The sequence below is a fragment of the Pleurodeles waltl genome, chromosome 1_1, assembly GCF_031143425.1.
Source record: "Pleurodeles waltl isolate 20211129_DDA chromosome 1_1, aPleWal1.hap1.20221129, whole genome shotgun sequence".
Classification (NCBI taxonomy): Eukaryota; Metazoa; Chordata; class Amphibia; order Caudata; family Salamandridae; genus Pleurodeles; species Pleurodeles waltl.
This window is the reverse complement of record NC_090436.1, coordinates 426,273,048-426,561,405: the sequence shown is the minus strand read 5'-3', so window position 1 is coordinate 426,561,405 and position 288,358 is coordinate 426,273,048.

Here is a 288,358-nt window from a genome sequence, read left to right as displayed (position 1 = left end):
ATGAACCAATTGGAGAACAAAGACATATGAACAATTGTCTAGAAAGGGCCAATGCCCAGTCCAAAGTAGATAAGGCACACATGGGCACAGGGCACAGTCCAAGCCCCAACTTGATCCTGACTAACTCTGCACAAAACTGTGCAGGGGTAACATCTCAGACGTGGACAGGCACCTCAGGGGGAAGGGGTGTGGGTAGCACCTCAACTGAAGTCGGGAACTTGCCCACTGGGTCTGGAGGGGGCTCGATGCCTGATGTGGGGAACTTGTCCACTGCTTCTGGAGGGGGATCCTAGTACAACAGTCCCTGGAGGGTGGCCTACATGCCCTCTGCTGGAGGTGAGGTCTGCATTGTCTCAGCTGGATGTGAGGGCTTCTTGCCTTTCATTGGTGGTTGAGTGGGAACCATTACTGTCATTGGTGGTTGAGTGGGAACCTCTTCTGTCATTGTTGGTTGAGTGGGAACCTCTTCTGTCATTGGTGGTTGAGTGGGAACCTCTTCTGTCATTGGTGGTTGAGTGGGAACCTTACCCCACCTGGTGGGATCCTTCCCTTTCCTGGATGGTGAAGGAGGTGTCTCCTGGGCAGCCTCTGCTGGAGGTGAGGGCTACTGTGTCTCAGCTGGATGTGAGGGCTTCTTGCCTTTCATAGGTGGTTGAGTGGGAACCATTACTGTCATTGGTGGTTGAGTGGGAACCTCTTCTGTCATTGTTGGTTGAGTGGGAACCTCTTCTGTCATTAGTGGTTGAGTGTGAACCTCTTCTGTCATTGGTGGTTGAGTGGGAACCTTACCCCTCCTGGCTGGTGGGGTGGGATCGTTCCCTTTCCTGGATGGTGGAGTGGGATCCTTCCCTTTCCTGGCTGGTGGAGTGGGATCCTTCTCTTTCCTGGATGGTAGAGTGGGATCCTTCACTGTCTTGCCTCCACGACTAGGAGGTGCCTCCACTGTCCCCATGGATTGTTTGGCTGAGGTGCTGGGCTGGGTCATTGTGAGCCTGCTTTTCAGGGCAGGACGGGGGGTGGAGGGAGAAGGAAGAGGTCAAGTTGGGCAAGGAAAAAAGCTTCTTAGGTACAGTGGGGTAGGATGAGGTAGGAGGGATGGGAGTGGAGGTTGAGGAAGTGGTTGTTGGTGGAGTAAGTCTGCTGGACTTGGGTGCAAGTGCATGGGCAGTGTGCTGATGTGAGGTGGATGGCTGTTGGGTGTCTAAGCGCCTGCGTTTGTGTCCTCTGGGGGGACATACAGGGTGGGAGAGGACACGGGGGACGCGTGGATGAATGTTGTGGAGATGTCTGCTAGTAAGGTGTGTGTGCTGCTTGGTGTGGTGATGGTGGTGGTGGCTGTTGAAGCAGTGCATGCTGGTGTAAGTGTGGACGTGACTGTGAGGGAGCTGGAGGAGGAGGAGGAGGGGAGACAGTGGAGGCAGTGGATGTGGATGTTTGTGCAACTGTCTGTTGTTTTTGTGAGTGCTTGTGGACTGAAGTGTGGTGCCTGTGTTTGACTGTGCCACTCTTGCATGATGTCTTGTGTGCATGCTTGTTTGTATGTGTGCATGGGATGGGTTGGGGTTGAGGAGACTGGGACTGGGAAGTGGTAGTTGGAGGCGGGACGGTAGGAACAGGGACAATGGCTGCCTTTAGAGAGGAGGCCAGAGCCTGAATCGATCTTTGTTGGGCCACCAATCCACCGTGGATGCCCTCCAGGAATGCATTGCATTGCTGCATCTGGGATGCCAGCCCCTGGATGGCAATCACAATGGTTGACTGCCCTACAGAGATGATCTCAGGAGGTCAATAGCCTCCTTCCTCAGGGCAGCAGGGCTCACTGGGGCAGGGCCTGAAGTGCCCGGGGCGAAGGAGATGCCCACCCTCCATGGTGAGCGGGCACGGGCAACTCACTGAGGGGCTACTGGGAGGGCGGTGCTGTTACGGGGGTGGTGGCTGTACCTGCAGCTGGGGTGGTCCCAGAGGTGTCCGCCACCACCAGGAAGCTTCCATCGGAGAAGGAATCAGAGTCTGTGTTGTCACCTCCAGTCTCCACCGTGGTGCTCCCTTCGCCCTCCGTCCCACTGGTTCCCTCGGCATCAGTGGACTCTGCCTCCTGGGTCCTGTGGGATGCAGCTCCCTCTGTCGCCGGTGCCCCTGCTCCTCCACCAGATGATGCTAATGCTCACATGAACAGGATGACAGAAGGAGAAAGGGGGGGAGGGAGAGAAAGGGAGCACAGGGTCAATTACAGCACCAAGACAGTTGGCATTTACAGCACCGTCACACACAGGGATCAGGCTTGAGCACTATGCATTGTGCTGGCATTCAATTGGCTATATGCCACAGCAAATGAGGGCCAAACACCGCCAACTGCACCCCTCCTGGGACTCAAAAAGCCCTGACTGACATGGAATGCAACCGAGCTACGTTACCTGCATTTTCCATACACCCATTACCCTTGAGCTGGATCACGCTGCAATGCCTGTCCTGGCATTAAGGGGCACCCACTAATTCACACCCACCACACGGATCCCATGCCACCTTCCAATTATTGTAGTAATGCTCACTGTACTCACCCCCTTGTGACTGCTGTGATGTCCTCAAGCGCCCATCCAGCTCTGGGTAGGCCACTGCCAGTATGCGGGTCATCAGGGGGGTCAGTTTCCGATGAGCACTCCTTCCTCGTTGGGAGGCCATCCCCAGCTGGGCCTCCGCGGTCTTCTGTGCCCAGTGTCTCAGGTCCTCCCACCGTTTCCTGCAGTAGGTGCTCCTACTGCGGTAGACCCCCAAGGTCTGCACGTCCTTGGCGATGGCACGCCACAATCCCTTCTTTTGATGGGCGCCGACCTGCAGAGGTAATACAGACAGGAGGACAGCATTACATATACAATCCAGCCTGTCCCACATATGGCCACAAATCCCGTTTCCAACTCCATTGGCACACAAATCGCCCGGTGCACACCATGTACACTACCAACAGGCACCCCCCCACAAATGAAATGATGCCTGCACACACATCTCCATGCAACCTTCCCACATGCATCAAGGCCCATACAGCTGCCCATACTGGGGTAGGATCCCATCCACCAAGCGCTCCAACTCCATCGAAGTGAAGGCAGGGGCCCTTACCCGGGCACACAGGCCATGGTAGGTTCCAGACACAGGTCACAGCAGCAGACACAGTGTAGGTGTTGTCCTGTAAAAAGTCAGGAATCAAGTGAGGTTATAGACAGAAAATGACGGTCACGTCTGCGGCGGTGTACACCGTCACCACCGCCGCTGATCCCCGTTGGCCACTGTACTCCATAGAACCCCATATTAGCCAATGAGGAATTGCACGGCGGTGCAAGACCGCCTTCCGCCATGACACCCAATGTCAGCGGAGTTACCTCACTTCCATCTGTCCCTTGATACAGGACAGGCGGTCGCCCTTTCATGATGGTGGACTACATTCAGATCTTCCATAACTGCGTCATTACAGAAAATTGCACATACATTGCCATTCCTACTGTCCTATCACATTAATGCTGTATGCACACTGAGATGGTGGTTCCATTGTTCAAATTGTGACAGCTTACTCACTCTTGTGTCCCTTAGATACCTACCACTGCGGATGACTGTGAGGAGAAGACAAATCTCCGTGTACAGACCCCTTGTGAACTTGGCTACACTGGAGGACAGGTACATAATACTCATCTATAGACTGGACAGGGCCACAATCACAGAGCTGTGTGCCCAATTGGAGCCTGACCTGATATCAGCTATCTGTCATCCCACTGAGATCCCCCTTCTTGTGCATGTTCTATCAGTGCTCCATTTCCTGGCAACTGGTTCTTTCCAAGTGACAGTGGGCTTGGAGGCAGGAATGTCACAGCCAATGTTCTCAATCGTGCTGGCAAGGGTATTGTCTGCCTTGGTGAAACACATGTGCAGCTACATTGCTTTCCCCCAGGAGGAAGATTTGGCCACTGTGAAGGCAGGATTCTATGCAATGGGACATATATCCCAATATCAATAGGGCAATTGACGGTACCGAAGGAACAGGTGTTCAGGAATCGGAAGACTTTTCACTCACTGAATGTGCAAATGGTGTGCCTGGCAGACCAGTGCATCTCCCACGTCACTGCCAAGTATCTTGGGTCAGTGCATGACGCCTTCGTTCTGAGGAATAGCACCATCCCAAATGTGATGGCCCAACTACAGAGGCACAGGGTGCGGCTAATAGGTGAGCCTAAGTCCCCACCCACTGTATGTCAGTGTATGCCTTCAGGTGTTATCCCCATAGCATTGTGTAAGGCTAATGTTTGTCCCTCAATACTTGCAGGTGACTCTGGCTACCCAAACCTATTGTGGCTCCTGACCCCTGTGAGGAATGCCAGGACAGGGGTTGAGAACTGTTATTATGATGCACATGGAGAATAATCGAAAGGACTTTCGGCCTCATGAAGACCAAGTTCAGATGCCTGCATCTGACAGGTGGATCCCTGTGCTACTCACCTGAGAAGGTCTGCCAGATAGTAGTGGCATGCTGCATGTTGCACAACCTGGCCCTCAGATGACATGTACCTTTTCTGTAGGAGGAGGAGACTGGAGATGACCTGGTGGCAGCAGTGGACCCTGAGGATAGTGGGGATGAGGAGGCAGAGGGTGAGGATGTGGACAACAGAACATCAGTTATAAGTCAATACTTCCAATGACACACAGGTGAGACAGTGGAACTGACCATTACTCTGACTATTGATTTATCTGTGTGGCTGTAGCATAAAGGCATTCACTTCCTTTGCACATCAACTTACTGTCACCTATGGCTTGTCATTTGACAGATGTTGGTGATATGACAACAGTGTCCTGATGTGTTTACTAAAACAGCCACAGGTCAAAATTTGTATGCTATCACACTGTACAGATCATGTGCACTAGACTGTTCCCATAAATGCACATTTTCAACACATAAAACAGTGTCACTCAAGTTGTGTTCAAAGGTGTGTATTGTAGTGCAAATAATTGACAGAAAAGTGCAGTGGAATGGGGTGATGGTAGAGGAAACTCCAGGGCATTGTTCCAGTCTGTTTGTAGCACAGGTCCAGTGTCCAAGGGGCCATAGGAAGGGAAGCAAAGGCAGTTCAAAGTGGACAAGGTGACAGGGTGGGACACAAGGGGTACAGTCAGGAGAGTCTAATTTCCTGGCAGTGGTCTTGGTTTCGGCAAGTGTCTCTGGCTTCTGTCTGGGTGGCAGGGAACGTTTGCAGGGTGGTTCACCTTCTGCAGGGGGGTGGGTGATGGTGGCCTGTGGGTCCTGTGGCAGGGCCTCCTGCCCACTAGCTGCAACGGAAGTAGAAGGCTGGTCAATAGACTGGCTAGCGGTAGGGGCCGGCTGGTGTGTTGTCCATTCCCTCATGATGTTGGCCATGTCTGCCAGCACTCCTGCTATGGAGATCATGGTGGTTTTGAAAGCCTGCAAGTCCTCCCTGATCTCCTGATGGTTTTCCTCCTGCAGCCGCTTGTTCTCCTGCATGTTGATAAGGATCAGGCCCATCATATCCTGGGATTGTTGGTAGGCCCCCAGGATCTTGGTGAGTGCCTCCTGGAGAGTCGGTTCCCAGGGCCTGTCCTCCCCCTGGTACACAGCGGTCCTCCCAGTGTCCCTGTGCCTGTGTCCCCTGTACGGTGTGCCCACTGACCTCAGGTCCCTGATTGTCTTGGGGACGAGGTGTGGACTGGGGTCCCTGTACAGGTGGGCACACTGCTGATTGACGTGTCCTAGGGACAGAGGTGTGGGGACGCTGGGTGGGTGCTGTGCTGTTGGATACTAATGGAGGAGGCTCTGTGGTTGACTGGGAGTGGGCTGGGGTGACCGACTGACCAGTGGTCCCTGATGGGCCAGGTAGTTCATCCAGATCCAGAAGTCCAGAGTTACTGTCATCACTGAGGGCATCTTCTGTTGGGGGACTGGTTTATTGTGGCACCTCCTGTCCGCTGACATTGGCTGGGGCACCTGTGGGGATGTAAGTGATGTGTTATGCTTCATGTCTGTGAAATATTGTACATACCTAGCTTCCCCTCTATCATTGCTGTTGCCCTGCAACCTTTGTTTGTGTATGGTGATGTATTGTGGAATTGTTAGTTCCCCTATGCTTTGCATGCTTTTGTGATGGGTGTCCATGCATTGGTATAGCATGCAGGGCTTTGCATTGGAGTTAGTTATATGTGTAGGTGCAGTGTGTGGGATGGAGTGGAGTGATGGGAGTGAGGGTAAGGGGGTGAGATGGGATGCAGCTCTGGGTTGTGATAAGAAGTAAATGTTGAGTCACCAGTGTCCAGTCCTCCGGCTACTACAGTGAGTCCCTCAGGATGCAGTATCGCCAAGACTTGCTCCTCCCATGCTGTGCGCTGTGGGGGAGGAGGCGGTGGTCCACGCCAGTCCTCTGGATGGCAAGCTGGTGCCTTGCTGCCACGGAACGTACCTTCCCCTGTCGGTTGATCCACCTCTTCCTGATGTCGTCCCTTGTTCTTGGATGCTGTCCCACGGCGCTCACCCTGTCCATGATTCTCCGCCATAGCTCCATCTTCCTTTCAATGGATATTTGCTGTACCTGTGCTCCAAACAGCTGTGGCTCTACACTGACTATTCCCTCCACCATGATCCGCAACTTCTCATCTGTGAAACAGGGATGTCTTTGTGGGGACATGGATGTCTTTGTGGGGACATGGATGTTGTGTGGTTTGTGTAGGTGTGTGGGTGCTGGGCACTGTGGTTGGGTGTGTGAAGTGGGGTGTGTGAGGGATGTATGGTTGCATGTGGTGTGTGTGTCTAGTTGTTGGAGCGGTCTTGGTGTCAGTTTTGTGGCAATCATTTGTATTCGTAAAGGGTTGTGGGTACTATGGGTGTGTGCCTTATGGTGCTGTGGGTGTGGTGTGTGTACTAGTGTCAGGTGTATTTTTGGTATTGGCCAATGTTGTGTAGTTTAATATTTGGATGTCCATTCTTAGCGCGACAGTGTGTACCGCCAATGGTTTACCCCCATTGAATGTCCGCCATGGTGATTCTTGGGTCATGATGTGATGGGCGCTGTTTTGTTGGTGTAATGGTATGGGTGTTCGTACCGTCACTTTAGCACTGACCGTTGGGATGGCAGATTGGTGTATGTGGCAGTATTCTGTCGGATTGGTGTGTCTGTCATAATTTTGTGAACGCATGTTCGCCTCCGCAGTGGTATGTTGGCGCCCGTCAGCGTAGCGGTAAGCGAGATTTACCACCAGTGTCATGATGAGGGCCTAAATCTTTCCATCAGTACACTGGTCTGTTCTGAAAATTTATTAGTTAATCCAGCCACCACCTCAGTGTAGTCATTTCGTGACCCTTCAAAATCTGTTGGAGCACTTGCTTCAGGTAAGTTGTCGAATGTCTATTGCCCTTCATGACCAAGGTGACTTAATAAAATTGCCATTTTTCTTTGGGGCTCAAATTTGGTTGCATCAATTGCTATCAAATAATTGTCAAAACTGCATAACCAATGTTTCCAAATAATTAGGGGTTTTCCATTTTGTTAACTGAACAAACTGAAGACAATGCCTGTCTTGAGAATTTGAGACACCTTTTATAAAAGCTAACACAAAGTAGAATATGTATTTAAATGCAGGTAAAGGGAACGATAATCTTATGGATATCTCTAAAACCCTAATGCAAAGTTGATGAAATAAGCAGGTACCTACTGCTTGTTCAAGGAAACAATAAAAAAAAATACTTTGATATTTAAAAAGGTGTGCCCGTCATTGCCAAGAACATTCAGATGAAAAGACACCGGTATCGAAACAGGCTTTAAGGTGTGCTTGTTACCGATAAAACAACACAGTGCAGGCAAAAAAACAGTGCGTCTGTCACCTTAACAAAACTTACTCACTTTGATTCTCCAACGGTGAAATAGGGCTTCGACACCATGGCGCCTCTGAGGGTCTACTCCTTATTAAATGTGCTGTACCTAGTGCGTTGATTGACCGACATACAAGAAGAGATCCTGATTGATGTGAACACATCAATCCGAAATAGCGTGCTCATGTGTGAGTGACTTGTAGCAATGTGACGTGACAACGTTACCTAGGTGGTGATAGAGATGACTTGCGGTGATTCACTCGAGTAGGGTACGTCGCTGAAAGGGTTATATCAAACCTGACACAGAAATCCAAAGTTGCATACGAAATCCACCAATGTCATCCACCGCTTTTAAAAGAATAGCGTGTCAGCAACGGTGCAGCACCTCCGCAAATCCCGAGCTCGGAAGCAGTGGTTTTCTTCAACAAGGTAGAGAGAGGTAGTCGGTGAGCTCAAACCATTAAATCCATACCTAGCTCGTTGAAAAGGACCTCATTACGAGGCTGGTGGTCAGGATCGTCACTGCTGTTCACAATGGGTCGTCAGTGGGTGGAGGTCACAATCAGCCAGGATGGCACCACCAGCCTTTTCATAGCAGTTTTACCACCTTAAGAAGTCAAACGGAGAACAGGTGCAGGGGTTCCCCTACCCTGTACCATCTCAAATGTCACTGTCTGCTCTGCAGACAGTGAACATTGCCAGGGTGATGGTGCACCCTGCAGGCGACTGCATTACCACGGGCTCGATATCAAGCCGGAGACAATGCTGCCGTCAGCCTAGTGGGAAACATGTAATAGGTCCGGTGGGGTGGTTGCACCTTCGGCAGCAGTCACTCTTTTGGGAACACCCATCCACCAAACTCATAATTAGGCCATAAATGTTGGATGGGCCTTTCACATGAATAATGAATGCAGAGACAAGCAGCAAAACGTTAACAAAGCTTTTATTTCTTCTTGTAGATCAGAGAGCCCATGACCGACCTCCCATGTTGCTTGGCTCATCAAAGGAATCTAACCAGATACCGTTGAGTGCCAAGCAGCGTCAGGAACTCCGAACTTGGAACAATAATTAAAAATATCCATTCTACAAAACACATGCTAAGCACATCTCGTGACACACAATGCAAAGGGAAGAATATTGGAGAAATATACCACATAGGACTATTACTATATTAGGCCAGTGTAAAAGAAAATGGGCTCCAGAGATGTTATTGTTCTCTTGTTTCAGTTGGATTTCCAAGCGGCTAATCTCATTGTCTTTATTTTGCATCATTTTGCATCATTTCACTCTTCTCAGAAGTGCGTGTATTTCCTCCCCGGTAGCAGAGCCCAGAATGTTTATTTTATGACTGCTAACTGATTGTAAGTATAGAGTAGCAGTTAAGGGTAGATGGTCATTCGTCTGCTGGTGCATGATTGAAAAGTCCAACAGTTGGTCTGTAAGGACTTTAATCAAGAACACATAGTCCAGCATTGATATGTTATTGAAGGTCAGAGGCATTTTTACCATGCAATGTCCATCTTGGATTGTCTCCTAGGTAGAATTCAGTATATGGGTATTGAGGAACATGTTTAATTTGCTTCCCGTGGGGTCAGAGCTTACTCCTGTCTTGCTGGAGTTGTAATCCCCTGTGGATGGTTGTCTCACTTGTAAAGAGGGTACAAGTTACCTGTTCCAAGGCATCCCATAGTTCTCCATCTTCTCTAACCTTGGTTCATCTTTGGAGTTGAAATACACAGTTATTAGTAGTATTGCTAGATTATGCCCATTCAGCCTTAAGCTACTCTCTAATGCAGCCTGAGACATCTCTGTAGTGAGCTTGATCTTTATGAATATGGCCACTAGTGCCAAGTTAGCATAATTAGATAAACCTCTGGAGTGTCTGCCAAAGAGGTTAGTCTTCTTGGCTGGTTGATGGACTTAAGCAAAATCAGGTATTAGGAGCGGGGTTGTAGATCAGGTCTCCTGCAGGATACCAGGTCGCCTCTCTGAAGGAATGCTAGTGCCTCACTTCTATTTATGGTGTTCTTGAGTCCAAATACATTACATGATGTACCCGATATGACCCTTACAGTGGGCAGATTAGTGTGCAGTTCCACCCTCTTTACAACCAAAGGCTTGTAGAAATTGATTTCCTGACTGTCAGGCTAGAGGCGAACCAGACCCAGCCGTCTGCTTGATGTGAGTCTGGTGTGTCTGTGGTGATTCTTTGCTCTGTTGTTGACCTGTTTGGGTCTAAAAACACCAACTTGTAAGATTGATCAGTTTGTTAATAGCAGGTACTCTGATTCATATGCATCTTCTCCTTGTTGAGCAGGCTGTGTGTTGTTTTTTTCTCACCAGGTTTTGCTGGTACCAATCTTGTTAATGTGTCTGGACCAAGATCCCCCAGTTAGTGCCTTGAGCCTTCTGGGCTTGTTCAGAGAATTTCCAAGTGACTGTTATGGACTCTTTTAATGCAATACAAGTTATTGTCCTAAATTGGATTTCTATTATGTCGTCAGATGTATGCTGTGACAGTTCTGGGATGTGTTTCAGGATTTGCAGAATGTTTGACCTGTTTAGTCTATCCATGTTCCCATTAGATGTATATTCGCACGTAAATGCTGTTACATTATTTTTAGGGTAATTGAGTTTGATACCAGTGTTTCGCGCCTGTGGGGTGTTGGCTGGGTACAGCAGTTTGGGCGACAGAGAAGCTGTCAAATCTTTCAGGGTTATTAGGTGTTAGCTGTGTCTTGTCCTCTTTGATTTCTGTTGTTATTGATGTTATGTGTTGCCTGTTCATGCTTGGTGAGGGGGCAGCTACCCATCTCTGTACCTCTTGAATGAGAATGGGGTCCTCACAATGGGTAGCCTCCTTCCACTGGAGCTCATTTGCTGATAATTTGTGTAGCAAATTGGAAACACCCTTCTTGATTGATCTGTAATTGAGGCACTTTGTACCTTGCAATCACTGTCCTCCTTTATAATTGTCTGAAATGGGGTCTCTAGTTGGCAGTCAGTTTATACCCTGTCCAAGTAGGGCCCCTCATTGTAGTAAGGGTCAGGGAGATACATAGCTGTGATGACCTCTTCTCACCCCATTGTTAGCTTGGCGCAAGCAGTTAGGCTTATATCAGAGGCAATGTGTGAAGTATGTGTGCATTCACCCACAGTAGCAAGAGAAAACACCACAAAGGACTCCACAAAAGTTTAGAAAAATAGCCAATATTTATTCAAATCAAACAAGACCAAAATGACAAAAATCCAACATACACAAGAAAATATACCACTTTTTAAAGATTTAAAAGATTCTTAATACTGAAAAATTAGTGGTTGTATTCTTATAACTCACAGTACCTTGGAAGCGCCAAAAACAAAGATAAAGTGGGCTGCAAAGGAAGTGATGCATTGGAAAAGCAAGCAATGGGTCGATTATTTTCACGCTGGACAGGCGATGTGTGGATTCTTTTCCCACCCAGCTGGCAGTGCGTCGATTCTTTTCCCACCCGGCTGGCGATGTGTGGATTATTTTCCCATTGGACTAGTGATGCGTCGATTCCTGGTTGTGGAGAAACATCAATGAAGAAAAATGATGTCCAGGAATGATGCGTGGAAAATCCAGACATACGGCAATGATGGTTCTGCGCTGAAGCAGGCAATGCATCAATTTTGCAGCCGCAAAGCAGGAGCTGTATCGATTTTTCAGCCGCGGTGCAGGTGCTGCATCAATTTTTCTACTGCAATGATGTCGGGAGTGGATTTTAAGTCAGGTTACTAGCTTCCACTTCCAAGTCAGGACTCTCAATAGAAGAGCCCAGGCACTAGCAGATGAAGCCTTTCATGTTCCTGAAACTTCACAACAAGAGGTAAGCTCAGTTCAAGCCCTTGGAGAACCTTAGAAAGCAGGATGTAGAAAGCAAAGTCCTTCCAGGACAGAAGAAGCAAGCTGCAAGCCAGCACAGCAAATCTACTGACAGAGTGGCACTTCCTCCTACAGCATCCAGCTCTTCTTCCTGGCAGAATGTCCCCAGAAGTGTTCTGAAGTTGTGAGGTCAGCAGTCCAATACTTATACTCTTTTCTGCCTTTGAAGTAGGCAAAGGAAAGTCTTTGTAGTGCACAAGACTCTGTCTCTCCCTGCGTTGGCCCCGGACACATTCTAGGAGTTTGGAGACTGCCTTGTTTAAGGATTCAGGTGCAAGTGTAAGCTCCTCCCTCCACTCTAGCCCAGGAATACTCATCAGGATATGCAAGACACACCTCAGTCCCCTTTGTGTGACTGTCTAGAGTGAATTCAAAACAGTCTAACTGTTAGTCTGACCCTAACTTGTATTTCACAACCAAGCTAAGGCACAGAATGGTTAAGCAAGAAAATGCCCACTTTTTAAAAGTGGCATTTCAAACTTACAATCTAAAAACAACTTTACCAAAAGATGTATTTTTAAATTGTGAGTTCAGAGACCCCAAACTCCAAATGTCTATCTGCTCCCAATGGTAAACTGCACTTAAAAGATACTTCAAGGCAATTCCCATGTTACCCTATGCGAGAGATAGGCCTTGCAATAGTGAAAACTGATTTTAGCAGTATTTCAGTATCAGGACATGTAAACACACTAGCACATGTCCTACCTTTAAAATACGCTGCACCCTGTCCATGGTCTGCATTGGGCCTACCTTAGGGGTGACTTACATGTAGCAAAAGAGAAGGTTTAGGGCTGGCAAGTGAGTACACTTGTCACGTCTAACTGGCAGTTGAAAAACTGCCCACATAGACACTGCAATAGCAGGTCTGGGATGTTTACAGCAATACTCATGTGGGTGGCACAATCAGTATTGCAAGCCCACTAGTAGCATTTGATGTATAGGCCCTGGGCACACATAGTGCACTTTACTAGGGACTTACTAGTAAATCACATGTGCCAATCATGGAGAAGCCAATCTTCACAATCTATACAATATATACAGGGAGCACTTGCATTTTAGCACTGGTCAGCAGTGGTAAAGTGCCCAGAGACCTAAAGCCAGCAAAAGCGAAGTTCAGTACAGGATCAAAAACAGAAGGTCAGAAGAAAAAAGTACAGGGGAAACCACGCCAAGGGCTGACATGTCTAACAATTATCACTTGATCTCATAGGAGGGATTCCAGTTCTCTATGCAATCCTCTTGAAATCGTAGTTGCTGGTTCTTCAGAATTTTTTAGTGCTTTTTCAAGTGCTTCTTTGCCCTTCGAGGTATTGATTTGTAGACAGCTTGGCCCTCAGTGAATATGCTTTTGTTCTTTGCACCAGGGTGATTGGAGCCTGAAAAATGTATTCCTGTTACTGATGGATCAGAGTTCTTTGTTCTGGTGGGGGATGTAGTATCTTGTCAGTTAGCAATGACGGGACCCTGTAGAACTGTGACATGAGTGTTTGGGGGTGGTGAATAGATTTCATGCTTAGAATGTTGAGCTGGGGGTTACATGCAGAGAAATAAAAATGTGCAAGACTAAGCTGTGTGTGTAGTGTAATCATTTAGGAGTACCCTGGCTGAGATGGGGACGCTACAACTGGTGATGAAGTGGGGGATACGCCACCCGAAGATTGTCACTCCTCTCCCAGAGAGTTTGCCATAGTCCAGAAAACGGCTCATGCCACACATGTGTCTTAGTTGAAGTGAAGATCGACATTTGGTGTATGTGGAGTCAAAGCGCCACTCCAGTCAGTGTGAAGCTTTTGAAGATAATGAAAGCCTCATTGAGAAGTTTCACATTGTTGCCCAGAAATTTCTACTAAGGTCATTCTAGAGGTACTGCGCCACTACGTGACACTGAGCTATAAACCAAAAAACACTAAAGGTAGAAGAAAACACCTACCTTGGGTGTGTAGGGTGAAGAACAAGTGCAAGAAGCAAAGCTGCTACTCACCGCTAAAGAAGAAGACAGCACCTCACAGACAGAGAGCAGGTGTGATGATCCAGGTGGTAGCATGGGGCTAGTGCTTGACAAAGGTGCCAGTACAAGTAGGCAGCAGACGCTGCTGTAGCGAGCTCCACTTTCAAAAGCAGAAAGTTCCACAGGTTATAATGCTGCCTCATTCCTGAAACCACCACTTCTCTTTGATGCGGCCAAAAAGCAAGAGATCAGTGATAGGTGGACTGCCTTGATAGAAATGTTTGATGATTTCATCAATGTCCTGGAAGAAACAGACAACAAAAAAATTGACAAATGCCTCAAAAATCTTGCTGGTGAAGGAATAAAAGAGGTAATAAAGAAACTGCTGCAAACTGAAGAAGTCACATACTGTCAGATCAAAGAAGCGTTAAATTCCAAGTTCAATCCAATGCCGAATGTCAGGAATGACAGAAAGTTGGTGAGACAATCGCCATATTTGTTTAGTGACTTGATATACTCGTCAAACACTGTAAGTTCAATTAATTCAATGATGAAAAAGCCATATATATCTGAATTATTGATGGATTTGTGTCAGATTAATTCTAATGAAAAATGCTGAGAGAACCCTTTAGTCTGCAGCAAGTTCTCATGACTACCAGCGCTGAAAAACGTGCTGATCAATAAGCTGCTGACATGGAAGCCAGAGGTGCCCAGAATGAGGCAGTCATGAACATGGAAAGTAAGTAGAAACAGAAAGCTGAAGGACACAAAGTGATGTCTCTGAATAAAAAGAAACTTCTTTAGATGTGGGCTTTTGTTTCCACATGAAGGTAAATGTCCCGCCAGTGGACAATTAGAAAAAATCTGTGGAAAGGAGAGCCATTTTTTTAATGTTTGCCAAGGAGAAAGAAAAGTTAAGTGCGTAACGATGAGAAAACAAAGTGGACGCCCGAACGTTCAAGAAGCGATGTTCTATTAACGCCCTCAAGGTCAAGCGCAACATCTGCTGAGGCAAATCACCACTAAACAAAGCCGATCGTCATCTAAATATTCATCCAAGTGAGGAAGACGGATGTGCCATGTCGATGTTTACCTCAGAAAAATGTGCACATGTCGTAGTGGCAAGTATGTTGGTAACTTGCTGATGGCGGTTTAACTCTGAATGCTGAGAAATATTGGGTTTCACAAAACAAAACTCAAATTATTTGGCTAAATATTTTCTAATGGGGGTATGATCCAGCTAAAGTATAAGCGCTGTCAACCACCAATCGCCCACAAGATGTTACCATGTTATGTTCATTCCTTAGCATGGCCAACTTTGCCACAGTAAGTGCTCCCTCAAGAGACTTAGAAATAAATGCTTGGCTTTACTGATCACACAAATGTGAAAAATGTTTTATGAAAATCAAACATGCAATTGAGAACGCCACTGAAATGGCCTACTTTGATCCAAGGCTTCATGCAGAGGTTATTGTTGACACAAGTCGGACTGGGTGTGAGCCTTGCTCAACACAATGGTACCCAAATGCGCGAAGGCATATTGTGAGATAAGCAAGCAGAAGTTTGTAACAAACTGAAAGTGCCTATTCATAACCCGAGAAAGAAAGTTTAGCAGTGGTGTGGGCTTGTGAACATTTCCACATATCTTATATGAAAAATATTTCAATCTTGTAACTGATCATCAAGCATTGATTACCATTTTTGGTAATCCCAAAGCCACAATGCCTTCTGAATGTTGGGATTTGCGACTACCGGAATATAACTGCACTACCATGCACCAACCAGAGAAAAATCAACATCCTGCTGACTACTTTTCACAAGTGCCAGTACAGTGTCATGATAACCCATCTAAAGCTGCTAAAGTCTACATTAACTTAATTTTAAAGTCCAGTATTTCTGCCACTGTTTCTTTGGAACAAATTATTACTGCAAAAAGTAAAGATAGTGACATACTAAAAGGCATTTTTCACATCAATCCTAGAAACAGCATATTTGACCTCTCACATGTGACAGTGAATGTAAGAAGTTCAAAAATGTGAAAGATGAACTGTCATTAACTCAAGAAGGTATTGTCTTACAAGGTTCAGGAATTGTCATACCAGAGAGTCTGTGACAATAAGTAATTAAGGTGGCCCATGAAGGACGTTGTGGAATTGTTGCCACTATACGAGCTCTATGAGACTGAGTTTTTTCCTCATCTTGATGACAGAGTTGAAAGAGAGTAGAAGGCCTGTTATTTGTGCAACTGCTTAGCTCTCAACATACTTTGAAGATGTCGGATTTATCAACACAAGTATAGGAGAGAATCGCTGTTGATTTCATTTGTCCTTTTGACATTGTAGATAACTTGATGGTGGTTATTGATGAATACTCATGTTTTCCACTAGCACTAGATCCCTAATTCATTACTCAAGAAAGAGTCTTTGAGAGATTAGATGACATTTTTGCAATATGGGGTTCAATTCTGAAGTCTAACAATGGCCCACCTTTCAACAGTCAAGAATTCAGAGATATTCTTGATCATTTCAATGTGAAGTATCAGAAAACCACACCTCTTTGGCCACCCGCAAATGGCATTGACGATTGCCTTATGAGCTTACTCGAAAAGACTGTCCAGCATGCTAAATTGGAGAAGCTTGATCTGAAATCAGCTGTCTGTGTTACTCATCAAGCTTGTAGGTTGACTTCTCATTCAATGACAGGTAAAGGTCCTGCCACCCTGATGATCAGGAGAGCCATGATGGCACAGTTACCACAATGGACCAATACAAGATCTACAACAGATGGTGAATTTTGTTGAACAGGCTTGTGTCATAAATAACAGATGAAAGTATATGCCAACAAGCACCGATGTGCCAAGAACATTGTTTTCAATGAAAGAGATGAGTATTGGTGCGACAACAGAGAAAATGCAAATCTAATGCTCCCTTTGCTGTTGAACCTTTTGAAGTTGTAACTATCAAAGGACAGATGGTGACTGCTGAAAAGTGCATTACCTGAGATTCTTCGCACTTCAGGTATCTACCTTATCATTCGCTAGTTCCTTATGTCAGAGATGAGACTGGTTCGATAGAGACTGTAGAGAGCCTCGTTACTGCATTTGTCCCCATATCACCGGTACCAGCCATGGATGTTTCTCTTCTCTCTTCACAGCCTCAGAGGACATGATCTGGGCATTTGGTCAGAGCTCCATGATGACTTATAGAGAAGTTGTAATATACATATCTGTGAAAAACTGTATTTTTAATTTAATGTAGTGTCTTGTGAAATAGCGTTGACAGGACCCTTTTGGTTCTAGATAGACTCCGTAAAACTGTTAAATAATCGTTTGGTGTGATGAATAGATTTCATGTTTAGAATGCTAAGTTTGTGGTTGCACACAGAGAAATAAAGATGTGTAAGACCAAGCTCCATATGCAGCGCAGTCATTTATGAGTACCACGGATTTGGAGGACGCTACACGGATGATGGTGTTTTTTTCCCTTTACTACATTAGGTGTCACAAGCTGTAGCTTGTGGTTTATTGCTGCTCCCTCGCTGTCTGACCAGTTGGTCTGAAGTGATGGTATTAGGTGGTGACTGGATGATTTACAGGTCAATAACTAGTGAGGTAAGCACTTCAGGTAGAGAGCTAAGTTTTTGGATGATTGGCAGGCCCTGACAAGTGTCACCTTGTGACCCTATGTTTACTTCTAGCCTGATTATTTCTGTTGTAATGTCCGTGATTGCTGTGGCAACAGTCTCATGGTATCCATTTGTAGCTCCAGTTTGAGTGATTGCCATGTAAGCGGCATATTTATTGCAGCGGCCCAGGTCAAGTTTATTGATGTAAGTATTGCGTTGTGGAGCAATGGGCTGGTTTGGTGGTGATGCTTGGTGTTGCTGCATGATTGTTCTGTGATCCTTTCATTACTTTTGTCCCTTTATTCTTAGTTATAGCTAAATTGTTCAGTGAGGTCAAACTGGGTTGTCATGCGCTCCATAAATGGGTCATTCCATTCGCCCGGGTTTTAAAGTCCTGGGCTGTTCCAGGGGCGGCAAGAACTCCCCTACAGCCTCATCCTCTGCAGCCTTCCGGTGGACTTGCACCCTCACTGTACCTGCCTCCCTGATGTTAACTGTATTAAGTGTGGAGTTGACAACATGGGTTAGTGAGGCCATGGACGTTTTAGGTGAGTTTCCTATATATATATCGACCACAAGCATGTTGGTCGTTCTCATTGGAGATAGATGTGGAAGATAGTTGAGGTAGTTCAATTATTGAGAGTTGCTTCCCTAGTTTTGGACAGGAACTGGCACGTCTTCTCCTCGGATCAGATTGACTGGTTGATGTTCCGGTCATCCATGTATTTCAGTACTGCACGCATGATGTGCTGGCGTCATTTCGGCCACATTGTCCAAGGAGCTGTATGTTTATTTCTCATACCTTTCCCTTTGGGAAGTTGCTGCTCTACGGAAATATTTACTTATTGATGTTGACACTGGACCGAGTCCTGGAGGTTTTAAGTTACAGTAGTCGAGATGATTCTTGCTTGCTGCTGGTTTCATATTAGACCTCCTGTTGTACTTTATTGTCCTTTTGGTCAATGGTAGAAGGTCTGCCGTAAATTATACACCCTATGCAAGAGCTTCCAGTTCTCTTGGAAAATGCTGCTTCTCTAAGGTTGGTGAGGAAGCACTTCTGGAGCCCACGTGCTTTATCACTTTTCATGTTGTTTTTAGCTGAAAGTAGGTTAAGTACCAGTGATACTGAGGCCGTGCAACTTTGCTTTACTACTGAGGAAAAGCTTCGGGACAACCGAGGTGTCTCCAAAAGTGCGGTAGTTGGGTTTTTTGGATGGAGATATTACCATTGTGTGACTGCTGACGTGGATGCTGGAGAGCTTGGTGGCTTACCTGGGGAGTTGGCAGCTTTTATTGTTTAGCATCTGTTGGACATAGCCCTTCTTAGGGAATTTCCCAGAAACTTTTTGCTTTTTCCTCTCAACTTTTTGCTGACTCTCGTTGCGTGGCCTTAGGACTCTGAGCACTTTCCAACTGTACACCATTGGGAAAGAGTGAGTGTCCTTCCTACACATGCAAGGAAGGGGTGCTTACGTGATTGGTTCAGATGCCGTAAAAAGGAGTGCCCTGTAAAAATGTACACCAAATACCTGGGCAGGTGCAGCCCTGGCTGCTAATGGGATGTTGCACTGAGTGTGCCACCCACCAGAATAGCCTGTCAAGCATGTATCCAGCCTGACAATGCAGGCCTGTGAAGTGGCAGTTGCACTTGTGCTCAGGTTGGCACTTCTAACTCCGTAGCCAATTCTGAGTGGGACCGTCACTAGAGCACCCCCTGAAGGGCGGAGCAGGTGGTAGATGAAAGGCTGGGCAAGTACACATGGGTGTCCCATACCCCAGTTGTGAAGAACCCTCACATGGATTTTCCTTACCTAGGGGATTGGCTCTTCCCATAGGTTTTGCTGATCTAGTGGCCTTAGGGCCCTGGGCACTTACCCACTGTAAGTACAGTGGGAAATTGTGTGCACCTTTCCTACCTATGTACCATGCCCACTGGCGGTTTAAATATGTGCTGAGCCTGTCATAACAGGCTTGTGTATGCACACTTGTACCTATAGTGTTCTTAAACGTGAGTCCAGACTATCATAGCAGGCCTGTGTGCGCATCTGCACCTATGGTGTTCTTAAACATTAGTCCAGGATACCATAGTAGGCCATAATAGGCCTGTGTGTGTGTGTGCACTGCCACCTATGGTGCTCTTACACATGAGTCCAGCCTGTCACAGCAGGAATGTGTCCAGCCTGCAATTGCAGGCTTGTGAGTGTGCAAGGACATGTATGCCCAGGGAGTAAAGAATATCCATGTGTGTTATCACTACCTATGAGAGCTGCTCTGCCCATGGGTTAACATAGGGGAAGTTACCACTACTGCTAGCTGCAATGGTGGACTGTAGTGGAGCAGCCTCATTATGTTTCCTATTATTGGATTTGTCCTGACAGACCCCTTCCTGTGGTAAAAATGATTTCGTCAATATTAACTTAGAAATGCAACTTCTAGAAAGTGGACATATCTGTGCTCCAAAATGCTTTGTGTGCCTTTTAATTTGACTCCAGTCCACAATGGAGGCTCGAAGAACACACCTGTGCATTCCCCTGTGACATCTATAAACCTTGGGCATGCAACTGGAATGGCCATTTCAGGGCCTGGCTGGATAGATTGGAGGGAGAGATTTTCACACTTGGCCTCTCAGAGCCAGATCATGGCCCCACTAAAGATTAAGATCTGCATTTCATGGCCCCATGGCAGACAGGACTGAAATTTAGGGGAGACATCTGTGGTTCAAAGGGCATCCCTCTGAACCACCCCCAACTTCAGAAAAACACTACAGTATAACTACTGGTGCCACAATGCAGAAAAGTAGTGATACGCTTGTGGGGATGCAGTACCAGAGATACTGACTGTATGGTGCACACCACCAGAGGAATCTGTTGTGCATGAGGAGGAATTACTGCCATTGGAAGGAACTGCATACTCTTGCTAAATAGTAGTTGACCCGAGCTGACTGGCTGCTGCTGTGTGGTACCCCAAAGTGTGCTCAGCAGGGGCTTGTTGGCTTGCTCTCTGTTCTCTGGTGGAGGTCTCAGGGACATCAGAGACCTCCCACGAGGGACCTACACCTTCTACGTGTGACACCTGGTGAACGGTGCCCTCTTAAGTGCACAGATCATCTGCTTGATCCCACCTGGTAGCGGCGATGTGAGCATGGAACCAAGTATTGTGCCTGGAGACCGGATTGCCAGGTGCTGAGCCCAAAAGAACTTCCTGCATTGAAGGAGTGTGGCCCTGCATCGTTGGACCTCAATCCGCATAGGGCGTCTTGTTCTTGGTGAGCGGATTCACCAGTTGCAGAATTCCACATGGCCTTCTTTGTCGATCACACCGCATTTCTTTTGTGTGACACGCCGACTGCTTGCTCATTGAGTGTGGTGTCCGATTAACAGGTTAAGACCCTAGGAGGGGGGCCATACCTCTAGCAGTGCTGCATTCTACCTCATGTGACACCACTGAACTTGCACCTATGTGTGTGACGAGAATTGTCTGGTGTGATTCAAGTCATTGTGCACCAAAGTTTGTGCCTTATTTCAGGGAGGTACAGAATTGGTAACTTGTCATGTGTGACCGGAGATGTCTGGTGTGACTCAAGTCATCACACGCCAGATGCTGTGCCTCATTTCAAGGGAGGTACAGAATTGGTAACTCTTCATTTGTGTGACTAGAATTGTCTGGTTTGACTCAAGTCATCGTGCACCAGATGTTGTACCTCATATCCAAGAAAGTGCTGAATTGCTGCTCTGAACCATGTGATCAGACCTGCTTGGTGTGACTCCTACCATTGCACACCCGATGTTGTGCCTTATTTCCAGGGAGGCACAGGGAGTGCATTTGTTTTCTGGAGTGCCCGGATTACCTGGGTGCCACTTTGTACAACGTGTGTGCCATCTCCTCACCTAATCCTGACAACTACTTGTTACCAGGATGTATTGATGGAATGGGCCTGGGTGGTGAGAGTAAGTGGGTGGGCTGCAGAATGCTTCTGAGAGCAATCAAAAGTAGGTTCCGAAACGTGATGACTCTTCCGTTGTGCTTCACAGAACTAGGCAAGTGCCTTGTGGCAAGATGGGGCAACCGTTAATTGAACTTCCCGAGGGGTGACCAAACCTGGGACCCTGAATATGTGTGACTCGAGCAGAGATTGGCCTAGTTTCCAAGGGGGAAAGGTTTCCGTCAACTCTAGTCCGTGAGATAGTCAGGGTTGGCTGAAGGGTGGAGGAGAGTTTGGGCCATGTGGTCTGTGAGTATGAAATCTACTGACCTGCTGGATATCAGTGCAACACATTAGGGTGCTGTGTGTGCATGTGTGAGTGAGTGCTTGCCATACAAACCTGCCTTACACCCATAGCACTGGGTATTAGTGCTGAGTGAGTGCGTGGGAGTAACTGCCTGTGAATAATAACACTGCACAGCAGTGATGCCCTACACGTTGATTCTTGCCAAGAGGGTATCATGTTTGAGATTGGTTTTACCCATGCAGCCCCCAGTCCACGTGGCCATTTAAAGTATTATAATTACCTATGTGTACACATTAACGCTATCATTGTGAACCGGGGTGCACCCTCTAACTGTGTGGGATTGAATTAGGGGTGAGTCTTGTGTTGCCAACATTTTGCACTGCATGAGGGTGCTGGGGGTAAAGTAGGCTCTTTCCCAAGAGTGCATATTACTGATGTCATTGTAACTCGGTTGGGCCTACTACTGCTAGTGATATTTCCAAATGTGATATATGCCCAGAGACACATAAAGTTCATGTTGTGGTAATTAATGTGTGTAGAATGCAAACTTTATTTACATACACCTTGTGTGAAGTCTCTTTTGTGATGCTCAGCATATTTTTTGTGTGTGAGTGCTGTGCCAATGCTTTACATATTGCCTCAGTGATAAGCCTGACTGCACACAGCCAAGCTACCCAAGGGTGAGCGCAGGTTTTACCATGAGTGTAATCTCCCACCCCTAATGGGAGTGAAAGGCCTCACCTCAGCCAACCAGAGTGTGCTGCCTCCAACAGCATTCTACCTGCTTTCTTACTGCATTGTAATCTAGTTGGAATGTTCCGTTGGTTTATTTTAAAAAGGCTGCTGGAGGCTCGCACTATGAAGGGTAACAGAAGGGTAGTAAAAATGATGTCAATGTCGAGTGAGTAGCCAAGGTTGAGTCAGTATACCACAACCTTCACTAGAGTAAGACCAGCTTCATCCATGGCAACTTCTTGGCCCCCCCTCCCCTCACGTGCCAAAGCGTAGCACCCTGTGAATGTGATCTCTCTCTGTTTCATTGCCAACTCCCCACCTCCTCCCTTCAGTGCTCAGTTTTGGAAGCCTCTATGCCTTGTTCTAGGTAAAAACCACTGGGGGCATGCCTGTCATCTCTGTGCAAGAAGCCTTTCTGCAACCTCTCTGTGAGTCTGCCACTACTGCTGCTAATGCTGCAAGGACACAATACTTCCTTGTTGCTGCCTTCTCCCTCCTACTGAGGTCTTACTGATTGGCTGCCAAGTCTCAGGGGACTCCAGCTCTGGCTCCTGAATGCCAAAACAGCAGTATTGGTAGAGCAGGGTGGCACAGTGCAGTACGGACCTGTCCAGTGGGTGATCACAGAGGAGCCACAACAGAGGAGTGGCCAGCAGCTACCTCAGCTTTTGCTCCCGATCAGATTAACTGAGAAGAATTGTGGTTGCTGAGACTCTAGGAAAGCAGTGCAAAAGAAAATTAGTGGAGATGAAAAAAAAACTGCAACATTGAGAGAATGTCATGAATTTTTGTATTGGAGTAACTCTGTGTGAAGGTAACAATTGACAACCTGCCTTCACCATTTTCCACACACATGTACGTGCTACATAACAAGTACTGTGAGCAGCCTTGAGTCATTAGAGAGAATCATTACAGTATGACAATTTCTACATAACATTGAAGACTGTGTGCATCAGGTACTAACCTATGTACATGTGCTTCTTTTGCTGCAGAAGAAGTATCTGGAAGGTTTTCACCAGGGAAGAAAGGCTGCAGGTAGTATAATCTTTGACATCTTTAGACCTCGGTTATTGTAAACAAGCAGTGTTTTTTTTTTTACAAGTGTTGTGAAGAGTGTACACTGATACATTTGAATACTCTGTGGTGTATTTCTCATGAGAGTTTCACAGTCTGCAAAAAGTGTGGTACAGAGTGAACTCTAGAGAGTAAACACTGTTTACGGTACCCACTTTTCTACTCATATAAACTTAGTTCCTCATTGTAGGTTCAGTGACTGTGATGGGTTTGATACAGAAAAGAGCTGTCCATAGTAGGGCATTAATTTTGGAACATACGTTGAGTTGGCTTTCTCTGAGCAATGGTATACATATTGAAGACAATGTGCAAGGAGATTTTCCCATATATCTGTGGTGATTGTTAATGTGAACTCGGTTACCCGTGAAGTGTATGGTACAGGATCAATGTTGCACACAACGCATCTTTGCTACACCTAAGGGAGTTGTATATGTGATGGCATTAATGATGCTTCATAATATTCTGAGCTATCTTGCATTTACTTTCAGGCTTCTAATGCCACATTAGCATATAGAGTAATATATACATAAGAATCTTGAATGATGTCACCAGTCATAAATGATGGCATAGTACATGTCATGAGTGATGTCATATGTGAGGTCATAAGCAATACATGACGGGGCACAAGTTATAGTTAGAGCTTCAAATATAACTGGAGTATTTCTGTGTCTTCAGTTCCAAATATAAATGTTGTCACTGACTAACTCACCTAACTATAAGGTTTCTTTATCTGTTGTTTTTTCAGTGAATTTCTAGGGTTCTTTTAGTGTAAAGTAATAGTTAATTACCATAGCTGTGCGCGACAGGTGGATGGTTGTAAACCAACACCCCTCAGCACAAGGCCTTTGGCCATAGTCTGGCCCTAGAGTCCCCATTCCCCACCCTGAGGGACGTTTAAAAAAAATTAAAGGTGAGACGAGGCCACACTGCCTCCCTCCCTGAGCTGCTGTTGGCCGCAGGAATTCCACCCCTTATGCCACTTAATTTAATAAAGGGAAGGAGCTGTGTGGCTCCCCAGGCCTTGGTAGGCCATGAGGACCCCATTCTCCAGGGCCACTCTTTTTTCTCTGTTTTCTGTGGCCTGGCATGCTTGTTTGATGGAGGGGACACATGAACCCCCTCCCAGGGACAAATTCCACCCCAGGGACCCAATCTCCTGGGGCCTGGTGTGCTTGTTTGGGGAGTGGACCCCCTCCCTGGGCCAATTTCTGCCCTTGTGCTCCATTTCCTGAGGGGGCTTCATTTTTATGGGAGGGGGCATGCAGTTGCACTTTCTGGGCTGATTTTGGCCCCAGGACCCCATCCCCCAGGACCTGGCAACATATGAAAAGGGGAGGGATCATATGACCCCCACCCTGGTCAGATTTTAGCCCAGGGACCTCATCCCCTGGGGTCTGGCAACATATTGAAAGGGGAGGGGTGATGCGGACCTCACCATGGGCTGATTTCAGCCCCTGGGGCCCTGAAGGCCCAACGCAAGAAAAAGTAGATGCTCTAGTGCCTACCAGGGCACTCATCTCACTGTTCGCCCATGGGGGGAGCCCCAAGGAACCCAGAGCCCCAGCTAGCTTCCTGCATCCAGCAGGAGCTAGCCCTTATCCCACCCATGGGGAGCAGCTAATAATGCTGCTGCTGCAGGCAGGAGCAATATTTAGATTTGTTTCCCTGCCCGCATCAGTGCATGTTTTTGAATATTATTACATTGAATTTACAACAATAATTTTTTATCAAATGTTATTGCTAGTTTGCAGTATACCATGTTGTTCTTATCTATACCTATAGTGTCTTTTACCTGAAGGGTATCATCCCCTCAGGTCTTATTGCTTGTAGCTCATTTAGTAGTTTTTTCCTACATTAGTTCTCATGTTCAGATGGAGAGCAGCTCCAATGAGCAGAACCCTTCAACATCAGCGACACTCTAGATTTTCTCACCTCAAATGTCTGTTCATCTAGCAAGGTTTTTAAGCATAAGAATAGCACAGTGCAATCCACGCTGAGTTAGGTAGGCAAAACATATTTTGCCATTTTATACAGCAAAATCTTTAAGCATAGAATTAACACAGTGCCATCCTCGCCGAGCTATAAATTGACAACAGCCATTCACCACTCCAGGCCAGTAATACAGCATTGGACTGGTAAAGGGTAAAATACCAGCAAAGCTAACCTGGCATGAGTACAAGCAATCTCTGACATGTATTTTGCTATAATTATAGCTCTTCAGAGGGGTTTAGTTTGTTCATTCACATGGGAGCACCCAGTATAAGTCAAACCAAAGCCCTTTCAGGGTTCGAGTGATGCATATATGATGCAAAAAAGCAGAGAGAACTCTGGGTAGTTCCCAAGTTTAGGTAGAGTGCAGCTCCAGTAAGGAGCACCCTGCACACCAGCAACATTCTAGATTTGCTCACCTCAAATGTCTGATTATCTAGCAAAGGTTTTAAGCATAGGATCAGCACAGTGCTATCCATGCTGAGCTAGATAGGGTCATAGGCCCTCATTACGGGTCTGGCGGTCACTAGATCACCGGTCCTGCAGATGGTGGTCGGACCGCCATGAAAAGACTGGCAGAGAACAAGTGAAGGGGCTCCAGGGAGGGCCCTGCACTGCCCATGCACTTGACATGGGCAGTGGAGGGGCTCCCCGGCCAACACCCTCGCAATCCTACAGCATTGCCGCCAGGTTGATTTCAAGTCGGAGAAAATGCTGTAGGCTTTTTTCTGCTAGGCCAGAGGGCGGAAACTCAGGTTTCTGCCCGCTGACCTAGTGGGAAACTCTTAATGGGCCCGGCAGGGAGATAGCCAGTATGTCGCCAACCTCCCTGTCGAAAGTTCGGCTGACGGTGTAAACCGTCTGCCAAACTCATAATCAGGCCCATAGTCTTTAGCCGTTTGTACAGCAAAAACTTTAAGCATAGGATTGACATAGTGCCATCCTCGCTGGACTGTAAAAAGATAAAAGCCATTCATATATATATAATATATATGTATCTTATGGATATATATAGATATATATTTTAAAATAGCAAAAATTATGAACATGTTACAAATCGATTGCAAGCTACAGTAGTTTAATAAAAGTACAATCCTAAAAACTATGGGCCTCATGATGACATTGAGAGAAAATGCTGCCCACCGCCACGCCGACGGCCGCCAACATACCGTCGCTGTGGCTACCGACTGGGCATCGAATTATGACCATAATCGGAATTCTGCCAGAAGGCTGGCGGAATTCAGGCTACGGTCATGGTGGCGGATGGCGGTAAGGTGGTGCTGCTGTCCCATGATACGGCCTGGTGGTGTTTTGCTGGCGGACGCTGCTACTGGCAGCAGCGCCACGTCCCATCTCCTGCCGGAGGACCCCCTGCAAGCAGGTAAGTCGGGTTCTCCAACAGGAGAGGGGGGTGGTGTGTGCGTGTGTGGGGGTGTGTGTGACTGTGTTTGAATGTGTGCATGCGTGTGTGCATGAGTGGGTGTGTGTGTACATGCATGTTGTGTCCTGTGATTGCGTGTGTGCCTGGATGTATGTTTGTGAGTGTTGCTAGGCGCGTGTATGAAAGTATGCATGCGTGGGTGAATGTGTGTATGCGTGTGTGTATGGGTGTATATGTATGTGTGTGTATGTGTGTATATGTGGGGGGGTCGCAAGGGGGTGGGGGAGGGAGGACTCTGGAGATGGGGAGGGTGCAGGGGAGACCCCTATCAGTACCAGGGAAGGAATTCCCTGGCACTGATAGTTGCTACTGCCATGGTTTCCGTGGCGGTACAGAAGCCCCGGAAACGATGGCGGTGGGCGGGGTCAAAATGCCATGGGCGGCCTAGAGACAACCACTGGGCTATAGACTGTAGTCTCCAGCACGTCGGTCATTACCGCAGTGGCGGTCGGTGTGTTAACTTGGCAAAAGCCAAATCGCAAATGTCATAATAGTGGAGGTATGTACCGTCAGCCTGTTGGCTGTAATACCTCCACTATTGCACCGACCGCCGGGGTCATAATGACCCCCGTGTGATACTTTTAAAAAATAATTGCTAATCCAATATTCCAAAGTATTTGAGAAAATATTACAAATTGAAAAAACTTAAATACTTAATGACATTTTAGCAAATAGTATCCATTATTCAACAACAAGTAATTTACATGCAGTCACATTTATATAATAAAACATAGATTAATAATTCACACATTAAAATTAAAATGTCCAATTATTACAGATATAACAAACAATAAATACATCTAAAATTGTAAAAAGAATTACAAATATTTTTAAAAAGTATATAATAACACATAAAAGAAATTAACTAATTAACATCAATATACACTAAAAAAAAACCACTCAAACCCGGAGCAAAAAAAACAATAATAACTAAAACAAAATATATAATTGTAAAACATTTTAAAAAATAATAACATTTTAAATATCTAAAGTTACATTTTATATCTTAATAAACTGAATCCTCTACACACTCACAATCCCAACAAACAAAATGTAATCCAAATGAAGCAATAACATGAATAACTAAATGTAAAACAATGTTGTAAAGTTTTTTAATTAAAAAACATAATTACAATTTCTAATTCTAAATATTAACAAAAATGTAAAAAAATGTAAAACCCTACCCACAAAAAACAATAAACCCAAACAACCCAATTAACAAAAATATACCTATAAACATGGCACAGAATTCTAATTAAAACAATAGAAATTCTACATAACTTTTATATAACCAAAACATTAAAAATATAAGTTAAAAAATAAAAAACATATTAAAACAGGAAAATACTCACCCAATGCCCTGAAAAACGGAACCCTCAAAATTAGAATAGTACTGAAAAATAAATAAAAGTAAAATAAAGTACACAAACAACATAACAAAACAACTAAAAAAAACAACATTCAACACAATATCAAGGAAGAGAATAGTCACAACTTCAATATTTGTTAAAATAATTATCCTTACGTTAGATATCACAATCATCGGTATTTTTGTGCCCAAGATATAGTATATTTGATATTAGGCACCATTGATATGTTCACATTGATAGTAAAGATTTGTACCTTTAGCAGCATACGCAGAATATAATTAACTTGAGGTATCGCTACCATCTTAATCACCTCCACCCTGACCCCAAAAAATAGCCATAGCACCAACCATCTTGCAAAATCACTGCTACCTTTCACAATAAGTGGATAAAGATCATCTAAACCTATCTTTGAAGGCCCAGGTATTTCAGACCGTCCACAAGCCATCTGAATTTCTAGCCCTCCACAGTAGCCCTTGTTGTGCATCTTGATAGTAGAACACCTCACACCCTTAGCCCAATTAATCCTATATCCTGAAAAGCAGAAAAGTTATCTATCATGTGCAGTAGTTGTGGGTGTGGAGACTAGGGTGCGACATGGTGGGCAAGCACTCATCTGCTTACAGCATTATCTTGGAGTTTCCAACAAGGATAGCTGTTTCTGATAAGTTGGGGCTGTTGACAGGGGTTCAAAGCTCATTAGGAACAGATCTGGGAAAAATAGGACAATCCTGTCTGATGCCAATTTGACTTTCAAAATGTTTGGAGAAAAAAGCCCACTCAACCTATCTGGGAGAAGAGACATGTGTATCACCAATTTACACTTGTAATAACAATCCTAGTCAAATTCAGCCCTTACAAGAGCCATAAAGAGTTTAATGGCTTCTTGTCATTTTATGAGAGTGCCCCCCCATTCCTCAGGATTCCCATGTGCCATATGAGGTTGAAAAGTGTATGCAGATGATTCCTCGTAGTCCTGTTTGGCAGAAATGATGCTTGGGGTCAGGAAATAGGCTTGAAAGCACTCTCCTTAATCTGTTCACCTGGGCTTTGGCCAGCACTTTTACATCATCGTTAAAATGAGATTTTGGAAAAAATAACTGGCTTAGATTGCAGAGGGCCTCATTATGAGTTTGGTAGTCTTTTAGCAAGACTGCTGCGGTGGCGGCTGCCAAAAGACCGCCATGTTGGTGGTGATCTGACCGCTGTATTAAGAGTCACACAGCTCAGTCTGCCAAAAAAACCGCCAAATTTCTGAAACTGCCAGGACACTGGAGGATGGAAAAAAGCCAGTTCAACCATCAGCACCGCCAGCCCGCCAAAAAGCCTCCAATCATATTACGATTCACAAATCCTGAGAGCGGTTCTTCCATGGCGGAAAACCATTGGAGGTGGGAACCATGGCAGTCTGAAGTCACATCAGTCAGAGCACCACACCACATTGGATAGCTTGAATACCCAACATCTGACACACATCCCCACACCCGACACACCTACACACTGCACTATATAAGACATCCCTACAGAACCCACAATCCTTTGCAACCAGAAAGCCACACACAGCCAGAGACAAGCCAAAAATGAAAGATATAGAAAAACAAATGGGCACCCCTACACATTTCACTCAGCACTCATCCCACACCTGCACAACATACACCACACACAATTTAGTATCACACATAATACACAACAACTGTCACCCACTCACATCACAGCACCCACACACCTCATCACTTAATTATTTCTCCCCATGTTTCACTACCTCACCGTCTCTTCCATCACTACTATGTCTCCACAAAAACATCCATGTTTCACTGGTGATGAGTTGAGGGTCATGGTGGACGAAATTATCAGAGTAGAGGCATACATTTTTTAGCACAATTCCAGCAAACATCAATAGCCAGGAAAATGGAGTTGTGGCAAAGGATAGTCGACAGGGTGAATTCTGTAGGCAATTACTCATGCATGACATCAGGAAGAGGTGGAACAAGCTCAGGGGAAAGGCCCATTCCATGTCCACCAGGCATCAGCTGGCAGTCCTCAAGACTGGCAGCGGACCCCCACCTCCTTCCCCTACTTTCACATCATAGGAGAAGAAGGTCTCGGACATCCTGCATCCTGAGGTCCTGACAGGAATACCTGTGGGAGTGGAGTCTGGTAAGTCACTATACCGTTCATGTTATCAAAACGTTTTGTCTTGCATGCTCACTGATCACATTTTCCCACCTCAATGACTAAACCACCCACCACCCCTGTGTTCAAATGTCTAAATACCCCTCTCTGGTATACCACATGTCAACTAAACTCACCTGGGGTCTCAGTGTTTGTATATAGCATGGCAGGGACTGACAGCACTACAACTCCCAGCAGGCACTGTTCCACCTGTAAGAAACCCAGAACAGTGCACTGTATTTTAAAATGTCTTGCATGTGAAACTACCAATCAATGTAACCCCTCCTGAATGCACCAATGTTTAACAGTTCATGACAATGGCAGTAATTCTATGGCCCACTACCAGTACTATTACAAGCAAAACACAGCTACAGCTGTGTCCCCTATCAAACTGGCATTTGGTAAAAAAACCTTCCTAACAATGTTGCATACTCACCTGGGAGGAAAACTATATGGGTAACTGGATGTACATGCAGTACATCCAAACAGACGCCCAGGTCAAATGATAACTCCCATACTGTTTGCCAGCTCTGTCGCCATTGTGCATTGTCCAGCTGTTAGTTGAATCAATGATGCCATACACCTTACTAGGAGATAAATGTACATTGTCATGTCTTTACTCAGACAAGATACAAGGGTATCAGTAGTCATCTAAACACCAACATTCTCCAAGAGCTTGGGGCATGGTGCCTGCAATTGCAAATCTCTGTGTCCCACATTGCTCTAACCCACATTTGGAAGCAGCTGTCATTGTCAGATCAGGGGATCATGTAATTGAAGTGTGTGCATGTCACATAGCGGGTCTAGTTAAGTAAAACCTTGCCATTCTCAACATGGAGAGGACACCAGAGACTGCCACTACCCCTCTGGATGAAGGCCCCAGTGAGGAAAACACCCCTGGATGCTTGGATACTGAGTTTAAAGCTGGGCCATCAGGGACACCTGGTCAGTCAACAACTGGAAGCCTTGCCCTGCCTACATTGACTCCTCCCAGTGCTGTTGCATCCACATCACATGCAATCATTCACCCCCAAACCTGTATCCCAAGGACAGTGTCTTCCATCGTGTGCCCCCAGTAAAGGTATCAGAGTCTCCTGTTGTCACCCCTGACCTCACCAATACCCCACTGAATCACTTTTATTACATCACATCATATACCTTGAGCCAGTTGAAGTACTGATTGATGAGATCCCCCCTGATGTCTCCAGCTGCATTCTCATTATGCTCATCCTTACTTGGCAAATCTGCATTTCCACCCACAGGATCTGCTGGCATCATCTGGTATGAATGGTATCTGAAGTCTCAGGGCGAGGTTGGGGACCATGAAGCAGGCAACAATAATTTGACAAACCTTGTTGGGTGAAGAGAGGAGGGCTCCTCCAGACTTATCAGTGCTGCGAAATATTGCCTTCAGGAGGCCAAAAGTCTGTGCCACAACATGCCTTGTCCTTCTGTGGGCCTCAATCAAGCGGACTTCACCTGGCGTGGTTGGGTACCTCACTGGTGTCAACAAACAAGGATGGCTTGGGTTGCCAGAGTCCCCTGAAAAGTATGGCTACAACAATCCAAACATTAATCTTGGACATCCACATATATGGTAGCAGATAAAAGGTACAGACACACATGACATATTCGACTTACCAGCCAGCCAGGCCCTCTCTGTGTATAGTTGTGTCATTAACATTGGGATATTGCTGTTCCACATGAGAAGGAATCATGGACTGACCCAGGATACTTTGCACAAACTTGTGAAATGTAGAGGTCAGCCAAATCGACCACTTGGACGTTGATGGAGTGGAAGTTTTTCCTGTTCCTATATACCTGTCCATTGGCACTCGTGTGAACCAAGGCTATATGGGTGCCATCTATGGCTCCAACCACATGTGGAATGTGTCCCAACGCATAAAATTCAGCCTTTACATGGACCATATCCTCACGTTGGGGAAATCTGATGTAGCTGCCCAGGTGTTTCAATAATACAGAGAGTACAGCCTTCAAAATCAGACTGAACATGGGCTGAGACATCCCTGCAGCTAAGGCCACTGTACTTTGAAAGGACCCAGTCGCCAGGAAGTGTAGCACTGACATGACTTGGACAATGGGAGGTATGCTATTGGGATTACAAATGGCAGACATCAAATCTGGCTCCAACTGACAACAGAGTTCCATGATTGTCTGACGAACCAGGTGGTATATTTGGATGACATGACGCTCCTCCATTGTATACAGGTCAGCTAGTGGACATTACACTGGAGGTTGTCGTGCTCTTCTCATGGCAGCGTAACTATGTGGGACAACACCAGAATGTATGTGTGTGACTCTATAAATCATAAGTATGATCACACCAACATTACAGATAAAGCTACATTATGTCACATGAAACAGTGAAAAAGTTGTACTCTGCACATACATGGGCAACATTTGCCTAAATACTGTAATCAAATCCCCTAACCTCTAGCACGTTTTTTAAATGGAGAAACATGTCACTGACAGTAAAAGTGACATCAACTTACTTAACATGTAAAACATATTTGGAACACCTATACACCTATACTATGTTCAGATCGTCATTGCTCTGCTGACAATACTGTTTCATGTACATGACTAAGGATACATCATTTTCACATCCTCTACATATTACATGCACATTGCTACACGTTTGCATAAAGCCAGCAGTTAACACATGATCATAACTACGATGTTTAGTCAGTGTGCACGTTTCCTAACCTTAACATACATATATGAGCCTTAAAATGGCAGCTGCCTGACCTACTGTACTGGACATCAGGAAGTGACCTAACTCCACCAGCGGATGTCGTCATGGCGGTGGGCAGTCACAGCTGTAGTGGACATTGCCATTGGAGCACATTGCTGGATTTAGCGGACTTGGGCCAGTGGCGATGTCCACCGACGATGACAGTCCTGTGGCTGAAGTGACCGCCATCTCATACTTCATCTCTCACTTGACTCCTGGCACTGCTGCTAGCAAGATCTCCACGACCTGAGCTGCTGTGTACTGCCTCTGGGAGCAATCATGCCATGTCCTACATGTGATAGGGCCCCTGCCTTCTCACCTGATGAGCTGGACAAGCTTGTGGAGGAGGTCCTACCCCTGTATGAACAGCTCTATGGTGCACCAGAGGAGAAGGTAAGTGAAATGCAATACCAATGTCTGAAATGTTGAGTGTATGATGATGTTGAAGAAATGTGGTGGAATGAAAGATTGGGATAATATGTGTGGGTAGATGGACATGTGCACATGTGCTTAGATAGTTTTGAGCCCTGATACATAGTAGGGAGTGTGTAATGTATGTACCCTGACCCACCTAAGAACTGTATAACATTATAATTGAAGGTGGTGATAGAAATAGTTGTATACTTATACCATGTTTAAAGACATGCTTGTGGTCTGGTCATATGTTGTTAGCCAACACCTCTTCCTAGATATGCATGTTGTATGGCTGACTCCACTTCACACATGGCCTGACTGCAGATGGTCATTCCACATAGAAGGGGATGTTGGAGGAAGTGTATGTATGGCTACTTGCACTAACTTTTGTTTCACCCTTTTTGTTTTGGGATGGTGCACATGAACATGACTTTCTCCTCTTGTCTGTGTCATCCATGGCAACCAACACACATTTCCTGGCCGAGGCGCTGGACTATTTTGCCTTTAATAAACTCCCACCATTATCCTCTTATTGTATGTGGAAAAAGCTTTTGAGTTAGTGATATGGGACAAGCTGTTTGAGATATTATCCAAATTTGGGGTTCCACCCCAGGTCTCATGGCTGAAACAAAGGATGTATCAAATACCAAAGCCAATATCATACTTGATTCTGCAAATGCAGGTAATTTACAAGTTTGGTGTGGCACCCGTCAGGGCTGCCCCCTTTCACCCATTCTGTTTGCCTTATTTATTGAACCTTTAGCCATCACAATTAGACAAAATAAGTGGACCCACTCTCCATTCAAGTCGATGGGGAAGATTAAACTATGCAGATGATATTATCATGTTTCTTGATGATGATTGAAGCTCCCAGGAGGAGGTTTTTGACGTCCTTGCCCAGTTTGAGAACATAAGGGGGGGGGAATAAGGTAAATAAGAACAAAACTGAAATTATACTTTGTGGCAGAACTTCAGATAGATTACTTCCTGAATTGGTGCCTTGTGTGAATTTGAGGCCTAAGAGATATCTTGGGATTAGATTCTCGTCTGATATAGGAGATCTATATGATCTTAGCTATGCCCCTTGCTCCTTAAAACCCAGGTGCTGTTAGCACGGTGGGGTTCACTTCCCCTATCTATCATAGGAAGAGTTGTGCTGATTAAAATGTACATTTTGCTGTTGTTCAACTTCTTGTTTTCAGCCATTCCCCGTGCATTAACGTCCACATCCTTTAAGAAACTAGGCTCAATTTTTATTTCATTTATTGGCACAGTAAAAATGCACGTATTGCATTAAGCACTTTATTTGCAGATCAAGAAAAGGGAGGTCTGGCACTACCTAACCTGAAAGATTTCTATTTTGCAGTCTTTGCACAATATATGACAAATTTCAAAACTACATTGTCTCTATATAGTCTATTCCTTCAGGATTCCTGTGAATTAATCTGTAGGGAACATGACATAAGGGATCCTGCATTAATGGTGAAGTCCCCCAAAAAGGTTCGCTATAAGATCTTTAAGTGGTTCTTCAAAAAAAGGTCAGGTACACAATCCCATATCTGAAATTCTTTACCCCTCTTTCTCAGTTTGTGATGAGGTCCGGTTCTAGGCTTAATCCAGAGACAATCAGGAAATGGGAACACGCTGGTTTTAGGAGAACTGGAGATTTCTTAGTTGGTGACAGATGGGAAACGCTCTTGAATATAGGGGTAGCTATGCAAAATTATTTTTTGCTTCTGATCTGATATGTAACACTCAGAAGATAGTGAAAGAGCTGATAGACCCCCTGGGGGATATACGAGCGGGTAAATGGAGAAGGCTACTCATGTAGTGGAAAAACCCCGACCTCTGGGCTAGAGCCGCTTGGAAATGGGATCAGGACGAGGGACTGAAACAGTCTAAGGACAGTTGGGAGAAAGTGAATTGATTAAACTTCACGGCACTCACAGGAGCAAATTGGCATTGAATGTTATTTTTCAATAAATGGCTGCTTTATCGTACCCAGCAAGCCTTGTCCCAGATTAACCCCAGCTGCCCGACCTTTGCTTTTGGTGTCAAACGGATGGCACAGCAAATTGGACGCATGTGATAGGCACTTGTTGGCTTATCCAAGAATTCTGGGACAGGGTGGTTCAGCTTTTAAAAACAGATTTGCAGATTGAAATAGTGTCCAGTATCTGGCTGTTGGCCTTGGACTACTACCTGGGGGCAAAGCTCCCATCTAGATGGGTAAAAACTAGTTTTTATCGCCATAGCGGTTGCTAGATCCCTTTTATTGAAATATTACGCGCACCGCGCAGAACACGACCGCTGAAAAATGGTTAAATAAAATAGCTCTTGTAAGAAAGCAAAAATGGAAGTATGCAATGAGATCGGGTGGACGTAAGAGGTTCTCCCCAACCTGGGGTAGATTTTTTGAGATGATTGATACTAACTCTACCTAGGTATGGATAAAAATAATTGGTGGTTCTTAAGTCGAGGTCTCTAAGTGGATGTCAAGATTATGGAAATGTGATGTAAATGTTTTGCTGAGCTAATATTGGGCAACCTGTGTAATTGAAATAGGTCATGTTATTATGCTGGATCTCCTTAAAAAATTAAAAAAAATAGTTGAACAAACATACATACTGGCCTGCAAAGAACTAGCGTGCTCAAATGATTTATATTCCAAATGTGTCTGACTGGGATAAACAACAATGCAAAGTTATGGGTATTGAAATACACTGTATTTTACTGATATTTATGTAGTGCGTTTTAAAACCCCTTTGATATCTGAAGCAATGTAGTACTTCACAAAACATAGAGAACCTTGAGGTGATGGGCTGTGTTGAACTCTTGGTGAGCTATACTGTGAGAATAAAAACAATGATAGTTTTGGAAAAGTGTTTAACTCCTTCGCTGCCAGACCTTTTCCCCTCAGGTGCATAGCCTTTTTTTTGGCTATTTTGGGCAGTTAGCGCTTTGGCCCTCATAACCTTTTGTCCACATAAGCTACCCACACCAAATTTGCATTCTTTTTTCCCAATGTCCTAGGAATTCTAGAGGTACCCAGAGTTTGTGGGTTCCCCTGGAGGAGAACAAGAAATTAGCCAAAATACAGCTAAAATGTTGTTTCTCTTAACAAAAATGGGACAAAAGGGCTGCAGAAGAAAGCTTGTATTCTTTTCCTGAAAATGGCATCAACAAAGGGTTTGCAGTGCTAAACTCACCATCTTCCCAGCTTTCAGGAACATGCAGACGTGAATCAGAAAACCACATTTTTCAACACAATTTTGGTATTTTACTGGGACATATCCCCTTGTTACTATTTTTGGCGCTTTCAGCCTCCTTCCAGTTAGTGACAGAAATAGGTATGAAACCAATGCTGGATCCTGGACAGCTAAACATTTCTTAAAAGTAGACAAAATTCTGAATTCAGCCAGGGGTCATTTGTGTAGATCCTTCAAGGTTTTTTCTACAGAAAGTAACAGCTAAAATAAAAAAAATATTGAAATTGAGTTGAAAAAAGAGCCATTTCTGTCCACGTTTTCTTCTCTAACTTTTTCCAGCTATAGCAGATATTTGAAAGCAATATACCATTACGTCTAATGTACTCTTCTAGTTGTGGGGATATATAGGGTTTGTAGGTTCATCAACAACCCTAGGTACCCAGAGCAAATAAAGGAGATGCATCTTGCAATGGGCTTTCATTGTATACAGGGTATACAGCAATTCATTTGGTGAAATATAAAGAATACAAATAGGTATCAAGAAAACCTTTGTATTTCCAAAATGGGAACAAGATAAGGTGTTGAGAAGCAGTGGTTATTTGCACATCTCTGAATTCTGGGATCCCCATACTAGCATGTGAATTACAGGACATTTCTCAAATGAATGTCTTTTTTACACACTGTCTTACATTTGGAAGGATAAAATGTGGAGAAAGACAAGGGGCAATAACACTTGTTCTTCTATTCTGTGTTCCCCCAAGTCTCCCGATAAAAATGGTACCTCACTTGTGTGGTTAGGCCTAATGCCCGCAACAGGAAAGGCAACATGGACACATCACATTTTTACATTGAAATCTGACGTGTTTTTTGGAAAGTGCCTAGCTGTGGATTTTGGCCTCTAGGTCAGCCGGCACCTAGGGAAACCTACCAAACTTGTGCACTTTTTAAAACTAGACCCCTAGGGGTATCCAGTATGGGTGACTTGTGGGGCTATCACCAGGCTCTGTTACCCAGAATCCTTTGCAAACCTCAAAATTGGGATAAAAAGCACTTTTGCCTCATATTTCGGTGATAGAATGTTCTGGAATCTAACTTGTGTTGCGAGACCTACTGCCTGCAACAGGAAAAGTCCCAAAATGCAACATGGACACATCATTTTTTTATATTGACAACTGAAGTGTTTTTTGGAAAGTGCCTAGCATTTGATCTCTAGCTCATCCGGCACCTAGGAAAACCGAGCAAACTTAGACATTTCTAAATACTAGACACCTAGGGGAACCCAGGATGGGGTAACTTGTGGTGCTCTCATCAGGTTCTGTCACCCAGAAACCTTAGCAAACCTCACAATTTGGCAAAAAAAAAAACTTTTGCCTCAAATTTCAGTGCTGCAAAGTATTGGAATCTGACAGGAGCCACAAACTTCCTTCCACCCAGCATTCCTCCACATCTCCCCATAAAAATGATACCTCTCTTGTGTGGGTAGGTCTTGTGCCTGCGACAGGAAATGTCCCAAAACACTACGTGGACACATCAAAATTATCAAATGCAAAACTACCAGTTTTTGTGGGCTCAGCAGCCATCTAGGGAAACCTACTAAACCCCAACATTTCTGAAAACTAGACAGCCGAGGGAGTCAAGGGAGGTGTGACTTGCGTGGGTCTTCCAGTGTTTTCCTACCCAGAATCCTCAGCAAACCTCAAATTTAGCTCCAAAATCACATTTTCCCTACTTTTCTGTGTGGGATCACCGCACCGGCACAAATTTCCTACCCCTCAATGTTCCCCCCAGTCTCCCGATAAAAATGATGCCTCACGTGTGTAGGTGGGCCAAGTGCCTGTGACAGGGAAGAGGCAAAAACATGTCAAAATTGAGAGGGAACCAAAGCGGGTCCAAAACGTCAGTTTGAAAAAAAAAAATTAGGCTGACATATGGGGCAGAATTTTTATCAGTATAGATGCGACAATGCTGGGTGGTAGGAATTTTGTGGATTCCTGCAGATTCTGGAAGGTTCTATCACAAAAATGTGGCAAAAGTGTGTGATTTCAAGCAAAGGTGGAGGTTTCCAGGGCATTGTGGGTAAGAACATTGTGTGGGGTGCACGGGAAGCACACCCTGGACTCACCCAGATGTTTAGTTTTCAGATGTGTCTAGGTCTCGTAGATTTTTCTACATTGCAGCGCCCCAAAGTCCAAAATGTGCAGCCCTCACCATTCCAAGTGGGACGATTTTGAGAGTTAGACAAGCTCTCATGGCCCAAAGGTGAAAACAAAACCCAAAATAATCAAATATCCTCTTGCTTGCCAGTGGGATAAGATCTTTTAGTGTGCGGGGGAGAGCTGAAAGACTGTTACCCCCTTCAGTTGGGGTGGGGGCATAACCATGTCCATACTGGTTGGTAGCCACCACCCCACTATTTTTTTTTTTTAATTCCCTGGCATCTAGGAGGCTTTTTGCCCCCCATCTTGGGGAAGTTGATCGGGGGTATTGCCCCATCTGCCCACGGGTGGGCAGGACAACTTTGTCCCCATTTATTTGGGGTGGGGGTATGGCCATACCCCCACCGTCTTTTTTTTTTTTTAAACCTTCCCTGGTGTCTGATGGGCTTTCTGCCCCCCCCCCCCGGGGCAGATGGGCCTTATAAGAATAGGCCAATTTGCCCCCAAGGGGGCAGAAATGGCCTAAAATAAATTTACCCCCCAGAGAGGCGACCCTTGCCTAAGGGTTCGTTCCCCATCTCTAAAAAATAAAAAATCCCTGGTGCCTAGTGGTTTCTGCCCTCCTTGGGGGCAGATAGGCCTAATTAAAATAGGCTGATCTGCCACCAGGGGGGCGACCTTTGCCTAAGGGGTCGCTCCCCTTGTGTGAAATTGGCAAAAACAAAATCCCTGGTGTCTAGTGATTTCTACCCCCATTGGGGGCAGATTGGCCTAAGAAAAATAGGCAGATCTGACCCCAAGATGGGCAGAAATGGTCTAAAATAAAATTGCCCCCCAGGGGAGCGACCCTTGCCTAAGAGGTCGCTCCCCATCTGTAAACAGAAAAAATAAATAATCCCTGGTGCCTAGTGGTTTTTGCTCCTCTTGGGGACTGATCGGCCTAATTAAAATAGGCCGATCTGCCCCCAAGGGGGGCATAAATGGCATAAATTGTATTTGCCCCCCATGGGAGCGACCCTTGCCCGAGGGGTCGCCCCCGCTGCCTAGTGGTTTCTGCCCCCCTCGCGGGCAGATTGGCCTAATAATAATAGGTCACAGAAATGGCCTAAAAACAATTTGCCCCCCCCAGGGGAGTGATCCTTGTCTAAGGGGTTGCTTCCCACATGTAAAAAATATGTAAAATATTTTTTAAATGATCCCTGGTGTCTAGTGGTGTCTGCCCCCTCCCCCCGTTAAAATAGGCTGATCTGCCCCCGTGGGCAAAAAAGGCCTAATAAAAAAATGCCCCCCAGGGGAGCGACCCTTTTCCAAGTGATTGCCCTTCCATCCCTGCCCATGAGAGTGGGGTTGGATTCCCACAGGGGGAGTGCAAGCCCTCCCTCCCATGGGCTGCGTGAAGGGCGAGCTGGTTACATCCTCTGCATCTGAGTGCCGTGGCCGAGGAGGTAACCAGCTCGTCCCAGGCACCCGAGGGGTTAAAAGACATACCCAGCTGCAATGCCAACTTAGGGTCTTATTTAAAGTTTAGGAGATGGGCTACTTCATCAAAATGTGGCAGAATCCCCTCCCCTATCTGTGATGGAGTACCACATCTGCCAAAATTTAAATAATGTCCTTGGCCATCGTCAAATGCATCTGAGAACTAATGAATGCTACTTATATTTGAATCACAACCTCTATCCATTTTGGTTATAAATTTAAGACAAAAATGTACATGGCATTTAAGTTTGAAGTACATGAATGTACTTTAAGAGCTGAACCAGATGACCAACTTTTGTTTATGAATTTGAGACACTATAGATTATTACCTGCAGTATGAAATAAAACTGTGCAACTATGCTTGGCTAAGGTACAATGGCCTGGTATGTCAGCCACAGCAGACAAAGTTAATAAAAAAGGCTACAAACATTGGTAAGTGGTGGTTTCGGGTCCAGATCAAGATTTTAGTCTCCCACAAGAATATGGATAAATCCAAATTACCCCACAGTCTAGAAACTGAGGAAAAAGAAACCAGCTTTAGATGGGTTCGGTCCTAGGTCCCATAGCATAAATTTTTGGCACACTCATATCTACCTTAAGGGTGGGCAAAATATTCTGTTCTGCCGGAAGAATTGGTGGAATTTTTACAACACTCTGTTATGCCTGTAATACAGAGTTCTGGGCAAATTTTGCCAATCGGCAAGTGGTGGAATTTTTTCTGGTGTGCAGCTTCAAACCAGTAAGTTGGCAAGAGTGAGTGAGATTTAGCATCCCCTAGCTGGATTTTCCAATACGGGCAGCCATGAACGTGCACAGTTAGAAAGCTGCCACTCAAATGGAAAATCAACTTGAGCGGCAGCTAATTCTACTTGAGAAGTTGCATCCTTGGGTGCACTTCGTGATGCCGTTTGTGCTGAGTTGTCAGCGCTGAGCATGCTCCTGGCCCTAACTCACAGTATGAGCAATGCAATATACCTATTTCCGCTCGTTGGCGGAACTTGGTGGAATCTGACCATTTTTATGTAACTCAACGGTCTTATTTAACAGGAGACTGTCATACTGACTGTCCCACCCTTTGAATTTGAAGCAGGCAGCCAGAAATGTTTTCCTACTGACATTCATGGCAAACCAAAACCCTGAATCTTCTTATTTCGTTATACACCGGACATTTTTCTAACTGCTGTGGTTACCAGCCTAGCATGTGGATCCATCTAGAAGAAAGAAATGATCGGCCTTGGAGAAGTATTAATAATCAATCAGAAACTTCTCAGATTTTTCAAGTATATCATAAAAACACATCTAGAAAGCACAGGCCTTCATTCCAGTTCTTATAAAAGAGATGCTCAAGATCTTCCAATTTCTTCTTCAAGGTTTCAAGACATTATTGGGAGGAGGAAATACCCAAATTGGTCAGCTTGATCTCTTTAAACGTTGTACTTGCCTTCTCACCCATTGACCTTGAGGGAGCATAGCTTATATAATCTATATTAACATGAAATGTTTATGAATTAATGTGTGATAATGCTGCATAGAAACTATAATAATAATTTTGTTTAAAACGTGCACCTGAAATGTGACCACGGGGAGTGGCCGCCAATGTATACGTAGACTAATAATGATGACTAAAATGTTTATATTGTGTTTAAATAAGTTTATACTAATGATTGCATTATTGAATCTTTGCTGAAATCCTCATAGGCCTTAAGTTAGCATGAGCCGAAGCTTAGTTGCTTGGCTCTCATATTAAATGTATTTTTCCTATCTTGCAGAGTGCTGACTCACAAAAGGACACGACCCCGTATTTGTCTTCAAACTAGAAGCTGAAATGTAACCATACTAGACCCTTTCCCATGATTTTTCCTTGCTTGCAGACTAATGTTAAAATAAAATGAAACAGTGTAGATTAATGTAATGTACAAGGTCATTCAAACCGGTGAAGACAATGGAGCTGCTGACCAAAAGATGTGCAAAGAATTACAGAAAGATTAAATCATACCGGACGTGCCACCTCTGAAGACGTCAATTATGGAGACCAATGAAAGACTTGTAAAATAATATGGGGTGAAGAGTTAGGTGACCTAATGTGTTTTCTGATAGGTTAAAGATAGTGGGGTATAACAAATGTCCAATAAAATTTTGGGGGAATGTACAACGAAAAAGGGATAAAAACCCATGTCACGGGGAGTCGTCTAGGTGGGTTAGGGAATGCTGTTGATTTTATCCAGAAACTCTGTCACTCTGTTTGGTGACTTGGTGGTTTACTTAAAACCATCCTTACCCTTAGAATTGTCCATGTTACACTTTACCTCCTTATGAGGGAAGTGCCCTTTTTGCCCCGGAGCTGAGTTCTGACAGATGGCGAATTGACTGATGTCCTGAAGACGAAGACTGAACCTGTGCGCTGACCTAAACCTTGGAGGGTAATTATGACAATGCATTTGTGATTTGTCTGATTGCTTTTCCTTTCTAGATACCAACTGCTTACTTTTGACAGAGACAATAGTTAGATGTTTTCCAAATTGGTGTTCTAAATTGTTTTGCATGAAGCCCAACATGCGAATGCTAATCAGTGGTTAGGTCAGGTGTTCACCAAAACTGACGCCAATAGACAAACGACCGAGACTATGCTTTGTTGAACTGACGCGTTATTGACACTCTGTTGAATTTGATCTATGTTCACGCCGTGTTATGTTCTGATGTTTGTGATTCTCGCTTTAATTAAATCTTACCAAAGTTGCCATATCGTGACTATGCTATTATATTTCTTGGTGTTGAGATTAACGCATCTGCTTTTAGATTGTAATTAATAGGGAATAAAACGTATAAAATTCTACTAAACTGGTGTGGTTATTCATGCCTGAAAGGTCATGGTAGTGTCTTGAATTGATTAATGACTTTGACTAAAATGAAATGCACTGTCGTGATAAATATTGATGACATTATTGACGTATTGATTGACATATTGATTAGCTATCTCGTCCTAAGGTGTCTTTCAACTGGGTCAAAAGATTCATTGGCCTAAAACGAGTCCTGATGTGTAATAAATTATCATAGAGGGACGCGTTATCGGTTCTGGTAGCAGAGCGACGGTTTGGCCCTTTGGGGCCCTAGGACGGAGGATTATTGTTTAGACTGTTTTTCTGAAATAATGCAAATTGGAGGTATGATGTGTTTCTAAATTCACCATGACTTTCCCGGGATCTCGGAGCCTGCCTAAGTGAGTTGGGGAATGTTCTCGGGGTCATAGCATGTGTGGTGTAGGATTAGCGCTTGCTCAGCTTATGCATCTTGCGGGTGATTTGTGAAGTTTGTGTGTATCTAGGCCAGGTAAATGTTGTTTTAGTAGGAGTGGGCGTACTCCGCAGTCTGAGAGTAGGGAAGTCGGCGTACTTCATATGAGTGTGGCGCTTTGTGCTTAAAATTATCCACGCGGTTGGTTTTTCATGTACGGACCCGGAGGTCTTATTGACAAGTGTAGGAGACACTTGGGTTTATGTTGTAATTTGTGCGGTTTAGTTAGGTCAATCGGGCGTGGTTGACAAGTAGAGTTTGAGTCAAATTGTATGTGTGAAATCTTTGATGGAGATTTGGCAAGTTCTAAAGTGCACTAGAACGAACCATTGACAACTCGAGAATAGGATTTGCGGGTCGAATTCTGCTTGCGGGTGTGGGAACTGAGAAGGAGAGAGTAGCGGCTGAGGCTTCAAGTGAAATCTCTGTAAAGTTCTGATAGCGAATGTGTACCCTTCCTGTAGTAAACTGGCAAATTTGTGTTGTCGTTGTTGTTGTTAAGGTGCTCGCAGTAATTTTTGCATTAGTTTGGTGTGAATCCAGTGAGGGGTGGATGAGCCACAAGACTTTGTCAGCTGCAGTGTGTGAGTGTGACGTCAGTGATGCCGCGCTGAGATAGGTCAGTTGTCGAGAGGGGTCACGCCGTCCGTGAGAGGCAATAGGTTGAGAAAGGTGGGTGAAGAGTGTCCTGGGAATTAAAGTCACTTCTTGATTAAATACAAACAAAAGAAAGACGTAAAGATGAACTTTGTTAAAGCTTTTAAGAGTGCTCTGAAAGGAGACACATACATTATGGCGAGTGAAGGGGAGCCTACACCACCTGAGGGAACTCCAGCTTACATAGTAATGGAGGAAAAAGGTGTTGTGCCTTGTTTATGGATGAAACAGTGGCGCAAATTGACAGAAAAAGAGGGATGTCTGGCATTCCCAGAACACGGGACGTTCAATACGAGAGTTCTAGAGAATTTAAGGTGGATGTTAAGTGTACAAAAACCACCTCCGAGGCCAGCTCAGTATGAGGCTTTAGCAATTTGGGATTTAATGGCTCTTAAACAGAGACAAGAGAAGTTCCAAAGAAGACTGAAAAGAGCAGAAAAGACTCTAGCAGAAGCAAGGTGGGACAATGAGATCAAAATGTGGAGACGGGGAATAGTTGATGGATTAAAACTGTTCCCAGCAATAACACAGGGAGATGAGGCACAGGGGAAGAAAGCCACATGCAAAACAGACAAAGACTCTAGTAAGCCTAAAGAAACTAAAAGATCTTGGGAAGAAGAAGATGATTCAGATAACAAAGAATTTTTAAATCAGTTATTACATGATCGCCCGCCACCTTATGCGGTAAGCGACAATGTCCCGAGCACTAGTGCGAATCCTGGGAACCAGACGCAGGAGAAGGGAGTTACTGATACAGCCCAGACTAGTGATACGAGTCCGATACAGAATGGTGTCAGTGTGCCCACTGTGCCAGACATGCAGATACAGTTGCAACCTCCACCACAGATACAGAGAATCTATCCAGACGTCTCAGTACTAGAGACTACTACAAATCTAATAGTGCCGCCAGACCCGATATATACAAAATCGAGGTTAGCGCAGATTGAGCCAACTCCACAATTGCTGCCCCAGCCGCAGCCACAGCTGATACCGGGATATAACCCAGCAGCAGGACCTCCATTAATACCTGCCCTGGCTTCACTGGATCAGAACTTTGGAGTCGCTGCTCCACGAGGTTTGGGACCAGGTCAAACACCAGCTGCCATATCATTGCCAATTACTGTTGGTCCGCCGGTACTATTGTATGCACAAGGTAAGTCTGGTATGTGTGATCAGAGAGTAATGACCCAAGATGTAATAAGAAGAGGGTCCATAGGAACTTCCCAGCTAATGGCCCCAGGAGAGCAAGTGGTTGAAAAATCGAGGTCTTTGTTAGACCTTAGCCCAGTTGAAACACCATTGGAGGCAATGAAACAGGCAGGGCTGGGTGTGCTAACCCCACAAAAAATAAGTACGAATGCTTCACAGTCGCCAATGATGCATGCAGGGAACATTTCATTGCAAGGTTTTACGGTACAACAGTTAAATGAGTGGTTAGAGAAGACCTATACTTCACAAAAGACTACAGTAACTGCAGGAGAGCCGGAAAGGTTGCAAAGAGATGAGTACCTGAACTTTGTGAGACTGGGTGTGGAAGCTGCTGAATTAGTGGAAGGAACAATGGGGATAAACCGATTAGAGTCATACACAGAAGCAGAATTGAGATATCTGTGTCCTAAAATCACCAAAGAAGTAGGTAAGGTACATCAGAAGTTAGCGAACCTGGCAGACAAATACCATATCGATATTGAGAACACTAAACATTTGAAAAGAAGTTACAGGTTAGACTTTGACTCAAAGGACTTCGAGCACATGAGGTCTGCCGGAATGAAAGCGCATCTAAAAGAAATATTGCAAAGTGCGCAAATCTGGGGAGCCTTAGAAAAGTGGGAAGGCAGATGGGCAAAGAAAAGAGATAAGGAGAAAGGTGACAGTCCGGGGTCAAGTCAGGCTAAAGCTTCACCAGATACGGAATCAGTAAAGATGCTACCAATGAGAGAAACAGCTGGTGGGGTTCTAATCCATGTACCGTGGTCCAGGGGAGACATCCTATCTTTCACAAATGATTATCCCAGGCTAAGGGAGAAACCGATCGAATGGTATCAGCAAACAGATAGGTTTGTGAAGCTTGCGAAGTGCCTCTGGGAAGACCTGAATACCTTGTTTGAGATCATTGTTCCGCCCGACTTATGGCTTGAGTGCAAGAGAGGGGTAGACTTGCCGACACAGGAGACGGCAAGGGATAAGGTGACTGGAGCACCATCCGAGGAAGTGATGAAGTATTATCACAAGGTAATTGAGTTTTTGAAGCAGAAAGTGTCGCCGAAAGTGACTGATTGGCAGAAAATCGACCGGACCTCACAGGAGGTTAAAGAATCGATACATGCTTACTATGAGAGATTGTTGAAGGCATTCAAACATTACAGTGGTACTGAGACCATTGAGCCGAAAGACATGAACCATCTCGTGTTCAGATTTGTTGAAGGGCTAAGACCAGAGGTTAGCCAGATGATTAAGAATCATTTGATCTGTTGGCAAGCTAAGCCGATTGATGAAGTGCTGCAGTACGCAAAGTACTGTAGTGACGAGATTGAGCTAAAACAGAGACAACTGAAGGAAAAAGTGATGGTGATGCAGATAAGGGCTGCACAGGCAGAAATGCAGGGAAATGGAATTCAGCAGATGATACAGCAGCAACCGCAAGGGAATGGTGTGTTTCAGGCACAGCCAAGAGGTCGAGGTCGAGGTTTTGTAAATCGCGGTCCACACTTGAATACTCTGGTGATTCAAAATGATGCACAAGGAATGAAAAAGATGTCTCCATGTCAAGCGTGCGGGGACGTGGGACATTGGAAGCGGGAATGCCCAAATGTGGTGCAGGATGGTGTCGTTCAACAAAGCACTAATGTCGGTACATTGCAAAATATGAGAGGTCCAAAATTGAGAAATCAAAGCCGAACTTTCAAAATAACATGGTTCAGGTGCAAAGGTTACAGCCTATGCAGCAAATGCAGATGCTGCATGTTCAACCAGCGCAAATGCAGCAAATACAACAACAGGTTCCCATGGTACCTAGACAGCAAATGCAATTACCATTGGCTCCAATGGGACAGCAACAGGTGATGCTTCCTCAGCAGGTCACAGGTCAAGTGATGAGCCATAGTAATACAGTACAGCAATTCCCATTGCGTGGTGAAGATGGAATGAATGAGGAATGGTCGGATGACAGTTCAGACAGTTAAGAGTGCAGGCTTGCAGCGTCCCTAGAAGTAGATCAGAGGAGACCCTATGTAGAGGGAAAGGTAATGGGTCACAAGGTTTCATTCTTGTTTGATACTGGAGCTCCACGCTCCACAGTCAGGAGTGCAGAGGTTCCGAAATTGCCACCTTCGGGGCGTACCATAAGAGTGGTTGGAGTAGCAAACCAGTACTTGACAAATCCAATTACAGATCCGGTGCAAGTTGAGATTGGCAACTTCCAGGGACTACATAAGTTTGTGGTCTGCGATTCAAGTCCTGTGTCCTTACTGGGAAGAGACTTACTGTGTAAGACGAAATGCTCGATTACTTGTTCCAATGACGGAATTGAGGTGCAGACAAACAGTGATGATGAAGGGGATGATGGTCAGTTCTCAGAGTCGGAAGCAGAAACCGCGAATGAAGATTACCCTTTGATAACATTATTCCCGATACTTACAGTGACTGACTTACCAGCTGAGTTACAGGGAACGGTGACAGAGAAAGTGTGGGATTTGACGGGAAAGGAAGTGGGACTGATAAAAGGAGTGGAACCAGTTAAAGTACAAGTAAAGCGAAATGCAGTGTTTCCCCATGTCCCGCAGTACCATATGGCACAAGGGGGGTCATTACAACATTGGTGGTAAAAGGCGCTTACCGCCGTGCAGAAGACCGCCAATACACCGCCGCGGCCGCGGTAGACCGCCACAGCAATTATGACACACATCTCGGAATCCGCCGAAATTCAGACACCCACACAACAGCGCCACACCAAAGGTCAGTGATAAACTGGCGGAAACAAATCCTCCACCTTCATGCCAACAGAAACACGCCCATGCTATTACGACCCACGAATCCACGCAGCGGTCTTTCAACCGCGGTATTCCATTGGCGGTACACACCGCCGCGCTCAAAATACACACACATCTACAAAACATCCACCACATTGGACAATTCAAAATACACACACCTGATACACATACAAACAACACTCCCACACACCCAACAGTATATAAAACACACACCCACATCACCCACAAACCCCTACGACCACAAATTCTGAAAGAAGGCCAGAGAGACAGCACAGCAATTGACAACCCCATCACACATCACACTTCCCCATCCGAGGAGGAGCTCAGGGACATGGTGGAGGAAATCCTACGGGTAGAGCCACAGCTATTTGGCTCACAGGTACAGCACACATCAATAGCCAGGAAGATGGAGTTATGGTGCAGAATAGTTGACAGGGTCAACGCTGTGGGACAGCACCCAAGAAATCTGGAGGACATCAGGAAGAGGTGGAACGACCTAAGCGGGAAGGTGCGTTCCACGGTCTCCAGGCACAACATTGCGGTACAGCGGACTGGCGGCGGACCCCCACCTCCTCCCCCACAACTAACAACATAGGAGGAGCAAGTCTTGACCATTCTGCATCCTGAGGGCCTCGCAGGAGTCGGTGGAGGATGGGACACTGGTAAGTCAAATCTCAGCTATCAGATCCCCCACCCTACCTGCATGCTATCACACAGCCCCACACTCACACCCTCCCCTATCACTACAACTCATCACTAATGTACCCATAACACAAACCACGCATCGCAACACCAAGCCCTGCATGACACAACTAAGCATGGTCACCCCTCACCAAAGCATGCTCTCTGCACATACCCAGAACACCCCCCCAACCATCATCACACAAGCCCCCACACAGGAATGCTTGCACTGGGGTTCACGCACAGCCACCCATTGCACACCATTACACACACACATGCAATAATCATGATCTTATGCCCCTGCAGGAACACGAAGGACCGTCACCACACCAGAGGGTCCGGACAACACCACTCCACCCCCAGAAGAGGCCCACAGTGACGAGAGCAGCCCTGCCCTACTGGATCCTGATGACCAGCCCGGACCATCGTGGGCCTCGGAGAGTCGGTTCCCCTTGCACAGGCACAGCTCAACACTGACCTTCCACCCTCTGGTAACACCAGCACAGCACCCACCCAGCGGGCCCAAACCTCCCTACCCAGGACAGGTCAATCAGCAGTGTGTCCACCACTACAGGGAACCCAGGGTAACCCGCCCTCCCAACAACAACAGGGACCTGGGGGCAGTGGTAGTGGGCACACGGTCCAGGGGACGGAGGCACAGGAACAAAGGGGAACTGGGAGGGCTGCTGTGCGACAGGGGGAGGACAGGCCAAGGGAACCAACTCTCCACGAGGCCCTCTCCTCCATCATGGGAGCGTACCACCACTCACAGGAGACGATGGCGACGGTCCTGGACAAGTTGCAGGAGACCCTGCGGCTACAGGAGGAGCAGTATTTGGGGTTCAGGGAGGAGCTCAGAACCATCAGCTCCGCCCTGGGCACCATCGTAGGGGTGCTGAAGGACATACAGCAGACCTTGAGGGACACCGTGGCACTCCAAGGGGCCCCTGACACCAGGCAGGACGATGAACTGCCCACCACCTCTGCCGGCACTAGTGGACAGGACGCCCCGCCACAGGACCAACACACCAGCACCCCACGCCCTGCAGACGGACAACCACCACGCAAGCGGTCCCTGAGATCCAGGAACAGGACAGAGCAAGATGGCAAGACCCCCGCCAGGAAATGAGACCACCCTGATTGTCCTCCCACTGTCCCACTTTGTTACCCTGTCCATATTCGAACTGCCCCAGCTCCACTTCCTATGCCCAGATGGGCAGTGCACCTGTGAGACTAATAGACTGGACTCTGCCATGGACATTCCTCCACCATCCCCCCTCTCCATTTTACCACCCCCTCCAATAACTTGCACTTAAATAAACACCCTTGAAACACAAAACAATCTGGAGTCAGTCTATGATTTCGTACTTTGTATTATCAATGACAGTGTCATAATGGCTGTACTATTGTGAGGCAAACATACCTATGTCACAAATCACAAGCCCTTGAAGGATGCAAGCAGTTGACATGTAGGTTACCACACCTGTGAAACCGTAATGGAAGGGTACAACTCAGTTAACAAATTGTGATTGAAATAGACAAACAGGATAGAGGTAGACGTGTGACAGTGAATGTAATGTAAAATCTGAAAATGTTCTCACCTGTGTGTCACTGGAAATATTGCTGTATGACTGACTCCCTGTTGTGGTTTTCTTCTTCCTCAGCTTGATCCTCATCACTGTCCACAGGCTCCACAGACTCCACAGCTGCTACAACACCGTCATCTGGATCATCCTCCAGCAGAAAAGGCACCTGGCGTCGCAAAGCCAAATTATGGAGCATGGAGCAGGCAATGATGATGTTGCACACCTTCTCGGGTGAGTACAATAGGGATCCACCCGTCATATGGAGGCAGCTGAACCTGGCCTTCAGGAGTCCGAAGGTGCGTTCGATCACCCTCCTAGTCCGCCCATGGGCATCATTGTACCGTTCCCATGCCCTGGTCCTGGGATTCCTCACTGGGGTCAATAGCCAGGACAGGTTGGGGTAACCAGAGTCCCACAATAGCCATACACGGTGCCTCTGGAGTTGACCCATCATATCAGGGATGCTGCTATTGCGCAGGATGTAGGCGTCATGCACTGAGCCAGGGAACATAGCATTTACCTGCGAGATGTACTGGTCTGCCAAACAGACCATCTGGACATTCATGGAATGATAACTCTTCCTGTTCCTGTACACCTGTTCACTCCTGCGGGGGGGACCAGAGCTACATGGGTCCCATCAATGGCACCTATGACATTGGGGATATGTCCAAGGGCATAGAAGTCACCCTTCACTGTAGGCAAATCCTCCACCTGAGGGAAAATGATGTAGCTCCTTACGTGTTTCAGCAGGGCAGACAACACTCTGGACAGCACGTTGGAAAACATAGGCTGGGACATCCCTGATGACATGGCCACTGTTGTCTGAAAAGACCCACTTGCAAGGAAATGGAGCACTGACAGCACCTGCACGTCAGCGGGGATTCCAGTCGGATGGCGGATCGGTGACATCAGGTCTGACTCCAACTGGGTACATATTTCCTGGATAGTGGCACGGTCAAACCGGTAGGTGACGATTAAATGTCTTTCTTCCATTGTCAACAGGTCCACCAGCGGTCGGTACACCGGAGGATTCCGCCATCTTCTCATATGTCCCAGCTGACGGCGCCTACGAAGGACAACAGCAAAGAACCAGTCACTATTCCTCCAGGTATGTACCCACAGTTACACACAAGACTACACCACTCACTAAACCCTTCCTGTATGTGTGTTGAGTGTAGGCTATGTGTGACGCAGTAGTAAATGAAGCCATGCGGGCCCCTGAAATGGCGGCTGCCTGACCTCTAAACTGGGACAATGGGATTGTGGGGTAACTGCGCTGGCGTTGCACACCATCGCGGTAGGCGGTCGTAGACCGCGGCGCAATGCTGTATTGGTTAACAGTGGACCCTATGGGTCCCAGGAGCCAATGAACAGGTGCGCCGGCGGTGATGATGCGCACCGCCGCAGACGTCACCACCATTTTCTAACTGTTCAATCACTAGATACCTGACCTTCGACAGGAGAGGACCTACACTGCTAGTGCTGCTGTGACCTCGGTCTGGAAGCGACGATGGCTGCTGCGTCTGGGGAAAGGCCCTTGCCTTCACTGCACAGGAGTTGGAGAAACATGTGGATGGGGTCCTCCCCCAGTACACGCTACTCTACGGTCCTCCAGACCAACAGGTTAGAACACAGGGAGCACGTTGTATGGGCTAGGCCTGGGTGGAGAGGGCTGGGTGGAAGAGGGAAGTGGGCAGAGTTGATTGAACATTAATGCATGCGAATGAATGGGCCACATGGCCAGAGTAGGGAGGGGGCCACTCACAACGACGGTGCAGTTGGTAATGACTGTTCCTCTTCCCTTGTGTATGTCATGTAGGTCAGCGCCCACCAGAAGAGGGACATCTGGCGTGCCATCGCCAAGGAGGTCCGGACCCTGGGGGCCCACCACAGACGGGGCACCCACTGCCGGAAGAGATGGGAGGACATTCGCCGCTGCAGCAAGAAGACGGCGGAGGCTCAGCTGGGGATGGCCTCCCAACGTGGGAGGGGTGCCCGTCGCAACATGACCCCCCTGATGTTCCGGATCCTGGCGGTGGCCTACCAGGAGTTGGATGGGCGCTTGAGGACATCACAGCAGACACAAGGGGGTGAGTACAACCTCATTCTGTGGACTTTGCGTGCAGTGGAGGTGTCTGGGTGGGGGAAGTGGGCTGTGGGTGTCCCTAGGCCAGGGCGAGTTAGGTAGGCAAGGCCCCTCCATTATGTAGGCCATGCGGCACTCAACCCCACCTCAGCAGAGTGCCAAGTCGAGGTATAGTTGCCCCTGTGGCATCCATGTGCGCAGATGTCCACCATTGCCATGTAGGCCATAACCCAAAAATTGTGTGTGCAGAGTGCAGGAGCACGGCGTAATGCAGGGGGCTGCTGCGTCTGTCTTGTCCGCCAACGGTAGCGGAATACCATGCACTAAAACTCTCATTCTTCTGTCTCCCCCCCCCCCTTTTCCAGCTCTCCCTGTCCTTTTGTACATCAGCATCAACAGGCGGAGGTACAGTTGCACCGGAGCACGAGGGAGCTGCATCCCACATGGCCATGGAGGCCCACACCACGGACTCTGAATGCACCAGTGGGACGGAGGGCGAGGGGAGCTTCACGTCGGCCACCGGATCACCAACCAGCGACACGGACTCGTCCGCCGATGGGAGCTCCCCTGTGGTGGCGGCACCATCTGTGCGCACCACTTCTACAGGTACAGCCGCCACCTCCCCTACCAGCACCGCCCTCCCAGCAGCCCCTCAGCGTTCGCCCCGTGCCCGCTCACCCAGGAGGGTGGGCATCACCTTCGCCCCAGGCACCTCAGGCCCTGCCCCAGTCACCCCTGCTGCCCTCAGTGAGGAGGCCATTGACCTCCTCAGGTCACTCACTGTTGGGCAGTCTACCATTGTGAATGCCATCCAGGGTGTAGAACGAGAGTTACAACACGGCAATGCATTCCTGGAGGGCATTCATTCTGGTCAGGCTGTCCTTCAGCGAACCCTGCAATCTCTGGCCTCAGCACTGATGGCAGCCATTGTCCCTGTGTCGCGCCTCCCCCTCCAACTCCCTCCACCCAGACCCAATCCCCTGTACCCCAGCCCATCCCAAGCACACCTACAGACCAGCATGCACACAAGTCAACACCCAAAAGTAGCTCAAGCAAACATAGGCACCACACATACCACAGGCACTCACACAAGCATCACACCCATAGAGACACAGCAACATCCACTGTCTCCACTGTGTCCCCCTCCTCCTCTTCTCCCTCCTCCCTCCCAGTCTCGTCTACACACACACCTGCATGCACCACATCTACAGGCACCAGGAATCGCACCAGGACACCCAGCACCACAAGCCACTCACCTGCACTCACCACCTCCACTGCCATTTACATGTCCCCTGTGTCCTCTCCCAGTGTGTCTGTGACGCCCCCTCCCAAAGTACCGAAACGCCGGCAATCACTCACCCAACATCCATCCACCTCACGACAGCCTCCTGTACCTGCACCTGCACCCACAACAGCTAAAGTAACACCTCCTACAACCACCTCCACTTCCTCCACTCCCAGACCCCCTCCAGCTACCCATCCCAGTGTTCGTCAGAAACTGTCCCTGTGTAAAATTTACCTTTCCCCCTCCTCCCCCTCCAATTCATCAGTCCCGTCGTAGCGCCTCAGCCAAAAAGCCTCCAATACCAGTGGTGCAAGTTCAGGGATTGTGGAGTGCACCGGCCACTAGGGCAGGTAGTAGGACCCGGAGCCAGGGCACTGGCAGCCCACCCCCTGTAAAGGCTCTAAAATTGGAGAGTGGACGACAGGACCGTGTTAAGGCTCCTGGTGGGACAACAACTGACCTGGGTTCGGAGGGGATTGGAGAATCAGCTGTGACTCCACCAAAGGTGGGGAAGGTCCAGAGGAAGTCTTGCCAGCCTGTTGTGAGTGTAACGGCGGAGAAGTGCGCCATCATTTCCGGCGGTCCAGACACAACCGCCAGCACCGTCGTCACTGGTCCAGAGACCACCGCCAGAGTCACAGCCCAGGAGGGCCCAAGTATCGTCACTGGTCCAGAGACCACCGCCAGAGTCACAGTCCAGGAGGGCCCCGGCTTCCACAGCCCCGCTGGGCAATGATGGAACGTCATGCCACACACCAATGTCCGTACCAGAACCACCATGGCAAAGCACCGCTCAACAGGGCAAAGACCGCTATGGCAAAGCACCGCTGAACAGGGCAAAGACCGCCATGGTGAAGACCGCTGAACAGGGCAAAGACCGCTATGGCAAAGCACCGCTGAACAGGACACAGACCGCCATGGTGAAGACCGCTGAACAGGGCAAAGACGGCTATGGCAAAGCACCGCTGAACAGGGCAAAGACTGCCATGGCAAAGCACCGCTGAACAGGGCACAGACCGCCATGGTGAAGACCGCTGAACAGGGCAAAGACGGCTATGGCAAAGCACCGCTGAACAGGGCAAAGACCACCATGGTGAAGACCGCTGAACAGGGCAAAGACCGCTATGGCAAAGCACCGCTGAACAGGGCACAGACCGCCATGGTGAAGACCGCTGAACAGGGCAAAGACAGCTATGGCAAAGCACCGCTGAACAGGGCAAAGACCGCCATGGCAAAGCACCGCAGAACAGGGCACAGACCGCCATGGTGAAGACCGCTGAACAGGGCAAAGACGGCTATGGCAAAGCACCGCTGAACAGGGCAAAGACCGCCATGGTGAAGACCCCTGAACAGGGCAAAGACCGCTATGGCAAAGCACCGCTGAACAGGGCAAAGACTGCCATGGTGAAGACCGCTGAACAGGGCAAAGACCGCTATGGCAAAGCACCTCTGAACAGGGCAATCAATCAATCAATCAATCAAAAATTTGTATAGCGCGCTACTCACCCGGAGGGTCTCAAGGCGCTGGGGGGGAGGGGGGACCGCTACTGCTCAAACAGCCAGGTCTTGAGTTGCTTCCTGAAGGAGAGGTGGTCGTGGGTCAGACGGAGGTGGATGGGGAGGGAGTTCCAAGTCTTGGCTGCCAGGTAGGAGAAGGATCTTCCTCCCATGGTGGCTTTTCTAATGCGTGGCACGGCGGCGAGGGCGTGGCTGGTCGATCGTAGCTGGCGGGTGGGAGTGTAGAAGGTCAGGCGGTTGTTGAGGTACCTGGGGCCCAGGTCGTGGAGGGCCTTGTGTGCGTGGGTGAGGAGGCGGAACGTGATTCTCTTGCTGACGGGGAGCCAGTGCAAGTCTCTCAGGTGTCCGGAGATGTGGCTGTGTCGGGGGATGTCAAGGATGAGGCGTGCGGAGGCGTTCTGGATGCGTTGGAGTCTTTTCTGTAGTTTGACCGTGGTTCCGGTGTAGAGGGTGTTACCGTAGTCCAGTCGGCTGGTGACGAGTGCCTGGGTGACCGTCTTCCTGGTTTCGGTGGGGATCCATCGGAAGATCTTTCCCCCGCTGGGCAATGATGGAACGTCATGCCACACACCAATGTCCGTACCAGAACCGCCATGGCAAAGCACCGCTCAACAGGGCAAAGACCGCTATGGCAAAGCACCGCTGAACAGGGCAAAGACCGCCATGGTGAAGACCGCTGAACAGGGCAAAGACCGCTATGGCAAAGCACCGCTGAACAGGACACAGACCGCCATGGTGAAGACCGCTGAACAGGGCAAAGACCGCTATGGCAAAGCACTGCTGAACAGGGCAGGCACCATGTAGTAATGAATGGACCGCCACATCAGGCATCCTTATCCCATGTGCAGCTGGGACAGTGACAGGACAGGAACTTTCACATGGAGACTCATCCAGTATGGGCACCAGTCCCACCCAGTACCAGTAGAGAACTGCATCTACTTGAGAGACTGTAGCTTTGCACTCCCCAGGATGGCACAGTGGGCAACCCACCCACTGTAGAGACTTGAGAGACTGTGGCTTTGCACTCCCCAGGATTGAACAGTGGGCAAACCACCCACTGTAGAGACTTGAGAGACTGTGGCTTTGCACTCCCCAGGATGGCACAGTGGGCACCCCACCCACTGTAGAGACTTGAGAGACTGTGGCTTTGCACTCCCCAGGATTGAACAGTGGGCAAACCACCCACTGTAGAGACTTGAGAGACTGTGGCTTTGCACTCCCCAGGATGGAACAGTGGGCAACCCACCCACTGTAGAGACTTGAGAGACTGTGGCTTTGCACTCCCCAGGATGGCACAGTGGGCAACCCACCCACTTGTGAGACTTGAGAGACTGTGGCTTTGCACTCCCTAGGATACGTCAATGGGCATGGTGCCCCGTCGTGGATCTGGCTTCGCATTCAACTGGCTGAGGTGCCCCCCCTTCCTTTCCCCCTGAGGTGCCTGTAGTATTTCTATCTGATGCCCCGGCAGTGTTCTCTCCGATTGTGGTCAGGTGTCGTTTGTGGACCTCGGCCATGCATTTTTGGACTGTTGGTGCACGGACATTGTTGTGTACATATCTGCACTACTTCTCGTATTGTATATCATTATGAGTGATTTTCTAATATATATCAGTATATTTTTGTATGACATGTATATTGGCACATTATAATGTTTGACCGAATTTCGCATTGTGTTTTCATTCTTCCGGGGGGATTGTGGGTTGTTCTTGTGATTTTTGTGAATGCATTGGTGTGTATGTTGTGATATGCGAGGGTGGGGGTGTTTGGTGGGTGTCCCCTAACTTTTGCCTCCCCCCTCCCCTGTGTCGTAGGTGCAGTACTCACCGGTGTCTTCTGCGCCTACGTAGCTGTTGTTCGTAGAGGAGCAGAAAGACAAGGGCAGTGAGTATTTGCAGCTCTGGTTCCACGGAGTCGTCGTTCCTCGTGGGATGTGTTCAGGTGAGTGTTTTCCCATAGCAAAAGCTGTTTCCGCCGTGTTTTTATCCACGGTGAATCCGCCCCGGAAAAGGTGGCGGATTGGCGGGTTGTAATAGTGTGGGTGGTACATTGTCTCCCGCATGTCTGTTGGCGGTAACCGCTGCGCTGTTTGTCTGTACCGCCGTGGCGGTCGGAGTGTTAAAGTGGCTGTCTTTGTTGGCGGTTTCTGCCAGGGTCATAATTCCATTTTTTTTGTCCGCCGGCCTGTTTGCGGTATTCCCGCAGCTTTAACACCATCCGCCAGGGTTGTAATGACCACCAAGATGTCCTTATTCAGGTGTCGCAAATAATTGCAGACTTTGTAAAACAGGGAGTCCTGAAGGAGGTATTGAGCAGCCCATGTAATTCACCGATAATGGGTCTGAAAAAGCCTTGTGGGAAGGTTCGAATTGTGCAGGACTTGAGAAAAATAAACGAGATTGTGGTAAAGTGTTGCCCCATAGTGCAAAATCCAGCAGTGATCATGTTTCAGGTTCCGTGTGATGCTGAATGGTTCACTGTTATAGATTTGTCACAAGCTTTCTTTTCGGTGCCTCTTCATGAGGACAGCCAGTTTTTATTCAGTTTCAAATTCCTGGACAAGGTGTACAGTTGGTGCAGAATTCCTCAAGGGTTTTCTGAGTCACCGTCCATCTCCAATCAGATATTGAAAAAGGACTTAGAATCCTTAGTACTGCTTTTCAATTCGACTCTAGTACAGTACATTGACGACTTGCTGATTGCGTCCAGGACAAAAGATGACTGTAAGTATGACACAATTGCCTTGCTGAATCATTTGGGAAAGAACGGACATAAAGTTTTGCCAAAGAAGCTGCAATACTGTCAGAAAGAGGTGAAATACTTAGGACACTTGATTGAGAAAGGGTCCAGGAGAATATCGAAGGAAAGAGTGACAGCTATTCTGCAAATGAACCCCCCGACAACAAAGAGAGATGTCAGGATGTTTTTGGGAATGGTGGGCTACTGTCGTCAGTGGATACCCAACTTCTCAATTATCTCAAAACCATTGATAAAGCTGACAGGCAAAGAGATTAAGGATGAACCGTACACCATAACCCTATCCAAAGAGGAGCTTGAGTCATTCATGGAATTGCGAGAGTGCATGTGCAGGGCACCAGCCTTAGGTATGCCTGATTACACAAAACCTTTTTTACTGTTTTGTCATGAACGTGATGCTTGTTCTTTGTCTGTCTTAACATAGGTCCATGGAGGTGCAAATCGTCCTGTAGCATATTTTTCAGCTACCTTGGACCCCGTCGCAGCAGCCTTACGGGGTTGTTTGCGCTCAGTTGCAGCAGTTGGTCAAAGCCTCACGCAGTGTGAGGGCATAGTGATGGGACATCCCTTAACAGTAATGGTTCCACATTCAGTTTAAATTTTGTTGACTCGAACCAAAACCCAGCACTTGACAAATGCCCGACTTACCAGATATGAGGCAATCATTTTTGGGTCGCCTAATGTCTCACTGAAGCGATGTACTGTATTAAACCCGACAACTCTACTTCCTGTTGAAAGCGCCGAGATTAATAATGAAGAGGAAGTGGAGCATGATTGTCTTGAGGTAACAGAACTATGTACCAAGCCCGACCTGATATTAAAGATACGCAGTTAAAAGAAAATGACTGCATTATGGGGGTCATTCCGACCCCGCCGGGGATGCGGGAGCACCGCCAACAGGCTGTCGGTGCCCTGCAGGGCATTCTGACCGCGGCGGTTTGGCCGTGGTCAGACAAGGAAAACCGGCGGTCTCCTGCCGGTTTTCCGCTGCCCTGGGAATCCCCCATGGCGGCGCAGCTTGCTGCGCCGCCATGGGGGATTCCGACCCCCTCACCGCCATCCTGTTCCTGGCGGCTCCGACTGCCAGGAACAGGATGGCGGTGAGGGGTGTCGTGGGGCCCCTGGGGGCCCCTGCAGTGCCCATGCCAATGGCATGGGCACTGCAGGGGCCCCCGTAAGAGGGCCCCACTTTGTATTTCAGTGTCTGCTTTGCAGACACTGAAATACGCGACGGGTGCCACTGCACCCGTCGCACATACCCACTCCGCCGGCTCCATTCGGAGCCGGCTTCCTCGTGGGGAGGGGTTTCCCGCTGGGCTGGCGGGCGGCCCTCTGGTGGTCGCCCGCCAGCCCAGCGGGAAAGCCAGAATGGCCTCCGCGGTCTTTCGACCGCGGAGCGGCCATTTGGCGGCTCCCTCCAGGCGGGCGGCTCCCGCCGCCCGCCAGGCTCAGAATGAGCCCCTATGTTTGTTGATGGATCCTGTTTGAGAGACTCACTTGGAATGCTGAGAGCTGGTTACGCTGTGTGTACCATAGCTGGTAACATTGAAGATTTCTGGCTCGAGAGAGTGTATTCCGCACAAGTGGCAGAGTTAATTGCCCTTACTAAGGCATGCCACACAGCTGAAAATCTGAGAGTCACTATCTATACTGACAGCAGATACGGATTTGGAATTGTACATGATTTTGGCCAGTTGTGGTCACAGAGAGGTTTCATGACCTCTTCTGGTTCTCCTGTGAAAAATGGTGAACAAATTAAGGATTTGTTACGTGCGATTCAGTTACCTCTTGAAATTGCCGTGGTGAAATGCAATGCTCATGTTAAGTCACAAGACTTTGGGGGTTATTCTAACTTTGGAGGAGTGTTAATCCATCCCAAAAGTGACGGTAAAGTGACGGATATACCACCAGCCGTATTACGAGTTCCATAGGATATAATGGACTCGTAATACGGCTGGTGGTAAATCCGTCACTTTTCCGTCACTTTTGGGACGGATTAACACCTCCTCCAAAGTTAGAATAACCCCCTTTGTGTCCATGGGAAACGGCTATGCAGATCAAGTCGCAAGATTTTGCGCATTGAACTGTATATCGTTCAAGGATCAGTGGGAATTGTTACTGCAAACCGAAAATGACACATGTTTGAACCTTGCATTAAGGGTGGTTGATACACTAGATGAGCTAAAAACACTACAGGGTCGTGCTAGCAAAGAGGAAAAACGCTCCTGGCAGAGAATGCAATGCGTACAAAGAGCTGATAACTTATGGTTCTCAGAGAAGGGGAAACTGTTTTTGCCAAACAGTCTTTTGTCACAATTTGCGAGGCTTTACCATGGACAGGCACATCTTCGGAGAGATGCAATAATCAGGTCATTCAAGATTGACTGGTTTAACCCAAAATTCAGACATGCCGCAGAGGTTACTTGTCACAGGTGCATCATCTGTCAACAGATGAATGCCGGAAAAGGGACTGTGGTAACTCTGAGCCACATAGGGAGAGCTGGCGGTCCATTTAGCAAGATGCAAATGGATTTCTTTGAAATGCCTGTTTGTGGAGGATTGAAATATGCGTTGGTGATTGTGTGTGTTTTCAGCCACTGGATTGAAGCTTACCCCACATGTAAAACGACAGTCTCACAGTTGCAAAGCTACTGCTTAGGGAACTAATACCCAGGTTCGGGTTTCCGGTCTCTATAGAATCAGATAGGGGCAGACACTTCGACAATGAGGTGATTAAGCTCTTGTGTGCTGCATTAGACATTGAACAGAAGCTGCATTGTAGCTACCGCCCTCAAGCATCAGGACTAGTAGAGCAAATGAATGGTACCTTGAAGTCAAGAATGGCGAAGATGTGCGCAGCTACCAATATGAAATGGCCAGATGCATTACCCTTGGTGCTGATGTCAATGAGGAACACCCCTGATAAGAAGACAGGACTATCACCCCACAAGATCCTTATGGGTAGAGCTACGAGGCTACCCGCAGTGCCTGCAAATGCTCTTGTGAATATCACGGATGATATGGTGTTGGACTACTGCAAAGGTTTGGCTGATGTGGTTCGCTCTTTTTCTCACCAGGTGGAAGCCTACACATTGCCACCGATCAGTGATCCAGGTCACACCCTGCAAGCCGGTGACTGGGTGGTTGTCAAGAAGCACGTGAGAAAGTCGTGTTTGGAGCCGCGCTGGAAGGGCCATATCAAGTAATACTGACAACAACTACTGCTGTGAAATGTGCAGGCGTTCCAAACTGGATACATGCCAGTTACACAAAGAAGGTAACATGTCCAACTGATGAGGAGCTTGAAGTTTCTGACTCAAAAGTTCCAGAGAGGGAAGTCTCAGGGCTTGAAAATAACCAAGAGAGAACTGAGACTGCAGGAGAGCCCACTGAGAGCAGCCTAGTCCCTCAAACAGTGAACGAGTTTGAGAGAGGTGACAATGTGCCTATCTCAGTAGAGGCAGCAGGAGAACTGAATCAAGGAGAGGTTCTCCCAGAAGCAGACGGATACGGGTTAGAGCTTGAACCCGTTACAGATCCAGAAGAAGAAGAAGAAGGGGAAATAGTAGAGAGAGATCAAAGCACACCGGCACCCCCTGAGCCAGTTGCAGGTCCATCAAGAGAAAACACCATAGCACAAGAGGAGGGTACTGTTCAGCGCTCTGAAAGGACAAGCAGGAAGAAGACGCATAAAGGAGATAACTGGCCAGAGAAGCAGGCTGCGAAATAAAGGGTCGTACCAAGTGAAACAATAACAGAAGAAACTGATACATCCCGAATAGAGGATCTAAGTGAAGGAGAATTGCAAGGCGAACGCAGATTGAAAAGGAAAAGAACCACAAATAGAAGGTACGCAGGTCCTGAATGGGCATATGCAACGACATCTGAATGGCAACAAGAATTCTTAGCGTTCTGTTTTGATCGAGAAGTACCAGGCCAATACTACGGTACCTGAAATCAATTAAAGAAAGAGACTTTGTTAAACTAAAAATTTGAATTTGAAAACTGAGAAGCTGAGAATGAGACTTATAAACTACCGGATGTGACACTGATAACCTGATTTGACTTTGAAAACCCGATTATGACAAGCTGCTAACCTGATTTGACAAAAGGGTCCTGGAGTGAGTGAAACGCTGTAAATACACGCAGAGAAAGAGAGTTTATATCGTCCTCAAGTTGACTGTTGTTCTGCTGTCTGATTCTTTACAGACATGGCTTATAATGGAGGTAGTAACAAAAGGGGTAAGGTGTGTGGTTGGTTAAGTCTTATACTAGGTATTGTGTGTGCAATAATAATTGTAGGTGTGATTGTGGGAATGCCGTGGATGGATAAGAAAGCGACTAACAATGCTTCAAAATCTGAGACTACAACACTAACACCGTGGGAAAAGTTTGAGCATGATGCAAGACACTTGCATGAGGGAACTAACTCAAAAGGGGAACTTTCCACTAATGTTTTCTATCGCTTGCTGAATGAGTATGTTGAAACCATGGATGCGAAAAACTGTTATGTGTGCACAAAGATTCCTTCATCAGTGCAAGAAGGGGTCACCTACCATAGCCTTCCATTAACGTACGGGATAAGTTGTAGCCTGCTATTAGCAAGATTCTATAATCAGGAGCATGTGCAATATTTTTATTCTAATTTGGATGTGGTGTTTTCTTTTGTGCCTGTGATTGAGTTTCTGAACAAATTAGCTAAAGAGCATAGTATAAAACTAGTTAGAGGTTTCTTTGAACCAACGCTTACATTTGGGACAGCTTATGCACACCTCAATAATCTGACTTGCTTATTGACACCTGTAGAGAAAAGCTTATTAGATCACACTGATGACAGACGCAAAGCATTGAAAGAGAGATTAGAAAAAGGGCTAGAGAAACGCACATATGCAAATGATTATGCTTACACCTCAATAAAGACGCAAGGCAAACTAGCTATAGATGGATTACATGTAGGAAGGCTTTGTATATATAGGCCGAAATCTGAACATGACACTTTATTTGTGGGAACAAGTGAATGCAGGCATGTGTTTTTGTTTCAGAGTAAATGGACTTTCATGTTAAATGGACAGGATCCAGCGATCCCTGGGATCTCTTATATCTGTGGACTTAATGCTTATTACATTCTCCCTAAGGGATGGTATGGGACATGTTATTTGGGAATAGTTTTCCCAAAGATTTACCAGATTGATGACTTAAAGCAAATACCTAAAACTTCTGAATTACAACATGCTAGACAAAAACGAGAGACAGTGGCTGCTGTCGTTGGTGACATATTTGGAGCAATAATTCCTTCAGTAGGGGTTATCTTAAACTCCATAAAGATTCGAAAGTTGTCTACTATTGGGGATAACATGCTGAGAAATTTTACAGGGGCTATACTCCTGATGGGTGCTGAACTTGCTGCGTAAAGAGCTATGACTCTTCAAAATCGGCTTGCTTTAGACATTCTTTTAGCAAAGAGTGGCGGAGTCTGCAAGATGCTCAACAAGCGTCATTGTTGCTCATATATACCTGACAATAGTAAAAAGATTAGAGGTATGCTCACTAACCTAACTAAAGATAGTGCAGATTTGAAGGATTTGAAGGAACCTGGAGTGTGGGAGAAATTAGGAAAAGGAATTGCCAGAGTAGGGAGTTGGTTTAGCAATATTTGGAATGGGGTACTTGCAAAAATATTAGGGGGTCTATTAATTGTTCTGGCCTGTCTATTAGGTTTATGGGGAGCATGCAAAATCAATGACAAAATTAAAAGAAATTGTACAAAGAGGAATAAAAAGAATGAAGAAAATGAAATGGAGAAAATGTTTAATGAAATTTGGGAGAGTTCACACAAGGGACAAAATGTTGAAATGCGCATTATGCGTAAAGTGAAAAATTAAAGTGAAAGGTCAAAGGGAAAGGTTTGTGTGATGACGAACGTCATCAGAGGAGGAACTGAGAGAGCATAGTTTATATAATCTATATTAACATGAAATGTTTATGAATTAATGTTTGATAATGCTGCATAGAAACTATAATAATAATTTTGCTTAAAACGTGCACCTGAAATGAGACCACGGGGAGTGGCCGCCAATGTATACGTAGACTAATAATGATGACTAAAACGTTTATATTGTGTTTAAATAAGTTTATACTAATGATTGCGTTATTGAATCTGTGCTGAAATCCTCATAGGCCTTAAGTTAGCATGAGCCGAAGCTTAGTTGCTTGGCTCTCATATTAAATGTATTTTTCCTATCTTGCAGAGTGCTGACTCACAAAAGGACACAACCCCGTATTTGTCTTCAAACTAGAAGCTGAAATGTAACCATACTAGACCCTTTCCCATGATTTTTCCTTGCTTGCAGACTAATGTTAAAATAAAATGAAACAGTGTAGATTAATGTAATGTACAAGGTCATTCAAACCGGTGAAGACAATGGAGCTGCTGACCAAAAGATGTGCAAAGAATTACAGAAAGATGAAATCATACCGGACGTGCCACCTCTGAAGACGTCAATTATGGAGACCAATGAAAGACTTGTAAAATAATATGGGGTGAAGAGTTAGGTGACCTAATGTGTTTTCTGATAGGTTAAAGATAGTGGGGTATAACAAATGTCCAATAAAATTTTGGGGGAATGTACAACGAAAAAGGGATAAAAACCCATGTCACAGAGAGTCGTCTAGGTGGCTTAGGGAATGCTATTGATTTTATCCAGAAACTCTGTCACTCTGTTTGGTGACTTGGTGGTTTACTTAAAACCATCCTCGCCCTTAGAATTGTCCATGTTACACTTTACCTCCTTATGAGGGAAGTGCCCTTTTTGCCCCGGAGCTGAGTTCTGACTGATGGCGAATTGACTGATGTCCTGAAGACGAAGACTGAACCTGTGCGCTGACCTAAACCTTGGAGGGTAATTATGACAATGCATTTGTGATTTTTCTGATTGCTTTTCCTTTCTAGGTACCAACTGCTTACTTTTGACAGAGACCATAGTAAGTTGTTTTCCAAATTGGTGTTCTAAATTGTTTTGCATGAAGCCCAACATGCGAATGCTAATCAGTGGTTAGGTCAGGTGTTCACCAAAACTGACGCCAATAGACAAATGACCGAGACTATGCTTTGTTGAACTGACGCGTTATTGACACTCTGTTGAATTTGATCTATGTTCACGCCGTGTTATGTTCTAATGTTTGTGATTCTCGCTTTAATTAAATCTTACCAAAGTTGCCATGTCGTGACTATGCTATTATGTTTCTTGGTGTTGAGATTAACGCATCTGCTTTTACATTGTAATTAATAGGGAATAAAACGAATAAAATTCTACTAAACTGGTGTGGTTATTCATGGCTGAAAGGTCATGGTAGCGTCTTGAATTGATTAATGACTTTGACTAAAGTGAAATGCATTGTCGTGATAAATATTTATGACATTATTGACGTATTGATTGACATATTGATTAGCTATCTCGTCCTAAGGTGTCTCTCAACTGGGTCAAAAGATTCATTGGCCTAAAATGAGTCCTGATGTGTAATAAATAATCATAGAGGGACGCGTTATCAACCTAACAAGCTGTTCTTGCATAGATTTCCTTCATTGTGGCCTCTAGAGTTACCTCTAGCAATTGGTAAAAGTCGGGGTGCAGGCATGAGAAGTGTCAGCAAATGCTTATGAAAACAATAGTTGTCAGGATGGCCTCTGAGCAGACATCAGATCACATGTTTGGTGGGACATCTGACCTAAATGACCAAGATGTGAATGGTAGATTCCCACCCAAACGAGGGCCCCATGCAGGACATTTATGGCTAAAGAATTCAATTGCTTACGAGGACAGTTGCAAACTTCAGTGGGGTCTTGCTCAGCATGCAAAGCTGTGTGCCCGAAATGTTGACAGTCCTTTGAATTGTACATGCTGCATGGTTCAGGGTAGGTTTGGTAGAAGAAAGAAGATTGTCAGTGTCACATTTAAAGGGACTCTTCCTCAGTAGTCACTGTTCATAATAAACGTGGCACAAGTCTTGCCTTGGCCACTTTTTATAATGTTTAGCAGCAGATGGACTCAAAGAAAAAGAAGATGAGGGTGTCCGATGCCCTTGTGCACCAGTATAGGCACATCCTCCTCATCCTTACATAACACCCTCTGTGGCAGTACAGCAGGCAGGGCTCACTGCCCAGGTGTCATGTGATGGAAGAGAAATGAATAAGAGTCACAATTCTGGTAGGCAATATAGTATAGGCCGGGAAGACAGATCAGCTCTGTGACTGAACTGCACTCAAACTGCAACATAACAGACAGTGTGCTATATAGCCTCAAAACCACAATGGGGTCTTATTCATCATTGACATGCATATAAAATGAAGCACTTGTTTAGTACATCGTATTTTCTAATAATTTCAGCACAAAGCAATAGTTTTCTGCAAAAACATCTAACCATATGTTACAGAAATGTGACTGAAGTGCACCTGCTATTGATCCATTTTGGATAGTAAGCGCAGTGTACTTTAGTCTCATGCTCTGAAGCATACCAACATTTCCTCCCTACACGTCTTCTGCTCTGCAAGCGTAAGAAAGCTTATTGTGCCCTCTTCTATTGCTATGATCCACATTCTTTCGCAAAAACGTGTATTACAATGTGGCCTATGATTCATGCTGTGATGTTCCATTTTAGCTGTTACTAATTATATTTATCTACTACAACTTGTGCTCGCCATTTACCCAGGTCCCTACTCAGTTCCTGCTCTCTATTCTGACATGATAAACAGTTTGGGCTTGTGCTTGCCCTTGACCACACACAGTTCTACACTTTTTCCTGCTGATCCGTGCATGATCAAAAATGGGCCTTCTCTCTTTTCTACATTTAAATTAACAGAAGGGCTATACAGGGCTCTCTCACTTTCCAAGTTTAAGTTTGTTGTATCCATGGGTCATACCCAGACCGTGGTCTCCAAGCGCCAGGTAATAAGGGTATCTCCAAAACTACAGCCCTTGTCAGCAGGTACCATCAGTGGCAAAATATAAAATGATGGTTCATTCTGGCAGAATGTAAAGAAGAGCCACTGAGTCGCTCATATCTCCCAGATATTCATTGACCTTGGATGGAATGGGGTTCTCTGAGGGGCTTGGGGGCACCTAAGGGGTTGGGCCCCCCGCTAAACAGAGGCTACAGGGCCTATGTTCCGCCCTTTGGCACTGCATAGCTGCAAAGGGAAGTGGTAATCTTGAATGTGGCCGATACCTGCTTGCATTATCACTAACGTCGCCGGAGGCCTCAGCCTGTAGGATTAGTGTAACTGGTCTGTGTTTATTCATTCACTCAAACAGATATTGATCAAACCCTTCGCCCTTGCAATTTCTTATTAAAATTGTTATCAACGCAACCACGAATTTATCCATCAATTCGTGCACTCCATGTACTCACACTTTTACTCATTCATCCTCCAAAGCAGTCACACCGCAGACAAACTTTTCTATGAGTGAAAAAGCACTTTTGTGTATAAAATAGCCAGACATTGACTTTTCCAAAGCTTGTTTTCATCTTATATCCCTGTTGACCCTATCGCATTGCAACATGCCTTAACCACTGCATGCTTAAGGAGGCAAGAAGACGCTGTGTATTTAGAGAAGTGAGATGTCCTTTGACTCTTGCTAATACCCAGCATGGATACAGTAGTCGTATTTATGGAAGACATCTGTGGCGTCCAATGAATTCGTCATGGTCTCCTCCCATACAGGGTTTCAAACAGCAGTTTTAAACCAATTATGTCACAGTGCTGAGATCCATGTGTGTTTACCGAAATGCACACCGTGCTTCTTAAATATAACCATATCCCGAACCAAGACTGATCACTATATATAAACAATGACATGAGTGCAACTCCTCATCCACACGCAACACACCACAGAATTACAACAAAAATGTGCAAGTAACTACAAAGTGATATACTACAAACAACAGAGCAACACATCGACAACCAAAGACAGCTTCATGCAATCATTTTCACAGAATCTCCCTCCTGGGACATTAGACATTAAAGGATTCGTGTTTTTACTGCAAGGTTAAAATGTCTCCCTTAAAAAGTAGGTGGTTTCTGAAATATGTGTCATGATGAGCTGCGGCCTGGTGTTAAGGCGCTGATTGTCCAGACAAGACTTGAATTCTGGCATTGATCCACGCCAGTGCACAAAACCTGATCCCTAACACAACATTTGATCTGCAAACGCCATGTTACTGCCAATATCAAAAGGGAGTCCTTGAAATTAAGATTTTGCATGAGAACCTTTGGATAAGTACACATTTCAACCACAACTACAACATTCCTACACTCACATCACATATGATAGACATTAGAGAAAATTCAACATGCATCTGCGAGGCAGCTTCTCCGCCTACTGATGCAGACTCGCATTACATGATCAGTTCCTAATTTCTAAATAAAAACGTGCCTGTGCCCAAAGCTCTCCTCTGAAACACGCGGCTGCTGCAATTAAATATGCGAGTACAGAAGACTGAGGCAGCATAATCCTGAAGCCACCTCGGGCCTCTTTAATCCATTTACAGGCACTAACTGCTCTTTCAGCTCACTCTTGCAGCTTTCTGCTTTCTCCTTTTGTGACGATTTTTCGTTTTTCTCTTCCTCAGTCTCTCCCATATGTCTCTATTGCTCGCAGTAAATGCCTGAGGCAGAAAAATAAGTGTCGGCCCTCAAAAATAAGTGCGGGTGCCCTGCACCGGAAACCACCGGCTCAAATTAAGCACCAGGTACAATATGCCTACAGTGGGACAGAAAATAGGCCCAGGCACCCAAATTAAAGCGGGTCCCATTAGTGAATTAGAACAAGTAAAGGTGGTCTATATCTGCAAATTGCAGTAGATCTGAACTTGTAAAGCAAATGTTTTGCAGGTACTGGAAGACTTCATTGATTTGAGCTTGCTGCAGGCAATGTTTGCTTTAGTATCAGAGTCACAAACCGCCAAAAAAACGGCCTACACACTGACATGCCAGACTAGCCTTTCGGGCACTGCCTGATTGCCCTACAGGCCAGTCCGACCCTGAGCAGGTATCTAGTCAGATCACCTTTAAAGCACCGAGCTTCCTCTTCAAGCAACCCATGGGATTAGACCAGTGCTTAATTTGTGCTTGTTGTTTTCGGTGCGGGCCACCGGCACTTATTTTTGTGGTCTGGTGCTTATATTTCTGCCTCAAGCATTTTCTAGAGCAAAAGACACATATGGGAAAGACGGAGGAAGAGGAAAATGAAAAAGCGTCACAGAGGGCGAAAGCAGAAGGCTGCAAGAGTGAGCTAAAGGGGCAGGAGGTAAATATATTGAAGAGGCCCGAGATGGCTTCAGGAGCACGCTTCCTCAATATTCCGTGTTCGCTCATTTAATTGCAGCAGCTGCGTCTTTAAAAGGAGGGCTTTGGGCACCGGCACGTTTTTATTTACAAATTAAGCACTGGATTAGACCAAGCTTCCCTCTTATTTGATGAGAGCACGTTCACGATTGCTTGTTTTAAGGTATTGTCGTAGTTTGGACTCTTGCTCTGAGCAAGACTGCTGGTCTCAGGATGACAGTACTTTCGTTCATAGGTGACTAGGTCTCTTCCTACAACTATTTGTAACTGTTGTCCAAACCTTACCGGCTTACTAGCAGTACCTCACCGAAAACACAATAGTAAAAGGTGATTTGTAGCAGTCGCTTACGCATGGACTCAAAATACAATATCTCAGGGTTGTCGTGGTTAAACGGAAATTACCCTTTTCTCACAGATTTATAATGTCTCATACAAACAAAGGCAATAACACAGATGCAGTAAAGTTATAATAGTTTTTATTTAACATAACTGCAATTTGTGATAAGTTGCATGAACTGCAATGATTAGGATAATGAATATACCAAGCAATAGTATAGTAAAGAGGAGAGTCATTGTTATAAAGACCCCCACCATTATGCAATATAAGATAAAAATATATGTATATGTAAAAGATGGAATAAGCCCTAATACCCTAAGGAGAGTATGTCTAACCTTCTACCTAAAAAGGAAGAGCTGGGTTCGTTAAACCTAATCTGCCAAAACCGTGTCCATGAGAGGAGCCCCCAACCCTCGTTACCTTGGAATGAGGTCTCTATCTCAGACTCCGCAGGGACACGAAGACTGGATCAGTGTCAAGATGACTGCAGCATCGGTATCAGCGATGGTGGCGATGCCCTCTGGTCGGAATCCCTCTGATTATCTGTCTAAAAGTGTGTTGTATTTATACAGATCTACAAGGTCCCCTGTCATAAGTGTTATTCATAACAATAGATAACAGGCATGCTTGGGACGGCAATTATTATCAACAATCCCTCGAAAGTATAGAAAGGGAAAATCCCTAAGTGTGAATGCCTACTGTATGTTTGTCTTTCGTGCTTGATCTTGATGCCTTGGCGCAGTGACACTGATAATAGAACCCATAACAAGTGGCCTAACTATAAACAAGGCCGCCATTTAAAAGGAAATAAATAATTAAATGGACTAAGCCAGAGCAAGCTAAGTAGGTTAAAAGTCACTGGGTGACGGGGGCACGAGTTTACAAGCCTATGGCTAAGCTAACTCCTGTTAACCCGTTAAAACAAACTAGGATTCACTACACCCTCCCCATTGCCGTAACAGGTATGATGAAGGTAAAGAAAACCCAATCGCTAAAAAGCTGCTACTAAACTGAACTAAAAGGCCAAAAAACTCAACGAGAGAAAAAATATTAAATGCAGTGTTACAAAATTCGTTTCTTAAAAAATATTTCAGAGACTTTAATATCAACCATGACAAGTATAGCAAACATTTAAGTATAATTGCTTTTTTTATTAGAGTCGGGAACTGGCAAGCTAATTCACCAAATTATGTGCTATATGCAGGATCTTGAAGAATGTCATCGAAGTCACCATTCAAGGATCTCAAAAATGAGTCAACATCGTCTGAAGTGAAATTGAGAACTGGGCGGACAAACGGATCCACAGAACAGAAGTGAGCCATATTCATCGGTGCATCGACACTCGCTGCAGCGTCCTCATCCATGTTAGTTTGTATAACAGAAGGCTCATAGGTGGCCTCGCGGAGCAACCTCAGTCTCAAGGGGCATGACCGTGTATGAACCCTCACCGGGGACATCAGCAGTTCGTGGTCCACAGGAGATGTCGGTGCAACAGCAAGACAGACCATAGGCAGATGTTCAAAGAGACACCATATGCAGCGGAACACCGGTTGTACACACCATAGTAGAGGCCGGAATGACAATGACCAGTCAAACTCTAGTTCCACCAGCAAAGCTGTACCGAAGATCCGAACCATGCGTTCACGGCACAGCGGGGTTGACGGGAGCGGCTCCATTGCTCTGTGTCGCTGGAAAGAAACAACCACCGCGAATCAGAAAATATAGCAGTAGTAGTCCGCCAATTAAAGCCAAAATAATTGGAAAGCCACCAAACACACTGGAAAAGAGTGAATGGATGGCTGATGGGATGACTCCGAAGACAGTCTGGAAGATGGACACGAAACCAGACCCGACAGCCTTAAAGAAATGAACAATCCCAGTGGTGCTTGAAGCATTGAATATTCTCGATACCAACTCTCCAAAGTGTAAGGGGAAATCGGTATTTAAAAGGGATTGTATCTCGGCTGATGATCTCGCAACCTGGAGAGCATACGTCTCTTTTGCGGATGTCAAGGCGACCTGTTTTTGAAACAATAGCGCCTTCAGTCTACTCAACTTGTCATAGTTCACATTAATAGTATCAATGTGGGGCCACATTTCAGATACTTGTATCTCTCGTGTGGGGGGAAACAAAACATGGCCACATCACGTAACGACCTTCGTGACTGAGATTGCGTAGGCAATTCCAGGTCGCAAGCCGCAACAACTGTCATCGCTCAGAAGAACATAACTCCCATTAGAAAGAACATGAAACACTGAACGAATCAAGGGGACGGGAGTACCCTTCAGAAAACAGGCCAAATTTGCGACCCCCGCATTGCAAAGACCGTGAAGAGACACCTGTTTGCATATCATGGAATGACGAACATTAGTCTCACATTCACTTCCGCTAAGAAAGACCTCTTGTTCGCCGTTCAGACATCGATACTCAAAGGGCAACTCCCACTCTTCCTTAATAAAGCTATCTCCTAGCCGTTCATATCGTCCCACTGCAAGATGTTTCAGGCAGTTCGAGAAACGAAACGTTGAAAACGGTAAATTAATAATGCCGTGTAAGAGCCAGATAGTTGAAGGACTCTCTGCTACCGTGAAGGGCAACTTATCTAATTTTTCTACTTGAAGCAAGGTGAAACGAGCCTCTCTTTTAGCCATTGTCACTTGTTCCCCGGAAAAATTAAAAGCAGCGAATAGTTCACTCCCATTAAGGTATTTCCATGGAATGTGGCCATAAGGAATAAATCCTGTTGGAAAGTGTGCTCATGCCATTGTCGACAACAGCTAATGTGTTTTCCAAATTCTCTTTATCAAGTTGCCGTAAACGTGCAGCAGCCTCAATTTGAGAAAGTTTCCAAATTTCATTATACATGGCATATAAAAACCGTTTCGAGCGATGCTTTCTAGGACCTAATAGGAAATCTTGTAGGTCTATACTGTCAGAAATAGTATTCAGGTGTTGTTTCACCGCTGTTAAGGTGTTCGTTTGTACCCATTGTTGGCACAGCTTGCCCACACTGTAAGTTGTAATTATACCAGCATGCTGACCTGACAAAAAGCGAGGGTCTGGTCTATGAATGAAAAAAAAAAACCCTGAAGAGTTCAAAAAACGCCTTTGACACTCATCAGTATCGGTGGGCCATACCAACCATCCCCCGGGACTGGAAAGTGAAGAATTATAGTCACCACCCTTAACCAATGCATCTAGCCTATCCTCAGAAACATTTAGAAAGTGTTGCCAATCTTTAAATTTTGTCGGTGTAGGGATACTGGGCGTGTTTAGATCCTTTATTTTAGCTAATCCTAGACATGATGTTTGCTCAACAGTGTCATTTAAAAAAATCATTTGCACAGGAATTAAGCAAGCTCGAAACAAAGCCTCCCTACCCTGTATCTGCCAATCTTGCGTCCCCCATACACTCTTCAAATCGATAGTGTTCTTCCAATATTCATAACCCTCAATTGAAAGTCGGGAAACAAAGGGATCTGAATAAATCAGTTTGGTATCTGTTAGCAACAGTTTTCTAATGTGTGTCACAGGTAATTTAAAATAATATGATTCAGCTTTTGTTGTATCATGCCCAGAAAAGTATGTGAATTTGTCACTTTAATACTGTGGACTCCCCACCCGTGGTGTTGAACAATGTTCCCATTGTGTGTAGTTAAAAAGAGGCCTATATCTTGTTGCACGGTGCAGGTAGTGATGTCCCCAATTATTATAGCAGAACATTTCACCATAATTCATTGTAAAATCATATACATCATCACTTCCAAAAGCGGAGTAGTCCTTCATTTCATTTAGCATGGAATCCACTGTTTGGACATCCCAATCATCAGAGACAAAATTAGGTGTAATAACATCAGACATAGAAATTTTTAACACGTATGGTATTTGAATTATCTCTGTAGGCCCGTATATATCGAACGGAACTTTGTCCCAAACAATCCCATCAGAAATTGGAATAGCTGTAATATTGACAGGGGACAAATCATGTCGGACCTTATGTGATGAATGATGCAGTGTTAAAATTACATCAAGAGGCTCCACTGAGGAGCGATCAGCAATATAGTGACCATTAATTAGTAAAAAGAAAACAGTCACAAAACCAATCCATAAAAGCAATGAAATAAATGTCAAACAGAACCAGAGATAGTTCCATGGATATATCAAATAGTTCTTTTTAAGCCATTGATAGAACTTGCTACCTCTGGAAAGTTTGTCAGTCTTAGTTGAGGATGAATTTGAAGAAAAATCATCAATGTCCACAAAATAGCCAGAGGAAGTCTCCGCAAACACAGGACTCATCGAATTTCCATCCACTGTTCTAGGAGGTTCATGATAGATGACGTTACCAGTCGTGGAAGTGTTCGTGTAAAATACAGCCAAATCCTGTAGCGGTGTGTTCTCCGAAGTTGTTACAGGAACCAACAAAAGTTCATTTTCTGCCCTCCCCATGGTCGAGGAAGTGTCTGGAACAGCAGCTGACATAGTTGTATAGTCAGTAGTAGCGATGGTCATCCTACTATGTAGAGGGATGTCCTGTTGGGTAGTGAGAGGGGATCGGGAACTACCCAAGGGACCTCCTGGTCTACTGTGAAGAACCGGGCACATGGTGTAATTTGATGTCATCAATGGAGATGAATCTGTTTGATTTGGAACCAGACAATGGCGGAAGGATGACAGTCCTGGTGCCTTGTATTCCCAAGACCGGTACAGGTGCTCTGTATGCGGGACCAAACTCTTTTCTCACAGCGATCTTCTCACGAACCAGATCCCCTACGTTAGGAATCCAGCCAGTCGAAGTTTTCGCCAAATCCCTTATTCCCAAGGTGGCAGCGCTTGTAGATGATTTATCATCACGGAATTGTTGAAGCTCCTGTAAAACAGCGAGACGTTCTTTTATGTCAAATGGTGTTTCTGCTGCCACCATACCAGGGGCATCAAGATCGGGAACATACATAGTTGTCCCAAAGAGAACCTCATATGGAGACTTGCCCCTCAAGGACCGTCTTGGCAGATTATTCAGTGCTCTCTGGACCCCATATAGGTGATGTAACCAACTACGGCCTGAACCTAATACTCGAGCTGTTAAGGACTGCTTTAGATCACGATTCCGCCTCTCCACGACCGAATTTCCCTCGGGATGGTATGGTGAGGAGTAATGGAGTTCAACACCCATCGTCCTCATGGTGTCCCTGAAAGCCTTAGAGGCAAATGCAGGGCCCTGGTCCGAATGGAATGCTGCAACCGCATATGTACCGATAAAGATCAGCAAATCTTTTATAACAGTCCGGGCGTCAGCCTACCGCTGTGGCCATACCCACAGGAATCTAGAACAGGAATCTACAGCCACTAAAATGTATTTGTATGCACCATCAGGTTGCAAAGGACCACAATGGTCCAGGTACACACAATGGAGTGGTTTGTCTGACACTAAGAGAGATGTCTGCGGAGGGCGTCTGATAGTCGAGCCCTTAATCTGCTGACAAATGTCACAGCAAAGGACATACTGTTTAGTCCGTCTGCATAGACCAGGCCACCAGTACCGTTGTTGTAGAATGGTGATAGTGGCCTGTATACCAGCATGTGCAGAAGCGACACCCTCATGTGCAGCTGTAATTAATTCCAATCTCTGATCTTCATTTGGGATCACTCGATCACCAACATGTGGAATTGTTGCAAAAGCAACATTCTGTGCACTGATATGATATGTATAGTTCGTAGGGTATCCTTTCGGAAGGGGCTTGTCTGCAGCCGAGGCTTTAACGGCAAGCAGTATTTCATTATCCAACCTCGTCCGAGAACGAGTCACTGCAGCCACAGAAGCCGTAGCTACTGAAGCTTTGGCTGCTTCGTCAGCCAATGTATTACCGGCAACATGTATTCCTACACGTTGGTGCCCCAATGTATGAACTACATGGACACATGGCAGCTTATCTTTAAGATTAGCCACCCTTCCCCACAATATTTTATGTTTAATGGTGTTCCCTTTAGAATCTCTAAACCCGTTCAGTATCCAATGATTGAGGTATTCATTGTATGACTGGACGCAGTAATACGAATCACAGACGATCAAAGTCTGCGTTCCTGGCTCTGAATGTTCGAGCGCTAGAAGAAGAGCCTTAAGCTCGGCCAACTGGGCTGTGCAGTCTCCTAAGGTCTGAGTGTACGTGTTATGAGGATGAAAAACTCCGTCTTCCATTACCCTGCACACGGCTGCGCAAGCTGCCGAGTATTGATGTTTAGTACCCACAGCCGGTTGTGCCGATCCGTCAGTGTAAATGATGGTATCATAACTGTCTATTGGCAATATGTGTAAGGGAGCGGGGTACTCCTGTTCATACTGGAGAAATTCTTGTGTCTGAAGTCTGGGGTCAAACACATAATCAACATCAGTGGCGGTCAGAGATGTTGCCCATTGAATCCAGCGTGGATGCAATGCCTTAGCGTTAGGAACGCTCGCTTTAGTGACAGCCTCTAAGGCCGGAACCGGGAAGACAACAACAATGCGTTTCCCCTGGGCAAGCGGTCTCTCCTTTATGACGGCAATCTGAACTGCCGTCAGAATTTTTTCAGTAGGAGCAAAACGTTTTTCTGCATTGGAGTACAAATGTGATTTGTATGCTATTGGCACCGTGTCACCCTCATTAAAGGGGACATAGGTAAATCCTAGGGCACCAGCTATTATTCTGATGACCAAATTTGTCTTATTGTCCCGTGTGTACAAGTGTATAGCTTCTAGCATGTCTCGTTGTATGTCCCTTAGGATGTGTGTGTGTTCAATTGTCCATTGCCTGCCAGAATAATTGGGCTGAATTAAGTTATATAGTGGTTTTACGCGTTCAGCATAATCTGGAACATATGTTCTGCCAAAATTAAAGAAACACAGTAATGACTGCAATTTCTTAAGCGAGTTTGGAGGCTGTAGCTGAGCACACTTCTCTAGGAAGTGCGGGGCCAGGCTCTTCCCCTCGTTTGATAGTTCATATCCTAGGAACAATACACTAAGAAATGCTATCTTGCTTTTCTTAAAATTAAATTTATATCCGAAGGTGGCAAATCCCAAAATTATCCGATCGACCCTGGCAAGATGAATGTCAAGGGTGTCATCAGTGAGATAGATATCATCCACAGATAATGCCTCGGAATCAAGCTCCTGTAAAATCGATGTGACACGGGCCGAAAACAGTCCTGGGCTGTTTTATAGCCTTGGGGTAAACGACAAAAGCGTTTCTGAGAACCATAGGAAAATGCACTTAGGTCTCTACTTTCATGTGCTAAATTCTGGCAGAAAAAACCATTAGATATATCCAATGTAGTTTTGTATTTTTTACGCACTATATTATTAATTAGCGCTGTGCTGTGTGAATTTTGTATAGCATAAGTGCGTGCATGACTATTCAAGTGCCTATAATCAACCACTATTCTATATGAATGATCAAGTTTCGCAACGGGAAATAGCGGATTATTCATTGCCGATGTACAGGGCTCAATTACTCCCTGGTATTCAAGTTGTGACAGTATCTCCGTCACTGGAGCTTTTGCTTCATGTTTAACAGGGTATTGTGGCTGCGGGACCGAACGGGAATAACATGGCAAGGAGAGTCCTTGTCCCATCCTACATGATTACGGTATAATGCAGGTGCCTGCGCTAAAGCCCATTCAGCAGCTAATGCTCGTTTGTCTGTCTCCGGAACAAGATCGGAGAAAGAAGGCAAAATGACATCTTCCCCATGTGGGAGCATGCGGACATGTTCAGGTGGCCAGTCTCTCTCGGCCAACAGGATATCACTAGTAAGTTCATCCCAGAATATTACACTAATAATGCGTTCCACGTCTCCCTCTATCTGAATTGTTAAATCAAAAACCCGATCGGGTGGAAGTACGCGGCCATCTGCCGTTTCAACTGCGATGTAATCGCTAGTTGCTGTCGCATCCAGATGATCTCTCAGATTCTGGCGACATATCGTGACCTCTGCCGCGCTGTCCAACAGAGTCACTGCCCACTTCTTGTTCCTCAACAGTGTTCTCAATACTACTGGCATTTTTAATGGTCAGTGCAGCCACTTTTTTCTTTTTAAATTGTGGCTTTTGTTGAGGAGTCTTTTCTTCTTTTTTAACAGTAGACTGTGGCGAGTCTTTATTTTCTTTCACGTATTCCGGACGTCGATCTTGACGGCCCCCTCTCTCGCTACGTCTATCCGGTGCGTCCTGAAAGGAACGAGAAGGACGTGAATCAGTATATCTGTCTGGAGTTCTAATGTTATCCCTATTTCTGAGATTATATCTCCTTTCGGAGCACTCCGGATGAGGAGAATCAGCTCTTTTAGTTCTCCTATCCTTGAAATCTTTTTGTTTGTCCCAGCGCTGCTTAGAGCCCTCCTGTGCCTGCTTCGTACCTTCCTTATGGGTGGTACTTGGTATGTCCAATTTTTTAGGTTTGGCTCCCATCCCATCCCGTCCTATACTAGTATAGGTATCAGAGATTATTTTTGGTAGCTGTCTCTCTTGTTCCTGGTGTGGAGTTTCCCGGAGACGCTGGCGTATCGCCAGTGCTACTGCTTCCCCTTTAATATTACTCAATATTATCGAGGAGACGGCGTCAAAATTATGCATCAATTTCATCCCCAGATCTAGGGCTGGTGCAGCCCCATGCTCATTTTGTATTTGTTTCAATACGTCCGGCAAATTGGCCAGTGTAGGGGTACCATGCGTGGTAGTATAAACGGCAGCGAAGCCTATACCCCAAGTGGCACATTCAGCAACCGAGGGAACCATCCCGAATGGCAAGCACATAGTGAGCAATCTATGTTTCTCCTGTGGCCCCGTATGGGGGAACACAGCTTCCAGCTGATTTGTTTTCTGAGCAATCCAGAACGGTATTCTTTCTCGATCCGAGGGCACTTTACCCATAATGGTATGCACCGTTTGTGGATTAATCCCAGTAGCCAATTGATAACCACCAGCTACTGGCGGTGCTGGACGCGCTGGTGCAGTGTTCAATGTTCGCATTACGAACTGGACTAATCGTCTATATAATGCCACTAATTCATTATATAATATCCTTAAATCTACAAGCGGCATAGTCTGTATGCCTGGATGAGGTGTATATGTGGCAAACATGGGCCACGTCGGCCCTTCATTACTTAAAGGACCTAGCCTCACCTGCCGCAGTATATGTGGTAGGGCGCCTTCAAACCAGTTTTGATGCTCCTGATATGTGAGTGATATTTCATGATACTGGTATGCTTCTTACCTTACGGGTACGTCCGCAATGTCATAAGTGTGAAACGTGTGCGTTCGTTGGTCAGCCTCAGGAAAGGCAACCCAACAATAAAAAATTTCTGTTTGGTACGCTTCAGTTGCTTCTATAATCAAAGTAACTTCCCCGCCCTCTTCTGTAAGGCCATGCACTAATAAATGTTGTGTAAGTGCATGTCTAGCATTTGCAGGAATGTCTACGGTATTAGCCATAGTTGTTTTTAGAGAAACGGAACACCAAAATAGGGGAAGTTTTTTTCCTTTTGTGAGTTCGAGCTCGAACAACCTACAGCCTAAGCAGGTGTTACCTGTTTGGCTGAGGAGGATTCTCCCAAAGACCACGGACGTCTCCGTATAATGGTACTGAGGGTACCTGTTGTCTGTGAGACAGTGATAGTCAGGTTATCCGTAAATTAGTGCCTAAACACCATCGTTGGCGGCGCCATGTCGTAGTTTGGACTCTTGCTCTGAGCAAGACTGCTGGTCTCAGGATGACAGTACTTTCGTTCATAGGTGACTAGGTCTCTTCCTACAACTATTTGTAACTGTTGTCCAAACCTTACCGGCTTACTAGCAGTACCTCACCGAAAACACAATAGTAAAAGGTGATTTGTAGCAGTCGCTTACGCATGGACTCAAAATACAATATCTCAGGGTTGTCATGGTTAAACTGAAATTACCCTTTTCTCACAGATTTATAATGTCTCATACAAACAAAGGCAATAACACAGATGCAGTAAAGTTATAATAGTTTTTATTTAACATAACTGCAATTTGTGATAAGTTGCATGAACTGCAATGATTAGGATAATGAATAGACCAAGCAATAGTATAGTAAAGAGGAGAGTCATTGTTATAAAGACCCCCACCATTATGCAATATAAGATAAAAATATATGTATATGTAAAAGATGGAATAAGCCCTAATACCCTAAGGAGAGTATGTCTAACCTTCTACCTAAAAAGGAAGAGCTGGGTTCGTTAAACCTAATCTGCCAAAACCGTGTCCATGAGAGGAGCCCCCAACCCTCGTTACCTTGGAATGAGGTCTCTATCTCAGACTCCGCAGGGACACGAAGACTGGATCAGTGTCAAGATGACTGCAGCATCGGTATCAGCGATGGTGGCGATGCCCTCTGGTTGGAATCCCTTTGATTATCTGTCTAAAAGTGTGTTGTATTTATACTGATCTACAAGGTCCCCTGTCATAAGTGTTATTCATAACAATAGATAACAGGCATGCTTGGGACGGCAATTAATATCAACAATCCCTCCAAAGTATAGAGAGGGAAAATCCCTAAGTGTGAATGCCTACTGTATGTTTGTCTTTCGTGCTTGATCTTGACGCCTTGGCGCAGTGACACTGATAATAGAACCCATAACAAGTGGCCTAACTATAAACAAGGCCGCCATTTAAAAGGAAATAAATAATTAAATGGACTAAGCCAGAGCAAGCTAAGTAGGTTAAAAGTCACTGGGTGACGGGGGCACGAGTTTACAAGCCTATGGCTAAGCTAACTCCTGTTAACCCGTTAAAACAAACTAGGATTCACTACAGTATGTCTTCTGCCTGTGAATGAATGCCTGCATATGCATTGATGTTTGCAGGTGTGCTGCCTTGCCACTACAAAGGAACATGGACATTTGCTGTGTGTGTGGGTGCCTGTACATTGTAGGTATGTTTGTACCTGAGTGCTTGAAGGTGTGTTTTTCTCTCTGCATGGGGGCCTGCCTGGGCCTGCAAGGCTCTTTGTCGGTTGGTCTCTGTGCATTTTGAGCCCATATGTATGTTGATAATGGCGCATTATTTGCTCGAACATGATTGATGATGCGCATCTTGCATCCCTACTTCCCCTACACCCATTAGTTTAGGAAGTTTATGGACAAGTGTGAGGAGAGAGTGCTGCGTTGGCCAGTCGTATACTGCATCCTGTTTCATTTGGTCAACTTTGTGGTGTACTCGGTAACACTTTATTTGTTGTTAAAACACACACAATGCTTGTTTGAGAGCACCGTGGATTAAAATCACATGCTTGGGGTGCGAAGCAGCATGGGGTGCTCAATGGGTTTGCTTTCTTTGCACCAGTAGGGACTAGAAAGCATTTTCATTCCACATTTATGTGCTGGCGGTCATGTGGTTCCATGTTATGTTTGACACATCACACCATCCCTGGCTTTATAATAATGCACAGCCCTTTGCATTCTGGGACTTGTGTCTCTCTCTGTGTTACAAGTATGTGCTGAAGCGCGCAGTAGACAAAGTGCAGTAGGCTGAAACGCAAGGACACACAACATAGATCCACCTGGCAGGTGTCCCTGCATTCCCAATCGTTTCTCATGCACAGTCTCACTTTGGAAACTGTTGTCTAGTTATATTAGGTGAGTCATTTCAACCTTCACCCCGATTGCCCTCAATAAAAGGTTATAATTGTATTGAGTTAAACATGAGTAACTCATCCAGTGCAGGTGTTCTCACCCTGGACTGGATGAGCTACTCATCCATTCCAGGACTAGCACTCCAGCGCTTAAAATGTGAAAACAAAACTAGAAGTACTCGAACTAGTACTGCAGGAGCTACTGATGCCTGACAGCAATGAAGCAAAATACATAACACCCGAAACACCTACCATTGTTATATTTAGTCGGTCTTCTGTGTCTGTGCATCGTCTTCTATATCAATATGTGATGACATTGCAGTTCCCCTGTGTCAATGGTAGCTGCCAGTTTGCATTCCTACCAATCTGTTGCCACATGACCCTGGTTTTGGGCCTGAAAATCGGGCCGCCCTACTCCTCTGTTTCCCAGAGCTGTAGAATGCTTTAGAGGACAGTCAGTGCGGATTGCTGAAGAAGTGCTGTGGATTCTTGCTGTCCACCTTGCAGTGACGACACAATCCAGTGTCCTGGAGGTGCTCAATACTGTTCAGTTCTTTCGGTCCATGGGCTGAAAGGACCTGAAATTGCCCTGGTAGGACCCCGAGGCAGGAGGTCGCAAGAACAGGGTCAGGTTCCCGACATAGGGTCGCACCTACGCCATCTCAGGTCCTGCCTTTCTTGGGGAAGGTGCTTTTAGATAGTAGTGAAGCACATCTGATGCACTGGACCTCGCCGCAGTTCTTCCCCAGCAGAGGCTCTCGAGACTGCTTCACTTCCACTTTGGGTCTTTCATTATTACACCTCGTTTTTTCCTGTTTCTATGTGTGCTGCACTGGTGGTGACCTGACCCATGGGAGTTTGGCGCGCGGCCTTTTCCGCTAGCCAAACTCGAAATGAGGGCCTTAATCTCTACATGAAGCTTCTGGGAGATTTGGTCCCTGTCACAGTTCACCTATATATCAGTCTGCTAATGACACCCAGCTACATATCCAGATGTCGTCATAAACTGATATCTCTTGGCTTAAGGACTGCCTATCAGAAATTCAGAATTGGCTTGTAGTGGTGCTAACCAGAGAAATAAATAGGTGCAGGTGCCCAAAGTTTTTAAGAGGGTGATGCCGGTGATTGTCAGAGTTACTGAATGCCACGCCTTAATAGTTTTCAATTCACCTCATGTATCTTTTTTTCACCACCCTGTACCCCTGTTTCCTTATCTTACTCTTGCAGGTTCTTTTTGTCACAATTGTCTCCGTCTGTCACTATTTTCGTATCTTTCACTTCCATCTTTTGTTCTCCCTTTCTGCCATTCTCTCTGATGACAAATAGTTCCCATTGCTCACAAATGAGTGCCAGTGACCACCATCTGCAACCACTGGCACAAATTAAGTTCTGAACCATAGCTAGAAATATGATATCCTCCCCATTCAAGATGGAGTTTCTATTTATGTCCCAGTATGGGATTGGCCTCCTCATTCTCCGGTAGTGGAATTGTATGCAGTGTGCTGAAGTGTGTTCAGTGTATCCAGACATAAGGCTGCCCTACGGAGGAAAAGCAACCAAATTGTGCAATATCATTTATATCTCTAGCTTTTTCAACTTTTCATCCTCACAGCTCTTTATGGAGGATTGCAAATTTTTTGTACTATTTCACTGTATGGTAAACACCCTGGGCCTGATTCACAGAGGTAAACATAGACCAAAAGTCTAAATTTAGACCAAAAGTGTAACGTTAGACCAAAATTCTAACTTTAGTACAAGTAAAGTTAGACTTTTGGTCTAAATTTATACTGTTGGTCTAAACTTAGACCAAAAGGTGTAAAATTAGACTAAGGGGGTCATTCCGACCCAGTGCCGGGGACCACGGAAGCACCGCCAACAGGCTGGCGTTGCTTCCAGGGCCATTCTGACCGCGGAACCGGCGGTTTCCCGCCGGTTTTCCCCTGGCCCAGGGAATCCTCCATGGCGGCGCTTCTTGCCGCGCCGCCATGGGGATTCCGACCCCCTTCCCGCCACCCTGTTTCTGGCGGTTTTCACCGCCAGAAACAGGATGGCGGGAACGGGTGTCGTGGGGCCCCTGGGGGCCCCTGCACTGCCCATGCCACTGGCATGGGCAGTGCAGGGGCCCCCTAACAGGGCCCCATAAAGATTTTCACTGTCTGCTTTGCAGACAGTGAAAATCGCGACGGGTGCCACTGCACCCGTCGCACCCCTGCAACTCCGCCGGCTCCATTCGGAGCCGGCTTCCTTGTTGCAGGGTCTTTCCCGCTGGGCCGGCGGGCGCCCTTTTGGCGGTCGCCCGCCGGCACAGCGGGAAAGTCGGAATGACCCTTGCGGTCTTCCGACGGGGTTACTTTGGCGGGCGGCCTCCGCCGCCCGCCAAAGTCGGAATGACCCCCTAAAAGTCTAACTTTAGTACAAGTAAAAATTGACTTTTGGTCTAACTTTACACTTTTGGTCTTAACTTAGACCAAAAGTGTAAAGTTAGACCAAAACTTCAACTTTACTATGAGAAAAGTTAGACTTTAGGTCTAAACTTTGACTTTTGGTCTAAACTTGGACTTTTAGTCTAAGTTTACCTTTGTGAATTGGGCCCCCTGCTAGTGGGCTTTCTCAGATTATTCCTACTTCTTTGAAAGTAATGGTACACCATGCTGCATGCCGCATGCTTCTTCGGGCCTTGTTATGATTGTCCCGGAAAGGGGCAGTCCTTCTGTGGAATTAACAAACATTCTGGACTGACCCCCTGAGAAATCAGGAATTATCATGGAAATTGGCAATTTCTGGGTTGATTCCCCTGCAATTCCTCGTTTTCTCACAGACTTTCACCCAAAGATATTGTCTGCTTTTTCACAGCTGAAATCTTTGTGTGAGAGTTTAAGGTCTGCAGTGTTAAACAAATCTGCAATGTTTCTTTGGATCTCATAATTGTGAGGGGGCCGGTAATTCCCGTTACTAGCCCAGCAAATTAAAAGTGTCCTTCTAATGACTCTTATTATGTGAGCCATGACTCTTATTACATGATTACAGTATAATGCAGGTGCCTGCGCTAAAGCCCATTCAGCAGCTAATGCTCGTTTGTCTGTCTCCGGAACAAGATCGGAGAAAGAAGGCAAAATGACATCTTCCCCATGTGGGAGCATGCGGACATGTTCAGGTGGCCAGTCTCTCTCGGCCAACAGGATATCACTAGTAAGTTCATCCCAGAATATTACACTAATAATGCGTTCCACGTCTCCCTCTATCTGAATTGTTAAATCAAAAACCCGATCGGGTGGAAGTACGCGGCCATCTGCCGTTTCAACTGCGATGTAATCGCTAGTTGCTGTCGCATCCAGATGATCTCTCAGATTCTGGCGACATATCGTGACCTCTGCCGCGCTGTCCAACAGAGTCACTGCCCACTTCTTGTTCCTCAACAGTGTTCTCAATACTACTGGCATTTTTAATGGTCAGTGCAGCCACTTTTTTCTTTTTAAATTGTGGCTTTTGTTGAGGAGTCTTTTCTTCTTTTTTAACAGTAGACTGTGACGAGTCTTTATTTTCTTTCACGTATTCCGGACGTCGATCTTGACGGCCCCCTCTCTCGCTACGTCTATCCGGTGCGTCCTGAAAGGAACGAGAAGGACGTGAATCAGTATATCTGTCTGGAGTTCTAATGTTATCCCTATTTCTGAGATTATATCTCCTTTCGGAGCACTCCGGATGAGGAGAATCAGCTCTTTTAGTTCTCCTATCCTTGAAATCTTTTTGTTGTCCCAGCGCTGCTTAGAGCCCTCCTGTGCCTGCTTCGTACCTTCCTTATGGGTGGTACTTGGTATGTCCAATTTTTTAGGTTTGGCTCCCATCCCGTCCTATACTAGTATAGGTATCAGAGATTATTTTTGGTAGCTGTCTCTCTTGTTCCTGGTGTGGAGTTTCCCGGAGACGCTGGCGTATCGCCAGTGCTACTGCTTCCCCTTTAATATTACTCAATATTATCGAGGAGACGGCGTCAAAATTATGCATCAATTTCATCCCCAGATCTAGGGCTGGTGCAGCCCCATGCTCATTTTGTATTTGTTTCAATACGTCCGGCAAATTGGCCAGTGTAGGGGTACCATGCGTGGTAGTATAAACGGCAGCGAAGACTATACCCCAAGTGGCACATTCAGCAACCGAGGGAACCATCCCGAATGGCAAGCACATAGTGAGCAATCTATGTTTCTCCTGTGGCCCCGTATGGAGGAACACAGCTTCCAGCTGATTTGTTTTCTGAGCAATCCAGAACGGTATTCTTTCTCGATCCGAGGGCACTTTACCCATAATGGTATGCACCGTTTGTGGATTAATCCCAGTAGCCAATTGATAACCACCAGCTACTGGCGGTGCTGGACGCGCTGGTGCAGTGTTCAATGTTCGCATTACGAACTGGACTAATCGTCTATATAATGCCACTAATTCATTATATAATATCCTTAAATCTACAAGCGGCATAGTCTGTATGCCTGGATGAGGTGTATATGTGGCAAACATGGGCCACGTCGGCCCTTCATTACTTAAAGGACCTAGCCTCACCTGCCGCAGTATATGTGGTAGGGCGCCTTCAAACCAGTTTTGATGCTCCTGATATGTGAGTGATATTTCATGATACTGGTATGCTTCTTACCTTACGGGTACGTCCGCAATGTCATAAGTGTGAAACGTGTGCGTTCGTTGGTCACCCTCAGGAAAGGCAACCCAACAATAAAAAATTTCTGTTTGGTACGCTTCAGTTGCTTCTATAATCAAAGTAACTTCCCCGCCCTCTTCTGTAAGGCCATGCACTAATAAATGTTGTGTAAGTGCATGTCTAGCATTTGCAGGAATGTCTACGGTATTAGCCATAGTTGTTTTTAGAGAAACGGAACACCAAAATAGGGGAAGTTTTTTTCCTTTTGTGAGTTCGAGCTCGAACAACCTACAGCCTAAGCAGGTGTTACCTGTTTGGCTGAGGAGGATTCTCCCAAAGACCACGGACGTCTCCGTATAATGGTACTGAGGGTACCTGTTGTCTGTGAGACAGTGATAGTCAGGTTATCCGTAAATTAGTGCCTAAACACCATCGTTGGCGGCGCCATGTCGTAGTTTGGACTCTTGCTCTGAGCAAGACTGCTGGTCTCAGGATGACAGTACTTTCGTTCATAGGTGACTAGGTCTCTTCCTACAACTATTTGTAACTGTTGTCCAAACCTTACCGGCTTACTAGCAGTACCTCACCGAAAACACAATAGTAAAAGGTGATTTGTAGCAGTCGCTTACGCATGGACTCAAAATACAATATCTCAGGGTTGTCATGGTTAAACTGAAATTACCCTTTTCTCACAGATTTATAATGTCTCATACAAACAAAGGCAATAACACAGATGCAGTAAAGTTATAATAGTTTTTATTTAACATAACTGCAATTTGTGATAAGTTGCATGAACTGCAATGATTAGGATAATGAATAGACCAAGCAATAGTATAGTAAAGAGGAGAGTCATTGTTATAAAGACCCCCACCATTATGCAATATAAGATAAAAATATATGTATATGTAAAAGATGGAATAAGCCCTAATACCCTAAGGAGAGTATGTCTAACCTTCTACCTAAAAAGGAAGAGCTGGGTTCGTTAAACCTAATCTGCCAAAACCGTGTCCATGAGAGGAGCCCCCAACCCTCGTTACCTTGGAATGAGGTCTCTATCTCAGACTCTGCAGGGACACGAAGACTGGATCAGTGTCAAGATGACTGCAGCATCGGTATCAGCGATGGTGGCGATGCCCTCTGGTTGGAATCCCTCTGATTATCTGTCTAAAAGTGTGTTGTATTTATACTGATCTACAAGGTCCCCTGTCATAAGTGTTATTCATAACAATAGATAACAGGCATGCTTGGGACGGCAATTAATATCAACAATCCCTCCAAAGTATAGAGAGGGAAAATCCCTAAGTGTGAATGCCTACTGTATGTTTGTCTTTCGTGCTTGATCTTGACGCCTTGGCGCAGTGACACTGATAATAGAACCCATAACAAGTGGGCTAACTATAAACAAGGCCGCCATTTAAAAGGAAATAAATAATTAAATGGACTAAGCCAGAGCAAGCTAAGTAGGTTAAAAGTCACTGGGTGACGGGGGCACGAGTTTACAAGCCTATGGCTAAGCTAACTCCTGATTAACCCGTTAAAACAAACTAGGATTCACTACAGTATGTCTTCTGCCTGTGAATGAATGCCTGCATATGCATTGATGTTTGCAGGTGTGCTGCCTTGCCACTACAAAGGAACATGGACATTTGCTGTGTGTGTGGGTGCCTGTACATTGTAGGTATGTTTGTACCTGAGTGCTTGAAGGTGTGTTTTTCTCTCTGCATGGGGGCCTGCCTGGGCCTGCAAGGCTCTTTGTCGGTTGGTCTCTGTGCATTTTGAGCCCATATGTATGTTGATAATGGCGCATTATTTGCTCGAACATGATTGATGATGCGCATCTTGCATCCCTACTTCCCCTACACCAATTAGTTTAGGAAGTTTATGGACAAGTGTGAGGAGAGAGTGCTGCGTTGGCCAGTCATATACTGCATCCTGTTTCATTTGGTCAACTTTGTGGTGTACTCGGTAACACTTTATTTGTTGTTAAAACACACACAATGCTTGTTTGAGAGCACCGTGGATTAAAATCACATGCTTGGGGTGCGAAGCAGCATGGGGTGCTCAATGGGTTTGCTTTCTTTGCACCAGTAGGGACTAGAAAGCATTTTCATTCCACATTTATGTGCTGGCGGTCATGTGGTTCCATGTTATGTTTGACACATCACACCATCCCTGGCTTTATAATAATGCACAGCCTTTTGCATTCTGGGACTTGTAGTGTCTCTCTCTGTGTTACAAGTATGTGCTGAAGCGCGCAGTAGACAAAGTGCAGTAGGCTGAAACGCAAGGACACACAACATAGATCCACCTGGCAGGTGTCCCTGCATTCCCAATCGTTTCTCATGCACAGTCTCACTTTGGAAACTGTTGTCTAGTTATATTAGGTGAGTCATTTCAACCTTCACCCCGATTGCCCTCAATAAAAGGTTATAATTGTATTGAGTTAAACATGAGTAACTCATCCAGTGCAGGTGTTCTCACCCTGGACTGGATGAGCTACTCATCCATTCCAGGACTAGCACTCCAGCGCTTAAAATGTGAAAACAAAACTAGAAGTACTCGAACTAGTACTGCAGGAGCTACTGATGCCTGACAGCAATGAAGCAAAATACATAACACCCGAAACACCTACCATTGTTATATTTAGTCGGTCTTCTGTGTCTGTGCATCGTCTTCTATATCAATATGTGATGACATTGCAGTTCCCCTGTGTCAATGGTAGCTGCCAGTTTGCATTCCTACCAATCTGTTGCCACATGACCCTGGTTTTGGGCCTGAAAATCGGGCCGCCCTACTCCTCTGTTTCCCAGAGCTGTAGAATGCTTTAGAGGACAGTCAGTGCGGATTGCTGAAGAAGTGCTGTGGATTCTTGCTGTCCACCTTGCAGTGACGACACAATCCAGTGTCCTGGAGGTGCTCAATACTGTTCAGTTCTTTCGGTCCATGGGCTGAAAGGACCTGAAATTGCCCTGGTAGGACCCCGAGGCAGGAGGTCGCAAGAACAGGGTCAGGTTCCCGACATAGGGTCGCACCTACGCCATCTCAGGTCCTGCCTTTCTTGGGGAAGGTGCTTTTAGATAGTAGTGAAGCACATCTGATGCACTGGACCTCGCCGCAGTTCTTCCCCAGCAGAGGCTCTCGAGACTGCTTCACTTCCACTTTGGGTCTTTCATTATTACACCTCGTTTTTTCCTGTTTCTATGTGTGCTGCACTGGTGGTGACCTGACCCATGGGAGTTTGGCGCGCGGCCTTTTCCGCTAGCCAAACTCGAAATGAGGGCCTTAATCTCTACATGAAGCTTCTGGGAGATTTGGTCCCTGTCACAGTTCACCTATATATCAGTCTGCTAATGACACCCAGCTACATATCCAGATGTCGTCATAAACTGATATCTCTTGGCTTAAGGACTGCCTATCAGAAATTCAGAATTGGCTTGTAGTGGTGCTAACCAGAGAAATAAATAGGTGCAGGTGCCCAAAGTTTTTAAGAGGGTGATGCCGGTGATTGTCAGAGTTACTGAATGCCACGCCTTAATAGTTTTCAATTCACCTCATGTATCTTTTTTTCACCACCCTGTACCCCTGTTTCCTTATCTTACTCTTGCAGGTTCTTTTTGTCACAATTGTCTCCGTCTGTCACTATTTTCGTATCTTTCACTTCCATCTTTTGTTCTCCCTTTCTGCCATTCTCTCTGATGACAAATAGTTCCCATTGCTCACAAATGAGTGCCAGTGACCACCATCTGCAACCACTGGCACAAATTAAGTTCTGAACCATAGCTAGAAATATGATATCCTCCCCATTCAAGATGGAGTTTCTATTTATGTCCCAGTATGGGATTGGCCTCCTCATTCTCCGGTAGTGGAATTGTATGCAGTGTGCTGAAGTGTGTTCAGTGTATCCAGACATAAGGCTGCCCTACGGAGGAAAAGCAACCAAATTGTGCAATATCATTTATATCTCTAGCTTTTTCAACTTTTCATCCTCACAGCTCTTTATGGAGGATTGCAAATTTTTTGTACTATTTCACTGTATGGTAAACACCCTGGGCCTGATTCACAGAGGTAAACATAGACCAAAAGTCTAAATTTAGACCAAAAGTGTAACGTTAGACCAAAATTCTAACTTTAGTACAAGTAAAGTTAGACTTTTGGTCTAAATTTATACTGTTGGTCTAAACTTAGACCAAAAGGTGTAAAATTAGACTAAGGGGGTCATTCCGACCCAGTGCCGGGGACCACGGAAGCACCGCCAACAGGCTGGCGTTGCTTCCAGGGCCATTCTGACCGCGGAACCGGCGGTTTCCCGCCGGTTTTCCCCTGGCCCAGGGAATCCTCCATGGCGGCGCTTCTTGCCGCGCCGCCATGGGGATTCCGACCCCCTTCCCGCCACCCTGTTTCTGGCGGTTTTCACCGCCAGAAACAGGATGGCGGGAACGGGTGTCGTGGGGCCCCTGCACTGCCCATGCCACTGGCATGGGCAGTGCAGGGGCCCCCTAACAGTGCCCCATAAAGATTTTCACTGTCTGCTTTTTTTCACCCGTCGCACCCCTGCAACTCCGCCGGCTCCATTCGGAGCCGGCTTCCTTGTTGCAGGGTCTTTCCCGCTGGGCCGGCGGGCGCCCTTTTGGCGGTCGCCCGCCGGGCCAGCGGGAAAGTCGGAATGACCCTTGCGGTCTTCCGACGGGGTTACTTTGGCGGGCGGCCTCCGCCGCCCGCCAAAGTCGGAATGACCCCCTAAAAGTCTAACTTTAGTACAAGTAAAAATAGACTTTTGGTCTAACTTTACACTTTTGGTCTTAACTTAGACCAAAAGTGTAAAGTTAGACCAAAACTTCAACTTTACTATGAGAAAAGTTAGACTTTAGGTCTAAACTTTGACTTTTGGTCTAAACTTGGACTTTTAGTCTAAGTTTACCTTTGTGAATTGGGCCCCCTGCTAGTGGGCTTTCTCAGATTATTCCTACTTCTTTGAAAGTAATGGTACACCATGCTGCATGCCGCATGCTTCTTCGGGCCTTGTTATGATTGTCCCGGAAAGGGGCAGTCCTTCTGTGGAATTAACAAACATTCTGGACTGACCCCCTGAGAAATCAGGAATTATCATGGAAATTGGCAATTTCTGGGTTGATTCCCCTGCAATTCCTCGTTTTCTCACAGACTTTCACCCAAAGATATTGTCTGCTTTTTCACAGCTGAAATCTTTGTGTGAGAGTTTAAGGTCTGCAGTGTTAAACAAATCTGCAATGTTTCTTTGGATCTCATAATTGTGAGGGGGCCGGTAATTCCCGTTACTAGCCCAGCAAATTAAAAGTGTCCTTCTAATGACTCTTATTATGTGAGCCAGGAAATCTGAGCATCATATAACGTTTTTGAAGTCTCGCCACTCTCTTGTTTGAGGCACACTCCCAGATTAATCAAAGGCCATTGTTTTACACCAAATGTTTTATCCCCCACAGCATGGTGACAAGGGCAAATTATAATCAGTGTTTTTCAGATTTTCTTATCTTATTTTTTTGCTTTGATTGTTTTTAAAGTCAAACCTTGAAGCTAAGAAAGCTAACCTAGTACGTCTTCTGCCACTCACTCCACGCTATTCTGAACACTTCCTCACTCCTGACTTTTCACCTACAAATCATTGTTGTCCAGTGTAGTTAGATTAATGAGTTCAATGGAAGCAAAACAAGGGCACAACATTCAGCATGCCATAGCCGATCTCACAGAACTTAGGGACTTGAAACAGTCTCCTTAATAACCTGGAAGAAGGTAGTCACCCTACCCATTCCGTTAGTGCTTAACTAAAAAAACAGTGAAGGGTAATGTCAGTGTAACTGGAGAACAGTAAGAGTTACTCAGCTGCCAGGATTCTCAGGGTGTGTGAGACTAGCTGCTCCAATCCAGGTATATGCATTCTGTGACATGTTGTCCTAGTTTTATAATGAAATAAACCAGACTACAAGTCCTTGAGTGTAAAGAAAAAAGGCAATGGGAGCAACTCGTCATGCATGGGCCTGAGAAACTTGGCAAAGCTGACTTAGTTGGTGAGCTGCACCCAACACAGTTCAGAAATATAGAACACCATCCACTGCTCCATGTTTGGGCCAACTGTACATCCTGTTCTATCTCAGAGAGCTAACAAGCTAGAGTGTATGCTGTAGGATGTACATGTTTTAATTGAAAAGAGGCACATTATCACTCTCTTCAGTTGTGCCCAACCATACAACAGAGTCATCCATCTTACAAATGAGGAATGTACCAATTTCACCATTTGAACTTTTAGTAGTGGCCATTATAGCCATGACCTCTTGGTTATTGGTTTGTACTGGACTTGTGGAGAAGGAACTGTGGAATGGTTAAAGTATATGAATTTTTGAATCTGTGCAGTCGGACCATATTTTCTTGGAGCACTGGAGCTGTTGTTTCTGTTTTACTTTGAGTCATGCAGTTTTGTTGCTGTAGTGGGGTTACAGTTTTCTTTCACTTGTTTTGACGTTGATTTATTGAATCAGCTATAGAGTTTCAGTTTTTTTGGGTCTCACATTGAAGGTTACCAATGCCAAACTTTGGGTCAGCCCACTGCAAAATTATTGGTTGGCTTTTTTGTCAATCTCATTTGCTTGCTTCTTATTTAATGGCATTGCATCATTTTCTTGAACTCGTTTAGAGTGTTCACTGGTTAGCCACTTGGGACTTGTGACGTCTGACTTGCACTAATAGGATCCTCATTTTTACACAATTAGAAAATACATACATTGTGGTTTTCATACAGTCATGAATTTGATACCTGTGAACAAATGAACAGTGCACCTTAAACAGTGATTTTGCCACAATTTTGTGTTTTGCACTGATCTTCCATACCAAAACCCACACATATTTGGTTTTCCCATACTCGAGACAACCTGGGCAACATTTACATGGTTGAGTTCTGGGATTTATTTTTATCCATTTGAGAAACATAATAAAATATTGGAAAAATCTTTACAAAAATGACATATCTCATCTTTTTTTTATCACACCTTCACTCTGATATGAGCTAGGGATGCAAATTGTGCACCAATATATAGCCTTGCATATGCAAGGTCATGGCGGCGGATGGCGGTAAGGCGGCGCTGCTGACAGCAGCACCGCCACGCCAGCAAAACACTGCCAACTGTATCATGAGCAATGATATGGCCTGGCGGTGTTTTGCTGGCGGACGCCGCTGCTGACAGCAGCACCGCGGACCGTCTCCAGCCGGAGGACCCCCTGCAAGCAAGTAAGTCGGGTTCTCCAACCGGAGGGGGGTGTTGTGTGTATGTGGGGGTGTGTGTGTGTGTATGTTTTGGTATGCGTGCATGTGGGTGTGAGGCGCATTGGATGCATGCGTGAATGAGCGATTGTGAGTGTTGTGTGTTGTGAATGCATGTGTGTGACAAGCTATGTTGGTGTGTGTTGCGGTGTGTGGGTATGTATGTGTGCATGCGTCGGTGGTGGTGGGTATGCGTGTGTGCATGTGTGTATTTGGGAGCGTGTGTGGGTGTGTATATGTGTGGGGGCAGGAGAGGGAGGGTGGGGAAGGACTCTGGGGAGGGGGTGGGGGGTGGGGGAGACCCCATCAGTGTCAGGGAAGGGATTCCCTGGCACTGATAGTACCTACTGCCAAGGTTTTCGTGGCAGTAAGTTTGGCACGAAAACCATGGCGGTAGGCCAGGTCATAATCCCGAGGGTGGGATTGTGATGGCCGCTGGGCTGGAGACCGAAGTCACCAGCCCAGCGGCCGTTACCATCCTGGTTGTCGGTGTGTTAAAGTGGTGGTCTTGGATGGCTGTATCCGCTAGGGTCCAAATCCCATTTTTTGTTACCGCCGGCCTGTTGGCGGTATTACCGCTGCTTTAACACCGACCGCCAGGGTTGTAATGAGGGCCTCCATGTAGTAACCATCCCGGAGTGTTGAGAATGGATGTAAGGAGGATCCAGTCTGCTAGCCTTAAAACTCTGTATAGAGTTCAAAAAATGAGCATGCCAACCATTTGTGTCCTCTGGCCACAATAACTACCCATTAGGACCTCAAAGTGAGGAATTATATCTACCATTTTGTGCCACATTGCTGTGCTCATCCACCGTATAATTTAAGTTTTGCTACTCATCAAAAATGCCAATGGAGGGAATGCTCAGCAAATTTATGTCTTTAATTTCAGCTAGACCCCAACAAATAGTCTTCTGTACAGTATTATTCAAGAAAATCATTTGGAGCGGAATCAAGCATGCTTTAAATAAAGCATTTGTTCCCTGCCCTTACCATTGCTATGTTCCCCAAACTGATTTTAAATCAACAGTGTCTTTCCAATATTTATACCCTTCTAGGGCAAGTTTGGAAATAAAGAAATCCAAGTAAATTAATTTAGTTTGGTAAGCATATTTTTCTTTGCCAGGGTAGGGGGTAAGTTTAAAATGAAAGGAAACTGGGTCTACAGGATTGTGACCAGAAAAATATGTAAACTTGACCAAATATGTTTTGGAGATATCCACTGGAGGAGTCGGGCAATGTTTCCGTTGTGTAATTAAAAACTGTACATGGGTCATTAGCTCTGTGTAAATAATGATGTGCATAGTGATGATAATAAAACACCTCTCCATAATTTGCAAAGTTAAGGAAGGTCTTCACTTTCAAATACATTATAATATTAAAGTTCTGAAAGCATTGAATTAACTGTTATTATATCCCAATCATCAGAAACAAAACCTGGGGTAATGACATTACCCATTGCAACCTTAAAGATATAAGGAATCTGCAGAGTCTCTGTAGGACCAAAATATAGCCAATGGGACCTTATCCCAAATAATTCCATCCAGAACAGCAAGAGCAGAAATGGGACAGGCATCTTCGCACTTTGTGTGAAGACGGGTGAGGTCCAACACCTCGACCACCAGTTCTGCAGCAGAGTGCTCTGGAAGATAATGTGCACTCAGTAACAAGAAGAAAAAAGTCATGAATCCAATCCAAAGAAATGGCAAGCCAAATGTTAAACCATGGAGGAATCAGATAAGTGCATTTTAGCCAAAGGAAAAAGTCATGTATACTAGGCAGTGAATAGGGTGAAGAATTAGAAGAAAAGTCATCAACATCAACAAGGTAGCCAGAAGCAGTCTGTGCAAAAACAGAGGCCTCAGATGGCAAGAAGAACTGGTAGGCACCTCCAAAGGTGGGTCATCATAAACAACTCTGTTGTTAGGAGTAAGTGTAGCAAACTGTACACTCACATCTGATGTATGGCTTGCATTTGCAGCTGTAACTGTACTAAACAAAAGTTAATTGTCTGCCCTCCTCAGCTGTGGGGAAACAACACCGGTGTTGTGTAACATTTGTAGAGGCATATGTACAATGGCCACATGATGCAAATTTACTTGATCAATGGAGATAAAACGTTTGCCTTTACAACCAGCAAGTGGTGGCAAAATTACGGTTTAGGTAACTTGAATGCTTAGCACTGGCACTGGTACACAGTATGATGGGCCAAACTCCTTTACTGCAATTTTCTCTCAAACTAGACCCCCACCCTTTAGAATCCAGTCAGACGGTGCTGGTTGCTCCTTCACTCCATCAGTGGTAGAATGTTTATTACAATGCTCATCTAAGAAGTCTTGTAGTTCCTGTAAGACAGCAAAACGTTCATTTATTTCAAAAGGTGTACCTGCCACCACTGCGTCAGGACTGTCAAGATATGAAAAATACATCTTGATGCCAAACAGGTCCTCGTATGGGATCCAGCAACCCAAAGGTTGTCTAGGCAGATTGATTAATGCTCTCTGGACTCCATACAAGTGATGGATCCAACAACGACTTGAAAGCTAATATTCTAGCTGTTATAGATTGCTTTAAGTATTAGTGTTTCCTCTACAAATTTGAATTTCCCTCCGGATGATATGAAGAAGGATAATGCACAGTAATACCCAAGGCTCCCACAGTATCCCTGTAAGCCTCAGAGGCAAAAGCTGGGCCCTGGTCCAAGTGGAATGCAGCTACTTCATATGTCCTGATGAATACTTGCAAATCATTAATAACAGTGCAAGCATCAGTCGAATCTGGAGCATGAATCTATGAATCCCCATCCAAATTTAAGAGGCTCCAATGGTCTAGATACATGCATTGGAGTGGTTTGTTTGAAACTAATGTCTGTGGTGGGTGTGCAATGGGGAAACCTTTAAGTTGGCAAATGTTACAAATAAGGTTATATTGTTTTGTCTGCTTGTACAGACCATGCCACCAATAGTGCTTCTGTATTAGAGGAAACAATGGCTGCCCCACCTGCATGGGCAGATGCCACACCCTCAAGGGCAGCTATGATTAATTCTAGGCTGCGGTTTTGATTGAGTATCACACAATCACCCACCTCTGGAATGGTAGAAAAAGGAATGTTTTGGTCACTTAAGTGGTAGGAATATTTTTACTCGATATTATTTTGGTAAAGGAGTGTCATTGCACAAAGCATTAATGGCAGCCCTGATATCTTCATCCACCCTCGTATGAGAATGAGAAATCGCAGCTACACTTGCAGGCTTAACTGCAGATTTGGCTTCTTCGTCAGCCATTGCATTTCCTACAATGGGTGTTCTAACATGCTGATGATTCAATGTATAAATCACATGAGCCTGTGGCAGACTGTCTTTGAGTTCTGCCATCTTTCCCCAAAGCAGTGTATGCTTTATAATATTCCCTTTTGAGTATCTGAATCCATTCAGGTTCCAATAATGTACATTTTCATGAAAAGACTGGACACAGCAATACAAATCGCACAGTATCAGTTTGGGGAATTCTGGATCTGTATGTTCTAGTACCAGAATCAAAGCTTTCAGTTCAGCCAGCTGTGCAGTACAATTACCCTAGGGACTGCGTGGAAGTTTGTTCAGGATGGGATTGTCAATCCCTCATAACTCTATATGCAGCAGCACATGCCTCTGAGCATTGGTGCTTCGTGCCTACAGCAGGCTGGGCTGAACTATCAATATATAATATGCATTTATAATGGTGAAAAGCATTATATTACAGAGCATGGGGTATCCTTGATCATGTTGGAGAAATTCTTGAGTTTGTAAAATAAGGTTAAATATTTAGGCTACATTAGTAGCTGTCCAGGAAGTGGCCCATTGTATCGATCTAGGATTTAAGTCATCATCCATGAGGTATATACAATCAATTTAGGACAATGCTTCTGGGTTGACATTACTCTAGCAGCAACCAATCCAGGACTGTTCTTAAACCCCTGAGGGGTTGCATCACACATAGAAAGAGGAAAAAGCCTTCATGGATTTTACCCCTTCCTGTACTTAAATAATCCTGCCAACAACGCAGATACCCTTGCACCATGGTGCAAGGGTGCCTGTGTTGGCACTAGGTACCAAATTTTGTGCTGGCTGAAAAGACAAGAATGTACTGTATCTTGTAAATATGGTGCATTTCTGCTCATTCAAATTGATGTAGGGCAGCGCAGTAAAAATACTTGCTGTGCTGCCCTATGCCAATTTTTTGTAAATATGCAACAATGTCTATAAGGGCACACCTCACATACAAAAGACACATGATATACATGTTGAAGACTGGTTAAAAGAGTAATACCTCTTGGCACAGAAGATGTCAGTTTTACAGTTGCTGCAAGACATTTTCTCCTTAAACAAGTCTCCTAGTTCTGGGGTGCCAGCATGGTAGCTGGGGTATTTCAGCAATAAAGAAACTGCAGAGCAAATACTACTTACTATTGGAAATAACGGGCCTAATCACAAAATGCATTTTGTATTACTTTAGTAGTACTAGAATACTACAAAATGCTATACACAAACCTGAGTGTAAATCTCCACCTCCAACTTTCCTATCTTTTCTATAGGTTTACTAGTTACTAGTAAATGTGGGAGAGACCAGGTAGAGTGGCTTGTAATGGAGCATATGTACTCCTAAATGGGAGTGGTTCAGTGAGAAGCAAGTAAGGGTTTAAGGAAATTTAGCAATGGGTTTTGGGGGGGGGCATGCACCCACCCACAAGAGAGTAAGTCCATTTCTATTAACAATCTACACTTTTAAGTTACTAAAGGACAAAGCAACCAAAACAGTAGCAAATTGCTCCAGCTAAGAGCTGGGGTAGGCCCAGTACCACCCATGGTCAACCACTGCTACTGCAACACCCTTCCAAAATAAAGGAGGTAGGGACTAAATAAATAAAAATGAATGTTACATTATTTTAAAAATTTGAAGAAGGTTGTGAATTTTTTTTAGAATTAAATAGTATGTTTTATTTTTAGATTTTTTAAATAAATTACATTTATTTAAATGTCATTTATTTATATTTGTATCTATTTTGTTTACATTTAAAACTATTTTAAATAATGTAATTTAATTTAACATTATTTTCATATGGGGGTCTTTTTCAAGTCCCTACAACCCTCACTACCTTAGCACCACCTTCTTAATCATCTCCACTACCCCATTACCTCTACTATTATTACTACCGCCATAACCCTTACAGCCATCTCTTTTATCACTGCCATTACCACTACAACAACCACAATTACCACAATCACCACCACTATGGTTTCCACCATTACCACCACCACTGTTACTATTACCACCACCACTATGACCGTCACCATTACCTCCACAATCAATACCAACAGTATGATTACTAATATTACCAACACATCCACTAATGCTACCATCATTATCACCTCTAACAATATTACAATTGGCACCTCTACCATTACTAACATCATCAAAACCATTACCACCACAAATAGTCATTGCCACCACCATTTCCATTACCACCGCCACACCACCATCACCATTACAATCACCACCACCACAGAGAGGACCACCTTTAGCATCACTGTTACAATGACCACTACCGCTATCATCATCACCACAGCCCTCACCACCATTACCATGACCACCACCATTATAATCATTAACACCCCCACTATTCTACCACCACCATTTTGTATATAGTGTTAGAAATAAAGCAAGCATTCTCGAAGCCCGTGGGTATGGATTAGAACTGAAAATGCAAGCAAGATCTACTGGCTGTGCCAATGAGAGCTCTTTTTCGCATCTTACAATTTCTAGCTTGTTGTTGTCTTAGCTTCTAGTGTAACTAGCTACACCTGATGTTATTTTCAGGAACACGTATGCAGGGGCTCCAGATAACTTCCCCACATAGTAACAGACCACACGTATTGCGCTACTAACAAAGCACAGTGTAAACAAAATGTGTTTATTCCCAGGCAGGGGGCAAGTGGTTACAACTGGAGACTGTGGTGCTGAGTAATCTGTGTTGTCTCATTTACATGTTGTTATCCTACCTAAAGTTCAACGGCGTGACACCATAGATCTTTTACATCACAGCCTGTTCGAGATGAGTCTTTTCTGTATTTCAAGGTCACGTGTATGGTCCAGGGGCACTGCGCGTGCAGGAGAATCATTGACATCTTTTCAAGGAGAGGGATAGTACTTGGTATTGTAAAGCACCAGGAATCAAGCCTGTTGCTCTTGGCATACAGCAGAATGGTTAATCATTCTTCCTCCTATCATCTCAGCCCAGTAATACGAGGCACCACTCGCTTGCTGCAGATTGATATACACTCTAATTGATGGCAAATCACATAAGCCAAGAGTTGTTTCTCGGAATTTGGCAAATCTTTGCTGTAAAAACTGGAACATTTCGCATTAGTCAGCAGTACATTTAAAGCGTTTCTGTGGACTGATTTACTGTGGATTCGACATTCTTTTATGACATTGTAAGTTAATGATACTCTAAAGCAATAAATCTAGGCATGATTGCTCAGACGGGTCACTTGCATAGATTGAGCACAGTCACAGCAAGCGTTTCCAGAAGTCTGCCTATTCTCTGTTTTCCAAGCTGAGGCGAACTTACTTCATGTATACTTATTTATGAGCCTGGTCAGGCAACTCCAAGCTTGGGCTGCTGCTCCTGCCCCTCAAGCTTACACAGGGGGGTTTATTCACAAACTGCATTTTGTAGTAATTTATTATGTTTCAATAGTACTCCTAAAGTACTACAAAATGCTATTCACAAACCTAGGAGTGTAAATCTCGACCTCCACCACTCTTAAATTTTCTATCGGGAGATCCACAAGACGTCAGTAAATAGCAGTAAGTAAGTAGCAGTAAATGTGTGAGGGAAAAGGGGGAATGGCTGTAAGAAGGTGCATACTTACTACTAAATCGAAGAGTGTTAAGAATCGGGTTGTTGGTTGACTGGGGTGTGCAGGGTGAAACACAAAAAGTCACTAAATTAACCTGTGCTTAACCCTGAGTAGCATGGCACAAAAAACAGTCAGGCTTAACTTAAAGCAATGTGTAAAGTATTTATGCAGCACAGAAGTAGTATTAAAATGAAAACACAACACAAGATAAATCCTTTTTAAATAAGTTCTTTGACATAAAAATGACAAAAATCCAATCAGTAGAACCAGAGTTATGAATTTTGAAAGATTATAGAGAAAATAGTGTCAAAAAGCACAAAACACCAACTTGGAATATCTGGTTTTGCTGGACCAGGTAAAAGTCACAAGGTCAAGCCAACTGCGATGGAGCTCAGGTCAGCAAGAGTCACCAGGTTAGGCTTGCTGGAGTTTTACCTTCTCAAAATCCATGCCAAGAGACCCATTCATGATGGAGGGGGCTGGGAGGAGCAGGGAGAGCATTGTGAGAGGCTATCAGCTTAGCGCAAAGTGCAAGCCAGGTGTTGCATGAATACATTGCTGGGGCTTCATGTATGTGGTCTGTGAGAGCAGACGATGCTGTAGCACAAAGGGTTGGGCTGAGGGAGCTTCTCGTTGAATCCATTTCAGCTGGATCAGGTGCTGGTGCAAGATGTTGGGGAGCCCTTTATGGCTCAGATGAGGAGGCCAGCAGACTAGCCCTTGGAGTAACTCAGGCAGCGCTGGGATCAAGATAAAGGGGCAGGTCAAATTCCTCTTCCCCAAACAAGAGGTAGCAGGGCAGAAAGGCAGCAATTCAGCAGGACAGCAGCAGGTCTGCGGTCCAGCAGAGTGGCAGTCCTTTCAGGAGAACAGCAGTTCTTCTTCGTGACAGAATATCCATAGGTTAAAAAGTGAATTGAAAAGAAGTTGTCTGAGGTTCCCTTTGTATACCCTTGTTCCCAGGTTCTAGAAGGTGGGAGAAGCTTCTAGACAGTGGCTTTAAAGTGCATGAAATGTAATGTCTCCCATGCCTGGCTCCAAGCTGGCTGATGTGGCAGTGTGGGTTTTTTAGGCCCTTTATGTGAAGGCACAGTACAGGCTATTCATTTGTAAGTGGGGAGAGCTTGACCCTCCTCCCCATCCTGCCAACAGATGGCCCATTTAGGATAACAGTCAGTTACACTTAGTCATGTGACCCAGGGTAGGCTACAGGCACAAAAGGACTAAGGGCAGAAAAATGCCAAATTTCTAAAAGTGGATTTTTTAAAATAGTGACCAAAATCCCACCTTTGCCATTAAAAAGGGTTTTTATGACAGTTCTAAAGACACCAAAAATGGGATAGCACCAGCTCCCACACAGAAACTACTACTTACTAAATGTAATAAGGAATCCCCAATGCTGTCCAATTGGAGGGGTAGGCCTGACAGTAGTGAAAAACAAATTTAGGAGTTCTTTACTACCAGAACATATAAAACTTTAAAGTGCATTTCCAACCTTTTAATTACACGCCACCCTGCTCTATGGGCTACCCAGGGCCTACCTTAAGGTGACATATGTAATAAAAGGGGAGTATAAAGCTTGGCAAGTGGGGTTAAATGCAAAGTCAACATGGCAGTTTAAAACTGCTTTCAGGCTGCCATAGCAGGCCTCAGACAGGTTTTAAAGTCCTATTCAAGTGGGTGGCACGTTAAGTACTACAGGCCCACTGGTAGTATTTAATTTACAGTAAATTAAATACATCAATTGGATATAGGCTGATGAAACCATGTTTATAGGAAAGGGCACAAGCACTTTAGCACTGGTTAGCAGTGGTAAAGGGCAAAGAGTCCTAAGGCCAACAAAAGTAAATTCAGCAGAGTGAAGGGAAAAAAGCAAAACATTTGTGAGTGATCCTGCAGAGAGGGTCAGGTCCAACAGGGGGAAGTGTAAGGAGGGGTTAAGGGAGGCTTAGGGATGGGTTTGGGGGCTGTGTACCCACTCACAAAAGCGGGAGCCCATTGCTTGTCACAAACTGCACTTCTAAAGTTACTACAGCCAAAAAGGGACCCACAACAATAGTAAATCACTCCATACATAGCCTGCTACTGGTACTGCAACACTCTCCCATAGAAAATAATGGAGGTAGGGACTTAATATAAAATTCCATTGGAAAAAATGTTAAACTAAATTAAATTAAATATTTTAAAATAGTTGAACATTAAATAAATATAATATAAAGTTACAAAACATATAAAAATAAAACCTATTTACTGCTTAACTATAAAATATTTTGACAACCTTTTTTTATTATATACATTTATGTAACAAAATGTTTTATAAAAATCTATCTATCTATCTATCTATCTATCTATCTATCTATCTATCTATCTATCTATCTATCTATCTATCTATCTATCTATCCATCTATCCATCTATCTATCTATCTATCCTACCCAGCTGCCTGTCTACTTTTCTACCTATCAGTCTACCCTCTTAACACAATCTGCCTGCATGGACCTGTCTCTCTATCCGCCTGTCCACTTATCCCTGTCTATCTGCCAACCTCTCTGTCTGTTTACATAACTTTTATCTATTGCCCATTCTATCTAACCTGTACTTCCATCCAGTCAGCTCTGACAGCATAATTGATATTGTAGGTCTTGACCAGACCTGCAACAAATTCACTGCTCAAAACCCTTGTAATAACTTATAATTGACATCTCAATGTTTGTCGACCACTAGCAGGGCAGATGTTTCCTTAAACCAGAGCAGGCTCCAGTTTTTGGCACCAGTGTGTTTCTTCAAGCAGTAACTGTTGCCTCTGTGCTGGAGAGAAGGGCCACACAAGAAAGGATGTCACATTGTTTAGGGTGGCAAAATTCCTTGCTCTGTCTCTAGTCAGACTGTTTTTCATCTAGATCTACTCCAGTGCATGCCAATTGCAGATCATAATTCAAAACAAAATCCTGCTGTCAGCTACATTTATTTCCTACTGCCAGTCTGTGGTGTCTTCAGTGCCAGGCCAAGCTATGAATCACCCAGAAAACTGTCCTAATACCATGACTACACATCGCCACAGGGAGGAGCAGTCCCCCCTATCTGGCTGTTGTGTGTTGTTCAAGTAGGCATTACTAAGGGGCCAATGGTGTTGTAGTGTGGTTAGTTTTACGTATTCATTGCGCTTTAGCTTCAGGCTTTAGGCCTTTGTGCACTTTGCCCTGAATATATTTTATTCATTTGCTGACAGCTTAGAGCCTCTGTGCACTTTGCTCTATATGCTTTTTATTAGGCTTCGTACTGTTATTTTTCACATAACCAGTTTTACGGTGTTGTTTTTTATTCATATCACACTGTTTTGCCTACTTCAGCACTGGAGTTCTCCATAACATATTCACTCTGTGCCTCAGTCAAGGATACAGTCTGGTACATTGCTGATAGACGTGGTAGGAGTTTAGACTTGGCATTCCTGCATAGGGACATTTTGTGATCACGATGACATGTTAGTTATAAAATCACTTCCTTGTCCCAATACACGCAAGAGGGAGATTCCGACCAGGGAACCACAACTAGACGCTGACTGCCTCGTTGCAGATGCTGAACCTAGATCACAGGTCTTTGCTCAGGTATGAGGGCTGATGTCTCCACAGTGATTCTAATAGGCAAGCTAGAAGCTTAACATGCTGTGCTCTAAATAGAACAAGCAGAGGGAGAGTAGAAACTGTTAGACAATATGATAGCTTTGTTCTTATGTTTTACTCTCCTGGTGACTATTTCAATCCTACTGTGTTGTATCGTTCTGGTTATTGCGGCTCACGCCTTAATATCTAAAATACAGTCGTTTTATTAAAACATAATATAAAACTTATACTGTCTTTGTCATTTGTATATGAGATCATATTGGAAATAAGAGAGTTGGTTTGGATCTGAGTAACCATGACTTCCCTGAGAAGTTCCAAAGATGTCATGCGCTCGGCTGCCAAATCATTCCTTCCACATAGGAGAAATGAGGCACTGCTAGTTAGCCGGAGCAAAAAACGGATTTAGGGTGACAGAGTTCTTTACACGTGGGTCAGACTCAGTCCCCCACACCGTTATAGATCCTGCTACCTAGAAATCCAGTAGTCTCATTTAGAATAATGAGAGCCCACGCGACATGGCGCCGCCAACGTTTGGTCTGGCTCTAATGATTAGGTACGACTGACTCTCTTGGTCTCATATATATTTTGACTCCTCGGTTCTGTATACGGAGACGTCCGTGGGGCTGAGGGTTTCCGCCGCCACGGCAGAGGTGCTTCCTATTGCTTAGTGGTTGGTTGTTCAAGCTTGAACTTTGAAAGGAAAACCCCGATATTGGTGTGCCTTCTCTGACCTGAAGCTGTTTTTTATAAAAAATGGCGAACCCTAATGTAGTGAATATAGCAATTAATATGCATCACCCGCTCCTAGGACATCTGTTGGCACATGGACTGACAGTCCAGGGGGGTCCAGTCACTTTTGTGGTGGACACCCATGCAGCCTATAGAACAGAACTTTTTTATTCTTGGGTCGGATTTCCAGCAGTGGATGGGGGAACAAATACTTTTCACGAATACACAGTGGCGAAAGTCCATGGACAATACAGGGCTTACGCTTATTTAGAAATACCTCTATCTTATCAAGAACACCATAATTGGCTTGATGGCGCCCTCCCACACTCAGTAGCACAAGTTAGGTTAGGTCCACTGAGTAATGATGGTCCTACCTGGACTTTATTGGCTACATATACACCACATCCTGCGGTTGCTCAATTGGCAGTGGTTGAAGTTCGTCGTTTATATACAGAATTAACGGCTACATATAGACGATTAGTTCAGTTTGTCATGCAGACATTGAATACGAATGCAGCGCGTGCTGCTCCAGCGCACCCACAGGCAGTGGTTCCGGGTATTAATCCGGCCACTGTACACTCAGTTATGGGTAAAATACCAGCTAAACAAGAGGAGACTCCATTTTGGCTGGCGCAAAAAATAAATACGCTGGAAGCAGTATTTCCCCATACGGGACCTCAGGATAAACATAGCATTTTGACGATGTGTTTGGCGTACGGGATGGTTCCTCCGGTGGACCTTTGTAATACCTGGGGCACGGTGTTTGCCGCGCTCTACACTACGGCACACGGTACACCGACATTAGCTAATTTACCGGACGTGCTTAAACAGATTCAAGATGAATATGGGGCTGCCCCTGCCTTAGATTTGGGCATGCAGTTGCTGGGCAATTTTGCCACAGTTTCTTCTATTATTTTGAGTAATCTCAAAGGAGAGGCAGTAGCACTAGCAGTGCGAATGCGTCTTCGGGATGTTCCGCTGCTTAATCAGGAGCGGGAGCTTCCGAGAATAATAGCGGAAACATATTCTAGTATTGGTCGTGATAGCAGGGGGCTAGACCACAAAAACCCCAGTTACAGGGTAAAAATAATAAAGACAATGCTAAACAGCAACAACCTGAGGGTTCAAAAAAGCGCTGGGAAAAGAAACAGCAAACACCTAAGAAAGATGGTGGGCAGTCTCCGCAACCGGAGACCCCACAGAATAAGTATAATCTCAGGAATAGGGATACTTTGAAGATGCCTGATAGATATCAATATACTGATACACGCCAATCTCGTTCCTTTCAGGACTCCTCGGAAAAGAGAAGTGAGAGAGGTGGGCGGTCAGAGCGGAGGACGGAGTACGTGAAACCGAGACAGGATTCACAACGCTCAGCGGAGGTTTCTATTAAACAAAAAGAGAAACCGCTGCAACAGAAACAGCAATTTAAAAAAAAGAAAGTGGCAGCTGTCTCAGTCAGACATGCCGCTCAAGAAGAGAGTTCTCTTGACGAACAAGACATGGGCGTTGGCTCTGTTAGACAGCGCGGCAGAGGTCACAATAGTTCGCCGGAGTCTTCTAGAGCATCTGGAGGTGAAAGCAACTGATGACTTCATACAAGTCGAGACGGCGGATATGCGAGTCTCTGATCCTGATAGAGTATATGAAGTGACTCTGCGATTGGAAGGGGACATTGACCGTATTATAAACGCCATTTTTTGGGACCATGTGGTAAAATCATATGATGTTCTGCTGGCCGAACAAGATTGGCCACCTGACTTTGTTCGCGACTGTCCGGTTGGGGAGGAGGTTATTAAACCTTCCTTCTCACCACTTGTTCCGAGAGAACTAGCGGAGTCCTATAGTAAATCATGGGCTCTAGCACAGGCTCCCGCCTTGTATAGAAATAACGTGGGGTGGGATAGACAATCACCTTATCATGTAATTCCAATAAAGGGCGAACCTCAGCCACAACCGCAGTATCCTATCAAATTTGAAGCATGGGCATCGGTTAGAAAAATTCTTACACAATTGGAGTATCAGGGTGTAATTGAGCCCTGTGTCTCACCGATGAATAATCCCTTGTTTCCGGTTGCTAAACCGGACCATTCATATAGGATAGTGGTGGATTATAGACATTTGAATAGTCATACACGCACATATGCAATACAGAATTCACACAGCGCAGCGCTAATGAATAATATAGTGCGTAAAAAATACAAGACAACATTGGATATCTCGAATGGATTTTTCTGCCAGAATATAGCGCCCGAGAGTCGGGACTATACCTGTTTCAGTGCGTTTGGCTCTCAGAAAAAATGTTGTCGTTTGCCTCGGGGGTATAAGAATAGCCCAGGACTGTTTTCGGCTCGTGTAACTGAAATGCTGCATGAGTTCGACCCTGAAGCGTTATCATATGTTGATGACATATATCTGACAGATGATGAGATTCTGCAACATCTAAGGCGTATATCACGCATTGTTGTGGGGTTTGCTGATATTGGCTATAAGTTTAATTTTAAGAAATCAAAGATTGCCTTCCTCAGCGTCATTTTCCTGGGATATGAGTTGTCGAGTGAGGGCAAGAGCCTAGCGCCACAGTTTTTGGAGAAATGCGCTTTTTTGCTGCCTCCTAATACGGTTCGGAAGCTCCAGTCCTTGTTGGGGTTTCTGAATTTTGGCAGAACTTACATTCCTGAATATGCGACGCGGATAAAACCCTTATACGAGTTGATTCGCCCGGATTTTTCGAGTAGATTTTGGACGATTGAACATACACACATACTGCGAGAGTTACAGAGTGATCTCTTAGCAGTTAAACACTTACACACACGGGACAATAAGACACATTTAGTCATCAGGGTGATACCTGGGGCTGTTGGGTTTACTTATGTCACCTTTAATGAAGGGGAGACAGTCCCGATTGCATACAAGTCTCACTTGTATTCTGCTGCAGAGCAACGTTTTGCACAAACTGAGAAAATCCTCACTGCAGTACAGATGGCTGTTATTAAAGAAAGACCGCTGGCCCAGGGTCAACGCATTGTTGTCGTTTCCCCAGTTCCGGCTTTAGAGGCTGTTACAAAAGTGAGTGTTCCTAATTCGAAAGCTTTACACCCGCAATGGATACAATGGGCTACGTCTTTGACAGCCACTGATGTAGATTATGTATTTGACCCTAAACTGCAGACTCAAGAATTTCTTCAATATGAAATAGAATACCCTGTTCCTGCTGGTACGTTGCCTATTGACCAATATCAAGTGGTCATGTATACCGATGGCTCTGCGCAACCAGCGGTTGGTACTAAACAACAGTATTGTGCTGCATGTGTGGTGGTGAGCGGCACTATGGAGGGGGAAGTGTTCTGCCCCCGACATACTTATACTAAAACCTTGGGAGATTGCACGGCACAGCTGGCTGAGCTCAAAGCTCTATTGTTAGCGTTGGAGCAAGCGGATCCGGCGCTTTTAACCTTGCTGGTCTGTGACTCCTACTACTGTGTGCACTCTTTCAACGAATATCTACACTATTGGAAGATGAATGGGTTCAGAGATTCTAAAGGCAACACCATTAAACATAAAATGTTGTGGGGTAAGGTTGCGGATCTGAAGGAAACGCTTCCTAAAGTCCATGTTGTGCATACACTTGGACACCAGCGCGTTGGGATACACGTTGCTGGGAATACTTTGGCTGATGAAGCCGCAAAATCGGCAGTGGCTGTCGCCACTGTAGCCGCAGTGACTCGTTCGAGTTCCAAACCAGACACAGAAATTTCGGCTGCCATAAAGGCTACGGCTGATGGCACGCCGTTTCCTAAAGGATTTCCTTCTAAATATAGTTACTGCTTGAATGGTGCGCTGAATGCTACTGTTACAATTCCAGGCATTGGTGTACGTGAAATTCCCAATAAAATTGAGAGACCTCGATTAATTTCTGCAGCACATGAGGGGGTGGCTTCTGCACATGCTGGTGTGGCTGCCACGATTTCACTTTTATAGGCTCGTTACTGGTGGCCTGGTCTCTATAAAGAGACAAAGCAATATGTCCTTTGTTGTGACGTTTGTCAACAAATTAAAGCGTCGTTGGCTAGACGCCCGCAGCAGACGCCCCTTCTGATTTCAAATAAACCTTTACAGTGTGTGTACTTGGATCATTGTGGTCTGCTGACACCAGATAGTGCATACAAATATATATTGGTTGCTGTAGATTCGTGCTCCAGATTTGTATGGGTATGGCCACAACGCTCGGCTGACGCTCGAACTGTTATTAAAGATTTGCGCATCTTTGTCGATATATTTGCAGTTGCGGCTTTTCATTCGGACCAGGGCCCTGCTTTTGCCTCTAAGGCATTCAGGGACACCATGGCTTCGTTGGGGGTCCAACTCCAATTCTCGTCTCCATTTCATCCCGAGGGAAATTCTGTCGTGGAGCGTTTAAATCGTGATTTAAAGTAGTCCTTAACGGCCAGAGTTATAGGTACGGGTCGTGGTTGGCTAGCCCACCTATGTGGAGTACAGAGAGCACTTAATAACTTGCCTAGAAGGTCGCTGGGGTTCGTACTTCATATGAGTGCCTGTTTGGAACACAAATGTATGTTCCTGATCTGGATGGTCCTGGTGTGGAGGCGGCAGATACACCCTTTGACATAAATGATCGTGTCACTGTTTTGCAGGATTTACAACAATTCCGTGAAGATAACTCTTCTGCCAGTGCTGCCTCCTCAGGAATTAAGGATGAGCCAGTAACACCTACTGGTTGGATACCCAGGATTGGGGATCTAGTGCGTGAAAAGGTCGCAGTTAAAAAAGAATTTGGTCCTTCTTATCGCGAACCTGTCCCTGTATTGGGGGTGAGCAGCACGAGAACTGTGATTTTACCGCCGCTGCGAGGGGCCAAAGGAAATCGTTTTGTTTCCATTGATAATGTCAAGTTACAACATGTGGCCGATTCTGCACAGCAGACCAAGAGGGACACCCAGTAGTTCCGGAATCCCTCTCACTACTGGGGAGGAAGTCCCGCTGCAGGTGATTTTCACCGACACTGTTTCCACTCCGAGCTTGGGGAGGGTGGATGATGATCTTGCGATTGTTCCACCGACGGCGATTAATATGGAATCTTGTGATCAAATTGCTGTACGTTCTACTGACGTTTCTGAACATGTGGTTTATAGCGTGCCACGGCGAGAGCCTCCACCTGCTTCTTTGTTCACAGTTGCACCTTTTGCTAGAACTGCTTCTGGCTGCTTCAACGACGCTGATAATGATATGTCCGGCTCCTCGTCCTCGATGTCTTCTGTCCACGGTCCACGACGGCTGCTGGGATGGCTTAAACGAACATATTTTGTTTTTCCTTGGAACTATTTTTGGCTGTTTTTGGCCGTGTTGACTATTTTATTATGGTTGGGATTTGTGGTTACTTTTTTTCTGATAATACATGGTCATTTTCTTCCTGATCGATCTGACATTGAGCACGTGGAGACTGTGTTAAAACCGCATTTTTCGTCTCATATGGTTCGAAGAGACTTGTCCACAGTGAACATTTCTGCTATACCAGTTCCGGATGGAATTGTGTGGGATAAAGTAATGTTTGATATATATGGTCCCACTGAATTGATTCAAATACCGTATGTCCTCAAATTATCTATGAATGATATTGTTATACCTGGCATTGTTTCTGATGATTGGGATGTGAAGACAGTAGATTCTATGCTTACGGATTTGCAATATTATACTGTCTATGACGATGATGATGCTTACCAGTTTAGAGATAATCATGGTGACATGTTTTGTTACAACTATTATGGACACCACTTTATTCATAAAGCTAGTAGCCCCAAGTCCATGTTTAATTATGTGCAATGGGAACATTGCTCGACTCCTCCACAAGGGAGTTCAAAAACGTATTATGATAAATTTGCATATTTTTCTGGGCATGATCCACGTGATGCTAAGTCCTACTATTTTAAAGTTGCACCGTATTCTAATAAGCAAATGTTATTGACCGATACTAAATTACTGTATTCCAATTTGTTTGTATCTAAACTTTCGGTCGAGGGATATGAATACTGGTTTAAAACTGTTGACTTGAAAAGTGTTTGGGGTTCGAAAAATTGGCAAATGCGAGGCAGGGACACGTTATTTAGAGCATGTATTATCCCTGTGCAGATGATTTTCCTCAATGACACAGTGCAACAGACTAGCTGTTTGGGCTTAGCAATGATTAGGGAGTTGACTTTGACTAGTATACCTGTCCCTTCTAAATTAAAAAATTGGCAGCACTATGTGAATGCTACTTTCAGTGACTTTACACATTGGGTCCAGAATGGTACGCTTAACACTTCATCGTTACATCCAGGCGGGTGGTTATTATGGCCTGTAGACACTAATATGTGTCATCAACGTTTTGTCACCTCTTCAGGGGGGTTCAGGACTAGTAGGGCAGACCCTCGTTACGTTTCACCAGAACATGCTGATATTATAACTACATACAGTGTGGGGAAGCTTTGTCAGCAATGGTTGAAGTCATCCACGCTGGATGCAGTTAAGTCACATCTCACGTTACTGTCTAATGATACTGATTTACAAGATTTTTTGTCAGGTCCCAAAGTACCGCGGAAGAAAAGGTTCTTATACGAGGTTTATAACGAGATTTGGAAGCTTTCACAACAAGAGGCTGCAGCCCAGTTGAGGCAGATTGATCAAGAAAATCTGATGCAGACTTTGGGGGTCATTCTGACCCTGGCGGCTGGTGACCGCCAGGGTCACCGGCCACGGGAGCACCGCCAACAGGCTGGCGGTGCTCCCAAGGGCATTCTGACCGCGGCGGTTCAGCCGCGGCCAGAAAGGGTAAACCGGCGGTCTCCCGCCGGTTTACCACTGCCCTTGTGAATCCTCCATGGCGGCGGAGCGCGCTCCACCGCCATGGGGATTCTGACACCCCCTACCGCCATCCTGTTCCTGGCGGGTCTCCCGCCAGGAACAGGATGGCGGTAGGGGGTGCCGCGGGGCCCCTGGGGGCCCCTGCAGTGCCCATGCCAATGCCAATGGCATGGGCACTGCAGGGGCCCCCGTAAGAGGGCCCCACAAAGTATTTCAGTGTCTGCAAAGCAGACACTGAAATACGCGACGGGTGCAACAGCACCCGTCGCACCTTCCCACTACGCCGGCTCCATTTGGAGCCGGCGTCCTCGTGGGAAGGTCGATTTGCCCTGGGCTGGCGGGCGGCCTTTTGGCGGCCGCCCGCCAGCCCAGGGCAAATCTCAAAATACCCTCAGCGGTCTTGTGACCGCGGAGCGGTATTTTGACGGGGGAACATTGGCGGGCGGCCTCCGCCGCCCGCCAATGTTAGAATGACCCCCTTTGTCTGTTGTTGATAATGGCATGCATACCCTTTCTGACCGTGTTTACACGATTGACAGCATTGTTTCCTCTGCCATTGACATTATTAAATCGGACATGTCTTCTTTATATCATGGGCAGAGTCAGACGCGGTCCATCATGCAGCTGGGTTGGACTCTTCAGACCTTGAAGGCGGGTCGCGTTCCATGGCAGCACGTTCGTGCCAGAGAGATCTTTATCTCTTTTAATTTGACTCGTCAACAACAACTGATGGCTAAAAAGGAAGCGACATATGTTATGTTAAATATTGAGAAATTCGAGAAACTGCCTTTCACGGTAGCTGAGATTCCGTCAGCTGAATGGTTGATTCATGGGGTTATTAATTTGCCTATCTTCACTTTGCAATTTACTTCGTGTTTGAAGCACATTCCGGTGGGTAGATATGAACTATTGGGAGACAGTTACATACACGAGGTGTGGGACCTTCCCTTTCAGTACAGATGTGTTAATGGTTTGAAGGAGGTTTTTCTTAGCGGCAACGAATGCGAAGCTTCTGTCAGCCATTCAATGGTTTGTAAACAGCTGTCCTTGCACGGGGCGTGTAACGCTTCGATTGCTAACTTAGCTTGTTATCTGAAGGGAGTTCCAGTCCCAATTATTTAAAACACTTTCCAGGTGCTTTCTAACGGCAGTTACATTGTTCTTAACAGCGAACGCTGCTGGCATGCGTGCCGGAATAGTTTACATCGTCGTTGTCAACAAGGCCGTTACGTGCTGCGGGAATGTGTTGTTTCCCCCCACTCAATTTAGGGAGGTAGCGGACATCTGGCCTCATATTGCTACTTCCAAGGTTGATTTCGACAAGTTGAGTCGGCTAAAAGCTTTATTGTTTCAAAAGCATGTGGCCCTTACATCTGCTAGCGAGACCTACGCACTTCAGGTGGCAAGGTCATCGGCGGAGATACAGTCCCTTTTGAATACTAACTTTCCAAATCACTTCGGTGAACTTGTGGGACATATATTTAATGCATCCAGCACTGCTGGTATTGCACATTTTTTCAAAGTCGTTGGTGTTGGTTTTGCTCATACCTTCTCTTCCATATTCGGTTGGATACCTTCGGCTATACATTCTATTTTCGGAAGCATTTTTGGGGGTTTCCCGATTACTTTGGCTTTATTGGCTGGAGTCTTGCTGTTGTTGCTATTTTTTCGCAATGGCTGTCCCGTCACGACGAGATCTTGTATTGCTGCTCCCGTCAGCGCAGCTGTGTCGTGAACGCATGATGCCGCATTTTGGAGCGACACTCCTGGGACGTTTGGAGTGCGACTGGTCTCTGTAATTCAGACCGGTTTTGGATTGTGTGCAACCCGTGTTTCGATGCCTTTGGTGCTCGTTTGAACATGCACTGGCTCTCTGTCTCTCCTTGCAGCGCCCTCCAATGATCGATGCTGATCTGTTGATGTTCCCGATTAGGGCTCATTCCCAGACTTGTGCACTACGGATGCGCTTGCTTCGTGAGGCAGTTTATGAGATTCCCTTCCTGGAGGAAGATGGTATTGTCTCTTTCATAGGCCCTGCACGGGGTGCCGCCCTGAATGGTTTTGGGGCTTTGGATCACACCTGCTCCATGGTACTTTATGGCGTGGATCTTCCGATATTGACATATATCGAAGTGGAGGAACTCCTGCGTTCTATTGCTTCTATCTGACGATTGGATTTTTACGAAATTGACACTATATTGAATTTGGCTTTATGATCACATGTTACCTAAATTTATGACTTTGTTGTCTTCTCACCTTGTCGAAATAATTGTTTTAGGTATGGTTTATATTTAGGGCATCCTTTTATATTATTGGAACCACTTGCTACCGACAAGGGGAGGGTGTAGTGTGGTTAGTTTTACGTATTCATTGCGCTTTAGCTTCAGGCTTTAGGCCTTTGTGCACTTTGCCCTGAATATATTTTATTCATTTGCTGACAGCTTAGAGCCTCTGTGCACTTTGCTCTATATGCTTTTTATTAGGCTTCGTACTGTTATTTTTCACATAACCAGTTCTACGGTGTTGTTTTTTATTCATATCACACTGTTTTGCCTACTTCAGCACTGGAGTTCTCCATAATATATTCACTCTGTGCCTCAGTCAAGGATACAGTCTGGTACATTGCCGATAGACGTGGTAGGAGTTTAGACTTGGCATTCCTGCATAGGGACATTTTGTGATCACGATGACATGTTAGTTATAAAATCACTTCCTTGTCCCAATACACGCAAGAGGGAGATTCCGACCAGGGAACCACAACTAGACGCTGACTGCCTCGTTGCAGATGCTGAACCAAGATCACAGGTCTTTGCTCAGGTATGAGGGCTGATGTCTCCACAGTGATTCTAATAGGCAAGCTAGAAGCTTAACATGCTGTGCTCTAAATAGAACAAGCAGAGGGAGAGTAGAAACTGTTAGACAATATGATAGCTTTGTTCTTATGTTTTACTCTCCTGGTGACTATTTCAATCCTACTGTGTTGTATCGTTCTGGTTATTGCGGCTCACGCCTTAATATCTAAAATACAGTCGTTTTATTAAAACATAATATAAAACTTATACTGTCTTTGTCATTTGTATATGAGATCATATTGGAAATAAGAGAGTTGGTTTGGATCTGAGTAACCACGACTTCCCTGAGAAGTTCCAAAGATGTCATGCGCTCGGCTGCCAAATCATTCCTTCCACATGGGAGAAATGAGGCACTGCTAGTTAGCCGGAGCAAAAACCGCATCTAGGGTGACAGAGTTCTTTACACGTGGGTCAGACTCAGTCCCCCACACCGTTATAGATCCTGCTACCTAGAAATCCAGTAGTCTCATTTAGAATAATGAGAGCCCACGCGACAGTGTATGCACCAGATTAATTCATGACTACAGTCTGAGGTGTTACGCATTTCAAATTGAACTGGAAGGCACACTGAGTACAAATCATTGCACCAAAAATCTAGATGCACACTTGTAATTTTTGTATTTTACTGCACATATGATTGTTCACCACTTCTTTTCCTATCTTATGTAGGGAACAAGTTCTCAAAACTGTGGCTATGGATTTCTTGTAGGTGTTCTGCTTAGGGACACATCCAATGTGCCTCCGTCAGGTAGACTGGATTTCTACATTACCAATAAGGAACACAAAAGTTTAGGATGGAGCTACTAATACAATCCCAACTTGAGAGTTCACCCATATACAGAAAGCTGCCAATACCACTCAGAGGTGAGCATCATTGTGTACAACCAAGGGCAGTTAAACACCCCATACACATGCATGGAGGCCCCCATTCCTAACAAACTAATACTTCATACTTACACATTTGAAGACATCAGTCTGCCACTATCTCATGTAAAGACAAGAAAGCACAATAATGTGACTCATATTTTATTTTTATTTTTCTGGGAAACAATGTTTTTAGTGCCCAGTTGTTACTAATATTCTCTTGTGTTTAATATCGAGTTGTCATAGCAGACCTCTGCCACTGTTTCTGTTGCCCAGTTCAGTGGCACTGAACCTACCAGCCACTGAGGGACGGGAAGTGTTGGGAAAGTGGATTATCAGTAAGGGCAGGTAGGTATATACACTTAGTAACAGGCCACAATCCCACACTAGGTCTAGTCAAGGTCTCAATAAATTAATCCTTGCTGAACCCTTGGTAGCTTGGCCCATGAGCAGTTAGGCTTAATATCAACAAAACAATAAATAATTAAAATACAACACAAAATAAAAATCCAACACCAATTTATGAGAATAGGAAAAAACATTATCTTCAAAATGACACCAAAATGACAGAAATAGAAAGTAGCGAACCGGAGATTAAATGTAAAAAATTACTTTCTAGTGCCTAAAAACAAAAAGGACCAACCGGAGGCATCTGGTCACGCTTGACCAGAGTAAAGTCAAAGTTTGAAGCCGACCGCGATGGAGCCCAAGTCAGAGACAGTGAGCGGTAGGCCTCATCAAAATTTTGCCTTCTGACTTAGGGCCTCATTATGAGGTTGGCGGTCTTGATACTGCCAGCCTTGGTGGAGGTTGGACCGCCGCAATCCAGGTGGTCTGACCACCACATTATGACCCTGGCAGTTACACCACCAGAGGATTGCCGCCACTGCCAGGACCATGGTTCCCAGAGGTAGGGTAGTGGTCAGGGTAATTAATGGTCAGCCATGGTGGCGCTGAGTTCAGCATTGCCTTCCTGGTCATGAGTACAGTTTCTGCCAGCCTTTTCATGATGGGACCCCACCATGAAAAAGTTGGTGGACACCCAGTGCTGGGGGCCACACGGGGCACCTGCACTGCCCACGACCACGCCGTGGGCAGTGCAGGGCTCACCTGTCCAGCACCCTCGGAATATGCACTGTCGGCTATAGCAGACAGTGCGCTTTCTGAGGGTGCTGGGAGCACCCTCTTTGCGACAACATTGGCCTTGGCTCCATGAGGAGCCGAGGCCAATGTCCCTGCATGGTTTACAATGGGCTGACAAGTGGAAACCTCAGATTTCTGAGGTTTCCGCTGGACAGCCCAGTGGAAACCTTGTAATAGGGCTGTGGGGGAGACCACCAGCTCAGTGGCAGTCTCCTCACCACGGGTCTGGCAGTTCGGTTTTTAGACCTCCAGACTCGTAATGAGGCCCACAGTCTATTTTTGGAGTTTTTTCTCTTGTCGTCAGCCGAGGCTCCTCTTCAGGCCGGCTAGTGATGCAACATCAGCGGCTTGGCTCAGAGCAAGGTTCCCGTCAACTCCTGGAAGTCTTGATGATGGGAAAAGCTCCGAAACTTCAGCGGGACAAACCTGAAATTCACGCGGGGTCACAGCTCGACGTCGATAGGTTGACTCTCGTCGAGGGGTCGGTCACCTTATGGTGCTTTTTCACAAAGTTGCTCCAAACTTCTCCAAACGTCTGGATCTTCTTCTAGAAGTCCTTTTTGGGTCCTTGAAGTAATCACAAACTTGATCCAAGGTTCCAGGATCTCTATGTTGGTCCTTGGACATTGGGGCTACAGTTATTAGAATGCACCTGGTCAGAATCCTCAAATTACCACTTGTCAGCTAGGTTTTTCTTGCAGGACTTGATGTAGTGTACTCTGGTCAGCTCTTTTGTACCTGTAGCTTACAGGGATCCCACTCCTGGAGTTGCAGAAGCAAGGCATAGTCCTTCTTGAGGTGAAGCCCAGAGTGTGCAGCTGGTGCAGTCCTTGTGGGTGCAGCCCTTCAGGTGCAGACCAGGGGTTCAGCAGGGCAGTCCTTCTGCTCCAGACGTTTCGTCCAGCAGGGATCTGAATAGCTGGGTAATTCTGTCACATTTATCCTTGCTCCTGGGTTTACAAGCAGAGGGGCACATCTGACCAATGGGATGCAAGGTGCCACCCTCTGGTGTGACCACTTCCTGTGGAGTGTGGCAGAAATCAATCCAAGAAAGCAACAGTCTTTAAGAATCCAACATCAAGAAAATCTCTCTGTGGAGGTTACATCTGGCTGAGCCCAACCGCAGGTGTGGCTATGTTTCTCCAGCACACACCTTTATCCCCTCTCCTAATCTAAATTCTGGCTGGGGGAGCAGGACATGGGGGAGGTCTAGTTTGTGTCCCAGGTGGCTTTCCCTCTTTTGAAAACCAGTTTAGCTACTCCACCCCCTTTCCTGCGCTCTCATCTGCTGCAGCAGTTCTACTCCCACCAGATGCTTCCTTTGTTGCAGCCTAGGCCACTTCATACCTATTTAAGGTAGCTTGACTCAGGCTGCCTGAGACTTCCCGAATGGTAAAGGGAACTACAGGGCTGATTTTGGTAACTTTCAGAAAGAGTTCTAAAACTCTTTCTCTATACTAGTTATAATAAATCCAATATTGGCAAGTTGTATTTATTCTAACTTTTAGTTTGATATCAAACATGATATATGTAGCTCTTTTTTTGTGGAAATGAGACTTTATTATTTTTAAACAAAGCCTCCCAATGTTAGCTTATGGAGCCAATGTACTACAATGGGGAACACAAATTTGGCTGTTTTTCCCTCACCAAGGCTTATAAAACATCTTTTATATTTACACTGTACCCAACACTTGGGGCAGCTAGGGCAGACCTTAGGGTTGACTTATATGTAAATAATAAGGTAGTTTGAGACTTTGCAAGCATTTTTAATTCCAAAGTTGAATTTGGGGTTCATTTTACTTGAAAAGGCAGGCCTGCCTTTAAAATGACATGATACACCACAGCAGTGAAACTGTGGGAGCACTAAGTACACTGGGGTGCCTAAACCTATATGGCCTACCATACACTAGGGACTTATAGGTAGGTTGTCAAAGCCAAGACACAAGTCCTAAAAAAAAGAACTGGGGGGACGTTGCAGTTGGCATCACAACCCATGACCTCACAGGAAGTGGCATCATATCTTAACACCTCAGACATATGTTTAGCAGTTCTATCACAACTACATTTGAGTGTATTGCAAGATTTAACAAGTGAGATTTTGTGTTGGAGTTGTGACAAAAATGTTATGCAACCATGACACAAAATCTGCACCTCAATTTCTACATTTTTTTTTTTTAAATCTGTTGTCAAAAAGAAATTGACAGCAAGGAGAAATGTGGCAGTAAATCAGTTCTGCGTAATTGGTTGCACGTCTGCATTTTAAATCATTTTATGGGGTAAAGGCACCAGCTGCAGAGATCTTTGTGTGCCCAGTACACCTCAGGGATTGATAATAATGGTAAGATAACTCTGGAGTTTAATGGATTTGCTGGAGAAATTTGTGCTTTGCCTAGTCCCAGTTTGAATGAAAGTAGCAGTGAGGGTAAATGTATCTCCTACAAAGCACAACATGTAATATGCAGATGACAGATTTTTATTCAGTATTGCTAGGTGAATAGGTTACTGCTTTTAACACAAAGATCCTTTTGTAATCTGCAGTTCACAATTTGTAATAGCACAAAGAGCTATGAAGGACATGTGACTTCTACACCTTGTAACGCTCACTATATTTTGATTTACACACAAATCATTTATTGCCAATGTATAATGTTTACTTATGATGTAAAGCACTCAGACACCCTGTATTGGGATGAGTAACACTTAAAAAGAAATAAAGCAAAACAGTAGTATTTAAATTGCTATCTGTGTAAATAATGAGACAGAACAATACTTCAGACATTTGTACAATGCATGATTATCTCTTATATATAGTTACTGAAAAAATTGAAAACTATGCCTCTCAAGTACCTATGAAGTCATAACAAGCTGTGTGCCTTTGTTTCCTCCATTGCAGCTAGTTGTGATGTCCCAGACAGCGTCCAGCCAGGATAATTAAACACAATTTCGGCCTTTGTCCATGGCTAGCAGGAATTTAAAATAAGAAAGCCCTCTCATGTCCTGCATATTGTTGCTCAGAACTAATGAAAGCATACAACTACAGGTGCTGCAGAAAGTGTCTGCAGGTGCTGCTGAAAGTGTCCTGCTAAGCCGGTTCAAATGTACCATATTTTATTGCAGCCCAACTTCTTTGCAGGATCGACGACGTCCATCCTGTGAAAATAGTGGGTGGACACCGTCCACCAGTGTGTACCGCTGACTTGTGCCCAGATCAGAGCCAATTATAATTAGTCCTAATTTGCATATACCATTTTAAAAAGACCACTGGCCCTGGGACTGGTCATCAGTGCACAATCAGGGTCAGAAAACACCAGTATCAGTTAAAAATGGGGCAATCAGCCCAGTTTTCTCACAAAAGGATAAGGCACGGAGCATAGTGCATATCTGTGGTGCTCATACATTTTAATTGTGCAGGCTCATTTCAGGTATTAGAAAAATTATTATGCAGAAATGCCCTTCTATTAATCTGCAAATCAAATCAAATAAAATCAAAAACATTTATAAAGCGCGCTACTCACCCGAGAGGGTCTCAAGACGCTAGGGGGAAGGGGTTACTGCTGCTCGAACAGCCAGGTCTTGAGTTGCCTCCGGAATGCGAGGTGGTCCTGGGTGGTCCTGAGGTTGGTGGGGAGGGAATTCCATGTCTTGGCCGCCAGGTAGGAGAAGGATTTCCCACCTGCCGTGGTGCGGCGGATGCGAGGGACGGTGGCGAGTGTGAGGTTGGCGGAGCGAAGTTGACGGGTGGGCGTGACGGGAGGCGACGGTTGAGGTATTCGGGTCCCTTGTTGTGGAGGGCTTTGTGTGCGTGAGTGAGGAGCCGGAAGGTGATCCTTTTGTTGACGGGAAGCCAGTGCAGGTGTCTCAGGTGGGCGGAGATGTGGCTGTTGTGGGGTATGTCGAGGACGAGGCGGGCGGAGGCGTTTTGAATTCGCTGCAGGCATTTCTGGAGTTTAGCGGTGGTTCCTGCGTATAGGGTGTTGCAGTAGTCCAGGTGGCTCGTGACGAGGGCGTGGGTCACGGTCTTTCTGGTGTCGGTGGGGATCCAACGGAAGATCTTTCGGAGCATGCGGAGGGTGAGGAAGCAGGAGGATGATACGGCGTTGACTTGTTTGGTCATGGTGAGAAGCGGGTCCAGGATGAATCCGAGGTTGCGTGCGTGGTCTGAGGGGGTTGGTGCGGTGCCAAGGGCCGTGGGCCACCAGGAGTCGTCCCAGGCGGACGGGGTGTTTCCGAGGATGAGGACTTCCGTTTTGTCTGAGTTCAGTTTTAGACGGCTGAGTTTCATCCATTCTGCAATGTCTTTCATTCCATCTTGCAGGTTGGTCTTGGCGCTGGTGGGGTCCTTGATGAGGGAAAGTATCAGAGTGTTGTCGGCGTAGGAGGTGATGTTGATGTTGTGTTTGCATACGATGTCGGCGAGGGGGCTCATGTAGACATTGAAGAGAGTCGGGCTGAGCGAGGAGCCTTGTGGGACGCCGCAGATGATCTCGGTGGGGTCTGAGCGGAAAGGTGGGAGGTAGACTCTTTGGGAGCAGTTGGAGAGGAAGGAGGTGATCCAGTCCAGGGCCTGTCCTTGGATCCCGGTGGAGCGGAGGCAGGATATTAGGGTTCGGTGGCAGACGGTGTCGAAGGCAGCCGAGAGGTCGAGGAGGATGAGGGCGACTGTTTCTCCGTTGTCCATCAGAGTTCTGATGTCGTCTGTGACTGAGATGAGGGCGGTTTCAGTGCTGTGATTGGCTCGGAATCCGGACTGAGAGGGGTCGAGTAGGTTGTTGTCTTCCAGGAAGTTGGTAAGTTGCTTGTTGACGGTCTTCTCTATGACTTTGGCAGGGAAGGGGAGGAGCGAGATGGGGCGGAAGTTCTTCAGGTCGCTGGGGTCCGCCGTAGGTTTCTTCAGTAGGGCATTGACTTCTGCATGTTTCCAGCTCTCGGGAAAGGTGGCAGAAGCAAACGAACTGTTGATGATGGTCTGGAGATGCGCGGCGATGATGTTGTCGGCTTTGTTGAAGATGAAGTGTGGGCAGGGGTCCGAGGGGGCACCGGAGTGGATGGAGTTCATGGTGGCTTTGGTCTCTTCCGTGTTGATGTGAGTCCAGGTGTTGAGGGTGATGGCTGGGGTTGTAGGTTCTGTGGTGGTTGGCTGAGTCTGGTGTCCAAAGCTGTTGTGTAGGTTGGTGATCTTCCGATGGAAGAAGGTGGCGAGGGAGTTGCAGAGGTCTTGTGAGGGCGTGATGGCGTTGGCGTTAGGGTTGGAAAGCTCTTTGACAATGTTGAAGAGTTCTTTGATGTTGTGAGTGTTCTTGTCCAGTCTGTCTGTGAAGGAATTTCTTTTGGTGGCGCGGATCAGTTGGTGGTGTTCGCGGGTAGCGTTCTTGAGGGCAGACATGTTATCTGCGGTGTGGTCCTTGCGCCAGGCTTTCTCGAGGGTGCGGCAGTTTTTTTTAGATTCCTTGAGGGTGTCTGTGAACCAGGGAGGTTTCTTGGTGTTGGTCTGTCTTGGGAGGCGTCTGAGGGGAGCAAGGTTGTCTGCGCAGTTGGTGATCCAGTGCGTGAGGCTGAGGGCTGCGTCGTTGGGGTCGGTGGAGAAGGTGGGTTGGTTGTCGCTGAGAGGGGATTCTGTTCCAATGTCGGCGTGGGATGGATTGTGTGCGGAGGTGGCGAGTCTCGCGTCTGAAGGTGAAGTGGACACATCTGTGGTCGGTCCAGTGTATTACGGAGGAGTGGCTGAAGGATACGTGGTTGCTGGCGGAGAAGATGGGGTCAAGCGTGTGTCCGGCGATGTGGGTGGGGGTGTTCACCAGTTGCTTGAGACCGAGGTTGGCGAGGTTGTCGAGCAGGCCGGTGGTGTTGGGGTTGTTGTTCTGTTCCAGGTGGAAGTTGAGGTCACCGAGGAGGATGTAGTCCGGCGAGGCAAGGGCGTGCGGGGAGATGAAGTCAGTGATAGAGTCGCTGAAGAGGGCGCGAGGTCCAGGGGGTCTGTAGATGAGAGTTCCTCTGAGGGTGGTCCTGGGGTCTGTGTGGATCTGGAAGTGCAGGTGTTCGGCGGCGAGGGGGGTGTCTTCTGTGGAGGTGGTGACGTTGATGGAGTCCTTGAAGACGATGGCGATTCCTCCACCAACTTGGTTGGTGCGGTCTCTCCTGGAGATCTTGGAGCCGTAGGGGATGGCTATGGCGATGTCGGGGGCTGAAGAGGCGTTCATCCAGGTCTCAGTGATGAAGGCGACGTCCGGTGCGGTGGAGTCCAGGAGGTCCCATAGTTCAATGGCGTGCTTGTGGACGGAGCGTGCATTGATCAGGATGCATTTGAAGTGGTTGTTGTCGCGTGGGCTGGCGGCCGGGGTGGCTTCGCGGTGGAAGGTGAGTTTGCAGGTGTGGCATGCGAAGGGTCCGTGGGTACGTTTCGGGTTGGCTAGGAAGCAGGTGCTGGAGCGCCCCGGGTTGAGGGCGTGGAGGGTGTTGGGGTCGTAGCGGTGCTGTGGGGTTTGGGAGTGCTGGGGGCCAGGGGTCGTGGCGCTGGGCGCGGTCCAGGCGCGGACGGGCGCAGACGGGCTTGCCTTTGGTGCGCCTTCGGCCGCGCAGCGGCTGCCATAAGAGGGAGGAGGGGGGGAGGAGGGGTCAGCTGGGGGCGGGAGGGGGGCCACGAATGGGAGCGGGGGCGGGGCCGAGCAGGAGGTGGCGGCAGGAAAGTGGAGGGTGGGGGGGTCAGGTAGAGGGGAGGGGAGAAAAGATAGGGGGGGGTTACAGAGGTGGAGGGGAGTAAGGAAGAACAGGAGAGGAGGGGAGTAGGGAAGAACAGAAGAGGAGAGGAGAGAAGAGTCAAGAACAGAAGAGAGAAGAGTCAAGAACAGAAGAGAAAAGAGTCAAGAAGAAGGGTAAAGAAGAAGAGGAGAGAAGAGTCAAGAGAGAAGGGAGAAGAGTCAAGAAGAGGAGGAGAAGAGTCCGGAGAGACGAGAGAAGAGTCAAGAAGAGGAGTCAGGCAGAAGAGGAGAGACCTGAGAAGCAGAGGGGAAGCGTCCAGAAGATGGGGGGAGACCACAGAGGAAGAGAAGGAACACGCAGAGAGAAGTACAGAGGAGGAGAAGAACACGCAGGACGGGGTGCAGAGGAGAAAGAAGAAACACAGATGAAGAACACAGATGAAGAAAGAAGAAAGAACACGCATGTCGGGGTGCAGAGGAGAAAGAAGAAACACAGATGAAGAACACAGATGAAGAACACAGAAGAAGGACACAGAAGAAGAGAGAACACGCAGGACGGAGTGCAGAGGAGAAAGAAGAAACACAGATGAAGAACACAGATGAAGAAAGAAGAAAGAACACGCAGGTCGGGGTGCAGAGGAGAAAGAAGAAACACAGATGAAGAACACAGATGAAGAACACAGAAGAAGGACACAGAAGAAGAGAGAACACGCAGGTCGGGGTGCAGAGGAGAAAGAAGAAACACAGATGAAGAACACAGAAGAAGGACACAGAAGAAGAGAGAACACGCAGGACGGGGTGCAGAGGAGAAAGAAGAAACACAGATGAAGAACACAGATGAAGAACACAGAAGAAGGACACAGAAGAAGAGAGAACACGCAGGACGGGGTGCAGAGAAGAAAGAAGAACACAGATGAAGAAAGAAGAGAGAACACGCGGGTCGGGGTGCAGAGGAGAAAGAAGAAACACAGATGAAGAACACAAATGAAGAACACAGAAGAAGGACACAGAAGAAGAGAGATTACGCAGGACGGGGTGCAGAGGGGAGAGAAGAACACAGATGAAGAACACAGATGAAGACCAAAGAAGAAGAAAGAAGCAGGAAGAGAACGCGGTGAGGAAGAGGAGAGGGGCCGAGGAAGAGCAGAACACGCAGCAAGATGGCTGCAGAAGAGGAGCAGAGAGCGAAGGGAAGAAGGACAGCAGAGCTGCGGAGAGAAGTTGGAGGAGGGAGCGGAAGGCAGAAGACAGAGGTACATGAGAAGAGAGGTGAGTAGTGCGGGGCTGGGCGAGGGGCTGGGCGAGGGGTTGGGCGGGGGGAGTACTTACTGTTTTTAGTAGGTCTTGCTGGGAGGTGTCAGGAGCCAGGGCTGGTGGAGCTGCAGCAGCAGGGGGAGCGACCTACCCTCGGGTCAAGGGTCGCTCCCCATCTGCACTGTTTCCAAGGGACTAACAGGCGGTGGAGTGAAAGAGGGCTATGTTGATCGAATGACACAAATATCAATGTAAAAATATCATGCTACTGAAATATTGTGTGAGGAATATCGTGACTGCGAAAATATTCTGTAACAGATTTTCGTAGTTGCACTGTTTATTTAATCCCTCTGAAGTCCATCACTGTTGCTTAGTGGGACTGGTAAATCTAACCTCTCTGAACTTGAACATTTTCCCTTCTGGAATAGAAATAGAAAATCTAACCCCTCTGAAATCCTACTCTTTCTCTTCTGTTACGCAGTCGGGAGTGAGAATGGTAAATCTAACACTTCTAAAGTCCAACACTTTCCTTACTGTTGCTTCAAATGGAGTGGGAATTACAAATCTAATCCCTCGAAATCCAACACTTTCCCTACTGTTTCTCAGACTCTATTGCAAGTTGAATACTTCCCCTAATGTTGGTTATACTGCATTTATATTAGTTATAATTAATATTGTGATTTAATATTGTTTGTTTTTATTTTTCAATAGTTTGTGTTGTCAAATGTTTACATTATTTTGAGGAAAATGCAATCTAATTTTTGATATTTATTGTATTACTTAATTACTATATTTTGTTCCATGTTTTGATATTGTTTTACTGTTAATATTATTTTTGTAATGTTTTAATAGTAAACATGTTGATATTTTTCCACTGTGTATGTATATATCTACATCTATATCTACATCTATATCTACATCTATATATATATACATATATACATATATATATATATAGATATATATATATATGAATATATATAAATATATATGCATAAATACATGTATATATGTGTACATATGTATTTATATATAAATAAATACAGATGTATAGATATATTGATATATATCTATGATGTTTATTTTGCATATTTCATTTGCAATAATAAAAACATAATCTTTGATTTGTTTATGTTACTATTTAAATTAGGTTATATACATATTTTGTTTGTATATATTTACTGTTAATATTTTAAAAGAAATGTACTTGAAAAATTGTTTATTTAGTGTTGTTATATTCTGTAAACCACATAAATATATATGTAAGGTCTGGCTTTGGGCCGATCAGCCTATCAGCGTCCACAAAAATACAAACCACTAAACCTTCAGGAATCAGCTTAAGGCATGGCTGTTTGAATCATGACTCTGCAGGTGTCTGCTGTCTCATTTTGGGAGTGCTGGGAGGCCCTGGTAGGGTAGCCATGTGCAGCGTAAATTATGTTAACACATAATCGATAAAAAAGTAATAATGCCTTTTCCTATATACTTTAAATTCTTTAGCCATGCTTCAAAGCATCTAGGATTCTGTACAGCATGGCTAAAAAGAATTGGTAAAGCCAGTATAACTATTGACTTTACCACTGCTTATTTTATAAAGTGAACTTAATCAAAGGAATTGGCCAGGGCAAGGTCATCAAATTAATTTCTGAATTCGTTATGTCTGTAGGTGAAAGAAATAATTTCTTACTTGTACAGTTTGAAAGTTGTGTGACTACTTGAGTAGACACATTTACAGCTATCTCCTTACATGCTATAAAGAGACAATCATCACAATGGCCAACCAGCATGCGTGCTAAGGTTGTCTGCTCTTTCAATCCCTTGCTCATCTAGAAGGGCAAATTGTAAAGGTAGGGTGACAAAAACATAAATACCCTGTTCGATAGCGCCTGGGCTGTTAACACTGACAGCTGATAATTGGCTTGAGAAGGCCACTGTACATTTATTTGCAGGTGAATGTGCTATGGTTGGTTTCAGTCTCAACCTATGGATTGGCAGTGACTCACCTAGAGGTTCCAGGGGATAATCCTGACACTGTCCAATCCTCAAATTTTTCTCAGTAGTGGAAGAAAAACATGTCTCAGTCATGGACGTCAATTCACCAAAATGCCAGGAGTAGGAGAAGTGACATCACACAGCATTTGACTCACAAACGCATGCTTACACACAGATTCACACCCACACACAATCTCTCTCTCACATAAACAGACTCTCATTTGATCACAATATTGTGGAACAAATATCATGAAAGCAAAAATATCATCAGACATTGTTTTAACTATTGTTTACAAAATATGTTGATATTTAATATAGTTAACTTAATGACTCAATTAAAATTTTTATTGTATTTTTTATATGAATTTGTGTTTTGTTAGCTGTTTTTTCAAATATATTTTACCTCTTTTGTGAGTTATTTTTGTAGGTTATTTTAAGGTTTTGGGCGTGTATATTTCATTTACAAATTGATTACAAATTATTAATATTTTTTTATTTTTAAAATGATTAATTTGATTTTGGTGTTGATACAATAACATGGGTTATGGAGGTTATCAGGAGATTGCACACCTGTCCCAAAATATGCACTTTCCACAGTGTTTGTTGGACAGAAGTTAGAATAGTCAAAGAAACACCTCCAAATGATGAACTTTAATTGTGGTTTGGGATCAGGATGGTATACTTTCCTTAGGTTTTGTTGTCTTCTGGTTAGAATAGTTAATGCAACACCTCCGAATTAAGCTCTTTCTTCAATGTTGGAGTTAGAATTGTATTTTAGCCACCCCAGCCCCAATTATGCACTTTCTGCAGTGTTTGATAGGCTTGAGTTAGAATAGTAAATTCAACCTCTTCAAATTATATTAAAATGATATAGTTACACTTTTCCACATATTCACACATTTCTCCCCATACTTGTTGGACTGGAGTTAGAATAGTGCATCTGACTCCGCAATTGAAACATTCTTAAACGTCTGGGATTAGAATAGTGTATTCACCTGCTACCCCACTATACACTTTGTCCAGTGTATGTTTAATGTATATTTTCGGGTTTGGAGTTAAAATAGTATATTTAACTTATTCCAAAATTCCTCGCCTTCCCTGATGTTTGTAGATGGGAGTTTGAATAGTAAAAATAAACTCTTCAAATTAACCCCTTCACTGCCAGGCCTTTTCCCCCAAATTAACCCCTTCAGTGCCAGGCCTTTTCCCCCTCCTGTGCTAAGCCTTTTTTTGGCTATTTGGGGTAGTTCGCACTTAGGCCCTCATAACTTTTTGTCCACATAAACTATTGAAGCCAAATTCGTGTCCTTTTTTCCAACAACTTAGGAAGTTTAAAGGTACCCAGAGTTTTTGTGTTCCCCTGGAAGAAATTAGCCAAAATACAGCTAAAATTAGTTTTTGTGGGGAAAATTTCCTTGCAAATGGCTTGCAGTGCTAAAACCACCATCTTCCCAGCTTTCAGGAACTGGCAGACTTGAATCACAAAACCATATTTTTCAACATAGTTTCGGGATTTTACTGGGACATATCCCATTTTTACTATTTTGTATGCTTTCAGCCTCCTTCTGTTAGTGACAGAAATCGGTGTGAAACCAATGATGGATCCTGCACAGCTAAACATTTCTGAAAAGTAGACAACATTCTAATTTCAGGAAGGGGTCATTTGTGTAGATCCTGCAGAAAATATAGAAATTGAGTTGAAAAAAACAGCCATTTATACATTTTCTTCTATACCGTTTTCCAGCTATGGCAGATTTTTGAAAGCAATATACTGTTACCTCTGGTGGACCTTTTTAATTGCGGGGATATATAGGGCTTGCAGGTTCATCAAGAACCCAAGGTCCCCAGAGCCAATAAATGAGCCGCACCTTGCAATGGGTTTTCATTGCATACTGGGTATACAGCAATTAATTTGGGTAAAATATAAAGAGTGAAAAATAAGTATCAAGTATTTGTATTTCCAAAATGGGCACAAGATAAGGAATTTGGAAGCAGTGGTTATTTGCACATCTCTGAAGTTGGGGTCCCATACTAGCATGTGAATTACAGGGCATTTCTCAAATAGACTTCTTTCTTGCACACTGTCTTGCATTTTGAAGCTACAAATGTAGAGAAAGACGATTGGCAATAAAACTTGTTCTTTCATTCTGTGTTTCCCCAAGTCTCCCGATAAAAATGGTATCTCACTTATGTGGGTAGGCCTAGTGCACGCAACAAGAAATGGCCCAAAACAGAACATGGACTCATCACATTTTTCTAATTAAAACTGACACGTTTGTTGCAAAGTGCCTAGTTGTAGATTTTGGCCTCTAGCTCAGCCAGCACCTAGAGCAACCTACCAAGCCTGTGCATGTCCCAATAAAAATGGTACCTCGCTTGTGTGGGTAGTCCTAGTGCCCACGGCAGGGAAGAGTCCAAAACACAACACGGACACATCAAAATTATCTACTACAAAACGACCTGTTTTTGCAAAGGGGGCACCTGCGTTTTTGGTCCTGGGCTCGGCAGCCATCTAGGGAAACCTACCAAACGCAGACATTTCTGAAAACTAGACACCCGAGGGAGTCCAAGGAGGTGTGACTTGCATGGAGCCCCCAGTGTTTTCTTACCCAGAGTCCCCTGCAAACCTCAAATTTAGCTAAAATATCTAATTTTTCTCATATTTCTGTGTGGGATCACCCTACTGGCATAAATGTCCTACCATCCAGCGTTCCCCTCGGTCTCCTGATAAAAATGATACCTCACTTGTGTAGGTAGGCCAAGTGCATGTGACAGGGAGAAGTCAAAAACATGAAAAAATTGAGGGGGAAACGAAGAAGGCCTAAAAGTTTGACAAAAAACATGGTAGGCTGACATGTGAGGCAGAAGTTTTATTGGTATAGATGCAACAATGCTGGGTGGTAGGAATTTTGTGGATTTCTGCAGATTCCAGAAGGTTGATCACAAAAATGTAGGGAAAGTGCGTGATTTCAAGCAAAGTTGGAGGTTTGCAGGGCATTGTGCGTAAGAAAATGGTGTGGGGTGCATATGAAGCACACCACCCTGGACTTGCCCAGATGTTTAGTCTTCATATGTGTCTAGGTCTGGTAGCTTTCTCCAGATGGCAGCGTACCACATTCCAAAAAGTGCAGCTGCTCACCATTCTAGGTGGGACGATATTGGAAGTTAGACATCTCTCTTGGCCCAAATATAAAACCTAAATTCAAAAGAATCAAATGCCCTCCTGCTTGCCATTGGGATGAGATGCTTTAGTTTGCAGGGCTGAAAGACTGTTACCTCCATCAATTCGGGTGGGAGGCATAACCATGCCCTTAGTAGTAGGCGTCTACCATCCCTCTTTTTTTTTATTCCCTGGCATCTAGTGGGCTTTCTGCCCCCCGGGGAGTGGATCGGGGGTAATTACCCCATCTGTTCCCCCAGTGGGCAAAACAACTTAATTCCAATCTATTTCGGGTTGTGTATGGCCATATCCTCACCCTCTTTTTAAAAAAAAAAAAATCTTCCCTGGTGTATTGAAGGGCTTTCTGCCCCTTTTGGGGGCCAATAGGCCTTACAAAAACAGGCTGATCTGCCCCCCGGGGAGGCAGCAATCGCCATCAGTAATGTGCCCAGATGGGGTGCAACCCTTGCCCAAGGGGCTGTCCCCCCAAACAAAACACACACACTGATCCCTAGTGCCTAAGTGGTTTCTGCCCCCCTTGGGGTAGATGGCCCTAAAACAAATAGGCTGATCTGGGGGGCAGGAATGGCCAACAGTAATGTGCCCCCATGGGGAGCGGCCCTTGCCCAAGCAGCTGCCCCCCCCCAAATGAAACACACACACACACAATGATCCCTGGTGCCTAAGTGGTTTCTGCCCCCTTTGGGGCAGATAGGCCTAATGAAAATAGGCCGATCTGCCCCCTAGGGGGCATAAATAGCCATTAGTAATGTGCCTGATCTGCATCCTAGGGGGCATAAATAGCAATCAGTGATGTGCTTCTATGGGGAGCGACTCTTGCCCAAGGGATCCCCCCCCCCACAGAACAGAAAGGGTTAAGAACTTCCTTCAATGTTTTAGGGTTTGGAGTTAGAATAATCTTTTTGCACACAGAAGGATACATTTTTTAAATACATTTAAGAGAGACAAGGGAGTGTGCTTTGAAAATGGGAACTATCTAATATTAAATGGGTCAGGTTAAGGGACATTTAAGGATGGGTTTATGGGGAGACATGCAAATAATAAAACACACTCACAAAAGAGTAAGACAAATTATTTTCACAAAAGACTACATTAGTACGATTGACAAAACAGACTCAAATCACCTCCAGCCAAGCATTGGCGTAAGTCAAGCACCACACATGGTTAATCACTGGTACTGTAACACACTCAAAGAGAAATCAATGGCACCAATGAATAACATTAACAACACATGGGAAGAAATGTTTAAACAATGTAAAAACAATACAGATATAACTCACTATTTTAGAAATTTAAATGTATCAGTTTTTAAATCTTACAAACACATTTTTATGTATAAGTAACATAAAACAAAAACTCTCTTTCACACACACACAAACACATAGACAGCACAGACTCACCAGACATAGTTATGTATCTAAATAAATATATATATATATAAAGACATATAAATATATATATATATACATATATATATATATATATATATGTATAAATATATATATATATATATGTATATATATATATATATATTCACTTTAAAAAAAAAACAAAGGTTACAGGGACGTTATAGTTAGGTTCACATTGTACCAAAGAAACTCAGCAGTTATACTTATGGTTATCTCAACTAACTATAACTCATGCACTAAGCTAACTATAACTCGTGCCCCCCCATGCACAGTTATCTCATCAATAATTTTACTGCAAATGGTACATTGATATTATCAACGAAGTTATAAAAGATGTCATGAGTGATGTAATATCTGGGGTAATCAGCAGTTCATGGTGTGGGCCTGAGTTAAAGTTACCTTATGGACTTGATTTTTAAAAATGGAGGGGAGCTGCGTGGATTCTCTCCTGGATCTTTTTGAACTCACAGGACACCACCACTCCGGGGCTAAATTAAAGACATTAAAGGGGGGCCGTGTGGATGCCCAGCGATCCATCCCCGGGGTCTGGCCAATATTTAAAGGGAGCCCACTGGACCCCATGCCCCAGAGCCCAGCCCCTTCTACCTGGGTCCCCCACCCGGGGCACCCAGTGTGCAGTGATGGGGACTGGTGGGAAGCCTGAAGTCCCCTGTGGTCCCAGCCAGCTCTCTGCCTCCTGTGGGAGCTGGCATCACTTCTAAACATAGGAAGCTGCAAGAAATGCAGCTCCCTGAATGTGGGAGAAGTCCTTTAATCTGTTTCCCTGCCTGCTTGACGGCTCCCACTTGCTGGGAGCGGAGTTACTCTTTGCTCTCACTTGGTGGGAGCTTTCCAACCTACCACCAAGCAAAAGCAAACAGATATCTCCTGAGGGTGGGCACCTCAGGATATAGCAGGACCTGGCCCAGGGTTTGAGGGGGGCAGCAGAGGGTGTTCCCCAGGACCATTAATGGCTCAAGGAGGGGAGGCCATATAGCCCCACTCCTTTAGTATACATGGGTCTGCGTGCCCCCCCTACATTTTTAAAACAAACCCCAGGGATGCTGTGGTCCCCAGAATGCAAACAAAATCTCATAGAGGCCCGTGCACCCTTCCTTTTTTTATTAATATTTGCACATGCCCCCGTGACCTGGCCCACCCGGAGGCTAAATTGAGAACAAGCCAGTAGACAGCACTTTTTTGTTTTTTTTATTTTTGCCGGATGCACAGACCCTCTGTGATTTTCAGCGAAAATTAAAAGAAGAATGCTTTTTTGTCCTGACGTCGTTCCAGGGGGAGCCCAGCACTAAAGCTAAGGGGTCAGGGTATTCCTACCCTGCCCCCTTTTCTTTTTTAACATTTCTTTTGGGACTCAGCTGAGGCTGAGTCCCAAAAGAGCTGCCAACATTTCCTGGTTGAAATATTGGCAGCCATTCAGATCTCAGCATGAGTTCTCTGGGATCTGCAGAGCCTCTTTTCCCTAGATATCTATATTTTTTTAACCTTTAATAACTCCAAAACTACTGAATAGATTTACACCAAGTAACAAAAAGCATGCTTTCTGGACCAAAAGTTACCTTTCTGCTAAATTTGGTGCAATTCCATCCAGCTGTTCGGGCTGTAGTCGTGTTCAAAATCCCTATGGGACATTGCATGGGGAAACACGTTTTGGGGCACCCCCTTTTTCTCAGACCCCGCTTGATGAATCACCCCCAAACGTTCAAGACAGCAGCTGAAGTAAGTGGCATACTAGTTTAAAAAATGTTGTGACGATTTGTCAAAAGTGCCAAAGTTATTGTTAAAACAAAAAACTCTTTTCCTATGGAAACTTGGTTCTAACTATAACTACTTATTGGCAACTGCTAGTAGATCCCAACACGAGTATACATATATATATATGTATATACGGTTGCCTCTAGGTAGTTATAGTTAGGACAATATGAAGCCTCAGGTAGGCACTGTACACATAAATTTTTGGTTGCCCTATCACTGGCCAACATGTGAGGATGGTTTGTGATATACTGTTATGAGCCATATATGAGCATAAGGGGATGAGTGACAACAGTGACATTAGACACACACCACATACTGCTGACATTTACACCACAGTTTAGGAGCATATGCATTAGGAAAAGTAATTTTCATGTATCTTTACTGGTGGCTGACATCCTCCCAGTGTGTTGTGCCTGACCAGATGTCACACCCATACATGTTGCAGAGGTCACTGTAGGCTGTTCCTTTCTGGACAACGTCTAAGGGTCCACAATTATATTTGTGTGTTCAGTTAACATACTAGTTCCCACATGTGATACACAAGATTACCTAGCACTGAATTTAGCTGCCAACGCAGACATGCATTCAGAAATTGGTGCCTAAGTGGATTCTGCCATATGGGCAGATGGGCCTACTAAAAAATAGGCCTATCTGCCCCAAGGAGGGCAGAAAATACCTTCAGTAGTGTGTCCCCATCGGGAACGACCCTTGCCCACGGGTCCACCACCCAAACAAAACAAAACACACACACACACTATCCCTGGTGCCTAAGGGGCTTCTGCCCCCCTTGGGGGCAATGGGCCTAAAAAAAAATAGGCCTGGCCAACAGTTCAATGCCCCCTTGGGGGGGCGCTCCTGGCGCAAAGGGACGCCGCACACATACATAAACATATTTAAAAATCCCTGGCGTTCTAGTGGTTTCTGCCACCCTTGGGGGCAGATCAGCCTAAAAATAATAGTCTGATCTGCCCCCAAGGGGGGCAGAAATGGTCACAGCTAACATGCCCCCCAAATGGGAGTGAACCTTGCCCAAGGGGCTGCTCCCCAACACAAAAAACATTTATAATAAACAAAAAATGTAAAAAATCCCTGGCGTCTAGTGGGCATTCCTGCTGCCAGATCGCAATGCGATCAGGCAGCAGGAATGCTCAAAGAGACACAGGGGGAAAGGAAAACCCTTTCCTTTCCCCCGGTGCTTCTTTGTTTGAAACCCCCACCTGCCGGTGGAGAAACTCACCTGTTTCTCCTGAGTTGCACTAGAAGCAAATGGCTTCCAGTGCGACCTGCACCCTGTAATGATGTCAGCGTGCGATTGTGTGCTGACACCATTAGGGAGGGTGGGGGAGGGCACTGGGTGGAAGGGGAAGGGTTTCCCCTTCCATCCCTGCCTTTGGGGGTGGGAGGGAAGCCCACAGAGGGAGCGCTAGCACTTCCTCTGAGCTCAGTGCCGAGGACCGTTACGTCCCCGGCAAAGAAAGGGTTAAATTGTGCAGAAATACAAGAAGGCGTAAATCTGTGGCTGCGCCAAAAACTAACGCCACCCCAGGGTTGACGTTAGCATGGCACAATGAGGAGGAATACTTTTATTCCTCCTTGTTTTTACTTGCCTAAAACATGTCAACTGGCAAAGTATTTGTGATAAAACAAATTCTCCTTTTTGTTCTAGTTCAATGCTTTTGCTTTCTTTGCTGTGGCTCCTTGCGGTTTTGGTGGTGGTTGGCCTGCGGTTTCCATAGTTGCATGTTTTAGGTAAGTAAAAACAATTTACTCCAAAGGAGTATTGTTGCCATGCATGAATGACATGTTTGTAGGTGGTGTACTAAATGCAGGATTGTGTGTGAAATTGTCCTTAGATTTGTGCACAATGATATGTGTGTTGTCTTATTTCTAATTTGCTTTTCTTTCTTTCTTTTTAGTAGGATATCATTGGTGATTGCTGTGTCTGTGCAGAGTAGTTGCTGATGAGTCAAGCTTTTTCAGGCAAGTGAGCGGCATAGGTTTTGAGTTTCAAACTCTTACTGATAAAGCTACACTTTATTAATTATCTTACACAGTGCTGGTTGTTGGTGGTGCATTTGTCCAGTTACTTTTCGTAGGAAAGATCATGGCTAGCCGCAGGATGACCGCTCAGCAGGTGGTTGGTATGCTTTTTGAGTTATTGCCTGATCATGATTATGAGACGGACTCTGCATCTGAAGCAGAGGAGGAAGTGAGAGATTCTGGCAGTGAAGTTTCTGTCAGAGAGGAATCTTCTGATGAGGATGCCACTCTCAGTGCAGATGAAGGGCCTGTTTTAGAGGAGGACACTGATGTGCCATTAGTGCATTAACCTGGGGCTGAAAGGTTTCCCGTTAGAAGATCTGAACTCTGAGTTGCCCCAAACATAGAGCAGCCAGAGTTGCCTGCCTTTACTGCTCTATTTGAGGGACAACGCTGCTAGACTTAGGCCACACTCTAAAGCTACCCAGTGGATTCCCACAAATTTGGAGGAGATGAAAAGGTTTTTGGGTTTGACTCTTTTGATGGGGTTGATAAGGAAGCCGTCACTGGCTTCTTATTGGTCTACTAATCCCTTGATGGCAACAACTATATTTCCTGCAACCATGAGTCGTAATCGGTATTTGCTTCTTCTTAGGATGCTGCATTTTGTTGACAGTGCATTAGCCTTGCCACGAGATCACCCTGATTCTGACCGTCTTTTTAAGATTAGGCCTGTACTTGATCATTTTGTGGATCGGTTTTCAGAGGTCTATGTTCCAGGCAAAGAAATAGCTGTGGACGAGTCTTTGGTCCTCTTCAAGGGTCGTTTGGTTTTTAGGCAGTACATTCCTAGCAAGAGGGCACGATATGGAATTAAATTGTATATGCTGTCTGAAAGTAGTACAGGATATGTGTATAGTTTCCGTGTAAACACTGGTAGGGATTCCAGTATTGATCCCCCTGGTTGTCCTCCCACTTTTGGAGTTACTGAGAAAATTGTGTGGGAACTTGGTAGATGACTGTTCAACAAAGGTCACCATCTGTCGCGGGCGCTAGGCCTACCCACACAAGTGAGGTACCATTTTTATCGGGAGACTTGGGGAAACACTGGGTGGAAGGAAATTTGTGGCTCCTCTCAGATTCCAGAACTTTCTGTCACCAAAATGAGAGGAACAAAGTGTTTTTTTGGCCAAATGTTGAGGTTTGCAAAGGATTCTGGGTAACAGAACCTGGTCAGAGCCCCACAAGTCACCCCATCTTGGATTCCCCCAGGTGTCTAGTGTTCAAAAATGCGCAGGTTTGCTAGGTTTCCCCACGTGTCGGCTGAGCTAGAGGTCAAAATCCACAGCTAGACACTTTGTAAAAAACAGCTCTGTTTTCTTTGTGAAAATGTGGAGTGTCCATGTTGTGTTTTGGGGCATTTCCTGTTGCAGGCGCTAGGCCTACCCACACCAGTGAGGTACCATTTTTATCAGGAGACTTGGGGAAACGCATGGTGGAAGGATATTTGTGGCTCCTCTCATATTCCAGAACTTTCTGTCACCGAAATGAGAGGAAAAAGTGTTTTTTTGACCAAAGTTTGAGGTTTGCAAAGGATTCTGGGTAACAGAACCTGGTCAGAGCCCCATAAGTCACACCATCTTGGATTTCCCCAGGTGTCTAGTGTTAAAAAATGCGCAGGTTTGCTAGGTTTCCCCACGTGTCGGCTGAGCTAGAGGTCAAAATCCACAGCTAGACACTTTGTAAAAAACAGCTCTGTTTTCTTTGTGAAAATGTGGAGTGTCCATGTTGTGTTTTGGGGCATTTCCTGTTGCAGGCGCTAGGCCTACCCACACCAGTGAGGTACCATTTTTATCAGGAGACTTGGGGAAACGCATGGTGAAAGGATATTTGTGGCTCCTCTCATATTCCAGAACTTTCTGTCACCGAAATGAGAGGAAAAAGTGTTTTTTTGACCAAATTTTGAGGTTTGCAAAGGATTCTGGGTAACAGAACCTGGTCAGAGCCCCATAAGTCACACCATCTTGGATTTCCCTAGGTGTCTAGTTTGAAAAAATGTGCAGGTTTGCTAGGTTTCCCCAGGTGCCAGCTGAGCTAGAGGCCAAAATCCACAGCTAGGCACTTGGTAAAAAACAGCTCTGTTTTCTTTGTGAAAATGTGGAGTGTCCATGTTGTGTTTTGGGGCATTTCCTGTTGCAGGCGCTAGGCCTACCCACGCAAGTGAGGTACCATTTTTATCGGGAGACTTGGGGGAACACAGAATAGCAAAACAAGTGTTATTGCCCCTTGTCTTTCTCTACATCGTTTCCTTCCAAATGTAATACAGTGTGTAAAAAAGACGTCTATTTGAGAAATGCCCTGTAATTCAGATGCTAGTATGGGCACCCCGGAATTTAGAGATGTGCAAATAACCACTGCTTCTCAACACCTTATCTTGTGGCCATTTTGGAAATACAAAGGTTTTCTTGATACCTATTTTTCACTTTTTATATTTCAGCAAATGAATTACTGTATGCCCAGTATAGCATGAAAACCCATTGCAAGGTTCAGCTCATTTATTGGCTCTGGGTACCTAGGGTTCTTGATGAACCTACAACCCCTATATATCCTCACAACCAGAAGAGTCCAGCTGACGTAACGGTATATTGCTTTAAAAAATCTGACATCGCAGGAAAAAGTTACAGAGTAAATTGTGGCAAAAAATGGCTGTTTTTTTCACCTCAATTTCAATATTCTTTTATTTCAGCTGTTATATTCTGTAGGAAACACTTGTAGGATCTACACAAATGGCCATTCAGAATTTTATCTACTTTTCAGAAATGGTTAGCTTTCTGGGATCCAGCATTGGTTTCTCACCCATTTCTGTCACTAACTGGAAGGAGGCTGAAAGCACAAAAAATAGTAAAAATGGGGTATGTCCCACTAAAATGTCAAAATTGTGTTGAAAAATTGGGTTTTCTAATTCAACACTGCCTGTTACTGAAAGCTGGGAAGATGGTAATTTTACCACCGCAAACCCTTTGTTGATGCCATTTTCAGGGAAAAAACCACAAGCCTTCTTCTGCAGCACTTTTTTTCCATTTTTTTGAAAAAACAAATTTTTTGCTGTATTTTGGCTACTTTCTTGAGCTCCCTCAGGGGAACCCACAAAGTTTGGGTACCTCTAGAATCCCTAGGATGTTGGAAGAAAAGGACGCAAATTTGGCGTGGGTAGCTTATGTTCACAAAAAGTTATGAGGACCTAAGCGCGAACTGCCCCAAATAGCCAAAAAAAGGCTCCGCACAGGAGGGGAAAAGGCCTGGCAGCAAAGGGATTAAAATACAAAAAAAAAATTATCTGTCATTTTTTTAAATTAAAAATAATTTGGACTTTAGAAAAAAAAAAGGCTGGCCTCAAACCCTGAATGCTCACTGTGAAGGTCTGCTTGAAGTTTTGGCAGCCAATCAGATCTCAGCACGAGATCGGGAGGGATTTGCGAATCCTTCACATTCCTGTATACACGACTTTGGATTTACTCAAATTTCTCAATAACTACTGATTGGATTTACACCAAATAACAAAAAGAGCTCTTTCTGGACCAAGAGCTACCTTTCTGCCAAATTTGGTGTAATTCCATCAAGTGTGTTTTGCACTGTCACTGTTCAATTTTCTGTGTGGGAATTAACATTGGAAACGCTCTAAATTTCACCCCCCCTTTAGCTTGGCCCCCTCTTGACAGATCACCCCGAAACTTTCCAGACAGCAGCTTACATGTCTCTCGCTTTATTTGGGAACGTTTTTTAAAGATTCGTCAAGCAGAGCCAAAGATATAGGCAAGCAGAAAACAGCCTTTTCTATAGAAACTAGGTCCTAACTATAGCTACCTACTGACGACTTGCAGTAGATAGTGCAGGGGCGGCTCCTCTGTTAGGGCGGAGGAGCATCGCCCAACCCTGCCAGCAGTGGCAGCTGCAAAACCTTTACAAGAAAACCATAATAAACAATGTTTATTATGCTTTTCTTTTAAAGGTACGGGGCCACGGGGTGACAAGCAGTGAAGGGGAGTGCACAGCACTCCCCCTCACTGCGTATGTATGTTTGGTTGGCCCGAGATGAACGGCCAAACACACATGCGCAGTTGGCTCTCACTAGCCCAGCAACACAGTTGCCAGGCTGGAGAGAGCCTGCACAGACTCCCAGTCTGCCTGGGAGTGCACTGACTCGGCGCTCCCAGACAATCCTGATGCTCCTTTGAGTAGCGTCAGGATTGGCCGCAGAGCAGGCTGGGAGCCTGTGCCTGCACCAGAAGACGGAAAAGTGACGGAGGAGCAAGGCGTGCAGGTAAGTTTTTTTTTTTTTTCTTTAATTTTATTACTATTTCCAACTCCCCACCCAGTATTACCTACTGGCAGTCACATAGTGTAGGACCTAGTTTCCATAGAAAAAGCATCTTTTGACTTGGCCATTTGACGAATCTTCATTAAATTTTCCAAACAAAAGGGTGCCAAAGGGTTTTGTTGCGCATGGGAAATTTCGGGCTGATCTAAGGTTGTGATGACTTTGTGAATACTGCCACTCTCATGTAGAGATCTGATTGGCTGCCTACAATTCAACCAGGAAGTGTTGGCAGCCATTTTGAGACTTGTCTTCATCTGAGTCTCAACAACAAACAAACAAAAAGAAAAGGGGCAGGGCACGTTTACCCTAACCCCCTAGTCTTGGTACAGGGGTCCCCCTAGGGCCCCAGCAGGGCAAACTGATTTATTTTGAATAATTCCGAGTGAAATTTGTGAAGAAATAAAAAAAAGCAAATTACCTTGCTTTCAATTTTGCCCGCGGTGGACCATGTCCCGGGGCATACTTATTTTTTATAGTGAGGAGCCCCCCTTCTAGGGCTGTTAAACCCCCGGGCACCACAACCTCCCTGGGGTACATATTAAAACTATGCAGGAGGGCGAACGGGACCCCTCTGGCCCTGGAGACCACCAGCTCCCTGGGGCAACATATTAAAATGAGTAGGGGGGCCCTCCAGACCCCCCCCCGGGCCATGGTGACCACCACTTTCCTAGGGCTATATTTTAAAAATATGTGGGGTGTGCTTACCCTCCCCCCCCCTGAGGACCACCACATCCCAAGGGCAAAAGTTTATGATTATATCGAGGGCCATGCAGGCCCCCTGGGGATCACCACTTCCCTGAGGGTCTGAAAGGTCCATGAGGTCCCCCCATATATTTTTTATTTAAGTTGAGGGGGGGAGGTGGTGGTGCCAGGGATCCAGGGGTTTGCGTGGCCCCCCTAACTTTTTTATTATGTAGCCCTGGTGAGGTGGAGGTCCCCGGGGGTCCGAACGGCCCTCCATTCTTTTAAATTATGTGGCCCTGGGGAGGTGGTGTGCTGGTCTCCAGGGCTCGGGGTGGTCCACATGGCCCTACATATTTTAAAAATATATCCCTGGGGAGATGGTGGTCCCCAGGCTTTTAAAAGCCCTAGGAGGACGGCACCATGCACCTCCTTCCTCAATAATTATATTGGCCATGCCCTGGGACAACCATTTTTTAAAACAAAATTCTGCAAAATCCACTGATCCACCTGCAGATTTTGCCCAAAATTACAAAAATAAAACTTTTTGGCCCTGGCGTGGAGACCCCATGACCAAGGCAAAGGTATTAGAGTACATATACCCAATCCTCCTTTGTTTTTTGGTGTGTCACAAAGGACGTGCGTGGCATGGGGTTGGGTGGCTATAGGGGACTGGCCCCAGGGACAGCCTGTTGACCCACTTTCACCAACTAACAGCTGCCAAAAAAACTTAAAAGCTACTTATACTACTCACAATAGACTTTACTTAAACTGAAGTGTAGGTAGGCACAAAATTCTACCAGCCTCCCCTTTCTCTCGAAGATTGTGGGAAGATGCTACCCAACTAGATGAGTACTCTACAAAAACCTAAATCCATCTTCCATTCTGAAAACAGCATAGAAACCTCATCACAATTTTAGGCTGTCACTTTTCATTCATCTCTTTGAAGAAAGCTCCTGTATCCTGGTCTTTCTTGACTTAATAGCAGCCTTTCATAAAATTTACTGCAAACTCCACCTAATAATACTGAGCCACAGAATGGGTAAGAAAGGAACAGTACTCCTCAATTAGCTCAACTCCTACCAAACAGACCACAAAGCACCAAAATCGGAAAATCTCTCCTTTGCAAACAGTCCCAAGGCAAATCAAAGCCATTGACATTTCACCTTGGCAAAATCTCTCTGTTTCAAACTTATAGTCTACATTACCTCTATTGTTATGTTAGAGACAGCCAGAAATGCCAGGGTTCAGCTTAAACCTCTCCACAATCTTGGGCCTTTAATTTGAAAATTATTAACAAATGAATGAACAAATAGATGAACACACTGTTCCCAGAAAGTGCATTCTGGCACTGAACAGGGGTAAACGAAAAGGAAGTATTATCAGAGCAAAACCAAGTCATTTTGTTTCGAAAAGATACAAAGCTTACATTCACCTTGGATTATGGAAAGAAGACGTTTCAATTTTTGCTGGTTGGCTGGTGGGTAAGAGAAAGAATGTCCTTGTATTTCTAGATTGTCTTCCTTTGGCACACAACTCTACATTTACTATACAATGCTTTCCACATGTACATTCCTGGATACCTATTTTGGAAACTTTAGATCTCTGATGCAAAAGGGTCCTTAGAAGCTATGTTCTAATCAAGCTGGATACATCCAGATTCAGAAAGACCCCTATTTTCAAACAGCCCTTTCCAAAGAAGTTCCTAAGATATGCTATGGTGTCCTAGCATTTATCAGACTGCCAACCTCATTCTGCACTTTTGAGAGGAGTTTGAAACCACACTTCTCAAAGATCTCCCATAATTTGCCTCTGCACAGTGATTGTTTTTCTCCCGTCTCTAAATCGATGTTCACCCTGCATTTCAGTGTCAATGGCCTCTGATAGTCTGCCAACAATATGCACATTTTGGGTGGTAGGTTCATATATTTTGTCTCTTTCTTTCCTTTTTTTGTAAATCTTATCAACTAGTGTATTGTGAGATTGCTAACCTAGTTCTAGTGTGTAATTCTCCCTGCTGCTTTTACAGCGTATACCCCCCTTGAGTACAGTGTCTAAGTTTACGATGTATGACAGTACACCTTTCTTCTTAATCATAACAGTGCAAAACATTGTAGACTTCTTTTTAGAAATTTTTGTTTTCTGAAATGATTACACATCGTGAAATCCCTATCCAGTATGGCTTACTGTGCAGGATAGGCATCACTGTCCAGAGGTCTAGAAACCGTGGCTTCCTGACTGGCCTCATTGTGTGATATGGGCCATGTTACAATCAAACTACACATCCTTCAGAGCATGTGCTGCAGCCATTTATTGTTCCCACTATGTCTGCCTCCCCTAGGGCCTGGTAACTTAAGTCATATTTGCACTCTGAGCATGGGGTGCCAATCGTGAATTATTTATGAGTTTTCCACTGTCTGCCCCTTTTGTATTTAAAAGAAGTGATTCTCTCTTGCCGGGCAGATAAGAATCCTTCATTTCAAGTGACAGAGTGGGGGCAGGAGGTTCTCTGTCCTGGCCCCAGTCATGTGGAACTCTCTCCCTTCCTCGGTCAGGCTGGAAACCTCTTTCCTGAGGTTCAGGAAGCCTTTGAAGCCCTGGCTCCCTAAGCAAGATTTTGATTAGTCTGAGACCCCCCTCCCCTCCACCTCTCTCCTGGTTGTCACAGCACCAAGAAACTGTTGGGTGTGAGTGCTAGCGCAGGTGTTTTAATAAAAATTATTAATGAGTATTCATGTATTCTGAATAATGGATTTGTGTAGAAAATATAATAACGTAGAAAAATAATGCACACATTTGAAAATTTGATTACGATGAGCGGCCGCCAATGTTCACGAAGTGTACTTATTAATAGTCTATTGCTGTGAAACGTTGAGCATATGTTTGACTACTGTAGTAATATGTCATATTAAAGGTTATGCATTACGTATTAGCTGTATTAGTTGTAGGCCTTAATCTAGCAAAGTTCTTGGCCTACTTGCCAGGCCTCATGTCAAGCTGTATTTCTTAACATTTAATAAATGGCTGTCCTAGGTAGTCAAACTGTGATTTTCCATTGTATTGTTTAAATGTGCTCGTAGATGAGAAGTTTTCTCATGAGAACAGACTGCTAGAAGATGCTGTTCTTGCTAAATGTAACATTATGGTGGTCATTCCAACCTCGGCGGTAAAAGGCGCTTACCGCCAGACAGAAGACCGCCATAACACCGCTGCGGTAAACCGCCACGGTCATTCTGACCCACACTAGGCAAACCGCTAAAATACCGCCATCCACAAAAGTCCGCCACACCAAAGGTCAGCGATAAACTGGCGATGACCAAACCTCCACCGTCATGCCAACAGAAATACGCCCATGCCATTACGACCCACGAATCCACGTGGCGGTCTTTCAACCGCGGTATTCTATTGGCGGTACACACCGCCGCGGTCGAAATACACATACACCTACAAAACACTACCACATTGGACAATTCGAAATACACACACCTGATACACATACACACACCACTCCCACACACCCAACACATTATAAAACACACACCCACATCACCCACAAACCCTTACGACCAGAAATTTCAAACGAAGACCAGAGAGAGACACCACAATCTACAAACAAGCATCCACAGGCACACAATACCAATACCCACAGAACTTCCCCGCACCTCACACAACACACCACTAAATAGCACCCCACCTATCACTACACACTCCACCCCACACATCATCCACACCACCCCATGGCACCTCAAAGACACCCCAGGTTCTCAGATGCTGAACTCAGGGTCATGGTGGAGGAAATCCTACGAGTAGAGCCCCAGCTGTTCGGGACACAGGTGCAGCACACCACCATTGCCAGGAAGATGGAGCTATGGCAAAGAATAGTGGACAGGGTCAACGCTGTGGGACAGCACCCAAGAAATCGGGATGACATCAGGAAGAGGTGGAACGACCTACGGGGGAAGGTGCGTTCCATGGTATCAAGGCACAACATCGCGGTACAGCGGACTGGCGGCGGACCCCCACCTCCTCCCCCCGAATTTACAACATGGGAGGAGCAAGTCTTGAACATCCTGCATCCTGAGGGCCTCGCTGGAGTAGGCGGAGGAATGGACTCTGGTAAGTCTCATCTTCACTACTTCATCCCAACCACCCCACCTGCATGCCAACTCATACCCTCACCACCTTCACAACTACCCCTTGCAAATGTCTCACCATCACAACCCACCCATCCCAAAACTTAGCCCTGCATGCGGCCCCAAAGCATGGACACCCATCACCAAAGCATGCCCAATGCACGTACCCATCACCCCCCCCCAAAAACACTGTCACAACAGCCCCCACAAAGGAATGCCAGCACTGGGGTACACGGGCACCCACCCATTGCACGCCATTGGCAAACACAGAAGCAATAACCATACTTTTATACCCCTGCAGGACCCGAACGCCAGGTCACCGCGCAGGAGGGTCCACAAATGTCCCCTCCACCCCCAGAAGAGGCCCACAGTGATGACAGCAGCTCTGTCTCCCTGGATGTAGATGACCAGCCCGGTCCATCGGGGACCTCTGGACAGTCGGTTCCCCTCAGACAGCCACAGGCCACAGCACACCTTCCCCCCTCTGGGAACACCAGCACAGCACCCAGCCAGCGGGCCCATACCTCTGACCCCAGGACACGTCAATCAGCGGTGTGTCCACCACTACAGGGAACCCAGGCTAACCCACCACCCCAACAACAACAGGGATCTGGGGGCAGTGGTAGTGGGCACACGGTCCAGGGGACGGAGGCCCAAGGAAACAGGGGAACTGGGAGGGCAGCTGTGCGACAGGGGGGGGGACAGGTCTAGGGAACCCACTCTCCACGAGGCCCTCTCCTCCATCATGGGAGCATACCACCACTCCCAGGAGATGATGGCGACGGTCCTGGCCAGGTTTCAGGAAATCCAGCTTCTGCAGGAACAACAGTATATGGGGTTCAGGGAGGAACTGAGAAACATCAGTACCGCCATGGGTACCATCGTAGTGGCCCTGAATGAGTTAATCTCCACATTGCGGACCACTCTGGCACCTCAAAGGGCCCCTGACACTAGCATGGACCAAAAACTGTCTACCACCACCGCCGGCGCTAGTGGACAGGAGGCCCCGACAGAAGACCAACAGGCCACCAGAACCCCACCCCCTGCAGAAGGAGAACCACCCCGCAAGCGGGCCCTGAGATCCAGGAAGAAGACAGAGTAACATGTCAAGACCCCCGACAGCAAAGGATACCGCCCTGATTGTCATACCACTGTCCCATATTGTCACCCTGTCCAACCTTAAACTACCCCTGCTCCACTTCCCACAGGCATTTGGACAATGCACCTGTGAACCTGATAGTCTGGACTCTGCCATGGACAATCCTCCACCATCACCCCTCACCGATTTGCAACCACCCATCCAAATTAGAGCACTTGAATAAACACACTTATTGCACATAAACAATCTGGAGTCTGTCTGTGATTTTAACAAATGTATTAGAAATGACAGTGCCAAAATTGTTATTCACATAGTGATGCCAAAAAAACGCTGTCACACAGCTGTAGCCCATGGGGAAACTAAGCAGATGTCACGCAGTGGGGTCCACAGCTCTGAAAACGGAAGGGAAAGTCACAACACAGTTACCATACACTGGGGGAAAAAGTCAGACAGTAGAGAGGTAGGAGTCTTTAAGTAAATGTAATATGCCGGTGTGTACTCTTACCTGTGTGTCACTGAAAGTATTGCTCTATTACTGTGTTCCTGTTGTCTATGTCGTCCTCTTCGGCTTCCTCTTCTTCACTCTCCACAGGCTCCACAGCTGCTACAACACCACCATCTGGACCATCCTCCGGCAGAAAAGGCACCTGGCGGCGAAAGCCAGGTTGTGAAGCATACAGCAGGCCACGATGATCTGGCACACCTTCTTTGGTGAGTACATTAGGGATCCACCTGTCATATGGAGGCACCTGAACCTGGCCTTCAGGAGGCCAAAGGTGCGTTCGATCACCCTCCTAGTCCGCCCATGGGCCTCATTGTAGCGTTCCTCTGCCCTGGTCCTGGGATTCCTCACTGGGGTCAATAGCCAGGAAAGGTTGGGGTAACCAGAGTCCCCTAATAGCCACACACGGTGCCTCTGGAGTTGCCCCATCACATACGGGATGCTGCTATTGTGCAGGATGTAGGCGTCATGCACAGAGCCAGGGAACTTGGCATTAACATGGGAGATGTACTGGTCTGCCAAACAGACCATCTGTACATTCATCGAATGATAACTTTTCCTGTTCCTGTACACCTGTTCACTTTCTCTGGGGGGTACCAAAGCCACATGGGTCCCATCAATGGCACCTATGATTTTGGGGATATGTCCAAGGGCATAGAAGTCACCCTTCACTGTAGGCAAATCCCCCACCTCAGGGAAAACGATGTAGCTCCGCATGTGTTTCAGCAGGGCAGACAACACTCTGGACAACACCTTGGAAAACATAGGTTGAGACATCCCTGATGATATGGCCACTGTTGTTTGAAATGACCCACTTGCTAAGAAATGTAGTACTGACAGCACCTGCAATAGAGGGGGGATCTCTGTGGGTTGGCGGATGGGTGACATCAGGTCTGCCTCCAGCTGGGCACACAGTTCATGTATAGTGGCTCGGTCAAGCCTGTATGTCAGAATGACATGTCGTTCCTCCATTGTCGACAGGTCCACCAGCAGTCTGTTCACGGGAAGATTCCTCCATCTCCTCGCATTGCCAAGCGGACGGTGCCTAGGAAGGACAACAGCGAGCACAGAGTCAATCAACCCACAGGTACGTTCCCACAGCTTGCACACAACACGATTCACTATGCATTGAATGGTGTGTATGAGTGTTGTGGAAAGGCCTAGGTATGTGTGACGCAGTAGAAATTAAGCCATGTGGGCCCTTGAAATGGCGGCTGCCTGACCTGTGAAGTGTGACAATGGGATGTGAGGTCAATGCGCTGGCGTGGCACACCGTGGCGGTAGGCGGTCGAAGACCGCGGCGCAAAGCCGCATTGGTTCACATTGAATCCTATGGGTTTCAGGAGCCAATGACGAAGTGCGGCGGCGGTCGCGGTACGCACCGCCGCGGTACGCACTGCCGCGGGCGTGACCGCCATTTTCTATCAGCTTAATCACTCGATACCTGATCTTCCACAGGAGAGGACCTACACTGCAAGTGCTGCTGTGACCTCGGTCTGGAAGAGACAATAGCTGCTGCGACTGGGGAAAGGGCCCCTGCCTTCACTTCTGAAGAATTGGAGAAACTCGTGGATGGGGTCCTCCCCCAGTATGCGCTACTCTACGGTCCTCCAGACCAACAGGTAAGTACACTGGGACCATGCTTTGTGGGCAATGCCTGGGTTGAGTCGGGTGGATGAAAGATGGTGGGGAGGGGAGCGATTGAGTCATGCATCAGACGACAGATGAGAGCATGTGCCACATGGCAAGGGTGGGGATGGGGGGCCACTCACATTGAGCATGCAGAAGGTGATGACAATTTTTCTCTCCCTGTACATGTCACATAGGTCAGCGCCCACCAGAAAATCGCGATTTGGCGTGCCATCGCCAAGGACGTCCGGACCCTGGGGGTCCACAACAGACGGGGCACCCACTGCCGGAAGAGGTGGGAGGACATCCGCCGCGGGAGCAGGAAGACAGCGGAGGCTCTGCTGGGGATGGCCTCCCAACGTAGGAGGGGTGCCAGTCGTCAATAGACCCCCCTGATGTCCCGGATCCTGGCGGTGGCCTACCCCGATTTGGATGGCGCGTGAGGACATCACAGCAGACACAAGGGGGTGAGTACAGTCTCATTCTGGTGACTTTGCGCGCAGTGGAGGTGTCTGGGTGGGGGAGGAGGGCTGTGGGTCTCCCTAGGCCAGGGCGAATTCTGTAGGCTAGGCCCCTCCGTAAGGCATGGCCCTGTGCCCCCGCCCCCCCCACCTCTGTAGGATGCCAAGTTCAGGTATTCATGGCCCTGTGTCATCTATGTGTGCAGTTGTCGTCAATAGGCTTGTAGGCCATGTCCCACGGATTGCGTAGTGGACCCCAAGTGCGCGGCATAGTGCAGGGGGCTTCTGTGTCTGTCTTGTCCGCCAACGGTAGCGGTAATCCATGCACTCAACATGTCTTCATTTCTCCCCCCCCCCTTTTTTGTGGTCTTCCTGTTCATGTGTGCATCAGCATCATCAGGCGGAGGAGAAGTGGCATCGTAGCACGAGGGAGCTGCATCTCACATGGCCATGGCGGGCCATGCAACTGAGTCGGATTTCACCAGTGAGACGAAGGGCGAGGGGAGCTCCACAGCGGGGACTCGTGCTGATGTCAGTGGCAGCGACTCGTCCTCTGAAGGGAGCTCCCTTGTGGTGGCGGCAACATCCGTGCTCCCCGCAACAACAGGTACAGCCGCCACCCAGCGCACCAGCACCGCCCTCCCAACAGCCCCTCAGCCTTCGCCCCATGCCCGCTCACCCAGGAAGGTGGGCATCTCCTTCGCCCCAGGCACCTCAGGCCCTGCCCCAGTCACCCCTGCTGCCCTCAGTGAGGAGGTCATTGACCTCCTGAGGACGCTCATTGTTGGGCAGTCTACCCTTTTGAATGCCATCCAGGGTGTAGAAAGGGAGGTGCACCGGAGTAATGCATACCTGGAGGGCATTCATTCGGGTCAGGCTGCCCATCAGCGATCGTTCAACGCTCTAGCCTCAGCACTGACGGCAGCAATTGTCCCTGTCTCTAGCCTCCCCCCTCCAGCTTCCTCCACCCAGACCCAATCCCCTGTACCTCTGACTATCCCAGACACACCTACAGACCAGCCTGCACACACCTCAACACCCAAGGGAAGCTCATCCAGACATAAGCACCACACATCACACAAGCATACACACAAGCAACATCCACATGCAGACATACCAACAGCCACTGTCTCCACTGTGTCCCCCGCCTCCTCGTCTCCCTCCTCCCTCCCTGTGACGTCTCCACTCACACTTGCATGCACAACATCTTCAGCCACTACGTCCATCACCAGCACACCCACCAGAACACTCCGCACATGTGCAGTCACCACCCCCACTACCATGTACACGTCCCCTGTGTCCTCTCCCAGTGTGTCTGTCACCCCCTCTTCCAAACCACACAAACGCAAGCAGCCACCCACCTAACAGCCATCCACCTCACGACAGCATCCAGCCCAAGCACCTGCACCCAAAGACACCAGACTTCACACTCCTACAACCACATCCTCTTCCTCCACTCCCATACCCACTACACCTACCCGTCACTCTCTTTCCAAATTGCTTTTCCTTGCCAACCTTAACCTCTTTCCAACAACTCCCCCACCCCGTCCATCTCATAAGACTGCAATCAGCACCTCAGCCACCACCAAACCAGGACCTATCAGGACTGTTGTCCAAGGACTGTGGAGTCCCCCACCCTCAAGGGCAACAACTCCGGCGAGGAGCCAAGGCACGCCCAGCCCACCCCCGGAAAAGCAGCCAAAAGTGAGCAGTGCTCGGCGCGAGAGGCCACGGACACCAGGGACCAAAATCCCTACCCTGGCTCCGTCTGGAAGTGGGGTGCCACCTGGCACACCGCCAAAGGGGTCAAAGGGCCACAGATGACCAGTGAAGGGTGGGAAGGGCAGCACGCCGGACAAGTCCGGCAGCAGGCCAGCTGCCCAGGAGTGCCCCACCAGCCCCCTCCCAGGTGTGCAGGAGGACACCCAGAGGCCCGGTACGGCAGCCCAGGAGGGCCCCGCAATCCAACGGACAGATGGGCAGGAAGGCCCTGCCAGCCACATGCCATGTGGCGAGTGACACCCATGCCTGGGCCTGAACCGTTGAACTGGGCCCTTTCAAACAAGCACCACTGAACTGGGCCCTTCATCTCAAGCACTGCTGAATTGGGCCCTTCATCTCAAGCACCACTGAATTGAGCCCTTCATCTCAAACACCGCTCCGCTGGGCCCTTCATCTCAAGCACCGCTCCGCTGGGCCCTTCATCTCAACCACCGCTCCGCTGGGCCCTTCATCTCAACCACCGCTCCGCTGGGCACCGCCGTCTCAAGCACCGCTGAACTGGGCACCGCCGTCTCAAGCACTGCTGAACAGGGCACCTTCATCTCAAGCACCGCTGACCTGGGCACCGCCGTCTCAAGCACTGCTGAACAGGGCACCGCCGTCTCAAGCACAGCTGAACAGGGCACCGCCGTCTCAAGCACCGCTGAACTGGGCACCGCCGCCTCAAGCACCGCTCCGCTGGGCACCGCCGTCTCAAGCACTGCTCCGCTGGGCCCTTCATCACAAGCACCACTCCGCTGGGCCCTTCATCTCAAGCACCGCTCCGCTGGGCACCGCTGTCTCAAGCACCGCTGAACTGGGCACCGCCGTCTCAAGCACTGCTAAACTGGGCACTGCCGTCTCAAGCACCGATGAACTGGGCCCTTCATCTCAAGCAACGCTGAATTGGGCCCTTCATCTCAAGCACCGCTGAATTGGGCCCTTCATCTCAAGCACCGCTCCGCTGGGCCCTTCATCTCAAGCACCGCTCCGCTGGGCCCTTCATCTCAAGCACCGCTCCGCTGGGCACCGCCGTCTCAAGCACCGCTGAACTGGGCCCTTCATCTCAAGCACCACTGAATTGGGCCCTTCATCTCAAGCACCGCTGAATTGGGCCCTTCATCTCAAGCACCGCTCCGCTGGGCCCTTCATCTCAAGCACCGCTCCGCTGGGCACCGTCGTCTCAAGCACCGCTGAACTGGGCCCTTCATCTCAAGCACCGCTGGCCCATTGGCGGAAGGGGCAGGCCCGCATCTGTGTCGGGCAGGGCTGCACGAAGCACTCTGGGCACTAGTCCCCCTCCAGTACCAGTGGAGACTGTTATCCACTTGAGAGACTGTGGCTTTGCACTCCCCAGGATTGGACAGTGGGCAAGCCACCCACTGTAGAGACTTGAGAGACTGTGGCTTTGCACTCCCCAGGATATGGCAGTGGGCAAGCCACCCACTGTAGAGACTTGTGAGACTGTGGCTTTGCACTCCCCAGGATATGGCAGTGGGCAAGCCACCCACTGTAGAGACTTGTGAGACTGTGGCTTTGCACTCCTCAGGATGGAACAGTGGGCAACCCACCCACTGTAGAGACTTGTGAGACTGTGGCTTTGCACTCCCCAGGATGGGACAGTGGCCATGGAGGCCCCTCGTGGATCTGGCGTCGTGTACTCATGTGGCTGAGGTGCCCCCCCTTCCCTTCCCCCTGAGGTGCCTGTAGTTTTTCTATCTGATGCCCCTGCAGTGTTCTCTCCATTTAGGTCAGGTATCTTGTGTGGGCCTTGCCCATGTGATTTGGGCCCAGTGGTCCACGGACAATGACAGCTAGAATTATCGGACTTTTAATATTTATGTATATATTAGTTTTAAATGTGTGATATTTTTATAAGGCAATGATCCAATATATTCGACTGTTTATGATCTATTCCTTTTGTCTTTGCATTCTTTTGGGGGGCTTGGGGGTTGTAACAGTGATGTATTGCTATACATTGATGTGTGTGTTGTAGTGGGTGGGGGTGGGGGTGGGTGTGTCGCATATGTGTGTCCCCGTAATATTTTCTCCTCCCCCCTCCCCTGTGTCGTAGGTGCAGTACTCACCGTTGTCTTCTGCGCCGGCGTTCTTGCTCCTGGTAGAGGAGCAGGAATACAATAGCTGGAAGGATGTGTAATTCGGGTTCCATGCTGTCCAGATTCCTCGTGGGGTGTATGGAGGTGAGCGTTTTCGGTTTGAAATGTCTGTTTCCGCCGTGTTTTTATCGGCGGGGCTACCGCCCCGGAAAAGGTGGCGGATTGGTGGGTTGTGATAGGGTGGGCGGTACATTGTCTGCCGCCTGTCTGTTGGCGGTGACCGCCGCGCTGTTTGTTTGTCCCGCCGTGGCGGTCGGAGTGTTAAAGTGGCGGTCTCTGTTGGCGGTTTCCGCCAGGGTCAGAATTCAATTTTTTTAACCGCCACCCTGTTGGCGGGTTAGCCGCCGCTTTAACACCGACCGCCAGGGTTGGAATGAGGGCCTATGTGTGTAATGTGTGTAAGACTGACTTTCTCAGGAGGAGAACAATGGAGACACTGACTGGAGTAGAAGCTGCAACAATATTGTTACCTGACAAGCTGGATGATGAGGACATTGCAGGACAACCAATCAATGACATATGAATGGAGTAATGGTTGAATTCATAGATTTGGAGTTTTAGTTTTATTGGACAAAGTGTGAACATACGATCCCTTGACCAATAGGGATAATTTTTATTGCTTAAAGACTTTGGGGGTGATTCTTACCTTGGCGGGCGGCGGTGGCCGCCCGCCAAAGTACCCCCGCCAGAACACCGCACCGCGGTCGTCAGACCGCTGCGGTGATTCTGGGTTTTCCACTGGGCTGGCGGGCGACCGCCAAAAGGCCGCCCGCCAGCCCAGTGGAAAACAACCTTCCCACGAGGACGCCAGCTCTGAATGGAGCCGGCGGAGTGGGAAGGTGCGACGGGTGCAGTGGCACCCGTCGCGTATTTCAGTGTCTGCAAAGCAGACACTGAAATACAAAGTGGGGCCCTCTTACAGGGGCCCCTGCAGTGCCCATGCCATTGGCATGGGCACTGCAGGGGCCCCCAGGGGCCCCACGACACCCCATACCGCCATCCTGTTCCTGGCGGGCGAACCGCCAGGAACAGGATGGCGGTATGTGGTGTCAGAATCCTCCATGGAGGATTCATTTGGGCAGCGGAAAACCGGCGGGAGACCGCCGGTTTTCCACATCTGACCGCGGCCAAACCGCCGCGGTCAGAATGCCCTGCGGGGCACCGCCAGCCTGTTGGCGGTGCTCCCGCCAACCCTGGCCCCGGCGGTCCATGACCGCCGGGGTCAGAATGACCCCCTTTGCGTTTTCTGAACTTTGATGCTGAATCCTGATGCCTTGCTGATCGACTGATGTCCTGAGGATGAAGACTTATTCTGCTTGTTGATCCATACTGAGGATAGGTATTATGAATTGGAATGTTGATTATTACGCATATTTGCTTTTTCTTTCTAGTTACCAACGAACTGTTTTTTGAGAGCCATAGTTAGATGTTTTTCCAAATTTGTTTTACTAAATTGTTTTGCATGAAGCCCAACAAGCTGATGCTAATCTGATGTTAGTTAAGGATCCTCACTAATGAAATTCTGCTAATAGGGAATAATGCTTGATGAATTTCTCTGCTGAACTTAAATGAATGTGATCACATTGACACAGATGACCTTGTTATTAATTTGCACCATAACCTTAGAATGTGTAATAGTCCAAGCTTGGATTAGATTGCTTTGGGCAGCCGATGTTGTTTCTGTATGTATATCATTTGATTTTAAGATTAACTTATGTGATGTTGGCATTGTTAATATAGGGAAATTAATATTCTAACTTTTACTAAAAGGTGTGGTTATTCATGACTGAATAGTCATTGACTATTGACGATTATTGATATTGTGTACTGATTATTGATTATTGATCTGCATGTACTGGAGTCATGGTGGGGTCATCTTAATTGCGAGTCAGAAGGTTCATCGACCTATTCGCGTACCCTTGAAAGTTTACTTATTAAGGTCAGAAGTGCTAACATACGTGCGCTCTATAAATTTTCATAACAAAACATAATTCAGCATTTGTAGACTGCAGCAGGCAGAGTTAATTTGTCTGTGTACCTACCCAACCCCTGCTAAATTGCCTGGTCCTATGAGGAAGCCTACAAACGTGATGCAAAACGGTTTAGACAATCGTTTTTTTTAGACATGGAGGTAAATTGATTCTCTAGGTGACCTGGACCTATTGCAGATACACAGTGTTCCATGGGTGGCTCTAAGTACTTTTGCTCTATAAACTCCTGCCTTCTAGTGTTGGGCTCAGACATTTCAAGTTATTTTGTTTGAGGAAATCAATTCGAGTCACAAGATCTCCCGTGAGTCCTCCATTAATAGAGAATGTGATTGGGCACTGACTCCACTGGTAAATCATTTTTTTTGCCTCCATTGGGTTAGGATGCTTGACGACAAGGCTCCTGGACTCAACACATTCAATGCCATGTTTACAAAATGCTTGCATTGCACCACTTTGTAACTCCTTGCGCTAAAAGCAGGCGTTAAAAAGAGACTCCCTTTGTGTTTAATGGGCCTCTGGATGCTTTGCAGGATTAGTATCATAACTTTTGACGCTAGTCCTGCAAGGTGCCGGACTAGCATAAAAAATTAAGATGCTAGTCCCCCTGACTACTGCCATGGTGCACCGCATTTTAAATATGGAGCACACATGGTGGCGTTAGGGGGGAGTAAGAGGTGTAAGAAAAGTGGCGCTGCACTAAGTGTAGCTCGACTTTTCATAAAACTGCCCTTCAATGTTTGTGTTTTGGGTCTCTGTGGTAAGAACTTTGATCGTTGTTGCCAAGCAAGCAGGAGGTGTTTGACAGCTCTAGCTTGCTCGGAACAGGGTTGTGTTTGCTTTGACTTTGTGGGAGCTGTCAAAGGTCCCACCAAATCAAAGCAAGACACCCTGGGACATAGCAGGAGTCATCCCGGGGGGACAGCTGTCCCTAGGGCCATTATTGGTTCCAGGAGGGGGGCCACGCAGCCCTCCTCCTCCTCCTTCTGTTTTCATGTGCCAGTCCCAGGGAGGTGGTGGTCCCTGAGGCCATTTATGGCCCGGAGGGTGGCCACACAGCCCCCTCCCTCCTTCAAAACCTATTTTGGCCCCTGGGAGGTTGTGGTCCCTGGGGCCAGGGGGGGTCCGCAAGGCCTCCCATTACCTGTAATGTAGCCTCAAGTAAGTGGTGATCCCCGGGCCTGGGTGTCTGTGAGGTCCTCCATTAATGTTATTTAGGCCCCGAGGAGCTGGTGGTTTCTGAGGTCCGGGGGGATCCATGTGGCCCACCCATTACTGTCATTTAGCCCCAGGGAGGTGGTGGTCCCAGTGTCTCTGCTTTACAAACATTTAGCCCCAGAGAGGTGGTTGTCCCAGGGCTCAATGAGCCTCAGGCAGGGGGCCCCTGCACCCCCTGCTTTCTTTAAATAGTGCCCCTGGGACCTGGCCCACCCGGAGACTTTCCAAAATAAGTGCTGGAGCCCACGCTTGTTTTTTTTTTTGTTTTCGTTGGATCCGCGGATCCACCACCAGTCTGGTTGAAAATTTTCTTTAATATCTCAAAAACTACTGAATGGATTTACACCAAATAACAAAAAAGGTGCTTTCCGGACCTACCTATCTGCCAAATTTCTATCCAGCGGTTCGGGCTGTACTCATGTTCAAAAACCCTATAAGAATTAACGCGGGAAAACATGTTTTGGGACCCCTCTTTTTATCTGCCCCACTTGATGGATCACCGCAAAACTTTCCAGACAGTAAACAACATGAGCAGTGAAACTTTTGTGAAGATTCGTCAAGTGGTGCCAAAGATATAGACTAGTCAAAAAAACACTTTTTTATATAAACTAGGTCCAACCGCCACTAGGTAAAATATTTACATATATATATGCAAATATATATATAGCATAGAAAGAAGTGGTGGAGAGTGGATAGAATGGAATTTAGTAGATTGGAATAGCGTGGAGTAGCATAAACTGCAGTGGAGTGGCATCGAATGCAGTAGTGAACAGTGGAGAGAAATACAGTGAGGTGGGGTGGAATGGAGTGGTACAGAGTGGAATAGAGCAGAGCCAGCAGGGCTGGCCATGGGCAGCCCGGGATGGCCACAGGCCAGGCCCTGCAGCCAACCCCCCCCCCCCACAGGCATCCAACCCTGTGCCACACACGGCCAAAGCCCTGTCCTATGAGGGGTCTGCTAATTCCCTGCACCCACGGCAAAAGGCAATGCGCATCACAAGTTCTTAAGCATGCGGGGGGTCAGGCCCTGCAGCCAACCCCCCACTGTGTTAAAAAAATATAGAAGTTCACAGAAAAAAGCAAATGTTATAGGGACATTGTAGTTATGAATTAGCATTTAAAAACAGGTCAGGAAGCATTCTGGCACCGAAGCTCATGTCACAGAAATTATACCTCCGGTCAATCCCCTGCAGGCATCCAACCCCGCGCCATGCACCTGATGTGCAGAGAGACCCTTGGGGCAACCCCCCCCATGCATCTAACCCCACCAAGGCCTTCATCTGTGTGAAGTGCGGGTTGGCTGCAGTGCCTGGTCTATGCCAGGTCCTGTGGCCAACCCACCTTAGGCGCCCTGGGGTGGGGGTTAAGGTACAATTTCTGTGACATAAGGTTTGGTGCCAGAACGCATCCTGATCTGCTCATTTATCCAAGAAGAGGCCACAGTTTTGTGCAAAATGTCTATCCAACTTGAGTACTTTCTACTGACTAATTAGTGTCTGCTACCTCGTTGCATAAATGTATAGTGAATATTCCACACTATAGCTGCATGAAGGACCCCAAGGTAATGTCTCCAGTGACCTTGTGTGTCTGTAATTTTAGCTATGTGATTGTTCCTCAAGTGTCTTCATACTGATAACATGAATCCTGGTATAGAGAAGACGATGAGACTACAAAGAGTTAAATCTCCACCAAACAAAGGTACTTCCTCCTAAGTAAATGTAGTAAGTGTTTTTTTGTTTGGTGGAGATTCCTCTGCTTCAGGAACGCATCTCCAATATCAGCAGGAAATGCATCCAGGGGCTTTTCGATCGGCTGTCCAACATCCTGGTATAAGGCCGGAAGAAGGTGCATACCACTAATGTTTATCGATTGCTTCCGCACACAAGAAACTGCTAAAAATGTAAACTTGACAGCAGGCAGGAAAACAGATAAAAAGCCCACTCCCAGTGAGGGGGGGCAGTGTCCCGCTCCAACCCACTGGGAGTGGACGTACAGTTTGCTGTCGCTTGGTGGGAGCTGTCAGAGCTCCTATCAAGCGAAAGCAAACTGCTATGTCCCAAGTTTGGGCACCTTGGTCGATAGGGAGACCGCTCTGGGAGGTGGCAACCCCCAGGGCCACTAGTGGATCCAGGATGGGGGCCGTGCATCCCCCCTCTGTTCAATTTTGATGGGCCGGCACCAGTGAGGTGGTGGTCCCTGAGGTCATAAATAGCCCAGAAGGGGGGGCTGCACTGGCCCCCTCCCACTTTGCATTTCGGCATGCCCTGGGGAGGTGGTGGTACTCAAGGCCAAATATGGCAGATGCAGGCTCCGCGGCCCCTTCCCCTTTATGAGTACTTTTGTGCCTTGGGGAGGTGGTGGTCCCCAGGGCCATTAGGAAAAAGGAGGGGAGTCTGCATTGCCCCCCTCTTCTCCAATTCTCAAGCCTCGGCGAGGTTGTAGGCCACAGCACCTTTAAATGCTTAAGGAGTGGGGGCGCAAATCCTCCTCCTAATATGAAAATAAACCCAGGTGGGATTTGTGGTCCCCGAGGATAAAACTAACCTTGGGGAGGGGTACTGCATGCACCCACTCCAATTTACATTATTAAAATTATGCCCCCAGAACCTGGCCCACCTAGGGGCTTAAAAACAAAACAAAGGAAACTGTGCTTGTTTTTTGTACATTTTGTGCAGATTCATGGTTCCTCTATGATTTTCACTGATTAATTGAAAGAAAATGCTTTTTTGCCCTGGCAGGATCCCTGGAGGACCACAGCATGGGGGCTAGAGGGTTAAGGTATTCCTACCCTGACCCCTTTTCTTTTTTTCAACATTTTAGTTTTGGGACTTGGCTGAGTCCAAGTCCCAAAATGGCTGTCAAGACTTCCTAGTTGAAGTGTTTGCAGCCAATCAGATCTCAGCAGGAGATCTCTAGGTTCCGTGGAGGCTCAGCGTCCTTAGATAAATAAATTATTTTTTTCTTTAATTACTCTAAAACTACTGAACAGATTTACACCAAATAACAAAAGGGCTCTTTTTGGACCAAGAGCTACCTTTCTGCCAAATTTGGTGTAATTTTGTCCAGCGGTTGAGGCTGTAGTTGCGTCTAAGACTCCCTATGGGAACTTGCCTGGGGAAAAAGCATTTTTGTCGGCCTCAGCTTGACAAATCATCCCAAAACGTTCAACATAGCAGCTGAACTGACTGTCATACTAATTTTGAAGATTACATGAAGATTCGCCCAACGGCACCAAAATTATTGGCAAAGAAAAAATGCTTTTCTTCTGGAAACTAGGGACCTGATTTATACTTTTTTAGCGCTGCATCTGCGTCATTTTTTGACGCAAAAGGGGCACAAACGTACAAAATATAATTGACTTTTGTAATTTTGTGCCGCTTTTGCATCAAACATTTACGCGAATGCGGTGCTAAAAAAGTATAAATCAGGCCCTACGTGTTAACTATAACTGCCTACTGGCAGCCGTCAGTAGGTAATATACACACATAAATATACATATACATATATGTATATCTATATCTATAGATAGATAGATAGATATAAAATCGAGATCTTATACACATATATTATACTTGTATTAATTAAAATATAGGTTATAGTAATCCTTATGAGATGACACACAGGCTGTCACATGACAAAATTATTTTTATTGTGATTTGTACATAACACTTTAGATCTATGGGGGTCATTCTGACCTCCGCGGGCGGCAGAAGCCGCCCGCCTGGCGGGAACCGCCAGAAGACCGTACCGCGGTCGAAAGACCGCGGCGGTCATTCTGAGTTTCCCGCTGGGCTGGCGGGCGACCGCCAGAAGGCAGCCCGCCAGCCCAGCGGGAAACCCCCCTTCCATGAGGATGCCGGCTCCGAATGGAGCCGGCGGAGTGGAAGGGGTGCGACGGGTGCAGTTGCACCCGACGCGATTTTCAGTGTCTGCTTGGCAGACACTGAAAATCTTGGTGGGGCCCTGTTAGGGGGCCCCACGACACCCGTTACCGCCAGCCAGGTTCTGGCGGTCAAAACCGCCAGGCTGGCGGTAAGGGGGTCGGAACCCCATGGCGGCGCTGCCTGCAGCGCCGCCATGGAAGATTCCCTTGGGCAGCGGGAAACCGGCGGGACACCGCCGGTTTCCCGTTTCTGACTGCGGCTGTACCGCCGCAGTCAGAATGCCCATGGGAGTGCTCCCGCGGTCGTTGGCCCTGGCGGTCCATGACCGCCAGGGTCAGAATGACCCCCTATGTCCTTTATAAGATATCCGAGGCATGTATGACATTATTGACACCACACATCCCAGGCCAATGATAACATCCTTTGACACACAAAATAACCGTTGTAAAATAATGTACCACTCATAATGGTCAAACATCACATGCCTAAAAACCAGAAGAGCTGCCAAGAACCAGTAATTCCCACATGGTTCCATTATATTCATGACCTGTTGTAGCATAAGGCTGGTTTGCATTTCCTTCCCAGTGCTTATTTTGGTTTCCTCTTTTGCCTTGGAAACAATGACTGTGAAATGCGGATGGGGTAAAGAACAAAGTTGCATAGAAAATGGAAGTAGAGTGCTTAACAAAGTCACTCTTTATCTCATTTAGTATTGACTTTTGAGAAAATGTTTTAACGTACATCAAGTATTCTACATATGTATCTATTACTTTTGAGAGGTGAATGTTGGCTAGTCAAGAGAAGATCGGGACCTAGGGTGAAAGACAATAAGGACCTTGGCTGCTACGTGGGCATATCAGTTGAGTACTACCAGTGAGTTAAAGGAATTTTCCAACGTCAGGGCGGGTGCACCCACCCTTAAATCACACATTCACAATCAAAACGAGTATCTGTAGAGGCTGTGGAGCCTGCTGAAGGGGTAGTGCAGCTGGGCACTACATGCCAGGAGGAGTTGAACACGTGTACTCGTCCTTGGCAATAACAGATTAGATTTGGATCTGTGGCCATCCACTCTATTTGCTCCGGGCCCCCATAACAACAGGATCTCCAGCTGCACGCCATACTATACTGTATCCTCCTACAACTGCCCACCTTGAAGAAGAGTGGCTGGGGAAACATTCACCTCAGACAACCCTGAGCCTTCACTTTTCCCCGACCCCCAGAAAATGTCACAGTGGTTGCTTTCCAGGAGGTCATAAGGCACGTGATTGTTGGTCAGCAGGCAATCTCAGGATTGCGATGAGAAGAATACAGAGTTAATGGCAGTCTGAAAGACACAAACTGACCAGCAAGGTAAACTATGCTCTAGTTTTTCACCTCACTCATCCCCACCTGTTTTTGTAGTGTCTCTCAATACCTGCCACTCTGTTTCCGTAAATTCCCTAATGCGTTCAGTACATCATAGGAAACAGCCCTGCAAGGCCAGCTATCAGCATCTGCATCTATCAGCATATGAGGAAGGATTTGTGATGAAGATTTCAGAGCCTGAGGACGTCCAGAAACTCTTGCCCCAAACCAGAACAGGTACTCTAACACACTATCTGGGTTGGGGGAATGACTTTACTTCCCTGCTGGACATTTGACTTTTCTTTGAGAAACTGATTGTACTTGAGTACTTTTGGGACCATTATGTTTTGTGACTTGCAATTTGCGTTTTTTGTGAAACGCAAATTGCGAGTCGCAAATCAAAATGTACAACAGTGTCAACCACACTGTTTGTGATTTGCAAATGGGTCGCAAGGGACCTGCCTCATCAGTATTCATGGCACAGGTCGACACTTGAGACACATTTGTGAATGACAACATTAACAGGGATGGTGGCCTGCTGGGGTCAGCAGACCACCATGTCTGTGATTGCTTTGTCAATAAAGCATTTTTTTTTAAATGCAGCCAATTTTCTTTAAAGGAAAACAGGATTCCTTTCAAAAACAAAAAATATGTTTTTCAGAGTAGTCAATGGCCCATGGGACCACTGCCTGCTCTGAAAAATTGTTGGTGCCCCCATTCACAAAGGGGAAGGTGTCCCTTAGGGACCCCTTTACGTCTGCGAATGGGTTACCACCAATTTGTAATTGGTGACAACTGTGATTGTTTTGCAACTGCATTCACTGTCACAAAACAATCATACCTGGACCTGCGAGTCGCAATTAGGAATGGACGTCCTTGTCATGCCCCTTCCTAATTGAGAGTCACCATCCATATTTTGCGAGTCAGTAACAGGATACTGACTGGCAAAGTAGGGTTCACACATGCAACAAGGCCATTTTGCGATTTAAAAAATTCGCATTTGGCGACTGCAAAATAGCTTTGTAAATCTGGCCCTTGGACTATTATTTTGACTATTTTTGTTGGACACTTTGATATTTTATTCTTTGTTTCCATTTTGACTATTTAAACAGTCTTTCCCCTTAATGGTCCTGAGTTGTTGCTCACTCAATTCCAAGTTTACTGTTCCTCGAAGAAGTAAGACACAATTGGGGCCCATTTACAAAAAACGTCCCTTTGGAAATGTGTAATACATAGAGATTTTGTATTCAAATAATATGTAAAATGTGAAACCATGCTGAGTATGTGGCACAAAACTTCAACATTTTTCACATACAACCTTTTGAATTGACTTGTAACACGTGTAAAGACACAATGAAGAATGGTAGGTAAAAGTGATGATTGTTTACAAAATTACCAAAAAAAAATGTATTTATCTAAATGTTTGAAATGTGTTGATATGAAAGTTCTATTTTTGGTGAGGTTGGGGCATTGAGGGTTTGTGCAAAATGTTGTGGGTTTTGTGTTTGTTGTCATCACCCACAGAGAGGACAAGTGGGGTTGTCCAAGTTTCTGCAGCAGACATCTCTGCCACTCATGTAGAATTTTCCAATCAGACATGCAGTAACAGCACTATAAAGTTACTGTTTGTAATTTTCAGCTCTAATTACAGTAGTAGGGGGTTCCATTCCTCATGAGAGGAAGTGGAGACCTGCAACTCTAAAGTTGTATTATAGATTGTTTTAGAGGCTATTAGGCCTCAGAATGGTTTAGCTCACAAATATCATCTCTACTGTGTTGGTTGCATGTCTGGTACATGTAATGTACACTTTCTAAATAACAGTTTTCTCTTCGTGACATCTCTTCAACCCTTTTGCAGAAGTTTGCATCTGTGTAAATAAACCTGCATGTATAATGTAATAAAATCACACAAAGGCCTAATCATTACATCAATCAAATATTTACTTTTTGGTTGCTTCATTTGTAGCTGAAGGCACCTTTGAGGTACACTTCAGACTTTTAGTTTCCTCTGATTTGTAATTCATATTAAGTCCAACACCCAGGGCCAGTGTACCACCGTCTGCAACTGAAGACACCTCCACTCTAGATCAGGATCAAGCCTTCAGAGAGAACAGCACTCCTGCAAGTCCGGAGAATGCAGACATGCCTGGTCCATCTGGTCAGTCTGGGCAGACAGTTCCAGTGAGTCTCACTCGGCCCGCACCTACACCTCCCACCCCAGCTGATACAACATTGCAGGCTCTGGATACCTCCACCTCCTATGTCCAGAGAAACACAAAAACCATCTTGTGTCCCCGCCCAGTCCTGGCTACTGTTAAGCAAGCACCTCCAGTTCTGCCGGGACCAAGTGGGATGGGCCACACTTCCTCAAGGGCAGTGTAGTGGGAGTAGGGTTTGTGGGGGGAATCTGTGGGCTAGCAAAGTGAGGCCACTGAGATAAATGTCACCCAGACCACCATCAACTGACTCTTGGGAGCAACATAGAAGTCCAACGAAATGATGGGCCAGGTCATAGCTGAGCTCTGTGAGATGAAGCAGGTGCAGAGGGAGCACAAACTAGAGAGGCAGAATCACAACTCAAATTTGTGCTCCATGACTGGGTTGATATATGACATCTATCATCACATGTGCAGGGCTTTTCCATTACCATCTAGCCCTGTCCATGGTCCTTCAACAATAGGCCAAAATATACCTGCCACAGACAAGGATGCCCTGCCACAACAGGAAGCTGCTCTACCCATCCCAGCCCCTGCAACTGTGGTCTCCCCCCTCATTCCAAGAGGAGACATTCCTCCTGACCACCAGAAAAGGATGGCAGGACCTCCATCAGTACCTCCAAGAGACACCAAACTTAATTTCATCCAGTGTGTGTCTCCCATTCACTCTGTGGACTATTCATGGACACTTATCTTTTTTGAGGACAGTTGTTTTTTATACATTGGACTCCAAACACTTTTTGCTCACCAAATATAGTTTCATTCACCATGATGGACTCTATTTCATTTTTTCTTGTTCCTTTGTTATCATGTTCCAAAGATATTTCAGTCCTTTTTATTTTATTTATTGTGGTAATTCCTTTTGCATGACTTTTTACACCATCAATTTCTAAACCTATCATTCAATAAGATTGAAAATATATGTGATAACAATTTGGTTATGTTCCCCATTTAATAAAAAGTAAAAAAATAAAACCCAGAAATCTTAATGTATTGGTGTCATACATTTGTAGGTACAAATTGCATGTTGAAATCCTAGATGAGTCTCACAAAACATGCATGAACCCAAATAGTCTGTGTCATTTAGAATCTGATGCCCCACAAACTTGACTCCATGGAAGGAGGGGAAATAATACAAACAAACATATGAAATAGACAAACTATTATTGACTCATGTCATTAGCTGGGGACAGGCACCCTGCCTCACATTAGGAATTCCACATCAATGACACCAATAGTCAAAATCATGGCAGTACTACATTTGTGGCCACAGGACCATTTCAGTACAGTGTGGCAGTGTCTGGAGGCATGTCGCACCAAATAAAAGCTTCATACACTTAACACAAAATGAAGATTTAGCCAAAGGGAAAACAGTATTCAATGTCTTGACAAATACATTGGTTAGAGCACGTTAAGCAGCACATATTGCCTTGGTGACAACACTCAACAGAAAACAGGTCTAATACAAGCTCAAGAACTTCCATTCAAGCACTGTGAAAGTTGTCTATGTACATGATCTGTACATCCAAATTGTATGTCTGTCTCAGGATCAACCCATGTTCCGTTTGTAATTTCCAACAGCAACATATCACTGCAAATGTCACAACCCTGACATGTCCAAATGAAGATGAGGATCCTAAACAGAATAATAAAAGGAAAATTAATAATTTCACATAAGGAAATTGACTTAAATGATAACGTAGGAGGACACATATACATAGCACAAGCAAGTATAATCTGTGTCAATCACAGTAGTCAATGTATGGAAACTTTAATCAACAAAGATCTTTGCCCTGGACTTTCCTGAACTAACCATTACTACAGAATTACCATCACATACTGATATTTTCACTACGTAACCAGTTGTCCTGACATTTAATGTTACAATATGCAAAGGTAAACTTACACCCAGATGAAGAAGTGGTCAATGACATCTTGACGTAGGTCAATTCCTTCCTCTTCATCACTGCCATCTTCACTAAGCATTTCAAGATCCTCACCCGGTGGCTCTTTACGATCTCCATCCTCTGCGATGATTGGGATGGTCCATTGTAGGGCTATGTTGTGAAACATGCGGCAGGAAAGCATGATCTGGCACACCTTATCGGGTGAGTAGAGTAGGGCTCCACCGATTTTGTCCAAACATCTGAATCTGGCCTTCAGGAGCCCAAAAGCCTGCTCATTAGCATCCGTGTTCTTCCATGGGTCTTATTGAAGCAGACTTCCCCTGGTGTTGTTGGATTCCTCCGCGTGCTAACAACCATGGTCGGTTAGGATACTTGAGTCACTGTCATAGTTAGACTCTCGCTGCTAGGCGAGACTGCTGTTTTAGGGATGACAGCACTTTTGTTTGTAGACGACAAAGTAATTCCTACAGCAAGTCCCAACTGTCAGCCCAATCGTACCGGCTCACAAGTAGTCCCTCACCAAAAACCCAGACAGTAAAAGGTGATTTTTAGCAGCCTTAAGCTGGACTCTAGATTGCGACATCTCAGGGGTGTTGTGGTGGAACAGAAGTTATACTTTCCTCACGTTAGCAATCAGTCTCAGTCACATACAGTCAATGAAGGAGATGTAGGAAAGTTTTCAATAGATTTATTGAAAAGACTGCAATCTACGGTAAAATACATGAGCTGCAAAGATTAGGATAACAAACAATAAAAGAAGCATAATTGTGAAGATGAAAGTCGTGAATACAAAGACACCAACCATTTTACAGTAAACATGAGATGTAAAATCCCTAGCCTGGAGAACCTAATCTCTAATCTAATGAGAGCTAGGTATTATAAGCCTAATCTGTCAGTACCATGTCCATGAGGAGCGCCCTCCGACCCTCGTTACCTTGGAATACGGTATCTAGGTTAGACTCCGTGGTGACATAAAGGCAGAGTTCTGCAGCAAGGTGACGTGCAGTGTAGATGGCATAGCTGGCATCTGGAAGGCATCCCTCTGATAACCATCTGTGTGTGAGATGTATTTATACAGATCATCTAGGACTCCTGACACAAGTATGCTCCCAAACAATTGATAAGAAAGCAGACTTGTGGTGGCAATTATGTAAACAGTCCCCAACAAGTGTACATGATATTCCCGTCACACCTAAGTGAGAAATGGACATGATGTGCATACCTACGTACATCACTTGATTATGGCGCTGACAGTGACGCCTCCACAGATTGGCACTGATAATGAAAATCAAAACATTTCTCTAACTATAAACATTATCAGCCATCTTAAAAGAAATAATAAAATAAATAGGCTAAAACAGAGCAAGCTAAGTAGGTTAACAATCACTAGGTGAACGGGGCACAGGCCTGCAAGCCAAAGGGCTAAGCTATTCTCCTTAGTCCCAATAAAAACTAAATTGGATTCACTACACCCTCCTAATTGCCGGAATAAGGATGCTAACACGCTGTTATGGGTGGCTGAGCCCAAACTAATATGCTCTGAGCTAAAAACACTCTAAAATCTAATTAAAAACTAGGCTAAAAACATACAAAGAGATAAAATGTCGACCATGACAAGCACAGCAGGCCAAATGCAAATCGAACTAATAAGGCAATTTGGCATTAAAATAAACTTTTATACTTTGGAATAAGGCCAATGGTCAGATTATTCAACAGTAGTCATGATCTTGAAGAATGTCTCAGAAGTCATTGAATGGGAGCACATCCAGGAATGACTCCACATCACCAGATGTCAGACTGATGACAGGATTGGTAGATGGATCCATGGTGCAGAAGGGCTCAGGAGCCTCAAGCGCAGGATCACCCACGAAGGCAGCATCATCCATAGCGCCTGGTGGAGCCAAATAGTTCACAAGAGTTGGCTCATAAGTGGCCCGTGAATCAGCCTGTCTCCTAGGGGTATGATCATGAATGAACCCTCATTAGGAACATCAGCAGTTCCTTGCTCACAGGAGGCACTGGAGAAACAGCAAGACACACCGATGGTAGACACTCAGAGAGGCACCAGGTGCAATAAAAAACAGGTTGCACGCACTATAGGACTGGTCAGAATGACAGTGACCAATCATGCTCCAATTCTTCCAGAATTGTACCACGCGTTCACGGCACAGCTGGGTTGGTGGTAGTAGCTCCATCACGCTGTGTTAGAAATGGGGTCTTTGTTTGGTAGTCAGGTTACCCCCCTGTCCAAGGAAGGACCCTCACTCTAGTCAGGGTAAAAGAGAATCACCCTCAGCTAACCCCTGCTCACCCCCTTGGTACCTGGGCACAAGGAGGCAGGCTTAACTTCAGAGTTCTAGGTGTAAAGTATTTGTACCAACACACACAGTAACTTAATGAAAACACTACAAAATGACACAACATAGGTTTAGAAAAATAGAAAATATTTACCCATACAAAACAAGACCAAAACGCCAAAAATCTACCATACACAAGTCAAGTTATTAATTAAAAAGCAAAAAGAGTCTTAAATCCTTTAGTAAACAGATAAAACACTGTTAGCGTTGAAAAGGACCTGGGTCGCGTTAAAATAACACACACGGGCGAGTGTGCGTCGAAAAAGGTAAGCGGAGTGACGATTTCTCACCCGCAAGTGAGTTCGTGCATCGTTTCTCATTCTCCGGTCAGACCGGCGTGCATCGTTTTCCCTCCCTGCAGGGGAGCGATGCGTCAATCCGGGCAGCACTCGGGTCCGGGCAGTCGTTGCATCGTTTTTCCATCCCCAGCAAGGTTTGCATCGAAAATCCTGCTGCATGGTGATAGCAAAACTGCACTGTGTGGGTTGCGACGATACCATCCTCCGTCTGCAGTACGGCGCATTGTTTCTCCAGCCACATGCATTGATCTCCCAGCCGCACTGCAAGCGATGTGTTGAGTTCAGCTGCAGAGCCGATGGCGTGAATTTTTCAGCCAGTCTCAGAGGTTGCATTGGAAATTTCCCTGCACAGCGGTCTGTGTGTAGATTTTCAGGTTTGGTTTGCCAGCTTCACCTGTCAAGGCCCCAAGAACTGGATAGGGCACCTCTTGGCAGGTCAGGAGTCTCAGCAGAGAGTCCAGGTGCTGGCAGGGGAAGTCTTTGATGGCCCTGAGACTTCAACAACAGGAGGCAAGCTCAGGACAAGCCCTTTGAGATTTCTTCACAAGCAGGAAGGCACAACAAAGTCCAGTCTTTGTCCCCTTTCACTGGGCAGAAGCAGCAACTGCAGGATAGCTCCACAAAGACAAGTCACAGGCAGGGCAGCTCTTCTTCCTCAGCTCTTCTCCAGGCAGAGGCTCCTCTTGATGTCCAGAAGTGATCTAAAGTCTACTGTATGGTTTTGGGTGCCCTTCTTATACCCATTTTGCCCTTTGAAGTAGGCTTACTTCAAAGAAAAGTCTCTCTTGTTTGTGAAATTCTGCCTTGCCCAGGCCAGGCCCCAGACAGACACCAGGGGGTTGGAGACTGCATTGTGTGAGGGCAGGCACAGCCCTTTCAGGTGTAAGTGACCACTCCTCTCCTCCCTCCTAGCACAGATGGCTTATCAGTATATGCAGGCTGCACCCCAGCTCCCTTTGTGTCACTATCTAGAGAAAGGTGCAAACAACCCAACTGTCAAACTGACCCAGACAGGGAATCCACAAACAGGCTGAGTCACAGAATGGTTTAAGCAAGAAAATGCTCACTTTCTAAAAGTTGCATTTTCAAACACACAATCTCAAACCAACTTTACTAAAATATGTATTTTTAAATTGTGAGCTCAGAGACCCCAAACTCCACATGTCTATCTGCTCCCAAATGTGATCTATGTTTCAATCATATTTAAAGGCAGCCCACATGTTAACCTTTGAGAGAGATAGGCCTTGCAACAGTGAAAACCGAATTTAGCAGTATTTCACTGTTAGGACATATAAAACACATTATTATTTGTCCTACCTTAAACATATACTGCACCATGTCCATGGGGCTACCTAGGGCCTACCGTAGGGGTGTCTTACATGTAAGAAAAGGGAAGGTTTAGGCCTGGCAAGTTGGTACACTTGCCAAGTCGAATTGGCAGTTTTAAAACTGCACACACGGACACTGCAGTGGCAGGTCTGAGCCATGTTTACTGAGCTACTTCTGTGGGTGGCACAACCAGTGCTGCAGGCCCACTAGTAACATTTGATTTACAGGCCCTGGGCACCTCTAGTGCACTTTACTAGGGACTTACTAGTAAATCAAATATGCCAGTCATGGATAATCCAATCAACAATACAATTTACACAGAGAGCATATCCACTTTAGCACTGGTTAGCAGTGGTAAAGAGCTCGGAGTTCAAAAGCCAACAACAACAGATCAGAAAAAATAGGAAGCAGGAGGCAAAAAGATTGGGGATGACCCTGAATAAGGGAAAAATTCCAACACTCCTCTTAACTGCAAAGGCACAACCACTGCGTATTAGAAACAGCAGCAGCAGTACCCCGCCAATCAGTGCCAAAGGTACGGGAAAGCTGCCAAACACACTTGAGAAGAGTGAATAGATAGCTGATAGAATGACAGTTTGGAAGACGGAAATGAATCCAGACCCAACAGCCTTGAAGAAATGTACAATCCCTGTAGTGCTCGAGGTGTGGAACATTCTGAAGATCAGCTCTCCAAAGTGTTTGGAGAGTTGGTAATTAATAGGGATTGTATCTTGGCTGATGGTCTTGCTATCTGGAAAGCATCAGTCGCTCCGGCTGATGTCAACACCACTTGTTTTTGGAACTGTAGAGCCTTTAGTCTGCTCAGCTCGTCATAATTTGCATTAGTAGTATTTATGTGAGGCCACATTTCTGCTACTCCTATCTCTTGTGGGGGGGAACAGAACATACCCACAACAAGTTAGAATTTGAGAGCCTGAAATTGCGTGGGCAATTTCTGGCCTCATTCCACAACAGCTCTGGTTGTTCAGGACCACATAACTTCCATTTGAAAGTATATGAAATGCAGAATGAATCAAAGAAACAGGAGTACCGTTCAGAAAGCATGCCAAGGTTGTGACCCCCGCATTGCAAAAGCCGTGAAGTGACACCTGCTTGCAGATCATCGAATGACTAACAGTAGTCTCACATTCACTTCCACTCAGAAAGACCTGTTTCACCATTCACACATTTGAACTTGAAAGGCAACTTCCACTCTGCTTTTATGTAGCTATTTCCTAGCCGCTTGTATCTGCCCATATCAAAATATTTCAAACATTTTGTGAAACGAAAGGTGGAAATTGGCAGATTTATAGCGCCATGTACGAGCCATACCTTTAATGGAGTCTCTGCTACGGTAAAAGGCAGCTTTTCTAACTTTTCTATGTTGAGCATGGTGTAACTCGCTTCCTTTTTAGCTATTATCTGTTGCTCACTGGGCAAATTAAAAGCAGCAAACAAGTTGCTACTGTTAATATGTTTCCATGGAACGCAGCCATTTTTCAGAATCTGTAACATCCAACCCAACTGCATGATGGAACGCAGCTGACTTTGCCCATGTTGTAAAAGGGACATAATTCTGTATGATATCAATCGCAGATGATACTACGGCCCTCATTATGACTTTGGTGTTCTATTCCGTAGAGAGCCGGAATCACCGCCGCCATATGACTGCCAGTGTTAGTGGTCTTCAGACTGCCATATTATGGCTGCAGGCTGCTCTTCACCATTATTTGTCGGGGAAGCCACCAGCAGCCATACTGGCGGTCGGCGGTCTAGTGGAGCTTGCTCTGTTGCCACCACCACATCACCACAACACCTCCCGCCGTATTACAACATTGTAAACGGTGTGGTGGTGTTGTGTTGGCGGGGAGCTAGCGGCGGAGCAAGCTCCATGGACCCCGTTCCCTCCTGGATGACCACCGTGACCACCAGGTAAGGTGATCGTCTGACAGGGGAGGAGGGGGGTGTTGAGCATTGTGTGCATGAATGGGAGGGTGTGTGTATGTGAATGGAGGGGTTGGGGGTGTTGTGTTGGTTTGTGTGTGTGTTTCAAGTGTCTGTGTGCTTGTGTGAATGCCTGTATGCGGGGTGGGTGGTGTGTCGTGGCCATGTGTGCATGTGTGTGAATGAGTGAGCATGGATGTGTGCGAGTATGTATGTAAGTGTGGTGTGTGTATGCATGGATGGGGGGTCAGAACGAGGACTGGGGGAGGAGTGTGTCGTCTTGGGGGAGGTGGGGGGCATCTGATGGGGTCAGGTTGGGAGGGCTCCTACATGGAGGGGAGTTGGGGAGTCCTGCTGTGGTGACAGGAACGAGTATTCCTGTAGCCAGTATCCTTACCGCCAGAGATTTTGTGGCGGAGCTGCTACCATGGAATGCCTGGCGGTAAGGATACTCAAATTATCGTGGGTGGTGTTAGGTGGACCACCAGGTCGAAGGTGGTCAACCTTCAGCCAGGGGGTCCCAGCCACTGGCAGTACAGGTGGTGAGCTGGCTGTGATGCAGCCAGTTCACTAGCACTGTGATAATTTGGAGGTCCTGCACTGCCACGCTGTCGGCGGTCTGACTGCGACCGCAGGCGTGGCAGGGCAGGACCACCAAGGTCGTAATGACCATCTATATTATTAAGGGTGTACATTCTGTTGAACAGAGTATTCATGCCATTATCAACAACAGCAAAGCGTTTTCAATATTTTTCTTATCTATCTGCTTTAAACATGCAGCTGCTTCTATTTCAGAAAGCTTCCAGATCTCATTGTATATGACATACAAGAATCGTTTAGAGCGGGGCTTTCTTGGACCAAGAAAAAAATTCTTGCGAACCTACGTCCTCTGATAGGAGATTAAGATGTTCTTTCAATCAATCAATCAGAGATTTGTAGAGTGCAGCTAATCACCCATAGGGTCTCAAGGCGCTGTTTGTGGGCGTGCTGCTCAGTTGAAGAACCAGGCCTTGAGGTCCTTCCTGAACTACTTCAGTGATGTGATCTGCCTGAGCTTGAGAGGTAGTGTGTTTCATGTCCGGGCTGCTAGGTAGGAGAAGGATCTTCCTCCTGCTGTGCTTTTTCGGATCTTGGAGACGGCAGCAAGGGTGAGCTGGGAAGAACAGAGATGCCTGTTGGGTATGTAGAAGGTGAGACAGTGGTTGAGGTATGCTGGACCTATGTTGTGCAGTTCTTTGTAGGTGTGGATCAGGAGCTTCTATGTGATGTGCTTCTTGACTCGGAGCCAGGGTAGATGTGGCTGTGTCGGGGAATGTCTAGGATGAGTCTGGCTGCTGCATTCTGGATTCGTTGTAGTCCTGCTTAAAGTTTCTTGGTGATGCGGGCATAGAGTGTGTTGCCACAGTCCAGTTTGTTAGGGACGAGTGCGTGGGTGACTGTCTTCCTTGTGTTGGATGGAATCTACTTGAAAATGTTCTGCAGGAGTCAGAGAGTGTGGAAGCACGACGAAGAGACAGAGTTTCCCCAGAGGGTCATGGATAAAGAGGAGTCCAGGATGATGCCCAGGTTGTGTGCGTAGTCCATGAGGGCATGGGCATTTCCTAGAGCAGTGGGCCACCAGGAATCATTCCAGGCAGAAGGGGTGAAGCCGATTACGAGGATCTCTGTCTTATCTGAGTTGAGTTTGAGGCAACTGGCTTCCATCCAGGCGGTGACTGCTCTCATCCTGTTGTGGAAATTTCTCTTGGCTATTGCAGAGTCCTCGGACAGGGAGAGGATCAGTTGGATGTTGTCGGCATAGGATACTATATTTAGCCCCTGTTGTTTGATGATGTTGGCAAGCGGGGTCATGTAGATGCTGAAAAGCGTTGGGCTGAGTGAAGATCCTTAGGGCACTTCACAGATGTAACTGCTGCTAAGTTGTTAGTCTGTAACCATTTTTGGCACAGTTTACCTATACTATGTGGTTAACTATACCAGAGTGTTGACCCGAGACATAGCGAGTGTCCGGACAGCTAATCTTGAAACCCCCTGAGGAATCAGAAATGCACCTGACACCCATTTCTGTCTGTTGGCCACAATAACCACCCACCGGGACTTAAAAGTGTGGAATTATAGGTACCATTCTGAACCCAAGCATTTAGTTCTTCCTCTGACACATATAGGAATGATTGCTAATTGGTAACTTGGCTTGTGTGGGGATACGGGGTGCATTCGTTTAATTTATTTTTGCTAACCCTAGGCAGGATGTTTGTTGAACCATGTCATTTAGAAATACTATTTCAACAGGAATAAGGCATGCTCTAAACAAATCTTCCCTACCCTGAATTCGCCAATATTGTGTTCCCCATATACTTTTCACATCTATAGTCCTCTTCCAATATTCATAACCATCAATAGGGAGTTGAGAAGCAAAGAAATCTGAATAGATTCATTTGGTGTCAGTTAGCAAAATCTTTTGCATTTTGGAAGGTGGTAATTTGAAATAATATGACACTGCATTTGTAGTGTCATGCCCAGAAAAGTATGCCAAATTGTCTACATATGCTTTAGGGCTCTCCACAGGTGGAGTTGAGCAGTGTTCCTACTGTGTGTAAATAAATACTGATCTATGTCTAGTTGTTCGGTGCAGATAGTAATGTTCCCAGTAATCATAACAGAACATTCCCCCATAATTCGCTGTGTTCATATATACATCTTCACTTTCAAATCCAATGTAATCCTGCAGCTCAGCAAGCAGAGAATAAACTGTTTGAACATCCCAGTCATCTGAAACAACGCCAGGTGTAATTACGTCAGTCATTGAAATTTTTAATACCTATGGAATTTGGATAACCTCATAGGCCCGTAAATATCAAAAGGAACTTTATCCCAAACAATCCCATCTGGAATTGGTACTGCTGATATGTTCCCAACGGACAAGTCTCTTCAGACCTTATGTGAAGCAAGATATGGGATTAAACCTCCATCCACTGGCTCGACAGAAGAGTGTTCAGGAAGATGATGACCATTTATCAAGAGAAAGAAAACTGTCATAAAACCAATCCATAACAGAAAGGCTAGCAATGTCAGAAATATCCACAGATAATACAATTGATAAAGCAAATAATTATTTTTAAGGCATATGTACTGCTTATCGGTCTTTGAAACATTTTCAGTTGCAGATGTAGATTCTAATTGTAATTGTATTTATATAGCGCTTACTACCCCTGACAAGGCATGGAAGCGATTTTGGGTGAGTAGCACGCTACTCCGGAAACCAAGGGGAATTAGTGGTGGATTAGTATAGGGAAATATGAGGACAGTATTAGTTTTAGTATGAGTTATTTGAGCGGAGGATATGTGAGTTTGTTAGTTGGATTGACTAGAGTAATGGATGGATAGAGGAGGGAAGAATTTTGCATTGCTAAATATTCTGTTTCAAATTTTTAGAAATGCATGTTTGAGACTTACCAAAATTGTGTCAGAGCAATGCAGACAAATAAAACCTCACAAAACTCTTTTGTCTTTGTTTTCTTAAATCCATAGAACTCAACACCCAATAGAAAAAGGTGATATAGAAGGCCATCGCCAAAAGGGTGCAGACCCTGGGGTCTATCCATGGCGCAGAGTCCATTGCCTAAAGAGGTGGGAGGACCTACGATGCTGGACCAGAAAGTCATCAGAAGTCCAGCTCAGCCTGTCCTCCCAATGTGGGAAGCATGTGCGCCACACCCTGACCCCCTCTAATGGCCTGCATACTTGCTGTGGCTTATCTGGATCTCCATGGGCAATTGAGAGCCCAACAGCAGCATCAAGGGGGTATGTTCCAGTGTGAGTCAACATGTTAAATAACTTATTTTGTGTTACAGAAACTAATTTTGCTAGCAACATTAAAGTTGATGTTTGTCCAACACAGAAGAAGAGTCCTTGAACATGTAAGTTTTGCCCAAGGTGTATGATTTTTTTTTTCAACAAATGTTATTAAGTTTCAGAAATAACAATCCCAAACAAGTGGGAAGACAAGGCAAGAGGTAATATACATTTGTAATAGTAAGCATGAAAAAGTGGCAACAGTATGAAACACTTTCACCAAGCTCCCCAGGCCCGCCCAACCCTCTGAGTCAGACTGTTGCTGTCATGCAGCGACAAAGCAGAATTGCAAATGTAGAGCCTAGGAAATAAATGCAGTGTGTGAATGCAGCCTCTGATGGAAAGAATGTGTAGGGAATTGCTGGTGATGCCGGGGCGCCAGTCAAAGAAGGAGGGGGTTACTGAGGTAAACCCAATCAGGAGATTGTGAGGTAGGCATCCTGGTGGGGAGGATATAGAGGTGCCAGTGTGGGAGTGCTGGTCTATGTTTTTTAGACTATCAAATATCAATTCCCATGCCCAAGCGTCATCCAGTTTACTGATACCTCAATGCGCCTCTTGCAACAATAGAGCTCCTTCACGACTCGTCCACCTCTCCAGCTCTCTGCGCCACATCAGTAGCAGTTGTCCTACACCAGTAAGTCCTGCATTTGCCCATTCTCAAAGGTCACTGCAGTCCCTTTCATGTGGTAGGGATGTCAACATGGTGAGCGGCAGGTCTTGGGAGTAGGTAGTCTGAGTATGTGATTTTCTCAGGGTCCGGGCCAAACATTTCTGAATGACTAGAAATTCCCTTGAATCCGGTGCAGGAGTGGGGCTGTCTCTCAGAAGTGTTTTTAGTAAGAACATTCAGGGTGGGGACTATGGGCTTGCCAGCCCACAAGCCATTGGGTATTCCATTTCAGTTGAGCCACCAGAAAGTAAGACTCGAAGTCTGGCAGCACCAGCCATCCCTCAGAAGATTTTGTAGCATGGAGAGGGCCACTCGTTGGGGCCTTGTCTCCATATGAAGGGCCCTACTAGGTATTAGGCACCATGAAAAAGATCTAGGTATCCACGGGGGAATTGTTGCGAAAAGGTATAAGAAGAGGGGGAGCACCACCATCTTCAGCAAGGCTATGCACCCAGCCACAGATAGTGGTCGAGTCTTCCAGAAATCTATGAGGGTATTTAATTTTCTAACAGCCAGCCCCAGGTTCCTAGCAAAGATGTCTGACAGGGCATGATAGATCTTAACCCCTAAATAGGAAAGACATCTAGGTTCCTAAATAAGATTGTCTAGCTGTTCAAAGGGTTGAGCATCATTTCCGTTAGGGAATAGGCAAGTCTTTTGCCAAATGACTCAGAGGACAGAAAAATAACTCTCCCAGCAATTAACTCACCCCGACCAAGGCATTCCTGGTGTCATCCAAGAACAGCAAGAAGTTGTTGGCATAGAGGGCTACCCTTTGGATAACCGTGCCCACGTGGATGCCCGAATAGTGTTTGCCTGTTCAGGCCATGAATGGATATGGCTCCATAGCTATTGCAAAAAAGAGGGGTGAGGGGGGCAACCCTGATGAGTACCACTCACCACTGTGTAGCTATCTGAGATTGGCAGGCCTGTGTGGACTCGAGCTGTAGGGTACGTGTATAAGAGTTGTGTCCAGGCAACAAAGTAATTCCCTAATCCCATACAGAGCATGACCCCATACTAGTAGTCCCACTTAAGGCTAGCAAAGGCCTTCTCTGTGTCCACAGTTAGAATGGCTGCTTTCTCCTTTTCTTATGTAGTAGCTTCTAAGAGGGACGATCATCTCACATTCAGGGCAGTGTTACGATCGGGGATGAAGCCCACTTGGTCAGGGTGAATGATTTGTGTCATAAGTGGGAGGAGTCTATTGGCTAGGACTTTGCTAAGTATGTTATAGTCTACATTTAGCATTGATAGCGGCCTGCAGGCCTTAAAATCTGTTGCTCATCTCCCACGTTTTAAGAGTGGTACACCCAGGTCTTCCTTGGTGGTCGGTGGAAGGCCACCAGAGTGTCTGGTGGTCTGGGAGAAGAGGCGTCGGGTGGGGGCTAGTTCAGAGGAAGAAACCGTATAGAATTCCGCTGGGAATCACTCAGAGCCCAGGGTTTTGCCCTTTGCAAACCCTTTAATTGCTCCAAGGATTTCCTGTGTAGTAATGTCTGCCCCCAGGCTGTGGGTCTCCTCTGCTGTAATTTGTGGGTGGGGGATGGGCACCAGAAAGTCTTGTATGGCTGTGCTATCATGTTGGGACCTGCTCGTGTATAGTTCTTGATAGTATTGTAAAAAACAGTTGTTAATGACCGTCAGTAGGGGAAAGTATTTCCACTATGGGTGTGCCCCTTCTAGGAGGGTTCGCCAACCAGGCTAGCAGATGACTAGTTTGGTCATTCTCTTCATGGGTTTATATAGGCCCTATATCGAATGAGCGTAATTGCTCAGTATGTATTGCTACATGTTACTTTGCCTCCAGCAGCGTGGTCTGTAATTCCAGGTGTTCTGGGCATCGTCGTTCTACGTTTCATAGGTTGACTTCTGCATCACTGAGCTCCCGGAGCAGGGTGCTCCAAATTCCCATTAACTCTGACAACAACAGCCCCGGAGCACCACTTTAAAAGTGTCCCACTCCAGTTGGAGGGGTGAGGCAATTCCCACATTTTCCGCAAAGTAAGTGCATATTTTCCCCCTAATTGTGTCTTGGCTTAGGGGGTCATCCAATGCCTCAAGCTTTAGTCTCCATGTTAGTAAGTGTCCTTTGCCATTTCAAGTGGATGAGGACCGGATTGTAATCTGAAAGCGTGTGGGTAAGATATTCAACGTTTTGTAGAAGTGGAGCATAAAAAGGTGATGAGGCACATGTGAAGCTCATGCATGGGGAGAAATAGGAGTAATCTAGAGATTGGATTTCATCTGAAGTCTACTAGGGCCCAGCTCTATTGCCAGTCTGTAAATGCTCAGGCCATATGGTGCGCAGGGGTCATGTAGTGGAGGATGCGAGCAGTCCAGGGAGGGGTCAGCCAAGTATTTGATCATGCTAAGGAAGGGGGTCATCCAGACTGAAAGCTTTGCCAAAAATGTGTGGTGATCCGTGTTAGGTCCATACACATTTATAATGTTAATATCTATCCTGTTAAGTTTACCAGCAATGGCCAGACACCTGCCCTCAAGGTCCATGGCAGAGGTGTAATGTTTTAAGGGCACTCCTGCTCTCATCCAAACCAACACACCTCTAGCAAAGGTAGAGAAGGAAGTGTAGAAGACTGCCCCCTCTATCTTTGCTGAAGGCTGCACCCTCTTTAGTCATTAAGTGTTTCTCCTGAAGGAGGGTAATATGGACACCCTGCCTCTTTAAATAGAAGAATATTTTGCACCGTTTTGACATAGTATGTATGGCACAAACATTCCAAGAGATCTTTGTTATAGGTTGCATTCGTCGCCTTGATAGTAGTAGATTCAGTCTAAGGACTAGTTTGGCTCTCTCAAAAAATATGCATGGTGGTGATTTCTGAATCAGAGGGGACACAATAAAGAGGATGTTAACAATCACATGAAACAAAAACACCTAACTCCCACTCCCAAGGACAAGAAGCAGAACCCCTCCCATCCAAACCTTAAAACAATGTAAAATATGCAATGTGTGTCTGTGGGGGAAAGTGGTGTGGTGGTACGCAGGGTCTGTCGCTCAACCACCCATCCAAACTATGGAGACAAAGGAAAGAGATGACAGGAGGTGGGGGGAGTGCAGGATATATTGAACCTTATCCCTCGCACTCCGGCCCCCCAATAAAAGTGAATTGCACTTAGATTAAATCATCAGCAGTTCTGGGGGTTACCACCAGTAGATTGACACTTAATGTCGCCGAGGCGGAAGAGCCATGATTGGAGTCGGAGTCATCCCCTTCCTCTTGCTGGGACAGGGTGGGTGGACCAGTACCGGACCCACTCAGGGAGGCCACCGCCTCCATCATCTTCTGCCTTTCCCTTTGTGTCTCTGCAGTTACTGCTGCTGGTGAATTCTTTGGGGTTCTTTGCCTGCGGGAGCAAGGGCAGTACTGCAGTGAACCTGTCCAGTATTCTGAGCTGGGTCCAGCTCGTTGTTGCAGGTCGAGACACGACCATTTTTCCTGGGGAGTTTGGAAAAAACAGGTACTGTTGGGGGTAAATACTCTCAATCGAGCCGGGAATTGTATGGAACACCAAGTTCACGTAGCTGCTTCTTCGAACCGCAAAGGCTGACCATTGGTGCTGGATCTCACGGGAGAAATCGGGAAAGATCATTATTTTGCTGTTTTCCAGAGCAAGGGTTCCTTGCTGCCTGGCTTGTTTCAGGATGTGGTCCCAGTCCTTATAATACACTAGGCGGGCCACCACAGGTCTTGGCAGTGCTCCCAGAGGTAGAAGTCTCAATGGCACTCTATGAGCTCGCTCTAACTCAAAAAATGCAGAGAGCCCTGCTGGTGCCTCGTCTGTGCACACCCAAGGAAATCATGTTGTTACCCTTGAGACGCTCGGGGAGACCTACAATTGGAACATTATTACGCTGTGGTCTGTTTTCAGCATTATCTGCCTTGGTCTTGAGGGTTTTCAGGCCTGATTCCAGAGTGGATAGCTGCACATTGTTGGTGGCCAGCGCTGGAGATCCATCGGCCAGTTCTCTCTTGGTGGTAGTAACCTGTTCGGCAAGTCGCCGGTGGTCATCGAGCGGGAGTCTGAGGTCTAAGCCCAGAGTGTCTATTTTGGTTTCAAGGGCCTCCGGTGAGGCTGTGATGGCTTGTAGTATGTCCTGCAATGTTGGGTTTAGTGCAGGGCTCTTCGAGTCAGATTGGATTGCATCCTGCTGTGCCCTACTGTCCGATCTAGTGTGTGGCATCTCTTCTCAGTTGAGTGGTCGTTTGCAAGAATATTTGCCCATGATTTTGTGTGGCAAGGATCCGTGGAGGGTAAACCATTCATTTGAGGATCCCAACAGTCATCAATAACCAAAGTAGTAGTTTGAGGAGCTCACTCCGGCCAGCCCTCAGAGTGGCCGCCAGGGATGTTCTCCATCTGGCAGAGTAAAGGTTCCAAGAGAGTCTATGAGAGCCAGGCGTCCACCCACAATCCCTGCGTGTCCCACCCACAGGAGTGAGGTGGTGGTCAGTGGGGCCGCTCAGGTGAACCCTGGCGGTCCCAACAGCACAGTGCTGTGACTGCCGCAGGTCAGGCAGTAGGTGGCCCCTCTCATTCTATTGTGTTCCCCACGGTCAAGGTGGCTATCTTTAATATTGCTGGGGGGGCAATCATGGGGCCAGGCCCCTTACTAGGAGTGGTGCCTGGGGGCCAAGCGGGCAGTCGACCGTCACAATCTGCCTTCCTAGTGGCGACTGCCTTGGGGCTACGTACCAGTGGTGAGGCCCAAGCAGCAGCCAAGTACCATGATTCTTCTGCCTCTCCAGGTCCCCAGCAAGCACCAATCGCCATGGAGTAATCAGCAGGTTCACAGCAGGGGGAACCAGATGTCTCTGTAGTGACTAAGGTGCCATGGTTTACATCGGGGAAGTGAGGTTTTTCGCCCCTTCTGCCGTGATTCCCGCAGTTGTCTGGGCCAAAGGAAGACAGGGCCTGGTCCCAGAGCATGCAACCTGGTGCCTGGCAGGCTGCTGCAGTTAGAGCCCCCCCTTATCCCTGGGGAGCAAGCATGGCCACCCACAGCTGTCAGTCTGGGCTCTCGTATCCTGCCCTGTTCTGCAAAGGCCCTCGGTGACCAGTGAGGCCTCAGGCCACATTGGTGCCACCTATGGTTGCCGAGGCACAGGGTGTCAGTGTCACCAGATCCTCGGGGTCTGCGCACGTTCCCAACACCTCCACCACTGAACAGCTCCAAGACTCTGATAGATAAATCACAGAGGCTAAGAGAGTTCAAGAGGGGAAGAAGGGATTAGGAAGGGAACAGCTGGGAAGGAGACCTGTAGTAAGAAAAAGGTTAAAACACACAATATGAAAATTACATCTCATGAAATCAATACTAGACTATGACTCTAAGCCTAGTTATTCTGAAAACATGAACAACCTAAGAATTAGACTTAAAATGACTAAGTTTCAAGATGGCCTGATACCTGTAAGGGAATCAAGATGGATTAAATGAAACTTTCAAATTCAAATACTTTCCTTTACATGAGAATCAGGAAAACATTCTGAATAAGTTCTAAACCAGTCATATGAATCCTTTAAAAAAAATGCATACTAGGACCATGCAATATTGCATCTAGAAACTCTGGCCTTCTGTGTTCTCTTGAAATGTTCCAACACGAATTGCGCACATTGCAGATTTTCATATATGTAGTAAACACCATAAAAGGATTGTGCACCATGAATAACACAAGATGGATTCAGGAAACAAATCACACAACTTGTCAACTCGAATATTACCTAATAAATGTCTTAGAATAGTGGCATACAATGAACAACATTGATTAAGCTCGAGGAGAGAATCGTGCGTCTTGACGATTCGAGTGCCACCATGTACAATGTCAAGAAATGGTAGCACGCAATGAATATCAAGGTTAAATCACCATTAAACGAATCGCGCGTCTTGCCGATTCGTAAACCACGGTGTAAATGCCAAGAAATAACAGCGCGTAATGAATAACAAGATTAAAGCTCCATGAAACGAATCGCACGTCTTTTGCCGATTCTTAAGCCACCATGTAAATGTCAAGAAATGGTAGCGTGCAATGAAGAACAAAGTTAAATTATCATGAAACGAATCGCGCGTCTTGCCGATTCGTAAGTCAACATGTAAATGTCAAGAAATGATAGCGCGCAATGAACAACAAAGTTAAAGCACCATGAAACGAATTGCGCGTCTTGACGATTCTTAAGCCACCATGCACATGTCAAGAAATGGTAGCGCGCAATGAATAACAAGATCAAATCAACATGAAACGAATTGCGCGTCCTGCCGATTCGCAAGCCACCATATAAATGTCAAGAAATGGTAGCACGCAAAGTAATCTGTTAATCATTAAAGAATTATGCCAAGAATATGAAAGTTCTTGATAACGGCGTCGGGAGGCTAGCCCAACCACCGTCTTACCGTCCAGAACAAGGATCACCAATGAAGAATGAAGGGCAGAGGCCTGGAAGATCAAATAGGCCACCGGGACAGGAACTCAGGAAGTAGCTGCTGCTCGGCACCGGGACCTCTGAATAGTGAGCACTTGGAGCTGGGCTGGCTCCCTTTTATAGAGTCTTGGCCCAACCCACAACCACACCCAGGCATGCTGCAGGGAAAGTCTCTGGAAGGCCCTGGAAAGGGACCACACCCTAACACACTCTGAAAGCCTGCAGCAATGCATTGCAAATGAACAGTATTTGTAAACACATTGAAAATAAGTCTTCAGGATTAAACTCTGCAATGCAAAAGGTTAAACAACAACATATCAGCACAATGCATAAATTACGTTGTTTTGAGAGTGCTGAGTTTTTGCATTCTAGTCGCCAATAGAGCGTGCACTGCCCTGGTGTTGACACAGGGAGGTACAGGAGGAGTCAATCTGCCATCCGCTGTAGCTCCTTATGTGCCCCACTGTTGCTCGATGTTCGGGCACAGGCTCCCGCCGTACAGGAGGCCACCTCCAGCCACATGGCAGTCTCAGCTCGCCTCTCCAGTAGTCAGGTATTCAGGCCTTCCCAGCTCTCCACGCAGCTCTCACCTCGGTGCCTGGGGAGTCCTCTGGCTATGTAGGCGCCGCCTGCAGTCTCCGAGTTACAGGAAAGCTGAGGAGGAATCAGCTCACCATCCACCGCAGTCCCAAGTGCGCCTCACACTCGGTTTCAGTCTGGGAGCAGGTTTACACAGTTCGTGGTCCTGTCTCCGTCTGTGTGGTGATTTCCGTTCACCCATCTGGCAGCCAGGCCTCTCCTGCTCCCTGTGCAGCTCTTACTCCAGGGGTTTGCAGCCGTCATGGAGGCCTTCCTCCATCCATACCCACAGGACAGGGGTGCCAGGTGCTTAGCATCTACGGGTGCCATTGGAGAAGAGGCCAATCCTCAGCACCGGTAAGAGTCAGAGCCATGAGGCCGCCATTACAGGTGTGTCACCTCAGCCATCTCATTTAGTGCAGAGAATGCACTCAATTGGCACGATCAGCCTGTCACGTATCCCATTGACTGCAGAGAGCATATGCCCACTTGAATTTCTGGTTGGGGGGACCGGGTATCCTCAGGATGGGGTCAGATGTGGCTAGGCTCATCAGAGCATTCGGGCTCATAATATATTCAATTCGAGGCAGGCAACACCCCTCCTTGCCCAAGGTGTATGATGAGTTTTGTAGATTATATTTTGGTAAATTATACTACCTGATTTGTGTTTACTAACAAAGGATTGGTATGAGCAGACACATGCTTTTGATGGTATAAGGGACAGTAGAGCCAGATAGGCCACTGGTCATGATTGTGTGAGGTGCTAATGTGAATGATGTTGCGTTAGCCCTATCACAGATGACATGGCATAAATGCTATTATGACACAGTGTATGTTCCAAATGTCACAGTGGTAAGTTGGTTTTTATAGACAAACAAGAGTGAACGTGTGAGCTAAAATGGCTTATAACATCAGGTTAAATGGCTACATTTTTTATTCCAAACATAACCTAGATATGTTTTGTAAGAAAATGACTTATTCTTTCATTTTAGGAGTACCAGATTGCATGATGTCTTACTCCTTCACAATTGTGCACTCATGCCAGTTTGTTTAGTGATGAATAATTATGCATAACATTTTTGGTACAACACAGACAGGAATGTGTACACATTGGTGACAGAATACCACATAATGTATGCCATTTTACAATGTCCTTTGTTCTGTCCAGATTATATAGCAATGATGGTGAAGACTGGGATACTTTAGGGGACTTTTGAAGATGGAAGGCTCCATCGCATATATGTTGGAGCATCCAATCTGGCAAACTCAACATCTGGCCCAAATCATGACTCATTTTGCAAATACATAAATGCATCAAGGTGTAGTCTGTACTGTGTAAATACACTGTACAAATGTATTTTAATTTATATCCTTTTTCGTGACATATGTTCACTATTCTAAACAAAGCCCTGCTGAAAACTTCTAATGGGTATGAGAGTCAAGGTCATACATGATCATGGGCAATTAAAAAACTGTGACCAAATGGTTTCTGAAAATGTTCCCTGCATGCATGAGATGATGGTGATAATAAAGTACCAGAGCTTGGAAACCTTAAAGCAGGTGAAATGTGCAAACTTGGCAAATATATTTTGATCAACATTAATGATGAGTTCTATTTACACATATAAATTGAAACGGTTGTATTTGTTATTTCAGCATCATCTGGAGCCAGCAAAGGGGGCATTGGCCATGTAGGTGGGGAAGCAGCTGGCCACTATGGTTCAGGTGCTAAGACCACCGACACTAAGGGACCCAGTGGCACGGAGGGTAAGGGGACTGGCATGGAGGCCACAAATTGATTGACATTATCTTTGGAGGCCTCCACAGAAGGCCACTCCCTAGTGGTGGCAGACCCTACTGCTAAATTTCTACCTGCATCTCTGTCTGCCACCCAGAGACTAATCTCTACCCTCCTTCTTGCTCCCCTTGTTGGCCAAACCCCCCCCCTTAAACGGGTGCAATCTCCTTCACTGCAGGCACCTCACCCTGTCCCGGTTCCCCCGGCTGTGTTGAGTGAGGAGGCTATTGTCCTCTGACAGAACAACTCTGTAGGCCAGACTGTGCTACTGAATGCCATCCAGGAGCTTAGTGGCCAGATGCAACAAATGCTGGCTTTACTGGAAGGCATTCACATTGCTATGTCAGACCTACAGAGGTCATTCCAGAGTCTAGCCTCCTCGCTGACCACTGCCTCCCAAGCATCCCAACCTATGTCCTAATTCCCACTACTTTCCCATGCCAATTCCCTATTCCTAGTCTTGTCTAACACACCGTCACTCCTCTGCACTGACCCACTCCGACACACAGCAGGCAACACATGCACACATAAACACAAGCACAGCAAAAAACACAGGCACGCACACAAACAACATACAGATACCAAACCCACCTCCACCACCACCAGACAAGCATATTCACAGACCCAACACTCACATGCATCACCACCACCAGCACACCTGCAGACACCCCATCCACAGATTCCACACCCACATGCACCACCACATCTGAAAGCACTTCAACCACACCCAGCACCTTAACGGCACACCCATCCACACACACACATACACTAGACACACTAGACACACCACCCACTGGACACAAATGCCCACACTCACCTGAACAACATACACCCAGGAAGAACCACACACACCCAAACATACACACATATACCAGACCCACAGGCACTGCACCCTCAGCAGTCACATGCAGATCATCACTGCCACTACCTCTAACTCCCAAACCCAATTCCCTGCTAACCATCCCACCCATTTCCCCAAGGAAGACCTTTTATTTGCCCTAGCCTTGACTGTATCAACATCCCAATCCATCCCTTCCACACTTAACCCCACCCCTCCCACACCCAAATCCACCCCTCCCACACACAAAGTCACCCCTCCCACACCCAAGCCAGCCCTCCAAAAACCAAGCCCATCCCCTCCCAGTCCAACCCCCCTCCCTAAGATCATTGTGATGCCTGCCCTGTGCCCAATAGATGCCCCTTCCTGAAGAGGTTGTATCTGGCACTGAAATTAGGAGGCACGTTCTGGGCATGCAACCCAGGATTCAAAACTGGACTATTTGGACCATTTGTTTTGGGATTTAATTTATCTTTCTAAATATATGAGAGAATTATCTAATTGTTTCATTAAAATGTGTTTTATTTTAAATACCTTTATCCTGGCATTAATTTTTAACTTTTAGTAATTGTTTGCTGATAATATTATTTCTGCTAATGTGTGTGACATGCACTTTTTCTCCTTAACAAGCACAGGTTTTATTTTTGACATATTTATATAGAGCATATATTAGAGTTGTACATTGTGATGGACAAATTAATTTTGGTACCAGCATTAATCATGTTACTGGAAACGTACACCCAAATTATAAATGCTTTTATTTTTGTGACTGGAGAATACATTTGTGTTTATTTTGACATGATGTATTATTAACATACACATATACGTTACACACAGAAAATGACACTTCAAAGTTAAATTACATCTAATGTTTAACAGAAATTGCACAAACGAAGGGGACATGCAGCCTTACTACATCTCAGACATGTTTGAAGTTTAGAGATAACATTGGTTGTACATTCTGTGTACACCCACTTGTAGCATTTTGTAGTTTGATTGCTGCATTATATTGGATTTAGGCAGTTCCTATTGGGTGTACTGTTTATGTATATGATATGGTAGTGTTACTGATATACAAAGGTGTGTTTTTTTTTAAATGTCAAACTACCATGTTACACACTTATGCACATCATTGTACTATTGCTTGCAGGTATTTTTTAACATGCACGAGTCCAGTGCTAATGTACACTGACAATTCTGAGGATCACAGGCAAAACAGTCACTTACTATCAGTTCTGACAACAATGGGGTTGATTTACGTCTTGGTCCAGTAGCAGCAGCAATGGTAGGACTTGTAGGATTGATGACAGGAAATAAGATAACTCAAAAAAGGTACGTTTTGTGCTTATATACTGCCCAATCCGCCAACTCAAATCTGGAGCTTTGGTCGCCACCGTTATGTAGGCGCAAGGCACATCGCGATTGACCCTGCAGTAAAACTGACTGGAGTCCCGCCGCCAGTCGCTTTGCCTATTGCACCATCAACAGGGCTGTACATTCCTGGCGATGATGGCAGTTCGTTGACAGACTTTCATCTATGGACTCACCAACATCTAAATAGATGGGGTGGGCCGCCAAGTTGGCGGGCAGGAAATCTGATGGAAAATCGACAGCATGACTGATAGAAATGGGGTTTCTGGTTGGCTAGGGTATGCACCTCAGCCAGGCAGAGCCCACCCACTCTAGTCAGGGTGAGGGGCTTACACTCCCATGATAGCCCCTGCTCATCCCCTTGGTAGCTTAGCACAAGCAGTCAGGCCTAACCTGCAGGCAATATGTAAACCAATTGCACAACACACAGAACACATGTGACCCACTACAAAGGAAACTCAACACCAAGCTATGTTAAAATAAACTGTATTGCATAAAACATCATTAGACCAAACATAACAAGTATCAGTAATACCTTGCTACACAAGCAGTTGTCAGAACATTACTCAGGTACTATCACTCTGTGGAACCATCAGTAGTCATAAGAAAACACATAGATTGCTGGCTGTCCTGCAACATAAGTAGTAGTCAGGTTGTCATTGTCATAAATGCACAAGTAATAATAAACATATCACCATAGATGCAAATGAGAAGTATCAGTATATATCTCCAGACATCATCATGCAGGCACCTTGAGAGAAAACACATATAGGTGGTCATTATGACATTGGTGGTGAGCGATAAAGTGACAGTAATACCACCAACAGGCTGGCGATAATTACCCCCAAATTATGACCATGGCGCTTATAACTCCCATAGACAGCCAATGTACCACACCAACCGCCAATGTGTAAAAACCACTGACCACGGCGGTAGCCATTAACAGCCAGGCGAAGACAAGGTACTGCCCACCATATTATGACATTGTACATCGCCACGATTTCCGGGGCGGTACCAACGCCATCAAAAGCCTGGTGGAAACAGAACACAGAAGAGGAAAGGCTCACCCTCGGAGACACAGAGAAGATCAAGGCCACCATGGAACCGGAACTTCAAGTCTTCCCGATGCTCTTCTATGCCATGCTCCACCTGGAACACCAACGCCGATGAAGATGACAACAGTGAATACAGCCGCTACTCCATAGAGCCCAATGTTATCCAATGAGGAATAGCACGGCAGTGCAAGACCGCCTTCCGCCATGACGCGCAACACCGGTGGAGTTACCTCACTTACACCTGTCCCTACATACAGGACAGGCAGTTGACATTTTATGGTGGTGGACAATATTCAGATAATTAAGAACTGCGTAATTTCCATTTTGTGCACATACATTGCCCTTCCCAATGTCCCATCACGTTACTGCTCTATGTACACTTAGGTGGTGAATCCATTGTTTAAATTGTGACAGCCTACCCACTACTGTGTCCCTTAAATACCTACCACTGTGGAGGAATCGGAGGACGAGATAAGCCCCTGTGAACAGACCCTTTGTGGACTTGGCTACACTGGTGGAGAGGCAAATAATGCTCACCTATAGACTGGACATGGCCACAATCAAAGAGCTATGTGTTCAATTGGAGCCTGATCTGATATCAGTATCAGTTATCTGTCATCCCACTTGGATCCCCCCTCTAGTTCAGGTTTTATCAGTGCTCCATTTCCTGGCAACTGGTGCATTCCAAGTGACAGTAGGCTTGGCAGCAGGAATGTCACAGGCAATGTTCTCAATGTGGTGTGCAGCTACATTGCTTTTCTCCAGGTGGAAGATTTGGCCACTATGAAGGCAGGATTCTATGCAATGGGACATATACCAAACATTATTGGGGTGATTGGCAGTACACATGTTGCGTTTGTCCCCCCTGCCAGAATGAACAGGTTTTCAGGAATCAGGAGAGTTTCCACTCACTCAATGTGCAAATGGTGTGCCTAGCTGACCAGTACATCTCCCACGTTACAGCCAAGTATCCTGGGTCAGTGCATGACTCCTTGGTCCAGAGGAATAGCAGCATTCCACACGTGATGGCACAAACACAGAGGCACACGGTGTGGCTAATTGGTGAGGCAGAGTCCCCACCCAATGTATGTCAGTGTATGCCTTCTGGTGTTGACTCAATACCATTGTGTAAGGGTAATGTTTGTCCCTCAATACTTGCGGGTGACTCTGGCTACCCAAACCTATTGTGGCTCCTGGCCACTGTGAGGAATGCCGGGACAGGGACTGAGAATCGTTACAATGATGCACATGGGCAAACCAGGAAAATTATTGAGAGGACCTTTGGCCTCATGAAAGCAGGTTCAGATGCCTCCATCTAACCGGCTGATCCCTGTGCTACTCACCAAGAAGGTCTGTCAGATAGTAGTGGCATGCTGCATGTTGCACAACCTGGCCCTCAGGCGACATGTGCCTTATCTGCAGGAGGAGGAGACTGGAAATGCCCCTGTGGCAGCAGTGGACCCTAAGGACAATGAGGCAGAGGGTGAGTTATACGTCCATACTGCCAATGACACACAGGTGAGACAGTGGAACTGACCATTCCTCTGATTATTGATGTGTTCTGTGTGGCTGTAGCAGGATGGCATTCACTACCTTTGCATCTCTACTTACTGTCACCTATGACTTCTCATTTTGCAGATGTTGGTGATATGACAGCTGTGTACTGATGTGATGTCTGCATACAGCTACAGGTCATTATTTGTATGCTATCACAGAGTTCAGATCATTTGCACAAGATCTAACTGTTACCATAATTGCATATTGTCTTCACATCAGTCTATCAGTCAAATTATGTTCAAGGGTGCTTATTGTAGTGAAATTTATATATGGAATAGTGCAATGGAACGGGGTGATGGTAGAGGTTAGTCCAGGGTATTGTTCCTGTCTGTTTGTAGCACAGGTCCAGTGTCCAAGGGGCCATAGGAAGGGGAGCAAAGGCAGTTCAAAGTGGACAAGGTGACAAAGTGTGACACAAGGGGGACATTCAGGAGGGTCTCATTTCCTGGCGGTGGTCTTGGTCTTGGCAGGTGCCTCTGGCTTCTGTCTGGGTTGGAGGGAACATTTGCGGGATGGTTCATGTTGTGCAAGAGGAGGGGTTCTGGCCTGTGGGTCCTGTGGCAGGGCCTCCTGCCCACTAGCTGCAGCGGACGTGGTGGGCTGGTCAGTAGACTGGCTAGTGGTAGGGGCCTGCTGGTGTGCTATCCATTCCCTCATGATGTTGGCCATATCTGCCAGCACCCCTGCTATGGAGACCATAGTGGTGTTGAGGGCCTGCAAATCCTCCCTGATCTCCTGAAGGTGTACCTCCTGCAGCTGCTTGTTCTCCTCCATGTTAGTAAGGATTGGGCCCATCTTGTCCTGGGATTGTTGGTTAGCACCCATGATGTTAGTGAGTGCCTCCTGGAGAGTCGGTTCCATGGGCCTGTCCTCCCCCTGGTGCACAGCGGTCCTCCCAGTGTCCCTGCTCCGCTGTGCCCCTGACCCCGGAATGGTGTACTAACTGCCAATGACCGCAGGTCCCTGTTTGTCTTGGATGTGAGGTGTGACCAGGGGTCCCTGTACAGATGGGGACACTGCTGATTGATGTGTCCTGGAGACAGAGGTGTGAGGACGTTGGGTGTGTGCCGTGGTGTTAGATACTGATGGGGTAGCTCTGTGGTGGACTGTGAGTGGGCTGGGGTGCCCGACTGACCAGTGGCACCTGATGGGCCAGGTAGTTCATCCAGATCCAGGAGTCCAGAGTCACTGTCATCACTTGGGGCATCTTCTGTTGAGGGACTGGTTAGTAGTGGCACCTCCTCGCCTCTGAGATTGGCTGGGGCACCTGTGGGGATGTAATTGATGTATTATACTTTATGTCTGTGACTTATTGGACATCCCTTGCTTCCCCTCTATTGTTACTCTTGCCCTGCCACCTTTGTTTGTGTATGATGATGTATTGTGTGAATGTTAGTTCTCCATGCTGTTCATGCTTTGGTGATGGGTGTCCATGCAGGGCTGGGAGGGCTGTCCATGCATTGGTATTGCATGTAGGACTTGGCATTGGGGTTAGTCAGATGTGTGGTTGCAGTGTGTGCGATGGAGTGGAGTGATGGGAGTGAGGGTGGGGGGTGGGATGGCATACAGGTATGGGTGATAAGTAGTGAATATTGACTCACCAGTGTCCAGTCCTCCGGTTACTCCAGTGAGTCCCTCAGGATGCAGGATTGCCATGACATACTCCTCCCATGCTGTGAGCTGTTGGGGAGAAAGGTGGGGTCCACTGCCAGTCCTCTGGATGGCGAGCTGGTGCCTTGCTGCCACAGAACGTACCTTCCACCGTAGGTTGTTCAACCTCTTCCTGATGTTGTCCCTTGTTCTTGGATGCTGTCCCACGGCATTCACCCTGTCCATGATTCTATGTCATAGCTCCATCTTCCTGGCTATGGATATTTCCTGTACCTGTGCTCCAAACAGCTGTGGCTCTACCCTGATTATTTCCTCGACCATGAATCGCATCTCCTCATCTGTGAAACGGGGATGCCTTTGTGGGAACATGGGTATTGTGAGGTGTGTGTTGTGCAGAGGGTGCTAAGTGATAGGGTGTGGGATAGGGTTTGGGATGTGAGGTGCGTGACAGATGTTTGGGTGTTTGTGGTGTGTGTGTGTAGTTATCTCAGTGGTCTTCGTGTTAGTCTTGTGGTGCTTATTGGTATTCGTAAAGGGTGGTGTGTGATGTGGGTATGTGTTTTATAGTGATATGGGTGGGTGGGTGTGGAGTGTGTATGAGTGTCAGATGTGTGTGTTTAGTTTTGGCCAATGTTGTTTTGTTTTGTATTAGGGTGGCCATACTGAGCGCGCCGGTGTGTACCGCCAATGGTTTTCCCCCATTGAATGTCCGCCGTGGTGATTCGTGGGTCATAATGTGGTGGGCGTTGTTTTGTTGGTGTAACGGTATGGGTGTTCATACCGCCACTTTGGCACTGACCTTTGGGCTGGCAGATTTGTGTTTGTGGCCGTATTCTGTCAGTTTGGTGTGTGTATGTTAAAATATGGTGAATGGATATTCGCCACTGCAGTGGTATGTTGGCGGCTGTCACTGTGGTGGTAAGCGGCATTTACCGCCAATATCATAATAAGGGCCATAGTCCCTTAGGATGTTCCCTACATGGGTAAAATGTCAGGGGAAATCAAATGGCACTAGGGGGTTGTCTCTCAGCAAGACAGTGCCGCCGTTGAGGTCTCCTGATAGTCCTGCAAACGGTAGTGGGGACTGGGGACCACTGAAGACCAAGGCCCCGGTCTGGTGCCTCTATTTCCAAAAAGGGGGGAAATATCTGTGATCCACCTCCTTGGGTCTCCAGAGCAGAGCAGAATTGTAGTTGAAATAAGGACAGCCATCTGCGTCTGTGCGGCTGCGATAAGAGTGGTTCCCTCGGCAGGGGGGGTGAGCCTCCGGGCTCAAGGGGGTGCAGAGCCCCACGCTCCCATTCCGCTGGCAGGACCACTTACTTGCCTCAGACGACAAAATTCTTCCAGCCGCTCGTGCTGGATAATGCATGTCCGGGCCCCTCCCTGGCCTCCCAAACCATTCTGCTTGGCCATCCTGGGCAGCTGCCATGACCCGTCACTCCCTGCACCCAAAACGGTGCACGAGTGAATCGCCACGCTTGTCCTGGGCTGCAATGCTGATTCTTCGCAAAGCAGTTCTTGCTTGTGCCCTGGGGGCACTCTCCGATGCACTCTAGTGCCCCGGGGGTGCCGATCACAGAGCACACTCCATGCGTGTTAAAATGTCTCCTCTGGCAGAAAAACCAAAAGAGCTCTTCATGCGCTACAAAGAAAAGAAGAGCAGAGTGCTCCTTACGCTCTGAATAGATGAGGCAACAAAGTGCTCTTCATGTGCTAGTGTCTACAAAGGGCCAAGGAGCTGGGTGTAGCGCTCCTTATATGTTGGGCTCCCTGGGAGGCACTGGAGGGGACATGGAGGGTCAAATAGGCCAGCTCACGCAACAAGAGAGTCAGGTGGCGTTTCCTTATAACTCGCCGAGAACCCTGGCAGTCCATAGTCGGGGAAAGTCTGGCAGCAGTACAACATATAGAAAAGCACTCCAGATGGGTCCTTTAGTCCACCCACCAGCTACTGGGCAGTAGGCCAACAAAAGAAGAGCAGTCCAGATGAGTCCTCTGTGTAGTCAGGCAGTCCCTCTGGCAGAGGTTCGATCCCCAGTCCAAAAGTGCTCTAAAACTTGGGGGAAAGCCCCCAGTACTTAAATTCATTTCACACAACTGTTACAAAGGGGGAGAGGAGTTTCCAATCAGTCCTAACTGGTTCTAGGAGTGCCCCCTCTCTCCTCCAGCACAGGCTGCAGACATCCGTGGGGGGTAAACGAGGCCTTTGTGTGAGGCCAGAGCGCAGCCTTTACAAATGCAGGTGTGCCCCGCCTCTCCTTCTCTCAGCCCAGGAAGACCATTAAATATGCAGATACACCTCTGTGACACCTTCACCCTCCCTGTGTACAGGCTGTCTGAAAATTATGCACAAAGCCCAGCTGTCACTCCGCCCCAGACGTGGATTGGAGTCAAGCTGCAAAACACCAGAGTTATAAGCACAGAGAAATGCCCACTTCCAAGAAATTTCTCTGATCCTAATAAAAAATCCACCTACAACAGTAAGCAGTATTTACACTACCATTACAACCATACTAAACATGCCTATGGTACCCCTCATAGATCAGACAATACCACCCAGATTTAAGGTAGGGCATTTCCAATTCAATCCTATGAGAAGGCAGCACTCACATCAGTGAGAAACCCAATAGGTGGTTTGTCACTACCAGGACAGGCCACACAACGAGGCACATGTCCTGCCTTCTACATACATAGCACCCGGCCCATGGGGCTAGCTAGGGCCTACCTTAGGAGTGACTTACATGTAGTAAAAGGGGAGTTCCAGGCCATGCAAGTAAATTTAAATGGCAGGTCCCTGTGGCAGAAAACTGCGCATGCAGGCACTGCACTAGCAGGCCTGAGACAGGTTTGAAAGGCTACTTCTGTGGGTGGCGCAAGCAGTGCAGCAGACCAACTATTAGCATTTAATTTACAGGCCGTGGGTATAGGGATACCACTGTACAAGGGACTTACAGGTAAACTAAATGTGCCAATTAGGTATAAGCCAGTCATACCAAGTTTACAAAGGGGAGAGCACATGCACTTTAGCACTGATCAGCAGTGATAAAGTGACCAGAGTCATAACATCAGCAAAAAGGGTCAGAAAAAATAGGAGGAGGAAGGCAAAATGTTAGGGGAATGACCCTGTAAAAAGGGCCAGGTCCAACAGGGGCCAATTCCACCAAAATCTAAATCAGGCCTATTATAATATTTTATATAGGGCATGTCGAAACTTGATACTTTTGATGTCGATACTAATATAATGATATTTTTGTAGTCAATGTAGTCACATTCAACTACTCTGAACCTTTTAAACTCGTCACTGCAGTTTAGGTTATTGTGTGTCTGGTTCAGATCAGTAATAATCTTTTCAACTAAGGAGGGAAGGGCTCTTTGTTTTAATTTTACTATTTTGAGCTATATTCAGCAAGCCTGACTGCGAGAAGCAAGGCCTACATAAAAGAAGTTACAAGGGACATGGCCATTTGTTCTCTGCTGAAAATGTAAAGTGCTATCTGACAATCCCATTGTGTCAAATGGCCAGCTCTTACAAGAGACATAAAGCCCAGCAAAACACCTATAATTGGCTAAAGTGGGATTAGAAAGAGAAACCTATCCCCTTGCAGTATGATGTCTACAATCACAATGGAGTCAGAGATTCCACAAGCTTAATAGAATTTTATGTGCAATTTGGAAGGACTGCGACTCAAAAAGATGTTAGTAGATCTGGTTGGTTCCCTTTGCATATGTGTTTGCTGCACAAATTCTGAAAGCCTCATTGGCTTGGCTCCAACTTCCAAAAATTCTGAATTTAAGTTGGGCCTAGAGAAACAATTGATCTTTTGAGTTCATCAATACCCTATGCTCCAACACCGAGGACAGCACTGGGCCAGATGACAGACTCTGAGACAGAGGAAAAAAGCCTACATGACTTGAGTCTTCTAAGAATCTTCAGTACCTCATTTCAATGGAGCAATAAGGATCAACTGGGGTGCAAGGACCAGCTGTCTGAGTACAGACATCTGTCTAATATCTGTCATGCCGTGGGCCTGGCTGTACTGCTTGGCATTACTTACGCTTCATGAGTGAGGAAACAGCACTTCAAAGTCACTTGTACTCAGTGTCTTTCAGTGCTGAAAAGGCTGAAGGTGTTTTACAGAGTGTTGGGCTGACTCGATTAAGCCTGCATGCATGGAGGACACACTGCATGGCAGAGCACTGGCTGTGAACTACAATTCACTGCAAGCTACAAGTCTACGGCCCTCATTACAAACCTGGCAGTCGGTGATAAAGTGGCTGTAACACCGCCAACAGACTGGCGGTAACTACGGGCAAATTATAACCATGGCGGTGCGAACTCAGATAGACAGGCACTTTACCACACCCGACCGCCAGGGCACAAACAACAGGCAACACAGCGGTAGCGCGTACAGCCAGGGGGAACTCAATGTGCTGCCCACCATATTAAGAGACACAAATCCGTCACCTTTTCCGGGGCGGTACACAACAACATCAAAAGCCTGACAGAAACAGAACACAGAAGGGAAAGGGCTCACCTTTGGAGACACAGGGAACAACCACTCCGCCATGGATCCTGAACTTCAGATCTTCCAAATGATTTTCTACATCCTGCTCCACCACAAACACGAACGACGGCGAAGACGACTACGGTGAGCACAGCCACCTAGCACTCGAGGGAGGGAGTAAAAAGAGAGTGACACGCATAACACACCCCCCCACCCCCAACACCATACCTACAATCAGATGCAGTAATAAAACATATTGACCCTGTACCCCACAGGACTAATGCAAGGACAACAGGAATTGATGAAAGTGAGGGTAGTAATATAAATACAGTAGAAATACGAAAATTCAATCTAATGGTATATACATATGTACAGTTCAAGGGACACTGCCCAGTCCTCAATGTGAGTGGGCCACAGGCCAAAGTCCAAGGCCCCACTTGTCACCTGCAGCAATAAGGAGAGAACACTGCAGGGACATCAGTTGGAAAATAGGCATGCACCTCAGGGGGACGGGGATTGGGGGGGCACCTCAGCCGGCAGATGGAACAACACCACTGGTCCTGGAGGGGGCAACATGCCCTGTGCCTGGTCCTGGGGAGTGCAAGGCCACAGTCGTTCAAGTGGGTGACATGCCCACTGGCTCTGGAGGGGGCAACATGCCCTGTGCTTGGTCCTGGGGAGTGCAAGGCCACAGTATCTCAAGTGGGTGACTTGCCCACTGGCTCTGGAGGGGGCAACATGCCCTGTGCCTGGTCCTGGGGAGTGCAAGGCCACAGTCTCTCAAGTGAGTGACTTGCCCACTTGTTCTTGAGGAGGAAACTTGCCCTGTGCTTGGTCCAGGGGAGTGCAAGGCTAAGTCTCTCAAGTGGGTGACTTGCCCACTGGTTCTGGAGGGGGCATCATGCCCTGTGCTTTTGATCCTGAGGAAGATGGGGTGAGTGGGTGTCATACCCACTGGTTCTGGAGGGGGCATTGTGCCCTGTGCTTTTGATACTGGGGTGGATGGGGTGAGTGGGTGTCATACCCACTGGTTCTGGAGGGGGCATCGTGTCCTATGCTTCTGATCCTGGGGAGTGCAAGGTCACAGTCTCTCAGCTGGGTGTCATTCCCACAAGATTTGCAGGGGGCAGGCTGCACAGCAGCCTATGGAGGCAGGACTACAGAATGTCTGCCGGCGGTGACGGCTGCTCAGTTGTGGTGGTGGTGCTGCTGGTGGTGGCGGGGGAGGCTCCAGCCCATCCCCTGCAGCCTTGGATGGCTGCCCGCTGCTGGGGGTGGTGGTGCTGCTGGTGGTGGTGGTGGAGGGAGGCTCCAGCCCATCCCCTGCAGCCTCGGACAGCTGCCCACTGCTGGTGAAGGTGCTTCTGCTGCTGGTGGTGGAGGGACGCTCCAGCCCATTCCCTGCAGCCTCGGACGGCTGGTGGTGGTGGTGCTGCTGCTGCTGGTGGTGGTGGGGGAGGCTCCAGCCCAACCCATGCAGCCTCGGACGGCTGCACAACCATGGTTGGTGGTGGGGGCCCCGACTGAGTCCCTGCACCAGGCCCCTTGTCCTTCCTGCCTGCTGGTGCTGGCTCCTTACCCTTCCTGGCAGCAGCTTCTGCAGGCCCCTTGCCCTTCCTGGCAGAACTTGGGGCAGGGTCCTTGCCTTTCCGGGCAGCACTTGGGGCAAGCTCCTTGCCCTTCCTGGCAGCTGCTGGGGATGACTCCTTGCCCTTCCGGGTAGCACTTGGGGCAGGCACTCTTTCGTTGAGGGTGCTGGTGCCCTGGATTCTTTCCCACCACAAGTGGGTGTGGAGACTACTGGGCCGTGGACTGGGTGGCTGAGATGCTTGCCTGGGTTTTTGCCACCCTGGCCAGACGTGAAAGACGGGCGAAGGAGTAGGGAAGAGGCCAATGGTGGAGAGGAAAAGCTTCTTAGGGACATTGGGAAGAGGGAGAAAGTTTGGGAGTGGAGGACGAGCGAGTGGTTGTGGGAGGTGTCTGTTTGCTGTGTTTGGGTGAAGGTGCATGGGCTGGATTCTGTTGTGAGGTGGATGGGTGTTGGGTGTCTGAGTGTTTGCGTTTGTGTACCTTGGGAGAGGGGGACAGACACAGTGGTAGAGGACACAGGGGACGTGTGCATGGCTGTTGTGATGGTGTCTGCTAGTGAGGTGTGTGTTCTGCTAGGTGTGGTGGTGATGGTGCTAGTGGATAAGGATGTAGTGCATGCAGGTGTGAGTGTAGACGCAACTGGGAGGGAGGTGGAGGAGGATGAGGAGGGGAATACAGTGGAGGCAGTGGATGTTGGTATGTCTGCATCTGGATGGTGTTCGTGTGAGTGCCTGTGGGATGATGTGTGGTACTTATGTTTGCCTGTGCCACTCTTGTGTATTGTCCTGTGAACATGCGCCTCTGACTCTGTGCTTGGAATAGGGTGGGGTTGAGGAGAATGGCATCGGGAAGAGGAAGTTGGAGGGGGGAGGGTGGAAACAGGGACAATGGTTGCCATCAGAGAGGAGGCCAGAGCCTGGATTGATCTCTGTTGGGCCACCAAGCCAGTGTGAATGCCCTCCAGGAATCCATTTGTCTGTTGCTTTTGGGCTGCCAGCCCCTAGATGGCATTCACAATGGTTGATTGCCCTACAGAGATTGATCGCAGGAGGTCAATAGCCTCCTCACTCAGGGCAGCAGGGTTAACTGGGGCAGTGCCTGAGGCACCTGGGGCGAAGGAGATTCCCACCCTCCTGGGTGAGCGGCCACGGGCAACTCGCTGAGGGGCTGCTGGGAGGGCGGTGCTGGTACAGGGGTGGTGGCTGTACCTGTAGCTGGGGTGGTCACTGAAGTGTCTGCCACCACCAGGGAGCTTCCATCGGAAGAGGTATCTGTGTCAGAACTGTCCCCTCCAGTCTCCACCGTGGTGCTCCCCTCACCCTCTATCCCACAGGTGCCCTCACAATCGGTGGACTCTGCTTCCTGGGTCCTGTGAAATGCAGCTCCCTCTGTCACTAGTGCATCTGCTCCTCTGCAAGATGATGGTAATGTACATAAGGACAGGACGACAAAACAAAAAGGGGGGGAGAGAGACAAAGGATACACTGGGTCAATGGCTGCACCAACACCACCGTTGGCGTAGACACCAGCGTCACACATAGTAAACAGCACTATGTAATGCACTACCAGTAATAATGCTAACCACCAGGGCGTGGGGGAGGCACATGCCGCCAACTGCAGCACACCTGGGACCCACACAGCCCTGACCAGTAGTGGATGCCTACAAGCTAGGTGGCAGGATTATCACTTCAGAACCCTGCCCAACATGGGACCTACTCTGCAATGTCAGGCCTGGCCACTGACACACATCCCCCACCCGGGTACCTCCCACCAATGCGTAAGTAGTCATGATGGGAACTGTACTCACCCCCTTGTGGCTGCTGTGATGCCCTCAAGCACCCATCCAGCTCTGGATAGGCCACTGCCAGTATGTGGGCCATCAGGGGGATTAGGGTTCATCAGGCACCCCTCCCTCGTTGGGAGGCCATCCCCAGCTGGGCCTCTGCCATCTTCCATGCCCAGTGTCTCAGGTCCTCCCACCGTTTCCGACAGTGGGTGCTCCACCTGCCGTAGACCCCCAGGGTCCGCACGTCCTTGGCGATGGCACGCCATATACTCTTCTTTTGATGGGCGCTGACCTGCAGAGAAATACACACAGGAAAAGGTATCAGTCAGACAGTCCTTCCTGTTACACTTATGGCCCTCCATACCCCTTTACATCACCATTTGCACACACAGGGCCCAGCACACAAGCTGCACGCTGCCCAGGGGACATCCACCAACCCTCCCTACATGAGGGCTTCACACACACCACTTCATGCATTCATGCCCCATGTATCGTGCTCACAGTGTACTCACCTGTTGGTCTGGTGGCCCATACAGCAGTCCAAACTGGGGTAGGACCCCATCAATCAGTCGCTCCAACTCCGCCGAGGTGAAGTTTGTGACCAGCTCCTCACTCTTTTGCCCCATAGATTGCTACCACTGCAGATGAATAGGAGATGGAGAAATACCCCCATGTACAGACCCCTGGTGGACTTGGCAACAATGGAGGACAGGCACATTATCCTCACCTATAGACTTGACAGGGCCACAGTCACGGAGCTTTGTGCCCAATTGGAGCCTGACCTAATATCTGCAATCCGTCAACCCACTGGGATCCCCCCTCTTGTGCAAGTCCTATCTGTGCTCCCTTTCTTGGCACTGGTTCTTTCCCAGTGACAGTGGGCTTGGCAGCAGGAATGTCACAGCCAATGTTCTCAATAGTGCCTACCAGTGTTGTTTGCCCTGATTAAACACATGCACAGCTACATTGTTTTCCCACAGGTGGAGAATTTGGTCACTGTGAAAGCTGACTTCTATGCAATGGGACATATCCCCAACATCAATGGGGCAATTGATGGTACACATATTGCATTTGTCCCCCCTGGCAAAATGAACAGGTGTTCAGAAATCAAAAGAGTTTTCACTAAACGAATGTCCAGATGGTGTGCTTGGCGGACCAGTACATCTCCCATGTCAATGCTAAGTAATCTGGTTCGGTGCATGATGCCTTTATCATGAGGAATAGCAGCATCCCAAATGTGATAGGCCAACTACAGAGGCACAGGGTGTGGCTAACAGGTGAGCCCTGGTTCCCATCCAGTAGATGTTGGAGTATGGTGTGGACCATATGGGATAGTGTGTGGCTAAATGTTGTCCCTCGATATTTGCAGGTGACTCTTGTTACCCAAACCTATCATGGCCTCTGACCCCTGTGAGGAATCCCAGGACAAGGGCAGAAGAACGTTACAATGAGGCACATGGGCGAACAAGAAGGATTATCCAACGTACCGTTTGCCCCCTGAAGGACAGGTTTCGGTGCCTCCATCTAACAGGTGGATCCCTGTGCTACTCACCCAAGAAGGTCTGCCAGATAATCGTGGCTGCTGCATGTTGCACAACCTGGTCTTGAGACACCATGTGCCTTTTCTGCAGGAGGAGGAGGCTGTAGCTGGCCATGTGACAGCAGTGGATCCTGTGGATAGTGAGGATGAGGAGGCAGAGGATGAGGACAACAGAACTGCAGTGATTTGACAATACTTCCAATGACACACAGGTAAGACAGTATTACTTCATAGTTCATTGTCATTTTATGGTTTCTCTCTGTCACTGGCATGCTGTTATTTCCCACATCTATGCCCACTCACTGTACCCTTTGGCAACTCATTTTGCAGATGTTGGTGCCCCACTATCGCTCCTGGTGTGATCACTGCAGCCACCTACAGGTCTTTCGTATGTGAACATTACTGTACAGTCGAATTGCGCTCTTTGAACCTGGTTAAACTAATACATACTTAAATAATTTGACATACTCCATACTTTTATTTATTCAAAAGGTATTTATTGAAGTGCTAAGAAGGAGAGGGGTAAGTGTACTAGGATGGGGTGATGATGGAGGAAAGTCCAGGGTATTGCTCCAATCTATTTGTAGCACAAGTGCATTGTCCAAGGGCACATAGGAAGGAGAGCAATGGCAGTTCAAGGTGGACAGGGTAACAGAGTGGGACACAAGGGTGACAATCAGGAGAGTCTAATTTCCTGGTGGGGGTCTTAGAAATAGTCTCTGGCTTCTGCCTGGATTGCAGGGAATGTTTGCGGGGTGGTTCTCCTTCTGCAGGGGGAGGGGTGCTGGTGGCCGGTTGGTCCTGTGGCGGGCCTCCTGTCCACAAGCGGCAGCGGAGGTGGAAGGCAGATGTCTGGCTAGTGGCAGGGGCCCACTGATGTGAGACTGCCTCCCTCATAATGTTGGCCATGTCTGCCAGCACCCCTGCTATGGAGACCAGGGTGGTGTTAATGGCCTGCAAGTTCTCCCTGATCCCCTGGTACTGTCCCTCCTACAGCTGCCTGTTCGTTGGTCAGGATCTGGCCCAGCATATCCTGGGAATGTTGGTATGCTCCCAGGATCTCAGTGAGTGCATCCTGGAGAGTCGGTTACCTGGCCCTGTCCTCCCCCTGGAGCACAACAATCCTCACAGTATCCGTGTTGTCCTGTGCCTCTGTCCCCTGAACCGTGTGCCCACTGCCACTGACCCCAGGTCCCTGATTGTCTTGGGGGTGAGGTGTGCCCTGGGGTCCCTGTAGTGGTGGACACACTTCTGATTGACGTGTCGTGGGGACAGATGTATGGGTGCGCTGGGTGGGTGCTGTGATGGTGTTTCCTGAGGGGGGGAGGCTCTGTGGTGGTGTGTGACTGTGCCTGGGTAACCGACTGTCCAGAGGTCCCTGATGGGCCAGGTGGGTCATCCAGATCAAGGCGACCAGAGTTGCTGTCATCACTGTGGGCCTCTTCTGCTAGGGGACTGGGTAGTGCTGGCACCTCTTCGCTGCTGACATTGGCTGGGGTACATGTGGGGATGTAAATGCAGCGTTATTATTTCTGTGTGTGACATATTGTGCATCTGTGGGTTGCCCTCTTTGGTTGTATTTGCCCTGGCAGCTTTCACCTGTGTAAGTTGGTATGTGGTGGGCTAGCGGATTCTCTCTAGTGTGCATGCTTTGGTGATAGGTGTTCATGCAGGTCTGTGAGTGGTGTCCATGCATTGGTATGGCATGCAGGGCTTGGCATTGGGATGAGTGATATGTGATGGTGGGGTGTGTGGGAGGTGGTGGAGTGATGGGAGTGAGGGTGAGGGTATGTGATGGCATGCAGGTAGGGGGGTGATAGTAATAGTGAGTTGACTTACCATTCCCTCCTGCTACTCTGGCTAGGCCTTCAGGATGCATGATTGCCAAGACTTGCTCCTCCCATGTTGTTAGTTGTGGGGGAGGAGCTGGGGGTCCGCCGCCAGTCCTTTGTACAACAAGTTGGTGCCTTGCTGCTATGGAATGTACCTTCTCCCGTAGATCGTTCCACCTCTTCCTGATGTCATTCCTGGTTCTTGGGTGCTGTCCCATGGCGTTGACCTTGTCCACGATCCTCCACCATAGCTCCATCTTTCTTGCAATGGATATCTGCTGCAGCTGTGCTCCAGATAACTGTGGCTCTACCCTGATAATTTCCTCCACCATGACCCTTAGCTTCTCCTCTGAGAATCGGGGGTGTCTTTGTGGTGCCATGGGTGTTGTATTTGTTGTGTGGGTGAGGGTGTGTAGGGTGATGTGTTGGGGTGTGTGATGTGGGGTTCGTGGGTGGTGTATAAGTGATGGTGGTGTGTCGCTCTGGTCTTGCCTTCGGTCATGGTGTCTGTCTCGTGCCAATGGTTTGTAGTCATAAAGGGTTGTGGGTAATGTGGGTGGGTGTTTTATAGTGGTGTGGGTGTGTGGGTGTGGTGTGTGTATGTGTGTCAGGTGTGTGTAGTTTGAATTGTCCAATGTGGTGTTGTTTTGTATGTGTGTGTATTTTGAGCACAGCGGTATGTACTATCAATGGTTTAACGCCACTGAATGTCCCCCGTGGTGATTCGTGGGTCATAATGTGATGGGCGTTGTTCTGTTGGCGGAACAGTGTGGGTTTGGATACTGCCAGTTTATCACTGATCTTTGGTGTGGCGGAATTGTGTATGTGGCTGAATAGTGACGGATTGGTGTGTGTGTGTGTCATAATATGGTGAACGGATGTCCGCGGCGGTATGTTGGCAGCAGTCAGCGTGGCGGTAAGTGGGATTTGCAACCAAAGTCATAATGAGGACCTACATGTCTAGTTCATGTCTTTTCTCATGGTTCACAGTGTCCTTGTTATGCAATCATATTACAATGTTGCTGCAGGAAAAACCTTGCTACACGAATGTTGGATTTCAAGTAGCATGACCAGTTATTTCCTATCTTATTATTCTATGGACATTTTTAATTATTGAGAGGTATCCCGAACTTGTGTGTTTTAGAAAATTAACTTTCAACTATTCCTTCCACATTTGTTTGAACATGAACTCTTAAATACTGGGCTACATTTATCTACACTCTTAATACTGGGGTTTTGTGCTTGGCTAAAGGCCTCCATGTAGGAACAATGACGATTATTTAGCGCACACGTTCATTTATGTATGTATTCATGAATGCTATGTACAAAGTATGAGATTTCTAGTAGCTGCGTACATTGAGAAGAGTAGGGAACTATGGATGTTAATGATAGTCCCTACTTTGCAGGTCTATAGAATTTAATAGGAACTGTACTTATCTTCAACAAAACAGCTTATAGTGATAAATTGTAAGAACATACCAATCTGACCAGCAGACGTAACAGAGCACTAAGGCAAAATTTGGAGTCTCTGGAATAAGCAAGATTCCAATTCCAATAAGAAATAAGATGGGGCCAGGAGGCTTCTGGAAAAGATGGTGACCAGGATTTTGGAAGAGAGCAAGAGATCACTGAATATAATGCACATCCTGAGAGAAGATGGTGTTGGGTCTCTGCAGAGGCAATAGTATGTTCCTAATTCAAGATTTTGGTGATTCTACTTCTTGATCAAGAAGAGATGTAGGATCTATAGAACAAGTACGTAAGAATGCTGCTTAATGAATGAGTTGCCTGCCAATGGTGTGTTGATGGCAGGCTATCTCACTCACTGAGTTTGCACCTGACCTCTTTTGTGGCACCTTTTCTTTCTTTTTGTTCTCCAGTATACCATTTTAGTGCAATCACTAATTTACTAGTGTCAGACTTTGTCCTGATCCATCACCTTGAAACATTCTTGCTTCATGTGTATTCATGGTCTGCTGGGTGAAAATTTCTGATAAACTCAATTCGCAGTTAGTGACCTGGGAAAACTCTATTGTCGAGAACCACCTGTCATGTATGTATGCACATAGAGCATTTCTATTGTGCAAGCTTAGCCAAAAAGGAGCACAGCACTATACATGGCCAATGGTAATCTTAAAGGCAACAAGTAATAGGAGAGAATGCTGAGTGATGGATGGTTAATTCACTGTTCTTTGAAGAGGATAGTCTTCAACTCTTTCCTAAATTGGAGCATCATCGGGGTGGTCCTGATGGATACAGGGATGTTGTTTCAGATCCTCTGCCCATATATGGAAAAGGCCTGTTGTCTTGTTTTTCTTTTGTATACTTTTTAGTCTGTAGTTTGATGCTGTTCTGGGTGTGGGTTTGCCAAGAACCACCAGAGATGGTGAGCTTGTCGGCATGATAGCAGGGTGCTGGTTGTAATGGATGCAGTTGATTTTGCAGATGATGCAGAATGGCAAGAGGAGCCAGTGGAGTTCTATCATGATGAGAGTGATGTGATCATATTTCTTCAGGCCTTGGGTGAGACATGCAGCGGCATGTAAGTTGCTTCTATCGGGTACCAGTGTGAAGTCTAGTTGGTCATGGAGTAGGACTTTACCACCATCCTGATTCAAGATTACAAAGGCCTAAACAGCTTTTGTGTTGAGCAGCCTAGAAGAAATGGTTTGACTTTCTCCAGGAGAGAGCTGGTACCAGGCTGTCCTTGTTTTTTGGCAATGTGTTCCTTGACGGAGATATTGAAGTCCAGGATGAATCCAAGTGAGTTGGCATTTGGTGAGAATTGGGGTTCAAAAGGAGTCATGGTTCATGTAATTGAGCCATGTTTGCACTGTGTCTTGATTAGTGTTGTTGACAAATAATGGAAATTCTATCTTGGTTGGTTTGAGATTCATGAAGGTGCGGGACATCCAGGCCTGGATTATGTGCAGTTAAAGGTGAAGGATGTCTAAACCAGAGGAGGCTTTCAGGTAGAGTTGTGTATCATCAGCATATTGGTGAATGTTGAGGCTGTTATCTGCAACTGGGGTACCAATCAGCTTCATGTAAAGTTTGAAGAGGCAGTATGGAACCCTGTCATCCAGTGTATTTCCCTTGACTATATCTCTTCCCTCTTTCCCTAAAGATATACTTCTTAACTCTTGTCTTTCCAACACATTGGATTACATTACAGTGCAAATTGCAGGAATTGATTCAAGTACCTGACAGTTTGCTAGGCCATGAATGCTGAAGGCAGCCTTTGCAGCTGCTTACCCTATGCTTGGACAAGATTAAAAAAGAATGAACAGCTGCTAGAGCAACAAGAGTGCTACTTTTAGATAGAATAAACTATTTGCAAAGTTGTGCATCTAATAATTTAGTTCTAGCTGGACTACTAAATCCATTTGGTACAGTTCCCCCCGGAACCTCAAATGCCAATGCACCGGCTGCAGCTCCCTTAGTACCATCTAGTATTCCTTTAACCCGTAGGGTGCCTGAGGTGACCTGGTCTCGTCCTCGCACACTGTTCCCGTGTGCCGGGGGCGCATTAGAACTCTCCCCGCGGGCCTCCCTCTCACACACCCCAGTCAGGGATGGAAGGGGAATCGCTTCCCCTTCCACCCCAATCCCCGCCAGTGACGTTTGATGACATCAGCACGCAATCGTGTGCTGATCTCATCAGAGGTCATCTCCTATCGATGCGGAAGAGAAATGCTCAGCAGGGAGGAGGGGGCAGGCAGAGGCGTGAAAGGAAAGGAAAGGCCGCTGTTATAATTAGGCCGATCTGCCCCCGGGGGGGCAGAAACCCCTAGACACCAGGGATAAATATATTGTTTTATTTACTTGGTATTTTTATGTATCGGGAGCGACACCTTAGGCAAGAGTCACTCCCCTGGGGGCCAAATTGCATTTAGGCTATTTCTGCCCCCCTAGGGGGCAGATTGCCCTATTTTTATTAGGCTAATCTGCCCCCAAGGGGGCAGAAACCACTAGACACCAGGGATTTTTTTTTTTATACTTGCGCATAAGGGGAGCGGCCCTTTGGGCAAGGGCCGCTCCCCAGGGGGGGCAAATATTTTTAGGTCTTCTCTGCCCCCAAGGGTGGCAGAAACCCCTAGACACCAGGGATATATATTTTTTTATTTACTTGATATTTTGATGTATGGGGAGCGACCACTTAGGCAAGGGTTGCTCCCCTGGGGGACAAATAGTATTTAGGCCATTTCTGGCTCCTCTGGGGCAGATCAGCATATTTTTATTAGGCCAGTCTGTCCCCAAGGGGGGCAGAAACCACTAGACACCAGGGATTTTTTTTTTTTTATACTTGCGCATAAGGGGAGCGGCCCCTTGGGCAAGGGCCCCTCCCAGGGGGGCAAAATATTTTTAGGCCTTCTCTCCCCCCCATTGGGGCAGATCGGCCTATTATAATTAGGCCGATCTGCCCGGGGAGGGGGGCAGAAACCCCTAGACATCAGGGATATGTATATATTTTTTTGTTTACTTATGTTTTTATGTATGGGGAGCGACCCCTTAGGCAAGGGCCGCTCCCCAGGAGGGCAAATTGTATTTAGGCCATTTCTTCCCCCCTTGGGTTGCATATCGGCCTATTTCTATTAGGCCGATTCCCCCCCGGGAGGGGGCAGAAACCACTTAGGCACCAGGGATTGGTGTGTGTGTATGTGTATGTTTTATTTTGGGGTGGGGGCAGCCCCTTGGGCAAGGGTCGCTCCCCATGGGGGCACATTACTGTTGGCCCCAAGGGGGCAGAAAGGCCACCAGAGACCAGGGAAGATTTTTTTTTCAAAAGAAGAGGGTGAGGGTATGGCCATACCCCCCCCAAATAAATGGGGCTGAGTTCTTCTGCCCACCAGTGGGCAGATGGGGCAATTACCCCCGATCCACACCCGGGGGGAGTAGAAAGCCTACTAGATGCCAGGGAATAATAAAAAAAAAAACAATAGTGTGGTGGTGGCTACTAACCAGTATGGGCATGGTTATGCCCCCACCCCAAGGGTAACAGTCTTTCAGCTCTCCTCCCGCACACTAAAACATCTTATCTCATGGCAAGCAAGAGGACATTTGATTATTTGGGGTTTTGGTTTTACATTTGGGCCATGAGAGCTTGGCTAACTCTCAAAATCGTCCCACTTGGAATGGTGAGGGTTGCACTTTTTGGACTTTGGGACGCTGCCATGTAGAAAAATTCACAAGACCTAGACATATCTGAAAAGTAAACATCTGGGTGAGCCCAAGGTGGTGTGCTCCAAATGCACCCCGCACCATTTTCTTACCCACAATGCCCTGCAAACCTCCAACTTTGCTGGAAATCACACATTTTTTCCACATTTTTGTGATGGAACCTTCCAGAATCTTCAGGAATCCACAAAACTCCTACCACCTAGCATTGTCTCATCTATACTGATACAAATTCTGCCGCACTTGTCAGCCTAAAAATTTTTGTTTTTTTCAAACTGCCCTTTGTGACCCGCTTTGGTTCCCCCTCAATTTTGACATGTTTTTGGCTCTTCCCTGTCACAGGCACTTGGCCCACCTACACAAGTGAGGTATAATTTTTACAGGGAGACTGAGGGGAACGTTGGGTGGCAGGAAACATGTCCCGGTGCGGTGATCCCACAAGAAAATGTGGGAAAAACTTGATTTTTTAGCTAAATGTGAGGCTTTCTGAGGATTCTAGGGAAAAAAAACATTGGGGGACCCACAGAAGTCACACCTCCCTGGATTCCCATGGGTGTCTAGTTCTCAGAAATGTTTGGGTTTGGTAGGTTTCCCTATATGGCTGCTGAGCCCAGGACCAAAAATGCAGCCCCCCGCCCGCCCCGCAAAAACAGGTAGTTTAGTATTTGATAATTTTGATGTATCCACATAGTGTTTTGGGGCATTTTGAGGTTGGCAAAGGATTCTGGGAAACAGAACCTTGTGAGAACCCCACAAGTCACCCCATCTTGGATTCCCCTAGGTGTCTAGTTTTCAAAAATGTGCAGGTTTGGTAGGTTTCCCTAGGTGCCGGCTGAGCTAGAGGCCAAAATCCACAGCTAGGCACTTTGCAAAAAACAGTGCTGTTTTCTTTTGGAAAATGTGATGTGTCCACGTTGTGTTTTGGGTCATTTCCTGTCACGGGCGCTAGGCCTAACCACACAAGTGAGGTACCATTTTTATCAGGAAACTTAGGGGAATGCTAGTTGGGAGGAAATTTGTGGCTCCTCTCAGATTCCAGAACTTTCTGTCACCAAAATGTGAGGAAAAGGCATTATTTGCCCATATTTTGAGGTTTGCAAAGGATTCTGGGTAACAGAACTTGGCGAGAGCCCCACAAGTCACCCAATCCTGTATTCCCCATCGTGTATAGTTTTAAAAAATGCACAGGTTTGGTAGGTTTCCCTAGGTGCCGGCTGAGCTAGAGGCCAAAATCCACAGCTTGGCACTTTACAAAAAACAGCTCTGTTTTCTTTGGGAAAATGTGATGTGTCCACGTTGTGTTTTGGGGCATTCCCTGTCATGGGCACTAGGCCTACCCACACAAGTGAGGTACCATTTTTATCAGGATACCTGCGGGGATGCTGGGTGGAAGGAAATTTGTGGCTCCTCTCAGATTCCAGAACTTTCTGTCACCAAAATGTGAGGAAAAGGCATTTGCTGGCCACATTTTGAGGTTTGCAAAGTATTCTTGGTAACAGAAGCTGGTGAGAGACCCACAAGTCACCCAATCCTGGATTCCCCTAGGTGTCTAGTTTTTAAAAATGCACATGTTTGGTAGGTTTCCTTAGGTGCCAGCTGAGCTAGAGGCCAAAATCCACAGCTTGGCACTTTGCAAAAAATAGCTCAGTTTTCTTTGGGGATATGTGATGTGTCCACATTGTGTTATGGGGCATTTCCTGTGACGGGTGCTAGGCCTACCTACACAAGTGAGGTACCATTTTTATCAGCAACTTTGGAGGAATGCTGGGTAGAAGGAAATTTGTGGCTCCTCTGAGATTCCAGAACTTTCTATCACCGAAATTTGAGGAAAAAGCAGTTTTTGGGCCAAATGTTGAGATTTGCAAACGATTCTGGGTAACAGAACCTAGTGAGAGCCCCACAAGTCACCCCATCCTGGATTCCCCTAGGTGTCTAGTTTTATAAAATTCACAGGTTTGGTAGGTTTTCCTAGGTGCCGGCTGAGCTATTGGCCAAAATCTACAGCTAGGCACTTTGCAAAAAACACATCAGATTTCAATCAGAAAATGTGATGTGTCCATGTTGCATTTCCTGTTGCGAGCATTAGGCCTACCCACACAAGTAAGGTACCATTTTTATCGGCAGACTTGGGGGAACACAGAGTATCAAAACAAGTGTGTAAAAAAGACGTCTATTTGAGAAATGCCCTGTGATTCACATGCTAGTATGGGCACCCCAGAATTCAGAGATATGCAAATAACCACTGCTTCTCAACACCTTGTCTTGTGCCCATTTTGGAAATACAAAGGTTTTCTTGATACCTATTGTTCACTCTTTATATTTCAGCAAATTAATTGCTGTATACCCGGTATAGAATGAAAACCCATTGCAAGGTGCAGCTCATTTATTGGCTCTGGGTACCTAGGGTTCTTGATGAACCTCCAAGCCCTATATATACCCCCAACCAGAAGAGTCGAGCAGACATAACGGTATATTGCTTTAAAAAATCTGATGGCAGGCAAAAGTTGCAGTGTAAAACGGGGAGAAAAATGGCTGGTGTTTTTCACTTCAATTTCAATATTCTTTTTATTTCAGCTGTTCTTTTCTGTAGGAAAACCTTGTCGGAGCCACACAAATTACCCCTTGCTGAATTCAGAAGTTTATCTACTTTTTGGAAATGTTTAACTTTCTGTGATCCAACATTGGTTTCACACCCATATCTGTCACTAACTGGAAGGGGGCTGAAAGCACAAAAAAAAAAAAAAATGGGGTATGTCCCAGTAAAATTCCAACATTGTGTTGAAAAATTGGGTTTTCTGATTTAAGTCTGCCTGTTCCTGAAAGCTGAGAATATGGTGATTTTATCACTGCAAACTCTTTGTTGATGCCATTTTCAGGGAAAAACACAAGCCTGCTTCTGCAGCCCTTTCCCCCATTTATTTTTATAAAGACAAAATTTTCGCTGTATTTTGGCTAACTTCTTTGTCTCCTTCAGGTGAACCCACAAACTCTGGGTACCTCTAGAATCCCTAGGATGTAGGAAATCAAGGATGCAAATTTGGCGAGGGTAGCTTATGTGGACAAAAGGTTATGAGGGCCTAGGCGTGAACTGCCTCAAATAGCCATAAAAAGGCCTGGCACCTGAGCAGGAAAAGTTCTGGCAGCGAAGGGGCTAATCCATATGGGAAATATGGTGATCAGTACGGCTCCGCCTGGTGAGCTTGGGAGCAGTCTGACATAGAAGTAAGCATCGAGCCAGATAAAGAGTGAGGATGAAATACCTACTTGACTTTAGTCTGCTGAAAAGCGTCCATAACTCATCTCAAAGAATAAATAAGGCTCACCTGTTGTGTTGTGAGTATCTGCAGACTGAGTTTGTCTAATACCTGTCAGGAAGTAGGGCTCGAGGCACTGTTCACCCCTTAGTATAGTTTAGTATAGTCCATGTGCAGGGAGCAGTACGTTGAAGTCCGTTCACACTTAGTGCTTTTTAGTGCAGGAAAGGCTGGCGATGACTGCATTCAGGTTGCATTTACCAATGGCATGCTCTATAGCAGAGCACTAAGCGTGAAATACTATTTGTAGCTGGCCACCTGTCTCCATGTGTAGTGAAACAACAGACATCTTGGATCTTCAGGTATAACTTTCTTCATGGTTCATGGTGTCCTTACAAGGTAATGGTGTTACAATGTTGCTGCAGTCTGGACATCACTACATGAATAGTGCATTCCTGGTATAAGGGCCTATTGTTTTCTAAAGGGTTATTCTATAGATGTTTTGGGTTGCAGAGAAGTATCCTAACGCGTGTTAAAGAAACTGATGTTTGAGCTACCCCTTGCACATTTGTTTAAACTGTTAAATAATGGGTTATAATTATCTGCACTCACAAAACTGGGGTTAGTTGTTTGGCTAAAAGTTCCTATGTAGTAATAGGAAGGGTTCTTTAGAGGACGAGCTGCATTATGTGTATGTATTTATGAATGTTGTGAACAAGGTATTACATTTTGAGTAATTGTTTTCTATTGTGTCATCTACATTGTTTTTAACTGTCCACATAAACTCATTACAGACGCAGCCAAGAATTATCTTTCTTGGGCAACAGTTTTAATCCTAATAACTATTTTTTGAAGTGTTTGAAATGTGAAACAAAGTACGAGCCTCATAGGGGGATGCTTAATATGAAATAATGAAATCAAAAAATAATGTCATATGTTGCACAGCTCCATTGATATTTTGACAGATGAAGCAGCAGCTTCTGCATTTTATCATGGTCTAAAAGATGATTTGAATAGATCTACTACGTCAGGATTGATTGAGTTCATCTTACAAATAGATTAATAGATGCCTTTATGGAAAAATGAACAACAACAAAATGGTGAATAATTGTTTTGTATTCCTCAGCACTCTGTGTCAATGCAAAATATCAGTCAGGCACAAGTTCCTGAAAAACCTATTCAAGTTTGAGCTGTACAAACGAAACAAACTACGGCTGAGACAGAAAGACGAAGAAAAGAGAGCTTATATTTTTACTGTGGGCAGTCAAGCCACTATGTACGCCAATGCCCTCATTTTTTTTAATGTGCGCCAACACCCTCATATTCTGGCACACACCCACATTCGACCTTAGAGGGTAGGGGAAGTTTGAATTCATGTGCTGTACAACCTGCTTCAACTGTTCTTCCAGTAGTAGACACTTCTCTAAAAAACAGATGATTTGGGGGTATTTGAAACAAGCTCAAAATGAAAGTGATAAAAAAATAATGGACCCGAAAAGAACCTATGATACACCTCACTGAAGGTGATTTACTACTGACAAGATAAATTGTTCACTGCTATTAGGCAATTATATGTCTACATTCCCTGAGGCTGCCATGATATGCCGCGCCTGGTGGGTCATCCAGTAATCAAACATATTCTGTTCTACTGGTGGCCCACAATCGAGAACATAATTAAAGACTATATAAAAACCTATGTTATTCATGTTCAGGCCAGACATAAACATAGAAAAAACAGGGAATTGTTAAATCACTTACCAACTCCAACACAGCTATGGACAACAATTTCTAAGGATTTTATAATAGAATTACCCTTATCTGGACGGTATATTGTGCTTGAAATTATTTTTACAAGATGAATTATTTTATTTCTCTGCTTAAGTTGCCCACTGCTCAGGTCCTTGTGAAACACTTCTTGAAGCAAGTGGTAGGACTTCATGGGCTTCCTACAATTATCATTTCAGATAGGGACTCACAGTTTATTTCACAATTATGGTCTGCACTCATGTCACTACTAGGAATGCTAGGAAATCAATCACATAAATCCAGCAGTTATCATCCGCAATTGGATAGTCAAATGGAAACAGTGAATAAAACAATTGAAAATTTCCTTTGTGGTTCCCTTGCACAGTATCAGGAAAATTGGGTGCAATGGACCTCTATTACTAACTACAAAAACTCTCTGCATAGTTCGTTAAAGGCTTCATACTTCTTCTGTTCTGTACATCCATGTATACCCCCTGTTATCTTACCTATGTCTCCAGTTCCATTATCTAAAACAAAGTTCAAAATATTTAAAAGGTACTCAAGTATGTCATATTGTGCTTAAATGCAGGACATTTATGAATGAAATGCTGATGTTCATAGAAAAACATCTCCAAATATACTGTGGATGATAACGTCTGGATAGCTACCAAGTTTCTACATCTACCCAGTTTTTATGCAAAACCTTGATTTCATATTGTTGGTCCTTTCACAGTGATTAAGATTATTGACCCAGCAGCTGTCACATTACCTTTGCTTAATTGTAGGAAAATATCTCTGTTTGCATGATCACCCCCATTTTTTAGTCTTCTGCTGCTGTTTTTTTTACTCTGTGCACTGGGACTCTGCTAAACAGGCCCCAGTGCATGTGCACAAACCCCTTAAACATGTTGAAATTGGCTATAATCCTAACTGATATATTTAAGTTACCTATTAGTCCCTAGTATATGGTAGAAAGTGTATCCAGAGCCTGCAAGTTAAATTGCATATAGTCTGCAACCACTAAAGTAACAAAGCAAAACATGACTGTAGAGGGGGAGGGAGTCCTACAAGTCAGAGCACAAGTTGGCCACCTGATTGGTGAGCTATCCAGTACCAAATGGAAAAGATGCTGCTGCAGGCCCTTACAAACCCGCTGAAATCACTGAAAGTGGAAGCAAGGACAAAGCGCTTGGCATGCCGATGAGATTTGGATTACTCCCTCAGAACTAGTCAGTGAGCTATAACCTTACTGTCGTCCATCAGCAGCCTGCTACAAGGATATGTAGTGCCAAAGTTGTCCTGCAGCAATAGAGAGGCCACATTGGAGACTGGGTGAGATTCTCATGGGCCCGTGGCCATGATCAGAAGGCTATGGTAATTGCGCTGTGGCCTCAGACCACTGCGGTGGATCCGAAGCAGGTCTCCTGGCCTCAAAGGAGAGATGCATGGGTGCTCTAGTTCAGCGGGGGTAGTGACGCTCCACCACCTCCCCCATCGAGATGAGGCGTACTTGCAAATGGAGCACCAGTGGAGTGAAGAGGCAGCAGCCTGGTGAGCCCGGATCATGACAGTGAGAGTGGCCTGGACGAGAGTATCGGGCTTGCTCCTTGGAGCTTTGTGGTGAAGAGACCTCGGTGAGGGGGCAGCCTGGAGATACAAGGTGGACGGATGCTTTGTCCCTGTGAATTGGGCAGGCACCTCAGCGCTTGGGTTCAACCTTTTCTTTGAAAGACACATTCAGCACCATGCACTGCATGTACTATAGATCCACATAGAAGCCTACTAACTGACCAAGTAGCTGTGTTTTATATATATATATATATATATATAAATCTTCAACAGATGGACTAATGGCCATCTGACGGCTGCACCGATCCCGTTGTTCAGATCCCAATTATTGAAACAGAATCATATCCAGCAAGCTCAAATTTAGTTCATTGAATTTATTTCTTATACGGGTAACACAGAGTCCTGAAATAAGATGTCAACGCGTTTCGTCAGAACGCCTTCTACTGGACAAATCCTGCTAACAAGCAGGCATCATCTAAATACAAGTTAAAATCCTTCGTTTATTTCCATAACATCCTAGTGTGATTTAAAGTGGTGGCCATCTTAAAACATGCAAAAACCTATGCTTCAAAATTTAAAATCTACAATTAATACATGATTCACATACACCCATTTAAATAATTTAAACATAGATATCTTATATATGTCACATGGATGTCTCAAATAAATAATACCTATCATTAATTCATTCTTATACAAATCGTTGGTTAACTATTCTGTACATAATAATACACGTTAATCCATCATTGAGACCACTGTTATCAGTTATTCTAGTCAACCTACCATAAATCAAATTGGTCAAGTATTTTTTAAAGTATATTTTTTTGGGTTATGTTTTTATGGAATGTATTCTTCTCTACAGGTATATAAATATTCATGATTTTCTCAATTCATAAACACAATCAGTTTATCACAAATCTTATAAATACTGTAAAATGTTAAAAAATAATATAGATGGTTTGTTATAACGAATTGATTAGTTATAAAAAATTGATTAGTTATAAGAAATAAATTTATCATAAAAAATTCCTCAATATTTTAACACAGTCAACAAAATAACTCTCAATACTTTTATAATTTAGATATATTAGATCATGTTCATCACTAAGTTCATATTCAAAACCTATTCTATATCATCAATGTGATCTCATATTAATAACAAATTGCAATGTCTAGATAAACTTCAGTGAGATATGATCTCGTATTGTAGTTACTCAATTTACCCTTAACTTACAATTTATTTTCTATGTCTGACCAATAAGTACCTTACACCACAATCATATTTAGTTATATCATGGTACATAAATACATATCTGATACCTGTATATTGTAGATTAGATCTTCTATATCCTAATCTATATAATACGTAGCTCTATAGATGCATGTAATCAATATGAGTTTGGAAGAGGCCTCAGCATAGAGTGCAAAGTGCTACGTGATAACAATATTAATATGTGCAAAAATGTGTATATCAAGTGCAACTAAGTGTTAGAGAGCTATTATATTATAATCAAAAAAATGTTTTCTTTCTTTTAATCTTTTTCTTATATATATATATATATATATATATATATATATATAGATATATATATATATACATTGATTCAGTCTTCTACGCTTCTTGAATTCTAGGGAAGAAATAATCCTAAAGCAAATTCCGAAAAGGATATGTATAGTAATGAAAATTAACACTTTTGTAAAAAGTTCCTAAAGCTTCAATTAGAGACAAATATGAATTCATAAATAGCTACCCCTTTACTTGTGATAGTTGTAGTCTTCTCATCTACCTTCATAAAATAACATTAATAGAATGATATTGTGCCCACAGTTGCGTAAAAACAGAATTGCAAAACATTCAGAATCTCTTTGTTAATTAGAAATAAATATAATTGATGGTCATTATATCATCTAAGATGGACATATAGCTCAGCATCAAGATTGTGCCCCCAAGGAGATTCAGAGCCTAGTAATATATATACACACACATATTTACCCACATAGAAGCATATTAATTAACTAGGCCGCGTTGCCCATGGAGATGGTTCACAATAACCCAAATAGCTATGGATATTGACCTCGTCAATTAGGCTCTAGATGCATGACTCAACTTCGCAAGGCATCAAAGTGGTTTTTAGAAGTGGTTTGGGATCCCTGCCAGGACAACAACTTACTATGGGGAAACAGATCAAAAGTATTTGAAGGTGTAGTTTGACAAACAGCTGGGAGCCAGTAAGGCCTAGAACCGCAAAAGGCACCAATGCAAACTGATGATATGGAGGTCACTGGATTCCTGAAGATTGTGAAGGAAAGCCTGAAAACCACTGACTCTAAGATCGATCATCTCGCAGTCTGAATAGACCATTCCAAGATCTCCAGATTAATGCAGCTGAAACCAGGATATCAGAAGTGGAGCATACCACCTGTGAACACTCTAGAAAGCTAGCTATGATATCCAAAGACCTCTCCATGATGAAACTGGAAGGCCGCTTGCAAATGGAATAATGTATAAATCATGGGTATTGCGAAAGTCAAACATGCACTAAACATGTAAACTTTTGTGGAGCAAAAGCTTATACCCTTCTTTGGCAGACAGGCATTCTCTCCAGCATTCATTGTTGAATGTGTTCACAAGTCATTAACGCCTAAACCCAAACCCCAGACAGCTTCCACATCCACGTCCACATGGAAGGTGATGTGGATCCAAGTCAGTTGAATTTTACCTTGCTCTAAGGGCCCAGGTACTGAGTTCTCCTGGCTGTCCGTGGTGCTGGGACACGCATCACCTTTACCCTCAGTGAATTCCAGTGAACTCTACCTGCAAGTGATTGATTGTAACTAGTGCATTTTCCCATTGACTGCAATGTTATCATTCTGTACTGATTTATTTTTCTTTTAAAAATCTATCATTCTTATAATGCTCATCCAACTGTCTTCCTTTTGGTGTCTAAAATTATATAAAAATATGCCCAGTTTTTATAAATGACAGATTTCTTTTGTGTCATGTCCATTACTTATCATCCATGCTAGTACACTAAAATGCTTAACACATTCTCCTTTAGAAAAGCCTGAGTGCTCTGTGCCACACTACAAGGTTTGAGCTAGGGATTTATTAGTGTAAATCAAAAGGACCCAGTTTGAGGTAACATGAAGGAATTACATAGTGAAGCCTAACCAGCCCCAATGCACATTACCGAACTTTCCTACATTGGTATTACAGTGGGGGATCCTGAACTTGAATTTCACAGTACCAAATGGTCGTAAGTGATTTGTACACAAGACATTCACTATTGACATTGGACCCAAAATTATTTTTTCAGGTGTTTTCAACAAAGTTTTTAATTGCAATTTTTAGGACCTTGTGTACACCCCCATTTCAAAAGTATTTAAAAGGTTAGAAAGTTAGGTAAAAGTGTTTAAGGTTTTTGTAAAGTTTTAAAAAGGTACCAACTTTCAAATCAAGTTAGGGCACAATGGAGGCTGATAAAACCCTTGACCTGTCTGCCCTTCCAGCTCCCAAGATGAGTGATCAGAGAGCCTTGTGCAAAGTTAGAGGCATTGGTTTTAGAGCAACAGCCAAAAGGGAGGGCCTTGAGAAGGCCCTCAGCTCTCACGTGAAAGAAAAACTAGAGAGGGTGGACCATTCCTCAGAAAGAGATCCTGAATAACATGAGGATGTGGCCTTAGCCCAAATCGAAAATGGGGTAGAAGGTATATACCCAAACTCTCTATCCTTCTCCAGACCCCCTTCACTAGCAGGGAGTGACAGAACTCACTATAGCAGATCCCCTACTAGTAAGATGGTTGAATGCCTTGAGAAAGATCTTGATCTCCTCTTACTGGAGGACAAAAAGATTGAAGAAAAAAGGGTCCAAATGGGCTTAAAGGCCAAAGTTAATGGTGGCAGCAATGTAATTTGGGGGACAAGATGAACGTTTAAATCCTAAGATCGATACAGGGATTGTCCCATAGTTGGTGATGGAGAAGACATTGACAGATGGTTTGCAGCCTTTGAGAGGGCCTGCTAAATGAGTAAGATAAATCACAAGCACTGGGGCTCTCTATTGTGGGAGTTATTCTCAGCCAAGGGAAGATATTTACTTATGACCCTTAATGAGGATGTGACAGAGTCCTCCCAGCATTTGAAGGAAACTTTAATAGAAAGGTTTGGGCTCACCACAGAACAGTATGGAGTGAAGTTTAGGGACACCCCTAAAGAACAAAACCAGACATGGTAGGACTTTGTAGACTCCTCCGTCAAGGCACCAAAAGGCTGGATAAAAGGCAATGAGGTGGACACTTATGATGGGTTATATAGGTTAATTATGAAAGAGCACATTTTGACTAATTGTACTGCAGAAAAACTGCATTAGCATCTGGTGGGTTTGAATTTGTCTTCTCCCAGAGAAGAGAGCTGGGGAAGATAGCTGACAAGTGGGTCAGAACCAGGGTGTCCATGAAGGCCAATGGCGGGAGTGAGCGCAAGTTGGGTGCTCAGACTTCCCAGCAGGGGAAAGATGTGAGCAACAAAAAGGATAAAAAGAAAGAGTTCTCTAAAGGCCCCCAAAGTTCTTCTCAGGAAGGTGGGCCTCAAGACTCTTCCCATCCCAAGGGTATGGCTTATCAGGATAAGACCTGGGATTCTATAAAGGCAGTTGGGCTATGCTATTACTGTCAGCAGTCTGGGCATAAGAAAGGGCTTTCAGCATGCCCCAAAACATCACCCAATAGTGAGCAGTCCAGTGATTGGCTAGTATAGGAGCGGGGATAGAAGTGTACTCTAGAGAGGACAGAGTTTACACAGAGGCTACTTTAGTGTCTGTGGGTGGGGTGGATAGAGAAGTCCTGGCAGTCTTACCTTGAACCATGAAGACATACAGACAAAAGCAAAAAATCTATAGGACTGAGGTAGAGGTGCTGAGGGAAACAGGTGCCAGTCTCACCATGGTGGCAGCTAGACTGGTCACCCCAGACCAAATCCTACCTGGTGTTAGTAAACAGGTAACCAGTGCTGACAATGAGACTAAGCTCTATCCAATGGCTTTGGTAAAAGTGGAGTGAGGAGGGGTTACTGGCCCGAAGAAGGTGGTTGTGTCCCCTGCCATCCTAGTGATCCTAGTGGAGTGTTGATTGGGAAATTATCTGGAAACTTCTGCTTGGGCTTGGGCAGAAGTGGAAGGAAAGGCTCATGCTGAAATGCTTAGCCTCCCTGAGTGGGTGTGAGTGACAACCAGAGCAAAGACAGTACAACAGGGAAGTCATGGGAACTTGGAGCCCCGAATAATGGCCAAATATCCCAAAGCAAGATAAAGGACAAGACGTCTGAAAAAATATGCTTCAAAGAGGTCACAGGACAAGGAGGAGAGTTCTTCTGAAGGAGAAGCTCTGGTGCCTGAGGAGGGAACTGCATCTGAGAAAGCCTGGCCTGATCTGGCAGAGCTCCTAAGTACAAAGGGATTCTACAGAGAGAACCTATGCCAGGGCAAAAGTCATGCCCTACTCTTGAAGGGCTAGGCAGCAAGCTGCAACGCAAGAAGAGGGAGATGTCAGTGGTACCCACAGGGTTGATTGGGAAAATGGGTCCCTGTATAATGAGTCCAGAGAACCCACACCGAGTGCAACCAGGAGAGTGGTGGTCCCCCAAGTGTACAGAGAGTTCATTCTATCCTTAGCCCATGACATTCCCCTATCTGGACAACTGAGACAAACCAAAACCTGGGACAGGATGACTGTCCAATTTAATTGGCCCCAGAAGTTTCAAAAAGTGAACGAGTTTTGTTGCTCCTCTGTCTCCTTGACTGGACATTACAGAAGGTTTGTGAAGGGTATGGCACCATTGTGGTCCCTCTCACCTCCCAGAAACAGCCTAAGAAGGTCATCTGTACCATAGAATGCCAAAAGGCCTTTAACACCCTGAAAGAGGCTATGTGCTTAGCACCTGACCTGAATGCACCAGACTGTGGTAAAGAGTTCATTGTTCAAACAGACACTTCTGAACATGAGATTGGGGTAATGCTGTCACAAACAATGATGAGGCCCAGGTTCAACCAGGTTCAACCAGTTGCCTATATCAGCAGGTGACTCCTACAAAGAGAACAACATTGGAGTGCCAATGAGAGGAAAGCCTTTGCTATGGTTTGGTCCCTGAAGAAGCTGAGACCCTCCCTGTTCGAGATTCACTTCAAGGCTCATACCAACCACAGACCTCTCAGGTGGCTGATGCAGATGAGAGGAGACAACACCAAGTTGTTGAGGTTGTCCATTTCCCTAGAGGTTATGGCTTTTCAGTGGAACACAGACCTGGGACTAACCATGTCAATGCAGATGGCCTTTCCAGGTGATTCCACTTAGATGATGGTCCACTTAAATCTGGAGGGTCATGTAGGAAAGCACCCATTTTTCTCCACATCCAATGACATCAAACTATCTTTGGATGCAGCCTGCAGCCTTGCCTGTCAAGGAAATCCAACTTTCACAAAATAGTCTAAGTCTGAAAGTAGAAAGCATCAGTGAGCCCGACGCCACGCAGCATCCGATCTCCGTCGACGATGCCCTTGGCATAACTTCTGGACTTTTCCTACTCTAAACTTTTTCCTCCTTCATAGATGGCTTCACTAAGACTTTGTTCTTCATCAACCAGTGGACAAGTCTGTATTTGGATCCAGCCTGCAGCCTTGCCTTGCAGAGACATTGAGGTAACTTTTAGATGGTACCAATCCTACCTCTGTATCCGTCACATGCTCCATCGTGGTCGGCCTTAAACCTTACCCTTGTCCTGGTCTAGCATGACCAGTTGCTTGTGGTTGACTCTTTGCAGTTTTGGTGCTATACTTATTTAAAACTTTAAAGATGCATATCTCTGGTTCCTCTTATAAGATTTTTGTAGCTTTGATGTCATTTTATTCATTATAATATGCTCTATTTTTATAAACTGGAATGGGATTTATTGTGGTATGGTTTTGACTTTTTAACTGATTTACTACATCTCAATGATTTACATATTTTTTGAGTTAAGCCTATCTGCTCTCTGCCAAAGCTACCTGGGGTCAAGCTCAGGTTTTCATTACTGAAAGTTTTACTGTGCCTAACAAGAAAAGTTTCATTATAACTTGTAGTGGACTACCATCCACGCCAACTAATAATCCACTTCCACACACTAATCATATGCATGGTCCTGTTTTATCATGTCACTCTTGTCAAATCATTACCTCATCTTCCGCTGTGATCACCATCACCTCCATGGCAATTGATGGTGGTTAGGTAAGACACCATAATTTGATGTGAATACAATACTTAGGGATTGATTTGGAACGCAGCAGATGGGTTCCTCCTTCACAACGGTGACAGATATCCCCTCTGCCAAAATCTACATCCCTTTATCTTCAATAAGATTTAGACTTTGGTGGACAGACTATTCGTCACCGTTGTGACAGAGTAACTCCTCCACTGAGTTCTACATCAGTCCCTTAATTCTCATTTGATCAAAGGACAACTGCATTACCTTTTTGGTTGAAGGGGTGTTGTGTGGCTCACCGATCTTAGGAATGGGTTTTTCTGTGCACTCACCTAAACTTGTTTGACTATTTCATAAGCAGCTCCATTACAAATCTGGGGGGTCCCCTTTTTTTTTTTTTTATCTGTTTATTGGTTTATCATTACTTGCATTTAGTTGAATATATCCACACAGTATTACAGCCATTTATCGTTACATTTGTTGTGTTACTGCAATTTACATAATGTGTCGACAGGATAATATGTGAAGCCACCAAGAAAGGAACAATAAGAACAAGGAAAAACAAAAAAGAAAAAGAAGAAAACAAAGGTTAACAATAAAAAATTTCACCATGTATAGATTGTTTTTGCTTGCATATGTTGCCGGTTTACGTCTTGTGCTGTGTAGGAGGATAGCTCAAGTGGGGAAAGGGGTGTGGTGGGAGGGGGAAAGGGTGTGGGAGGAGGGCTAGTGTTGGGAGGGAGGGTGGATAATCCAGGTTTGGCTGTGTAGATGATTCTACTTTTTACTTTTTTTTGTTTTTTTTGTTTCCCCGTGTTATCTATTTTCGCGAGTTGATGATACTCAGGTGTGTCCACACCTGATGTAGGCGAATGCCTGATTCAGGGAGGTCGGGTATCATCTTTTAGCTCTAGTTGTTCTATGATTGAGTCCCATATATCTGCCCCCTTGATTTCCACCCGCTGTCGCGTAGTGTCTGTAGTACTTGCGTTTCTGCTTTGGACCAGTGTAGCATGTCTTGTGTCAAGCGGTGTGTGCTTGGTGCGCTGGGTGATTTCCACTGTATGGTAATTAGGCGTTTGAGTAATATGAACGCGAGGTCAGTGCTTCTGTGTTTTTGCTTGTCTGTGCCTTTCCGCGTGCGTATTCCTAATAGGCAAGATTCTAGTGAGGGGAGGAGGGGTAATCTCGACAGGGTGGCTGTTTGTGTCCTTGCTTCCTGCCACATACGATGGATTGGGGGGCAATTCCATGTCATATGTACAAAATCTGCTTCCAGAGTCCCGCATCTAGGGCACCCTGAGTTGGATTGTGGGAACATGTGTTTTATTTTAGCTGGGGTGAGGTAGGTCTGGTGTAGATAGTTAAATTGCGTTTACCGGAAACGGGCATTGCGCGATACTTCTTTCGTATTTGCTAGTGCCATGTTCCATTTTTTTGTGGGTATGGGTGTTTGTAGTGTCTTCTCCCATCTACTTTTTGCTTGAGTTTGGGCCTCTTCTGGGTGGTTCTGTAATGTACGATATATCCAGGATATATCTGCTTGTGTGCCTGCTCCTGTCAGCAACTCGTGAAGTATTGGTGCAGTATTAGGTTCATTATTGCCGTTGCTCCATATATTGCGTATTACTTGTTGTAACGCCTTATATGCGAGAAATTCGCCCTTGCCTAGGTTAAACCTGTCCATCAGCACTTCGTATGATAAGAAGTGCCCTGCTTCGAATATGTCGCCTATTGTATTTATGCATCTGTCTACCCATGTTGTTAGTTTAAATTGTTTTGATATGTTGTCTAGGCCTAGGGTAGCCAATAGTGGGATTCAGGGTGAGTATGGTGGTTTACGTCCCATCTGCATTACATATCGGGGCCATTCCCAGTCTGCTACTTCCAGCAGGATATTGCCATTGTGCATTGATTTATCACGACCAATAAACCAGTTTATGGCGTCTGATTGTCCCAGCAGGGTGTTTACCATACGCACCTTCGATCTGTTTGGGTTACTTGTCCAGTCCATGATCCAGTGTATTTGTGCTGCTGCATAATATAATTCGAATTAGGGTGCTCCCAGCCCACCTTTTTCTAATGGCTGGTAAATTTTGGTTAGGGCTACACGTTGGCGGCCTGTGTTCCGCGTCAAGTCTGTCAGTAGGGGTGTGAAGTAGCTCTTGGGGAGTTTAAGCGGTAATGCCGAGAAGTAATACAGAAGTCGTGGTAGTACTAACATTTTGGCTATAGCTACTCTGCCCATGGGTGAAAGTGGAAGTGAGCTCCAGAAGGGCATTGAACTTCTTATAGATCTGATTGTGCGATCTATATTGCTTTCTCTTAGGTCATGTTCATTATGGTATATTTGAACCCCTAGATACTTGAAAGTGATGTGGCACCACTGTAGCTTGTGTGTGGGGATTACTTCTCTTTGGGGGTCTGGTGTTAATTGCATTGGGAACAGGCATGATTTTGCCCAGTTTACTTGTAGGCCCGATATGTCTGCGAATGCGCCTAACAGGTGTAGCAGATCTGGTAGGGATTCCGAGCGATCACATAAGTATATTAACGCGTCGTCCGCATAGAGAGAGACGATCTTGTGTGTTTCTCCGTCAGGAATACCCCATTTTGGTGCCTCCTGGCGCAGTCTTGCTGCTAGTGGTTCTATTGTTATTGCAAACAATAACGGTGATAATGGGCATCCTTGCCTGGTGCCTCTTCCTATTACAAATTCCTCTATATTGTTTCCCCTGTCTTCACTCTGGCTTTCGGGTCAGCATATAGTGTTTTTATCCACCTTATGAATGTACTGGCGAAACCCATGTTTTTTAGGGATCTTAGCAGATATGGCCAATCCAGCGTGTCGAATGCCTTTTCTATGTCTAGCGATATCTGATTCTGGGGTTTCGGCTATGAGTTGCAATAGGCATCTGATGTTTGTGTGTGTACTTCGGCCGGGTATGAAACCGGATTGATCCGGGTGGATTAGTGTTGGCATTAATGGGAGAAGGCGGTTTGCCAGCATCTTCCCCAGTAATTTACAATCGGAGTTTAATAAGGACAGTGGTCTATAAGACCGAACATCTAGTGGGTCGCGTCCTTTTTTGTCGAGGACCACTATGATTGCCTCACGCTGTGATGCTGGGAGGTTACCTTTTTCAAATGCTTCTTGCAGCATTTCTAAATATGGTGCCGCTATTTGCGTTGCAAAGGCCTGATAGTACTCTGCCGGGAGTCCATCTCCTCCTGGGGCTTTACTATGCGCCATTTGTTTCAGCGCCTGCTGGATCTCTTCCAGTGCAATGGGTTTTTCTAATTCTGTCAGTTGTTCTTCTGTGAGCTTGATTAGTTGGGGTGTCTGGAAGAATTCTCTTATTTGACGCTCGGATGGACGGGCTCTGCCTTATATAAGGTGGCATAGTATTGTTTAAAGACCTCATTTATTTCTGTCTGCGTGTTAACTATGGTGCCTTCCTCTGTACGGATGGCGTTTATGGTGGAGTGTTGTTGCTCTTTTTTCAATAGCCAGGACAGTAGTCTACTGGAACGGTCGCCTTCGGCATGTATTCGCGCTGTGTAATGTTGGTGATCATATTTACGTAAGCGCGCATCAATATCAGCCCATTGTTTTTTCAATCCGATCATGTTGTCTTCGCCCTCCCCATTCTGTCCCGCTGCCCTTTCCACTTCCCTCAATCCCCTCTAAATATCCTCCAGTTCCCTGTGTAATGTTTTGCGTACTCCTCCTGATGTGGACATGCACAGGCCTCTTATCACCACCTTGTGGCTGTCCCATTCTATTGCTCTTGCCGACGCCGTGTTTGCATTTGTTTTAAAATATGCGACTATACCCTCTGCTAGTTCTTCCCGAAAGGGGGGGTTGCGCAGTAGGGACGGCTGTAGGCGCCAGGTGGGCGTGCACCCGCATGCTCTGCCCCATCATATTGTGGTAACTAGGGGACAGTGGTCTGATAACGTTTTAGCCAAATAGGTTGCCATTACTAGCAATTGCGTGAGTTCGCTTGTGTATAGTTGTAGATCTATGCGGGTGTGTCGCTGGTGGACAGGGGAGAAGAAGGAGTACTCTCAGTCAGTGGGGTGTAGGTTCCTCCATGCATCGTGTAGTCTTCTATCTGACATCCAGTTTCGTAACATTTGGGATAGTCTTCTACTTGGGGCGCCTTCCAGCAGGGGTGGGATCTATCCATGTTAGCATCGGGTACGCAATTGAAATCTCCACCCCATATGCTGGGTAGTAGTGGGTCCCATGTTAGTGCTGCATATGTGGATAGTAGAAAATCAATCTGTTTGATGTTAGGTGCGTATAGCCCATTATGCACAATTGTTTCCCGTCCAGTTCCCCTCTCAGATGGACATATCTGCTGTCTTTGTCTGTTTGTGTGTGTACCACTGGGTAGGGGACATTGGGTGCTATCCATATCAGCACGCCTCTTGTATACGTCGAGATGTTCATATCGTATACCTTTCCTGACCACTTCCTAGCTAATTTGTTTAGGTCTTCGGCTGTGAGGTGTGTCTCCTGCAATATTGCTATATGCGTTTTATGGCGTTTGAGATAATTGTAAATTCTATTGCATTTATTTGCTTTAGCCATCCCTCTTACATTCCAGATTAAGATATTGTAGATAGCCATATGGTTAATTTTGTTGCGTACAATGGTGTCATTGCTGAGATTGTGGGTCCCTGCCTATTCATCGCCCTCCCCCTGGATCCCCCTCCCCTTGAGCACGTTATCCGTGACCACGGTTGGGATATATATACTGGCGAACTAACACTAATAAAAACCAAAACCATAACAAACTGTGTGACACAACTGGTGCCATTCTCTACGTTACTTGATTTCAAGTCCATTCGGTAGTCCCACTGGTTGTGGAGGCGTGGCCAAAGGAGATCTGGTTTAACTGCTATCGTGGCCCACATGGATGATCTTGCATCTCTGCGCGTCTCTGTCATTCGGTCTTTCATCTGCTTCTGGTGCTTGAGGGTAGTCTATTCATTTCGGTTTGTTCGGGTGGTCTTCTGTTGTTCTCGTTTCCGGGAGAGTGTGGTCTTTCCTGCGTGTATTGATTTTTATCAGTCCTTTGTTGCCCTGGTTCAGTTGTGCGTCTTGTTACTGTAGTATGTTCCTTGTTTGTGTAGTGTTTTAGTTTTGAAAACAAGCCTGCACAGTTTCATATGTCATCTGCAGAGCGTGGGGTCAAGGCGGGGCCGAATATTAGTGGTGAGGAAGGGGGACTTGGGCAGTCACGTGTAGAATTTGTGTCCGAGTCTCTGTTTTCAGTTCTGGGTGGTGATTGAGTGGATGCAAATGTAATTGCTGCTTTGAGGACCTGTGCTTGCGCATCTGCAGCCTGAGATTTTGATGGTCTAATTTTGATCCTGGTATTGGTTTTTCTCTTTCTTCTGGGTCGTTGTTCCAGCCATTCGCCGTTCCCATCCGGTTCTGTCACTGGGTCTACTAGTCCTTTAGCATGTAGCCATGTCCATGCATCATCTGCGGATGGGAAGAAGAGAGTCCTATCACCATGGATTACTCTCATTTTAGCCGGGAACAGGAGAGAGTAGGCTATGTTCTTGTCGCGGAGGATCTGTTTCACTTTGGTGAAAGTGCCGCGTTGACGTTGGACTTCCATCGTGAAGTCAGGGTATGCTGTTATCTCGGCGTTCTCCATGCGGACAGTGCATTTGTTGCGAAAGCTTTGCTGTACCTGATCACGGTCCCTGAAATTTAGAAACCTTGCTATCAGTGGACGGGGTGGGGCGCCTGGTCGAGTCGGTCCACCCGGGACTCTGTGCGCGTGTTCTATTACCAGTGACTGTGATGCAGTTTCTTACAGTACTGTGTCTCTGAGCCATCGTTCCAGGTAGTGTTCAGCGTTCGGAAGTTCTGTACATTCCGGGACCCTAGGAACCTTACGTTATTTCTGCGTAAGCGGCTCTCAGCGTCCTCAGCTCTGTGTTGTAGCGAAACTATGTCGCTCTCCATGCGTTGAATTTGAGCTTTCAGCTCGGTTATTGCTGGTTGGGCCGTTTAAAGTACCGACTCAGTGATGGTGACTCTCTCCGTCAGTCTCCGTTAATCAGTGCGAAGGCGATTGACATCCAGTACTACCGAGTCTATTTTCCCTTCTAGTGAGGTCTTCGTGTCTAATACCGCTTGTAGTACTTTATCAAATTGTGCGGAGTGAGCGGCCAAGGTTTCAGACATCTTTTGCAGAGCGTTATTTTGGGTGCCTGTTTCTCCTCTATAGGAGGTAGTCTTGGTTTCTGTATTTGGCTGCAGTTTCAGAGTTTTTGGTTTGCCCATGTTTATAATAGTAATGGTAGCGGTGTTTATTAGTCAAGGTGCCAGTTGTCCGGGCCTTATCTTTTATTGTGTTTTGGTCGGCTGTCGTGGCAGGCTGCTGAGTTTGTTTCAGGGCCTCGCTTCGAGTTTTCTTTGCCCTGCCTACTTTAATATTTTCTTTTTCCCCTTCTTCTTTCCTTCTTTGTTCTCGCTTTCTCTGCTCCCTGTTTGCCCTCTGCTTCCTGTTTAGCCTCTTCCTTCTTTTCTCCGCTCGCCTTCTTGACGCTTGTTTCACCCGCTTTCCTGCTTTCTTTTTTTTTCCCCTCTGGCTCTTCTGTGTCCAACACTGCTGCTATCACGGAGATCGGTCTCGGAGCGCTGCACGCAGATCTGCTGTTGTGTCCAAGGGACAGCGTCAGTTTGGCGTTTTTCTCGGGAAGGGGGGGCGCGTTAATTTGTCAGCGGTTGCCCCACCATTCAGCTCCCTCGTCACGGTCTGCCTTCTCCGCACGGGAGCAGTGCCTGCGAGCGCCGAGGAGTGCTGAGAGGGCGCGCCCTGTCTTCACGGCTCTACGCGGCGTGCCGCACCTCACTGTTGCCCCCGATGCTACCACACTCGGGGGATGCCGCTGGCGCGTCGTGGCCCCTAAGAAGGGGATCGTACCTGTGTCCAAGGGGAGGGACGCCCCACCTCAATTCCTCCCTTCAATCTGCTGTGGCGTTTTCATTGACCGGCGTTACTCATGCCGCTTGACTCCGACAGACATAAGAGGCCTTCCCCTTCCCATCCGGGCTCACAGAAGGCTCGGCGCAGCACTGCTCCGCTGGATCAACTCGATCCTCGGTTCGGGTGTCGGCCGATTCCGGAGGCATTCATAACCTCTGTGCAACCGATTTCCTTATTCAGACAGCTGCAGGGACGCCCATATTACGACGATTAGTGGTGGGCCGTGAGCAGAGCTCGGATCATGCGTCTGCTGCGGCCGCCATGTTGACCGGGGGGGTTCCCCTTTAGGTTGGATGTGCTGTAAAAGCTTACCAATCTTAAGAGACTCTTGAGTGATGAAGATTCTGATTCAATGTATCACAACTAGATGTTGCCATGAGACTCCTGGAGAAGACAGCAGCCGGGGTTTTCAAAGTTACTAAGAAGTCACAGAATTTGGCTCCCATCCCAAGTGAAGATACCTGTGGGTTTCTGCAAAGATAACAGAGTGTTTCCATTTCTGGATGGCAGAGTTTCCATCTCAACAAGGCAAGTGGGAACCACAGAACCGAAATTAAAGAATGCTGTGCAATGAGTGAGATGCCTGGCAATGGTGTGTTGTTGGTAGGCTAGCTCGATTTCTGAGTTCGCCCCCAAGCTAAATGTAGGGAGAGATCTAAGTGCACAATGTTTTTTCCTTAGCTTTCAGGAATTCCCAGTTAACTAGCTAAGCATAGAGGGTTGGTTAAGGAGAGATATGGCTAGGGTATATCTATTCACAATTACGGTTATGTTCAGCATTCTAGTGCCAACTTACTTAAGGCATCTTATTATCATGTAGAAATCCACTACAACTGGCATACCTCTTTGACCCTAGACGTGACTCGGAACATGGTTGAGTCCTGTGTCTGTGCTTCTCTCTTATCCCATTTCTCTTTCCTAGCTTCTACCCCTGGCCCTAATGTGTCAGTATAAATATTAGTGGGGATGGCGAGAGATGGAATATAGCATCAATGCAGTTGTATTCTGTGCCCAAAGTTCGTGCAACCTATCAAAGGGCTGCTGCCACTACTGAGCTTGACACAAGATGCAATGCAAAAAGTGACATTTTTGCTCCCTGTCTCGCTCAACATTTTCACCGTGTAAGAGACCAAACCTTATCTGCATCGTGTTTGTGAGGTAAAGAGAACAGTTCAAAAATCGCTGAGGTGATCTGCTGATGTAATGGGCTTGCCTACATGCTCTTCCTCGTCTATCTATTATGCCCCTCTTTGTATCCCTGATTATGGTGTCTGTGGGCCACTTTGTGCTTTAACTTTCTCCATTATTACTGGAGGTCTGGATAGCGAAGATCCCAATGATGTCTTGTGAGACTGCACCCTGCATGCTGCTGTTTCAAAGCAGTCTCTCACCACTGTGACTGGTGCTGGAGTCACCCACTCAGCAGGACACACGCTTGACGCTATTTTCACCTCAAGCTAACACATAGCCTACACCCACACCACCGAACTCCTCTGGACTGACCACCGCTGCGTCCACTTCTCCTTCACCAAACCCCCCACACACTACCATCAACACACCACACCCTACCACATGTGGGACAAGATCCCCACAGAACAACTAAACTCCCAACTGGCCCATAACCCCCCCACACCAACGACCCCAACACAGGAGCACATAACCTCTCCAAATGGATCACTACCTGCGCAGACACACTAGCCCCCCTCAGAAAACACATCGCCACCCGCAACATCAAGAACGCCCCATGGTTCACCCCTGAACTCCAAGACTCCAAGCGCAAATGCCGCCAAGCTGAGAAAATATGGAGACTAGAACCTTCCACAACCAACTTCTCCACCCTCAAAACCACCATTCGCACCCATCACCAACTCATACGCACCGCCAAAAGAGATCACTACAAGACACGCCTTGACAACAACTCTCAAAACAGCAAAGAACTCTTCACCATCATCAATGAACTTGCCAAACCCAAAGCCAGCAACATAGACCCCACACACACACAGCCCCTATGTGACGCCCTTTCCAACCACTTCCTCCACAAAATCCTGGACATCCACAACAGCTTCATACCACACACACCCACCACACATACCCCTCACTCACCCAACCCAACCCCCACTCAGGACCCCCCCACCACACTCTCCACATGGACCCCCACCACACACGAAGAAACCAAAAAAAACATAAACTCCATCCACTCCGGTTCCCCCTCCGACCCCTGTCCACACCGCATCTACAACAAAGCTAGCCCTACTATTGCCCCCATACTCTACAACATAATCAACTCCTCTTTCGACTCCGCCACCTACCCAGACCCCTGGAAGCACGCAGAAATCACCGCTCTCCAAAAAAAAAACAAGCTGACCCAAAGATCCTCTCCAACTACAGCCCCATCTCCCTTCTCCCTTTCCCCGCCAAGGTTGCAGAGAAATTAGTCAACACCCGCCTATCCCACTTTCTGAAAGCAAACAACACTCTTGGCCCCTCACAATGTGGGTTCCACAAGAACCACAGCACAGAAACTGCCCTCATCGCATGCACTGACGACATCAGGACCAAAGTCGACAAAGGCGAGACCGTCGCACTCATCCTCCTAGACCTCTCCGCAGCCTTTGACACCGTCTGCCACCACACACTCTGCACACGCCTCCACAACATAGGAATTTGCCACAAAGCCCTAGACTGGCTCACCTCCTTCCTCACCGACCGGACCCAGAGAGTCCGCCTTCTGCCCTTCCACTCCAACACTACCAAGATCACCTGCGGAGTCCCCCAAGGGTCCTCCCTCAGCCCCACACTCTTCAACATCTACATGATCCCCCTAGCCAACATCCTCCGAGCACACGGAATCACTATCCTCTCCTATGCAGATGACACCCAACTCATCCTCTCCCTCACCCGCAACCCCACCACCTCCAAAACCAACCTACACGCCGCTCTCCTCGACACCGCCAACTGGATGACCACTAATCACCTCAAGCTCAACTCAAACAAAACCGAGATCATCATCTTTGGCCCCAACAAAACCACATGGGACGACTCCTGGTGGTCCACCGCCCTAGGCCCTGCACCCACCCCCGCAACCCACGCACGCAACCTCGGCATCATCCTCGACCCCTCCCTCTCCATGACACAGCAAATCAATGATCTAACCTCCTCCTGCTTCCACACACTCTGCACTCTAAAAAAATCCTTCAAATGGATTCCCCCAGAAACCAGAAAGACAGTCACCCACGCACTCATCAGCAGCAGGCTGGACTACGGTAATGCCCTCTACGCCGGCACCACACTCAAACTCAAACGCAAACTCCAGAGAATCCAGAACACAGCCGCACGCCTCGTCCTTGGCCTCCCCCGCCACGAACGAATCTCACCACACCTCAAATCCTTTCACTGGCTCCCCATAGACAAGAGAATCACATTCAAGATCCTCATCCACGCACACAAATCCCTCCACAACACCGGCCCAACCTACCTCAATGAAAGAGTTAACTTCCACACTCCCACACACAACCTCCGATCAGCCGACCTTGCCCTAGCTACAGTCCCCCGCATCCAACGCACCACCACAGGAGGCAGGTCTTTCTCCTACCTCGCCCCCAAAACCTGGAACTCCCTCCCCACTGACATTCGCAAAACCAAAGACCTACTGGTCTTCAGAAAGAACCTCAAGACATGGTTGTTCGATCAGTGACCCTCCCTGCCCCCCCATTGTTTCCCCTCCCCCAGCGCCTTGAGACCCTCACGGGTGAGTAGCGCGCTCTACACATTTTATGATTGATTGATTGATTGGAGTAATTCCCCGAGGCTGGGGATCTCTGTTGGCATGGGGTGTAACCTCTCAGATCCACAAGTAGCTTCCTTTGCTGCTTACCACGTATGAGGTAGCAGTTATTCTGCTCTGCTACGAAAGATCAGATAGAAAGTAATGGCCCTCATTCAGGCCTCAGAAAGAACAGAAAATACTAAACAGATTTGCACACACATATAAGCTAATCAAACGAACAAGACGTATGGTGTTCTAGACTACACACATTGAGCCCTGTGTGCATCGCTGACTCCTTGAAATGTGCACTGATACTAATCAGCATTAAATAAAATATTCCAGAATATCACACTACTATAGCAACAATTCATTTCCCTTTGATACTATCTTATTTTATTATCTAATGAGCCTAATAGTGACTACACATTATGTTTTTTTTTTTAAATGTAACAGACTGCACAGTAAATTATTGAGTGTTTCATGTCTATCTTAGTGTCGGTTTTGCTACCCCTTTTGAAAGCCAAAACCTCAAAAAGAAATAATTGCCAATTCAGTGAGCTTATATTAATATCTGGTTCTTGGGGTTCTAGAGACAATCGGCAATACTTGTTAGAAGGATTGTCCTAATATCCCTGGATTCTGTAGTATCTGAAGTATTAGCCTGACAGAAGGTACCAAAGACAAGTAGATTAAAATAAGATACAGATGTAACAGACACATATTTCTTTTGAAAGGCATGTAAATAAAATATAATATGTCAGGGAATAAAATGTTGTGCGTGTTATCCCGTCATACTAATGTTTATGTTACAATCTTCATTCTTTCAAAAGATCTCATATGCAACCAGCCCTTCAAATTGTACTGCTAATCTCTGATTTGCTGTGGGGGCCCTGCAAGTCTTGCTGCATAATGAGTTTTCTACCTGGATGATTTTAACTGTGTTCTACCACATAAGGACCCACATTATCTCAAAACGTGTGACATAATCTTTAAAAATACACCTACTGTAGCAAACATATGCTGCCAATCAGGAACGTGGGTAATTATTCTAGTCCATGCAAGGAACTTGCCCCAAACCTTAAATCTACTCATCCCCCTTCATAACTTGTCCATTAACATGCACATTAAATGGATCAAAGCTTTTCCACCCATTACTGCGTGTGGTAATCGTTTTTCAAAAGTGGGTTGAAAAGCTTTGATCCATTTATTACAAATTAGCACCACTGCTAGCAACAGAGGTAGAACACCACACTCTGAGAGTAAACATTTAAAGCTTGTCAAACAATCTCAAAATTCCCAAAAGGTTAGAAAGCTCAATTGTTTTCCCAATAACCTTGTTAATGCTCTGGAGCACCACATTTTAAAACAACTAGGTAAAATGTGTAGGTCATCAGCGCTGAAGTCCTTGGATCTTGCATACTAGCCAGGTATTAAGGGTTTAATTTCTAATTGTTTCAGCAGGGACCAAGATACCCTATGTATAGTAAAGAAGTGGTTCCTCTTTAAATGTGCTGGCTGACCTGTGGAGCGAATTTATTGATGCTCTTAAAATATTTTCCATCTCCACAACCTGCAACCAAATTCTCCAGATGCTACAGGATGGGTCCATCATCACTTCTTCTAATTCTAGAAGACTGACACATCATGTTGTGACTTTCTAATGCTTCCCAGACACCTCCTGAAGGCACAAACCCTCCATGCTGTACACGTTTGATAGTCAAGCTTGATGTACATGCAGACACTTGGAAATATTTAAATTTAGTCAAGTTCTGTTATTTGCTCTAAGTTTCTGAAATTCACAAATTGCACTTCCTTCTTCAGACAGCAAATCCCAGAGTGCTACTATTCCTGCCTCATGCAGTTGAAGAGTAAGGGCGTAGAGCAGGCAAGAATGCATATTAGAAGACTTCTCCAATGGATGTTGATAATAAAAGTAAGGAGATTTTGCCTTCCTAAACAAATCGTGCCAAATAAGGATTAAAGCATCCGAGGCGTATGGGTACAAGAGGAAGCATCGGAGGCGTACGGGTCCAAGAGGGATGACTGAGGTTTGATTTGTTACAGGCAGGGCCGGCCTTAGCTCTGGCGGTGCCCTGTGCGAGAATGTTTGTTGGCACCCCCAATGACCACCCCGCGACGTATTATCTCACTACCACCCTTTAACAGTGCCCCTCAAATCTACATAACCAACCTCTTCCAGATGCATGTAGTTTTATAGCACCACTTATTCCAGTGCAGGGTGTCAGTGCACTTTACATCTCACACAAATTACACAGAGACAACCAATCATACAAGTGTAACTCAGTGTATCAGAAACGTTACATAAGACAGAGGACTACAAGGTGTAGGAGTCACGTCATCCGTACTGGTAAGCAGTGTAGTTTAGGAGTGCTTGATCTGGAGAGAAACACAAACTCAGAATTTTAAATGTAACACTGCGGCTATACCCAATAAAGCCTTGTTTGCAACATTAGGATAATGAAAGACTTGGGAAAAAATAATAACACTCTAATCTATACCGTGCGGAATGCACGCAGTTCTTTGATGATAGTTAATACTTTACTGATTATATGAATTTAACTTATAAACTGCAAGTAACAAAGGGACCTCTCTGACAAAAGCAGTAACCCATGGACCCAAGTGCGTTATATGCACTTTGTGATCTGCATGGTACATGTTCTTTGCAGGAGGCATATTAATCCTCTGTGCTACCTTAAAACGTCCACTAGAGAAAACTCCCTTCTCTCTCCAGGCAGCTCATTAATCACCAGTGTTATCTTGACATTTGAATTGTTGCTTAAATATGGCTTGAAGCAAGGAATTCTGCAGTAGAGGCTTTTAAAACTAAAATATACTTGCAAACACTGCACACCCTCCCAAAGTCAGCACCCGGTGAGGTGGCACCGGTCGCACCCCCCTACAGCCGGCCCTGGTTGCAGGCTACAGGCAGAGACTATTAAGTAAAAGTGCTGTCCTAAGACCCATCTTAACTGCTGAGTACATGCAGTCAGTAGTCATACTAGGATATTAGATGAGTTCTAGTGGTGATTCCCAGGCTGCATTGGCTCTGTGTACAGCATCCCCCAGAGTGACCCCATCCCATCACAGGTTCAGTACTGTGCAACTGGTTACCATCAAAGAACGTGTGTGCACGCACAGGGTTACAATTTTACAACCCCATACGAAGACAGATTATGGATTGAGTCACAAGATCAACAGTGGCCTTCCTCATATAATCACATAACTTGTACACATTCATTGAGTCAACATTGTGTAACCTCAGACTATCACAGAATATGTGCAAACTACGCATGAACAGTCTTGTGTAAAGCATACCATCAAAGGACATTGATCTACTAGCAGGAGTAACATTTTGTAAATCCATCTAATAACATAACATTATCTATGGGCACGCCAAGGATCAAACGTGTACATCACAGAATGCGTGCACACTCATAGGCTCAACATCCCCCACAGAGCCATGGTGAGTCATACCTGGGGTACAAGGGGCAATGACATACTAAGGGGCAGAATGTGCATCATATGAGTAGCAATAACGCATCAAGATTGCATAATCAACATCGTGAAAAACAATAACGTTCTGTAACTCAGTCTAATCACAGAATATATGCGGTTACACGGGCAACATTGTGTAACGTCTTATCATATTAGAACACGTGTACCTCGCCTGGATTTTAGGGTTGAAATCTTTGATAGGGGGGTGCATGGTCATGACGCTCATGGAGGTGTTTTTGTTCAAAAGAAATATTTTCATGCAACGTTAATTAACAAAGCGTTAGGTGGCACTCAGTAAGGATTAAAACGAATATTAGTGTGTGTATCATTCTTGTTTTAATGCTATTCTCGATCTCCCTCTTCTTATTAACATGATCGCACCGCATATTACAACCTATTTCAGAGACAGGCTGCTAGCTGCAGCTCACGTAGGGCTGAAAGTGTCTCCAATGGAAAATCACCTAGGCGAGGAGGGCGTACTTTAAACAGGCTGAAGGCGGGTTCGTTCTTCCCTTCGCTGGATTTTCTCCACTTCAGCATTTATGACTCGGATCAGTACAGGCCATGCTTTCTCCAAGGGCAGGTTTAACTTGGTTTTAGCGACTAGCATCAGTAGTGACATTTGTGCAGCCATAAAACAGAGGCACTGTCAATAGACTGCAGTCTGTAATAAACTATTAAAGCAGGAATTTATGACAGCAGGCAATCATCATTCTGAAATAATGTTGTTTCAAGGTTGCCCTTGTCAGTCACCTGCGAAAATCACCTGATAGATCAGAAACAAAAGGTGGGCCCAGCCCAAACTGTAAGTGACTGGTAGTAACCTGGGGCTGCTTTTGTGCTGCGCATGTGCGCACGCCCACTCACGTGCCTCACACGAGCACTGCAGCTGGTCAGGTGATACCAGGTAGGAAAATAAGGGGGGCAGGCGTTCTGCATCACTCACTTAAAACCTTAGAGCAGTGATTCCCAACCTGTGCTCCGGGGACCGTGGGGGTCTGCTAAGCTTCCTCAGGGAGTCCGCGACTCCTTAGGAAATTAAATAATACAACAGTTCTGGACCCCCGGATTCCAATAGTGATTCAGTGGGGGTCCCCAGGTTCCAGTATTGATAAAATGGGGGTCCACAAAAGACAAAAGGTTGGGAACCACTGCATTAGAGCAATAAGTTGCGCAACAAAGCCTAACAGAACATAACGAAAGAGACAGAATTTTCAGACACTGACAACCAACTGTGCCATCCAGTCACTGAACCTCCCGTAAGTGGCGAAACATAGCCTCCAGCTCCCACAGGTTGGGAGGTAAGGGGGGAAAACTCTAGAGGGTCCCCTTAGCACAGTACCCTGGCTTGAGAGCTCCTGAGAGTCCGGACTAGGGCCCCTCCACGTACTTTGCAGGGGGCAGGTACCTCAATTTGCGTTACACCAGAGCTCCCTATTGACACAGATTCATAACTTGCACATACTATGATATGATAATTCAACTTTTGTTGTATTTTGCACAATGTGCTTAATTTTCTGATAGAAATGTTGGCTTAATGATATGGATGCCAGTTCAGCAGAAAATGTGAGAACTAAAGCATTAACTTAGGCACGTTAGTAGTACTGATGATGCTTAGTTCTCAGTGCAACCAGCAAGAAACAGGCACCTACTTCGGTGAGTGCACTCACTATTCTTCTGTCTGTTCTGGGATTGACAAAATGGGAGTCATTAACTTAGAATAATAAAAGCAGTTGTTAATTATTTGGCTTCGAAGTATTGTTATTATTGTTAGTGTTTTTTTCATCAGCAATATTATTGTTGTTATTATTGATACTTTTATTATTATGGTTGTCATTATTTATACAGTCAGTGGAGTCATGGCTTGTACAATAGATTTCGGCAACATTGGTAAGACATTGCACATTCAGATACCTCCCACCCTTTTCCTTCCCAAGGTAGTGAGTGAGGTAATGTTTGTGAATGACTTCTCTCTTCGTAGAGAGATCAGTGCTTAATTTGTGCTTGTTGTTTCCGGTGCTGAGCACCAGCACTTATTTTTGAGGGCCGGTGCTTATTCTTCGACCTAAAGCATTTGCTGCGAGCAAAAGACACATATGGGAAAGACGGATGAAGGGAAAAACAAAAAAGCGTCACAAACAGAGAAAGTAGAAATCTGCTGGAATGAGCTGAAGGGGCAGGGAGTGGCTTTCTATGGATTGAAGAGGCCCGAGATGTGGCTTCAGGATTACGCCGCCTCAGTATTCCATCTTCACACATTTAATTGCAGCAGCCACGTGTTTAAGAGGAGGGCTTTGGACACCGGCACCTTTTTATTTACAAATTAAGCACTGAGAGAGATAGAAGAAATTCATTGAGGTTATTGTGTCCCGCTCCTTTGATGACCTCAGGCTCATGGTTTCACAAAATGCATTATCCCCTTTAGTTCAGTTGTTAGCAGTGTCACCTGCTAAGGTGGCTCTATAAACCTCACATTTTATGAATTGCAGAACCCATCTAGGAAAGGTGTACTGAGAGCAACTACTCAGCTGCAGGTGTGTTTTCCTGGGTCTCTAATAACGAATGAAGAACCTAAAACATCACATATGGAATCCTTTGATTGGAGACTGCTACCTTGTCCATGGTCATTTAAAATGTAAGATCTAGGAGTCATTGTGAACATGAATCCTAGGTTAGCATTTTCTCTAACACTGGTTTGGACAATTAATACTGCACCTACATTGTCTCAGTGCCAAAACTGAGCTCATCTACGGTCCTGTTGCAAAAATGTCTCTGTGGTGGCTCAATTGAACTTTCTTATGCAGAGTGGGTTTTAAGAAGGTAGGTCTGCTCCATGATACTTTCGTCTGGTGGGTAATAGGGGGCTCACAAGTGGGTTTGTAGAGGGCAGGTCTGCTCAAGGGGTCCTATAAGTGAAACAGGTCCATAAGAGACACCTTCAGGCTCTCACACTAATGCTGGAGTAGTGTAGGTCTCATTTCTACAGGATCACAGAGTATTACAAGACTACCTCCACTGGACCAAAACCTTATCAGTACCCCAGATCCTTGGAACTTCGATGATTCCTTGCAGATTTCAATAATGGAACTGAAGCGACAGGCAGTGCTTAATTTGTGCTTTTTGTTCCCGGTGCTGAGCACCAGCACTTATTTGTGAGGCACCTCCTAATTTACAAATTAAGCATGTTGTCATCAGCACATAGCTCAATTCCACTGCAGGCGGCATTAGGTAGCCCGGGTGTCACCCCGGCACCGGGCGCTGTGAATCCTACTAACCCTTTAGTTAAAAATGGGTCAACCGAAACTAGGAAGTTTCCAGAAAAAGATAATTTGGCAAAGGAGGGGCCAGCCATCGATGCATTACTGTCAAGACCAGGTAAGCTGGCAGCGCATGTTAGTGCAGAAGTAAAGGAAAAGATTTGGAAAGGGGAATTTGTGGACATATGTTCACTAATCAGGGCAAAAAGGAGGGAGGTAGAAAATAAAGATAAAGAAGTTAAGGCGTCTTCTTCAGGGGACAAAAAACCCAAGGTGGAGGAGAGCATTACGAACTGGTTGTTCGGTTTCAATGTATTCATGTCAGTGATGTTAGAAAATAAACCTGATTTGGGTATTGCGATGATTTGCTATGCTAACAAAATATTGAAGGCACAACACACTTATGGGGGCACTGCCTGGTTGGAATACAAAAGGGATTTTCGCTGGGCTAAGGTGGTAGACCCATCTATTGGTTGGGACCAGACGGAGGTGAACGTCTGGTTAGAATGCGTTAATAACAAGGTACCAGGGAGGCAGCCCTTTCGTGCACAATACTCAAGCGAGAAGAAAGGATCTTGTTGGGCGTTCAATAGGAAGACATGTTCGCGCCCCGCAGGGTCTTGCAAATTCAGGCACAACTGTTCCTTTTGTGGACACCCCTCTCACCCAGAATTTAAATGCATAAAAAAATCCAAAGAAAAAAGCAGAGATGGGAACAAGCCCTCTATCTGAATCACCTTTGCCGTCCCCCATTAAGTTTGACGCTCTGCTCCTGTGGTTACAGGCTTATCCTGCGACTGGGTCAGCAGAATTACTAGCACATGGTTTTTCCTTTGGTTTTAGAATCCCGGCCTCCAATGTCTCCCCAGTTAACCATTGCAAGAATCTAGTATCCGCATTACGGAACCCAGGAGTGGTGGCCAAGAAGTCAAAAGAAAGCGCCTTGGGCAGGTTAGCAGGCCCCTTCACTTTCCCACCTTTAAAAGGCTTTGTTTGTTCTCCTTTGGGGGCTGTTCCTAAGAAAGAGCCGGGACAGTTCAGGCTAATTCATAATTTGTCTGCTCCTCGGGGAGCATCGGTGAATCAGGCTATCGATCCTCAGCTGTGCTCGGTCCGCCATGAGACTGTTGACCAAGCATTGGAAAAATTGAGGGCCTCAGGCCATGGGGCTTTGTTGGCAAAACCCGACAAAGAATCAGCTTTCAGACTTCTCCCGGTTCACCCTGAGGATTACTATCTACTAGGTTTTCAATTCCAGGGAGGGTATTTTTATGATAAATGCATGCCCATGGGTTGTACTGTATCGTGCAGCTATTTTGAGCAGTTTAGCACCTTCCTACAGTGGACCTTTTCAAATCGCACCGGGCACCTCGATGTCATACATTATTTGGATGATTTCCTAGTATTGGGTCCACCTAGATCAGAGAAATGTCAGTGGGCACTCCAGGCCTTGACCACAATGTTTAAAGACTTTGGGGTGCCTTTGGCTCCTGAAAAAACAGCAGGGCCCACAACTTGTATTACTATCCTAGGGATTGAGATCGATTCGGTGGCAGGTGAGTGTCGCCTGCCTAAGGATAAGCTACTGGTATTCAAGGAGTCCATAAAAATGATGTTATCTCAAAAGAAAGTCACCCTTCACCAATTGCAGGTGCTGGTGAGTCAGCTGAATTTGGCTCTAAGAATTATTTCCATGGCTCGCCCCTTTTCTAGGTCCATCGCTAGATCAATGGCTGGGTTGCCTGAGAAGCACCATCACACTCAGTTGTCGCTTGAGGTCAAGGAGGATTTAAAGTTGTGGGAGGTTTTCCTGCAGGACTTTAATGGAGCTGTAATTTGGCCTCATCCGGCGGTTTCAAGCCCTACTCTGAGGCTCTATACGGATGCAGCGAGAAGCATGGGTTTTGGTGCACTCTTGGGCCCTCTGTGGTGCAGGACGGATTGGCCAACCGAGTGGGTCAGCATGGGCTTGACAAAGAATATAGCCTTTTTGGAACTCTTCCCTATTATTGTTGCAATCACCATCTAGGTGGAGGATTTTAAGGATAGGTTTGTAATCTTTTGGTCTGACAACATGGCTGTGGTAGAAGCCATTAATAGACAAAGGGCTACATGCCCACTGGTCTTCCGTCTCCTAAAACGTTTAATCTTAACATGCTTACAGTACAACATTACATTCCGGGCTAAGCATGTACCAGAAATTTCTAACAATGCCGCCGATTAGCTGTCTCGCTAATTGATGCAGGACTTTCTGCGGCATCACCCTCAGGCGGAGGAGAAGATGACAGAGTTCCCAGAATCTCTGTGGAAGATTGGTGTCCCGCCCTCCCAGGCTTAGTAGCAACATCTTTAGCAGCGCGTACAAGAAGGGCTTATGAGAAAGTTTTTTACCAGTACAGGCGGTTCTTGCAGGCACAACAAATTTCAGGCTTGCTTTCAGAATCAGCTATATGCTCATTTCTACAGTATTTGAAAGACAAGGGGAGACCAGTTTCTTGTGCAAAAGCTTACCTGGCCGCTATCCGTTTTTTCGCTAGAATCAGGAACATGGAGGCCCCGCTAAACACTTTTATTACTAAACAGGCTCTAGCGGGTTGGGCCAGGGGTGACAATGTTAGGTCAGACTCTAAGCGCCCGATAACAGCGGTACTGCTGGAGAATCTTCTTCCCACTCTTCCAGTAGTTTGCTCTTTGCAGGCAGAGTCAGCACTATTTTCGGCAGCATTCACGGTAGCCTTCTACGGGGCATTCCGCATCAGTGAACTGGTGGGCTCCTCCAGGAGCGATCACGCAGGAGGGTTGCAGTGGGGCGACGTGGTGGTCAGTCCAGAGTTGTTGTCTATAGTCCTGCGCAAGTCTAAAACGGACCAGCTTAAAAGAGGAGTGCGCATTACACTCAGTGCTGCTTTTGGGTCCCCCCTTTGCCCTGTGGAACTGATGAGATCTTACCTCTCTGTCCGGCCGCCGCCGACAGGCTCTTCCGCTTTGTTCATCCACGCTAACAGGGAATGTATTTCTCGCTACCAATTCTTAGAGGTTTTCAAAGTAGGGCTGAGGTCAATGGGGGTGGACCAACAAGGGTACTCCTCACATTCCTTTAGAATTGGGGCAGCTACGTTGGCAGCTAGCGCAGGGCTGTCAGTGTCCAAGGTGAAGTCTATCAGTCGTTGGACATCTAATTGCTATAGGCGGTACATTAGGTGGAACTAGTATAAACAAAATTTCCTTGACAAAAACTGGTTACTGAAGTATGATCTCCTCATGCACTTTTCTTTTTGTTTCAGTTCAATGTCACCTCATGTAGTATGGGTCTTGGGGCATTCGTTTGTTCGACAGGTGACCTACAGGGTGCAACAGCTCTGTGAGCGGTATCCGGCGATGATTCAAGGCGTGGCTTTCCGTTGGTGCGGAGTTGGCGGAATGGGAATCGCCCAACTGCAGCAGCTGGTAATTGGCAAAAGGATTTGAGGGACTCCAGTTCCTGGATCTCATCATTATTCACATAGGTGGCAATGACTTGGTGCGAATGGGTCACAAGGCACTGAGAGAAACTATATTTATGGAGATCACAAAATTGGCAAAGCAATACCCAAAGGCAGCAATTGCGTGGTCTCACATGGTGCCTCGACGCAAGTGGGGCGCAGGAATCAAATCAAGAACAATCAATGTCTCAGTACGCCGACTTAATGCAGAAATGGCTAAACTATGCCCAGGTCCAGGGCGCTTATGGAACATTCCTCACAAACTCTTGAAGGGCCCTAACATTTTTCACAAGGATATGGTACATTTGTCTGATGCCGGTACCGATCAGTTCATTTCAGACATGTGTTTGTTTGCTCGCAGTCTTTTCGCGGGTAGGGAGGGTGAAGGACCTTTGGGGCCCTGGTCGCCCTCGTGGCAGAAAGTGAGGTATTAAATTGACCAGAAACAACAGAGGGGTCCCCAAGGCTGGGGCCCCGGGAGGACACCAGGGATAGGATCCTGAAGTCCTCAGCCAACCTGCGGATGTACACACCAGATTAAGGGGTAAGGGAGCCCATATCGCTGGGGGGGCAATGGGGCTCCTGCTCTTGGCCGCCCCGTTACACCCCGAGACAGATTGGTGTTTGGTGCGGGGGCGGAACCCTGAGCGTGAGGACAAGGAACGGTGTAGTCAGGGTAACCGCCCCTCCTAGGGATACAGGTGAGGTACGGTTCACTTGTGTGGTCCAATGGTGGTTCAGGACAGGAAGGGATCCTGTCAGAAAAAGATTTATGGTTACTGATTTGTATCTGATGTTTTGTAAATATTATTGAAGTTTTAAGTGAAGTGATTTATGATTTGATGTTATGAGAATACTAAAAATTGTGGTAATAAAAAGCTTCTTCCAACAAGTAAGATTATCCGTCTGCGTATAGCTGGTAGGGGTGTGTGGGCTGTCTGGCGGGCTCCGGATCCTATGGAAAATCACCTAGGGGAGGAGTGCATATTTTAAACAGGCTGAAGGCGGGTTCGTCCTTCCCTTCGCTGGAGTTGCTCCACTTCAGCGTTTATGACTCGGATCAGTACAGGCCATGCTTTCTCCAAGGGCAGGTTTAACTTGGTTTTAGCGACTAGCATCAGTAGTGACATTTGTGCAGCCATAAAACAGAGGTACTGTCAATAGACTGCAGTCTGTAATAAACTATTAAAGCAGGAATTTATGGCAGCTGGCAATCATCATTCTGAAATAATGTTGTTTCAAGGTTGCCCTTGTCAGTCACCTGCGAAAATCACCTGATAGATTAGAAACAAAAGGTGGGTCCAACCCAAACTCTAAGTGACTGGTAGTAACCTGGGGCTGCTTTTGTGCTGCGCATGCGCGCACGCCCACTCATGTGGCTCGCAAAAGGACTGCAGCTGGTCAGGTGATACCAGGTAGGAAAATAAGGGGGGCGGGCATTCTGCATCACTCACTTAAAACCTTAGAGCAGTGATTCTCAACCTGTGGTCTGGGGACTTTGGGGGTCTGCTAAACCTCCTCAGGGGGTCCACGACTCCTTAGGAAATTAAATAATATCAACAGTTCTGGTCCCCAGCTGTCAGTATTGTCTCAGTGGGGGGTCCCTGGATTCCAATAGTGATTCAGTGGGGGTCCCCAGGTTCCAGTATTGATAAAATGGGGGTCCACAAAAGACAAAAGGTTGGGAATCACTGCATTAGAGCAATAAGTTGCGCAACAAAGCCTAACAGAACATAACGAAAGAGACAACATTTTTAGACACTGACAACCAACTGTGCCATCCAGTCACTGAACCTCCCGTAAGTGGCGAAACATAGCCTCCAGCCCCCACAGGTTGGGAGGTAAGGGGAGAAAACTCCAGGGGGCCCCCTCAGCACAGTAACCTGGCTTGAGAGCTCCTGAGAGTCCGGACTAGGGCCCCTCCACGTACTTTGCAGGGGGCAGGTGCCTCAATTGTCGTTACGCCAGAGCTCCCCATTGACACAGATTCATAACTTGCACATACTATGATATGATAATTCAACTTTTGTTGTATTTTGCACAATTTTCTGATAGAAATGTTGGCTTAATGATATGGATGCCAGTTTAGCAGAAAAAGTGGGAAATAAAGCATTAACTTAGGCACGTTAGTAGTACTGATGATGCTTAGTTCTCAGTGCAACTAGCAAGAAACAGGCACCTACTTCGGTGGGTGCACTCACTATTCTTCTGTCTGTTCTGGGATTGACAAAATGGGAGTCATTAACTTAGAATAATAAAAGCAGTTGTTAATTATTTGGCTTCGAAGTATTGTTATTATTGTTAGTGTTTTTTTCATCAGCAATATTATTGTTGTTATTATTGATACTTTTATTATTATGGTTGTCATTATTTTTACAGTCAGCGGAGTCATGGCTTGTACAATAGATTTCGGCAACATTGGTAAGACATTGCACTTTCAGATACCTCCCACCCTTTTCCTTCTCAAGGTAGTGAGTGAGGTAATGTTTGTGAATTACTTCTCTCTTCATAGAGAGATCAGTGCTTAATTTGTGCTTGTTGTTTCCGGTGCTGAGCACCAGCACTTATTTTTGAGGGCCGGTGCTTATTCTTCGAACTAAAGCATTTGTTGCGAGCAAAAGACACATATGCAAAGACGGATGAAGGGAAAAACGAAAAAGCGTCACAAAGGGAGAATGTAGAAATCTGCTGGAATGAGCTGAAGGGGCAGGGAGTGGCTTTCTATGGATTGAAGAGGCCCGAGATGTGGCTTCAGGATTACGCCGCCTCAGTATTCCATCTTCACACATTTAATTGCAGCAGCCACGTGTTTAAGAGGAGGGCTTTGGACACCGGCACCTTTTTATTTACAAATTAAGCACTGAGAGAGATAGAAGAAATTCATTGAGGTTATTGTGTCCCGCTCCTTTGATGACCTCAGGCTCATGGTTTCACAAAATGCATTATCCCCTTTAGTTCAGTTGTTAGCAGTGTCACCTGCTAAGGTGGCTCTATAAACCTTACATTTTATGAATTGCAGAACCCATCTAGGATAGGTGTACTGAGAGACACTACTCAGCTGCAAGTGTGTTGTCCTGGGTCTCTAATAACGAATGAAGAACCTAAAACATCACATATGGAATCCTTTGATTGGAGACTGCTACCTTGTCCATGGTCATTTACAATGTAAGATCTAGGAGTCATTGTGAACATGAATCCTAGGTTAGCATTTTCTCTAACACTGGTGTGGACAATTAATGCTGCACCTACATTGTCTCAGTGCCAAAACTGAGCTCATCTCTGGTGCTGTTGCAAAAATGTCTCTGTGTTTGCTCAATGGAATTTTCCTATGCAGAGTGGGTTTTAGGAAGGTAGGTCTGCTCCATGGTACTTTCATCTGGTGGGCAATAGGGGGCTCACAAGTGGGTTTGTACAGGGCAGGTCTGCTCAATGGGTCCTATAAGTGAAACAGGTCCATAAGACACACCTTCAGGCTCTCCCACTAATGCTGGATTAGTGTAGGTCTCATTTCCACAGGATGACAGAGTATTACAAGACTACCCCCACTGGAGCAAAACCTTATCAGTACCCTAACTGCAGATTTTTATTTAATAGAGCAACCCTAGGCTATCCAGAGGAATGTGCTAATTTAAGGGAGTTCCTTATTAATTATGTTGAATCTGTGATGTGCTGAAGGGTGGCTGCACAAGTGGGGGAAAGGGTGGGCCACTAATCTGCAAGGCACCAGCCTTATTAATGGGCTGGTCCGACTGGGGTGTCTCAGTTTGCTCTTGTTAACATGTTTTTCTCACCCTTTGCAGGTTTCAAAAACGCTTCCCTGAGGTCGATGGGATCTTTGGACCCAGTGAAGAGTGTGGCAAATATACCCAATCAATTTAAAACCAAACAACACATTTAAACACCCTGACCCATGTAGCCAAAGAAGAAAACTCCAATCAATAAAAAGGTTCAAAACTTTATTTTTATAACCAAAAAGCCAAAGTCACATAAAATGGTGTGCAAAATCAAATTGTAAAGGTAAATAAAAAACATAGATTGACCAAATCTACGAAACAACTTTAATCTACTCAACATCAACGCTATTAGACATTCACAAAGAATAATATATAATAATAAAGACACAATTTGAGACACAGAAACATTCTTTAAATCAGACTGTGAATACACTAGTCAAAACAGCAGAGATTGCAGATTTAGAAATCAGGATTTAGACATGTTATCTTTACTTCTAGCCAAATAAGGAGAAGCATGAGTGGGAATGGGCTAACACATGCGGGCAAAAGTCAAAAAGAAAGACAAACAAAATGTGGAAAATCATCGATCTCGGGCTAAGGTAAACTAACTAGAAAAATAAAATAGGCAGGTGTCAGCATGCTAACTTCTACTTAAGAAACACAGGTCAATGGACAGTAACATTTGCATTTGAATATACCTCTCCTAGGTTCAGCATTCAGTTTAGTTTTGTCAACAAAGCAGGCAGATCATCAGCAAAGTCCGTTAGAAGCCCCATCATGGGGAAAGTGCAGAACACAGGCTGCAAATGGAAAGCAGGAAACATCTAGGGGGCAAGTTAACAGAACAAGATTCTAAAGGGGACTGACTGAAACGTACTAAGTCCATCCTTAGTTAGGAATACTCAAAACAGTTCTGTTTGTCAGTTCTATGAGTCCACATTACACAAAAAGTGCAATGTCCAATTGGAATTTTAGCACAAATTTGGTGAAAAGTCATCTCTCCTTTCTGTGTGAATTCAATAGTTTAACAATTTCGTACCTCACCTGTTGCAGTCCATATTCTTTCCCATGGTGTAAGACAATTTTCAACAGTTCAAGAGAAGGTTTTGTTGAACAATAGCAGCTGCTTTAGCTTTCAGTTCACAGGTCTCAATGTACTAAAACCAAGGTCATTGGGAAACAAGTTTTATACAGTGAAAAATGGGACCCTTTACTATCCATGAGAAACAACCTAATGGAAACATTCATGTTAGAGGGAACTAAATGATTAATCACATTTACATGATTACAAATATGAAGTCTTCAGGCCTAGTTATACTAACACAAGAAATATAATGCATTCATGGTGTAATTATTAAAACACACATAATATGCATTTTATAAGTTCAGCATTGATAACATCATGAAAATAAGCAAAACATTTAATCAATCTTTGTTGAAGAATCACATCAAGTATGACAGAGAAGTGCATTTATTTTTCTACACATGTAATTTTATACTAATAAATCACTTAAACATCATAAATCAACTTCTTTCCACTACATGTAGTTACTCTAATGCATAAAATATATTTCAATATTACTGTAGTCCAATTTTTGTATGCACAAAGTCCACCACAATAATAAAACGTGAGGACTTTTAAAATACATGTCAGTGCAGCTTTTCTCTATGTTATGCTTTCAAACGTGAATATAAATGTCGCCTAGGGCTGATGTCTGGGTCACTAAAAGCATTACTAAAATGTATGCTTCAACAGTCCCTCCTCTGACATCAATCTATGCCATCACAAAATGGACACTCTCATATCAATGAGACAACTCAAAGCCTTATGGTCTGGTAACATATTGGCCTTAGTCTACTGAAACTCTCAATTCTCTTCAGGTTCTTGTAATAAGCACTCCTAATTTTCTCCATTTCAACTCCTTCAGTCATCTGTTTACTCGTAACTTTTTTTTGTGCCAAACATTTTATAGCTTATAAAATCCAAATACGACCATAGCACACAAAATCACAATCAACAAAGGACTCAGGATCATCCTTACTATTCCCTTTCCCAAGTCTCCAAACCATGATCCACTGCTTGTAAATCCTGTACCTATTGCGTCCCTGAAATTGGTCTCCTATAAGACTTTCAGATCATTTTTCAAAGAGTTATGTTAGAGATAAACTTCTTTATCTCCTTACTATTGTCAGGTATAAACATGAAACAATGTTGCACATGTAAAACTTACAGACTCCGCCTTACTTCACCAATAAGATGTCTAATGCAAGATGATTTTGCAAAACCATAGTTCTCACAGCAACCATTTCTGTGTCCATGAACAACATTGGTACAGCATTATCAATAGACATCTTGTCCACAATTGTTGACAAGTTTCTAATCTTGATATTATTCAAAATCACACCAACTGATAGAATGATGGCACCAAATATAATCACCTGTAATCTCTGCTGCATTAGTTCTTCTCTTTGTTATAGGTTTTGGTTTCTCCTTCCAGACTGGATTGTAAAAATTGCCCACATGGTAGATTTTCAGAAAAACTACAGCCTACGTAGCATGTACCATACCAGCTTTTCGGAGGCTTGTAATAGGCCTTTTCGCCACAAATAAAATAAACACCTGGTATGGCAGGTTCTTGTCTATTTAATATAAAATCCAAAACACTCTAAAAGAAAAACACATGTCTACATTCACTAGTCCCTGCCAATTTAGTGTCAGTCTTTGACTGAGGCCTATGTATACATTGGTTCCCTAATTGTTGCCAATCTAAAGATAAGTGTCCTTGTGTATCACCTCCTGCAAAATGGGTAGCATCCTCTTGCCAATTCTGTAAAACTACTCCTTTTCTCTTTTGGTTTTCATTGCTTTTCTTCTGTCATCCACTTGATTAATAAACTCCATCTCAACATGTGTGAGAATGCAGGTTACATTATTTTTGTGCCCGTATGCAGTTCCAAACGTTAGGGTTGGTTTGAAGAAACCTCCCACAATGTCAATGTTTTTCGCTTTAGCAATACTACCCAGGTGCTGATTAATAGGCACGGAAGAAAACACTAAGGGCCTGATTACAACTTTGGCGGAGGGGGTTAATCCATTATATCCTATGGAACTCATAATACGGTGGGCGGGATATCCGTCACATTTGGGGCGGATTAACCCCCTCTGCGAACGTTGTAATGAGGCCCTAAATCTAGATTAGAGTAGAAATATTATAAATACTCTTGTTTTACAATCCAGTTAGTAAAAGACTGCATGTGATACCGTAAGTTAGTGGCAAGCTGTGATATGTCATCCCTTCCTGCACTGATGAAAGGATCTGTGTACAAACATAAGAATCAGTCACATCAATAGTTTCAATGTATTTGTACAGTAACCCGCCAACAAACTTTCTGCCTTATGTTGATGCTGACTTGGCTAAGAGTGTGCTGGGATCCTGCTAACCGGACCTAGCCCTAAAAGTGCACCATTGTTCCCACAATTGGCACACAGTTAGGTCCCTTGTAAAAGGTACCCATGGCAGCAAGGGCTCTGTGTCCAGGGAAGGTCCCCAAGGGCTGCAGCATGTATGATGCCACTCTAGGGAACCCTTCACCAAGCACATGCACACTGCTATTGCAGCTTGTGTGTGTTGGTAGGGAGAAAAAGACAAAGTTGACATGGCACCCCTCTCAGTGTGCAATGCCCACAAACCACTGCCTGTAGCATAGGTAAGTCACCCCTCTAGCAGGTCTTACAGCCCTAAGGCAGGGTGTACTAGATCACAGGTGAGGGCATAGCTGCATGAACAATATGCCCCTACAGTGTCTAAGTCCATTCTTAGACATTGTAAGTGCAGTGTGGCCATATAAAGTACATGAGCTGGCGACCTCAAGAATATAACAAAAAGAATAAAGAAGGACTGCTAAGCTGATCCTCAGCAGAGAAGACTGAAGATACTAACTGATTTGGACCCAGGCCTACCAGCCTGTCTCCAGCTTCTGAAGCCTCTGCTACAAAAAGATAACATATCCTGCAGGACCACTGACCTCTTAGTAGCCCCAAGAGAACTGCCCGAAAAGGACTATGATCTCCTGTGGACATCAGCCGCTGTGTTTGCACCCTGCACCCAGTTGCCCTTGTGCCACTGAAGGTGTGTGTTTGGTGCTGACCTGTGACCCCTGTGGTGCTCACCTAAACCCCGCAGGTCTGCCCTCCGAAGACAAGGGTACCTACCTGCTTGAAGATCCAATTTGAGTGCCCTAGTCTCCGTAGGAATCCATTCTAAATATTGCATCAACTTTGACCTCTGCACCTGGCCGGCCCTCTGTTGCTGGTGGTGGGTGTTTGAGGTTAACTTGAACCCCAAACTGTGGACATCCTAACCCTCGGAGACTAAAACTGTAAGTCTTGTACTTACCTCAAAACTGTACTTTTCTTCCCCCCTAGAATTGTGTTTGAAAATTACACTGTCAACGTTTAAAATAGATTATTGCTACTTGCTTGAAAACCGTTTAACTTACCAAATTGAAACAAAGTTTTGTTGATACATATGCTTGCTGCTTACTTGCAAATGTACTTACCTGCAAACTGAATCTTGTGGTTCTAGAAATAAAGTAACAAAATATATTTTTGCTATATAAAAACCTTTGGCCTGGAGTTAGTCATTGAGTGTGTGCTTCCTTTATCGCCTGTTTGTACATCAAATGCTTTGCACTACCCTCTGATAAGCCTAACTGCTCGACCACACTACCACAAAAGACAGCATTAATATTATTTACTTTAGCCTCAGTTAAGCCTCTGGAGAACCCCTGGACTCTGTGCACACTACATCTCAATTTGAAATAGTATATACAGACCTAGCTTCTTACACCTGTAGTATACATTTGAAGACACTTTCGGCTCTTCCAACACTGTTGTAATTGTGCTCTCAACTTTGTTTTTCACAGACACACTCAAACCAGCAATCAATAAAATACTAAAAATCCCACATGCTATTGCTAATCCTACGCACAAATACTTACATTTACTCCGTTTACCTTGATCCAAACCCATGGCTTGTCTACAGTCAGACCAAGAATCAAAAAACAAGAATCAAATGCAAACTCAAAGTGTAAAGCAGCTTTGAAAAAATATTTTTTTCTTTAAGAGAGCAAAGCAAAAACAAAATAAAAAATATCTTCTCTTCACAGAATCTTTTGCAATTATTTACAAGTTCTTGATCTTCTAGAAAGTTCATCAAGTTTTCTCTTGCAGATGTTCGAAATCACTACTAAAAGTTCAAATGTCTCTAGTAATAAACCATCTGGTAATCACTTATTAGCACTCACAGCATGTAATGTTTCTGCTCATTAAGCGGCAATGACATGTCAAAGTTCAGTGCCATAACAATTTCAAGTTCCAGAATATTCAGTTGAATCCAAATTATCAAGACAAAAGGCTCCTTCTCCCTTTTATTAGCAGCAAGAGTAAGTCCATTCAGGTGCTGAGTACCTGCGACTTGTCATTTTTTTTCTTTTTGATCTCCTTGCTGCACATGTTTCATGTCACTTTGATCAGATTCTTCAGTTACTTCAGCTATAGTTGAAAGCACGTCTGTTATTGGGCCTGGGCTTCTTGCAGGCTACTGGACTTCAATCACAATTCTCATTTCAGGCGCAGCTGGGTTTTCAACACTCACTGATCTAGCAGGAGTTGACTGATTCTGACATCACCCTCCTGCACTTTCAATGGCATTTGACAAGTTAAGATTTTCACCAGTCGTGCATGTTCTGAGACAACGACTTGTCCAGTCCTCACAGTTTGGCTAACCTGGACCACTCACCAATTCTGACCCTAGAGGAACAGGCACTGTATCTTACAGAGGGTAGGAACTTTTCAAGTATGGCTCGCATGAACCCAATTCAGAAGAGCAGCACATTTCACAGCTGTTGTGCTCACCAAGATAACCAATATTGGCCCTTTCCAGCGTGGCTGTAAGCATGACTTTCTTACATGCTTCTCCAGCAGGACCCAATTTACTAGACTCAAGTCATGGCACTTTTCTTGTGTTAGCTGAACCGTTGCTTCTTCAACCTGGTGAGACAAAGAGTGAACCACATCAGCTAGTCCTTTTCAATAATCCAGCACTAAGTCATCTGAAATGTTCATAAGTGAATTTGCAAGCACAGCTGGTAACTTAATAGTACAACCCATAAATATTTAATAGGGGATATTCCTGTCTTTCTATCAGGTGTGCTACGCATGTTCATCAGAACAAGTGGCAGTGCACCCGGCTATTTCAATGTTGTGGATGAACATACTTCAGCCAGCCGAGACTTTAAAGTTCCATTCGTTTGCTCAACCAACCCAGGGCTTCTGGTCTATAGCTGCAGTGCAATTTTTGCTCAATATGCCACACACACCAATGTTATGATCTCATTATTAAAATGAGATCTTTGGTCTGATTCCAAAGAAGCTGGGAACCCATATCTTGGTATTGATTTCCTTAAAAGCAGCTTTGCAACAGCAAGGCTGTCCTTTCTACAGGTTGGGTAAGCCTCAACCCAATGTGAGAACATGCACACAACCAACAACACACATCTCAATCCATTGCAAATAGGCATCTCAATGAAATCAAGTTGCATTCAGTTGAAGGGACCACCTGATCTAACTAGGTGGCTCAGATTAGCCACAGTGCTTTTCCCTGCATCCACCTGTTGGCATGTTACAAATCTCAGAAACACAGCCTCTGCATCCAATCTGAATCTGGGGTTTTACCATGTTTTCCTGAAAGTTCTAATCATGGCATCTCTGCCAAAGGTGTGTCTGACCATGATACTTCCTTGCCATTGACGGTAACAAACTATTTGACAACACTGCTTTTCCCTCACTGGAAACCCAAACACTGTTTTCATCTCTCTGAACACACCCTAAACTACTCCAACCTCCATGTTCCTCTTCAGCCACTTCTTCCTGCAATCTCTTAACCTCTTACCAGGTATCAGTTGCTGTAATAATGAAACTGGTTTGTCTCACTGGTGCCACTTCCATCACTCCATTCCTCACTAAGGACATGCTATGGAATACACAGTATTGGGCCACTTGGTTAGCATGGGCATTGGCTAACGAGATGTAATCACTTGACTTTTGATGTGCTGTACATTTCACAACTGCACTTTTCACAGGTAACTGTATTGCTTTCAACAATTGGTAAACTCTGTTACAGTTTCGGATAGCTGATCCATAAGGGATCATAAAACCTGTCTGGGACCATAACTGTCTGAAGCATGAACAACACCAAAACCATAATGATTATGAGTGAAAATGGTCACTTTAAGCTGTTCAGAAGCACATCATGCTCTAGTAAAAGCCACCAATTCGGCAACTTGGGTGGAAAAGACTACTTGAAGAGATGAAGCTTCTATCACTCCTGAGATTGTGCAACTGCATATCCAGCTCTCTGAGTTCTGTCATTGTCTCTTAAACAGGAATCATTAACGAACATGACATAGTCACTTTCTTCTAAGAGAGTATCTTGAATATCAGGTCTTGGCTTGGCGCACAGGACAGTTACATTAAGATAGTCATGCTCCACTTCATCTAGATAATTAACACTTTCAACAGTACTGTGAAAAGGATTTCAGGAATCAATGGAATCAACTGCTCATAATATCAAATCAAATCAAATCAAATCATGAACATTTATAAAGCGCGCTACTCACCCGTGCGGGTCTCAAGGCGCTAGGGGAAAGGGGGGGGTTACTGCTCCTCGAAAAGCCAGGTTTTTAGGAGTCTCCGGAATGCGGAGTGGTCCTGGGTGGTCCTGAGGCTGGTGGGGAGGGAGTTCCAGGTCTTGGCTGCCAGGAAGGAGAAGGACCTCCCACCCGCCGTGGAGCGGCGGATGCGAGGGACGGCAGCGAGCGCGAGGCCAGAGGAACGGAGGAGACGGGTGGGGGCGTAGAAGCTGAGGCGACGGTTGAGGTATTCCGGTCCCTTGTTGTGGAGGGCTTTGTGTGCGTGGGTGAGAAGTCAGAAGGTGATCCTTTTGCTGACTGGAAGCCAATGCAGGTGTCTCAGGTGTGCGGAGATGTGGCTGTTGCGGGGTACGTCGAGGATGAGGCGGGCCGAGGCATTTTGAATACGTTGCAGGTGTTTTTGGACTTTGGCAGTGGTCCCAGCGTATAGGGTGTTGCCGTAGTCCAGGCGGCTCGTGACGAGGGCGTGGGTCACGGTTTTTCTAGTGTCGGCGGGGATCCAGCGGAAGATCTTGCGGAGCATGCGGAGGGTGAGGAAGCAGGCGGAGGACACGGCATTGACTTGCTTGGTCATGGTGAGAAGAGGGTCCAAGATGAAGCCGAGGTTGCGGGCGTGGTCTGCGGGGGTCGGTGCGGTGCCGAGGGCCGTGGGCCACCAGGAGTCGTCCCAAGCGGATGGGGTGTTGCCGAGGATGAGGACTTCCGTTTTGTCAGAGTTCAGCTTTAGGCGGCTGAGCCTCATCCAATCTGCGACGTCCTTCATGCCCTCTTGTAGGTTGGTCTTGGCGCTGGCGGGGTCCTTGGTGAGGGAGAGTATAAGTTGGGTGTCGTCGGCGTAGGAGGTGATGATGATGTCGTGCTTGCGTACGATGTCGGCGAGGGGGCTCATGTAGACATTGAAGAGTGTTAAATGGGTATTGGTTAGATGGGTATTGTCTAGATGTTGAGTCTTCATTAATGTCAAAAGGACTTCAACAGAATGGGGCACAAAACAATTCAGGAGGTGGTCCATGACAATGCTTTCACACTGTCCAATGCTGACACCAGCAACCGACTTTAGCAGCCGGGCAAAGCATAAGCTACAGGGTCCATTATGGCAGAAAAATAAGCCACTGGTCTGTTGTCGTCTCTGTGTAACTGTGCCACAACAGAAAGTGCGCAACCATCTCTTTCATAACAAAACAAATAAACATATTTGTTGTAAACAGACATTCCTAGAGCTTGGGCTCGGCACAGGCTTTCTCTCAGCCTGGAGAAGCATGTGTCATCAAATGGTATCGGATGAGACACCTCCTTATGTGTCAATTTTAATAAAGGTTTGAACAACAGTGAGAATTTCGGATCCACTAGCGACAGTAGCTGACCATTCCTAGGAACATTCTGACATCGCTTTGTGGAACAGGTAGATTCATTTGTATGATTGCTGAAATTCTCTCTTGGGGCACCTTTCTTGCACCTTTCTCTATGTGGTGACCTAAGTATTTCACTTCTTTTGACAGTGCTGCAATTGTGCTGGGGGACTTTTTATGGCCATTTTCTCCAAGATGGTTGAACAGGGCAGCTGTGCCTCTTCTACAGGCTTCACATGAATTTGATGGTACCACCATGGCAATTCCTTTGTGGGTGCAGATGTAACAATTTAGCTTACACAATAGGTCTCATCCTAGCAGGCTCACAGGACTTGAACTGCAAACCACAAATTGGTGTCGGTCTTCAAGTGACCCTATTTTGATTGGGTTATGTTCTGTAATTGGATTACTGATTGGATTGCTGATTTGCTACTCCTACACCTGAACCTTTCTTCCTGGCATGGGCATATTTGGCACTTCTGCTGTTCTGACAGTGGACTGCATTGCTCCAGTGTCAGCCAGCAATAAAACATTGTGTCCCATAATGTTGCCATTTACATAGGGACCGGGTTGATCTATATCTAAGAAGAAGTGGGTGGTGAGCTCCGCTCTGCTGGTGTACTTAACAGAGTTTTTGCCACTCCACGCTCCGATTGGAGAGCGGAGTTCACCCAAAAAATTTACAAGCCCTACCAGCGTAGCGGAGCTCACCTTGTGCACACCGCAGCCCAGTCATGGGCCATACAGCTCCAGTGCGCAGTTTCATCCCAACAGCAATGGAGCTGGCACCAGCACCTCCGGATGCAGGAGGATTCCAGCCCTCCCTCTGCCAGCAGCCTGGGCCGGTCCCGGGAGCAGGGGGCAGAGGGAGGCGGAGTGCCAGGCCGCTGGTAACAAGAACCCAGGTGAGTCCCTGTTTTTCTTTTTTTAGTTCATGCACACTGGTGCACAAGAGGCCAGAAACAACAGCTTTCGCTGATTTCAGGACAGGGCCATAGGCAGCGAAAGCTGCCATTTTAGGCCTCTTGTGCACTTGCCTGTCCTGTGTGCAGGCCGGTGCACAAGAGGCCTGAAAGTGCAGCTTTCAGTGCCTACGGCCCTCTCCTGAAGGCGGTCAATCTTGGAAGCGCTAAGCAGGGTTGGGCGCATTCAGAACATGGTGCCACTCTGTGGCTCATGGAACTCTGCCTCCGCGGAATTCCAGTTTCCTACACAATTACTCACACATACTCTAAATGCAAAATATTGTGAGCACTAGAAAAAACTAAAACCTGTCTGATCACTAAGGGTAGGAACTCAAACACTTTGAAGCTGTATGGGCTGCACAGCCGACTGTGGCTTCCACAATTCCACAAGTAAGACTTGACCTGAAAATTTCACCCTGGTTGATACGTATCCTCCACGTGCACTCAGGATTCACCTAATACCAGCCAACAACTCACACTATTCAAAGAAAACTACTGGTACTGTCAATGGCACCTCATGACTAATTACTCTCTGAGACAATAAATTAACCAAGTGTCTCCATACATTTGTGCGTTACTCTGGAGGCTTAGGCCTCGACAAGCCCGTCAACAACTAGAACAACCAATGACATTTTTTAGCACAAAGTGCCACAATCACTTTGAGTACGATGACTCCACAAACACCTTGCATCATACTTTACTGCAATTTATAGCAATAAGCCCCACAAGCACAAATCCTTACTTATACATACACTGTACACTTGTAACACAACACTGTAATTTCATCAACCTCTCAGCTCTCCATAGAACAACTCTACTGCAAGATTTATCACCTTTAAAACTAATCAAAATAGAGGTTCCCCTCCTCATGGGACAGAATCGTCACTCTCTCGCCAGATTTGTCACTCTTAACATTCCACAAATATATGGTTCCCCTTCTCATAAGACAAAACCGTCACTCTGCTACCAGATCTGTTAACATGTTTTTCTCATCCTTTGCAGGATTTGAAAATGCTTCCCTGAGGTTGATGGGATCTTTGGACCCAGTGAAGAGTGTGGTAACCCTACACAATCAATTTAAACACAAACAACAAATGTAAACACCATGACCCACGTGGCCACAGAACAAAACCCCAATCAATAAAAAGTTTCAAAGCTTTATTTTTAATAACCACAAAGCCAAAGTCATGGAAATAGTGTGCAAAATCAAATTGCAAAGGTAAATAAAAACCATAGGTTGACCAAATCTACAAAACACGTTTAATCTACTCAACATCAACACCATTAGACATTCAAGAAGAAGAATACATATTAATAAAGACATACTTTGAGACACAGAAACATTCTTTAAATCAGACTGTGAATACATTAGTCAAATCAGATTACAAAGATTTAGAAATCAGGATGTAGACATGTTATCCTATACTTCTAGCCAAAATAGGACAAGCATGTGTGGAAACAGGCTAACATGTGCAGGCAAAAGTAAAACAAAAAGACAAAAATAATTTTGAAAATCATCTACCTCTGGCTAAGTTAAACTAACTAGAAAAATAAAATAGGCAGTTGTCAGCATGCTAACTTCTTCTAAACAAATGCAGGTCAAGGGAAAATAACATTTGCATTAGAATATACCTCTCATAGGGTCAGCATTCAATTCAGTTTCATCAGCAAAGCATGTAGATCATCAGCAAAGACCATTAGAAGCACCATCAGAGGAAAAGAGCAGAACACGGGCTGCATGCGGAAATCAGGAAGGGGCAAGTTAACAGAACAAGATCCTAAAGGGGACTGACTGAAACTTACTAAGTCCATCCCTAGTTAGGAATACTCAAAACAGTTCTATTGGTCAGTTCAATTAGTCCACATTACGCGAAAGGTGCAATTTCCAACTGTAATTTTAGTTACAATCGAGTTTGCAACATGATAGAAATTTATCTGGTTTGGTGAGAAGCGGTCTCTCCTTTCCGTGTGAATCCAATAGTTTAAAAATGTACATCATTTGTTGCAATCCATATTCTTTCCCATGGTGTAAGACAAGTTCAACAGTTTTCAAAAGAAAGTTCAGTTGAACAATAGCAACTGCTTTAGCTTTCAGTTCACAGGTTTCAGTGTACTAAAATCAAGGTCATTGGGAAACAAGTTTTATACAGTGAACAATGGGACAAATTACTATCCATGAGCAGCAACCTATTGACAAAAATTCATGTTAGAGGGAAAGAAATGATTAACCACTTTTACATAACTGCAAATACGAAGTCTTCAGGCCTAGTTATGCTAACACAAGAAATATAATGCATTCATATTGTCATTAATAAAAAACACATAGGGGGTTATTACAACTTTGGAGGAGGTGTTAAACCGTCCCAAAAGTGACGGTAAAGTGACGGATATACCACCAGCCGTATTACGAGTCCATTATATCCTATGGAACTCGTAAGACGGCTGGTGGTATATCCGTCACTTTACCGTCACTTTTGGGACGGTTTAACACCTCCTCCAAAGTTGTAATAACCCCCATAGTATGCAACTTATATGTGCTGCATTTATAATATATCAACAAAATGTGCAAAACATTAAATTAATAATTGCAATCTTTGTTAAAGCATCACATTAAGTATGACAGAGAAGTTTTATTTTTCTACACATGTAACTTTAAACTAATAAATCAAATTAAACATTATAAATCAACTTCGTTCCATTACTAGCAGTTACTCTAATGCATAAAATGTACTTCAACATTAGTCTAAATTAGCGCATTGTCAATTCTGGTAGGCACAATGTCCACCACAATAATAAAACATGATCACTTTTAAACTATGTGTTGGTGCAGCTTTTCTCTATGTTAGGGTTTTAAACATAAACATGAATATACATGTCACCTAGTGCTGACGTCTGGGTCACTAAAAGCATTACTAAAGTTTACGCTCCAACACTCTCCTGACCTCAATTCCACTCTTACCTGCTTCAAAGGTGAAAAACTCCATTGTTTCTAGTCAGTACTGTCTACCTAAAATGGACGCTGTGACATCTTCAGACACTCATTTGTATTAATTCTTCCAGGCTGGTTCCTGTATAAAATCTAATGCAATGAGCAGAGTGCACAACAAATCACACATCAGAACTACTTCAACTTCTCATTCGTTTACCTTACTGGTAAATTAATAGCCCTCGAGGATATTGTATTTAAAAATAACACTTGTAAGTGCACATCTCTAGTAATACACTCTGACACGAACAGCAGCACAGACACTGATCAATTATCCAATAAAATGTATGCCTTAAGGTACATGCAATGAACTAGCACTTTATATGACATGGATGTCAGGATTTGTAACATCACTGAAACTGAAAGCAATGTTAGCACACTTGCTACATCGAAATCACAGGAGCTCTCATATGTCAACCAATAAAAAATCAAACATGATTGAAATAACGAAAGATGATGACGATTCGAAAAATATAACTAACATTATGTTATTTTTTTTATTTTTTATTGAAATATAATGTGTGTTTTGCTTGATGTATTCCATAAGACTGACAGGGATCCTCTTCCTATTTATAAACTTTCAGGTGCGTAAGCCGCTGTAGCTAGGAGTGTGTGGAGCAAACCTTCAGAGGGCCCCGATTCTGTTCAAGATCAATGAGAAACTGAGAGACTCCGAGGCCCTCTTCATATTCTGCAGAGGTGCCCACCCCTTTCTGTTATACCACTGTACACTTCATGTGAACCCACACCCTTTCTGTGCCTCAAGTCAGGCTGTATAGTTGATCCCACGCTACACAGTAATACAGGTTCAGTAATACAGGTTGGCAAAATATCATGGTAGATATGACCGTTGACATGGTAATCTTTTTGTAATTCATCTCTAGACATCGAGAACACATCTGCAAATGCACTGTGCAGTGCGAGTCTGGATGGATGGATGAATGAAGCTTGTTTTGTAAAGCACTCAGCTACTCCTAGGGGCATCCCGGCGCTAACAGATGAATGCTAAAGGGCAAGAGTAAGGATTCCGCGACTGAATTTGAAGAACGTCGATGCTGTATTAATCCTATATGTCTTTCAAACTGAGAGGCCCGGAGGCCATTGTGGTAGGACAGCCCTCGTTGCAGAATGCTGCCTTCCGTTTAATCATATAGTGAGGAGTGAAACAGGAATACTCAAGAAACGGGAATGATTCTTTGTTCACAAACATAAATATGTTTCTCATATCGATCTTGCTTCCATAGATCTGATATTTCCCAGCACTTTGAAAAAATAGATCATTAAATTCGACTGAAGGGTACTTAATTTATCAACCTAGGAAGGATGAAAATCTGAGGTTGCCCTGCTCGGATTAAAACCTGCGATTTTTATACTCTTGTGTCATCATCTATGTTGGGTTTCCTAGTAAAAATCTGTACTATGCCGTTAGGGTTCCAACACCAGGTGTCCATTATGTACCAGAAGCTGAGGAGATGCATGCATAAACAACCAGTCCTGAAAGTTCTCATCGTTTTAAAGCCAAAACATAACTGGTAAGGCCTCCCTGAGTAATAGCCTATATACGACTATATATCTGTGGAACATAGCGTCCAACTGTTTGCCAACACAGCCATGTATTCTTCGATTGCTTGTCTCTTCACACAACCAGCCTTCAAACAGATGATTCATGGATGCCAGGCACAGGCCGGCCATGTTCTGAACCCAAACCTGGCTGCTCAACGGAACAATATGCGCATCAGCACTGAGCATGGAAAATAAACTGTTCCGGCTCACCTGCAACTGACTCGTGCGACTGAGGAATATTGACCTGAGAACTCCCTCTCTCAACTGGATTTTAACACCTCCTTATTAAAACCACAAACACTGGATTACACTGGCATATAATCAGCGTGGAAAATCAGTATGTATAGCTCTCAAGGATGTAAACCCCATTCTGCCACTTGCAGTTTATTATTCCAAATTATTTCTTCCTGTCCAAGGAGCTGCTGCTTCTGTGGGTATATTTCACATATATAAAAAACGAACATATTATGTGCTGGAGTTCTTGTATGTGGGTTTTATTGCAGAGTAAGAGACACAGATTAGATCGGTATGGAGAAAGGGCATTCTGAACTAGTTAATTGAAAGTGAGCGCCGTCCTCCGCGTTTTTTCCCCGTTTTGGCGACGCGTTCCAGGAAGCATGTTTTCTGGTCCCGGTCGCGTCGCCCTTACCTATTTGAGGGGATTCTCTTTTCTTCTGTCGGTGATGGTCTCTTTTTTGTCTTTTTCTTTCCTTTCTTCTTGGTTTCTGTGTACTTCATTTTCTCTGTATTCCTGCTGGTCTCCATGTTGTCTTCTTCCTGTTTCCATTTCCCAGCATGCCCCTTTCTTTTATACTACATTCTTTTTTTCCTATTGTTTTGTCTGGGCTTTTCCCAATTCAAGATGATGTCATTTCATTTTCCTGTGAGGTCACTTCCTGTTTTCCAGTATATAAGTCACTCAGTCTTGCTCTAACTTGCGTTGCAAACACTTCCCCTTTGGTGGTGCTTTTTTTTTTGCTCCTGTTTGTCGGGCCTGTTTCGCTATTGGTGATTTTTGCCTTTTGTCCTGTTTTCAAGTCCTGTTTTTATCTTCCTTTTCAGGAGTTCCTGTTTTGAGTTTTTTTCCCAATTTCTTGGGGTTTTTCCTCTGGGACTCCTTTCTGGAGGGTACGGTCTGCTTCAGCGTTATCTGTCAAGCGGCACATGAATACTAGAAAGGGTCGCCCCTATCTGGGATTATCCAGAACCAGCAGAAGACCGGGTGTCTTTTCAAATCCTGCATCCAGAGTTGAGAAACCTTGTGCAGTTCGTGACACCCTGTTTTTGTTGGCCTTGTGCTAAATTGCTTGTGCCCTCTTTTAAACATGGTTTAAATGGCTTATACTGAATTAACATATTCAGTTTGCTTGTAATTCCCTTGTAGAGTGGTACACCATATACTTAGGGCCAAAAAATTTAATGCTTCTAGTGGGCCCTGTGCACTTATTGTGCCACACTCTTAAGTAGCACTTCAAAACATGTCCCAGGCCTACCCCTGCAGCCTGAAGGCATTTTACACTGCCATGCCGAGTTGGTATTAAACCCCCCATGCCAAGCCTTAAACTCCCCTTTTCCTACTTATATCACCTTTAAAGTAGGCCCTACGATGCTCATAGTGCAGGGTGCTGTGCAATTAAAAGGATGGAGATGCACTTTTAAGTTTTACATGTCCTGGCAATGAAAAATTCCTAAATTTGTTTTACACTACTGTGAGGCCTACCCCTACCATCGGCTAACATTGAGGATTTCATTTTAGATTTAATCAGCAGTAATTTCGAAACTGGAGCAAGTACCTATGTCATGGTTGGTGTTTTTGGAATTGTGGTGAAATATCTATTTAATGGTAAAGTTGGATTCATTTTTCATTACAATTTTAAAACTGCCACTTTTAGAAAGTTGGCATTTTCCTGCCCTTAGTCATTTTGTACCTGTAGCCTGGCCTGGGTCACATGACAGGGTGTAAATGACACACGTTGTGAATTCCTCCCAGGGAGACATAAAATAGCAGGATTAGGTGTGCCTGAATGGGCCATCTGCTTGGAAGATCCCCATCCCCACTCGCAACTGAATAGCCTGTGCTCTGCCTTCTCACCAAGGGCCTAACAACACCACATTGTCACTGCAGCCAACTTGGAGCCAGGGCAAAGGAGTCAGGAAATTCCATGCTCTTCAACGTCACTTTCTAGAAGCCTCACCAACCTTCCAGAACCAGGGCACCAAGGTGTAAAAGGGGACTTCAGACACTAACTCTCCAGTAAACTTCTGGACCTGTGGATACTGCCAGAAAGAAGGACTATTATATGGCTAAAAGAACTGTCACTCTGCTGGACTGTTGCTCTTCTATGCTGGTGTGGAACTTCGCAGAGTAGTTAAAAAACTCTGTGTAGGAGGCTGGCCTGGCTTGTAGTGGGTACCAGAGGTACTTACACCTTGTGCCAGGTCCAGTTATCCCTTATTAGTGTAGAAGAGGTGTTTCTAGCAGCTTAGGCTGACAGAAGGTAGCTATGGCAAAGCAGCTTAGGCTGAACTAGGAGACATGTAAAGCTCCTACTATACCACTGGTGTCATATGCACAATATCATAAGAAAACACAATACACAGAATTACTAAAAATAAAGGTACTTTATTTTTATGACAATATGCCAAAAGTATATCAGTGAGTACCCTCAGTATGAGGATAAGTTATATACACAAGATATATGTACACAAACCAAAATTATGCAGATAATAGCAAAAGGAAGTAATGCAAGCAATGTAAAGTTACAGTAGATTGCAATAGGAGCACATAGGTATAGGGGCAACACAAACCATATACTCCAAAAGTGGAATGTGAACCACAAATGGACCCCAAACCTATGTGAGCTTGTAGAGGGTCGCTGGGACTATAAGAAAACAGTGAGGGTTAGAAAAATAGCCCACCCCAAGACCCTGAAAGGTAGGTGTAAAGTGCACCTACTACCCCCAGAGAGCACAGAAGTCGTGATAGGGGGATTCTGCAGGAAGAACAAACACCAGCAATGCAACAACAGTGGATTTCCGGACCTGAGTACCTGTAAGATAAGGGGACCAAGCCCAATAGTCGCGACAGTGTTGAGAGTGGGCAGGAGCCCAGGAAATGCCAGCTGAGGGTGCAAGAAAGCTGCCACCGGTTGGAAGAAGCTTGGAGTTCTGCAAGAAAGAAGAGGACTAGGAACTTCCCCTTTGGAGGATAGATGCCTCACGTCATGCAGAAGCATGCAGAGGTGTTCCCACGCAGAAAGACTGCAAACAAGCCTTGCTAGCTGCAAGGGTTGCGGTTAGGGTTTTTGGGTGCTGCTTTGGCCCAGGAGGGACCAGGATATTGCCACTTGGATGAGGAAACAGAGGGGGTGCCCAGCAACGTGGGGAGCCCTCACAGAAGCAGGCAGCACCCGCAGAAGTACCTGAACAGGCACTTAGAAGAAAAGTGAACCGGAGTCCACCCAAAGTCACAAAAGGGAGTCCCACAACGCCGGGGGACAACTCAGAAGGTTGTGCACTGCAGGTTAGAGTGTCGAGGACCCAGGCTTGGCTGTGCACGAAGGAAATCCTGGAAGAGTGCACAGGAGCCGGAGCAGCTGCAAATCACGCGGTACCCAGCAATGCAGTCTAGCGTGGGGAGGCAGGGACTTACCTCCACCAAACTTGGACTGAAGAGTCACTGGACTGTGGGAGTCACTTGGACAGAGTTGCTGAGTTCCAGGGACCATGCTCGTCGTGCTGAGAGGGGACCCAGAGGACTGGTGATGCAGTCTTTTGTTGCCTGCGGTTGCAGGGGGAAGATTCCGTCGACCCACGGGAGATTTCGTCAGAGCTCCTGGTGCAGAGAGGAGACAGGCTACCCCCAGAGCATGCACCATCTGGAAACAGTCGAGAAAGCCATCAGGATGAAGCGATACAAGGTTGCTAGTAGTCGTCTTGCTACTTTGTTGCAGTTTTGCAGGCATCCTGAGCAGTCAGCGGTCGATCCTTTGGCAGAAGGTGAAGAGGGAGGTGCTCATCCCAGGTGGAGCTAAAGACAGCTATCTCATCTAGATATGCTGCACTAAAAGCCTCCAACCCTTGCAGGACTGTGTTCACCAACCTCTGAAAAGTGGCAGGTGCATTTTTCAAACCAAAGGGCATCACTGTAAATTGGTAGTGCCCTCCTATAGTTGAAAATGCAGTTTTAGGTTTAGCATCCTCAGCCAATTTGATCTGCCAATACCCTGCAGTCAAATCAAAGGTGCTTAGATACTTGGCAGATGCCAGTGTATCTATGAGCTCATCTGCCCTGGGTATAGGGTGAGCATCAGTTTTTGTTACATGATTGAGACCTCTGTAGTCTACACAAAACCTCATCTCCCTTTTTCCATCTTTTGAGTGAGGCTTTGGTACAAGCACCACAGGACTCGCCCATGGGCTTTCAGAAGGTTCAACCACTCCTAGATCAAGCATTTTCTGAACCTCTTGTTTTATGCAGTCCCTGACATGGTCAGGTTGCCTATAGATTTTACTTTTGACAGGGAAGTTGTCTCCAGTAGTAATTGTGTGTTCACACCAAGATGTGGTGCCTGGCACAGTTGAAAAGAGTTCAGGAAATTGTCCAAGGAGATTTATGCAGTTGTCTTTCTGTTCTGCAGTAAGACAGTCTATCAAAACTACTCCCTCCACTAAAGCATCCTCTTCAGTGGAGGAGAAGAGATCAGGGAGAGGATCACTTTCTTCTTCCTGTCCTTCATCTGTTGCCATGAGCAGGGTGAGATCAGCCCTGTCATAGTAGGGTTTTAGGCGGTTGACATGAATCACCCTAAGGGGACTCCTGGCAGTGCCCAGGTCAACTAAATGGGTGACCTCGCCCTTTTTCTCAACAATTAGATGGGGTCCACTCCATTTGTCTTGGAGTGCTCTTGGGGCCACAGGCTCCAATACCCACACCTTCTGTCCTGGTTGGTACTGAATCAGAACAGCCTTCTGGTCATGACATTGCTTCTGGAGCTCTTGGCTGGCCTGAAGGTTTTTACTGGCCTTTTTCATGTACTCAGCCATTCTGGATCTTAGGCCAAGTACATAGTCCACTATATCCTGTTTGGGAGCTTTTAAAGGTTGTTCCCAACCCTCCTTCACAAGTGTTAGTGGACCTCTTACAGGGTGTCCAAAGAGGAGTTCAAAGGGGCTGAAGCCCACTCCTTTCTGGGGTACCTCCCTGTAAGCAAAAAGGAGGCAAGGTAACAGGACATCCCATCTCCTCCTGAGTTTTTCAGGGAGTCCCATTATCATACCTTTGAGAGTTTTATTAAACCTCTCTACCAGTCCATTAGTCTGTGGATGATAAGGAGTGGTGAATGTGTATGTTACACCACATTCCTTCCACATAGCTTTCAAGTATGCAGACATAAAGTTGCTAACCCTGTCTGATACAACCTCTTTTGGAAAACCCACCCTGGAAAAGATTCCCAGGAGGGCTTTTGCCACTGCAGGTGCTGTAGTGGTCCTTAGAGGAATTGCTTCAGGATATCTTGTGGCATGGTCCACAACCACCAAGATAAACCTATTGCCTGAAGCAGTAGGAGGGTCAAGGGGGCCAACAATGTCAACCCCTACCCTTTCAAAGGGGACCCCAACCACAGGTAGTGGAATAAGGGGAGCCTTTGGTGTGCCACCAGTCTTGCCACTGGCTTGGCAGGTCACACAAGACTTACAAAAATCTTTTGTGTCCTCTGACATCCTAGGCCAGTGAAACAGGGGGACAAGCCTTTCCCATGTTTTGATCTTGCCCAAATGCCCAGCCAAAGGAATGTCATGTGCCAGAGTTTGGAGGAACTCTCTGTACTGCAGGGGAATGACCAATCTCCTGGCTGCTCCAGGTTTTGGGTCCCTTGCCTCTGTGTACAAGAGGTTGTCCTCCCAGTAAACTCTATGTGAGTCACTGACATCCCCATTTTGCTGCTTGACAGCTTGCTGTCTGAGACCCTCTAATGTGGGACAGGATTGCTGTGCCTCACTCAGTTCTTCCCTGGCAGGCCCCCCTCCACCCAAAAGCTCAGCAGTGTCTGCTGCCAGCTCTTCTGGTGAAGGTTCTGCACACGGAGGAAATTCTTCTTCCTCAGAAGGAGAATCATATGTAGAGGGAGGGATAGTGGATAGGGATTTACCCTTGCTACCCCTAGCTTTAGGGAGCACTTGGTCCATTGTTCCAGGATCCAAGTTACCCTGTCCTTTTTGCTTTTTGGCCTGAGCCCTTGTCAAAGCAAAAATATGTCCAGGAATGCCCAGTATTGCTGCATGAGCCTCCAACTCCACTTCTGCCCAAGCTGATGTCTCTAAATCGTTCCCTAGTAGACAGTCTACAGGTAAATCTGAGGCAACCACAACTTTCTTTGGACCAGTAAACCCCCCCCCCCCCCCCAGTTGAGATTCACAACAGCCATGGGGTGTCTAAGAGTGTTGTTATGAGCATCTGTCACTTGGTACTGGTGACCAAGTAGGTGTTGTTCAGGGTGTACCAGTTTTTCTATTACCATGGTAACACTGGCACCTGTGTCCCTGTAGGCCTGAACCTCAACACCATTTATTAGGGGAAGTTGCTTGTACTTATCCATATTAAGGGGGCAAGCAACCAAGGTGGCCAAATCAATGGCACCTTCAGAAACTAACACAGCCTCTGTGGTCTCCCTAACAAGACCAACCCCAACTAAATTACCAAAAGTGAGCCCAGCTACTCCCTTGGATTGGCTATTAGTAGGTTTGCTCCCACCACCACTGCTATTACTAGGGGCACTAGAGTTTGCAGTAGGGGTTGTGGTAGTGGGAGGTTTGGTGTTTTTCTTTGGACAACTGGCATCAGTTGTCCAATGGCCTTTGACTTTACACAAATAACACCAAGGCTTTTTAACTTGATTTGAAGAGGATTTGGACCCACCACCCCCACCAGAGGATATTTGTGGGCCTGATGAAGACTCAGTTTTACTTTTGTCCCCACCCTTGTCAGAAGACTTACCATCCTTCTTCTTGCCATCCTTGTCACCCCCTGTATGAACCTTTCTGTTCACTCTTGTTCTGACCCATTTGTCTGCCTTCTTTCCCAATTCTTGGGGAGAGGTCAGATCTGAGTCCACTAGATATTGGTGTAACAAGTCAGACACACAGTTATTCAGAATATGTTCTGTCAGAATAAGATTAGACAGGCTTTCATAGTCAGAAACTTTACTGCCATGTAACCACAACTCCAAGGCCTTCACTGAACAGTCAACAAAGTCTATCCAGTCTTGTGAGGACTCTTTTCTGGTGTCTCTGAACTTAATCCTGTATTGTTCAGTGGTTAAGCCAAATCCATCCAAGAGTGCATCCTTCAAAACTGCAAAATTGTTAGCATCACTTTCTCTAACAGTAAGGAGCCTATCCCTACCCTTTCCATTGAAAGATAGCCACAATATAGCAGCCCACTGCCTTTGAGGGACCCTCTGTACCATACAGGCCCTCTCAAGTGCAGCAAACCACTTGTTGATGTCATCCCCCTCTTTGTAAGGGGGGACTATCTTGTGCAGATTCCTGGAATCATGCTCTCTAACAGGATTACTATCAGGAATGCTGCTATTGCTGCCACCATGGGGTCCTAACCCCAATCTATGTCTCTCCTTCTCCAGGTCTAGGGATTCCCTGTCTAGAGCCAGCTGTTTCTGTTTAAGCTTAAGTCTGGTCTCTTCCACTCTCAACTTTTTGAATTCCCTTTCTAACATGTTGTCTTCAGGGTGGGTGGGTTGGGAATGCTTGGACACAGAAGATAAATTGGAAACAACAGAGGGAGATCTGTCCCTAACTGAATGGACTCTAACAACCTGGCCTCCAGGAATAAAAACACCCCTACTATGATGGGAGCTTCTATTACTACCAGCATTGCTAGGTGGTCTGCTAAGGGGCAGATTTGGAACAGAACCCTCCCCACCTCCCTCAAGGTGATCCCCTGAGTCAGATTGGGAGCCATCTATTAACTTCTCATTTGAAGTGCCTGCTTGGGGCTCATCATTCACAATCAGCATGTTATATAGACACTCTTTTGTGGGGTTCTTTCCTATCACTAAACCTCTATCTAAGCAGAGACTCCTTAGGCTCTTGTAATTTAAATTGTCATAGGTAGTATTGACCATTTTAAGAGCAGACTCTACATCAGACATTATAAGAGAAGGTTTAGAGACAGTGAGAAGAGAGAAAAAGTTTCAGAACTTTTTAAAGAACAGAGAAAAAACTTTTTAAAACTTTTTGGAAACTTTTAGAAGTTTTACAGTACTTTTCAGCACTTAGTAGAAAGTGTAAGAGGAGAAAAGCAAAACCTTTTGGTTAGGTGTACATACACTGAACTTGTTTTGTATATTATTCTCTTATGAAAAGTACACAATGACAAAATGGTAAGTAGTTACAAGTACTTATCCCACCGCTGCACAACCAATGTAGGAGGCTCGCCTGGCTTGTAGTGGGTACCAGAGGTACTTACACCTTGTGCCAGGTCCAGTTATCCCTTATTAGTGTAGAAGAGGTGTTTCTAGCAGCTTAGGCTGATAGAAGGTAGCTATGGCAAAGCAGCTTAGGCTGAACTAGGAGACATGTAAAGCTCCTACTATACCACTGGTGTCATATGCACAATATCATAAGAAAACACAATACACAGAATGTCACGTACTGCGCTGGACTTCTCACCTCTGGATTTCGGATTGGCGAATACACCAAGGCCCTCATTCTGATCCTGGCGGTCGGTGATAAAGCAGCGGCCAACCCGCCAACAGGCCGGCGGTCCAAAATATGCAATTCTGACCCTGGCGGGAACCGCCAACACAGCCCGCCGCATTAACACTCCGCCCGCCACGGCGGAACAAACAAACAGCGCGGCGGTCACCTTTCCCGGGGCGGGAGCACCGCCGATAAAAACACGGCGGAAACAGACTACAAACGGGAAAACGCTCACCTCCACATACACCACGCGAGATTCCGGCAGTATGGAACCCGAGTTACAGGTCATCCCCGCACTCCTATACCTGCTCCTGTACCAGGAGCACGCCCGGCGGCGCGGAAGACATCGGTGAGTACTGCACCTACGACACAGGGGAGGGAAAAGATTACCGGCACACACCCACCCACCCACACCCACTACACACACATCAATGCATTCCCACAGATCACTGTCACAACCCACAAACCCATCCCCGCCAGGCCCCCCGCCATGCCCCCCGCCAGGCCCATCATGCCCCCCATCCCCGCCATGCCCCCCGCCATGCCCCCCGCCAGGCCCCCCGCCAGGCCCAACATGCCCCCCATCCCCGCCATGCCCCCCGCCTGGCCCCCCGCCTTGCCCCCGCCAGGCCCAACATGCCCCCCATCCCCGCCAGGCCCCCCGCCAGGCCCCCCGCCAGGCCCCCCGCCAGGCCCAACATGCCCCCCATCCCCGCCAGGCCCCCCGCCAGGCCCAACATGCCCCCCATCCCCGCCAGGCCCCCCGCCAGGCCCCCAAGCCAGCCAGCGGCCCCAAATCCATATTGAATTAAACTCACTTGTTGGTCTGGAGGACCGTAGAGTAGCGCATACTGGGGGAGGACCCCATCCACAAGTTTCTCCAACTCTTCTCCAGTGAAGGCAGGGGCCCTTTCCCCAGGCGCAGCAGCCATTGTCCTTCCAGACCGAGGTCACAGCAACACTTGCAGTATAGGTCCTCTCCTGTGAAAGTTCAAGTCGCAAGTGAATAAGTAGATAGAAAATGGCGGTCACGTCCGCGGCGGTGGGTACCGCGGCGGTGCGTACCGCCACCGCCGGCGCCCTTCGCCATTGGCTCCTGAAAACCATAGGCTTCAATGTTAACCAATGCGGCTTTGCGCCGCGGTCTTCGACCGCCTACCGCCACGGTGTGCCACGCCAGCGCATTGACCTCACATCCCATTGTCACACTTCACAGGTCAGGCAGCCGCCATTTCGAGGGTCCACATGGCTCAATTTCAACTGCGTCACACAGGCCTAGGCCTTGCATAGCCACTCAGACACGCCATTCACTGCATAGAGAATCGTTTACTGTGCAAGCTGTGAGTACGTACCTGTGGGTTGCTTGACTGTGTGCTCCATGTTGTCCTTCCTAGGCACCGTCCGCTGGGTTTGGCGAGGAGACGGATGAATCCTCCCGTGTACAGGCCGCTGGTGGACCTTTCGACAATGGAAGCACGTCACATTATCCTGACCTACCGGCTTGACCGTGCCACTATACATGAACTGTGTGCCCAGCTGGAGCCCGACCTGATGTCCCCCATCCGCCAACCCACAGGAATTCCCCCTCTGGTGCAGGTCCTGTCAGTACTCCACTTCTTGGCAAGTGGGTCATTTCAGACAACAGTGGGAATTGCTTCTGGGATGTCTCAGCCCATGTTTTCGAAGGTGTTATCCAGAGTGTTGTCGGCCCTGATGAAATACATGAGGAGCTACATCCTTTTCCCTGAGGTGGGCGAATTGGCTGCAGTGAAGGGTGATTTCTATGCCCTTGGACATATTCCCAACGTCATTGGTGCCATTGATGGGACCCATGTGGCTTTGGTTCCCCCAAGAGACAGGGAGCAGGTGTACAGGAACAGAAAAAGTTACCATTCCATGAACATCCGGGTGGTGTGTTTGGCTGACCAGTACATCTCGCATGTAAATGCCAAATTCCCTGGGTCAGTGCATGACGCCTACATCCTAAGGAATAGCAGCATCCCTTACGTGATGGAACAGCTAGAGAGACACCGTGTATGGCTATTGGGGGACTCTGGGTACCCCAACCTGTCGTGGCTACTGACCCCAGTAAGGAATCCCCGGACCAGGGCAGAGGAACGGTACAATGAGGCCCATGGGCGTACTAGGAGGGTGATCGAACGCACCTTCGGCCTCCTAAAGGCCAGGTTTCGGTGCCTGCATATGACAGGTGGATCCCTAATGTACTCACCTAAGAAGGTGTGTCACATCATCGTGGCCTGCTGCATGCTTCACAACAGGCTTTGCGCCGCCAGGTGCCTTTCCTGCAGGAGGATGGTCCAGATGGTGGTGTTGTGGCAGCTGTGGAACCTGTGGAGAGTGAAGAGGAGGAAGACGACGGGGATGAAACAGACAACAGGGACAGAATCATTGCACAGTACTTCCAATAGGACACAGGTAACAATTCAAACATAATTTTGTTAATGTAAACTACTCTCCTGCATCTCTGCTGCCTGTCTATTTGCCCCAGTGTATGATGACTGAGTTGTGGCTTTTCCCTCCCTATTTCAGATCTGGGGTCCCCACTACGAGTCCTGTGCTTCGTTTCCCCATGGACTACAGCTTTGTGGCAGCTGTTTGTTGACTTCACTATGTACAAGGACATATTTGCACTGTCATGTCAATTACAATATTTGGAATTCACAGCCAGACTCCAGATAGTTTTGTGCAAAATAGGTGTTTATTTCAGTGCTCAAAATGGGATGGGTGGTTTCAAGTGGGTGGGGGCTATGGTGAAGGAATGTCCATGGCAGAGTCCAGAGTAACAGTCACACAGGTGCATTGTCCATAGGCCTGTGGAGAGATGGAGCATGGGCAGTTCAAGGATGGACAGGGTGACAATGTGGGACAGTGGGATGACATCAGGTGGTATCCTTTGCTGGCGGGGGTCTTGACATCCTACTCTGTCTTCTTGCGAGATCTCAGGGCCCTCTTGCGGGGTGGTTCTTCTCCTGCAGGAGGTGGGGGTCTGGTGGGCTGCTGTTGTGCGGGGGCCTCCTGTCCACTAGCGCCGGCGGAGGTGGTTGGCTGTTCTTGGTCCAGGCTAGTGGCAGGGGCCCTTTGTTGTTGTTGAGTGTCCGTCCTGGTGTTGATGAGTTCCTGCAGCAGCCCTACCATGGTAACCAGGGTGGAGGTGAGGGCTCTGATGTCCTCCCTGTACCCCCGATAGTGTTCCTCCTGCAGTACCTGGATCTCCTGGAACCGGGCCAGTACTGTCGCCATCGTCTCCTGGGAGCGGTTGTATGCTCCCATGATGGTGGTGAGGGCCTCGTGGAGAGTGGGTTCCCTGGGCCCGTCCCCCCCCTGTCGCACAGCTGCCCTCCGAGTTTCCCTGTTTCCCTGGGCCTCTGCCCCCTGGCCGGTGTGCCCACTAACACTGCCCCCAGGTCCCTGTTGTTGTTGGGGTGGTGGGTTATCCTGGGTGCCCTGTAGTGGTAGACACACCGCAGATTGACGCGCCCTGGAGACAGAGGCATGGGCCCGCTGGGTGGGAGCTGTGCTGGTGTTCCCAGAGGGGTTTGGGTCTGTAGTGGCCTGTGGCTGTCTGAGGGGAACCGACTGTCCAGAGGTCCCCGATGGTCCGGGCTGGTCATCAGTGTCCAGGTCGACAGAGCTGCTGTCATCGCAGACGGCCTCTTGGGTGGGGGGTGTGGAGAATTCTGGGCCCTCCGTGGCGGTGTGTTGGCGGTCGGGTCCTGCAGGGCTATAGAGGTATGGTTATAGTTCCAATGTGTGCCATATGGGTGTATCTGTGGGTTCCCGTGTCCCCAAGTGCTGGCATTCGTGTGTGGGGGCTTTGGTGAGGGTGGCTTGTGGGGGGGATGTGTATATGCATTGGGCATGCTTTGGTGATGGGTGTCCATGCTTAGTGGACGCATGCAGGCCTAGGTTTTGGGATGTGTGGGTTGTGATGGTGAGACATTGGCAGGGAATAGGTGTGCTGGGGGTGGGGGTGAGGATGGTGGTGGGGGTGAGGGTGGGGGTGAGGATGGGGGTGGGGGTGAGGGTGGGGTTCGAGGATGGGGGTGAGGGTCGGGGTATGATTTGGCATGCAGGTGGGGGGGAAGCAGTATTGAAGCTTCAACTTACCAGAATCCATTCCTCCGCCGACTCCTGCGAGGCCGTCAGGATGCAGGATGTTCAAGACTTCCTCCTCCCATGTTGTAAATTGTGGGGGTTGAGGTGGGGGTCCTCCGCCAGTCTTCTGCACGGCGATGTTGTGCCTGGATACCATGGAACGCACCTTCCCCCGTAGGTCGTTCCATCGCTTCCTGATGTCTTCCCGATTTCTGGGGTGCTGTCCCACAGCGTTGACCCTGTCGACAATCCTCTGCCATAGCTCCGTCCTCCGGGCAATGCTGGTGTATTGGATCTGTGTGCCGAAGAGCTGGGGCTCTACCCGAACGATTTCCTCCACCATGACCCTGAGTTCTTCGTCTGAGAAGCGGGGGTGTCTTTGGGGTGCCATGGAGTGGTGTGTATGATGTGTGGGGTGGAGTATGTGTAGTTAAGTGTGTTGAGTGTGGTGGTGTGTGTTGTTTTGTGTGTGGATATTGTGTGGGTGATGGTGTAGTGTGCCTCTGTGTGATGGTGTTCTGTGATCGCTGCTGTGTCTCTCAGTGCTTCTTTTTGGATTTTGGTCGAAGGGGTTTGTGGGTGATGTGGGTGTGTGTTTTATGTTGTATTGTGTGTGTTTGGGAGTGGTGTGTGTATGTGTATCAGGTGTGTGGAATTCAAATCGGCCAATGTGGCTGAGTTTTGTTCGTTGGTGTGTATTCTGACCGCGGCGGTGTGTAACGCCAATGGAAAAACGCGTTTGAAAGACCGCCGCGTGGATTCGTGGGTCGTAATGGCATGGGCGTATTTCTGTTGGCGTGACGGTGGAGGTTTTGTCACCTCCACTTTTCCGCCGACCGCTGGTCTGGCGGTCTGTTGTGGCTGTCGGCTTTTCGGAGGTTTGGCTGCTGCGGGTCAGAATGGCCGTGGCGGGTTACCGTGACCGCGGCGGAATTATGGAAGATTTCTGACCGGCGGTAGGCGCCTTTTACTGCCGAGGTCAGAATGACCACCCAAGTCTTCTACAGGTCCTGGATGTTCCCAGATAAGGGCGACCCCTTCTAGTAGCCACGGTGCCGCTTGACAGGCTACGCCAAAGCAGACCGTATCCTCCAGAAGGAGTCCCAGAGGGAAAAAAAACCTACACTGGGGAAAAAACCTCTAACAGGGACTCCTGAAGGAAAACAAGAAAAAAAGCAGGACTTGACAACAGGAAACAAAAATAGGCAATATCCAGGGTACAAGTCAGGAAAAAAGGAACAGGCAAAAATATCCCAAGGCAAAAGCAGGAAAAAAAGAACAGGCAAAAATCTCCCAAGGCAAAAGCAGGAACAAAGAACAGGCAAAATTCTCCCAAGGCAAAAAAGCAGGAACAAAGAACAGGAGCGAACAGCACAACCAGAAGGAAGTGTTTGCAATGCAAGGAGGAACAAGACTGACTGACTTATATACTGAGAAAAGGGAAGTGACATCACAGGAAAGGGAAGTAACACCATCTTGGATTGGGAAAAGCCCATAGACCAGTATAGGAAAAAGGAAGTAGTATAAAAGAAAGCAGAGCATGCTGGGACAAAAACACGAAGAAGACAAGATGGACACAACATGGATAGAGACAGGCAAAAGGCCCAACAAAAAAACCACCACCAACAATAAAAGAAGAAAAAAGGCTACAAGTAAGTGTAGCGTGACCGGGAGCGAAATATATGCTTCCCAGAAAGCATAGTCAAAAAACGCGGAGAACGGCGCTCCGAATATCGATAGCGTGTTCCACCCGCGAGGACAGAAAGAGACGCCGCGTCAGAGCGTGGCGTTACTGTAGGTCCCCTCCCCGAGGCTCCAGGTTTGTCAGGATGATTGTCAAAAAACAGGCGAACCAAACGGGGAGCATGGACGGAGGAAGCATCTTCCCACGAACAGTCACTGAGGGGGTATCCTTTCCAGTGGACCAAAAACTGTAGTTTGCGGAGAAAAATTCTGGAATCACAGATCTCCTGGACTTCATACTCAGGCTGTCCGTTGATAGAAAGAGGAGGTGGACGTTGGAACTGGCGATGGTAAGGATCAGGAACAAAGGGTTTTACCTGGGACACATGGAAAACAGGATGAACCCTCCAGGTATGAGGTAAGCGGAGATGCACAACTACAGGATTCAAGATGTGCGAAATTCGAAAGGGTCCATAAAAACGTGGTTTGAACTTATTGGTGGAAAACCGGGATGGTAGAAATCTGGAAGAAAGCCATACCTTGTGGCCCACTTGATACAAAGGTGCGGCTTGCCGATAACGATCCGCCTTTCGCTTCATAGCTTGTTTCGAAGCTAGGAGAGTAGTGTGAAGTAGGCCCTGGATTCGACGGATCTGTCGTGAAAAAGAAGTGACTGCAGGCACAGAAGAGGATGTTCGAGAAACAGTAGTGAAAGTCCTCGGATGAAATCCATAAGTACAATAAAAGGGTGTGAACTTGGTCGCACTATGTATTGTGTTGTTATAGGAGAACTCGGCAAGAGCAAGATATTCCGACCAATTGCTTTGTGTGGCATTACAGTAACATTTCAGATACTGCTGAAGTTCTTGATTCACTCGTTCAGTTTGCCCATTCGTTTGTGGATGGAAACCCGAGGATAAAGAAATCTCAATGTTAAAGAAGGCACAAAAGGCTCTCCAGAAACGTGATACATATTGAGGCCCTCTGTCTGAAATGACCTCTAGAGGAAGACCATGGAGGCGAAAAATATCTCGTAGAAAAATGCGACTAATTTCTGGGGCCGTTGGTAGTTTCTTCAAGGCTGAAAAATTGGCCATCTTGGTGAATGAATCTACGGTTACCATGATTACTTGGTTACCAGAGGAAGTAGGTAGAGAGCATATGAAATCCGCGGATAGAGTACACCAAGGAGCGGAAGGAACCGGTAAAGGTCTTAATAAACCTGCCACCTTAGTTCAGGGTGTCTTAGTCTGGGCACAGACTGGACATGCTGACACATAGGTTTCAGTGTCTGTCTTTAGCGAAGGCCACCAAAAAGAACGCTGAAGCAGTTCCTGGGTCTTCCTGATACCTCGATGACCGGCTATAGGAGAATCATGGCACATTTGCAGGGCTTCTGTCTGCACTTTCTTGGTAGGTAGGAAGAGAGCATGTTGATGATAGAAGTAGTTGTCCTTCTTCTGCAAAAAAGGAGTCACTTTATCCCATTCTGAAGCAAACAGAAACTGGTACTCGGATTGAACGCGTTCTTGAAAAGATTGAGTAGCTCCGATGATCCTGCTAGACTCAATAAGATGTGGAGAGGAGTTCTGGGCTATGTCAGGATATCTGCGGGATAAGGCATCTTCCACTAAATTCTGGGAACCAGGTATGTACGTGATCACGAAATCGTACTGGCTAAAGAAGAAAGCCCATCGAGCCTGACGACTTTTGCGACACTGAAAGCTCCGAAGACACTGGAGATTACGGTGATCAGTCCTAGCTTCAAAAGGCTCTCTGGAACCCATCAGGAATTGCCTCCATTCCTTACAAGCTACTTTGAGAGCGAGTAGTTCTCGTTCCAGTACAGAATAATTTCATTCAGCCTCTGATAGAATATGTGACAGATAAAAGATAAGATGTTCCAATCCATCATTGTCTTGCTTCTGCAGCAGAACTGCTCCAATAGCTCTGTCTGAGGCATCAGTCACGACGATAAATTTATTGGTATTGTCAGGATGACGCAACACGGGTGCTTGGGTAAAGGCTGTCTTTAATTCTTGAAACGCATGTTCAGCCTCCTTGGTCCAAATGAAACCCTTCTTCAGGTTCTCTTTCTTAATTGTTTGTGTTATGAAACTTTGTAGGTGGGCAAAGTTCTGAATAAACTGACGATAAAAGTTTGATAACCCAAGAAAACATTGCGTTTCTTTAATGGACGTTGGTGAAGGCCAATCTAATATGGCACTGACCTTGTCAGGATCCATGGATATTCCGTGTTGATTAATACAAAACCCGAGATACCTTACTTCAGATTTATGGAACTCACACTTCTCAGGTTTACAAAACAATTGGTTTTTCTTGAGTCTTTCCAGGACTTGCAGGACATGATCTACATGGTGCTCAGGATCACAGGAATATATCAAGATATCATCCAAATAAATGACTACAAATTGGTAGAGTACATCAGAGAACACTGAATCCATAAATCGTTGAAAAACAGAAGGGCGTTGGTCAGTCCAAAGGGCATAACACGATAGTCATAGTGCCCAAAAGGGGTACGGAAAGCAGTCTTCCATTCATCTCCTTCCTTGATCCGAAGGAGATGATAGGCACCCCGTAAGTCTAATTTAGTAAATATCTTGGCTCCTTGAATGGCATCCAGTATCTCTGATTAAAGGCAGTGGATATCGATCCTTAATCGTTATTCTGTTGAGTTCACGAAAGTCCACACAAGGACGCAGATCCTTAGTCTTCTTTGGGACGAAGAAGAGAGGAGCCCCAGCGGGGGACGTGGAAGGAGCAATCAAACCGTTGTGTAAATTGTCGTCTAAATATTCCCTTAACACCTTCTTTTCTTGGTCTGTCAGAGAATACATTCGACCGAAGGGAACGACTTCATCAAGAATTAAAGGAATAGCACAGTCATAACTGCGATGAGGTGGCAAAATAGGATTACTAGGTTTTTGAAAAATCCTGATATATTCCTGATAACAATCTGGAACCCCCTGGATAATATTGATAGAGTTAGTGTTATCCTTAGTTGACTGACAGGACTTTTTTGGAGTCCAATAAGAAGTAGTACAATAACAATTCTGTTGACAAAAGGAAGACGTTAGGAATATAGTTCGTGTTTCCCAATTGATATAGGGGTTGTGTCGGGCTAACCAGGGAATTCCCAAAATCATTATGTGATTAGGTGAGGCTATGAGATCGAAGGCAACGTGTTCTTGATGCCCCCCAAATGTCAAACAAAGAGAAGGAGTTGAGGCCACCACAGGTCCTGAGGTTAACGGAGAGCCATCCACTGTGTGAACCTGCTCAGGGGTTTCTTTAGGAATGCAGGGAATTCCTTTACTAGTAGCCCAGGTCTCATCCAGATAGAGTCCACTGGCTCCACAATCAAGGAGAGCCAGAAGATGTTCTTTTTGATCTTGTGAACTTTGTAACTTGACCGAGAGGATAAACAGGGTGGACATGCTTTCTTTGGAGGAACATATTGATGGTACTTCAGCTCCTCCCGTCTCCTTCCTCCTTACAGGGGACGGGAGCTGGCGTTTCCCGCAGGCCTTGAGGGACGTACCGGACAATTACGGATCAGGTGGCCAGCCTTACCACAGTATAGGCAAAGTCCCCTTCGTCGTTGTTCCTCCCTTTCTGACTCCGTCAATGGCCCACGAACCAGATCTATCTGCATGGGCTCTTCATGGGGAGGTGGAGAGGCTTCAGATGGACTATCTTCCGTTCGCCGACTGCTAGCACTGAAGGTACCGGGCTGGTATGGAGCTCTAGTTCTACGTCTTTCCATCTTGCGCTCTCGAAGTCTATACTCGATGTTCATAGATTGATCCATTAATTCTTTTAAAGAACAAGCTGGGGAAGAGTGTACAAGCTCATCTTTAATTTTTTCACTCAGGCCTCGGCTGAAAAGGGTTACGAAGGTGCGTTCTACCCAGGAGGTTTCAGCTGCCAGCTGTTTGAAGCGGGTTATATACTGCAGTACATCCTGAGTACCTTGCTGAATGTCACATAAGGCTTCTTCAGCTGCTGCTTCTACCCCAGGTCTCTCAAACATTTGTTTGAAAACAGTCAGGAAAGCGGAATAGTTAGCCAGGACTGGGTCATCTGCAGAAACCAGAGGAGTCGCCCAAGCAAGCGCTGGACCAGACAAGGCGCTGATCAGATAGCCCACCTTAGTCTTATCTGAAGAAAACTGGAGTGGACGAAAGGCAAAGAAAACCGTCAGGGCGTCCAAAAATTCCTTCATCTTTAAAGGATCTCCGGAATATCGAGGAATAGTAGCAGATACGGGTGGTATGTCCATTGATCGGGAAGACAAGACCTGTCGTAGCGCAGTGTTCTCTGCCCTTAACTGTTGTAACTCTTGGGCTTGTTGTTGGACAGTCTGTAACATAGCTTGAGCATTTTCTGACACCTCTCCCTGTGGATCTTTCATGGCGCTCTCGCAACGCGGAATCTCTTGGCGTTGCAATCTGTCACGTACTGCGCTGGACTTCTCACCTCTGGATTTCGGATTGGCGAATACACCAAGGGGGTCATTCTGACCCTGGCGGTCATGGACCGCCAGGGCCAACGACCGCGGGAGCACCGCCAACAGGCTGGCGGTGCTCCCATGGGCATTCTGACCGCGGCGGTACAGCCGCGGTCAGAAACGGAAAACCGGCGGTGTCCCGCCGGTTTCCCGCTGCCCTGGGGAATCCTCCATGGTGGCGCTGCAGGCAGCGCCGCCATGGGGATTCCGACCCCCTTATCGCCAGCCTGGTTCTGGCGGTTTTGACCGCCAGAACCTGGCTGGCGGTAACAGGTGTCGTGGGGCCCCTGGGGGCCCCTGCAGTGCCCATGCCAATGGCATGGGCACTGCAGGGGCCCCCTAACAGGGCCCCACTAAGATTTTCAGTGTCTGCATAGCAGACACTGAAAATCGTGACGGGTGCAACTGCACCCGTCGCACCCTTCCCACTCCGCCGGCTCCATTCGGAGCCGGCTTCCTCGTGGGAAGGGGTTTCCCGCTGGGCGGGCGGGCGGCCTTCTGGCGGTCGCCCGCCCGCCCAGCGGGAAACTCAGAATAACCGCGGCGGTCTTTTGACCGCGCAGAGGTACTCTGGCGGTTCCCGTTTGGCTGCCGGCGCCCGCCGCCAGCCAAACTCAGAATGACCCCCCAAGTCTTCTACAGGTCCTGGATGTTCCCAGATAAGGGCGACCCCTTCTAGTAGCCACGGTGCCGCTTGACAGGCTACGCCAAAGCAGACCATATCCTCCAGAAGGAGTCCCAGAGGGAAAAACCCCCAACACTGGGGAAAAAAACTCTAACAGGAACTCCTGAAGGAAAACAAGAAAAAAAGCAGTACTTGACAACAGGAAACAAAAATAGGCAATATCCAGGGTACAAGTCAGGAAAAAAGGAACAGGCAAAAATATCCCAAGGCAAAAGCAGGAACAAAAGAACAGGCAAAAATCTCCCAAGGCAAAAGCAGGAACAAAGAACAGGCAAAAATCTCCCAAGGCAAAAAAGCAGGAACAAAGAACAGGAGCGAACAGCACAACCAGAAGGAAGTGTTTGCAACGCAAGGAGGAACAAGACTGACTGACTTATATACTGAGAAAAGGGAAGTGACATCACAGGAAAGGGAAGTAACACCATCTTGGATTGGGAAAAGCCCATAGACCAGTATAGGAAAAAGGAAGTAGTATAAAAGAAAGCAGAGCATGCCGGGACAAAAACACGAAGAAGACAAGATGGACACAACATGGATAGAGACAGGCAAAAGGCCCAACAAAAAACCCACCACCAACAATAAAAGAAGAAAAAAGGCTACAAGTAAGTGCAGCGTGACCAGGAGCAAAATATATGCTTCCCAGAAAGCATAGTCAAAAAACGCGGAGAACGGCGCTCTGAAAATATCGGTAGCGTGTTCCACCTGCGAGGACAGAAAGAGACGCCGTGTCAGAGCGCGGCGTTACACAGAATTACTAAAAATAAAGGTACTTTATTTTTATGACAATATGCCAAAAGTATATCAGTGAGTACCCTCAGTATGAGGATAAGTTATATACACAAGATATATGTACACAAACCAAAATTATGCAGATAATAGCAAAGGGAAGTAATGCAAGCAATGTAAAGTTACAGTAGATTGCAATAGGAGCACATAGGTATAGGGGCAACACAAACCATATGCTCCAAAAGTGGAATGCGAACCACGAATGGACCCCAAACCTATGTGAGCTTCTAGAGAGTCACTGGGACTGTAAGAAAACAGTGAGGGTTAGAAAAATAGCCCACCCCAAGACCCTGAAAGGTAGGTGTAAAGTGCACCTACTACCCCCAGAGAGCACAGAAGTCGTGATAGGGGGATTCTGCAGGAAGAACAAACACCAGCAATGCAAAAACAGTGGATTTCCGGACCTGAGTACCTGTAAGACAAGGGGACCAAGTCCAATAGTCGCGACAGTGTCGAGAGTGGGCAGGAGCACAGGAAATGCCAGCTGAGGGTGCAAGGAAGCTGCCACTGGTTGGAAGAAGCTTAGAGTTCTGCAAGAAAGAAGAGGACTAGGAACTTTCCCTTTGGAGGATGGATGTCCCACGTCATGAAGAAGCTTGCAGAGGTGTTCCCACGCAGAAAGACCGCAAACAAGCCATGCTAGCTGCAAGGGTCGCGGTTAGGGTTTTTGGGTGCCTCTGTGGCCCAGGAGAGACCAAGATGTCGCCACTTGGATGAGGAGACAGAGGGGGCGCCCAGCAATGTAGGGAGCCCTCACAGAAGCAGGCAGCACCTGCAGAAGTACCTGAACAGGCACTTAGAAGAAAAGTGAACCGGAGTCCACCCGAAGTCACAAAAGGGAGTCCCACGACGCCGGAGGACAACTCAGAAGGTTGTGCACTGCAGGTTAGAGTGTCGGGGGCCCAGGCTTGGCTGTGCACAAAGGAAATTCTGGAAGAGTGCACAGGAGCCGGAGCAGCTGCAAATCACGCGGTACCCAGCAATGTAGTCTAGGGTGGGGAGGCAAGGACTTACCTCCACCAAACTTGGACTGAAGAGTCACTGGACTGTGGGAGTTACTTGGACAGAGTTGCTGAGTTCCAGGGACCACGCTTGTCGTGCTGAGAGGGGACCCAGAGGACCGGTGATGCAGTCTTTTGTTGCCTGCGATTGCAGGGGGAAGATTCCGTCGACCCACAGGAGATTTCTTCAGAGCTCCTGGTGCAGAGAGGAGGCAGGCTACCCCCAGAGCATGCACCACCTGGCAACAGTCGAGAAAGCCGGCAGGATGAAGCGATACAAGGTTGCTAGTAGTTGTCTTGCTACTTTGTTGCGGTTTTGCAGGTGTCCTGAGCAGTCAGCGGTCGATCCTTTGGCAGAAGGTGAAGAGGGAGATGCAGAGGAACTCTGGTGAGCTCTTGAATTCGTTATCTGGTGAGATCCCCAAAGCAGAGACCCTAAATAGCCAGAAAAGGAGGTTTGGCTACCTAGGAAGGAGGATTGGCTACCAAGAGAGGTAAGAGCCTATCAGAAGGAGCGTCTGACGTCACCTTCTGGCACTTGCCACTCAGAGCAGTCCAGTGTACCACAAACACCTCTGTTTCCAAGATGGCAGATGTCTGGGACACACTGGAGGAGCTCTGGGCACCTCCCCTGGGAGGTGCAGGTCAGGGGAGTGGTCACTCCCCTTTCCTTTGTCCAGTTTCAGGCCAGAGCAGGGCTGGGGGATCCCTGAACAGGTGTAGACTGGCTTATGCAGAGATGGGCACCATCTGTGCCCATCAAAGCATTTCCAGAGGCTGGGGGAGGCTACTCCTCCCCAGCCTTCACACCTATTTCCAAAGGGAGAGGGTGTTACACCCTCTCTCAGAGGAAGTCTTTTGTTCTGCCTTCCTGGGCCAGGGCTGCCTGGACCCCAGGAGGGCAGAAACCTGTCTGAGGGGTTGGCAGCAGCAGCAGCTGCAGTGGAGACCCCGGAAAGGCCGTTTGGCAGTACCCCGGTTCTGTGCTAGAGACCCGGGGGATCATGGAATTGTCCCCCCAATGCCAGAATGGCATTGGGGTGACAATTCCATGATCTTAGACATGTTACATGGCCATGTTCGGAGTTACCATTGTGACGCTGTACATAGGTAGTGACCTATGTACAGTGCACGCGTGTAATGTCGTCCCCGCACTCACAAAGTCTGGGGAATTTGCCCTGAACGATGTGGGGGAACCTTGGCTAGTGCCAGGGTGCCCACACACTAAGTAACTTTGCACCCAACCTTCAATAGGTGAAGGTTAGACATATAGGTGACTTATAAGTTACTTATGTGCAGTGGTAAATGGCTGTGAAATAACGTGGAAGTTATTTCACTCAGGCTGCACTGGCAGGCCTGTGTGAAAATTGTCAGAGCTCCCTATGGGTGGCAAAAGAAATGCTGCAGCCCATAGGGATCTCCTGGAACCCCAATACCCTGGGTACCTCAGTACCATATACTAGGGAATTATATGGGTGTACCAGTATACCAATGTGAATTGGTAAATTTAGTCACTAGCCTGTTAGTGACAAATTTGGAAAGCAGAGAGAGCATAACCACTGAGGTTCTGGTTAGCAGAGCCTCAGTGAGACAGTTAGACATCACACAGGGAACACATACAGGGCACATACTTATGAGCACTGGGGACCTGCCTCGCAGGGTCCCAGTGACACATAGACTAAAACAACATATATACAGTGAAATATGGGGGTAACATGCCAGGCAAGATGGTACTTTCCTACACTCTGCTTCACAGAGTTACGTTGTCAGGCCGAGTTTCCCTGTCAGGCCTGTTCATGTAATGCTGAGTATGTCCTTGTGAATGAATGGCACCACGCAGTTCGTATGGGTGCAACTATGTTGTTTTCTTACTCTGTTCATGGAGCAGGGCCTCTTTTTTTGATTTTTTTTTTTTTTGTAATCCCTTTCATATCCTTTCAATCCTCTGCCCTCCTAATTAATCTACCCCTCATTTTTATTTATTGTATTAGTATGTGTTTTTGTGCCAGTGTATTTTTACGTTAATTAATTTTTTTTTGTTTCTTTCATGACTTTTTGTATTTTAGTTTATTTTTCCCTTTACTTCCTTATTTCTTCCTTCTTTTTCCTGTTTCTTTTCTTCACCCCACCCAGCGCCATGGCGGAGCAGGGTGGCGAATAGGGGAGTGACCGTGCCAGGCATTCGAACAGCCAGCAGCAACTGTCTACCCTGCAGACGGCGGCGCAACCAAGGTGTGCAGCTGGGGCTAGTTTTTGTGAGGTGGAGGAGGAATCACTAGTTGTTTACATGCAGTACCACTTCTCCTCTATGCTGGCAGCAGGCGGCAGGCCTGACAGTGGATACCCCCCGCAGGAGCGTTGGCTGCATTGGGGGAAGGTAGGCAGGTGTGTGCTGCACAACTGCTAGGTCCAGCGCACCACCCACCAGCTGAAGCACCGCTGGGTGGATAGCATCAACAGGGAGCAGGACCTGCTTGACCAGCTAGGTGTCAAGATTCCGGGGCTCGTTGAGTAGTAACTATATTATTTGCTGTGGTAAACTTTTATTTCAAAAAGCATGCTTCTCATGCTCAGATGCAAGTTATGTTTAGTTTACCTTAAGAATATTTGTTACAAATGGGGTCTCTAGTTGGCAGTGGTTTGTACCCTGTCCAAGTAGGGACCCTCACTCTAGTCAGGGTAAGGGAGTCATACACCGAAGATAACCCATGCTCACCCCCTTGGCAGCTTGGCACAAGCAGTCAGACTTATCTCAGAGGCTACGTGTAAAGTGTTTGTACACACATACACAGTAACCCGGTGAAAACACAACAAAAGTACTCTACACCAGTTTAGAAAAAAAACTGCAGTGTCGGTCGTGGTTGTTGCACTCAGCGGGGACCACGGCTCCTGGTGCAGACAGCGGCACGGAATCAAACAGACCTGCCAGTTCTGAAGTCACTCTGGAGTCAATGCACTTAGTTTATTCCTGCTTTCACCAGAACTCACTTCCAAGGGCTCTGGACCTGGATTTGGCACCACTTGGCAAGTCAGGGCTCTCAGCAAGAAAGTCCAGACACTCCCAGGGCGGATGTAGCAGCAGCACACCAGCACAGCAAGGCCACAGGCAGAGTGGGAGGTTCTCCTTAAGCATCCAGCTCTTCTACCTGGCAGAATGTCCTCAGTCCGGAAGTGTTCTGAAGTTGGGGTCTCAGAAGCCCAATACTTCTACTCACTTCTGCCTTTGAAGTAGTCAAACTTCAAAGGAAAGTCTTTGTAGTGCATAAGATCATGCCTTTTCTGCCCTACCCCCAGACACACTCCAGGGGGTTTGAGACTGCTTTGTGTAAGGACAGGAACAGCCCTATTCAGGTGCAAGTGTCAGCTCCTCCCACCACTCTAGCCTAGGAAGACTTATCAGGATATGCAGGGCACACCTCAGCTTCCTTTGTGGGACTGTCTAGAGTAAAATCACAAACAGCAAATTGTCATCCTGATCCAGATGTGTATTCTGCAGCCAGGCAGAGGCACAGAATGGTTAAGCAAGAAAATGCCCACTTTCTAAAAGTGGCATTTTCACACGTGCAATCTAAAAACAAACTTCACCAAAAGATGTAGTTTTAAGTTGTGAGTTCAGATAACCCAAACTCCACTCCTCTATCTGCTCCCAATGTGAAATTATACTTAAATGATATTTCAAGACAATCCCCATGTTAACCTATGGGAAAGATCAGCCTTGCTATCGTGAAAAACATATTTAGCAGTATTTCACTATCAGGACATGTAAAACACCTCCTTACATGTTCTATCTTTTAAATGCACTGCACCCTGCCCAGGGGACTGCCTTGATCCTACCTTAGGGGTGACTTACATATAGTTAAAGGGAAGGTTTGGGCTTGGCAAGTGGGTGTACTTGCCAGGTCAAACTGGCAGTTCAAGCTGCACACACACAGACACTGCAGTGGCAGGTCTGAGATGTGTTTACAGGGCTACTCATGTGGGTGGCACAATCAGTGCTGCAGGCCACTAGTAGCATTTGATTTGCAGGCACTGGACACACATGGTGCACTATACTAGCGACTTACCACTAAATCATATAAGCCAATCATGGATAAACCAATCACTGATACCATTTAGACAGCGAGCACTTGCACTTTAGCACTGGTCAGCTGTGGTAAAGTGCCCAGAGTCTTAAAGCCAACAAAAACAGGTCTGAAAAGATAGGAGGGAGAAGGCAAAAAGTTTGGGGATGACCCTGCAAAAAGGGCCAGATCCAACAATTTTATTATGTAATCCAGTTTGATCTAGGCAGGTGCTGGACGCTACCTCATCGCACTGGCTTTGGCTGATTATTTAAGAAGACATTGCAATGCAGACTCCTCTGTCCTCCTATCACCACGGTAATTGATGATAGCAGTGAGTTATTGTTCTCTGTGACTGTCTTTATGTAGCTCGTACAGTCCCAAGAAATTTCACACTGTGTAGTACTAGTCTGTATCTATGCATTGCAAAAAATGGAGACTGATGCCCATATTTATACTTTTTGATGTAAAACTGTGCCAATGCAGTTTTGCGTCAAAAAGTATAGTGCCAGCTTGCGTGATTCCAGGGATCCAAATTTATGGCATCCCGCAAACCGGCACAAAGGGTGGGTTAGCATCTGGGAAAATGACATTAGCCAGGTGGGGGAGGAGGTATGGGGAAAGGGGGCTTTGCACCAAAAAATTATGTTAAGCTGGATAGAGGCAAAAAATGCCTCTTACCATTCTAGCGTCATTTCCTGACACCAAACCATCCATACCAGATGACTCCTGTCTTATAAAAGAGAGAAGTCATGCCCACCACCCCAGTGGCCAGCACAGGGGACTAGTGTCCCCTGGGCATGGCCATTGCACCCTGTGCCATGCAGGATGCCCCAAGTTGGGCCCCTGATGGCACTTTAACTTAACAAAAATACTTACCTATATTTACCCTACTTACTTGGGATGAGGTCCCCCATCCTCTGGTGTCCCTCTGGTATGGGTGGGGGTGTTCCTGGGACTTGAGGAGGGCACCTGTGGACCCATTCAATGGTGTTGAACCATGGAAATGGGTCCACAGGTCCCCTAACGCCTGGTCTAACCCAGGTGTTAAATAATGGTACAAAGCAACCATTATTTAGCCCCTCCTTCCACCCGTGCGTCATTTTCGCATTTGGGTATAAATATGGGGCTATGGGGTTAGCACCATTTTTAGATGGGAATGGCCACCTTGCATCTCATTGATGCAAGGTAGGTTCACGCATCTAAAAAATGGTGCAAACTCCTATATTTTGACGTTAGACGGGTCTAACATCAAAATAGAAATATGGAATTCGTTTTGTGTTGAATTTGCGACAAAAAATGACGCAAAGTCAGCACAAATGGAGTATAAATATGCCCCTGAGTTGGTCCATCAAAGGGGTTGAGAAATGAGAATGGAATCAAGGACCATTAATTGCAATGCATTTGTTCCAAATGTAGTTTTTGATAAGGAAATTTGGAATAGTGATTTTAGTAGTATAGCCAGCACAACGATAGTCGATACTGGTACCATAGGCGACCTGATTTAGATGAGTACAATGTTACTGCGTTTGCCTGTTATAATAATTTTGTGGAGATTAACAGTACCACGAATCTATTTTTTAACTCTTTTATTTGTTACATTAGTGCCCTAGGGCAAGAAGACAGGCAGCACAGAGGCAGGTCCGGCAAGAAATGGGGAGGAGGTGCTAACCACCAACACCAATGCTGAGGGCTCTGCTCATCCCAGTAAGTCTTATTGTTTATTATTATTATTTCCCTAACTTTTACCTCTGCCAACCATTACACTACATTTAATTTTGCCTTGTTTATTTTTTATACTGTCCTTTTTTCCCACTACCCTAACCAATTTGTTTTTAATTTCTGCTATCCCTGCATTATCTTTTTTCCCTTATTTAAATTTTTTTTGTAGCTGACTGCAGTGTTGACTGTGCAATGTGTGTCTGTTGTCTGTTTCAGTTAATACCGCATTTGCAAAGTTTCAAACCCATTGCAAACCGAACACCCTGTGTTGCTCTGCTAAGAGGAAACAATGCCAAAGAATGCAGCACTCTTAGTCTGAGTAATGAATTTATTGAGGTACTTCCCAGATATCAAATAAAAGCACACAAATAGATAAAAATAAGCATTTAGCTCAAATGCAGTGAAACACGTACATATCCCAAAATACTTGCAGCAGTTAAACAGACACAGGTAAAAATGTGCAATCCATCAGCAGTGAAAAAAAAATATATATATATATATATATATATATATATATATATATATATATAGTTAAGAATTAAAATGCATCACAATGGGGGTTAAATGCATCATCCTTGCCAGCACCAAGCTGGGGAACCCTCAGCGGCTGAAACAGGAGACCTTCCCCAAATGGGCAGTGCGTCTCCACTCCACAGGAGAGTTCCTACCTCGGTTCCAAGTTTCCTCATCTTTTATATCTTAAACTAATTTAAGAGAAAGGTTCTAGTAAACCCCATCCCTTCGGTTATGGAATTCAAACACTGGCTGTACTCGGTCTGTGTTGAAAACACTCAAAGTAATGGGCCCTTCCCCAAATGGGATTTTCCTGGGCAGTGCGTCCACTCTGCAGGTGAGTTTCTCCCTCAGCGCCAAATTTCCTCATCTTTTTTACTTTAAACTAACTCAAGAGGAAGATTCTATTAACCTCCTTCCCTTTGGTTATGGATTTCAAATGCTGGCTGTAGTCGGTCTGTGCTGAAAGCACGGAAGGGAACAGGACCTGCCCCAATGCCCATTCCAGAGCTGCCCTTTTCCCTGATGAAAACATTCCCAATCTGAGACTCTTATCATGTCCCCATTCACCACATTGTGTTCTAACACAGTGTGACCCTGTTCGGGTGAGAAAAGCACAAACACGTTCTGTGTGGAAAACAAGTTTGGTATGAAAAAACCCTGTGCCGCCTCTGTGATGGCCCCTGAAGCTAAGCACAAAGTGGAGTCAATGCTCAAGAAGGAGTCTGTGGTCAAATACACATAGCATTACAATCCACCCTTTAATAAGTGACTCTCATAACATAGTGGTCTAAAAGTAACCCTTTTCGGTCTAAACACAGTAACTAAGTTAGGTATGCATTATAAACAGCAACATAGCATTACTATAATACAAATTACTACAAGTATTCCACCTAAAATTGAACAAAGTTGATCAAAATCAGGCAGCCAGCTAAATAACCAGTTCCACCACCCTTTTGCTACATCTTGCTTCACTCCCTTCACAAATTTATGCAAGGCTTCAATGTGAGACTATATAAATTTAGAATGATCTGACAGGTTAAAACAACAAATTCCTTCAAATTCTGAGCAAACCATGATCGTGTTTTAAGAGAAATAGTCAATGGCTGCCCTGTTTTGCAATGCAGCTTTTCTAGTGCCTTGTATATCTAATAATAGCTCTGCTAAAGCAATACTTGTGTGGTTAACATTTTTTCAGCATCAAACACGCTAGTTTGTTAATAACTCTAGTATTA